This window comes from Squalius cephalus (assembly GCF_949319135.1).
Source record: "Squalius cephalus genome assembly, chromosome: 5".
NCBI classification, from domain to species: domain Eukaryota; kingdom Metazoa; phylum Chordata; class Actinopteri; order Cypriniformes; family Leuciscidae; genus Squalius; species Squalius cephalus.
In genome coordinates this window covers 34,577,545-34,821,337 of record NC_137126.1, presented here as the reverse complement: position 1 = coordinate 34,821,337, position 243,793 = coordinate 34,577,545, and the positions used below count along the sequence as shown (strand labels likewise).

Genomic DNA, 243,793 nt, shown 5'->3' with positions numbered 1-243,793 from the left:
GATCTTCCCCTCTTGCAGCCCTAATCCTAAACCATGCCAAAAGTCTGACAAAGCACCTGAATGTGCTAAACTACTTATCGCTACTACTTATCGCTACTCTGTAAAAAAATTATATGATCAATAAGTTATGACAACATGTGTTTTTACATTGCTTTAACTCACCAAAATAAATTAAGCAATTTTCAACTTTTCTTATAAGTTATATGATATTCAATTCATTTTTAAAAGTCAGTTTAATGAAATTTAAGTTTAAATGACTTAAACATCCAAGTTGATTGTACTTAAAAATGTAAGGCAGCAACTTTTTTCACAGTGTATATATCAAATTATAAATAAAAAAAACGGACACAGAGAAAGATCTAAAGAGATGAGCCCCTGTTAAAGCTTCTTATCTACACACCACTGTAATGCAATACACCTTTAACAAACGGCTGAATCAACCAGAAACTGGTTCACGCTGGTCTGTAAGCTGCAAAGCAAAGAGACGAGCCTGAATGTAAATGAACCAGACCAAGTGATGAGTGACAGGTGTGATCGTCCGTCCTTATTTCAGCCTTATTTCACAAAAAGTGAAAGTAAAAAGAAAAGTAATACCCCTGATCTCTAATAAAAGCTGTATTGTTGATATTATCTTTTGTACTATACAACTGAAATTGTGGGTTTGTGGGTTACGCTTTGCAGCAATAGCTGTATAGTTTTCAGATTTCACACATCAATGTGTCAAACTTGATTTTGTAGAGTAGATATATGGGACCTTAACTGCAAACAAGGCTGTATCTATTAAAGTTAAAGTTGGCAACAACTCCAGGAGGACCCCCAAATTAAATTATTAGTAATTTTTTTTTTTTTTTTTTAGAAAGTGCCTAAAACAATGTACAATTAAGCAGCCCAGAGAAATGACTTTAAATCATCTAACTCCATCCCAGGCATTTTAAAACCAAATGTAAATTCAAGAAAGAGAAGAGTCACTGTTTAGTTAATAATTTATTATACAAATAATGAAAAATTGTATTGTGAAAAATGCATTAACTGGTGTTATTGTGACAAATAAATAAGTGGCCATTGTGTTAAACACGTATCACAATATCAAAGTGGCATAGACAAGGTATACTATGTATAGGCAGTTTTCAGGCAATATAACTCATGTCTCTAATCACAGTTCTTGTGCTCCAACAAATACACCTATAAGGTGCAGTGGTACGTGAAAAAGTCCATTTTTAAAATGCATAGTTCACGAGAAACATTTTCGCGCGTCTTCATAGTATGATGCACGAGGGGACTCCTTCACACTGAGCTCCTCCACAGCTCCAGATACTGTGCGTCCCGTCCTTCATGTCTTGCGTCAATGGGCTGGTGTCATTGACGAGGCTTTCCTTCATGTCCGTGTGGACCTTTCTCGTCCACTCTGGACGTGTCCGTCATCGCCAGGTTGTAAATGACACCGGCGGTCTGAAATGAACGACCCTGCAGCCGCGAGTCATCGCGTGAAGACGCTCAACGCAGCTTCAGAAAGTGTCGCAGCATCCCCGCGATCCGCAGGAACTTGTCCTTCTTCCTCTGCTTGAGGGCCATCAGAGCTCTGGCCGTCTCTTCGGGGTCTTGCGCGAAGGAGAAGATGCTTCTCACTCTCTCCTCGGCTTTCATGTCTCCCGTTTTCTGGAAGAGTCTCATGAGCGCGTCCTGGTTGACGTTCTCGAAGATGTTCGCCACTGCCCGCTTGCGGCTCGCTGTGTCAAACTTGTTGCCGTGGATCGAAGGGCAGACCCGGCGAGATTCTGAGTACATGTCGGTCGACATCTTGCGGCTTTTGTGTCGTTTAGCAGCGCTGGAGTCGCCAACTCGACCGAGCTGAGCAGCTTTGATGGCTGTGAGTGAGACTGAGAAGAGTGAGGAGTTTGTAGTGACGGCTTGCTCTTTATAGAGAGCCCGCTCATGTCCCGCTCACGGAGATGACATCATCCGCGCTGCCTCTCTGGAGAAACGCCTTCAGCTGCTATTTCGCCAACATGCCACCGGCTTTGGAAAGTAATGCTAGTAATTATGGATGAGAATGCTGACGACATGAGTGCGCAAGGTTTATCTCATAGAGTTGTGTAATTGCAACCTAAAGAGTTTTTCTTCTACCTGGCTTGACCCTTTGACATATTCCCACGGTGGTGTCACAGATAAGGCTTAAACTTGGTCCCAAACTAAAATGCATGTTTGAGCTATTCTAACTGAAAACAACTTGCACTCACTGTCAAATCTCAAAATATATCAGTGTCTTTTGTCTCAAGATGCACACCAGTATAGCCTAATGTTTTTTTCTAGGGCACGTTTATAAAAGCTACTCAAACGTCCTAATTGAACTAAAGCTTAATCTGGCATAATCTAAGCCCTGTCTGTGAATCAGGCCCTATAAAATAATATAGACTATAAAATCAGTTAATTTAGATTTTAGATTTGACCACGGGAAGCACATTTTGTAGGGTTTAAACTGGGATTTTGAATGGGAACCCTAAAATCTGGTGGGGATTCTTGTGCCCGATGCAAGATGACTTAACCTCACGCCCTAAACAAACTAACAAAAACAGAACAAACATAAAAACACTAGGCCTACCATTCAAATGTTTGGGGTCAGTAAGATTGTTTTTATTTTGTTTATTCAGCAAGAATACATTAAATTGACAGCATTAAAATGGGAGCAAAATAATTCTACATTGCTACAAAAAAAGTGTGACTAGTCCCAGTTACAGTACACATAGTTTTTTTTTTTAAAGAATAGTATAGTGTTAGTATTAAATAAATATACTAGGCCTATATTTACTAGAGAACAAAACATGGGTTCACATTTGGTTGCATTGTATTTTGTGTTTACTTGAATGCAAATGGAGATGGATATTGTAAATTTGAAAATACTGTTTACAGTGTCAGTGTGTTGTTAAATGGTCATTTGATACATAGTGTTCTTGTTGCGAACACTTTAAATTACTGTACTGTATTGTCGTGACAAAACTCACTTGACTCTTGTCTTAGAATTCTAAAAAATTATAGTGTCATCACAATGGTGCTCTAATTAGGTGTCATTAAATATATTAACCTGTATAACAAATTCTTTTATAACTATGCCATGGATTAGGTAATATTCACATGATTGTTTAAAAGACTGATGTCATAAATATTATTACATTAATATTATGACAATGTCCATAGCATAGCCATCTATCGCAACGCTATCTCACGACCAATTCGTACGAATTCGAACGAGTGATAAAAAGTTGACTAATTCGTACGAATTTGTACGATTTGTCTAAACCCACGTGATGGGTAGGTTTAGGGGCAGGGTCAGGGGTAGGTCATTCGTATGAATTCATACGAATTGGGCAATTCGTACAATATGTACGATTTAGCAAAAATTAGCCACCTCGTAGAATTCGTACGAATTGCCGAGTAAAACTCATCTTTGTGTCTTTATTACTATGTAAAAATTTTGGGAATTAAAAAAAAAAATGTAAAGGCTTTCCAGTAAAACCGATAACTATAAATATCCGTTCTCAACATTTTCTACTTTTCATAGCTGGAAAGGAATGATAATTGCTAAATCGCTGAGGATTTTTTAGATAACATAACTACGAACTCATTTTTAGTATTTTCTGAGTAAAACAAAACTCAACACACACATTCTCAGGCACTCTGTTTACTCTCTTTCTGGTTTGCTGTTGAACCTTCATTGCAGTCTTGGTGGAAAACAAGCAAGTCAGACAAAGGGATTTCCAAAATACCAAGTTCTGTAGTGACATATTATTTGGCCACTAGAGACCCCCCAAAAATGTGCCATTGTTGCAATAATCTTGTGGAATGCCTGTTACTTGGCATTCATTGTGAGTCTGGCGCGAAACAGGATACTTGTCTTTCTCAGGCTGGCACAGTTATGACTGGAGTCAAGGAGGTTGGGAAATGTGGAGAAGGAGACGCCAGGAACATGTCATTAAAATAAGCAGAGCGTTCTCCGGAGTCTTGCATATAGAGCACAGTATGACCTTTTGACAGGGAAAAGGAAGCATTGGATTGAGAGCCTGGTCCTGCCCTCTTTAACACAAGCTGAGTGTACTTTATCAATCCTAACAATGGGAAAAGTAAATTTATCTCGGGTCAAAAGTCGCGTCAGCTGGTCTGTCTGAAGGATAAAGAGTCCCCTCCCCTGCACACTCCTGGAGCCATAGCTGATTTAAAAGAGTAAACCCACTTAACACTGAGAACCCACACTGACACGGACATTACTGTACTCCTTTGAATTGGAGACAAAATTGTGCAAATACATGATAGAGTATGTGGTTTTTACATTAAAAAAAAAAAATTACGTTTTAATTCAGTGTTTAAATGAACTATGCACCTTCTTGTATTATTATGCAGTACATTAAATGTTTTAAATTCCATAAATTGATCTCGAACAAATAATATGTCAAATAAAATGTAAATTAATAAATAAATAATAAACAAACTTCTAAAATATAATCGTCTCCATAGAGACCGTCATCCATCATTTTCCGACTACACTGCCAGTCTGTTATTTGCTGTCCATTTTCAAGCCCATAAAACTTCAAAGCAGAGGAGAAGTAAGAAGAGCAATAAATGAAAATGAAGTAGTTTTACACATGAAGGCATTTCATTTACTGTGCTGTTTGCAATGACGTTATGCGATTTGCAGTCAAACACAATAAATGTTCAAAATGGAGATCAGGATTGCCATGTTAACCGATATTAACATTCATTGTGGCTAAACTGCACAGATTTATTGTGTGTATAGAATCATCACTTCATTATTTTAATATTTTATAAGCTTGCAGCTTTCATCTCTGTAGAGAATGACATCATGCAACAAAACAAACAGTGACACAATGTAACGGAATGTAAGGATTATTGAATGGCAAAAATCAAAGGAAGCAGCTGTGAAGATGTTTTCAAAAAAAAAAAAAAAAAAAAAAAGAAGCATTTACCTCAGTGTGCTGTATGAAGTAAACAATGTTGTGCTTTGTTTTCGTCCCTTCCTGCATGCTTTGCTTAACTCAGCACTGTGGGGCCCGAGTCTTCATCTTGTCGGATATGACAACATTTGTCCCTGGAGCAGAAGACTTGATGTGCTGCAGCAGACCTACATAGCGCATTACCAAACTTCATTTAACTTTTAAACTCTGACCATGAATTATTGATCAAATGTTGTAATGCAGTCATCATCGTTTTATTTTTTGCCTATGAGAAAATTCTGAAACAAGAAAATGCATTAAGACACTTTTTAAACAAAGAGACCTATTGCAGCCTTTATATTTTATAGTGCATAAATTAATTTCAGTCGACCCAATTCTCTATAATAACTCAGACATGACATATCAGCCATTCAGTGCAGACTGTAAGTTTAGACTGATGTATTAACTTGTTTGTTTTAGCCATACGAGTGGAAAAAATATGCTTGCATTTTAATGGTTTTGATTAATCTGTTTAGCCTATGTTCAAAAAACAGGTTTCATTGTTTATTTGCAAAACTGTGTTGTCATATTTTATGAACTGAATAAACTCTAATATATAAAATGTAAACATATAATCAGCAACACAAACCTTTGACACAATTCTCAGAAACATTAGCACTGTTGCTATAATAGTGGTTGTGTAATGGCATCGGGGCACTGCAGTCATGGCCACAGGGGAATGTCTGTGGCAAGAGATTCCAGTTTAATTAAAGGACTTGTTTTTAATAGTATCATTTGCATCTGTTTGTAGAGATTCAGCATTTGAACATACTGTCCAAGTAGTCAGAAAGTCATTTTAAAAAAACAAAACAATTTTACCACAAAACTTTCATCAACGGTGACATTGAAACAATTCTAAACTTATTATAAAAAATCTGAAGTGTTTTTTAAAAGTCAGATTTCAGGTCATATCACAGTATATGGAAATTGGAACTGAACTTACTGACCTTCACAACTACTCAAACCACAGGCCTCAGTCATTCCAAAACCACAACTATGCAGCCTAATCTAATAACTCGGCATTTGTTAGTTCGCAGACTTATAAATGGCACCTTTTAATAATGCCTGCTGGAGGCCGTTTACAGGAAGATGTAAGGTTAACGGTAATCGTCTTTTATGACAGCCTGATTCCGGGACTCAAGTGTTGTGTTTTGCAATCCCAGTTTTGGCATTGTGCTTCATGGATCCACAATAAAAGACAGAGAGCTGGCATCTAACAGTTTTTTAAACGAACACTCATGTCTTGACCTAATCCATCATAAACAGCAAAACCACGATCAGCACGGAAGGGCAACTTCTTAAGAAAAAACAATTAAACAGGCATGTAACGCCAAAGGAACTATTGGTAGTCCGCCAGTGCTGCTAAATCTTGGCCCAAATACCATTCACATTCTCCTGTTGTCTTTGCTTGGCCAAAACGACTATGGAACCGGAAGGATCCTGACCATATCAAGAGAGAAAAGCCACTGATGGTAATATTACTCAGACATGAACAATATCTTCTTAAAGTGCTTCACATTCCCTCTTTTGGACCCTCAAAATGCCTAAACCTCAAAGAAGGATGCCTATTAACAAAAAGCCTATAGGATTGGCCATTTATAAACCAATCTCCTTTCAGAATTTGATATTTGTTGTTGTTGCTTTTATTAATCTTAATGGTTCAAATAAATAAATATAAAAGTGCCCCCCAAATAAGCAAACAGCTGATTTCTAAGAGAAACGAATGCAATCCCATTTCCGCCACATTAAAATCATGCTTTGTTAAATCATAATTGTGAGATAAAAAGTCAAAATTACGAGATAAAAAGTCAGAATTATTATTTAAAAATGTAAAAATTTTAAGATAAAAAGGACAAAATTGTTTGTCTTTTCATAATTTTGACTTAATATGTCATAATTATTGCTCTCTCATAATTTTGACTTTCTTCATGTCATAATAATTTTTTTTATCTTATTACTTTGATTTTTAGCTATTGGGAATTGATTGGATCCTAAAAGGTTAATTATTATATGGATGCTTCTGTTTCAGTGGAAGAGCGAGTTATTACATTTTGACTGCACACTCTCAGGAAAAAAAGGGTACAAAAGCTGTCACTGGGGCGGTACCTTTTAAAAAGGTTTTGTTCCTTTTAGGTACTAATATGTACACTTTAGGTACAAAAGTGTACCTTTTGAAAAGGTACCGCCCCAGTGACAGCTTTTGTAGCCTACCTTTTTTTCTGAGAGTGCAGATATTTTCAAATAACATGCACTTATGAATTAAATGACAATAAAACCAGGAACATGTATCATGCATAAAATATGGCTCTCCCTCTCATATTAACTCTGAAGTCACCATGAAATCCAAATTGCACGCAGTCAATATCGCCCCTGATGATGCCCTGGATCGAGCCAAAGTGGCGAAAGGCATGCGAAAAAGCGGACCCTGTGCAAATATGGGACACGCTATAGGACAAAGAAGAAGATGCATCAATTTTGATTTCATGGTGATTTCAGAGTTAATATTAGAGGGAGCGCCATATTATTGGATCTGTAGGAGAAAGCTTCAAATGTTTCTGAAATAATCCATAATGATTTTTAGACAACAAAATAATAATAACGGATTAATCCTCTTTTCCCAGAGTTTGCATAACCCACACATAACTACCAGAGAGGGTGTATAATTGGTCAACAAGGGTAGAACACACTAGAGTGGCCACTGGCACAGTACCAAGAGCAACAGCTTGTGTTTCCTCACACTTCCACACACACACACGCTCAGCATCCAGGGACAGGCCCGAGCATGAGGATTACATGAGTCATCAGCACTTCTCCCACACAGGCACCCAGGCAGCATTACGCACGAAACTAGCCAGAACCGGCTAAGGCACCACCCATTCCCTATCTCACAGAGTCACAGTGCATTGCCCTCTGTTTCTGTTTCCCTATCTCTCTTGTTCTTTCAACCACTCTTTTCATTAAGTGTGATATCTCACAGTCAGATAGATGACAGCCCGACCCCGTGTGTCCGAGTTAGCACTGTGAGCCGATAGCTTGCTAAGGTCACAGTGTCAGGCAGGGGCAACTCAATCTCTCCCTCTCCCTAGGTGGTTTCAGTGTCCTGTTCCATGAAGCCCCTCACTTCCTTGAATATCTCACACCACGAGCCGCTTGTCCTGCACTGAGCGTTCGGATCACAGTTTATAATTGTTCTGGATCATGAAGCAGTTAGGTGGATATTTGCTTCAGGACAACAACAATGTTAACATAAAGTATAATGTATGTTTATCACCATGTCCTAGAGCAAACTGTTCTAAAACATCGTCTGTTTACTCACAAATGACAGTGTATCACAGGGATATTAAGCTACATTTGCAGCATCTGTGAGTGTGACATCACTGTCAATTACCACAGACAATCATTTCAATAGTCAGTGTGACAAAATAGAAGGCTAATGTGTGCAGGACAGTCATTAAAAAGGCACAATTTCAATGAGGAGAAATATATAGGCTATTATTATTGCTATTATATTATAATAATTATTGTTATTATTATTATTTCACTTAAATGCTAAAACTCTGTACGAGAATTACTTTATGAATTATAATATTGTTGCTGTCGGCCAGAAGCTTGTATCTCCATATTTCGTCATTTTTATCTTTTTTTTCATAAATCATTACTATTGGTCACCCTTACGTTTGTGGGTTTTGCAAATATTTAACCAATAAAAAGTATTTAAAAGAAATAGCGACTTAACCTCAAACTGTCGGTCAAACCTCATAACTCCACCCCGCCTCTGTCGTGAATGAAGTGCTGCACTCAGATTGGACCGTCTCTGCTTGTTTGCAAGGGTAAATAAAGAACTTCTTTGAAGAGGCACAGCTTTTTCTTTACTCAAAAAATGCTATACATAAAGGCTAATGATTCATGAGGAGCGGACAAGAGAGTCTTATAGCATTTGTCGTTGAGTCATAGCCAATACTGTCAACCCCCTACGTGAAAATCAAGGTTTTTTTTATATGTGGTGTTTTAAATATGCTTTAAGACAAACCATGCACAAATTCATCAGTCAACACCATTGCTACCAAAGACAGTCTCAAAAACGCAGTATGAAACCGCGTTTCACTACGTTCTCTACGTCACAAACATGTTGTAACCAATCACGTCACGTGCTGGCGGTCTTTAGCATATCATTAACTGCTGCGAAGCAGAGGACTCTCAAGAGAAGCCAGGTTATCCCGGTATATTTTTCTGTTGATATGAAAATCATGTAGATTTAGCAATGTAGCGAGTGAATTATGTATATGATGTGTATTACGATGTTATGGTGAACTATACCTTTCTCCACTGACATTCTATGATGTTCCAAGCGTTTCTAAGGATGCTGATTTCTAGAAGGCAGCTGTCTGACTCTGAGATGGTGAACGGAAACATGGTTTGTGTAACATTACACAATTAGTAATGTCACAGTAACACATTATTAGCTGGTCAAGTCAAGGGATAATCATATCAGTACCATACCCTTATGTGTCTAAAAAAAAAAAAAACTGAACCCTGAAAAAATAATGTATTTTACCTATGTCACAGTAAGAGGTAGGTCACATGATCCATCAGAAATCATTCTAATATGCTAATTTTGTTCTCAAGGAAACATTTCTTCTTATTATTATTATTATCAATGTTGAAAACAGTTGTGCTGCTGCTTAATATTTTTGTGGAAACTCAGTTTTGTTTTTCTGGATTCTTTGGTGAATATAGAAAGTACAAAAGAACAGCATTTATTGAAATAGAAATCATTTGTAACATTATAATTGTCTTTACTGTGACTTTTGATCAATTTAAAACATCCGTGCTAAATAAATAAGTATTAATTTCTTTAAAAAAAAGTGTACTAACTTTTGAACGGTATGTATCATAACATTACAAAAGCTTTTTTAAACCTTTTGTTTTTCAATAATGCAAAAAAAAAAAAAAAAAAAAAAAAATCTAAACTGCGGAATTATTATAAAATGAATTTATATATATATATATATATATATATATATATATATATATATATATATATATATATATATATATATATATATATATATATATAAATCTGTGGTACATCATAACTGCCCACTGTTTCTTATCACAGCTTTGGAGACTCATTGTGTTGTAAACACTACCAGCAGTGTTTACACTGTATATGGTTACTGAAGAGCGTCGTCATGGTATCTGGTCTCTGTGAGCCACTGTCCCCATGACAGTATAAACGTGGGAGAACGGAAGCATGCCCAAATACAACTTAGATAAAGCATGTGTTGACTTTGAAAATAGTTTGGCCCACTCTTAAAAAAAAATCATTATGAATTTGTGCTCTTACATTACAAACGGGAAACTCACACAGATGTTACAGGTTGTCACAGTCACAAACGCAGAGTGTTTTGAGAGCAAACTGCGTCATAGTGCGGTCACACTGACAAACATTCTCCAAATGATCCTCATTAGCCATGAGTACACCTGGACTCCTGTTGCCCAGTGTAAGATTATTGCCGAGCCTATCGCTGAGGGCCTTGCAGTTGCTCTCCTCATACTGTTGTTCCAAACAGGAAAGCATTTACATGGGCAGAGAATTTCTTTTTAAACATTGTGGTACAGTTTACTGTATTTATTTTTGATTGCTTTATGAGAAGTGGCAGACACACTGAGCTAATGCGGTGCTTCCTGAGATTGTGTGGACACAAGTGTGAGATCTTGCTTAATTTAGAAGGAACTCTAAACTGTTGTTCTCTTGGTTCCTCAGTGGATTCCTTAACTAAAACTGAAACTAGAATATATTAAAGCTTGGAATACAAATAAAATAATTCAAACCATTAAAATGCCTCAAATTATACTGAAATATAAAGCATAAAAAAAACCTGAAAATGAACAACTTTTTCCTATTTTGGCATCATTTTCATCTGTTTTCGTCACTTTTGTGATTGGAATTTTTGAATGTGAAAAATAAGTAAGGGGAAAAGTATGCAGTCCTTTGTGTATAGAGGGTTTAATTCATATGTTGCTTATATGTTTTTTCCTGTGCAACTGGTCATAAATAACCTCTGCCAGCATTTGACCTGGTACAGGTCTGTAATATTAGTGGGAGTGTCAAACAAAGGTGTTTAGGTGATGAGCAACCATATGACAGAGGCCCTATTGTCTGTTTCTCCAAACTAGTGTTTTGGCATGGGCCAGTTTTTATTATTAAGTAACATAGGAAACGGCTGACAGGGTGTGGGTTGTTGGTCAAAGCCTTTTGGCAGGCAGGGAATTGCAGCCTTCCTCAACCTTGTTCCCTGGCCAGGATGAACAATAACATGTCGGCATGCGGGCTCCAGGCTCTTCTTTCTCTTTTGGCTGTCCACCAAAGAGATCTTGCCTGTCATGGACAGGTCATGGGAGAGACACAGACAGAGAGTGAGACAGACTGCCAAGCTTTGGGAAATTAGCCTTGAACCACTGAAGTATGAAGGCTATTAGTGTTTTTTTTTTCTTAAAGAATCAGATTTTCCTAAAAAAAAAAAAAAAAAAAAAAAAAGTTTATTATTTTATATATTTCTTATATATTTTCTTATACTGTAAGAAGGCCCATTTTATTACTGTGGTACAGAGTTGGTGTATATGGTATGCTCATGTTTCATATCCAGAGGTAGAAGATATGCACAGAAATCCGTTTAATCTGAGGTCAAGAACCTCTTCTCCAGATTGTAGAATCTAAGTAAAGGGAAAACAGCACTTGAGTCATACAGGATGCTGAAACTGGAACTTCAATAACGTCTACATCAGCAGAAATCGTAAAGAAGAAGTACAGCCACATGCAAGAACATCAAAAGCATTTTCACTCAACCAAAAAAAAAAAAAAAAACCCTATGCCTCCACTTTCCTATTGCAGCTTTCTGCTGAGTGCCCTGCTCAAATTAGCTTGAGAAATTGTGGTTTAATTGGGTTTAATATGGGTGCCTGGAGCAGGCACTGTGCAGTGAGTGGAAAACAAAAGCCTGGTATGTCAGCAGCTTTGAACCAGTCACTAAGGAATCAGTCTTGCGGAAGATTTAACTCACCAGAAAAGCCTTGGATACTCATCAGAAGCACTGACAATGGGGGAAGCAGATCATTGAGGTAATATCAGCAGAAATACACAGCAAATGTTCATCCATTTAAAGTGGTGATGCAGTTAGAGGCTGCAAATTAAACACAGATCCACAACCTAAAAGAGTCACATGTGACAATCATGCCATTTGTTGTGGCTGGAGCTGATCGTTTATCCCTAACACAATCACTGTTGTATGTATGCAAACGCTCTTACATCTGCAGTGTGCAAACATTTGAATGCCAACGCATTGTCCTCACAGACGGAATACACACTGAAATGCACTCCATATAGGCTATACAGTATAAGCTATGCAATAAAATAGATATACATGGTAAGCCATATCATATAAAACAGATCAAGTTGGCTAAACAATAAGTCACTTTTAACAGATACACACATAGACAGTGAATGAGACATTTGGACTGTATTATGAATAAAACAAGCCGCAGACATCATATTAATAAGTTTAAAAGCAATTACATCATCCTGACATCTGAGAGATGAGATCTCCATCACTTCATCTCTATAAAACTTAAAAGAGAGAAGACTAAACAAATCACATGAAATGTCTGCTCTTCTCTTTCCCTCTTTCTATAGAAGTTTTCTTTCATCATTGACTGGAGGGAGATGCATAAAACAAAAACAGACTAAGAAATGAAACAAACTTATGCATCCACTTTTCTTTTGCAAAAAGGAAAGATTTAAAAGATGAAAGCTTAAAAAGATTAAAACATTGTCATTGTCACATTGTCATATACATATATAGAGATATACATATATATTCAGATGCAAAAGCCTCTAAGTGCCATCTGAAATTTTCTTCTAGAATGATCATTTTTATCAAGCTTGTATATTTAAGTTCAATAATTTCACTTAAATGACAATTAATAGGTTATTTTCATTGCCATTTAAGTGAAATTGCTGAACTTAAATATACGAGCTTGATAAAAATCAAATCATAAAATCATAAAATTATCATTCTAGAAGAAAATTTCAAATGGCACTTAGAGGCTTTTGCATCTGAACTCTTCATGTATACTATTTTACTGTAAACACTGAGGTGTCCTCAGAAAATGTAGCAGAACTTATTGCTCACTGTTGTCAACCTATTCGAGCTGTAACACCATTATGCAACACACACACACACACACACACACACACACACACACACACACACACACACACACACACACACACACACACACACACACACACACACACACACACACACTCACTGTATTAATTGTTACTAACAATGAAGAGTTATTTTACAATGTGAAAAGGGAATCTGCAAGACAATGTGCAAATAGTGGTCATGGAAAGCCCTCTTGTGGCCGCAACTGTTTCTGTTTTTAGAATTTAGCAAAAGAGCACATTATTCATATGTGCCCAGAAAGAAAAAAAGTTTTGTAAATACTCAGATAAAAGTACATAGGCTAGTGATTGAATGAGATGTAGCATCTGTGGTTTAACTTTGTGATGAGAAATCTGATTTATTTTATTCACAAGAAATCTTTAGAAAAATACTGTTTATGTTTGTTCTGGATCATTTATTAATGTTTTATATTTTCTATTGTCATAATTCCTCTGTAGAAAGCATTGTCTGTAAGTTTTACGATTCAATTATTTTCAGTTTGTTAAACTTACTATAGTGACATACAGGGAGAGAACTGAACCAAGAGACTGAAAACCAACCTATATAAATAGACATAAACAGAACAGTTTCAAAACACTTTCTTTATTCCACTCCGCTCATGTTAATATTGAAATATTCGCCAAGGAACACTCAGGTAAGATGACTTAACATTAGAACAGCCTTCTATCTGTACCGTTTTGAATTCTTTGCTCACTGTTTTGCTATTATTTTCGTGCAGTGACTCGTTCACTAAGCTGAACAGCCAAGAGTTCTCTCTCTCACCGACGCGCCGATTCAACATGTCGAATCGGCGGGAAAAAAGCCGACGAGGACCAATTTCAGCCGACTGTGCGGAACCAGAGAATGTCTAATATGGGGAGAACTTCCACTCTCAGTAAACTTCCGGCTTCTGAACTGGTTGCAGTTGGTTCCATATGAGGGCGCTCACAGGACGAGTGCAGAATGAATGGAGGTCTATGGAGCTATAGGGGAGAGCGGGGCACAAAGTAACGCTTTTTGACTTTCTCAGTTTGTGTAAATCTACTTATGGTTCAGAGTTTTTATTTTTCCCACATTAATTTCCCACATGTCTAGTACAATTATGTGTTTTTGTTTTATTAATACAGTATATACTTTTTTCTTGATATACCCCGAAAGAATGGAAGTGAAATGTGACAACATGCCCCATAGGTGGGGTACATAACATGTGTGGGGCACATTGTAAAATAACATATGACAGCTTAAAATGTTATCTGATCTAATAAAATATTTTTACAAAACAAACTAAAATATTTTCTAAATAAAATACAATTAAAAAACTTTTTCATATAAAATAATGGCAATTTTTAATAATTAAATATAAACTCATTTTTGAGTTTTGACTACGAACACATGAAAACACAGCTATACAACATAGTTCAAAACAAATAAATAATTAGTAATTTCTGAACATTGACTCTCAGTCTTTATTCACCTTTTTCTCACGTTTTCTCAATAAAATTAATAAAAGTATAGAATATAATAGCATATTTCTAATAGGGGCACATTGTAACGCAGTGTTACAACATGCCCCCGCCTGCACAACTGGGATTTATACCCGGCTAGTGTCTTCTGCTAGTTAGCGAAGCATTAAAGAACTATCTCAACTGTTAAATAACATCTTGGAGATTAAAATAATATCAGATTTGTCTTATTTTAAATAAACACAAAAAATAGAGATGAAAAATTAACTTAAGTAAGAAATTTACTATTATATTTGCTATGGTTTAATAAATGTCTATGGATATCTTCCAAAAAAATAACAATTTTGGCGGATTTTTTTTTCTATATAGTGTTGATATGGCAACTAGTAAATACACAAAGTTTCGTCATCCTAGCATGTGCGGAAGTATTTAAAACAAGTGTGTTACAACTAGCCCCGTGTTACGTTGTGCCCCGCGCTCCCCTACCCATAGACAGTAAAAGAAATGGACACAGCGACCCCATTGGATTCAATGGAGGAAAGTGAAGTCAATTAGAAGCACTCACTTCCTGATGGCTGAGCGTACTGCGCAGACTCAAACTGAGCTTGACAACGTAGATGTGACGTGAGCAACCTGTCTGTCTTCTAGTAGCTGTACCAAGAGAAATCTGTATCATTCCTTTCCGAAACTTGCAGAGACGGAGAGCGTGAGTAGGAGGTGTCCATGAGCTATGAGCAGAAGCAACTTTTGCTAAGTATTCTGATTAATTATTTTGTCATTTTGCCTCCGCGTCCCCCTGATTGCCCGCCGCGAGCTTCTCCTCCTGTCCATACGGTAATCTCTCTACTGTGCGACGGAGTGGTTATGATGCAATCGTTAGCCTATTTTTACAAAAACGGCTTCTACGGGCCATAACGTAAGATACAAGGTAATGGAGCCTTTTATACATTTTCGTGTTTCTTTAGAAATAAATAATGGACAAATGGAGTCTTTAAACGCCTCAGTGGTGAAGTTATTCGCTGTTAAAGTGACGCCAAAATGAATGGGAGTCAATGGAATGCTAACAGCAGGTGATAGTCTGCTAATCAATGGCGGCCCCCGGGGAAGCTTCAGTTTCCGGCTGATAGATTACTCCCCTGGCTATACCCCTCAAAATCCACTTTTCACAGGATATAATTTTTTGTCTAATTTGAATGTTGTATTCGAAAGGAGATGCAAAGAAATTACACATTGATGGGTGTTAGATTTTTTTAGAGTCACTTATTTGCTTTAAAAAGTCTTTTAAAATGTCAATGACGTCATACACATCGTACGACCAGAGATACTGCTTTACGGCAATCCTTCAGTCACTTTGGTGCTTTCGCGCTCTGCACTTTCTTTTCTGTCGAGGCATCGACAACACAGCTGACACAGGTAAATACACGTGCTAGAAGAGTTTTTGTTTTGTTGTTTTAAAAGACCACGCTGAAAATACACACACACACACACACACACACACACACACACACACGATCCCATCAAGCGGTATCTCTGGGCGTAATCAGTCCTTCACTGACCAATCAGCGTTCATTAGCAGAATGCTAGCGTGTTATGGGCAACAACAACTCAACCTGTAAGAAATTGAAAGGACATAAGCACTCGTTCATTCAACTTTCGACCTATAACCCATGTTGAACTTGCAAAACCTACAATCAAATCTGAGATTTCTTAACGGCAATCAGGTGGAAGAGACAAATTTAGCCGTCTAGCCCCATAGACTCCCATTCATTTTGCACTCATGGGCGATCGCCCCCAGTGGAACTCTGGTGGAACTACAACCAAAATTCGGTACAATAGGACTTAATAGGGAGTGGCCAGGCTCTTCGTAGACGGGCTCTGGTGGAACCGTGCGGAACACACTGAGTCGGCCGATGCACAAAAACTGTCCGATGGCCGACCGTCGGCTTGGTGTGTTCCAGGCTAAAAGTGAACAAACAAAGACAAACCCTAACACCTTTATGTAGTTTCAACATATTCGTTGTGGTGTGGAATAAAGCAGCATTTTCCCACCACATGTGTTTCCCACCTATGTGCTGGAAAACCTGTCTAACTTTGGGAAGACAGACACTTTAGTGAGGGCAGAATAATGTTTATTTCTTGGCATTGAGCAGTTTGGGGACATTGCCACCAAGTGGTCAAAAATTATACTTACACTCACAAGATCTCACTCTAAATGTTCACACAAAGAGACAAAAGCTTTGTTGTTTTACCCCTTAAGACCCTGCGGCCATTGGAATCGACACCACATGGTTTTTGGTTAAAACCAATAAGATTTTATGTTTTTCTAATTAGTTTTAGTGAGTTTTAGTGAAGTTTTTCATTAGTTTTAGTGAAAAACAGCAACAGCGAATGTGAAATGAGTGCATACACAGCAACACACACACACACACACACACACACACCACACAAATACACACACTGATGCCTTGATGCTATATGCACATAATCATATATTTATCAAAATCAGCTAGTACACACAAACACCCCAGACATATATTATACACACATATATTTACTAATGTATAACTGACAAAAAAAAATGTGTTTTGAGACTTATCCTATCATTTTACCTTTTTTTCTACATTCTTATTGCATTGCTCATATGGTATGTGTTCTTTTCAAAATCTTCAATGCTAGTTCACATACTGTGTTTAAACTCTAAAGTTCATATTTCTTTTATATGAAGAACGTTTCTGTTGCTTCAGTCCTGGTGTCCATTGTAGTGGACATGAAAAAAAAAAAAATGAGTTTGCACAAATTTTGTTTTTTAGACTCTTTCATACATTGGAGAAGAGCAAATATCAGGTGGATAAAAATGGTAACATTTTAGTTTAGGGTCCAATACTCACTATTAACTAATGGCTTATTAGCATGCATATTACTAGAATATTGGCTGTTTATTAGGACTTATAAAGCAGATATTAATGTCTTATTCTGCATTACCATATTCTAAATCCCTAATACCTAAACTTAACAACTACGTTACTAACTAACAAGTAATTAGGAGTTTATTGAGGCAAAGGTATAATTTAGGTCCGACTAACTGAACAGTCCTACAAACACTGATAAAACGAGAACTAATTCTGCTTTGCTAAGTTACTAAACAATACAATTATTAGACAGAGGAACAAAATGTCAACACTGGAACTGCATAATTTGTGAATGCATTTGCAGGTCAAATACCTGCTGTAATGTTACTCATGGAAAGAATGTTGAAAATGATCTTAATAGGTCTCAAGCAGGTCCTTGCATGCCTTCTGAAATGGATCGTTATTTGTATGTGGGTTAGAAATGATCTTTGCTGCATAACTCAAAATCCTTCATGAACACAGTATAACCCTGCACAATACCACAGTTTGTTTGATTCATGTGGACTTTATGATAACAGTTACAGAGTACCCCTCAAATATATATTTAATTTTATAAATAACTCTAAAATATCTAATTATTGCATAATGCTGAAAAATACAACCGACAATTACTAATTACTAAAGATATTGCAATGTATATTCTATTGGAATTCACAGAATTTCATAATGAGGCCTTGTAAGCACGTGAGGAGCGGTAAAACATTTAAGTGCAGTGTGGTCATTAATGCAATGCTTTAAACCTTCTCATGCTTTTACATCATTTCCTATTCAAATATGTCTAAATTTGTTTCTTAATTCAATGAGGGCAACACTCACAAAAAAAAAAAAAAAAACAGAACTGATCTGAATGTCTTTGTTGAAAAGAGTCTGCTGAAACACAACCAGAGCTACAAATTCTCAAGCTAAAATCTAGGGTCTGTAATATTTTTTTTTTTTTTTTTCAAAGAAATGTATGTTTTTATTTGGCAATGATGCACTAAACTGATCAAAAGTGATATTCATTTGAACGTTCTAGTCATCAAAAAGCTCAGGAGAATCAGGAACAACCGACACAAACGAGAACAGACAAAGATAAGGAAAAGCAGAGTTTCAATAAACAGTAGAACTAACAAGATGATTAACAGAACAGGTGAACATAAAGACTTTATACACTGGGAAACTGAGTCAAAAGACAGGCACGGGGAAGACAGAACCTAAACACAATGACCATAACAACATAACTATGACAGTATCATTGTTTCCACAAAAAATTATGCAGCACAACTGTTTTAAATATTCATAAAATGCAACCTGCATTGCTATAATATTATATTATAGTTACAATGACTTTTTAGTCATTTATTTCTGTCAAATAAGTGAATATTGTTATTAATAGCCATGTTGTGTTCTTATAAATACTTATTATGGGTGATAATACAGTTACTAATGCATCATTGATGGCTTACATTTTCCAAAAGCAAATGTTAAGAAATCATGAAAATGTGCTCATTATACATTTTAAGTTGTTTATTTGTAAATTTAACTAATGAAAAATAATGAATGTAAAAAAAAAACCTATGAAAAAAAACAAAACCTTATATATCAAACTATAAGCAATAGCCTACCATGCATATGGCAGAGGAGATATAGATTTTAACACATCAAAATGACCATTCATGACCTCTAATGCAAAGATTAGCCAAGAGATAATTGATAACTAATTGGTGCAGCAAACAAGTGTCTCTGGACCTATTTTATATTTGATAATTTACAAATCAGTGTATAATGAATTATAAGTATGCACATTGAAAAAGCAAATGCATGACTTATATGTAGGCTAATTATAAAAATAATATAAATGTAACTGGCTGTTCTAATGCAGTACAGGTCTTATGAGTCTTTATAAATATTCATAGAAATACTTACTTATAAATATGTATAAACACAGGAACGAGTTACATTTTAAAATATTTTCAATTAGAAAACATTTCTTTTAAATTGTAATAATATTGCACAACATTGCTGTTTTTTTCTGTATTTTTGATCAAATAAATGTAGCCTTGGTTATCATAAGTACTGAGGAAAAGGACATGGTGATGGAAAAAATATGAAATGGGAGAAAAACACAACAACAATGTTTTGCGTTCGCTTACAAAAGTTTGCGTTCCCCTGAGAAACTTTGCGTCCGCTCGCAAAGAGCACAAACGTTTTTTCGGGGGAGAAACGCAAAATTCATTGACAAATAATTTTTCTTCCATCTCATTTTTTTTTTTTTCTTCACCATGTCCCCTTAGGGGCTCTGTACATAAGATAAAACATTGCAAATCTTACTGGTTCCAAAAATATGAACAGTAGTGTATCTGTATTTACACATGTTTGAAACTCTAGTCAGTAACACTTTCATGCGGAGGATATGAATTTTGACAGTGCCAATATTGTTTACGAAAGCCTTTCAGGTCCTTTGGGGAATTATAAATATCTTAATAACCTGAAGCAACAAGGTTTGATTAGCATATTGATTTTTCAATGATCCAGCTTTATATACCAGATCTCAGTCTACAAGTTATTCTAGATCCATGACAGAACAAACAATTGAGAAATAGGTCACAGAAGGACAGAGAGCAGGCGGGGGCAAGGGAAGAGAGAAAAAGGCCAGTTTGCAACACATGCGGCCATAATGGACACTGCATGCTTTCTCCACTCCAAACAAGCGAACAATAGCTTTGTTTGATGCATCAGGAGAAAGCACAATAACTGCATTATTGTCCTTGACTTGACCTTGTGTATTAGAAGAAGAGTGAGAATGCATTTCAGTGGGAGATAAAATCACAGACTACAGGGCAGGAACTTCCTAGTTTTGGCTCACATTAAACATTTTCATGCACTTCCATCTTTATGAAAACCCATGGCTGAAAAAGAGAAGGAATTACGATGTTTCGAAATCCACTAGACGACCAAACAATGTCCGTAGACAGACCCAGCATTAGCAAGTATGAATCCGTCTTGGACAAAGTTCTAAATCAAACAAGCAAAAAAACAGAAAGAGGAGCAACAAAGTGAAGGTAAGGCACAGTTTATGGAGGACTATGGAGGTTTTACTCCTTGAGGCTTTGTTTGTTTCTAGCTTTTTTGTGTTTACAAATGCAGTGGTTTTGCTTATAATCATCTGAGAAATCATTTTGAGAAATAATCATTACACTGGAAGCAGTGTATATATTTATCTATTCAAATGATTATTTGTCAGTTTAATGTCCTTGAATACATTATGTGAAAAATAGTGTATAAATTGAAATGAAGGTTCAAAATAATACAATATATCTTTATTACATTGTCAGATGCATTGCACATTTTATTTACATGAGAGAAGATGCTTAGATACCCTTGCTGTTATTATTGTGGCAATTATCTGTGTATTTTGAGGTAAACACAGTTTCCTGTTGTAGACTGAACCTCTTGTGGTGTTAGTTTCAGTGTTACTGTAAGAGGCAATGTCTTCACAACGGTCATTGAACATTAGACAACAAAGTTGAATTCTATTTGCATTTTACATTTACATATACATTGTAACAATAAGGAAATGCAGAACATTTCCCCTTGGCCGCAGAGTAAAAATGTGATTGTAAAATGTAAAAAAGTGAAGACATTTCCTTAAAGATTTTTGCTCTGACAATTCTATTTAACGCTAGATAGATAGATAGATAGATAGATAGATAGATAGATAGATAGATAGATAGATAGATAGATAGATAGATAGATAGATAGATAGATAGATAGACAGATAGACAGACAGACAGACAGACAGACAGACAGACAGACAGAGAGAGAGAGAGAGACAGACAGATAGATAGAGAACTCACTTTTCATTTGGTCACTATTCGGAGCAGTCAAATAAGGGCATTGAACACTCACATGTGACGGCTCTATGTGCCCACACAGCACTTTGTGAACACTAAGCAAGTTTCGTTACGTCACAGCCTGCCTGTATTTTTTCCTGCATTCTTTTGACAGGGGCGTGTTTAAGCAGGTCACAAATCTTTTATACCCCTGTGTCATTTCCTGAAAGTGCATGTGTAGAGATTAGACAATTCTGCATAAGGTGTGGTCTGTGGGTCTGTGGACTAAACTACACTTCGGGTGGACTATAAAACTTCGTTTAACCAACCTATCCTGTTTCAGTTGTTCTGCTCACTGACAATGGCCAGAAGACACCTGATGTTGTGGATCTTCACTCTGTGTGTTTCACTCAGTCCCTCAGGTAAGATACTGGATACTCCAGTGCCTCTGCTCCACAATGACTGATTAACTTATTTATGCACTTTAGCAGTAATAGTACGCTGCACTGACACAGTCTCAGAGTTCATGCAAAGAAAAGCAATGTTGTGTTGAGAACCATGTTTGTTACAATTTTTTTTTAAAAGTTCTGTGTCAGATTGTAAAATTACAGAACTTCTATTGCAGAAGTATGTGAGCATTTTATTTTATTCATTCAGAACCTAGAATTCATTGAAACTACTGAGATTCAGATAAATAAATGTAAATTATACGTAAAATTGTATTGTAAACAATGTTAATGTTGAAAGATATTGTTTTGTATAATTTTTAGATAACATTTCCAAAGAAATGTGAAATAATTGGTAACACATCAGATTGCAGTGTGCATGTATTACATAATTACATACAATTGACCTAATACCAAAATAGTATTAATACTAAAGAGATGTGTTCACAAGCAGATCCACAACAAAATCCATTTATTAATAGTTAATATTATTCAGTATGTAACTACAATATAAAATGTGACCAATTAATTTTGTTTGATTTAATCTCCCTATTACTTTGGGTCAATAGCAGTGTGTATATTCGATTATTAGATTATATATAAGGCTGCATCAGTTTAACACCTCAGGCTCAATAATTTTGATTAATGCAATCTCTTTCAGATTGAGACAGACTGTGTTCAAGTTTACACTTGTGTTTTCACTAAAATATTTGGATGAGTTGGAACAGTTCTGCCATTAAATCCTACAGCCTACTGCATATTCCAATAAATCATAATTACTGTCCATCTGTACTTTATGGCTAATCTCTGACTACTCAGTGTCTGTAATTCCCTCTGTTTGTCAATCTGCTATAGTTAGTCACATCCCTGAACTTGATGGAAAAAAGGTTTATGAGATTGTTCGACCAATCAAATTACATGAGCTACAAAAAAGAGATTTAAAGGTGAGTTCTCATCTACCCACTACTAAATATAACATATTTTAATATTTTAATCACTAAATCATTTCTTTTCCTGCAGTCAAGACCTGATACAGTGAAATACGCTATGACACTAGGTGGGAAAGACATTGAAATGCATCTCCAGAAAAATGAGTGAGTCTGTTTCCTATTTTGCACATCTTGTGACATATGCGTGTCATATTACAACTACATTTCACACATTACACATTATTACTGAGCTTTGACTGATCTAATAGGCCTATGTCTGTTGGTCAACAGTGGCATGCTGACTAAAGACTACAGCGAGACCCACTACACTAAAGATGGGATGCTTGTTACAACCACACCTGAGGATCTGGTATGTTATTCCCAGTATAGGCCTATCCAGTAATAGAACATTATGACATTAACACACAGCTAAATTAATCTGCAATAAATTAGTACTCTGAATCCACAGTGTGAGAGATCCCTTTTTCATCCACAGGACTTATGCTATTATCATGGGAATATAGTAAATGACAGCGAGTCGCTGGTTAGCATGAGCATCTGTAATGGACTACGGTAGGGAAACACAATTTCACACTATATTTCTTTTCAATTTATATCATTAGTCACCATGAAAATCAAGCAGTTCTTGTATTTTATGGAACATTTTAGTATTTATTATAAATGATCTGTGCTCTTTAATCAAAACAATTTCCTCCTTCCTCTTACAACGACATGTTTTTGAGCAACAATCCAACGATCCAATTTCAGATGGACAAAATCAAGTTCCACAACTTCCACTCTAGATTTTTCTTACCGTCTCAGTCTTGTATACTACGCACAATAGGGAGAAAAAGGCTGTCGCACCTTCTGTTTCATGACTTTAAGTTGCATTAAAAAATAATAACAATCATTTTTATTTATAGTGCCATTCAGAACCTCAAGGCCACTTTACAAGTAGCTTTACAAGCTTTACAAAGTAGACAGAAATCTTCAAAAAGTTTGTTTAAAATATTTAAAGCCTTTAAAAAAGCTATTTCAGTCAGAAATATATATATATATTTTCAATCACTACTCCGGGTTTTACACTAGCTATTGCTACACATATACAGCAGTTTGTTGCTTCAAACATGTTTTTTTACCTTTCTGCAATTAAAGGAAGTTACAGTGTGACTTGTGTTTCCTAGATGAATGAAACACGTTAATTACATATGGTTTCTCAAGCACTCTTGATTAAGTCACCTCTTAATCAACTGCTCTCTCTAACCAAGACCCTCAAATCACATTGTGCCCATTGTGTGAATTATCTTCACAGAGGCTTTTTCCAAACAGCCGAGCAGAGGTTTCTGATCGAGCCGTTGTCCGAGGATGGTGATGGTGACCATGCTGTCTCTAAGTATGAAGACGCACTTGATGACACGCCGAGGGTGTGTGGAGTCACCAACACTACTTGGGATGAGAGTGAGGATGGCGCTCCTCCACGCATTCTGAAAACCCGTTCTCGTTCCTCAGTAAGACTGTCTATTCGGCATTACAAAAAGCAGCAAAGCACAATAAGGTTAAAGGATTAATCATATTCTAGCTGGGTTGTCATGTGTTAAAGTCTAAATTGTTGTTCTGCAAAGCTGAGGTGACAATCACAATAAATTGCAGAAGTTGAAAGTGCAAGAAATGTCCTAAATTACCCTAATTCATATGCACTGAAGTAAGGTAGTTTGTATTGTTCTCAAAATGATTTCTCTGAACTCATTATTCTGTTTTCTGTTCTCTATTTTCCACCTATTTCTTTCTTCTTGATCAGGGGCCAAGTTTGTTCCAGCAACAAAAATACATCGAGCTCTTCCTTGTGGCAGACAACAGAGCAGTAAGAGCAAGAATCAAATGCACCTAATGTTTCAGAGATTTAATAATTAATAGATAAATATTATTATTTTTTTGAGGGGGTGGGGGGGAGGGAGGTCTCAGTCATTATCAGCTGATATTTGACATTCTAAACAAAAAAAAAACTCACAAGGTTAGAGGAACATATGTGGGATTTTGTGTTTGTTCAGCATTGTCGTTTGTTTCTAAATTTCACACAGTCAATTTAAAAACACTGATCTGCTAACAGATTTCAGAGAGAGTTTCCTAATACCAGAGTGACTAATGAGAGATGTAATGCTTTGATTCATAATTCAATTTATTTCCCCCCTCAGTACAAGAAAATGGACAGCAATCTTGGGAAGCTGAGAAAGAGGATATTCGAGATCATCAATTTCATCAATAATGTGAGTCACTGATGACGTACAGTACATGCTGTTTAAAAAGTACAGCATGGCAACAGTTATGACACATTCTTGAGTGTGATCATTGGTAGGATTACATGACTAGATACAGATCTTTGCCATCTATACTTTCTTATGAGTCCAAATAAGTTTTTGTTACACAAGTACAAAACGTATATACAGTGGAATCCAAAAATCAGAAAATTAAAACTTAATTTAAAAGTGATTTAAAACAAAGGAACATTATGGAGTAAAATGAGTAGTAAATAGTGCAGAATCTTAATATTTCTAGGTTCTAGACTTATAAAATGTGCGATATAGTCTGTGGCTTCCTTGCTTCCACTGAAGCACACAAGATGACAATCATACTGGATAACATGGACTATCAGGTTTTCCACAAGCTCACAAGTCAATTTCATCCAAAAGGGGGACATACAAAATACAAATGTAACAACTAATAACAAAATACCTGTGATGAAATGCTTATGGTCCTGTATTGTAAGTCAATTTAAATAAAAGTGTCTACTAAATGCATAGATGTACATACAGTACATGTACTAATTCTGTATTTGAAGAAATTCAAACATTTATGTTAATTTTTCAGTTAAACTTCTCACTGATTTTTTTATAATACAATTTGTAATATAAAAAGGTTTTAAATCCGAAAGAAATTATCAGAATTTTTGAACCCCATAACATATAATTCTCTTTCTGTCACTCTTTTCTGGGTGTGCAGGCCTATAAAGAAATCAACACCTTTGTTGCTCTGACTGGATTTGAAGTGTGGACCGACAGCGATAAGATAACAGTGTCCTCTGCTCCTGGAGCAACTCTAGACAGCTTTTCCAGTTGGAGGAACAGTGATCTCGTCAAAAGAAAGAAGCACGACAATGCCCAACTCCTCAGGTCTGCTCCGATAACTACATGTGTGAAAATACAAATACTCAGCTCAGAACTTCTCCAATGCTTTCTCTGCTCCAATCTGCGTCATTGTGTTCTCTTTTACGTGGTTTAGGCTGAACCAGGAAGAAGACAGATTATATATTCACTTTATTAACCAACTGAATGTAATCCAGCAGGATTGGTTCAAAGTTTGAACATTGTTTTTCGTCCTTCTTCCAGTGCAATTGACTTTGATGGAACAACTGTGGGTCTAGCTTACATCGGAACCCTGTGTGGAGGTCTTTCAACAGGGATTGTGCAGGTATTAATATTCTCTTAAAAAAAGTCACAAACATATTTGACAAAAATATATATTTAAGATAAGATTAATCAAAATAAATAAAGTTTTTCAGGATCACTATAATGGAAAGGGAAATGCACTATTACAAACTGTGCATTGAAGTCTGTGCATGAACCTTTTTATGAAGAAATTATGATATATATAGACACACACAAAGTTATGCCATGAAGCTCTAAATGGCACAGGCTGTATAGATCTGCTATGGGTAATTCATATATGCTATATTGTACAGCAGCAGTATGTCTGTCATGCTCACAGCAGCGTGTCGTGAATGTATTGGCAGTAGCAAGTCCTGTACTTGCTCTGCAGCCGCAGCAATAACCAACAGCAGCAGTTTAAACACATCAGTGTTTTCTTATGCGAGTTCTGTTTTTTTCTTCTTCTTTTTTTAAATCCTTCAAGAGAAGAGAGAATGGTGATTTCACAATAATGAAGGAAGTGTTTTGGACATTTTTCCCATCGTCTTGTCTGCTGTGTATCGCTTTTTGTTGCAATGTCTTATTCTTTACTTCCTCACAAATTATTCCTAATACTTGATTATAATATAGACTAATTAAAGATTTGAATGAAAAAATCCATATTTTCATCAATGTTAAGCCTCGATCTATAGTTTGAGTGCTAACTGATCTTTCCTCTTCAAAGGATCACAACTCTAATTCTATAGCAGTGGGGGCTACTATGGCCCATGAGATGGGGCACAATCTCGGGATGAATCATGACACCAGCTCCTGTGTTTGTTCTGATAGCACTTGCATTATGACAGCTGCTCTCAGGTAACTCCTATATATGCCAATCACAAAATTGTTGAACTCTATTCGTTTTGTTTACTCTTTATTTTAAGGTGTCCGTGTTACAGTGTAATTATACATTTAAGTAGAGTAATACTATGTACTTACTATAGGGTTAGGTTTAGGGTTTGCTTTAAGGTTAATTGCACATAATTGTGCATAACTTGTAGTTATTACTACATGTAACGTGTTACAAGGACACTAAAATAAAATGTTATATATGCTTAATTCAAATATAGAGCTTATATTCAACTAAAAAAACAATGATTTCCACAAGTATTCACAGGTTATTTGTACTAATATATCACCCTATCAGACATTTACTGTATATTCCACACTGCTGTTAATATTAATAAATCTTAAGATTTTTTATGTATAACTTTGATCATCTCTGTGTTATGGAGAGCCTAAAACCAAATTTCAAATTTCTGTCTCCGCAGCTATTTCATCCCTCAACACTTTAGCAGCTGCAGTACTGGCAGCTATACTGATTACCTGAACAACAAAAACGCAGAATGTGTTCTAAATATGCCCGAATCAAAAGATTTGATGCAGCCGGCTGTGTGTGGAAACAGATTTGTGGAGACAGGAGAAGAATGTGACTGTGGAACGGTGCAAGTAAGCAGACTACGGGATTCCTATATCTGAATTCAATGATTTGAAATGTTTTTTCAACAAATTGATATTAAGTTACTCAAAATATCAAAAATAAATATACCAAAAATATAGGTATTTGTTGAAAATGTTTTTTTTGATGTAGTTAGAATTACAACCCCACTGTCATTGTTCCTAGATATTAATGGATTCCTATAAAGAATATAAATGATTTGAGCAGATACTGTATATATCAAAATGCCCTTTAGGATGACAAGGAATGTAAAGACACAAAACATTTTTCCTCACATAAGCTAATTTGACTAGAAGTACTCAAAAAATCAAAGCCAGACACCGTCAGGAAGAAAGATACTGTCAAGACATGCACAGACGATCCTCAGGAATGTTTTTTATCATACATTTGACAACAAGTTGCTAAAGTAGCATTGTGTTTGGTGTGCTTATGGACAATCTCTCATATGCAAAATCTTAATTCTACAAGTGCACTCTGTGCAGATGGAATATATGCATTACTGCAGATTTGTTTATACATGCACATTTGTCATCTATTATTTTTGGACAGAATTTGAGTAGGATGTACTGCATACTTTCACTGGATCCTTATGTTCATTCATTCATTCATTATCTACTTTGACAAGTAAATTACTTTCCTAGAGCTTTTCTAAATTCTCTGAACTAGAACTTAAAAAGGCCATTTATTATGTGCTCACAACTTAAACACACCCACTAGCTAAGATATCTCATTGTAAGACATTCTCAGTGTCATTATTTAACAACCAAGATTAACACTAAATGTTTTTGCATAGGAGTGTACAAACCCATGCTGCAATGCAACCACCTGCAAACTGACAGAGGGCTCACAATGTGCAATAGGAGAATGTTGTGAAAACTGCAAGGTAAGATTCAAAGAGTTGGGGACATTTTGCTGTATCATTCATCAAATCATGAAGGTATCAAATCAATTGTTGGTCTGCGGCAGTTATAGTTTTCCATATTTGTCCCAAATTGTGGTTAATGTAAATGACTTCAGCCTAGGCTGGAAGATTGTGTATAGACTATTCAATAATACATGTTTCTTTCTGTGGATGGAATAAAGTCTATGCTTTATAGAGATCAAATAATATAGAATATTGTTTATTCCCTAGTTTGGGGTAATCGGTCTTACTTTTTGGTATCAAATTAGACCAATCTACGTTTTTAGGTAACTGACTTGTTGTAAACAGTCTTAAAAAAATTTGATAAGATGTAACTTGTAAGATGACAGCCCAGCTGATCTTCTTTATAAATTATATAATTTATATTCATATTGATTAGAAAGTTTATTATCAAATCTCCACCTCTTTTTGACTGGTACTGCACAATTCCAAATGAATTTGAACTCCTGTGACACAGAGAAAACAGATCATCAGCAGCCCTGCAGATTTGGACAGGATTAAAATTGTAAAGTACGTCTGTGAAACATGAATTTCTCAAACAACCGTGTTCACAGTGCAGTGTAAAAAAATTGTAAACCCTAACGCTCAAAATAATTAATTGGTTTGAGTAGGGCAAACTTAAATGAAACTAATTAGTTCAAGCAAATGAACTTTAATGAGTATTTAGCACTTTCTTTTTCTTTCAAGTTCACAGAACTGATATATTTTAAGTAAACTGAACTGTTTCATTGTTTTGAGTTTTAGGAAATTATTTCTTTTAATTTAGACTTAAAACTTAAGTTTAACTGAAACGGCTGGGATGTCTATTTCACAGCATGCTTTGCCGATGACACTCGAAAGGGAGAGTAAATGCTAAAATTAAGTGTAATATAATGTTTTTTTTGTGCAAGATTAATGTTAAGTGGGAGATTTAGTAGTGATTAATATTTTGTTATGCTAATTTAGAAGAATTTCTGTTAATGTTGGTTTTAGGATAGTTATCATCATGGTGACAAGTGGTGCATGCAGCTTGATTTGAGAGCAAATAAAACCTTTATATTGCTGCACTCATACAGCAAGTGCTACTGTATAACACACTATAGTTAACAAGTTAACAAATTAGTATGTTAGCAAACTAGCTTGTTAAAGCTAGCTAAGTTTATACTAATAAAAGTGTTCACATTGAGATTACATGAAAGTTTTAAGTTAAATGTATTGTAAACTCACACTTGATCGGCCCAAAGTCCGGCATCCGACCAGCGCGGAAGGTCTTAACGTGTTACTGTCTTTTCTTGTGGCAAAGTACATTTTCTCATATGTATTTTCTCGTTATTTCATCTGACTCCATAAATGAAAAGGTTTTAATGATATCTGTGCATCACTAAATGTGAGCGAATTCTGAGTATTCTTTTTAACTCTTTAATGAAAATAATGTCAAAGTCAGTTAGAATAATCAAATGTAACAATTTATTATGTCGGTAAATGTATCATGCCAATTTCATAATCAGTTCAAGGATAATCAATACAATAACATCAAATGCTCTGGAATAAAGAGAAGAGATGCAAACCCGACATTAAAATACATGATGCTAAGAGTTTTGGTCACTCTTAGCATCATGGGCCAACTTGAGTTACAAAAAGGCCAAGAGCCCTTTGCTGCATTTCATTATATAGACAGAACCTCTTTTACATGGAAACATCTGCTAACAATGGAAATTTACATTCAGAGTTGACACCTTTTGGGGGTATGAGACCATTTGTCTAGAGACCACCTTCCTTTGTGTATCAGTTATCTCTAAACTCTTAAAAACCTTATTACCTTTTGTTTTACTTATTTGGAAATTAGACATTTGTACCAGTCGCACTGAGACATTTCAAATGATACCAAACATGTATAATAGTCGGTGATACTCATTCACATTGAACTATATATATTCTTGGGTGAATTCAGGTGATCTGAGCATGAGAGAGAGAGAGTGAGGGATGAGGGAATGAAATGTAGATTAGGATGACTCGGTGGTGAGACTCTCGTCACGATAGTGCACAAGGGGGAGTTCAAATGTTCATTTCCAGAGAGGTCCTTTGTCCTCTCAGGGCCTCAACTAGACTGCCTGGCATTTATCTAATTTCTCAAGTCTTACAGTTATTTCAGTCTTACAGTATGAAGTGTTCACAATGAGATTACATGAAAGTTTTAAGTTAAATGTATGAATTAGTGTACTCAAACATTTCAAGTTAAGTACAATTAAAATGTATAAGTACAAAATTAAAATCTGCCAGCTCTGCTTATTTAAACTTTGAATTTCTTAAGTTAAAAAAATGGAGGCAACTGATTGCAATTGGCAACAATTAATTTCTACTAATTTCCTTATATATTGCACTATGGGATTTAAAAGGACATGCCTTAAGGTAGCCGATGATGTGCTGTTTTTAAGTCAAATGATATTTGAATGTCCCCCCAGACCTCTCTTTCCTACTGTAACCCTCACAAGGAAGACACCTGTTGAAGTGCTCCAGAAAATGCTCTATTAACCTCATTTCTAAACATCTCTTCTCAAGGGGGATTTTTTTGCTGCATCTTTTATAAGTAAATTAGATATATTTATTTACAAATCAATTTTGTCTAATATAGTTTTACTGCAAATTGAGAAAATATCAATGTTTCCATATGGCAACGCTGTACCACTATGGAAAAATAGGTATGTTGCCGTATGGCAACGCTGTACCACAGTGGAATTGCAGTAATGTATTTCCCCATTGGGATTATTTTAATAGATAGTACCATCAACAATATGATTGCAGTTATTGAAGTGTTTGTTTTATTGTAGTTGTATTTATGTATAAAATTGATTTCTTCTTTTCAGAAAATGAATACAACAATATTTTACTGAAAGGGCAATAGGAAGAGCGCAGAGTTAGCTCTTCCATGTGATGAGAGTGAGGATGATTTAGTCAAATGATAGGGAATGATAGGGATCTACTTATTTTTGGTTTGCATGAGTTCCAAGCATATAAATCTATCAATTTCTAAAAGAAATGTGCTATTAGATAGAAAAGAAAATCATAATTAAACTTTTTTTGACCGTTTTCCATTGTGGTACAGTGTTGTCAATGGCAACGTTTCCCTAAGTCACCCCAAAAAATATTTTTTTCAAAAAAATTTTTTTTTGATTTTTATGATTGATATTTATTGATTTGAACAAATATTTCATGGTTAGAACATAATGCATACCATAGTAGGTTAAATTACATGAAACTGACTTAAAAAATGAGTTAAATCTTGTATAACTTATACAAAATGTTTTGATGTGTTAAAGCAATGTATCATAACTTACTGATCATATAATTTTTTACACTGAAACCTGTGTGAATTTCTTTCTTCTGCTGAACACTAAAGAAGATATTTTGAAGAATGCTGATAACCACACAGTTGATCGACCCCTTCCATAGTATGGAAGAAAAATACTATGGGAGTCAATGGGGCCCTTCAACTGTTTAGTTAAAGACATTCTTAAAATATATTTTTCTGTATTCAGCAGAAGAAAGAAATTTATACAGGTTTGGAACAACTTGAGGATGAGTAAATGATGACAGAATTTTCATTTTTGGGGAAACTATCTCTTTGCTTGCTCCTTTCCCAATATGGACTGCAAGTGATCATGAATCTGAGCTTATCGCAAAGTTTCTCAGTAAGTGGTGTTGTATTCCACTATTGTCGTCTTTTGAGGGGTGTTCCTTTTCATGAATAATGATGAGACTCAAATGACGCTTCTGTTCTCTGCTGTTCTCTCTTCTCTCTGTTTTCGTACCAATTACATTACATTACCATTTCCCTTAATATTATAATAAAGCCATGTGCACATGTATACCCTGCATACCCAAACTCTACACTGTACTTACTTATACTTACTGCTCTGAAAGTATAATCTACGCATGTTTTTTATTCCTCCCCATCAGATTATGTCAGCCTCACATGTGTGTCGTCCAAAAAATCATGACTGTGATTTGCCCGAGTCCTGCACTGGAAAATCAGCCATGTGTCCTGAAGATGTCTTTACAGTCAATGGACTCCCTTGCAACAATGGGAAAGGTTATTGTTACAATGGCCAGTGTCCTCAGAGAATGGAGCAGTGTATTAAAATGTGGGGTTCAAGTAAGTACAGCAATATAATGATGCAACACAATAATACTGAAAAATAATCAGTGCAGAACCCCACATGACTGTTCTAACTTTTCTTTTATTACAAAAATAAATAAATAAAGATGCTGAGGTGGCTGGAGACAGTTGCTACAACCAGAACACAAAAGCACAGTACTACGCTTACTGCAAACGTAATGGCGATACATATATCGGATGCCAAAAACAGTAAGATTTTACATCCATCTGTACATCTATTAATAATCCTTTCACATATCATACAGTTCAATAACTATTTTGCCTCATCTGATCAACCACCAATTGTATTTATCTATCTACAGAGATGTGATGTGTGGAAAACTGTTCTGTGTAAATGGCAATGGAAGTCCTAATTATGGACGGCTGGTAACATTCCTCAACTGTAAAGCCACATTCTACGGCAATCCTGAAGAGGATTACGGCCAAGTCGACACTGGCACCAAATGTGGGGAAGGGTTGGTAAGGCTGATCTCCATATGCATGTCAGTTATACTACAAACACACACATTACTTTATAGTTCAATAACAATTCATTTCTTCAAAGACCTCTAATAAAAGAACACAAACTTTTTTAGGTTTGCCACAATTGTGACATTTAAATAATTTTAAGCATCAGGAAGCATATTATTTATTTCCATTCTTTATTCATTTATTTTGTTTACTCAGGTTTGTAACCAGAACGAGTGCGTTGACCTAGAGACGGCTTACAAAGCAACAAACTGCTCAGCCAAATGCAAAGGCCATGCGGTAGGTCAAATATTCCTTTCTCGAACATTAACTTCTCGTTTTTCTCATAAAATGAAACAAATCTGTGCTTTATTTCAAGAGCTCATTGGTTTATGACTATTTCAAGTCTATTAACATAACTTTGCTTCACATCAGAAGTTGTAACTGTGGCTTAGAGGAATTAATATGTGTATATGTTACAGGTTTGTGACCACAGACTGCAGTGCAGATGTGAACCTGGATGGCTGCCGCCAGATTGTGAAGCACCAACCGAAAGTGACGGTTTGTCTAAAGGTAGTACTGCAGATACTGCATTCAAAATAGCCTCATACTCTTAGCTTTGAGGATCATGAATGAGATTTTTTTGCACTTCTAGGTGTGATGGTAGCCATTGCTGTGGTTGTCTGTGTTCTGATTGGGATACTTCTAATCGGATTGGCCGCCTTCTTTTACAAACGCAGAAACAGTACACCACATTCATCCAGGTAAGAGTATAGTAAACAAATGCATTCACACTTGAGGAAGTCAATAAATCAACTGTATTTAATGCTGCTGTTTTCTCAGAAGCCGTCCAAGGCAGCAGAAAGTTCATATAGTTGACATCCCTGACTTGAGCCAACAGAGATTGCCAATGCCAAATCAGAAGCCATCTCCGGTAACTCGCAGTCACATCTAACTTGTCACATCTAACAAACAAATCTCTTATAAAATCGATACTCAATGAATGATGAAAGTGTGATCAGGAACTTGTGATCTTTATATTCTTAGGTAATAAAACCTACAGCACCTCCTCCACCTCCACCCTCTTCAGTCCAGTCCAGAGCTCTACATAATGACTTCAGAATGGCACGTCAGGTAACACAACATGTACACACCACAACATCAGTATTTAAAGGGTTAGTTCACACCGAAATGAAAATTCTGTAACCATTTACTCATTCTCATGTTTTTTTCAAACCTATATTTTTTTTTCAAACCCAATTGACTATTGGGGATCAGGAGCTGTCAATCTCCCATCATAAGAGTACCAATAGTCCATGTGACTTGTATACAATATTCAACATCTACTAAAGTGTGTGAGAAACAGACTGAAATTTAAGTTATTCACTGAAAATTATTTTTTGAAAGTCTAGCTTGACAGCTTTGGTCACCATTTACTTTAAGCTTGGATATTCTGCTATAAAAACAAGTACACTATACTGTACCTTTGACCATACCAGTCACTCTGCTTAAAAAAAATCAAAGCATTAAAAAGATTATCTGGGAAGTTCACATTTATTAATTTAGCAAACATGTTCATTTCAAGTGAATAATACATTTGAAAAATGTATCCTGATGATTATAATGTCTTCAGAAACGTATCTTTTTCTTCCTTGTAGGCTCTTAGACCACCTCCAAAGGTGTGATGTCTAGCACCTGTCAAACCTCAAGAAGATGAACCCGCACTTTGGGATGGTCAATCACTCCAGACCCTGCAGAAGGGATTGCAAGTGTTTGAAAGAGACTGAGGCTTAATAAACGGCAAGATTGTCCTTGAGCCAAATAATGAATTTTAAGTCATGTTTGTTTTTAACTAAATTTTTTTTTTTTTTTTTTACATTTATTTATTTGTACAGTCTGTTTCTGTGTAAATGAGCCTCCCTTGTGCAATGATTTTTATTATTCGCAGTCAGCAATAATAGCTGACTCACATCCACTGAATGTTCAGGAGACAAAATTAGACCGCTGCTTTTCTAAAGTTTATAAACATGTCACTCCCCCTCTGTAAAGTCACTAACTGTCATAGATGTGATTGTTTTCTAGTTTTTCATAGCAATGTCTGCCAAGCAGTTGAAAACAACACTGTACTTTGTAACATACATTTTGCTACAATGCACTTTCAACAGATATTATCAAATCTAAATGCTTAAATTCTAATGTTTACTTTAGTTTTGCATTTATGAAATCTGATTGTACTGTAAAATGCAATCCAACTGTAATGTACATTGAAAAACACATTCAGGTGATTTTTTTAAAATAAATATATGACCAAACTTGAGGTCCACAGTATTTCATTTTTTTATTCATCTTCTCAACTGATACATCTACATAATATCAAGAATTTAAGGTGGCCTCACATTACACGTACTTGACAAAAGGATTGTTCATTTAAATCCCCAAATTGTATTTATAATTATGCTATAATTGTGCATAAACATTTCTAAACATTCCCACAAATGGTGTTTCAGGGACTTAATTGAGTCTCTGAGTCGGTGAAGGCCTAATACTCAACATTTCAGCTCTTTAACACTCAAGATCAATGCAAACAGAAAGTTCAAACTTCTTCATCCTTTCTCTAGAACGTCAGGTTACCAGTATACTAAGACCAGCCCACACCCTGTTAAACCATTATAACAGTAGAACTAATCCCAGATCAGATGCTTAATCTCAGAACTTTCATTGATATCAGTTGAAATACATGCAAATAAATGTAGCACATTTTCCCTTTAGAGTCCAGATACAGCATTTCCTGAAGAGATGAGTGCGCGAGTGTGTGTGTGTGTGTGTGTTCTGCAGGATTAAATCAGTGCAGTATGTCAGAAGACTACACTGGAATCACATTTATTTCTATTAAAAGTTCATACACCTAAAGATGAGCACAACGTATTTGTCATATTATTAGTTTGACTGCTTTTGGAATGAAAAAGGTGACTTAAATCAGACTCATGTGAAGAACCGGTCCTGTATTGAAAAAAAAGAAGAAAAAAGAGTGACAAAAGAAAAACAAAACATTCCAAAATGAACTGTTGTCTAAAATGTTAAATACATTTCAAATGCTTCCAGAAAAATGACCCGCTAAATGGGGTGGGTTGCTCATGTGCATAGCATCAGACATTCAACATCGCAAATCAGGATTAAACCTGCTTAAAAACCAGATAAACGTGCTGCTCTTGTTAAAATAAAGAAGAAGAAAAAAAACACTTGCATTAAAAGGCTTAATGCTGTTCATCTATAGTCTCTGTATCTCAACAGTAGGCGGAGACAAAGCACAACTTTTCCAAAAACCTGTTAAAACAAGCAGCCACGTTAAAAAAAGAAAATCCCTCACATAGTGTTACAGCTGAAACCACCAAGTCAGTTTGTGACACATTTATCAAGCTCTGTTAATGTCTCAAGCACGAACCAGATTAAATTGACAGTCTGTACGAGCAGTTTCTCTTCAGAGGATGAATACTTTGCTGTAAATGATGGCCTGGTGGACATTCTTTAAAGAGAGAATAAGACTTCCTGCTTCAGAGTTACATATACATGTTCTCTATTTACAAGGACTTGCATTTAGTGCAATATTACCTCCCCATCATAGCCCAAAATGGGGTAGGTTAGAGCTCTGGCAGCTAACTCATCACAGCACAAAAAAAAGACTTTGGCGTTTGAGTCGATCAAAGCAACTTCACACATCCAACATTGGCTGTTACATTTGTACACGAGCTTACAGGCATACTAACAGATCCTACTGTATATAGTAACAAATAAAACTGGTTGCCAATCTCATCTATCAGCATGTTAAAAAGAGTGGCAGAAAAGAAACGGTGGAAAGAGAGCCTTGTCTCGTCTGTTAAACGATAGCTCTAAAAAGACCAAAATAACTTCCAGTACAGATGCAGAAGTTACGTTATGTGATTGAGACAGTGCTTTCATAAGACTTGCTTTGTTACTTCTTTTTTTCACTCACAAAAGTAGAATCAAACAACTTCTATTTAAGATCGACTGTTATGCCTCCTTGCATGTGGTGTGTCATCTGGCAGGATTCAAGTGCTGTTTTAGGAAAAAACTCATTTAAATGCTAGTTTTTCCATGTAGAAACAGACACGTGGAACCCAGAGCAGCTAATATTTTCATTTAGTCTGAATATCACTTGAAACGGAATAACATTTAAGTAGCTATAAAATAGTTTTCAATAGTTTTCTTATAACTTATTTCCCTTAGGTTTACGTTGCCTTGGATCCCTTACAGACATTTTTATGCCAGCATATTCAGCTAAACCATCCCTTGCCAAATACATTTTGACATACAATATTATAAAGCGGTATTAACTAGATCTCTTGATCTGTAAAGCATCTTAAATCCATATCTCTGTCTTCGGGTTACAAAACTGTAGTCTCAGTTTAAAGGTTGACACATTGTGACTGTATACCTGTATTTTGCACACTTTCAAATGTTCACTCATCTTTAAAATGTTGCTATCAAGTACATCTAATACATTTCTTTTAATAAATAAAATCTCATGTTTGTACTTAGTTGTAAGTGATTTGTCTCTCTGTTTGTGGAATGAATCCTCTCCACATCCCAGGCAGTTGAGGGGTCTGTCTCGTGGAGAACGTGGCAGAGCAAGAGAAAATGCTATGTAGGAGAGGAAAAGTGCAAAATCTCCCCTTACACACTCCCGTCAGTGCCGTTTTTCTCGTTGGCAGTGTTAACTGTAGTCCCGTCAGGTTGCTTGCCGTCCTTCCGAGGAGGCATCCGTTCGTTTATTCGGTCCAGGCCACGAGCTTCCTCGAAGTTGCGGATTTTCCGTGTAGGAGAGAAGCCTTGGATGGCTAACAGGGGAAAGAAAAGAAATCAAGGAAAATGAGGTGGTTAGGAAAATGTGCATGAGGATCAAGGATAACTTTCAGTGTTTAGTTAAACATTGTTTAATGAGACAATTAACAAACTGTGCTAGCATACAAAACACATTTGGCCAGTTACTGATCAAAAAGCCTATTCATCTGATTAATTATTTAAAGGGTTATAAAATGAAAATTATCCCATAATTTACTCGCCCTCAAGCCATCCTAGGTGTATATTACTTTATTCTTTCAGCCAAACGCAATTAGAGTTATATTAAAAAAAATATCCTGGCTCTTCCAAGCTTTATTTTGGGAGTGAATGGTACCTTGTTTTTTGAAGCCCAAAAAAGTGCATCCATCCATCATAAAAGTAATCCATACCTCTCCAGGGGCGTTAATAAAGGCCTTCTGGAGCGAATGCGTTTCGTAAGAAAAATATCCATATTTATGACTTTATAAACCATAATGACTGGCGTCCGGTAATGGTCGTACGCGAGTCGATTTCCGGCCAATGAGTGAACGCTGACCCGACGCATGACGTCTTGACGAACGCGGAAGCTCAGAGGATAGCGCAAAACAAAACACTGGTCATGAATTAGACGTTTAAAACTAGATTTTCTTAAAGAGAAATATCGGAGGAGCTTGAGTTTGTTGCCCAGCCCTATTTGTCTGAACTACTCTCACCTTACGCTACGCCTACGTCATACGCTGGAACTCGTCTCTTGTGAACATGCGGACGGACGTTACCACAAGCTAGTGATTATAGTTTATAAAGTAATAAAACATATATGGATATTTGATTTGCAAAAAAGCATCGCTTCAAAAGGCCTTGATTAATCCCCTGGAGCCGTATGGATTACTTTAATGATGGATGGATGCGCCAGGATATTTTTTTAAATAACTCAGATTGTGTTCAGCTGAAGGAAGAAAGTCATATGTACCTAAGATGACTTCAGGGTGAGTAAATTATGGGATAATTTAAATTTTTGGGTGAACTAACCCTTTAACAATCAAAAAAATGCAATTTAGGTGATTTTTAAAAATGGACTTAAGACTAATGGACTTCAGCACCTAACTTTTGAATGGTAGAGTATGTCCAGTAAATTATTATGGATTCCCCCCAAACCCCCATTTTTTTTTTGACATAATTAACAAATCATGAAAGTAAAAACAATCAATGATCTGAACAGGAAACAGAGAGTATAAGATGGCGGCAACAATTGTAACTTGCAATTTTACAGTGTAAAAAAACACACAACAAACAACTTTATGTGATGCAGTAAAATATATTAAATGCATATAAATATTAGAATAAACCCTACACCTTATATATATATATATAAAATATTTATATTGTGCAAAAAAGAGAAAAAGTTTACAACATGGAATAAAATGAGATTGAGCCAATTCAATTCAACATTCTGATGGATATCACTCATTATTTAAACCTCTAAAAGAGCTTGAACTGAACACATATTTAACCAAACAACACGCACAAACAGGAAAGCTGATTCTTGCACAACTGCCAGGCTTATTATGTCCTGTGACATTTTTGAAAACACCAGGCAATTGCCTAGGTGAATCATGACCGGTTCCAGTTGACAGAGCAAACACAAGATGCCCATTTAAATGGAGGAAAAAAAAAATGGAGATGCAGCTGAACTTAGAAATCAGGTCAGCGACTCGACAGCAAGAGTATCTTACTCTGGCACACATTTCATGCCAGCGTGTGTGTGTGTGTGTGTGTGTGTGTGTGTGTGTTTGTTTCCACAATAGCTTAGAGCCTTGGTACATTACAGCAGCGGGCGAGAGGCCTCGGGCAAGAGTGTTAAGCGTGAACGGGAACAGACAGTCTTAGGTGTGCAGTCGTAACAAGATTAGAATCTGAAAATACTCGGCGGAGGGAGGTCTCGACCTCTCCGCCAATCATATGGGAGCATGAGAATTAGCACGCTCTAGCCAGGACCCGGGACTAACCAGCAAACCCCTCCGGTCAGCAGGCAACATCGAATTATTGAGGTGGAGCAGAGCCGGGGCTGGAAGCCTCATTCCATGACTACATGGACGGTTTGAAGTGTCCCATCCAACATATATCATTAAAAATACTGGCCCAGAGTAATTTCAGGCTCTTTTGTCAAATCTGAATCTCATCAGGGAAAGAAATGCCCTATTGCTTTGTTAGGCTGCTTTCAATTAAATTCACAAAAATATGGTGGTGCAAGAATACAGATTTTCCATGATTAGTCTGAGACACACACAGACACTGAAGTCAACAGCAAGGCATGAAAAGACACATAGGGGAAAGACAGTACAACTTATTGGGGCAGGATATGACACAGTACTGCGAGCGTACCTCGACCCTCCTTTGCGTCTATGGTGGCTGTATTAGCAAGCGCAGCAGGAAGTAGCCCAAAATGAATGGAAAAAGAGGTTATATCATTGTGATCACATTCAACCCCCAAGCATATTAACCCATACACCACAGCAATGCAGTAATATTAGTAGTTAAAGAATCAGACAGTAGTGTACACAGACAACAGAGAGTCAGTAAGAGAAAAAGCAGTTAGTTCTTTACAATCAGATTCTACAGTACTGGGGTAAAACAGGTTTTAAAGATGCAGTATGCAATATTGACAGCTAGTGGTTGAAATAGGTACTGCAGTCCAAATTTAAAATATTGGAGGGAGACTCGACGCTCAGGCGGGTAGCCAGATTGAGGACATGCAACAGGAACGAGCGCAATTGACAAGGGAAAGTGACAAGCCTTATACTTTAAGTTGATCATCTAATGTATACGTTGCTCTGTTCATAGAGCTTTTTAGATGGATGCCGAGGCTTTTTACGTCGGGTAGAATCTGTGATCTCTGACCCATTTCATTTTCTGGCTTCCATTGCTGCCGTGTTTTCCACCGACTGGTAACCCGGGGAGACGAAATACTATTGGGTAAATTGGCAGTGGGCGGTATCTGTTAAGAAAATTTTAGGGATTATCTTCAAAGTAGAAGCATTTCAACACGTTTTGTCCCAAGTCTCAAGAATCAGTGAATACTAAATATTATTTAAATACATATTTTGAATTTATCTCTGATTTGGAGATTTCCACAGTCAAAAAATGCAGGCAGACTCAACTAATCAATGCTGTATCAGCTGACAGGAGAGGATGGTTATCAGACAACCAAACCATCTCATAATATATCATTTTCAGAGTATATGAAGGACTTATTGGATATTTATAGCTGGAAATGTCCTACTGTCCTAAGGTCTTGTCTTAAGATCAGGGCAACAGCTTCGTAGTTTCTTTAATATTCCTCTCTGTTCCACAGGTCTAGTTGGCTTGATGTCTGACACACATAGACAATGAATCCGGCCTCTTAAAGGTCACTGAATTTTCTATATGTACTTCAAATAGCGACATCCACCCACGGCCTCCCTCTGATTTCCCTCCCTCACTCCTTCACTGCTCACTTGCACAACGTTCCCTAGGCCATTGGCCTTTAATGACCTTTAGTCCTAGGCACCTCGCCAAAAAATTTGTCTACTCAGAGTGGACAGGTCAATCCAGAGAGTCATGATGCAGCTCTCATGACAATCACCCTCTGATTGGCTCTCTGAGTTCTCAGAATCTCTGTAGTGCAGGTGGCTGAATGTGAGCCTACAAGGGAAGGGCTTTATACAGCACATAAGCAAATAATCAGTGTAAACATTACATTAGTTCATAGGTGGACAGCAGGATGTAACAGGTGTACATAGTGTCCAGAATAAGCTTGGCAGTTTGTGTAATTGTGATTATACAACATTATATTTTAATTAAAGAAAATGAAGCCTATTTTTAAGAACATTAAGATTTCTTGAACTGAGACATTATTTGACAATTAATCCCATTTCATCAATTCTCATGACTTTGATACAAACAAACTCACTGTCCTTAAAGTAATATTAAAAGTAAAAAAATAAATCACATCGAAAGTTTGAGGTCAGTAAGTTTTTTTGTTTTTTGTTTTTTTAAATAAGCACTTTTATTTATCAAGGATGCATTAATCAAAAGTGACAGTAAAGACTAAATTGCTACAAGGAAAATCTATTTCAAAAACAGTAAATGTTCTTTTGAACGTTCTATTCATGAATTTTTTTTTGGAAAATGTATCAATTTCCACAACAATATTAAGCACAGCTGTTTTAAACTGTTTCTTGAACACCAAATCAGCATATTAGAATAATTTCTGAAGGATCATGTGACACTGAAAACTAGAGTAATGATGCTGAAAATTCAGCATTGCCATCACAGACATATACATATATATATATATACACACACACACACACACACACACACACACACACACACACACACACACACACACACACACACACATGATCTTCCTGTATTCTTTTTAAAGTTTAAAAGCTTTACAATTCCATCAAAGAAAGCAAATAAACAATAATGACAGAATATTGATTTTAGGGTGAACTTTAACTGTTGTGGAAATAATGTCATAAAATGCAAAAAGGCAAATTCAATGGTCCTAAAATAGTTTAATTTTCTTTATACAAAACATCTCTTTTTGACCTTGACTTTTCACAAGATTTGCCCATTTAAAAGATCAGCAATAAGGATCTGAGCAGCTGGGGGTGTGGCCAGTGATTTTGCAGCTAGTACCGGTAGGTTTCTAAGAAGTGAATTAAGCAGCCGGGTGCAGCCCAGAAAAGCTCATGGAGATGGAGAGCACAACCCTCATCAGTATCTACCACTATGAGTTCTGATGCATTTCAGCATGAGGGAGGGAGATAGATCAGTATCTTTAGTATCTGGCATGCCAAAGCTAATTCTAGCTGCCGTGTGCTGGTACTTTCTGCTTTAGTATGGGGGCCAGTGCAGAGTCACATGTGGTGATGATGATGATACATTATGACTTACGGGTTGGATGCGATAGGCCCTCAAACGCACTTCTCTAATCTACCATTACAAAACCACAAACATGCTCACTTACCACTCTGTAAGGTCTGCTTGCCTCCAGACAACACTCCGACAGGTAGCGTTCCGGTTGGGGTGAGCCCTTTGAGGGTCAGTACACTCTCGCTCTCTTCCCTGAGGCCCAACACACACACACACACATCATATTAGAGTTGTGTTCAAAGAACTAAACGGCACATAATCAATTAGGACGGGGTGGGGGGAGAAAGAGGAAATATATGGCAATTTGAAACTTTGCTGTAGTGCCAACCTAATCTGAATATTGCTCAAAAAACCAGAAACAAAAGACTTCAAGATATTCTCTGTTCCTCCATTATCTATGGCATTGTTCATCTGGAAAAATGTCTAATATAATTAGATCGTTATTCCGCATGATGACTCACTGACGCCAGCTCATTAATCCTAATGGAGGAAAGTTTGTGTGTGGCGTTAAAACAAAACTTCATTGTATGAGGTAATTTTTCCAGCTCTTTATACAAACAGGTTTTTTTTAACTGTAATTATCTATGTATGTATGTATGTATGTAAAAAAATAAATAAAAAAAATTCCATATATATTCTGAACAAGTAAGTAAATAATTGCATTCAGACTGACCTGAGCACAGAAAAGACTCTGGCCATTTTCCCAATGGCACGGATCTTATTTCTAATCACCTCCTTACGGACAGCTGGAGTTCCACCTGTGGAAACACAAAACCAGCATCAAAACTGTCTCCCCATAGGACCTTTGATTCACAAACCAGTTAAGAAAGGGGGGAGCTAAAAATGTGGAGATGCTGAGAATCAGATTGACTTCCTGAAAATCAATTGCATTTCTAAATATAATAGTGATTGCACTTTAAACTGCATTTGAAACAGTTACTCTTTGTTAACTTTATTTTCGATAAAGCTACATTAATAATAATACAAATTAAGCAATGAATAATAATTATTTAGTTATAATTAATGAAGAATTTTTTATTAGAATTTTACTATATACTGATGAGCCAAAACTTTATGACCAGTCACAGACTCTTTCAGCAGGATATTGCACCATGCCACAGTGCACATATATTGTTCAGAAATGGTTTGAGGGACATGATGAGTTCAAGGGGTTGCCCTGGCCTCCAAACTCCCCAGATATCAATCCAATTTAGCATCTATATGATGTGCTGGACCAACAAGTTTGACTTGAAGGATCTGCTGCTAAAGTCTTGGTGCCAGATACCACAGGACACCTTCACGGGTAAGCATCGGTTTGGCAGCATGTGGAGGACCAACAGCATATGAGGTAGATGGACATAATGTTCTGGCTCATTGGTGTACAAGTAGTATATTTATTTTGCAATTTCTTCAGTTTGCTGCCAAAATAAAGCTTAGTTTGAACAAAAATGCAAAAGAATGCTGTGCAAAAATATATATATTGTGCCAGACATATGTTACTTGTCTAATAAATGTATAAATGAATTCATTATTAATAATATTTTTTAAATGTATTACTATCACTATTATTAATTATTATTTAGTTACTATTATTGTAAAACTGAAGGAAGGCCTTACTGCTTCCTTGTGTAGGCGGGGAAATGTTGTCATCAAAGGGTTTGGAATTGTTTGGAATTCTTTTTTAATTGTTTGGAATTACTCAAATGAAAAAATAAAATGAGCCTGGAGTGCTTCAAGGTGCACAATGTAAGCCAACCGCATAATTTGCCTTGTGTGGGCTTGAGAGTATTTGCAGAAGAGCGTCACGCCTTCGCTCTAATAATTTAAGCAGATCAGTTTCTGGTTTAATAATTACACAAGGCAAATCCACAATCCTACAGTCTATATATTATATTTAAAATATATTAAAATACAAAAAAGTTACTTTAAATTGTTATATACTGTATTTCCCAATATTACTATTTTTACATAAGAGTATACATCATGTGAATTCTACTCTTCAGAACAATCTGTCTAAGAAGGAAGTATCATGGGATGAGATCAGCAGACACCAGACCTCCAGGGAAAGCATCTTAGACAGCCAGAATGACAGTTAGACACTTCTGAGGACCTGCTGTCTACGCTGATGATGACCAGACACACAGACGCTCTCTCCCTCACACACACACACAGCTGGAAACACATTCAAGCTGTTCTTCATTAAATTATGTCACTGAACGTGAAGCAAGAGGAAATCAGCACATAAGGCAGTTATCAGCTTACCAAACTTTAATTAATCTCAGTTGTATACTATGTGTATAAATAAACACTCTTACCTTCACACAAGTCATCTCCCTCTGACATGAGTTCATCATCAGAGCAGATATTTAGGACATTCACCAACATCTCAGTCACTGTAAACAGAGAACCTCCTCATTAGATCGGCAATGTAAGTTGACATTTTGCATAATATCTGTGTCCATGCAGTTCTTTATCCAGTGGTCCATTGACCCTAGAGCTTCTCTTTAAAATTTTCATGGTGCTTTCAGCCATGTACACTTCGTTTTAACACCAATAAATGTGTAAGACTTCATGAAAGATGTTCTTGAACACACTGGCACAATTAATATGATGTTAAATTGCCCTATTATGCTTTTTCAGATTACCATTCATGTATTGTGTAATATAGCTAGCCTAGAAATCTAGACGCACCCTAGCAGCAGCAAAATGTATTTTGCAGCCAGGGTAGTCTAGCAACTCTCCGTTGACTTTCGGAGCTGTAAAAACCTAAATTGGGTCAGGCCAATCACATCGTGTATAGAGTAGGCGGGGCGGGCTTAACATAATGACGACAGAGTTGCGACGGTTCCCTGCTACTTGAAAACAAAGAAGAGTTGCTGCTGCTGGAGAACAGTCTTTCAAATCGGCTTTGGCCGCGACTCTGGAAGACTTAGAGTTAAGTTTTTCTTTGAGAAAAGAGCAAAGAACGGCACTTAAGTCATTCTTAAAAAAGGAAGATGTGTTCGTAGTTTTGCCGGCCAGATTCAAAAGTTGAATCTATCAACTAATGTTAGCTCCGCTGTTGGGAAAACGCTCTGGTTGGTTGAAGCGCTGTCCTATTGCGTGCAGAGGGAATTTGAAAGACAGCCGTTTATCCCGCCCCTCGGATTGAGCCGTGTCTATGGTGAGTTGCCAGGCTATAATATAGCTGTTTGTGATTGTAAAAGGTCCACAAAGTTTCCAAGATCAAATTGCACAACAAATTGAGTTGTCTACCCAAAAGAAGAATTGATTGGGAATTGCCTGAAACTAGTCGCCAGTAATTCCAGCCTTACTTCCTGCTCGAACCTGCATTGGTTTGTAACAAATTTCCATAAGCCTATGTTCTTCATTGGCTGCCCTTGAACAGCATCTAGTTTTGACCCACCCTTAAACAACAAACAAGTGCTGAGGAAGCCTCGAGATCTGAAATTCTGATATGGCAATGGCCGTTTCGTTTTCAACACGCGCTGGAAGTGGTAGACCAATCAAAACAGACTGGGCCATCTGACCAATCAGAGCAGAGTACGCTCACAGAAAGGAGATGTTTAGATCGTTCATCAACCCATTTCAGACAATGAGAGAAAAGAGGTACGCTACAATGTATATTATGAGAAAAATAAAGTGTTTTTTGACCTTGGATGTATGCAAAGTCTATTGCAGGAGACCTCTAAAACAAAATTAGGAACCTTTAAAACTGCATAATATGAGCACTTTAATATGATGTTTAAAATTTGAGTTTTTCTGTATTCTACGGCATTGTCGCCTCTTCTTCACATGGCCTGCCAAATACTACCAGCCATCTCACTCGCTGAAAAATCACAACTCCCACTTCAGGTCTCAGTTTGGACACTTACCTTTCTCGCCCACAAAGGGCAGCGACCATGTAAACACATCCATAAAGTTGGGTAACCAGTACGGGTGAGGAGAGCAGTTGAACTGTCTAATGTTCATGACGTTGTTTTCATATTTCAATACGGCCGCTGAGAAACAAAAATACAGGGAGATGTCATGTATATTCATGAAAGTATTCAACCAATAAACAAACAAAAAAGAAAAACAACCTGATAGGCTGCCATGGAGTTTTACAAACAGTCATCTGATACTTGTTTAGTGCAGGTTTTCTCAAGCTTTTTTAAACCAAGAATGTGTACTATAAACTAACATACCTTTGTTGTTATAGACGTCTAGGTAATTTGGTGCTGAGAAAATGGTAATTAATGAAGGGAAGCCTGTTGTCTGACTTTTTCTATACATCCTGTACCTGAAACAGAAACACACACACAAATGTGTGACAAAAAGGCATCTGGCGTGGACCAATAAAGGAAGTGCTCTTTTTTCATTGTCAAATAATGTGTTTTTGTCTAAGTCAGTGAGTAATTATCCAATGATCCACAGTTTCAGATTGATTTTTTTTAAATTGGCAAACATAGAGGGACTGCACTGAAATCACAAGATTAACCTAGCAAAACATCAAATTAGCAAAGAAAGCACAAGCTATTTTAGTCGTACTATCATAAAACAGCAGAATCAATACTTACCCTGCGTCTTGTGCTTCATGAGCTCTAATTACTGACAACAGGTTGTTGTTTGTCAAAAAGTCACAGACTGCTGCATAACTGTAAAACAAGAGAAAGTCTTGAGGGTGTCATAGCGATAAGACAGACCGCAAGCAAGTTTTTACAACTTTTTTAACATATCACCACTGAAGCACTTGCTCATACTGAACGGAACAAGCCAATGAACTCGATTTGGACCAAAAATCTTATCTCTGTATTTTTAGGCTGAATGGCGATTTAATAAATATCTCAGTAACAGCACACGTATAAAGTTATTTTGAAGCCCTTAATATAAAGCATGTTTAAGCTTATAGGACAATTTGGGTCATGCACTTTCCTCACAGCAGCTCTGTGTCTTCCGCTTTTTTCAGATGCGTTCTTTGCAACATCAAAATAATGTATATATAGATATAAATGGTATTGTCACATACTATTTTGTTTACAAAACTGGATATACCACCCAGACCTGATTGTCTTTAGGTCCACTCAATCTCAGTACAGTGAACTCTCAAGTTATAAGACAACCACCTGCACTTTGTTAGCATTTAGTTGGCGTGGTACAAACAAATGCCAGCTGGACAAGCAAACAGTGAATAAACACACTTATACACCCAGAACGAAACCAGCTGGGTGACACCAGTCAGGTTAGTTCAGCGTACATCAGACAAGATTGATGCACCAGTTCACAGATGCCCGAATGACTCAGTTGCACATTTATGAGCAAGTATAAAGAATCTAGTCAAAGAAAAAAGTAAAAGTAAAAGAGAAAGAAACTGCTTTTTTTTCTCAGCAAGCAAGATTGAGTTATTTTATAGTCGGGTAAAAACAATTGAATTATTTTGAAAAAATTGGTTACACATCCAAACGTTCAATATGTCAAAATAAGCTAAGTTCGACAACGTATGGTTTTACCTTTGTGTAAATTACAACATATGTATTAATGTAATGTAAAATATCAAGATTTAATGACTCTTACAAAGCCATTTCTTCAACTTTGGCACTTTAATGTTCTAGGGGTTGATTTGTATTACAAAATTAAACTCTTTTTATTTTTGTTATATGAAGATTACAATAAAACTGATATGGGAACTTTTTTTATTATGGCTTCATATGCTACTTTTCTGACAGGGTTTGGGGTTGAGGAGATGAGGAGATGAGGCGAGGACTCAAGCACAGAAGAATGAAGGCTTTTATTAAAAATAAAAATAAAACAAAATGCAAACAAAAACTACCCTGAGGGGGAAAACAAGACAGACTTGACTTGACTAAACCACAGGAGGAATAAACAAGGGTAAACCACAAACGACAATCCAGCACAGGTCTGAAAACACAAGGAGAATAAACAGGGAGAGCAAGCAAAGCAGGTAATGAGGGAGGACAGGTGGGGTAAATTAATCAATAATCAGGTAACAAGATGGGCGGGGTTAGACAATGGACAGGAGAGCACATGGCACAAGTGATGGGAAGATCATATCATTTTACTGACTCTCTTGTTCGATCTCGTTGATCAAAATGAACAAAAGACAGAGCGCACGAGAACGAGCGTGAGCTCATCCTGTGTCAGAACCGAAACGAATCTAGACAGATGTGCCGGGATCCAAACACCACGCCCCGCACTTGTAACAAGGCATACAGGCAAGAGAACGCTCGAAGCCGCGCGCCCACACAAAGACATGACAAAACAGGAGTGTCAGAGCTCTGTCACAAAACCAAGAAATAAACTAGACAGAAGTGACAGAACCCTGACACTTTTCAATTGGCTTTGACTTAAAACTATACAAATAGATCAGAAAACAATAATTAATGTTTAAAACTATTATAATCTAACAAATAAAATAAACATGAACTATTTCAATATTTATTGTGTGAAAATGTAAAAAAAAATACTAATTATAATTTAAATATTTTATATAACTAAATTATAATTTACATAATATATTAAATTGAATTATAATTTATAACAAATAATTTGTGTGAAAAAAAGGAAAGAAAAGTCAAGGTAAATATCACTTGAATATTTTTATTGCGAGTCATGTTTAATAAAGCTGTAAATTATATTTATATAAATCCGGGAGATATGACCCAATGAACAGCTTTGCTCCAGTACCTGAAAAAATAGGAGCAGCCTCTGACTGAGTTGTGGTTAAAATGCTCTGCCGTCTTCTCACTGCCGTAGTCCTCTCCCGGGTCGGCCCATATCAAATCACACATAGGACCAAATGCTGGGGGCTCCTTAAACCTGTCTAACTGCATAACACAGCGCAAAGACAAAGGAGGAGGCATGAACACATCTTGATTTTCAATAAAAAGGCTTTAAGGAAAAGGACATAAACAGATGCTTACTTTCCTAATGTCATCTAAGCAGTTGATTTCTGGTGAGAGGCCACCGTGAACGCAGAGAAACTGCTGGTTTAGAAGAGCTGCAAGAGGCAAGCAGTCAAAGGCCTCCATACATGCGTCATAAACCCTCTCGGAATACTTTATTTTACCTGTAAGAGGACAAAGACAGGAAAGTACGAATGTATTAAAGTTTGGTGCACTGAAGTCAAGAAATCACTCGTTCAATAACATTTTTATCAAAGGCTGACCTTGGCATTTGAACTATTATACAGAAAACCATAAGTGTCATTTATGATGGGTGGGACATGTCTTTTTGCCATGGCCGTTTCTGTCCCCAACACTTTATTAAATAACCTTCGACAAGGATATATTGAAAACTGTCTAATAAGGAGTGTGAGTATTTGAGTTGACAGTGCTAAAATTCACTAGTTTTTGATTCAGCTCAAAAGAAAAATGATTCAATTTGATTTTTAGCAACACTTTACAATAAGGTCTTATTTGTTAAGATTGGTATGTGTATTAACTAGCATGAACTAAAAATGAGCAATACATTTGTTACAGTATTTTAGTCTTTGTTGATAAAAATACAGTTCATTGTTCATGTAGTTCACGAATGTTAACTAAATACAACTTTTGATTTTAATATTGTATTAGTAAATGTTGAAATTAATTAACTAAGATTAATTGATGCTGTAGAAATATTGTTTATTCTTAGTTCAATAAAGTAGTTAACTAATGTTAACTAACGAAACCTTACTGTAAAGTGTTACTCGATGTTCATACACAGCTTAATTTAAATAAATGTAGCCTACATGTATAAAATTCTTCAAAAACTTCCCAAAATATATCTTAGGCAGACATTTTTTTTTTACAAGCCATGTTTATTGCACCAAAAATACATTGGCTACTTGAGGTTAATATGATTTTTTTTTGTTTTTATGTTTTTGAATACTGAAAAACACTAATACATTTGAACCATGTGTTTTATGTAAATTTAAATTTTAAAATGTAATTTTTTACTGTGATGGCTCAATCATTTTATTTTTTATTTTTAGCAATGTTAAAAACAGTTGTACCATTTAATATTTTTATGGAAACCACAAACATGTTTCCCACATTTTTTTCAGGATTGATGAATAGAAAGTTCAAAAGAACAGCATTTATTTGACATATAAATGTTTTGTAAGATTTACCGTCACTTTTGATCAATTTCATGCATCCTTGCTGAATAAAAGTATTAATCATACTGACCCCAAACACCATGAGATGGCAGGGGTAATTTAAAACGTATTCCAGATTTCCAGTATATTATTCACAAAAAAATATATTAATGAATTTATCAATTTAAATTCTAGTCGATTTGATCCCTTAAATGGACAGAAAGAATGACTGCTCCCTCAAATCAAAAAGTGCAATGAGAACTTAACTATGTCGAAAACTAGCAACTTCCTGCGCTGCTGAAATTGACATTTCTCAATGTTATTATTAACAATTCAGTTTTGACACTGGCCTTACAGATCTGATCTTTAAATCAATACATACACTAAACAGTAAAAGAGTAAAACAGTAAAAGTCATCATCATCAAGGTCATGTTAGATTTTTTTGTGCATAATAATATTTCGTGATGACAACCAGCACATCTTTACGCAGTCATACAGTAATAACTACACCTAAAGCGACAAAACCTGCCACCAAGCAGACACAAAAGCAGCAGGGACTATTCGATTAAATTCAAATGAGCCTAATTAGTGCAATGCGAATACTTAATTCAGCTGCTGATTAAGCTTATTAATACTTCAGTATCTGAACTGAAGTAGTCTCATTAGTCTTGTCTTGGTTTCCACTAAATACAGCTGGGTTATTCACCAAACCGAATTACACATTCGCTCTGCGAAAGAGATCTCATCGAGAGCACTTGGGCTTCCACTAAACATTCTACCATGAAACCGCCTCCATCTTTGTTATGCAGAGCACAATAGCCTCAAAGCTATTGTATGAGCTTAATAGCAAACAGTGTTCATTTCAAGCACAATAGACTACCACTGACCCATAGAAAACCAAAACCAGGGATTTAATCAGATGTTCAAAGGAAACTTCATTTAAATTCCATTTGGATTCAAGAAGCAAAAATGTAATACAGTATAATATACTATTAATCGCTGGCGCTAGTATACTATCAAAGATTATATACATGGCCGGCATTCACTTGTGAAAAAAGTAATGTGTGTTTCTTGTAGAGTACTTCTATTAAAAGTATATTTTAAATAAGAACCGTACTTGCAGATAATATAATATTAATGAAATAAAAGGCCACGTATGTGTACTTAGTAATGTCACATTAAAAGTTATACTTTAAAGTATATTCTAAATGATTATTCTTTAAGTCATGCTTTAAATTATACTTATTTTGATGTGTTGACTCACATACTAAAGCACAGGCAAAGTACTTGATTAAGTTCAACTGTAGTGTGCTATTCAATGATGTATTTTAAAATGTAACTTCATCATTTCAAATTTGTAATTTAAATACATGACATACAGAACATACAGATAAGTGTCATTAGAACTGACATTTAAGCATATTTTAGTTTACCATAAATTTACCAAAAACGAACTCTCTATTTGTGTAGTGAACGTCTTTCAAGCACACTCAATTTGTAGCCATTCCTGTGAAACAGTCTGTAATTTACCAATTACAAACCTACAGTATAAACAAAACAAAAAAGGGAATGCTAGCTAATGCTAGCACTTTAGCTTATATATTACAAGTGACAGGTGTTTCAAAATTAAATAAAAAAATGTAGTTGCTTCTATGACATAAAGGGAAGAAGAGCATGAACACTTCAGGTGTCAACAGCAGATATTAAGTCCAGGTTGGTCATGTGATCTAACACTGGCTTTAGGAGACCTGTAATAACCTCCTGGCACATGGGTTCTGGCTCAGTAGATGCAAACCCAGGCCAACCGTATCAGACGGAGAGAGAAGGAATCCCTGTGTAGAAATATCCTTTCGGATAACAAATATGTCTCTGTATTTGGAAGCAACTGGAGCGTGAATAAGCCCAACCCTAAAAAGAAGCTAAACAGCTCCTTGCGTCTCTATTTGAGATCTTGGCTGGTCATGCTGCATTGAACTAAGGTTTTAAATAAATTATTGTAAACAAATGCTAATGAGAGGCTTCACAATGAAAATACATTACTATCTCATAAATTAGGAGAGGTAATGCTGCGTATAGTGTACAACGGCTCATCGGGTTTGTCTCTTTGTGAGCCAGATGAGCTCTAGCCACTTCACTATCTAGCATACTAATAACTCACACCTGGACACTTTCTGGCACCAGACACTGAGCTCTACAAACCTAACTCTAATAGAGCTGTCTACTAGCTTATTTTCTCAGAGGGACAAAGTGCTGTTTGCAGAAAACAGAGCACGTAAAGCCTGTAAAACAAAGACAGCAGTTCTTTATGAACCGCCACAGAGCAGTCTTAAAAAGGTGCTATAGATCTTAGTCAGAGTAGAGACCAATTTCAGACAGTGAAGGACACAAGTCTGTTTTGTCTTAAGGCTCGATCACACAAATGGATTTTTTTGCACGAGATGCTGCAAAAGACACAAGACACGAGTGCAACGTTCATTCTAATTTAATGTATGCCCTGGGTGTTTCTGAGTAAAGTGGTAAAGTAAATAAAAAGTATTTTTCAAAAACAATTGCAATTTTTTTTCATTAAATGTCAAGACATGCTAAATTTGATCCAAAACAGTCAGCAATGGTGTCAGCAGGCAGTGACAATATTGTGTGACTCTGGCATGCTGGGAGATTGATACAGTAAATATGTTCCAGCCAAACATGATGTAATAATACATTTCACTGTGCGAGCAGCTGCCTTGTGTAGTTTTAACCCATATTAATTGAAAAATAAGTAATTGCTATTTTGCTAGAGTGGTTCTCTGAAGCAACAAGACAAATGAGACCCGACTGGCTCTCCAATTCCAACTCCAACAAAACCACACTGATGTGATGTTAGCCATAGGCAAAGCAGTTAAAGGAAGTTATAGTAACCACTAGGGGTGTAACGATTCGTTTTAACGACGATTCGATTCGTATCACGATTCGTGGTTGTCGATATGATTCAAGGACGATATTGGTTCATTTAGAACGATACGATCCGAAACGATTCAGCAGGGACGGACTGGAGCTAAAAAACAGCCCTGGACTTTCTCCCAAATAGGCCCATAATCCGGCCATTCGCCTCTAGCCGTGTGCGACAGACACTAGCCAGGATGTCCTGATACTATGCCACAATACTGTAGCCTATCAGACAAAGTATTCACAGCAAGTAACATCTCAAAACCAATGATGATAATTGGGGTTGTGTTTATTAATGAAGCCTCAGCCTTCAAATAAAGGCAAAGAATGTACAATGCCATAAAATGCAAATAATGAAATGTCACTGGCTACAGAACCCCCAAATTACACAAACTTGTAATTATAAAACATAAGTTATATACCAGGGGTCTCCAACCTTTTTGTGTGCGAGGGCTACCTAAAGGGATAAAATAATAGAAGGGATTTTTGTTTGTTATACTCAAATATTTATTATACATATAACATGGTGGTGCTTTTTTACTTCACATCATCATATGCGAAATAATAAAATATCTTGATATTCTGGTTCAGATTTACAAGCGTTTAAAAAAAAAATCAACAATTCCTGAAAAATTATGAAAATATTTATTGATTTTTTTGTTGATTTTCTATAAACCTATTGTATGTGTTATCAAAAACAGTAGCCCAAACATTTAGTATAAATATAAATGCAAAAATAAATAAATAAACTGCCATAACTTCTTAACAAAAACATTAGCCTACGGCATTACATTTAATAGCCTATATAGGCCTATATGACTATATTAATATAACAGCATTTTTAATATGAATATATACAGGCACATTACTGCCAAAAAAAGTTTGTTTTACTACAGTTAATTCATAATTTGTGGAGTGAAATGTCTTCTAACTGGTTTGTTCTTGGAACAATGTTTCGCCTGTTTTTTGTATCAGCGCTGTTTAAGCTGGCTTTTAACAAGCTTAACTCACAATGTCATCTGTGGGTTTATAAGAGAAATAGAGAATTCTGCGCTGAATTGAACTGGTTCTCAGTGGATCGCACAGCTCTGTGTAATAATGTTCGCGTGATCGAGATCAGCTTTGGCCGCGATCGCTGTTTATTGGGCCGAGCTGATAATGCTCTGCGCTGCTCAGATCAAACAAGTTTTGTTCCGCTTTTTGAGCGTTTGCCATTTGATGTTTCTCATACGCAACACAAATGACAGCGCATAATCAAAGAGAGTTGGGTAATTTTGTAGAGGCAAAAGTGCAAATTGAAAAGTTTAGTTGAAAAGGTCGCAAAATTATACCATTTAGTCGAAGTCTGGAGCCCCGATTTACAGTGGATCGCTATTGGCAAGTTGGGGCTATTTATAGAATGTGTTTAGCAAGCAACTCACAGGCACCACGTTGGAGACCACTGCTATACTATAACTTAACTATTCAAATATAATGTAAGCAAATTTAAAAGTGCCGTATAGGTAGCGTAAGCCTTATAAAACTAACTTTCTGTCTGTGGCTATAGGCCGACTCTTCTTCCTCAGTTGTTGTTTTTTTTACACGTAGCGTATAAGTGATCATATTAGTGCTGTTGGCTGTTCATATTGCTTTATTACACTTTTTCTTGTGCCGACGACCCTCGGTTGGACGGCCGTTCTGGACTTTTCCAGAACGCACAGATTGTCAGTCAGTCCCTGCGATTCAGTGACTTTTTAGCCAAAAATTCTTGTAAGGGAATCAGGTATCAAATAATTATGGATATAAACAAACAAGTAAACAACAATTAATGTCAAATGCATTCACATTTTATTTGAATAAAGTAGGACTGCACGATTATGACAAAAATTATAATTGTCGATTATTCCCTTGAAATTGTAATTGTGATTATTAATTACGATTATCACAACATTGAATGATGTTTTGAATAGTTTGGCCATGGGACCCACATTTCCCCATTTTCCCCACCTTTTTAGGAATTATATAGGCCTATTATAATACATTTGTTTACACAAAAAATGTTGACAAGTTCTGTCCCCCTTTACTTAACTTTACCCCTTTACGTTTGCGCTTTAGTGAAGTGATACAGCGCGCGCCGGCGCATTTGCGCGTGCAATTAAAGAGTGCACGATGACAGGACATGAAATTTCGTTTTTCTGAGGTGAGAGACTTTATTTCGTTACAAATTATGAAAATAATGATGGAATAATGACACGGACATATAGCCTGACAACATCATCTGACCGCAGATACTGAATCTGGACAACACGTTTTTTTTTTCTAATTTAAAACGTAACGATGTTGCATGCTTGTAGTTTATTTTGTGCTTTATATATAGTGAAGCGATATAGGCCTACAGCTCGCTTCGCCGCATTTGCGCGCTACTGCAGTATAGCAGCTGAGAGGACAGGAAAGTCCGTTTTTCTGAGGTGAGAGACTTTGCGCTGCTTGTTGTCTTTGCGCTGTTGCTGGCGCGTCGAGCATGGCGATGACGTCACAGATAGGCAGACTGAATCGAGTAACGTTTAACGCCTTTATCATTAAAAAAACATCCATATAAAGTCTGACATGCTTAAATCCAATGCGTTATTTCCTAGTATCGATACAATCGATTCATTACCTTTTAAAACGATGTTAGATCGATATATGTCGTCCGGAAGGCCAACTTGCCGAGCACAGATCGATGTAGTTGGATCATAGGAATATAAATCGATACATCGATGTAGCTGATGAATCGTTACACCCCTAGTAACCACTAGCCGTCGGCACCATATATTATATATATATATATATATATATTTATATTTATATATATATATTTATATATTTATATATATATATATTTATATATATATATATATATATATATATATATATATATATATATATATATATATATATACACACATATATATATATATATACACACACACACACACACATACACACACACATCAAGTAAATATGCTTTTTAAAATGCTGCAGTATGGGGTCCCTTCTAATAAGTAAAAAAAAATCACAGGGATAGTTTACCCAAAATTTTTAATTCTGTCAACATTTACTCACCCTCAAGTTGTTCCAAACCTGTATGAGTTTCTTTCATCTGTTAAACCAAAAAAGAAGGTATTTTGTAGAATGTTGGTAACAAACAGTTGATGGTAGCCATCGACTGCCTTAGTATTTATTTTCCATACTTTTGGGTGAGTGAATGATGACAGAATTTTCATTTTTTTGGTGAACTATCCCTGTAACTGCAGGAGTAATGTTATACTGTTTGCAAGGAAAATGAAAATTCTAACTGGTGACAGCTGGCTGAAAATGCAGCTTTTCAGACATCAAAGTGGGAACATCGGTGAAAGTGAGGAAAAGGCTTGCGGACGGTTCGAGCCAACACATCACTTAGCTCTCAGCACCCCTAGACGGCACATTCCCACAGCACTCACATTCCTGTTTGAAGGTGAAGTATTCTGTGAGGTGCCGACACTCGTGGTTGCCTCTGAGGAGAAAGAGGGTGTTGGTGTGGTTGATCTTCAATGTCCACAGGAACAGCACACACTAAAGACAGATAGAAAAAGAGATAGAGACATTTATAATCCCGAAGATACTTGACTATTAAATGTCAGCTGGAATAGTTATGCGAGGAAAATTAAGGTGAAAACCGGATGTCTTTTACATTAATAAACTTGGGAAAACATCCCTTTATTGATGCCTACAATAAAATGTGAGGCCTCTTCATTCAAATAAAGGTGCAAAGGAAAATCTTGAATCATTATCATTGCATTTAAGGCAATCTGATTGCTTGAGTGTTTTCAATGCCCAATGGCATGATTATGGCACAATCAGTGTCCTGCAGAAGGACTGCAAAGGTGGGAGTGAGTGGTCACATGGTAATTATTCCCAGTGATACTTTATTCTAAACAACAGGTTTGTTTGGTTCATTTTACACATCTAAAATTCACACTTAAGTATAGACTGTTTGTCAGCCGACAACACAAAACCTTGGCAATGCAGTGCGTTCGAGTGAGATGCCTGATCTTCTGTACAGTACAGAGTACATGCACACAATCTTTATAGCCTAATTAAAATGATTAAAATGTATTTATCGTCTACACCCCCTCCACATTTCATTTGCATGCAAAATCCCAGACACCACTCAACGTGGGAAGAACAGGACACCAAGGTAACCAAGGACGACAGGTGTGCATTTAAATGACATGTGAAATAATAGACACGGAGGAGGGTGCGAGCGGGGGGTGCGAGAGCCGGGACCGGAGCCTACGCAAGAGGAATAATGAGCTGAAAATTGCAGGTAATAGTGGCCATGTGAGGAGGACCTGAACGAAGGCTATTATTGCTGAATGGCAGATGACACAGAGGGGAATCTGTTTTTTCCCTAAAGTTGACATGCCGCTTCAGGCTATCGCCTGGTTTAATAACTGGGATGGATCAGGATGGTCAACTGGTCAACAAGATGGTCGATTAGTTTACTTAATTGTTAAAATTTTTTGTTTTAGCTTTAATGTTTTGTGATGTGGAGTTATAAAGGAGAGGAATTCACAGAATTCAGAGATATATACTTTTAGCACGGTAAACCATATGAGATGGTTTTACAACCATCACGTTTTTTAACAAACTCATCACCATAAAAAAAAAAAAAAAAAAGGGCATTTCTGTCAGACTGTCAAACTGTCTGCTGTGAGAGACATGGGGTCAATAATAATAGTTTCACTGCATTAAAAAGGGCAATATTATAGATTTACATAAATATTCATTTCAATATGCACAATAATAATAATAATAATAATAATAATAATAATAATAATAATAATAATAATGTTAATACATTGATATATCAATATGAATATTGATATTAACATTACTATATTAACATTAACATATTAGAATTCTCATATCAGTGTGAATATTGACAATTAAAATAATAACTATTTAATATCAAATTAAACTTTTGTTGGCCATATAATGATATATGATATAACTGCTTGGAATGATGGAATGGAAATGGAAGGATGAAAAAAAATGATTGTACAGTATGTTAAGAACAATATAAAGAAGAGTTTCCTAAAGAATGCCATCAATGGCTGAGACAACTAGAGAAAGCATATCTAGAGGTTTAGAAAACTCATCGACATGTCAAATATGGAAATATGGAGATTTTTCACATCCCTTTTTAATAAGTGGGTCTCTCCCAGACAAGACAAAAGGGCAGAGAGCTTTGTGCCAGACAAGTGGAGACTGAACAGTGTGATGGTGAGGCTGCTCACACCAAGACCTTCCACGTGTGTGTGTGTGTGTGTGTGTGTGTGTGTGTGTGTGTGTGTGTGTGTGTGTGTGTGTGTGTGTGGTGGCTGGTCATGGTGGTGGGAGGCTGGGGATGCATTAATAATAGACGGATCTCGGATCAAAGGAAATAGCCCACCATAATGGAAGAGAAAGATGATGACAGGCTAAATGAACAGGATTGCTCATACTTTTATGAGCAATTCTGAGCCCATTTTAGCACAGATATATAACTAGAGAGAACATATCCTGAGCATCGAGATAAATGTAAAGGCTTTATATCGTTAGCACAACAAATAATGACACGTCAAAAATTATGAGAGGCAAAGAATATGTATACACTAGCGTTCAAAAGTTTGGGATCAGTAAAACAATTTTTTTTAAAAGGAAGCATTAAATTGATATAAAGTGACAGTAAAGACATTTATAAAATTACAAAAGATTTTCATTTCAAATAAATGCTATTCGTTTCAACTTCATATTCATCAAAGAATCCTGAAAAAAAAAAATATCAGGGTTTCAACAAAAACGTTAAGCAGCAAAATAAGAAATATTTCTTATTAGAAATGTTCTCTTTCTTCGTCAAATCAACATTAGAATGATGTCTGAAGGATCATGTGAATAGCATAATGGCTGCTGATAAATCAGCTTTGCCATCACAGGAATTACAAAAAAAACTGTTATTTTAAATTGCAATAATTTTTCACAATATGCTTTTACTGTATATTGTATTATTTTATACTGCTTTGGTGAGCATAAGAGACTTAAAAGCTGAGCCCAAACTTTAAACAGGAGTTTATTCAAATGAGTCTTCAAAAGTCCTGACTCCTTTGAATAAAGTTCAACTTTATTTTCACTAGCGGTTTTTCACTAGCGGTAGCTATCGCTCATGTCACTGGAAATCACCAAATTTCACTGAAAATTAACAACTGCATGCAAGTCACAGTGTGTGAGCGACCCTTGGGAATGTCAAGTTAATGAACTCTTCACAGGATCAAAGTGTGAGGCGTCAGTAACATCAGTCATTCAGCGGAGAATCGCGACAAGCAGAGCGGTCCACGCTTTAATGCTCTATGACTCATCTCTTATGAAAGGGTACAGTGTCTGACAGGTTATCAAATAGCTCCACTCAGACAGTGACACGTCCAAATGAGACAGACTGTGAAAGAGAGGCCATTTAACCACACAGCTTAACAAGGTCTCTGATACTTTTGTTCTGTATTCGAAATCATTCACAGCTCCTGCACTCACCAAACCTAATCAAAGTCACGAAAAGCAGAGGCTTGAGTAAACTGGAAGATTCAAAGTGGACCGTTTTACATTACGCAATGCGACTTCGGTTAGCTAACTCAGGGCTCCAGACTAACTTTTTTTATTAGGAGCGCTGTAGCCCCTGACTTAAAATTTTAGGAGCACAAGCAGAAAATTTAGGGGCGCACCTTAAATCATCTTACAATGCAATTATTCACATTTTCCCCCAAAATAACTGTATTACTGACAAATGCTTTGATAATAAATAGCCTTAACGTACAGAAAGTATGGTGCAGTTTTATTTTAAGATCACAGGCTCCAGACTAACATTTGAGGGCAGCGGCACTAAGTTCTACAGAAAGTATTTGGTAGCACTGTGGGATGACAAAGCACTGAGCTTAATTTGAGGTGTATAGATAAAGTTAACTTTAATTATTATCATTCATAATGTCTTAATAATTCAAAAGCAAAATGAGTGACAAAATAGATATTAGGGAGTGAAAATAGCCAATAAGCGTCCTCTGCAGCTATGTTTACAATAGTAATTTAATATTTTTTTCTTTTCTTTTTTTAAATAAGTGTGAGTTTTCCTACTTCTTGAAACTTTTAGTTTTATAAATAGGGACAATCTTTAAAGGATGAACAAAAAATGTTTTGGTCAACACATTAAAAATAACATTTAAATATGATATTATAGTTTTGAAGTGCTGGAAAAAGATGTGTAGGCTACTGTTATAAACACAATATACCATAGTTACAGTAAGTGGTGTTACTACATTAAATCCATGGTGAATGTTGCTGATCTGTGGACCTAAAGCCTTCTATAACTTGTTCGTTCATGGCACATGTTTCTCCTGGTTTCCACGTCAGCGCTGTTTGATCTGATATGGTTTATGACAGAGAATTCTGCGTCAAATCTGAATGTTTCTCACTGGATCTCGCAGCAATGTTATTAATTCTGTCGCGAACTCAATGGTTCCCTATCAAGGCTACGGAACTCGACATTACGGATGTCGTATATGGGAACTCCTCTCATCCTTCACTTCTGCTGAAATCTTATAGGCTAACGCCAGCAGAGCTGGCCAATTGACGCAAATATGCAAATACTGAAACACCGTTGCAGTTATAATGCAAGTGCAGCGTCAATTCCCTTCAGAATCTCTCTCTTCACGCTCAAATCGTGTGCTAGAAAGCTGATACTTCAAAATACTGGAATATATTCGCCGTCGTCGAAGTTGCGTCGGAGATACTTACACTGTCTCCTGCATCCGATGGCAGCTACCTGTAACCTGTGCTCGGCCCCCATCGCCCCCACCGACACGCACCTGTTTTGCATCGCGTGCTTGGGGCTGGCCCATGCCGAGTCAGCCCTCGGGGACGGAGGGTCCTGCGACCTCTGCGCGGACATGCCCCTCCGAGTCCTCAGAGCCAGGAGGGAGGAAGCTCGCGCAATAGCGGGGATTGGGCCTACCGCCGCCTCCGAGCCGCTGGTAGCCCCCCCCAACCGCGGAGTCGAGGTCCGCTCCCCGGTGAGCTTCCCCGACCCCACCTTTCAACCCCCACGCGACGTCGCCGACTTCATTTCCTTCGGGGTGAGTGAGGAGGACGACTCCATGTCGCTGTCGGCCTCCGAGATCGACTGGGGTGCGGAGCAGGCCGCGCCCGGGGCCGCGGGGCAGGACTCCCCGGCGGACCTACAGGACGAGCTCTTTCGTGTCCTCTCGAAGGCCGTCGAGGAACTGGACCTCGAGTGGAAAGCTCCTGATGAACCATCAAAGAGCAAGCTGGATTCGTGGTTCCTGCAATCGAGCCGCCGCCAGGCCGCTTCGAAGAGAGGAACACCGTTTTTCCCCGACGTGCATGAGCACGTGGTGAAGTCGTGGGCGGCCCCGCAATCGGCGCGCACCCTCACTTCCACCCAGGCCATGTTTGCCCCCGTGGACGATGCGGGGGACCACGGTTACCTCAGCATCCCCCCCGTCGAGGAGACCGTCGCCGCTCACCTCTGCCCGTCGGCTCCCGCCCTGGGCTCGGACCGCAGCCTGCCGTCCCGAGCCTGCAGATTTACGGCCCACCAGGCTAACAAGGCCTTCGGTGCCGCGGGGGAGGCGGTATCCGCGCTGCATGCCATGGCCCTTCTCCAAGTGCTACAGGCAAAGCAGCTGAAGTCTCTGGATGGCGCCGCCTCTATTGACGCTGACGCCATCCGGGATCTCCGTTCGGCCACGGACCTCGCGCTCCTGGCCACGAAGCGCTCGGCCCAGGCGATCGGCCGCTCTATGGGCTTCCTCGTGGTCCTCCACAGACATCTGTGGCTCACTTTGTCGGACGTACAGGAAGCCGACAGGAAGACGCTCCTGAATGCGCCCATTTCCCCTGCAGGCCTGTTCGGTGACGCGATGGAGAAAGTCACCGAGCGTTACTCGGAGACGCAAAAGAAGGCCAAGGCTATGAGCCACGTTATTCCCCGGAGAGCGCCGCCGCCGCCGCCGCCTCAGCCGCGCTCACGTTCGTCCTCAGCCTCAGGCCGCCAACCACAGGCTGCGGCCAGGAGACAAACAGCGCCTCGCCCGGGACAGGACGCCCGTAGGGGCCGTAGCGGTCAGTGGCAGGAGGCGGGTAACAGGAGGACGCAGAGGAGCCCGCGCAGGAAGCCCACCGCGTCGCCTGCGAGGCCCAAGCAGTCTTCCTGACCGCTCGGGCAAGAGGAGGAGAAAGCGCCAGTTCGGCCCCGCGTCCAAGCGGCGCGCTCTAATGCACTTGGTCCCTCGGAGTTCTGCGAGCGACGCGTGCAGTTGTGTTGTGAATGTAAATGTAAACAATGCTGTTGCAATAAAACAAATCACTACTTCACAAACAGAGCTTTTTTCTCCTCTTGCACCACACACTGTGTTACTCGCCCTGCCTTCGAGCAGCGCAGAGCCACGGTCAATAGCTACCCCCAGCACTCACACAGCGGCCATGACCGCAGCGGCGATGACCGCAGGTTTAGATCAGCCCACGCTCAGTCGTTTTCAGGCAGCATGGGAAGCTATTCCGGGCATTTCACCGTGGGTGTTGAATATAATTCGGCGCGGGTACACGCTTCAGTTCAAACGCAGACCACCCCGCTTCCGCGGCGTAATTCAGTCATTAACTTTGCCCCAAAACGCTCATGTGCTGAGGCAGGAAGTGTGCAGCTTGCTCGAAAAGAAGGCTATAGAACCAGTTCCCCCGAGCGAGCGGGACAGCGGGTTCTACAGCCGCTACTTCGTCGTGCCGAAGAAGGGAGGGGGTCTCCGTCCCATTCTGGATCTGAGACCTGTCAACAGAGCGCTTCACAAGCGCGCCTTCAGGATGACAACACTGAAACAAATCCTGGCGCAAATTCGCCCCGGGGATTGGTTCGCTTCAGTGGATTTAAAGGACGCTTATTTTCATATTCAGATAGTGAAGCGTCACAGACGATTCCTGAGGTTTGCGTTCGAGGATTCGGCGTACCAATATACGGTGCTTCCGTTTGGACTGGCCCTAGCCCCCCGAACGTTTTCGAAATGTGTAGACGCGGCACTTTCACCCCTCAGATCGAGCGGAATGCGCGTCTTGAACTATCTGGACGACTGGCTAGTTCTCGCTCAGTCGAGAGAAACGCTGATCAGCCACGTGAATGCCCTCCTTCGACACTTAGAGATGCTTGGTTTGAGGGTGAACGTCCAAAAAAGTGTGCTCACACCGAGCCAGACGACAACATTCCTGGGAGTGTGCTTGGATTCGGTGAGAATGAGAGCGCGCCTCTCCCCCGAGCGAGCGGAGGCTCTGAGCTCTTCTCTCGGTCTCTTCAGACCGGGCAGGCTCGTCCCACTGAAAGAGTTTCAGAGGCTACTGGGACGGATGGCAGCGGCATCTTCGGTATGTCATCTGGGGCTGCTGCATATGAGACCGCTTCAACTCTGGCTGAAAGCGCGCGTTCCCCCGAGTGCGTGGTATTCTGGCCACAAGCGCGTCATGGTCACCGGCGGATGCGCCCGTGCCCTGGTTCCTTGGAGGAACCCGGATCTCTTCAGCGCAGGTGTCCCTATGGGCTTAGTGACACGGCGAGTGGAGGTCCTGACGGACGCTTCATCCACCGGATGGGGAGCGGTCTGCTTAGGCAAGCCCGCCTCGGGTCGGTGGTCAGAGAAGCAGACGGAGTGGCACATAAATCGCTTGGAGCTAGAAGCGGTCGCTCTAGCTCTCAGAGCCTTCCGGTCTCAGCTGGAGCAGCAGCATGTGTTGATTCGGACCGACAACACTTCTGTGGTCTCGTACATAAATCGCCAGGGCGGTGTACATTCCAAAGCCCTATTCAGGCAGGCGGAATCCCTTCTGCTATGGGCGGACCGGTTTTTCCTCTCGGTGAGAGCGGCGCACATCCCCGGTGTTCTAAATCGCGGGGCGGATATGCTCTCGAGAAAAGGGATTCCCCAAGGGGAGTGGAGGCTTCACCCCGGGACGGTTCAGCTGATATGGAATCGTTTTGGCAGGGCGGAGGTCGACCTCTTTGCGACGAGCGAGAACACGCACTGTCAGATGTTCTTCTCGCTGTCCCGTTCCCCTCGGGAGGTGGACGCGCTGACTGCACGATGGCCGAGAGTCTGTCTCTATGCTTTTCCTCCGGTGAAAGTTTTGCCCATGGTGTTGTGCAAAATCAGGGAGGAGAAGGCGGCGGTGACTCTGGTAGCCCCGAACTGGCCGAATCAGCCCTGGTTCGCGGATTTGATAGAGTTACTAGCAGGGCAGCCATGGGAGATTCCGCTCAGGAAGGACCTTCTGTCTCAGGCGGGCGGAACGATTTGGCATCCCAGCCCCGGGCTGTGGAGCCTCCACGTGTGGCCGCTGCAGGGTCGCTGAGCGAGCGGGACGCGCTGCATTCGCGAGTTTTGAATACTATCGCAGAGGCGCGAGCTCCGTCCACCAGGCGTTTGTATGCTCTGAAGTGGGGTGTATTCTCTAAATGGTGTCAGGATGTCGGTTTAGACCCAGCGGACTGTTCTGTGTCGGATATTCTACGCTTCCTTCAGTATAGGATGGATGAAGGGAGCCTACCATCCACTCTGAAGGTATACGTGGCCGCTATTGCCGCGTTTCACCCCCCTGTTGACGGACAGTCTATCGGTAGACATGCGTCGGTGACACGGTTCCTCAGGGGAGCTAGGAGATTGTGCCCTGCTCGGCCGCCTTCTGTGCCGCCGTGGGACTTAGCTTTGGTCTTGGAGGCTTTGTCACGACCGCCTTTCGAGCCCCTTGCCGCGATTGCCATTAAGGAGCTATCGCTAAAAACGGCTCTGCTTCTCGCTCTCGCCTCGGCGAAACGGGTCGGGGATTTACAGGCTTTCTCTGTAAGTGAAGATTGTATTCGCTTTGGACCGGGAAACTGTAATGTTATTCTCAGACCGAGGCCGGGTTACGTTCCTAAGTCGCTCAATACCCCGTTCAGAGCGCAGATCGTTTCTCTGCCTGCCCTGTCCGCTGAGCCATCAACCTCTCAGGGTTCGGATGCTCAGAGTGCTATTTGCCCAGTCAGAACGCTCCGAGAATACATTTCTCGCTCGGCCGCGTTTCGACAATCGGACCAGCTGTTTGTGTGCTTTGGTGGATGCAACAAGGGACGGGGGGTCTCTAAACAGAGGCTTGCTCACTGGATTGTGGACGCTATTGTTTTGGCTTATGATTGTCTGGGACAGGAATGTCCCCTGAACATCAAGGCTCATTCGACTAGGGCGATTGCCTCCTCGTGGGCTTGGACTAAGGGTATGTCTATTCAGGATTTATGTCTTGCGGCTGGCTGGTCTTCTCAGAACACGTTTGCCAGATTTTACAAGTTGGATTTGCCCTCTGTAGCGTCTCGAGTGCTTTCGGTGAGTTGATCATTTACACAGCATTAGAGAGCTGCTCTGCGCTTTGCTCATGAGTTGTTCTGTGTGCTATTGTGTGTTGTACTATTGTCACCGCTATGCGTTGGCTTTCTCTGTTGTTGTTGCCCTGTTGGTCTACAGTGCAACCTTCCCCCATTTATACTTCCCGGGATATGCAAATTCCGGTAGTGTTTTGTGAGCTTGTGATTGGTCCCTTTGGACCTATCGGAGGTTAGAGGTTCACTATTGGTCAATCTCGGCCTATCAGGCGCTTACATTCTGGGGGCGAGGTTTGTATTGGGTCTGTTTTCAGTGGTTTGCTGCCACGGCGGGATTCTATACAGTTCCCATATACGACATCCGTAATGTCGAGTTCCGTAGCCTTGATAGGGAACGTCTCCGGTTACTTTCGTAACCTCGGTTCCCTGAAAGGCAAGGAACGAGACATTACGCTCGCCGCCGTGTTCGCTATTGATTTAGCGTTTGTTCGATTCTGAAGGGAATTGACGCTGCACTTGCATTATAACTGCAACGGTGTTTCAGTATTTGCATATTTGCGTCAATTGGCCAGCTCTGCTGGCGTTAGCCTATAAGATTTCAGCAGAAGTGAAGGATGAGAGGAGTTCCCATATACGACATCCGTAATGTCTCGTTCCTTGCCTTTCAGGGAACCGAGGTTACGAAAGTAACCGGAGACGATTTCTTCACTGGATCTCCACGATGTAACTGTTTCGCGTGATCGCGATCGGCCCGCGACTGGCGAGAGAAGCTCTGCGCTGTCTATTATTGGTTCGAACTATTAAACGGTCTATGAAGTAGAAATGAGTAGCGCAGCGCAGTTTTTTTCATTTTATTTAATAACATGTCACGGAATACTCTGCTTGAGGCTGAGATGCGTTTTGTGTTTAAACTGCGAAGTGCCTGCAAACTTCTATTTCCCCGCAGTTCTGGGGTAGCGACTGCAACATTCGCAGCTCATGGAGTTCGTCACCTTACTTACAGTACCTCAACCAGCTGAATTTTCGTAGCCAGTCTTCCCGAAAATAGTGGGTTCAGGCCTTTATCATCATCCGACCGACTGTGTCTGTCCCATAGACTGTAAAAAAATAGGTCTGTCCGTGACATTGATATTTGTCTCCGTCTCCTTCCCACAGACGTTTAACTTACGCGCGCTCGCTTATCTCTAGGACCCTCCCCCTCCACACATTAGCCAGTTACAGTGGCCATTCCCTATTCTTCTCACACTCATTGGCCTGCTACACATTCCGGATTCTTTGACGCGCCCCTTCCACGTTTAACGTAAAAAAAAAAAAAAAAATTACTGGTCGCACATGTGCGACTGGATGTAAAATTCAGTCGCACATTCTCAAATTTTGGTCGCAAAATGCGACCATTTGGTCGCAGTCTGGAGCCCTGTAACTAGAATATCAGGGCTTCAGACTTTTTTTTCCTGCCGGTGCGACTACATTTTGTTAGAGGTCGTACTGGTTGCCCAACTGATAAGAGCTGCCATTTCTGTTGAATATGTGAAACGTCAAACTAAACGAAAGAGCGCTACTTGTTTAAGCTGCGCAGCACGGGACAGTTTATCAGCTTGGAACAATTACAGACAGAGCAACACGAGCTCAGAACAGGTTTACTCGCGGGCCGATCTCGAGCAAGCGGCACCGTCACAACAGCGTTTGAATTTGCCACAGAATTAATAACATCGCTGCGAGATCTAGTGAGAAGCATTCATATTCAGCACACAATTCTCTGTTATAAACCATATGGAGTATCAGATCAAACAGTGCCGACACCAGGAGACATTGTGCCATGAACAAACAAGTTATAGAAGGCTTTTCAGTCCACAAATCACCAACATTCACCATGGATTAAAAGTAGTAATGCAAACTGTAACCATGGTATTGTGGCAGAAACAGTTAAAGAAGTTTTAATATTATTCATTTCAGGGTTCTTGCAAACTTTTAAGAGTGAAATTCAAGAACTTTTTAAAGCGCTTCACACTTTTTTTCCAGCACTTTAAAGCTCTAAATATGATCCAATTTAAATGTTATTGTTAATGTGATGAACAACTTCAAAGACTGTCCCCATTTACAGCTACACTTCTATTGGTAGCTAAAAAGCATGACCAAATTAGCCTAGATAGTGAAAAAACGTGTAGAGGACGACTAGGGCTGGGTTTCGATTCAAATTTCAAGAATCGATTCGATTCCGATTCTCAAGATCTTGAATCGATTATCATTATTCGATTCGATTTGATCCGATCCGATCCGATCTTCGAGATTTAGATAATGGTTTTTGAAAAAAGCTATTTTTTCCAGCTGTTACCTGAATTACATGACTGTACTAGTTATGCAACATATTGATACTATTATTATAGACATTCAACTGCAAATTAATGGAATATTGGTGGTTGTAAAGAACAATCCCCCTTCCAGAGTGTTGATACAACTGCTTTCACAAACTTGCACTGGTGTAGACGACCGAGGACGCAGAGGTATATCAGCAGCAGTAGACCGATTATTTAGACGCGAACCTGATGTATTATTAAAAATGACATTAAGAATTTTCCAAAAAGCTGCTACAGTTCAGATGCAAATGCACCTTTATTTTTTATTTTAATGATCAACATTTAGAACACATTTGTTCTAAGCCAGTGCAAATGTAAACAGATTGTTGGTTACTGGCTTCACAGTAAACAGACAACGAGATGTGCGGATCGGCTATTATTTCAACCGCATCACAAAACTCATCCGTCCGCACCAACGTTTTTGACCAATTTTCAAAACAGCACCCGCCCGCCATCCGCTTAATGTATGCATATATTTTTTATATGATTGGTTAACCGCCCGCCACCCATCCGAAAATATAATTTTTCGTCACGTCATCCGCCCGATCCACGGTTTATCCGCGGAGTCCGCGGCTGTAACCGCCAACCGCGCATTTCTATCAGAATGTAAATAAAATTGGAACTCACAAAACCTTTAGAAAACCTTTGCTTTTGTCAAGCTCGTTCTCTGCATTGCTTCTGATTCTGAACCCGAAATGGTGCCAGATCCATAGACTGTGGCCAGATCGGAGCTTTGAGCGTTTCTGGAGTTTTCAAAGCAACCGCTTGCTTAACGTTACTGACGTTGTTTTAATGTCCTTCCACCTCGCGCGCATGCGTGAATTCAATGACGCGGAAAGTTAAAGTTCACGGGGAAAATCGATCCTCTGAGTTACGGATCGATCTTTAGAAATTAATATGAAAATCGATTCAGAATCGGTGAATCGATTTTTTCAACACAGCCCTAAGGACGACGTGTAGAACTCTGTGAATAAAAGGCATTCCAGTGAAAATCTGTGATACAATTTCTGCAGGTGCAGATTCTGTGTGAGCTTCTTATTCTAGATGATTTCAGTTCATTAACATGCACTCACCTCAATACTGAAGTATCCTCTGTCTACATAATCGCCCAGGAACAGATAGCGCGTGTTGTCAGGGGAACCACCAACTTCGAAGAGCTTCATGAGGTCGAAGAACTGTCCGTGAACATCACCACATACTACAGGTGAAAAGGAAGCAAAAACAAATGCTTGACATGGTACATGTTCAGTGAGCGATACATAACACCTGCCTCATTTTGAGTTCAATGGCAATGGTTAAAACAAAACAGAATAAGTTTTTCTGTATCACATCCAGGGGCGCCACTATCAATTTTGGGCCCTATGAAAGAATATGAGGTTGGGCCCCCTACCGCACCCATTCCGTTAATAAAATCGATCTCTGGGGCCCCCAAAAGTGCCTGGGCCCTTAGAATCGTCCTAACTTTTCCCCCCTTAGCGGCGCCCCTGATCACATCAAACACAAAAAAAAATGCCTTAGGAAAGTGTAGGACTGGATATAGAGAAAACACTTCACTTAAATCCATCCTACCTGCATAATCTAGCCAGCAACGGCCACATGTACAAGACTGCTCTGTCACTTAGCAACAACGACACTATATCTGAAAATACAGAGGCTGCATCCATTTATAAAACAGAATGTATCTAGACCCAGAGGGGTTTGTGACATCTATTAATTCGTGCTCAAAGATGGTAATATCTATAGAGGACAGATGAGCTCTAATTTATCTGCATTATGAAATATCATGGCATGATGCACACAACGTTTCCAAGAATGAAACCTTGAAGCACAACATCTTCATCAAGTAATTGAGTAAGTTTAATAGGCTCTGTTTGTCACTGATAAGGCTGAGCTGAATGTAAGATTACCCAGATGTGATACAGATAGTGATTCTACTGTGAAATCTGTACATTACCATTCCATCTATCTGTCAAATAAAAGCAGCAAAACCCATAACTAATTTCCTATTATGCATTTTCTCATTGATCAGAGTCACTAGGGATGGATCAAAGAGGTTGACTTGTTGTCTAACAACTGACTAGCCAATTAGTGAGCTTGACTAATTTATAAAGCCTAGATTTTCCATTTTTTTTGACATTTTTAGTGGCTTTGATTAGCGCACTCGTAAAATCATTGTGCGCAGTAAAAAGTTTAAATTCATCATTTTTAAACCAACATAGTTACAGTCATGCACATTTATTTTAAGGATACATCAATGCTGAAATTATGGGAAATTAGGAGAATTATTTTTATGTTATGGCCAATAACTGATAAATTACAAATAATATTTTTTCCCTGAACAATTGAAAATACAAAATAATAATAAAATAATAATAGTAAAGATAAAAAATAAAGTCAAGTTTAAAAAGTTTTTAAAGGGCATGGCAGCATTATAATGTAGCCTACAAATATTATCAGTGTTTTTAAAGATTAATTAACTTGAAGTGAGCGTTAGATGACAACAAAGGTAACCTATATGCCAAATAGGGGTAACGAGCATGCATAATTTAATATAAAATATTGGCTGTACCGATAAATTTAACTCTTTCCCTGCCATTGACGAGTTAACATTTATGAAAAAAAGCTTCCCTGCCAATGACACATTTGTATGGCTTTCCGTGTTATCATTGTTATAAGGTAGGGGTCTCTATTAAGCATTTCCTGAACAAGTATAATATAACACAAGCAAAGAAGCAGCAGAAATGAACGATCTCATATGTAAGCAGATGCATATGAAAAATAATGCGATAATCAACAATAAACAGCATGTGGAGGAAGTGCTATAAGCTTTGGGGGTGTTGATGGACTCGATCTACTCCATCTATGTTTTGATCATCGTACTGAACAGTGTTGGGAAGGTTACTTTGGAAATGTAATAGGTTACAGATTATAAGTTACCCTATTTAAAATGTAATAAGCAGTGTAACCATTTCTATTTATTAAAGAAATGTAACTCATTACATCTGATTACTTTTCTAAATTTCTAATGAATGTTTTCAACTGTTAATCCTTTTCAAACATGTAAATCAAGTAGGGTTAATCTTACCGTAGTACTCAACACGGATTACTGTCAAACTATCAAAATTCTTCATCACTTGAATTAAGATTATAATAATTTAATTTTAAAGCACAGCCACCACAAAAACAGACTTTAGCACCTCTTTTTAGTTTGAGACCATTCTGAGGTTAAATACAGATTTCTGGATTAAATGATTTTTCAATTTCCCAGTGGAACACATTGTTCTCGCCATGGTGGCAACTCTCAGACAGGTTGTAGCCTAAAGCTTTCAGCGGCAATGTGGATTGATGTAATTAGCAGATGTGGTGCACTGCAAATTCAAACAAGAGAATCAATCAAAAGCATCAGAATAGCATCGCTCTACTAAACAGCCTTTAAATGGCAGGAGACATCGTGCACAAAAAAACAGGCAAAGTACCAAATTTATATTACTCTACATATCCTAGCTTTTTACTGAAAAAATTCAGATGTAACCTCCTTTGTAATCATTAACATTTTCATAAGTAACTGTAATTTAACAACACATTTTTTATCAGTAACTGATTACAGTTACATTTATTTTGTAATTAAATTACATAACTCTGTTACATGTAACTAGTTACTCCCCAACACTGGTACTGAATCAGATCCAGGCGCAGTCTTTGACAAAAGCACGATTTTATCAGCTTTTTGCTTAAAATGTTGCTTTCGTTATGAAACTTACCCACATTCAAGTGTTGGTAAAGAAATTTTTTTTTTGTTTGTTTAAAAGCAGAGGGGGTCTGTTCTTTCTTTTGATATATTGCATGTTCAGATATAACTAAATATTCTGGGGGCCATGACATTTTTGTGAAAATGAAAAAAAATGTTGGTGCTGGTTGGCGCCTTTATTTATAAAAATAATAATAATAAAAAAAAAACACTAATGTGGAAAGAGTTAAAAATCTCTAATATCAGCAGAAAACATATAAATTATGCATCCCTACTTAGTTTAATTGTAAAGTGGAATATACAGTAGATGGGGAAAGTAGCATCCTGAATTTCCAATCAAGGTCAAGAGCTCTCAAAACCAGACTAAATTTACAGATCTTCCTTAAGGGCAGTTTGTCATTCAGGTAACCCTCCATGTAGTCGAGTCGTTTTTGCACATCCCTCCTAGTGTTCACTGAAGCAAAACTGACCACAATTCGCAGCAGAATCTGTGACTGTTTCCTGTGTTGCGCTCCGCTGATCTGCAGACGATATCTGTCAGTGAGAACCAACGCCGCTGACACTGATCTACATACGAGTCAGTTTGCCACAGCTGATTCACCACAGTGACAGTTTATAACAGTCAATCTCTGCAACAAACTCAAAAGCAATGCCGCCGATATGATGTGCCCGATGAAAACAGTTTTCACAGATGGATTATAAGCCTACATGAAAAGTTACTTATCAACCAGACCAATAGTTTTATGGTGTATTATTTTATTGTTGGCAAAATGTACACACACTGATGCCAGTGAAGTGTAATTATGAATATATTTGAAACACTGCATGAAGTTTCCATGAGGAAAAATACCTTTTTTCTTAGTAACTAGGTTAGGCCACAGCGAAAAAGAAAAAAGAAAAACACAAGCCAGAACAAAGTTCATTCCAATCAAGACATATGGTCATCTCCCTCAAGCCCTACTAAAGATATGCTCTTGCTTTCTTACCAGTGATTGGTGCCTCCACTTCTATCATGCACTTCTCCTGACGTAGGATGTTGGCACCGTCTTTTATGATGCGCAGCGCAACTTCCTCCTCCACACGTCCCTCTTTGATCAAATGGTTCTTCAGTACCTCGGGATTGGGCTTGCCATCCACAAATAGGTCCTTTATTGTCAGCCGCTGGTGAGGGGGCAGTGGCACTGCTGTAAGTACAAGAAGAGAAAAATATCAGTTGGCGGTGTGGACGTCTTTTCAGCATTAACTAAGTAGCTGCATGGAAATCATAGTTTAAAAGAGGAGGTACTAAGTGGTTCATGCCCACTGAGTGTTAAAGTGCTAGTTAAAACTAAAATTAAGGAATGGGTCATCAATTTAATCATTCAAACAATGCAAATACATACATATTTTTGTATGTAACAATGGACAAATGAATAGACATACACTACTGTTATAAAGTCTGGGCTCAGAAAGATTTTTTTGAAAGTCTGTTATGCTTACCAAGGCTACATTTATTTGATAAAAGAAGTTGTTGCTTTTTTAATACATTTTAAAAAGCATTTCCTCTGATGCAATTACTCCAGTCTTCCATGTCACATGATCCTTCTAATATGCTGATTTGGTGCTCAAAAAAAAACATTTCTAATCATTATTAAATCCAAACAACAACCATTGCATTCAACCAGTTGCATTCAACCACAAACATCTTTTCTTTTTCAGTTACAATCAGATGTACATCACAACATGGAAGTAAAGATCATTAATTTCATCACATTTTGGGACTATATATAAATTATAATTAAAATTACATTACAATTTCTTTACATAGTTTGAATTATTCAATTGATTTTTTTTTTTTTTTTACTTTATATCCAATACAAATAAACAAATAACAGTTAAATGTAATCTTTAGCAAATCTCAAGGTAAAAATTTGTTACCGTTGTGATGCTAAATGTTTTTTTTTTACACAAAATTAAATGCTAATGTATTTAAAACGAAGGATTACAGTTTAAATCCTTTTAAGACAAAATACTATTTTCTATATTATTATTATTAGCCATTTATCAGTTACCAGTCATACCAAGAAAATAATAATCAACTTATCGGTTCATCCTGCATTGCACTTGTTGATGAAAAAATGTTAAGTGACTCTCGCTCCCGAAGATGCATCTTTAAAAAAAAAAAAAAAGTCTGTAAACAGTTTATTTTCAGATCTGCTCTTTATTAGTTGTGCTGCTCTCTGGAACATCATGACATTTGCGGCTGCTGGGGTTAATAAAAGTTATGGTATCATGAGGATTCTATTGATTCAGCTCTCAGGTTTAACCTTCACAGACGTGAAAGGATCCCGAGATGTCACGCAATAATCCCTCACCTGCACTGAACTGCCGGGTAATCTAACTCCTCCAAATCCCTCTGCAAAAGTGCAGAAGTTGCCATAGAGAGGGCTGAGGCTCAAGACGTGTTTAATAATGAGATGGGAGTTTTAAATGATTCAAGGTTTCTTAGAAGCTTAAGAGATTCTAGATGATGTGAACAGATGTTTTAGAAGATAATATGCATCGATTTATCAAAAGCATCATACAATATCGTGCTAATATCGGTCTTTTGTGTCTCTGTACCTTTCGGAAGAGTTCATTATTGAATGAAGTGATGAGCATGTCTGAGGTTCTCAAACACTATGAAGAAAACAGGAAGCTGTGTGAACTGCCAAGGGCCCCTGGCACAGTGTTTTCCCCCAGTCTATCACAAAAGCCAGGGTTGACGCTGCTACTTCCACTGCGACCTCATTTGCATGCATCCGCCAGTGTGTTTTGGCTGCTCAGCCTCCGGCTCTGAATGTCTGCTTGATCGATAGCCAGTAAGAGCCCATATGTTATGGAGGAAGTCAAAGTTGATCGTAATTTTAGGGAAAGCTACAAACTACGGTGTGATTGCTGAGGCTGAGGGACATGTAACTAAAGGTAAAGCATTCAGAGGGAACAAGCAGCTGTCAAGCGGAACCGCGAAGTGCGTCGAGACAGACTTTGACAACGCTCCCGTTAATCTTGAGGTTCTATTAAACGTGCCCAGAATGCAAGAGCAAATGATGTCTTGAGCCTTCAACCAACCATTAGGGACTCAAATCAAGCCACTGGATCCCACAATTCAGCAGCATATCTGTACAAAGAGACTGAAACTGAGGGATTTTCAATAAAAAGATGTCAAGGTTTCAAACTTTTTCTGTTCACTGACAAAAATTCCCAGCATGGATCTCTTCATATGGCCAAAGTTCAGCCTCTTTGATTTGAATATCTCTATTATGAAGCTTCACCCTGAGGTCTCACTACAAGACATCATTTCTGACAAATACAAATACAAGACATTCTGATTAGGGTTTTTGACTTTTGTTAAATTAAAATCTGAGCAGCTACTGTTTTTATTTCAGTGACTGACAATGGGATCAATGCAAGTTGCACATCAGATTATGCCTGATTTCTGACACCTGAAACAATTTTTTTGTTTTCAAACTTTTTGATGCCCAGGACCCTTGAATACAATGGTCTTGTGAGGGACCTATTTACTAAAATATAATGACAGCTTTATTTGTTCATTTACAAAGACAGATTGAGTGTGGAAAAGAATGAAGAATGATATTATAAACACAACATCTTTCTATGCATTGTTAAGGGTAATGTTGAATACATAAATATATATAATTATAAATACTGTTCAAAAGTTTGAGGTCAGTAAGAATTTTTAATGGTTTTTAAATAAGTGCTCAACAAGCCTGCATTTATTTGATTCAAAATACAGTAAAAAGAGTGATACTGTGAATTATTATTACAATGTAAAATAACTTTTTTCTATTTAAAGTGTAATTTATTCCTGTGATTGCCAGATAAATTTACAGCCGCAGTCTTCAGCGTCACATGATCCTTCAGAAATCATTCTAATGCCGATTTGCAGCTCAAGAAACATTTATTATAATTATCAATGTTGAAAACGACTGTGCTGCCTAATATGTTTATGGAAACTGCGATACATTTTTGTAAGGATTCTTTGATTTATAGAAAGTTATTTTGATGAATAGAACAGCAATTACTTTTCATTTAAATTTAATTACACATTACATTTATTTATTTTACTGTCATTTTGATAAATGTTTTTAATGTCATTATGATCATTTAATGTGTCCATGCTGAATAATAGTATTCATTTTGTTTAAAAATAATAAATTACATAAAAACCTTTCTGACCCCAAACTTTTGAATAATATTTAAAAACTAGGGCTGTCAGTATAATGAAACAAAATGATTATTATAATGATTTCCAAAATCAGATTTAACATTTTCTATGTCTAAAAACAATATTGTGTTTCCTTAATATCTCATATAGCTAAACGTATTTGATCCCCAAAGTTTGAAAACCCTTGTATGAAAATATGAAGTGAAAGTTTTAGAAAGTTATGGGATCTCATTTAATTTTAATGTATTGTTACTTTGCTTTGGATAGAACTGTCAGCCAAAGGCATGAATTGTAAATCGAGAACTCAATACATGTTATTTGAGAAGAAATGATGACTGAAGACTATGGTAAAAGACAATCTAACACTCTCGCTTTGGGAATGAAGACATAACCCAAACATTTCAATCATTATGATGTCCTCAGGATTGAGAATGATGGCTCCGACAGCTTAAAAAAAAGAAAGTCATGAGCGCATGGCTGAACAGGGTCGTTCTTTGCAGAACACAGCAGATCAGTTGGCCCCAATAAATAAAAAACGCAGTAAGGAGATGATATGTAAAGAGGGGCGAGTGCAAACAATTCCACCTCACCAGAGTTGAGGACTTGAACAATTTGAGCTCATTGTCATAAGGACATAAACAAACATTATCTATACTCTGACTGTTGAGAAGTATAAATAAACTGTAAGCAGCCCTGGGTCCACAACACAGGCTGGGAATAGGGACGGTAAGCTGGGTACCAGCATTAAGAACAGATTAGGTAAAGCCTTTATTAGCCAGGGATTCCAGGTTCAGAGTCTGTTTATTTAGGGACTCCTCCTACTCTTTAAAAAAAAAAAGGTTCTTTATTGGCATCAATGGCTCAATGAAGACCCTTTAAAGTCCCCCTGCATTCAAAATTGAAGTTTTTTGGCTTTGAGTATGAATATGTTAGCCTTACTGTTATCTATAAGCTAGTGTGCTATAAGATATTCAAAACTTACAGTCTCTCACTTCCACCAATATGGATCAATAATTTTGGTGGCAACACTCTGCATTTCAGCATACACTCACCTAAAGGATTATTAGGAACACCTGTTCAATTTCTCAATGCAATTATCTAATCAACCACTCACATGGCAGTTGCTTCAATGCATTTAGGGGTGTGGTCCTGGTCAAGACAATCTCCTGAACGCCAAACTGAATGTCAGAATGGGAAAGAAAGGTGATTTAAGCAATTTTGAGCGTGGCATGGTTGTTGGTGCCAGACGGGCCGGTCTGAGTATTTCACAATCTGCTCAGTTACTGGGATTTTCACGCACAACCATTTCTAGGGTTTACAAAGAATGGTGTGAAAAGGGAAAAACATCCAGTATGCGGCAGTCCTGTGGGCGAAAATGCCTTGTTGATGCTAGAGGTCAGAGGAGAATGGGCCGACTGATTCAAGCTGATAGAAGAGCAACTTTGACTGAAATAACCACTCGTTACAACCGAGGTATGCAGCAAAGCATTTGTGAAGCCACAACACGCACAACCTTGAGGCGGATGGGCTACAACAGCAGAAGACCCCACTGGGTACCACTCATCTCCACTACAAATAGGAAAAAGAGGCTACAATTTGCACGAGCTCACCAAAATTGGACAGTTGAAGACTGGAAAAATGTTGCCTGGTCTGATGAGTCTCGATTTCTGTTAAGACATTCAGATGGTAGAGTCAGAATTTGGCGTAAACAGAATGAGAACATGGATCCATCATGCCTTTTTACCACTGTGCAGGCTGGTGGTGGTGGTGTAATGGTGTGGGGGATGTTTTCTTGGCACACTTTAGGCCCCTTAGTGCCAATTGGGCATCGTGCCACGGCCTACCTGAGCATTGTTTCTGACCATGTCCATCCCTTTATGACCACCATGTACCCATCCTCTGATGGCTACTTCCAGCAGGATAATGCACCATGTCACAAAGCTCGAATCATTTCAAATTGGTTTCTTGAACATGACAGTGAGTTCACTGTACTAAAATGGCCCCCACAGTCACCAGATCTCAACCCAATAGAGCATCTTTGGGATGTGGTGGAACGGGAGCTTCGTGCCCTAGATGTGCATCCCACAAATCTCCATCAACTGCAAGATGCTATCCTATCAATATGGGCCAACATTTCTAAAGAATGCTTTCAGCACCTTGTTGAATCAATGCCACGTAGAATTAAGGCAGTTCTGAAGGCGAAAGGGGGTCAAACACAGTATTAGTATGGTGTTCCTAATAATCCTTTAGGTGAGTGTATCTTCAGATTTTCTGTCCAATAAAATGCTCTCTAGAATCTAAAGCGTCCCGCCCCCTACACTTTAAATAGACGATGAAGCTGCTAAAATGGGTCACTTGTTCACACATTTACTATTTTCTACATGGTGAATGGCACATAGTGCACTATATAGGGGATACGGAATGATTCAGACAGTGTAAATATGCTTTTCATCTTTTTCAAGCCAGGGTTGCCAGATCTGCAGATCTGGTTTTTCCCTATACTAAACATTATTTGTAGCGTTCCTCTCACCCAATAATTGCAAACAGCTCTGTGCTTTATTACTTCTAAAAAGAAACTAAGTGTCATATTTCAAATTCTTTCCATTTTACCACGAAATTCAAACAATAAATGGCGTTTTGACGCTCTGAAATGTGACGTGACAGATCACTGTAGCACTTTAATACAAATTATATCTAGAAAAACATGCATGAATATCAGAAGGTAGTTGAAAGTTACGGAAATCCAAATCATGTCTTATGTAATCACTCAATCAGTGTTTCAACTGTGGAAAGATGTCAATAAAACTTGCTTGTGAAGCTTGTGAACAATATCACTTAATGTTGCATTTACCTCAGTAAAGTCATCCGTTTGTTAGTTAGCTTAAAAAAAAAAAACGTATTTACTGTTAATTATATATGTATGTATGAATAAACTTGCCATGAAGACAAGTGCTTATGAAAACTACCTTGTGTAACTGAGTTGTATACAAACATTTCAGCTTTTATTTGAGTGTAAATATTATATCTGGAAATAAATAGCCTAGCAGTTGTTAATTTTAACCTCTAATATTATAGTGTACCAAATGAGAGGGTTCTCTGTATAGTTTGCAGCATTATTTGGGAGAGTTATTTTTATCCACAAGAAAAAACAAACTATCAGTATCGGCCGATATCATTCTGATTAATCAGCTGAGAAACTTCATATCGTATCAATTTGATTCTACACAGAATGCTATATTTTAAAGTGACATGGAGGAGATTAAGAGAAAACTGTGACAAATAGTTCCTTATAGTGGAAAAAGTTTATTTAGATTATTAAAAGAAAATTTTACACTAAGAAACACACTGTTCACTACCTCTTTTCCACCAGAATAATTCACGTTCTGGAGCCAGAGCCTGTTCTCGGCCAGGTGAATTGGAGCCTGCCGCGAACTGGCCCAGTGTTTCCACAGACTTGAGGAATGAATGGTAACGTTAACGATGCTACATGTTTTTTAACAGACTAAACAGTCTAAAATCAAACAGTGCACATCCTGGTGTTTGTGCAGGCAGTGCGGCACTACTGTTCTGCTGTTACTATCAGCTGTCATTTTTGGAGATATACTGAACCGAAACCGTTAATTCACTCGCTCTCTCGCACGCAGAGTTTTAATGTCTTGCAACATTATTACATTGCTCAACCAGACTGCCATAGACAGCAACAGCATTTCACCACCCCCGCTCCCCGGCTCCGTTCTAAACCAGCAAGTATTTAGGGCTGGAGTTGAACCAATCTTTCTGGCCCGGAAACCCCATTTTCTGCAGTGAAAATTCACAGAAAGGTTTGAGAACGGTCAAAAGTTGGGAACCTCTACTGGAATCATGTCGGTGGAAAAGGGTATGAAAGGTTCTTTGGGGAACCCAAAATGTTCCTTCTATGACATCATCACTGCAAAAAAAAAAAAACCTTTTGGAAGCTTTATTTTTAAAAGTGCACTGCAAAAAAGATCTTGACTCTAAAGCTCAAAAGAGAGAAAGAGGGTTAAGGCTGAAGTGGAGCAACGTCAACACATTTATGCTTCAACATTCTGTAAGGTGCTTTAAACTTTCATTCTAAACAGACAAAGATACAAATGTGGAGAGAAGGGTCTCACACACAGATCCTCAATGGTTTAAACATTTGAATATGGCACAGTTCTGAACCAAACGCTTTGCATTTCAGTGTCACCAATGACAGGCTCTGCCTTCAGGATGACATTTGTGCCATGCAGATTCAGGGCTTTTCCAGCTCTGCATACATCTAGACACTGGGCAGGCTACAAGTGTTCACTCAAAACCTGGACATTTGAAAGGCAAATTGGCTCCTGTGCTGACCTACTAATGTGCTATTAGTGGGTCTCAAATTTTCTTGCTTTTCAAACCCATATGTACGTGTGAAGCAAAGACACATATTCGACAGACCGATAATATAAACTTAAGACAATATTTTTATGCGACTCAAATGTCAGCAGCAAATGCCCATGGAAAGGGCACAGGTCTGATGTTAGTGAGCACAGTGGTCTTATCAAATGTAGTTTGGCCAGGTTAACCTGCTGACCTTTTTGGGTAAACTTACCAAAATGAAGCATGAATACAGTGAGTTTTATTTAGATCATTATTTTTAAAAAGGAAAAATTATTTTGTTTTCCTTCGCAATATTTTCCAGAAACCCACAGATGGATCAAACTGAAAACATGTCTAAAATCTGTTTTGAATTAAAAAGTGTTCAATGGAGTTGTTTCAGTATAACTAACATGTCATAAACTACAGCTGAAACAGGATTTCATTTTTCACAAAAAAATGAAAACAAAATTTTGAGTGATGGGTGTAAAGTCTGTTCAACAGGTTGTAAAGTTTTTAACTTTGATTGTTCAGTTGACGCAACACTGGAAATATGTCTTTGCAAAAAAAAAAAAAATACAAAAAAAAAAAAATCCACAAAACTCCGGAAAATTGTTTTGAAAATTATTATACAGTGTTGCACAGGCTATATGTCTATCCTCCGCTGGTTTATTTTTATTCACAAAATATTCAAACACAATCATTTTGAATAACTATTAAATATCAATAGGAAAAAGAAAATAACCCTGACTAGGGTCTATTGCTTGTAAAACATTAGCTCATAAACCTAGAGGAGATTTGTGTCTGATTTTAAAACCCACTATTTCATTCTAATTCGCATGCTGTTCACAAGGAAAGTTCTCAAAGCTGATCCAAGTAGATAATATGAAGCATGTGTGTTTCAATTTATTCCATATTATTTATACCACAAATAATGACAAGCTCCTGCTAAGACTGGCTGACAGGAGCACATTGCTGGATTTTAAGATGAGGTTTGCTTTACACAAATCACCTGAGACGAGAAAAAAGATAACCATAATGCAATGATTCTGACTTCATCCACCAGGTATGAAGACAGAAATACTCATATTTTACATGTATGGGTCACTCTCTGAGCTTTGCGGTTACATTCTTGGTCGATCTTCAAAATAACCACAGCTTTATCCAGGCAGTTTTAAGCTACTGTGAATACTAAATGCTTTGATGAGCATGCAATTACCTGTATTGCAATTATCTTACGGATCAAATGGATAGATCATATTAAATGGATAGTTACCTAAGAATGAAAATGTTGTCATAATTTACTCACCCTCATGTAGTTGAACAAAAAAAGAAGACATTTTAAAGAATGTTGGTAACCAGACAGTTGACGACGACATTGACTTACATAGTAGGGAAAACATACTATGGAATTCAATGGCTACCGTCAACTGTTTGATTACCAACATTGCTTAAAATATCTTCTTATGTGTTCAACAGAAGAAAGAATCTCATACAGGTTTGGAACAACATGAGGGTGAAAAATGATGACAATTTTTTTTTTTTTTTTTGGGTGGTGGTGTGTGTGTGTGTGTGTGTGTGTGTGTGTGGGGGGGGGTGTACTATCCCTTTAATCTTTTTGAAAGCACTCATACACATATATACACACACACTCGAGCCAAGATTACAAAATATTCTTAATTCAATTTAGTGGCATATTTTCATTAACTGGATGTCAAAAATAAGCTGCTTGCAAAGTTGAAATGGACAGTCTAGACTTTGAGAGTTTCAATTTCTCTCCCCAACAAAACCTGACATAGCGGTCAAGAAATGATTCGGATGAATCAAATGAATGCTGAATCAAGTGATTCACCAAAATACCACAGCGGCAAATCTATTAGAATTAACTGTAACTAACCAGCTGTTCAGACTTCATGCAACACAAACTTACTTTTAACGATTCGCTCAGTTGTCGACAGCTTTTCTTGCGGCTCTTTAGTCGACATCTTCTCACAGTCCAGTCAGGATTTATTAGCCAGTAAATGAACAAAGATATGCTCCGTGTTTGCTGGTGCCAGTCCGAGCGAGAAGAGATCGCAAAGTGGCCAGCGACTCCGAAGGGTCCGAGAACTGTTCGAATTCAGACAAGCGGGCAGGTTTAACGCTCTAACACAGCTAATTTAGTGAACACTGAACAACAGTTGGTTTCATGGGTCGCAGGGCAGTATAATAACATCGCCAGCACACACCGACTCGATCGCTTCTCCTCCTCGCTGACAGAAATACAATCACCGATCCCGGTCTTGGTGTTTTCCTGCAGACATTAACCTAACTAGCAATCAGCCTTTCTCTACAAGATTTCTTAGGCTCGTGGCAACGGGAGCCAGCGACACAAGATGATTAGGGTTTGGTGCGCAATCTTGAACGTTAATCCGATTTCCCACTTTTCAGAGTCAGAATGTCAACTCGCCAGTCTAGCCACACACTCATAAAGAGAGTTCGGCATAATAATAACGTGCCGAACTGCACCGATTTGTCTTAATAAACATATGTCCTGTCGTATGGCAACAGAGATTGCGCGATCTACCCGCCCACTCGAGCTAACCATATGGCTAGCAGTAACTTCCAATCACACTCTCGTTCCCAGCTCCTCAGATTAAACGCTAATCTCTAAACCTCAGACGGATTTCCTGCAATATGGCGGAGCTGTGGCTCTCGACGCGATGGCGTAGGCGTGACGTAGCACGTAAAATTTGACACGTGCGAAGCAGATGGTTAAATGGGTCGTGCTGGAGGTCCCTCAGAGCTCGATGTGGTTAGGGTGTTACTGAGGCGATGCTCTTGGGAGGAAAGCACAAAACTACAAAGAGAAAGTAGTCCATTAAAGTTAATGTGGTGTGTACGCTTTAAACACATATTGTAGGCCTATGGCAACAAAGTATAAGTTTTGAAGAGGGTACAATCATTCATTTTTGTCAAGGATAGTCTTACTGGGTCACCATTATCATAACATCATATAAATTGTTCCTTTCTATTTTGTCATTCCTTGTGCTGCAAGCTTCAGGCCATGAATAGGCAACAAATTGTCAAACTTTGCATACCATTTGCATGGTTATGAATTCCGCTTTGTGTCAAAGCAGGTAATTTAAAGTGGTTTCTGTAGTGATGATCACAATGCATTATTGCAGGGGTTCTCAAACCGTTGTACCACAGAAAAATATTTGTAGAAAGGTGTTCATCTCTTACATACTGTAAATATTTTCTACATAATATTTTAACAGTTTGTTTCAGTATAAAAATTATTTAATTTTGTTGTCGCATATTACATTTAATATTTTCCTCACAAAGTATAAATTGATTTTTGTACATAAAATATACAGCAGCCTTCATGGTTATCAACAGGGTCCTTCACAAAGGAATCATTATTTTGATTGATAACACCTGCATTAAGAGGGTCCATCTTAATTTTATGAAAGCAACTTATGTCAGATCATTATTTCAATCTAATAAACAGTATTTTGTTTGTTAAAAGTCCTGATTGGGTGCTACAGATCAGACCGCATTAAATGCCATTCGCTCATAAATCTTCATCAAATAAACTCACAAGAATCAGAATTTTTCAGTGTTGGCTAAAGCGGTGAATTCTAAAATCACGGAATGCTTCTCACCATTCAATTTGGTGTTACCTTTCTATATATCGATTATGTATATATATTAGAAACACTACATTTACTGTGTAAAATCAATGGGCCTCTTGGGCTGCAATTTACATTATTATTATTAATGTAAAAATAATTAATTTAGTCAGACCCCCCCCCAATTATGTTAATAAAAAATTGAGACAATAAGCAGCTTTGCAGCTTCATAATTGCAGCAAAAATACAAAAGATATCAAAGGTTAAGAACCACTGCTTTAGAGGAAATATGACAATACACTGTCTACTTGCATCCACAAGGGGGAGTCAAATTCTTTGATTGGGCCCATCAGATTTATCCATAGAGCTATATTGTATCTTCAACAAATAAAAAGAATGTAACCTTCATTCCTGAAAAAAAATACATGAAAAGGTTAAACTCACAGAAAAGTGATGTGATACCATTTATTATCTTTAAAATATATGTCAGTTCCATTTCCAATGTCTACCTCTTTCAATAGACAATACCTAACACAGAATAGTCTGCGAATTTTACATTAGGAAAGTAAAAAAACACTATTTTATATTGCCAGCAAAAGCATACAGCCAAGTTACCTTTTGCAAACCAAGCAATCATTATCATTATTTCTAAGACAAAGCAAGACCATGTCTATATATATACACAAACAAACAAAAACAATTTTCAAGGGTGGAAACTGGTTTTTCCAGATGCTTGGCAAGCCTGTCATTGTACATAATTGTTTTCACAGATTTTTAGTCAATGTCTAGACATAACACAGCCTGATTCACGAGGAACTCATTTAATTCCACCTCTCGATCTGGTGCTCATCAGCATCAAGATAATAAAGCAGATACCCAACCCCAGTCTGACAAACACGGAGTGATTTAATTCAAACAGAGCCTGCATACTAACATCATCTGGGTTCAGCTCATTAAATTAATGTAGCAGCACCGGTGATTAAAGAGAGGACTTCACACAAAAATGTTTTCCTCTTCCTGTTTCTATCATGTCAACTTCCTGAATTTGAGGCAACGTAATTATGGCTCTACACGTAAAACATATAAATTAGATATTTATGTAAAGGACACTTGTAAGGATGTACCTGTGTAAACAGCATATATTTATATATATATATTAAAAAAAGGTGTATTCTGGGTATTAAGTAATTTGCTATAGAACGAGAAGGCAAAGAGGAATATGTAGCAAAAAACACTCCTCACCACAGTGAACAAGTCCTCATCTTACCCATCATAGGCACAAAGTGACTATTTGAGACATGAACATACCGGAAAAACCACAACATACTACTGAAAACAGGTCCAGGATGAAAACTACAATGTAATGCTACATATTTTGGACAGAAAAGATATTTATAACAGACCTGATGACATAGGCAAGTCCAATTTTACCAGTAAAGTTATGAGGGGGGGGAAAAAAAGCAAAAAATAAAATAAAAAAAAGTTAAAATAATTGTAGCTATATTAGTTAAACATACTAAACATCACTTAATATGAGGGGTTTATGGAAAAGGAAGCACATCTCCACTGAACATCTTTACACCAGATGACAAAAATAAACAAGAAGGATTATGGTGACCGATATATAAACATTAAAATGGTAAATTATGCATAGAGCATCAGTTTAAGTATGCAGGGTAATGACAGTACAAGCAAATATGCTTCAGAAATGTTCACACTTACATGATTAAAAAATAACTCATTTGAGCATTTTTTTTCCATGACACTACCGTTCACTCTCACTTTTTCCAAATTCTAGCCAACAAGCTCTCGACGTCAGCACGAATTTGCTCGTATCTTAGACGCATAAGGCATTTTGGTCCTCTCTCCATTGAAGCAGTAGCTCTGATCACCCAATCTTATCCAAAACATTAGTACCAAATTTTCACCCACATTTAACCCAAAACCTCTATTAAATCACACTGTTTTACTGCTACCAGCCCGAAACTAGATCCACTGAAAAACAAATAACATCTTTGGCTGCAGGTCTGAGAAAACCTGGAGAGCAAAAAAATGTTTTTGATTCTTTCACCAAGTAAAATCAGCACAGTCCGGTCTCAGTCTGTTTGCATAGGCATTACCTTTTTGTTAAAGCAGCTTTTTCAGGTATGAAATGTCTGAAGAGGGGTTGAACTGACATATTAGCATGATCTTGACAACGCAAACAGAATCTAACACATCAAACCTTGGCTCTTCATATCTGTCAAGCTGGCCTAACTGAAGCCCTGTTCTTGAACTTTGATGTTTTTATCATGTATGGGAGCACCCGAGGCTCACGTAAAATATCTTTACTTGATCTAACGCTGCTGAAGAGGGCGGAACGGAAACAGTACGGATCCATAACCAGCCATGACTAATCAAATACAAAAGTAGTCTAAAGTGCAAATTGAAGATCCTGTTGCAGATGCCGCATTGCCTGCAGAAAAGTCTTGTTCATTTTACACATGACAAGACTCCCATCTTGGCGCACAATATTTTATAACATGCAGCTTGAAGGACCAACAAACGGCTTGAATGAATGTCCAGTGTGTACTTTGTTTCTCATCCACAGACTGTAATGTCCCACGCTCACTGCATGATGAAGCCTGGCTGGGGGGCCATGCGTGGAGGGGGTCTCTGGGGCACGGGTGGGGGGTATTGCTGCATGTACATGCTGGGGTATCCCTGGTTAAGAATGAGTGGTGTGTTTCCAACTCTGGGGGGAATAGGGGGGTATGGAGTAGTGGGAGAGAACGGAGAGGTAGGAGAGTAGGAGACGGCTGTGGCGGGCTGGACAGCAGGAGTTTGAGTGACTTTAACAGGGGGAAGAGGAGGAGCCCGGCGGGGCAACGGCATAGGTGAACCATTGACCTCTCTGTGGAGAACAGCTGGCCAGGAGGGAAGGTCCTGAGAGCGAGAGGGCTGAGGTGTAGTCGGAGCCATGTGGTGTCCTTTCAGCACCATTTCTTGGAGCTTCTCTATCTTGACTCTCCGCAGGTGTGCCAGCTTCCTCTTACTCTGATACTCATCAATGAATGTGTCCAGGGGGGCTGCACCATCGAGGAACGAATCGGCCATGTTCTGATTTGAAGAGAAAACAGCAATGATCATCATCTAGTGAGTCCATCAGATGTCGAACAATCGTGCAAAGCAGATATCGTGCAACTTTAAAGAGAAAGTTTAATGAGTAAGATAAGGTGAGTGAGGTACCTCAGTTTCTTCCTCGATTTTGGCCCCTTCTGCTTGTAGGAGTGCAAGCAATGTGTCCAAAGGCATGTTTCCAGATATGTGGTCTGTGAGGGGACAGCAAAGAAAAATGTGTTATTATTAAGAAGTCTGAAAAATGATTACAATTAAAAACTGCCTTCCTGTAGCTCAAGCAGTAGAGTAGTGTGCTGGCAATGACATGGGTTCAATTACCCAAAACCCCAAAAATACAATGTAAATCACTTTGGATAAAAGTGTGCGCCAAATGCATCATTGTAAATGTAAGCAAGATATTATATGATATTAAAGTGGTAATGCAAGGGAATTTAGGAAAATTGTTTTAATCTGAAAAGGTATTAAACATGTTAGGGACATGTAAGATCTGTTTTGAGGGAAAGAGGCACCTTTTGGCTTTAGGCGTTGTGTAACAGCAAAGGTTGCTAGATAAATCTGAAGACTTTGTGTGCGTGCCTTAAGTAAATTAGCCGAGGCATCAACAGGGTGTGTTTCACCTTTTAGCTCAGGAGCCGCAGCATCAGATTTCACTGTACAACCCAATGAGCAATTCTATCAGCAATTCTCAGAGTTCAACAGACGCTTGCGTCAGAAACGAATATAAAGTAGGCCTATTATTTGCTTAAATTACATAACGTTTTACATAACAGCCATTCATTAATCATCATCAAGAGAGAAATGTGTAATGTTCTATACTTAACAGTTAGACATAGCTCAAAACAAAGAGGAAAATAAATTTTACACCATTTAAATCACAAAACTTATAATAATACTAATTAAATACATTTGCAGAACAAATACATCAATATAAGCTTTGATTCGATCCTAAATCAAAGCTGTCAGACATCACAAGCAACACTTTGATAGCTTGTGATTTACTACCTATGGCACACGTTTGACTATCAGTCCACCTCCCTTCACTGATTTACATCCATTTACATTTATTTTCCTGGCAGGTGCAACTTACAAAAGTGTCATTGTGTATTGTAGTTCATGCTACAATGAAAAAAACATCCATAATTCTACATGTTTTCCAACCACTCAACAGGCTGCTCTTGCCATGTTCACCACATTACAACCAAACTACTAACTGGACCCTGCCCAGTAATGCGGTTTCTTTACAAGTCATATAAAATGAAACACTGTAGGCTGTCGTTTACTGTTTATCAATAAAGCTCACAATTGCAGACACCGAAATATTGGTGTTTTTTGTTTTCCTGCCACTAAACAAGACAAGAATAAAAAAAAATTAAAAATAATTCTCCCATTCTAATCAATAAGGCAAATGATTAGACCTTTTTCTGTCCTCTTTTGAATGACAATCTAATTAAAACACTGCTTGTTCTTAAACGATCAGCTGATACTGATGATTGACCTATACACTGCTAATCAAAACTGACCTCAGATCAGCTCAAAAACAGAAATATCTACTGCTATATATAACAGAATCAAGCTGGCACAGACTTATCAGCCATATGATTCAGAGTACATGCTTCAACAACAAACAGAAACCGACAGTAAACAACCTAAAAATGTTCCGACCTTGTATGAGGCAGATGAAAATGGAGCAGATAGCAAGGGAGGGTAGAGCCTTTAAAATAGAGGCTTGTGTTTAATACACTAACACAGACACTAATGTTCTATTAATGTGGGATATAATTTTGATCACATTAAGCACTGGATGAAACAAGCCCTGATGTTTTGGATGATTTAGAGACATGAAGGTAACAAAGACCCACTTTATTACTTTTGCTTTACTTACCATTTTAAACATAAATTGTAGAGCAAATAAACTCCCTGCCCAGAAGAAAACCGCTCTTACGTAGGATGTTTAGACAGGATGTTCTCGTCAGTTAAGCTGTTCTCTTCAACTTCTCAGTCAGACTTTGGTGACATGCACATGCTAGAAGTGCATCTGGCTATGAGTAGCATACTACCATTCTACAACAGACATAGCATGGGCACAATATGCAAATGTTTTGGTATGCTTAAAATACCTAAATGGCCTATTGCATTTGCCTAAATAAACATTATACAACAAAGCATACTGTGTGAAATACTGTATCCCACAATGCAATGTTTTATTTCATTCCAAACATCCTGCAGATCATGAGACTTCTATTAGTCTACAGCTAGCCCATTCAACTTACTTTGTGCTCTGTGCAAGAGTGTGAAAGAACAAAGAAAGACGGAAAATACTGTCTGTGTGTTTGTGTAAGCATTCGACTTCCCCTCTCCAACCCCATTTTCTGACATTGCTCAGGGCACAAAGCCACAATGTTACTCCAGAGCACCACCGCAGCATCAGAATAGGCTGTCACGCTGAAACACCCCACATAGCTGCTCTGTTGTCATGGTGTGGCTTTTGGAATAGTGGTGGCAGCGAGTTAATGTACACACAGGAACCTCACCACACAATTTAGCCTGATAACTAGGGATTTTGTTTATCTGGGTCAAGGGAACGGCTGACTGGCCAGCCTGCCGTCAACCCTGTCCAGATGCACGGGCACTGCTGCTGCTGAGCCAGTAAATCCTTATCTGGGGCATAACCAACCACCCCAGCCTGGGAAAGTGGGTAACCTACATTTCACCAAAGCCACCATCTTTCTCTTCATCTGTACACAGATGACAGTACACCATGTTTATTTCCTCTATGCCAAAATAACAAAAAAGAGCTGGACCTCAAAGGGGGCAAACATCTAATGTGGATGGAAGTGAAAAGTGAGGGGTTTCACAGTGGAAAACTGCTCTCAATCTGAAATTCAATGCTGCTACACCAAAAGGCTCAACCACATCTAAAAAAAATAAAAAAAAAAAAAAACTTTTTTTTGCCGTTTGATTACATTTAATATACAAGTTTGTCTCTATATCTATTATGGGTGTAGGGTACAGATATTTGTCTGTTATCTATTTTTGGTATGCATCTTTCAGTTCAGTAAGTATGTGTACCGAATGAATGAATGTACCGAGTTGTTTTAACACTGCACATGCTGAACTTCTTCTAAGAGTTTCCCTCCAGGGATGGGACAAATTATATCGATATACTTTGATGTTGTGAACACTGTTGTGAACAAGTGCTTCAAACTAAATCATAAAACTACATAGCTTGCCCTACTGTCAGATGCGCGTGTCGTTCAACGCGTTTTCCTCAGCACAACTTACATCTTACGCTTGCCTGTAAATGTTACAAATTAACGCAAGTATTGCATTTCGCATTGAAGATTATCCTGATGGCAAGCTAATCATACTACATAATACATTTAACTTTGCAGACTTCAATGAGTCCCAGCGCGCACATACGTGTCAAAAAGCGGAAAAGTTTGGCGGATTAGAATGGGAGCGCAATAAATCTAACCTTATTTTTAAATATTTTGATAACACATTTTGCATCCAAAAGTGTAAGCACTTCAAATATTTTCCCCACTGCACTGATTGAACAATTACGAGACATTTCAGTAAGTCGAACTGTGTCTTTCAGCATACCTTTTGATGTTCTTGCATGTTTTTTCATGCTATAACAGAGGCGCTGCAGCGATCTGACACTTCACATTTATGAGCGTCAAAATGCCATATATTGTTTGCATGTTGTGATAAAATGGGACAGAAATTAAAGGCTGAGACTTTGTTTCTTATGAGAACGAAACAAAGCGCAAAGAGATTATTGGATGGGTGGTGTGCTACAAATAATGTCTGGTGTAGGGAAAACTGTGGACTTGGCAACCCTGGCTTGAACTACGGATGATTCATAGGGTCAAGTAGAGCATGCTTTAACTTAGCTATTTTTAACTGTTACTGTTATTTAGGGTGGGAAATTTGATCAAAATCTTATTTCGTATTTGTTACTTATCTTATAAGTTTATTTCAAGGTAAAAATATATAACCTGAACTGGCTAGTTTTGTTGAGTGTCACATTTGACGGCATGTTAGAAATATGGGTAAGTCAAAACAACGGTCCAAAAAGTTAAGAGAAGATATCATCGACCTTAACAAACAAGGAACAGGAAACAAAAAGATAGCGAAGGCACTAAATGTTCCTAGAAACACAGTTGGAAGCACAGTTTGCAAGTTCAAAGTTAAAAGAACAGTGGTTACACTACCTGGATGGGGCAGAAAAAGGAAGCCATATACGGCTGCAACCAGATTTCTGAGAAGGCAGGTTCAGAAAAACCCTCGAGTGACTGCAAAAGACCTGCAGCAAGACTTGGTGGCAACAGGCACTGAGGTTTCAGCTTGCACAGTAAGGCGCGTACTAAACGTATGCTAGAACTCCAAGACGTACACCACTTCTGACCCAAAAGCACAAGAAAAGTCGGCTCAAAATCATATAAATAAGCCATAGAAGTTTTGGGATTCTGTTCTGTGGAGGGATGAAACAATATGGAACTTTTCGGCCATGTGGATCCTATGTATGTCTGGAGGAAGAAGAATGAAGAAAATGCTGAAAAGAACACTCGGTCTACAGTTAAGTATGGTGGTGGCTTGTGATGCTCTGGGGCTGCTTTGCATCCTCTGGCACTGGAAACCTGCAGCATGTGGTGGAAGGCAAGATGGATTCATTGAAGTATCAGGAAATCCTAGGAGAAAATGTCATGCCATCTGTGAGGAAGCTTAAGCTTCCTACAGGACAATGATCCCAAAAAACAAATCCCACCAAGGCTTGGGTGCAGAAGAAGTCCTGGAAGATTCTACAGTGGCCATCACAGTCACCTGACCCGAACCCTATAGAAAATCTCTGGTAGGATTTGCAGCATGCAAATCCAAAAATATTACTGAACTGGAGGCCATTGCTCATGAGGAATGGGCTAAGATTCCTCAGAAACAAAGAACACGGGAAATATGCTGCAGAACAGGCCGAGTTTTGAATATACTATAATTTCTTAATATACTTATCAGGGAGACCTGAGTAAAGTGCATTACAATAATCTAGTCTCGACGTAATGAATGCATGGATAAGCCTTTCTGCATCTGGCAGGGATATAGATCGAATTCTGGCAATATTTTTTAGATGATAAAATGCAGATTTTGAAACCAATTTGATATGGGCATCGAATGACAAATGTGAATCAAAGATAACACGTAGATTTCTCACCTGTGATGCTGGAGCCAATAACTCAGAATCAGTGAATTTAGACAGTTATGTTTGTGCAAAGCTGCCGGCATATCAACAAGTAACAGTTCCGTTTTTGATTCATTAAGTTTAAGATAATTGTCATGCATCCATACCTTTATTTCTTACAGACATTCAGTAAGAGCTGTGATTGCGAAGGTACAAAATAAAGTTTAGTATATTAACATTTTATCAGTTAATGAAATACAGTTATTTACTATAAATTTAAGTAAAATCTGTAAAACCTAAAATGTTGCTACCGTATTTTTACGGTAAATGTCTGGCAACCACAGCTACCAGTTTTTTAGCTTAAAGGAAGTGGGAGACGGCAAGGCAAGTTCCAACATACTTCAATACTTCAGTTCCAGTATACACTATATTTCAAAACCCAAGCCAGCTGACATAGAGTGTACAGATGGTAAAATGAAATGAGTGTTAGTATGCTGTTTGGAATCAGCTTCCAGGCAACCGCTGCGTCACAAAGGGTAATCAGTGACAGCGTTTTATTCATGATACCAGCACACACCGTGCAGAGGGGTGTGGAGGGACACTGAAAACCAGTCCCTGTTCTCTTTAAAGTCACAGATCCTTCTCAGCTGTGACAGTCATCTGCTACCATTTAGTTCTGCCTTCCTATTCCATGAGGAAGAGAAATATAGGGGGGTGAAATATATGAGTCAAATATATGAGACTAAGAGTTGGTGAAAATTACATGTAAAACCTGAAAAACAGGCCCTTCAAGGAGTATCTTATTGCTGGAAAATATGACTAAGTTCATATGTTTACATGCCACAAAACAACAATATGAGTTAAAGCCCAGAGGGACGCTTCAAACATTTACATTGTCGCTTTTCAAATTTGCATTTGGTAAAAATAGTCCTAGGCACATAAGGGACATTTTAACCACAATATAATACAAAATGAAAAACCAAGGCGGTGTAAGTAAAAGTCGAGCTGTGTAATTGTGAGGGACATACAATACACAGAAAGACGAAGAGAGACAAAAGAAAGTTATGTTTTAATCGCAGTATTTTACCTAGAGTGGAGTTGCGCAGCTGATAGGCCTCAAACAGCTCCTGTAGGCTCCGGTAACGTCTGGTAAGCTCGTTCTTTTGATGGTCAAGCATGGGTTGGAGTTTAAGGTTCTGCTCAGCCAGAAGACGATTACTAGCCAGGGTCATCTCCTTGTTCTGTTGTATTTCTTTAATCTGAGAACACACAATAAACATTAATTCAATAAAAGGCAAGTACATATAAATTGAAATACTCAACCATTCAAAAGTTTGGGGTCAGTACAATTTTATTAAGCAGGGACACATTCCATTGATCAAAACTGACAGTAAAGACTTTTACATTGTTACACAAAATATTTCAAATAAATGCTATTGATGCTATTAATCAAAGAATCCTGAAAATGTTATTTTTACACAAAAGTATTAAGCAGCACAACTGTTTTCAACATTGATAATAAGTAATGTTTCTTGAGCACCAAATCAGCATATTACAATGATTTCTGAAGGATCAAGTGACTGACTGAAGACTAGAGTAATGCCTGCTGAAAATACAGCTTTGCCATTACAGGAATAAATTACACTTTAAAATATATTTAAATAGATAAGTTATTTTAAATGGTCATCATTTATTATAAATAACAGGGTTTTTTTTATCAAATAAATACAGCCTTAGTGAGCATAAGAGACTTCTTTCAAAAACATTTAAAAACATTGTACTGAACCCAAACTTTTAAACAGTAGTATAAATGAATACACAATCAGAAAGAAATACAGAAAGAGAATGTACTGTCATGCCTTTTGAAAAAAAAACAAAAACAAACAGTTGCACTGTAGTCTGTAACAAGAGTAAATATTTTCACTTGACTGTTCATAAATCTCTCACAGCATCATGTTGCAGCTTCAGGTGACAGAGTGAACTGTCAGGATACATTTCAAGATAAGTGTAAATAACATGGTATGTGGGGGCAATGGAAAATGAAGGTTAAATCAATGACCTATCCATTACTTTACTTTTAAAACTCAAGCTCAAATTGATATGGTAAATTGGATGCCATCGTTACTGTTTTTTTACAGTGTGTCATGGAAAGGAGGGGTTTAGAGACTGAATCTTCGGACGAGTTGTTTTAGAGTCTTTGAGAAATGAGGTGATGTGCAACGTATATTATGAGAAAGTGAAAAGTGTTGTGACCTTTGATGCACATAGACCTGTTGGAGGAGACCTCCAAAACAAAATTAGGAACCTTTAAAATAGCATAATAGGGGCATTTTAAAGCTTCCAGTCCACTCTCAGGAATGTTTCCCAGTAGATGTTGAAACATGGATCCGTGGATTTTCTCTTATTAGGCTAATACACAAGAGCATCAGTGAAGTCTGACGCTGATGGTTGCAAATGGGATCTAGGGGTGGGCGAAAATGACCAAAATCACAATAGTAATTTTATTTCACGATAACTATATTCGCTAAAGGTATAATATAGTTATTTTTGCTTTAAAGGCATAAATATGGCCCACTGACCCAAAGCATAAAAGAGCTTACATGTAAAAGAGAAGGAAAAAGTCCATACATTTTCCCACCCATAGACCCTCCCCTCAAAGAAATCAGGACAGGAGTGGTTAAAAATGGACAAAAGAGATGGGATTAAAAAAAAAAAAAAACAGGTATGAGCCTCCCTCGTCTACCACTGTTTCCCCACTGTTTCAGACAAATCCTAAAAAAAATTGTATGCATGCATATAAAAGAGATTCACCACTGAGAATCAGTTAAGAGGCTTAAAATTAGTTATGCAGAAATTGATTAGAATCAGCAGGCCTTTGATATTTAGGTCACTCCGCCTTAAGCCTCTCCTTGTATAATGGATGTTCACAACGTCCTTACTACTGCAACAGAACGTTATGGCCCAAAGAGGGGTCAGTGGCAAAGGGTAGCTGTACACATCATAGAATCACATAATACAAAAAAAGTCTACAGACAGCCCATTTCCAAGAAACTCACAAAAAAAGAAAAGAAAAAAGATTGCAACATGCCACCTCTGGTGACTCAAGAAACTATTACTGTCATTATACATTTAACAGTATTTTCCTGTCATGACTCCTCCCTTTTTAACAGGTGCACTTCTGCAGTTTCGGTTCAGGTATCATGTGTCAGAGTGCATAACAGGAAAAAGCGACAGATTTCATGTTTCTCAAACACCTGCCTATGTCAGCTGGCAGGTTAGAAAGCATTTGTTCTTCTGAGATTTTACACAGCCTGTGCCAGGATGTCCTACGCATTACATGATTGGGGTAAAAATAAAATACCCAAAATAGCACTCTGAGAATATACAGTTAGTGTCTAACACATCAAAGAAAGCACAAATCATCTGTTAACATTAAGTAGATGGTGACAGATAATACCAATTCTCTGGTCCTCACACCAATCCTTGCTTGTGAAATGCAAATTATTGCTCTTCACTGATTCCATAATGCTAGTCCTTTCCAAATCTGACTAAGGGTAGGTATTCATCACATTAAACTAACACAGCCTTCTAAAAGACATGTAGACCCATTTATTAATCCGCAGCCATTGTATTCATGTGGCAGATAATAACGTTCTACATAATGTGAATTGTTACTATATTTGGCTTCTGGAGCACCATTCCAGTGCTAACCCATTTGTCTCAGTTAAGTGAAAGCCAAGATTCTTTCTTTTTTTTTAACAAATGCTTAGGCTAGTTTTAAGAAAGATGTTTATTTAAAAAGCAATAGATAAATACACCAAGTTACAATGTTGCCAGATCAAACATCCTCTTGTGACACATACTGAGTCGAGGCTGATATGTTTCCATGAATTGGAAGGTCAAATCAACTCAGAGCTGTGAACATGCCCAGAATACTATCTAATTGAGAATATGCAAACACAAGTGAGCAAACTTTGAACTTACACAGGGAGTCAGAGACCTGGTACTGATACTGTGTGCATTGGCAGTGCTTAGTCTGATGTGAATACATTTATGGTTATGCATCAACAATTATAATTGACATGAAACTCTAGATTAAAAATCCAACGAGTAAGGCAAATGGCTAAGGGTAGACACAGTGTAACATGTACATGCTACATTGCCACAGACTTTTAAAATCACCAGGGAGTTGCTTTAAAAGGGGAACAAGCACATCACACACCTTGCCTATAAGAAACATAAAAACAAACCATGCACTACAGAACTGTACTGTACTAAATGGTATTTTAATTAAATAAATAATAATAGGAAAAACATAATTTATGACACCAAAAAACTAATGTTCATATTATTAATTTCAGTAAGTATTACAGCAAACCAGGTCTTTGCATTACAAAAATTGTTAACTACAAACACATGCTGTGATCAGAAAGGCGATGACGTTTCCATAGAAATAAAAAAATGAAATGCTACTAAGTTACAAATAAAAACAGAAATACACAAGACCAATCCCAGAAATAAATTGCAAAAGAGGATCACGAGAAAAGGACTTTCATCACTGACGGGAGATATAAAAACAAAACAGAGACTCTATAGAGGAAATGCATGTTCCAAACTCAAGGGCATGATCATATACGGTAGGATGAACCGTTTCTGCTTCCGTGACAAGGTCACTTTGTTTTAATGAAAATGTATTGTTTAACGGATGACATCATAACACTTTGTCATAGTCCGCGACGTCAAAAACAAACCAAATTGAAATCACGCGCAGAAAGTAAACGTTCAAATTTAATTAGTTCTTAGTGTAAAGACGTCGTAATTCTACAACAAAGAATTTAAAAGTATAGAAATAAACACGGCCTGCGATGCAGAACCTCTGTATAAAATGGTGCAGTTCCAGATACAAATCAACTCGCCGAGGTAACGTTAACGTTAACTTCGCGACGGTCTTCGCGAGAAAAATAAACTTACCTCTTCCGAGTCGTCGATGAATTTGCTGAGCTTCTCGTCATCTTCGAGCAGTTCGTTTAACTGAGTTAAAGTGTAAGAACTCAACTTGTTTTCAAAGCCAGCCATGTCTGGCACAGCGGTGTCGTTCACACTTCGAACTCTCTGTCTCCTGCGGTGGGACTGGGCACAGCTATTCTTTTCAGCCGGAAGACGACAGGAGGAGATGCGTGACGTCAACCGGGACATCACCGCAAGGTCTCGAGAATTTGATGCATACAAGAAAACTTTGGCAAGACATCTGCCAGTTCATTGTAAACTATATATATAAAGACTTTGAACTTTATTTCAAGGATGTTTTATTTGGGTTTTTCATTTTTGAGAAGCAATATGAGAATATATTTTTTATTTGCAACTTAATTATTTTGCTTGCAAAATTTTTTATCCACAAGTGTAAAACTATGAAAGTAACCCCCAATTTTCTCACTTTCAAGAAGATGTTAAGATTTATGTCAAATCCTTATCTACCTTATTATTATTCTATTATTATTATTTTATGTTTTGTGAGGAGAATATTTATTTATTTAATTGATACTTCCTCATTTTGTAATTTAATTTGGTTTATTTTCTTGTATTTATTTATTTTGTTTTTCTTTCTTTCTTTTTCTGAATTCAAATGTGATGTAATATTTATCAGTCCCTGAACCTCTGGCTTTCTTCTCTGGTTTATGATTTTTCACTTTTGTATTTTGTAAGTAAATGTTTAATAAAAAAAAAAAGAGAGAGAGAGAGAATTTGATGCGCACAAACTTTTGAAAATGATAATTACGTTTCTGATTCGTTTCTGATATGTCTTTACACATGAAGTGCTGAAATAAAAAAAAAATTAAAGCTAAATAGAAATATAAAAAATGTATAATAATGACAAAAGCACATAATACCATTACTAAAACTTAAAGTAAAATTAAAATGAAAGCAATTAAAATGAAAGCTGAAAATATAAAAATAAAAGCTAATTCAAAATATTATTTAATACTATACACTACTATAAACGATGCACTATTAACTGTGTTAGTATGTGGGACCTTTATTTAAATAAAAAAACAACAATATTCTGTCCATCAATTAATTTTATTTACCTAGTTACATTTGATAACATAATTAAATTATCTCAGATATTTACATCTGAAACAAATGTACAGTACATCAAGTATATCAAGTATGTATTGCTTAAAGCTTTATTCAAGGCAGTACCCCAGTCTAGTAAACACACTCTCTGACATGCAAAATTTGTGATAAATCCCAAGATACGATTACATTTATAATAAAATCATTCTAGGATTAAGGCCTTCATACCAACAATCAGGTGAAGCACGTCAACTTTCTCTTAGTAGCGTGCTTCATACTCAGTGTCACTACAGTCCTCTTCGCCCTCCTTATCTCCTTCCTTCAGCACTCGAGGTGGGGCTGGCGATATTTTGTGACCATCTGTATCTATTTCACTCCCCAGGATCTGCCTCTGCACCAGCTTACAGTACAGGCCTCCCCTGGCCATGAGTTCAGCATGAGGGCCCTGCTCCACCACAGAGCCTTTGTCGATCACCAGAATGTTGTCCGCTCTCTCCACTGTGCTCAGTCTGTGGGCAATCACTAAAACCGTGTGTGCTCGCATCAAGTTGTTCAGAGCCTGCTGAACCTAAAACAAAGTAGTAACATGAATGAAGTCTAATGCAAGACTAAAAATACGTACTGTATGTTCACTTGAGCCACGGCCTTTCAATATAACAGCCTCTCAAGAACAACAGCTCTTACTATGTATTCGCTTTCTGAATCCAGTGCACTTGTGGCTTCATCCAAAATGAGAATGCGAGGGTTTCTGATGAGAGCCCGAGCAATTGCAACTCTCTGTTTTTGCCCACCAGACAGCTGAGTGCCCTTCTCTCCGACCCCTATAACAGAGGACATAGCAGCATGATGAATTATGAGCCAAACTCTGATACAAAATGTGTCAAATAAAGTCAAAAACATCCAATCAAAATGAGGTGTTTGAATATCTATTATAGTCATTAGCGCTGCATAAGGCATTCAAGTCAGATATGGAAGATTTTGTGTTAAATCTGAATATGTTTTAAGACATACACTACCAGTCAAAAGTTTTGGATCGGCAAGATTTGTTATGTTTTTAAAAGAAGTCTAATCTGCTCACCATGGCTGCATTTATTTGATAAAAAAAAAAAATACAATTTAAAATGACTGTTTTCTATGTGAATATATAGTAAAGTGTAATTTATTCCTGTGATCAAAGCATTTTTCAGTATCATTACTTCAGTCTTCAGTGTCACATGTTTCTTCAGAAATCATTCTAATATGATGATTTGATACTCAAGAAGCATTTCTCATTCTCATCAGTGTTGAAAACAGTTATTTACATTTTTTATTTCAGGATTCTTTGATGAATAGAAAGTTCAAAAGAACAGCATTTATCTGAAATAGAAAGCTTTTGTAAAATGAATCGCTACCGTTCAAAAGTTTGGGGTCAGTAAGAACTTTTATTTGATATTTTTGGGGAAAATAAATCAAATAAATCAATAATTTTATTCATCAGTGATGAATTAAATTGATCAAAAGTTACAGTAAAGACATTTATAATGTTACAAAAGGTTCTATTTCAAATAAATACTGTTCTTTTGAACTTTCTATTCATCAAAGAATCTTGAAAAAAAATTGTACACAACTGTTTTCAACATTGATAATAATGAATGTTTTTTAGCATCAAATCTGCATATTAGAAAGATTTCTGAAGGATCATGTGACACTGAAGACTGGAGTAATGATGCTGAAAATTCAGCTTTGATCACAGTAATACATTTCATTTTAAAATATATTCAAATATAAAACATTTCTTTTTTAATCAAATAAATGCAGCCTTGGTGAGCAGAAGAGACTAGAAAAATTTAAATATAAATATTATAATATATTATAATGGGTGTGTGTCTGTGTTTATTTATATATATATACATATACTGTAAACACACATATACATCTATATAATAAATATAATAATATGTATGCACACGTTATATAAAAAAATACTTTTATGTTAGATTTACATTTACATTTATTCATTTAGCAGATGCTTTTATCCAAAGCGACTTACAAATGAGAACAATAGAAGCAGTTAAACTAACAGTAGGACAACAATATGCAAGTGCTATGACCCTTCTCAGTTTAATTTAATGCAGTACATGTTAATTTTTTTTTTTTATAGAATAGAATAGAAGAGATTAATCGATTTGACAGCATTAAATATAATATAATATAATATAATATAATATAATATAATATAATATAATATAATATAATATAATATATAACTAACCAGTGTCATAGCCTCTGGAGAGGCCAGTTATGAAGTCATGTGCATTGGCATTAATGGCAGCTCTGATGACCGCCTCCATAGGAGCTTCAGGTATACCATAGGAGATATTCATCTGAACAGTGCGGGCAAACAGAACAGGCTCCTGACTCACCAGTGCCACCTATAAAAAAACAAACAAACACTAACACTCTAACATCGCACTAACATCTCTAACAACGCACTAACATCTCTAATTTGCTTTTGGTTAGCCCACTTCACCAACATTTGCATTATCATCAACTGATGCCCTCTTATGTTCATAGAATGTACTACAAGCAGCATTGAAAACAACACTATTACAGATAAATAAAAAAATATTAGGGCTGTCAAACGATTAATCGCGATTAATCGCATCCAAAATAAAAGTTTGTGTTTACATAATATATGTGTGTGTATATGGAGTATAATTATTTTCTGTATATACACACACATGCATATATATTTAAGAAAAATTTGTTATTTATATATAAAATATTTATATATAATATAAATTATATATAATATAAATATAAATACACAGTATATACATGCAAATATTTCTTAAATATATGCATGCATGTGTGTGTATTTATATATAGAAAATAATTATACACCGTACACACACATATATTATGTAAAAACAAACTTTTATTTTGGATGCGATTAATCGCGATTAATCGTTTGACAGCCCTAAAAAATATATAAATGTTTAAAATTGTATTTACAAAATAATGTATCCATTCAAAATGTAGTACGACAGATCAACTTCAGAATATATCCCACCTTAGAGTGATAATATTTGTGCTGGTAGGTGTTCACAGGTCGGCCGTCCACTAGCACTTGGCCTTGCTGAGGGGCATAAAAGTTCTCCAGCAAACACACACATGAGCTTTTTCCACCACCAGAGGGCCCTACGAGTGCAGTTACTTGCCCTGGGCGAAGACTGAAGGATACATTCTGAGAAGAAAATGTGGGTTCAGTTTCCTTCTTAAATGTATGTCTAGGAATTCTGTTACTGATTCACTACCATATCAGTTTAAAAGTAAAACAAATAAAAGTAGCATTTAAAGTTACTTGCAATAGACTATTTGCAAGGACAGTCTTTGCTGCTCCCAACTTAAGTCATCCATAGCAACCTGAGTTTAAGCATTATGCTGAGGGGTACAATGGTGATAAAATATATCTCAATAATTCTGCGGTTCATACTTGACATAATTCTGATGTTTGGCCTTTGTGTTTTTAGCCAAAATCATTACCATTTATCAGCCCTTACACAGTGTCCTAAATAGGTGCAATGCAATAGGATTACAGCAAAAAGCTATTTATCCATTTACACTGATTGTGACAATGTGGCTCAACATGAAACTATCATGGCCAATGAATCAGAACATATTTTATGTGGCCAGAAACCAACAAAAATTTGGATTTACATAAAAAAGAATTTTAGAATTTTAGCGTTACCACATAATGCCTTGTTAAGATATGGTTATATTTTCCTGTTAGTAGATTAAATGGCAAGATATCTCCAAATCAAATATATACCTTGCACTTAAAGTCTACCTTCAACAAAGAATACCTTCAATATTTCCATCTCTGGTCGTGTTGGATATGCAAATGTCACATTTTTGAATTCCACCCGGCCTTCAAGTGTCTCTGGAGCTTCTTGACCATCAAGGCCATCTTTAGGTTTCCTGTCAATATATTCAAACACTTTCTCTGCAGCGCCAACGCCTTGCATCAGACCTGTGTACACCGATGATATACTCTGTAAAAAGACCAGAGTGTTTCAGATTCATCATTTGAGTTTCATTCACACGTGTACATTTTAAAAGTAAAATCAAAGTACCTCCAGAGCCTCTCCAAGCTCTAGCTCATAGATGACAAAGGAAATAAGGGTCCCTCCGCTCATCTGATTTGTCACCACTAGGTGGCCTCCATAAAACAGGACTGTGACTTGTAAGGCCAGCTCAGAGATCTAAAAAAAGATAGAAATGAAGAAAGAAGAAAGATTGAAAACTAGTGTAAATGTGGACTTGAACTTCTAAAATACTTAAAGCCCTGGTTTCACAGACAGGGCTTAGACTAAGCCAGGATTAGGCCTTAGTTCAATTAGGACATTTAAGTAGCTTTTATAAACGTGCCCTAGAAAAAAAGAAAAAAAACATTACTGGTGTGAATCTTGAGACAAAAGAAAGGCACTGACATATTTTAAAATATATCAGTGCAAGTTGCTTTCTGTAAAAACAGCTCAAACATGCATTTTAGTCTGGGACTAGGATTAAGCCTTGTCTAAGAAACCGGGGGTAAATGTGGCAGAAATTTAGACAAACTGTGAAGCACAGGGAGAAGCAAAGGGAAACAAATTATGCTCTCTTCACGTACTATCTGAAATTTCCTACTTCCCACTTCTATTTTATTACGAGCTCATCACATTCAAGTGCTTTGTTGTCGGAAAGAACAGGAATCACGAAGGACTGTGTCTTAAGAACTAGTCTGACCAACTAGCAATTATTAAGAGCTAATCATCCTTACTTTCCAGATTCAAATTAGTCCAGTCTATCCTTTTATGTAATTGACTTAAAAAAGTTACGACCAGTCGTGAAGAATATAAATAGATGACTAACTTGTAAGACTAGTATTATCAGTTTCTGCAATCGGCCACAGGTTTATTCTTTATTGGGAAAATCTTATTAAAGCCAAAAGGATAATTAACGCCCCATTCATTGACATTCACTGTGCTATCTAGAGAGTCAGTTTGCTGACAATTCTGTAATTTTGGTCAAATACAAGCTATTTTGTGTATAAAGCATACAATACGCTTCAAATGATTATTCATATTTGTAAATATGCACTACATTGACGGGAAGACGAGGCTAATAAAGATTACCAATCATAGCAGCAACCATGTTTAAAGATTATGGCACGCCCAACTCGGGAACTTAGCTATCAAAATTATCCTCAAACTTCCCAGTGGTAAATATGACTTGACAGGGTGACAGATTCCAAAACTAGGAAACTCATATTTACGACAATTCCGATAGCATGTGAAGGCAGCATTAGGATGCATAACTAAGGATTCTGTGAGGACAAAGACTGAAGGCTTCGTTAAACCTTCAAGATACCTACATAGCTTGACCACATGAAGCAGGCGTAGGCAACCGCTTGCTTCTTATTAAGAATGAACATCTCCTGCAGTCTGCTGTAGTATGAATCTCCCTCCTGGTCCTCATTAGCAAAACTTCGCACTGTTCTCATGGCTGATATTGTTTCCTCTGCCACTTTATTGGCCTGAGCCAGTGCTGTCTGAACTTCTTTGGTTAATTTCTGTTGAACATCACAAATGTGTAATGATAATCTTTTAGTTCGAGTACATCTTTTGTATCAGTGCATGAAATGCTATTATATATATATACAGTATAATGTGCATTTGTGAAAATTGAAACAGCATAAGCTACTATATAGGCTACTACAATGCACCACTTTCTATTATTTCTATCAAGCAAAGTATTTGCATATGCATAACTTGCCTTGTAATACTCTCCATAGAGTTTGGAGACCACAGCTATATATGGGAAACCCATGATGGTGACCACAGACAGCTTCCAGGACATTCCAAACATGAATATGAAGATGCCCACAGATTTCACAAAGCTACGCAGGAACAAGTTCACATTTTGTGAGATGAGGTCGCTCACTTGAGTAGTGTCTGAGGTAAGTCTAGAGGTAATGTCACCTGTAAGGCAAACCATTGAGTGCTGAATCATTTATGTGTTCTGCTCTGAATGTCTTTCACTGGTCCAATGGTCTTTTGATAACATAACGTTAAAAACAACACTGAATTTTCATTTCTTTAAGGCAGCAAAATAATAGCATTAATGATATAGGTAAACTTGTGTTTTAGGCTGTATTTTCTTTGTAAATAAAATGCAGCACCACATGTTTTCTGTTGGCTGCACACAAGCATCAACACAATAGTTATAAGGAAAGAAGACAAGGCCAATCACAAATGAGTATGCAAATGTAAAAAAAAAAAAAAAAAAAATCACTATGCAAAATGATAGGCCTACATGTTTTGGTACAAATATAAGGGATATGTTTGATGAGAGATATGATTGGAGCTGTAACATTACCTGTATGGTTGGCATCAAAGAACCCAATATCTTGATGCATTAGTGATCTGAAGAGAAGGTTCCGAAGTCGAATGTTCAACCTGGCAAACGTAACAGAAAAGACTCCTCCACGAAACCCAATGGCTATGGAGCTATAAAAATGAAACAAAAGTGATACATTTTCAAAGGGCACTATATGACATGGATTAAGATAAAAACTTGATGTGTTTTATCAAACCTCTATAGTGATGTCTATAAAAATGAGTAATTCAGGGAAAAGTCAAATCCAGAATTGCTCACCTGACCAAAGCCAACACACTGAGAGTAATCATTGGTTTGGCAAAAGTATCCATGCTTTTCTGGATAACTATGCCATCTATTGCTTGCCCCGTGTAATAAGGTATAAAAGCTTCACCTATGGAGAGGAAAATAAAACATTAACTGTGCACTGAAAAGTACTAGAGATGAGAACAATATGTTAAACAATATAAAGTGCTTGATGTGTGCAACCATCAAAGTGTGACAAATCAAGGCATTCACAAGCACTAGAGTAAATATTACAGCAATTACACTGCAATGATGTGCAATCTAACAGTACTCAGACCGTTAAGTTAAGTAATCCAAAACTGCTGGGGTGAATATGATGAAAATGTCTGTACAAGTGAAAAAGGTCCATAAAAACTGTTATACACACTACCGTTCAAAAGTTTGGGGTCAGTACGATTTTTCATTGATCAAAGATGCTCTAAATTGATCATTTTGAAAGCATTTTAAAGAAATTATGTTCTTTTGAACTTTCTGTTCATCAAAGAAGCCTGAAAAATGTCTCATGGTTTCCACAAAACTGTTTTTGACATTGATAATAATAATAAACTATTCTTGAACGCCAAATCAGCATATTAGAATGATTTCTGAAGGATCATGTGACACCGAAGACTGAAGTAATGCCTGCTGAAAATTAAAATTAAAAAATTATCATTTTAATTTGTAATAATATTTCACAATTTTATCTTTTACTGTTTTTTCATCAAATAAATGCAGTCTTGATGAGCATAAGAGACTCTGTTCAAAGCATGATTCAAAAAAGGTTTTCTTTTTTTATTATATTAAGTATATTTAAATATTTTTTACAACATTTATTAATGTTGCTTAAAGTTAGTGTTCATTTTTAAATAAACAAGTGTTCGCTTTTGGTCCATTAAAAGCATTTTTCATTGTTAGTTCATATTAAATATTGTGTTAACTAATGCTAATGTATACAACCTATTGTACAGTTACTATACATTTCATCAGATTGTTCATAGGGAATGACTGCTGGGCCAATTATAACATGACCTACTGTTAACACAAGTCTGACTCATGAAATATCCATCATGGAATTATGACATGTTTACTTCATTTATTACATTTCTTAGAATATAGCTGTGAGAAACTGTTGAGAGTGAACTTACACACAGCAGATAGGAGAAGAAAGAAGAAAGCAATGGCCAGCAAACCCGAGTCCTTCTTACAGTATGACAACAGACGGCCGATTGTGGCCCCTGAATGAGGAGACTCTTTCCTGATCTTCTCACTGGACTCATCTTCTGTTTCAATGCCATCCACCAACCCCTCCGTCTCCTCGCTGTCCTCTCGGTCAGACACAGCATTGGGAGTCTGTGACAGCAGATTCCATGAGATCATGATGCCTATTGCTGATGCACAAGTCCAGGAGAACAGACTGAGGAACCAAGGGTCATACATCAGAGCTCCCTCTTCAGAAAACATCAACAACTTGGCCAGAGCATAAGTCATATTGGTAAGGCAAATGAGGGCAACCAGCGTCCCCAGGTTTGACACCCTCCGTGGACCATCGTTCCTGTTAAAGAACACCCCGATAGAGCCCCCGAAAAGAAGACTGACCCGTATGAGAACGGTTCCCCACAAGTCCAGTGTTGAGCGGTGTATGTCAAAGTCTTCTAATTCATCTGAAAATATATCAAGACTTGATCCATGAATATACAATATTGTAGTGACCATAATATCCACTAGAGTGAACACCAGGCTCCCACTGAGAATCACAGCAACCCTCATTTTCCTACACTTGTTGAAGAGGTTGATACTAATGCACCACACAGCCTAGCTCTCCTAGGTAAACGTGAGCAGCAAAATTCTATATGGAATTTGATATGGAATCACTATTGAATAAGTGATTTCAATAGTGTAGGTAAATGACACAGCGTGAAACCAGATTGACAGGTCTGGTTTGATAAAAGGAGCGCGCGTTAAACAAACTCTATGTCAATGTCCTGCGCCAGTAAAGTTGATTCGCTGGCCTGCGCAGCTTGACACCCGGCACTAGCACAGACTTATTCATTAGGGCAGTATAGAATATCTATATGTAAATCCTTAGGTTTTCCGTCTAAAAAGCAACTCATTATTTCCTTCGTAAATCAACCTTCCCGGTACGATAATAAAACTCATATTAGTCACACAATATCCAGTTCACATCCATCGGCTCTCCTTACCAGTGCAGTTCAATGACAGGAAGGGGGAAAAAGAATACTGTACTGAAGCCCCGCCTCCGTGACAACTGACCAATCAGAGAGTGCTCTGGTCACATTGGTAAAATATACAGGTATTTACATTGTGATGGAAAGCGCGTGAGGGCAAAAATGGATATCATGGCATTCGAATTGTATTGTATTGTTTATTGTATTTTATTGTGCATCCAATATGTATTGTATCTCCAAAGTCGAGCATAAACTGAGCATTTCACTAATTCACAGTAGACATTTTAAAAGGAAAGTAATGTGCTACAGTGAAAAACTACTATTAACTACAATATATACAATATATATATATATATATATATATATATAATATATACTATATACTATAAAATACAATAAATACTCTTTTTTGGGGGGGGGGGGGTCATATATTGAATGTGCACTTGTAGTGTACGTCAAATCTTAAAAGTATATTTTTAAACAATTGTACTCTCAGATATATCAAATACATGGCTTGAAGAGATTACAGTTCTTTAAAACACTTTAGTACGCATTTAAAAAGTGCACTTTGTAATAAATTCATAATAAAAGTTTTACTTAAAGTACATTTTAAATCATTGCTTATATGAGGAACGAAGTACTCTTATGTTGATGTGTTAATATAGCCTATACTAAAGTGCTTATAAGTATTTAATATTTAAGTATATTCTTTCAAAATGTATTTTTTCGGAACACACTCTTTTTTCAAGTATACTAAAATGTATACTAAATTATTTTATTTCAAATAAAAAAGTATGAATAACCATAATTTTATAGGGAAAGGTGCATTCCCAGAATGTATTAAAAAAAGTATTTAAAAAAGTAACACTGCACTTTAGTCACCTCATGGATTTCTGTTAGATAACCACTGTTGTCACCAACACTGTAACAACAGATTGTATTGGCTCAAATATATTGGTGTTTTAACATAATATAATTTAATATTTACAGTTAGGAACTAAAATATCACCAAAATGTCTCCCATAATTCTTATACGTACAGTATAACATTGTCAGTGCATTTTTTGAAAGTTCTAGTTTTTAGTATAAATATAACAAAAAATGTTTTATAATGGATTTGCGAATACACAATTTTAAACGAGAACAGAGCGTTACAACATTAAACGGCTTCACTTTAAAGACATGTCGCCATTTTGCAGGCTGTCCCAATGATGACACAAGTAAGAAGCTGAGGTCAGCCCTATTATGAAATCAGCCGCAATCCGTGGCTGCATTCTTGCACCTTCGTTTCAACTGTTATTTCAAACGCAAACAGAATGTTGCACGAGATGTATCACATTGGCCGCAGAGCTGACTGAATAACTGATTAACAAATCCATTTATTACAAATGAAAACAGTCAATTGTTGGATAACAATTTAAAATGATGAAGCACATGTAAAGACATTTATTTGCAAATTCAGACCCACCATTTGAGGAAAAAAAAGTTAGGCAAAACAAGAACTAACAACTATTTTCTGTGGTAATGAGCACTGAATATTATAACCTTCATAGTTAATTTTTAAACAACATTCTTACAGATAATACTGAAATCTCTGTACTTCAGATGACTCATCCAAAGGAAATACAGAAAAAAAGTGTCTTCTGGCACATGAGTCACCTAAGCAAAACAAACATGGGTGTGTAGTTCACTAAAAAACTAACATAATGACCTGACTTTGTAATAAATACTATTCTGTAAAATAATAAGCACATTCTAAGACCATCATCAGTGTCAATGAACGCCTTGAGCTGAAACAAAATATTTGATTTGCTGAAACACAAAGCAAGCATGAGTTCATCTACTTAACATGCTCTCTGTGGACCACCTCACAGGTCTTCGAGCTGTAGTCTATGCAAATACACTTTGCGGATAGTGATCAGACCCATCAAAAAAGATTTTCAGTGCACATCAGTATCTGTTAGAGGATATTCTTGGCTTCAGGTACATTCTGTATTGTGGTTAGGACAGTCTCCACAGGAAAAGACAAGTAGAGGCTTTCCTTAAGCTTTTTAGCTGAGGGCGATTCCTCTGCGCTGAACAATGGGTTGGTCACAGTGAGAGTTATGGAGGGCATGTTTCTAGTCTTGCGTTTTGCATTTTTCTTTTCTTGTCTGTAGGCGACATTCATATTTGTAACTACCTGTATAGACAAAAAGAACATTATCAAGAAACTAATTTCAAAGCTTCTTTGCACTAAAATCAGTGTTTTTAGACATGCTTTTTGAATAAACGCTAGTAGTTACACATGCACTATGGAGAATGGGACACACACATGTCTAACTGATCTATTATTAGTAATGGGACTGAAGAAGATTTTAACTACACAAACAAATGCTCAGACTTTACCAGCTGTTTGATGTTATTCTGTTGCTCCTGCATGGAGGAAAGAAAAGAGTTTGTGTCCTCTTCATTAAGGGTATCCTCCTCCTGGTCCTGATAGCAACTAAGAGCATCAAACTTTGTCTTTAAAAAAATTACAGAAATAGAAATTCAGTCAGTGTTACTTCTTGCTTATCATATTAAAACATTAATCCATGTCAGTGTATTACCATATCTTAAAAGTTAATTCGCTTACCTCACTAGATATACTGGCTTTTCTGTTGAACATTAAAAAGTGTGGCGTAAATTTTGTCGTAGGGTTGACTGATGTCCTGAAGATGGCCAAAACTGGATCAAGAAAATCATCCCATTCTACCTGTTTCTCCACCACCATCTGTTTTATGGCATCTCTCAGCAGATTACTGCTGCGATCATACAGTGCGTTCCTCTGCGGCTGGTCTACTGGCAACACTCTTAATGCTATGTTCCACCGGTCACACAGGTGCTTTGTAACCTAAAATAATTAATAATAATGCTGTGAAAATACAAATAGAGGTAATCCCGTTTTGCGTAAAAGTTTGGTATTTCAACAAAAGTTTTTACCTCCTCACAGAAGTCAGCACTTTGAGAGCAAAACATTGTCTTTGCAGGGCCAAATCTGAAGGAAAAAAAAACAAAAACAAAAAACATTTTAGCATATCAGCATATTTATTCTTTATTAATGGTGCAATGTAACCTCACCTGCAAATAGTTGATGAAAGGCATCGTGCAATACAGAGACCATCTTTCTTTTGTACAGGAAAGGCCTCTACCCATTTACTGTAGTAATCTGTAATAATAACAATGTGTGTATTCCCTCCATGTACAGTTCCTGGGAATGGACCTGTTTTCAAAAACAGCAAGTGAAGACATTTGGTTACGCTCTAGAAATATGTCCTGCTAACAAATTAGACATCTTAAAAGTCTCTAATAAACTTTTACCGATTATTTCAATGGCCAAAATGTCCCACAGACCATCCACCTTGATGGGTCGTACCGTTCTGGCTAGGTTTTTACTCCGCTCTGTGTGTTGACAAGTTTCACATACTTTAATCTGAAACAGATGATTCAGTGACATGTAGATAAACGCAAACGCACGTAGATAAATAATATGACAGTGACAAACACATCCATTCCTAAAAGTGTCAGGATAGTGACATCCACAGCATACCCAATCCACAACATCCTTGACAATGCCAAGCCAGTAGTATTTACTCTGAATCCTGTGAACAGTCTTCTTCTGTCCCAGGTGATGCCCAATGTCATTGAAGTGACAATCCAGGAATATCTGTCTCTTCCGCTCTGTCTCAATCACTACTTCTCGCTTTTCTTCTTTCTTCGGTCCCACATAATATAACCGGCCATCTATATAATGTATGAAAGAGAAAGGTTAGAGAGGTAGGCCTAATAAAACTAAATAAATCACTAATCACTCGGTAAGACCAGCTAAACCATTAAAAAAGCGTGGAACGTTGCTTATGTTGCTTTTAAAGACTGTTTTATATACTAGAATAGACTGGATAAAATGATCAACTCAAACATCAGGAGGATATTTTTATTCAACAAATACTCAATATGATGGTTCTGTACTAGTAAATAGTTTCAGTAACCCCCATTAGTAGCTTATATTCAAACCAGGAGCCATTAAAAAATATATACTGACAATTCCTAGACAGGGGAATTTAAAATCTAGGATAATGTACATTATTTATACTATTTTATAAATATACTAAGTTAACATATAACAGGCCAATATATAGGCATACATACATACATACATACATGGTCTGTCAAAGTTGAACTTTACAACACTGTTTCCAGGAAATACTGTAAAACACTAAACAGTCCGAATGTAACATTTGCAAGCTTTGCTCTCACCTTCAATCATAAATTTCTGAGCATATCTTTTGAGATTTTTCTTGCGAATAGGGTTCATGGTTTGAGGATAACAGCCCTCGGCAACAAAAGTGTAAATGTCCCCCAGTCTGTTTGAGCTGGACTCCACCACCTCCTCTTCGGCAACTGGCAACGAGTCCACACTCAACATTCTGCTGCGAATACACGGTCCCAGGCTTTAAATACATAACAGACGGTACAGCTAAATAATCGTCCGATTTTAAATTCAAAACAACAGAAGCGATTTGCCTTGTACTTGCGCGTGCACACACATTCACAACAATACTCGGACGGAAGGAATTGAGAGACGTACCAGGAAGTAAACTTAACATATATTTTATCACTCTTGGTATTTATCACTCTTTTCAGATACGAACTCATACAAAATTTGTCTAGAATATTTATACTCATATACTTGAAAAACAAATTGTAGTGTTATCAGATGTTTTGCGAAACTGTTTGTTTCTTTACGGACATATTTGTGGTTGTTCCAAAACAATCATTGAGTAGGCGGAGCTCTGAACATTGACAGTTCAACTTCAAACTGGTCAAAGAGGTCTGGTTACTCTGGTCGAAATGTGTTCTCGGTCGCTTAAAATGTTTCAAAAGTCGTACATATTACGTCTGTATAAATAACAGTAAGTAGTTAGACTCGGAATAGTCAAATCTCAATACAACATGGAGAGATTTTACACATGCAATTGCTTTTTCAGAGATAATATTTTTCTTGAAGAATACAAACTTCATGTTCGTTTCGTCTCAGAAAGCCAGTTCAGGAGTGATTATCAAAATGTAAGTACTGGCTAATGCCTTAATTTTAAATACTTTGACATTTCTCTCTGAACACCATTGACATTTGCTTAAGATCCTCAGATCCCTGGGCTGTGTGTCTGAGTCCCAGTTCAGAGACGTGATTGGAAAGGTGAGTGAGCTCTCGAGAGCAGAAATCACTCTTGCGGTAACGATTGAGATCAAGGCTGTCAGAGTGTGCTTATTTACTCCGTCGTGTATTTATAGATTCATGCAGAAATTGAGAGACGCCAGAATCATAAATTGAAATCAGCAGAGAGAGCAACTACCATCAAGGAGATTTATACACCTCTACATCAACATGTTTATCATCTACAGGTAAGTTACGTAGAATCAGCAGTATGGGCAGTCTATCATTAAAAATCTTTCAGTGATATAGTGTAATGTCATTTATCCCCTACAAGGAATCATTCCTGGCCCCAGAGCTTTTACAGATGATCAAATACTGTGCTTCAAGTGATGCAACCATGGAAGGACTAATGAAACTCATCCAGACAGAAGCAGGTGAGCTTCTTCTTTACTCATGCTCCAATTGAAATCTTTTGACCATCAAATCATGGGAAATAAATCACATCAACAAAAAAAAAAAATCGGTTTACTTTATATTTTGCAGCACCAAGAGTCTTCAGATTCCCAGTGTTCAGAAAGGAATTCTGCAATGACCTTATAGAAGAGCTGGAGCATTTTGAACAGTCTGATGCCCCAAAGGGCAGGCCGAACACCATGAACAATTATGGGGTACAAGTTTTTATCAATATACACTTAACCAGTTCCCATTGAGATTGCCATCAAAATGCAGACTAATATTGTTCTTTGTTTTATGCCAGTCATAATAATAATAACAATGATTTAACATCTTTAAACAAATTCAGATTCTTCTGAACGAACTGGGCTTTGATGAGAGCTTCATCACCCCACTGAGGGAGGTCTATCTGCGTCCACTCACGGCTCTGCTCTACAGCGACTGTGGAGGAAGCTGTCTGGACAGTCACAAGGCTTTCGTGGTCAAGTATGCTATGCGGGAAGATTTGGAACTCTGCTATCATTATGACAACGCTGAAGTCACTCTAAATGTATCACTGGGGAAAGACTTCACAGAAGGGAACCTGTTCTTTGGAGACATGAGACAGGTGCTTATAAGACAACTTTTTGAGAATTCCCAGACAGGGTTCTTTGAAATTGAAAATCTGTTTAAAATCTGCTTGTAAAGACACCTTTTATTAATTATATTATTATTATTTTAGGAAAGGGTTCCCTCAAACTAGGGGGTCCGACTCCTTTGCATCAGAAAGTTTAGTGTAGTCTTCTGTTTAATGCATGCAATCGTTGAAATGAAATAGTATTATCACATTGCCCATTCAACTACCCTAAAAGAGCAAGCAAACAATTTCTTCAAGAAGAGATTTTATTTCATGATTATAGAACACATTAGTTCACTTTACAAAGACACCGACATTTTTGGATGAAACAGTGGGCAGCACAAGCATGCGGCCTAGTAATGCACGATAAAGATGTATTTACAGTGTCCTGACTGTGTGCGTTTGTCTTAGGTGCCTCTGAGTGAGACGGAGTGTGTGGAAGTGGAGCATCACGTGACTGAGGGTCTGCTTCACAGGGGCCAGCACATGCACGGCGCTCTGCCTATCTCTTCGGGCACACGCTGGAACCTGATCATATGGATGCGAGCTTCATGTGAGAGGAACAAACTCTGCCCTATGTGTGGTAAGAAACCCACGCTAGTGGAGAGTTACGGATTCAGCGATGGCTTCACCATGGACCCTGATGATGACACTAGTAGAAATGTGTCATGTTCTTTAACATGATGTTGTTCAGTGCTCTAATTTATGGTCCTTTGCTCAGTAGTTTGGCAATCAGGATAAAATATGCTTTTCATCCAGTGTGCCTTTTTCAAAATCAGTACCAATGGCGTAAATGTTGTTTTATGTTCTTGGGTAATTTTGACTGCAAATGTCCTGATTAAATATTCAGTTGATTGTAAATGTAGTGCTTTTAAGCCTGCTACTGTATTTTAGTCAGTGTCTTATCTTAGGATAAATTATTAATATGTACAAGGGATTTGAGATGTACAATAAAATAAACACATTCTAATGTATATGGCTCATATGTACAAAAACATTAATTTCAGTAAATATTTTTAGTCTTAATTGTTAAACCTTAACCAGAATTCAAGTTGTCAGGAGACAGAATTATTGCATCTTAAACAGTTTTTTTTTTTTTCCTCCAGAGGTTAAATGTCATCGGCATCATTAAACATCATCCATCATTTGCAACCTGCCCAGTTTCACATAGTCATGCACAAAATATAAAAATACAGACAAAACATCCCGCTTATACCTAACACTGCTCACACAAGCATTCTGAAACGTTCAAGCAAATAAAATGAAAGGCCAAAATCTGTTTCAGTTATTAATTTCTTTTTTTTCTTTTTTTTTTTTTTTTTTTGGTTGTTTCTTTCCCCAACTTTGATTTTTGAGTGTTATAAGCAGGAAAAGAAAGGGAAAGCAAGGAAAAGCATGACTTCGGAGAAAGGCAACACTACTAGACCCAGAAGTATAAGCAGTTACCGGGGAAAACAAAATCATATCAAAGATACTGAAATCTTGAAAATAAAGCTGATCTAGTTTCCACATTATCTATGGTGTTATATTGATTCCAATTAGTTCAATTTACTGAATTTGCAGCAAGTTTTAATTCCATTGGCTTTTAAAATAAGAAACAAAAATCCATATTTGATGCATACGTAGCATAAATTATATACTCTGGCTCAATGTTTACCCTTTAAAATAATTCTTATGCCATGTCACAGTTGTGCTATAAAGTGCTGTCTCATCCACTCTGTATCTTAAGTTAAACATGAACATGTATTAGCAACGCAGGAGCTTCAAACAAGCTGAGATGGAGCGTCCAATGTTCCACACCGTTCACAGTTCCACTACTAGAGATTCGACATTATAGTGTTGTTTCGCTGCTCATGTCCCTGTGATCCCTGTGTCTGCCTCTAGGGTTAATATCTGCGTCTTCATAGTCGGAATCCATCTCAATCTTCACCTGGGGCACGGGGCAAGACATCCCTCTGGCCAGTGGCATCGCCGGGGACGATGGACAGGAGATCTTCAGGTGCAGAGTGATGCTGTGGAATGGCAACTTCCAGTTACAAGAGTGAGGAGGACGAGGAGGAGGAGGAGAGGGTTATGGCAGGGAGGAGGTACAGCTGAGTATCAGGACGGGAGCAGGGAGTCTGTATTAAGATTATAGATGCAGGTGACAGAGACGGTGTGACTGCACAAATGTTCCAGGGGAAAGATTTGGGATCAGGGCACACCCAAATCAGAAAGAAGGCTCAGTATGATGTCCTATAGTGTTTCATATTATGCGTTAAGGAGATAACAAAAGTTTTTAAATGCGAAAATTTCTTGGGCCATTAACAATAAGGTTCTACATTAACATTAATTCATGCATTAGGAATCAAAATAATTTTGGTTATGTTCTTTTTTACATTAGACATTTCAATTTACATTAACATTCAGATATAGAATATATAAAGTAACATTACATTTTTTGACAGGAATGTTAAAAAAATGGCCGGTATGATTTTAAATTTTAAATGAAAGCAGTCTCATTTTTTCACCAAGGCAGCATTTATTTGATCACAAATACAGTAACGAAAGTACCGTAATATTGGTAAGGGTTTTCTATTTCCATAAATTTTAAAATGTAATTTATTCCTCTTATAGCAAAGGTGAATTTTGAGCAACCTTGATCCTTCATAAATCATATTAGCTGATTTGTTTAAATATTAAAAAGTTCTGCGGCTTAATATTTTCAGGATCTTTTTTTTTTTTTATTAATATAAAGAGCAGCATATATGTATATATATCATTTTTTGTAACAATGTAAAAGTCTTTACTGTAATTTTTTACCAATTTAACATCGTTGCTGAGAAAAGTGTTAACTAAAAAAAGTTACTGACCTCAAACATTTGAACTGTTGTACAAAGCTATTGCATATAGAAAATACAAAAAGTGTTATTATAAAGAAAGACTATTATGAACAATGGTATATTTATAAAGTAATATTATCCTAGATTAAAAAATGATATAATACCTAATGAAATATCTAATGCAATAACTAAAGTTAACAAATTACCATTAATACTAACACTTACTATTCTATATATCCATTTTAAAAAACCTTGCCACGAGTACTGTGCTAGACTAACTGGGACTAGTCACAGCACTTGCATATCATTGCCCAATTGTTAACTTGATTGCTTCTATTGTTCTCCTTATTTGTAAGTTGCTTTGGATAAAAGCGTCTGCTAAATGATTAAATGCAAATGTAAATTCAACCTTTGTTAAAGTGAAGACTTCATCCAAACCATGCCCCCTGAACAGCAATGCAGACATAAAACCCAGCAGATTTTACATTTCTACATCAGAGTGATACAGAGGAATGCATTTGGATAAGTAAAAGGGTTTTGGATATAGTGTAAGAGAAACCAGGCTGGGAAACCTTCATAAAACAAAACAAAACTAAACAAACAAAAAAAGGTACAGGCACTGTGTTATTCTGCATAAGCACTCTTATTGGGACCACAATCGCACAGGAGAAAGAAACAACCAAAATTCCTTGAAATAAGTAAAATACATTGTTACATTAATCACTTTATATCTACTAAAAATGTAAAGTTTTAGCAAAAAATGTAAACCAAGTAGGGTACATTAATAGATTCAAATAACTTTTCTCACTGGCATCTTTCCCAGTATTTCAGGTAAATAAACTGAAACTGTACTCACATCTAATTATGCAAGTTCAATAATTATTACTTATGTGTGCCGTTTCTTTGGGTGTGAAAATGTAAGCAAAGTAAAAACATATGAATAACAATAAATGACATTTTTTTATAACAGCAAGCAAAGTAAAATACTGGTGGATGCATGAAAACAATTCTATCTGCATTGCTTCAAAGCGCATGGCAAGGCAAAAATCTATAGGTAAATACTCAAATAATATATGGCAAAATACTGTATACAGGGGCTTGCATGACATTTTATTGGTCTTAGCAGTTATAAATTTAATATTCTGAGCTGCCTCTCGACTATCGTCTACTTCTATGTAAATATTAATGCAATATTTAGTATTATTAAATGTAGAGAGGTAGTGAGTGGAAGTGTATTTAAGAGGAAATGCTCATTTTAAAAATCTAATAAAGTATCAGTGGTAGTAACTGCCTGGTTGGCATCGTGCCGCCCACTCTGAGTTCGAGTCTGGCGCCTGTAGGAGGTCACGGTAGGGAACGTGTAGTTTGAGCACACAGTACCTGCGATCCAAGTCTGAATCACTGGGGGAGCAGTTTGTATAAGGTTGGTACTTGTCCTGTGGGCCAAAGAACGGAGAAAGATAAGTATATGCATGTGCAGAATGTGTCAACTTTGAACAGTACAAAGGCTTTTCTCCACCAGAAGGTGGCACCAGTGAAACACAATGCAATAGTGGATCTCAACAAGCACTGAAATATAGACCGCTTTTGGGTGAAGACCAAAGATGACTTTAGTCCAGTCTGCACTCTCAGCTTGGGTGTCTGTCTTTGAGTTTCAGGCTAGTAAAACACTTACTACTTCTTCACCGACATCCCCTGCTTTGCCTTTCTTTTTGTCCTTCTTGGTGTTCTTTTTGTCCTCATCCTTTTTCTTATTGTCCTTCCCAGGCAGGATATCGTCCACCCATGCCAGATCGTGTTGGGAAAAGACCATGTCCAACATCTTTCGTACCAACATGAGACCAAGAATCTGAGGGATCGAGAGACAGAAACTGTTTATTTGTAACTTTAATGTTCACTGTCCTTAAAAACCTTGAGAGGTGAATTACATGCTTAATCACAGAATTTCAGTTGATAAACAGAGCGGCCTGTTCACAGTGTGATTGAACTACTGCTACAAAGTACAATGATCCTTTACTAAATAGATTACATCCAGAAAGCTTTATTGAAATTAATATTGTTTTATGAGTTATGATATACATGAGGGCTTACGGGATTATGTGTGGCAATATAATATGTTACCATACCATGACCGGGAAGATGATAGCGAGGAATGTGGATTTGAGGACCCAGAGAATAGTTAAGCACACAATCTGCACCAGTGTGAACAGGTGGACTCTCCTCAGCGGTACATGACGCAGGTATGAAAAGTCTGGCTGGTGTTTTGCTGGCATCATGATCAGTTTGATCCTATCCCAGAACTATAAAAGACCAAATGTTTGATTAGACAAAAAGGGAAAATCTCTCATTATTTACTCAACCTCATGTCATTCCCAACCCAAATGACTCTTTTCAATCTAATGAAAGTGAATAAGGACCAGGCTTGTTCAGTTCCAAAAGGACAAGTCAAACCAATTTGATTCACTTAACAAAATGATTTGATCTGAATGATTTGTTCACAAATTGGATGGATCTGGTTCTCAAATGACTCAATGATCTGATTGCAGTTCACTTGAGGGGAAGATTATTAGTGAATAACAACTTACATTTTGATCTTTTCATCACACAAAACTATCAAATGGCTTTAGAAGACTTTAAACGTAGTGCAAGAGTCATATGGATGACTTTTTATGATGTGTTTGTGTCCTTTTTGTAGCTTGAAAACAAAGTCGTTCGGGTTTGAAACGACAGGATGAGTAAATAAACTTCTGTTTAAAAAAAAACACGTCCTGATTTTTCTATTTTTTTTACCTCACTTATATAAGACAATTAGTAATTCACATGCCAAAGCTTGTCACATAGAAAAGAACACTTAAATGTTTAAAGACAACATCAGCTTTTAAGCATTTAGCCTCAAAGCACCATTAACTTAAACATTTGTATTCATTCAGCACAGTTACAGTCTCCGTTCGAGGTCCATCATTTTTGCCGTTGTCCTCCTCTTGTTCTCTAGCTGACATTAAACTAGACTACTAGAGCACAGCAAAGAAGCACCTGGCCACTGCCAAGCTACACAAGATGGTGGATTCTCACTGCAGTCTGACAGCCTCATCAAAATGCAGCTCAAAATTGCCTCAGTAAACCCAGCCAGCATGCAAATATCCATTCCCACAACACCACACTCTTCTTACCCTGCACTGTCACAGTGTGGAGAAATCACTCATTTCTAATCACTAAACACAGTTGTAGAGTGCATACAAATGAGTGTTGCACTCAAAGTGCAGGTTGTGATGTTTTCCTTGTAAAGTTTGCTATGATATTAAAACTTTGCAGTGTCAAAAACCATAAAAGTACATTGGCTATTAGAGCTGTTCCAAACAGAGGGCGGAGGAGTTGAAAAAGGTTATATCCCTAAAGGCACTTACTTGGATGCCACTGAGAGAAGCGACACCCATGTAGAGGAACACTCCATACAAGACTGGCATAGGAATGAACTATAAACAGAAAAAAAGTACACATCAGCTGCCAGAGCAACAGCAGTTACACTTAAAGTCAACATGAAGACACTATTTAATCATATAACAGTTATAATATAATAAACATTCCATAAAATGGGCAAGACTTTACAATAAGGTCTCATTTGTTAACATTAGTCAATGTATTAACTAACATGAACTAACAATGAGCAAATCAATCATTACAGTATTTATTAATCTTTGTTAATGTTAGTTAATAAACAAATAGTTGTTCATTGTTTGTTCACGTTCATTAATGTTAACAAATACAACTTTTGATTTTAATAATGTATTAGTTGATGTTAAAATTAACATTAACCAAGATTAATAAGTGTTACCAAAAATGGAATCTTTAAACAAAATGCCAAAACTTGTTCCTCCTCTGAAACAGATTTCCTTTCTGTTGATGTCACTTGTCTGGTGATGCGGGGTATTGGATTATGTTAACCAGTAGCCAAATAGCTATTCAATCATTGTTTTAGAAAGCTCACATTCTCAGTCTGGCTCCATTCTGGTACAGTGTGTAAAGGCCACTTAACACAATCCGATCAATTTATTGATGGATTAGACCTACCCTTTTTTCAGATTCACCAGATTATGAAAGTAAAATGAATTTCAGAGAAACAGATGTAGCTTGCTTTTGCTCTTAATTCTAACAGAATAGCGCACTTCCTGCAGGGGCATTTGCCTTTAAAAAAAGAATGCTTGACCTTTAAAACATTTCAACTGTATTTAAAGTCACATGAATAATAACAATAAAAAAAATTGTTGAATGCCATGGCCATAAGTGTAATTTCATCCGGCCAATTGAAGATGACTTTCAGGGTGATGTTCTATGTTCACTTTAACTGTTTTAGAAAGTATTTAAGTAAATACATAAAATGAAAATGTCCAAAAGTTTGGGGTCAGTAAGATTTATAATCATATAGCAAGTATGCATTAAATTGATCACAAGTGACAGTAAAGACAAAAAAATAAATATTTCAAACAAATACTGTTCTTTTAATCTTTCTATTTGAAGATTCCTGAGGGGGGGGGGGGGGGGGGGGAATATTATTTCCACAAAAAAGATAGTGCAGCTAAAGCAGAGTAGATCATACAGACATCTTCATTGAACATTTTTTTATGATAATAATTGCTAATCTACCCTAAATGATAGGTCAAGTCAGTATTAATTATCTCTGTCATTTCAACAAGCTCACTTGCAGGATGGGCGCTAAGAAGATAGACACTCCTGTCATCACAAACACCAGGATTCCTGTCAGTCTTTGTTCTCTGTAATTGGAAGAGAAGCAGAACAAAAATAAAAGAGAGTGGAGAACTGAGGGTGCAAAAAAATCGAAACATAGAGAAAATCGCCTTTAAAGTTGTCCATTTATGTTCGTGATTGTGCTGCATTCACTCACAACAATAAATGTTTTACATATTTACAGTAGGAAAATTTACAAAATATCTTCATGGAACATGATCTTTACTTAATATCCTTATGATTTTTGGCATAAAAGAAAAATCGATAATTTTGACCCATACAATGTATTGTTGGCTATTGCCACAAATATACCCGTGCTACTTGTGACTGGTTTTGTGATCCAGGCTCACAAATATGGTCCATCTGCTTATGTAAATGAGATTTTATGACAATCAATTTTTGATAGCCCACTCTCAATAACCATTTTATAATTTATAGCTTTTATTAAAGGAAATACTTAATGTCATTAGCTAAAAATCACTTTTGTTTTTTTCTATATAGAGCCAATCATAAACTATCAGTGTTGAGACCTGCTATGGTTGCCATGTCTGTCTCACCTCACACCCAGGAACTGTGGCTGTTCCCCTGGTGCACTAGACTCACTCTCCATCTTCAGCGAGTCAATGTGAGCGATGGAAATGACAGTGGCTGCCACGTACCACGGCAAGCCCATAAAAGAGCAGGCTGCCATCAGAATGCCCACCCACAGTAGATCCAGGTGATACCCACAACCTTTCTGTAACAAACAGATAGGAAATGTAAGGAAGTCAATGGACATGAAAAGAACAGGAGTGATTAGGGACCTTCTCACTGCATGGATACCTTTAACTTATTTTCCTTGCGGTTTACAATGACAGCACTGATCTGCTGATCCATGAAGATGAGGATAGTTACGAGGAGAGCAGGGACGGAGCTTGCCAGGTAAACCCACCACGGATTCTTTCCGAATGGCATCACAAACCAACCCCGGTCGGGGCGTGTGGGCTACATGATTTGAAAACAAAATAACCAATACACCTTTGAGAAAAACTATAGAGGAAGCTCTATAAAGTCAAGATCAATTTCTTTCTTCAGAACATGCGAGCTGAACTTCATTTACTCTCACCTTGAACTCTGTGGGCACAATGAGTTTGGGTGTTTTCAAACCTATAAGCATGTCCAGCCCCACAAACGTCATGATGGACATGAAGATGGAGAAGTCACTAATTAACTTCCTCAGCTTGATAGAAACAAAACATATTAAAAGAATGAATAAAACACATAGCTGCAGCTGCAGAAATATAGCACAATGCTGTTGAAGAGATACATGTAACATACTGGTTTGCAAGCCTGCCACCTTTCTATGAATTGCACAGTTTTGAATGCAGAAATGAATGTCAACACAAGATCACGGAAGAGTTATTTATTTATTTATTTAATGCTTGCACTCAGAGACTGAGAGACTGATGTATGCTTCCGTTCCAAACACATACACCGCGTCCAAAATCAAATACTTCCCTACTATATAGCATGCAAAAAAGTATGCCAAAAATGTAGTATGTCCGAATAAATAGTATTTAAAAAAACTGTAGGCGAAAAGTTCCCAGACGACCTACTACTTTGCCGAGATTGTGAATCTGAAGTACGCATTTGAAGTATAATAATAATCATCTTAAGTTATAGCGCCTTTAAAGGAGCTTCTTAAAGTATTTTAAAGGGTAGACAATAGAAATACAAAGGAAATACAATTACATTACTATCCCATAAGGCCACAGGAGAGGATTTATGAATGGCAGTATAAAGTGACTGATGCAGGTAGGTCATTCACACTCTATAGAACATGCTTTTTTTACTGTCGCGAAGTAAGTCCAAATTCAGATGTAGCACCTATTCTCAGACGGTATGCGATTTCAGACGTAGCGATAGAATCATTTAATGTCACTATACTGTATAGAAGACACCATATACGTGCAATAAAGAATGTATTAAGGACTGCAACAGTAGTTTATACCATGTCGTTTATGAGTTTATACCGTGTGATCAAGCTTTGTTTCATAATTCATATATACAGTATTTAGAAGTGTAAATATAATACACTGATTATGTTTTTACTGTAATAATTACTACAAACGTATTAGTTTTCCAAACTTTTCTTTTGTCTATTTAAGAGATCCAACCAAATCAGTCAAGCCCTGTAACAGAACGCATAAAGGATGTTGTAGTCACATGACTCTTGTACTAAAGGTGTAAATAATAATAAACAACTTTTTTTTTTTTAAAGTGACATTAATATAAGTTTTGTGTGACACATGCATGATTACACCCACATCACATTGCTCACCTTTCATGATTTTTGCAGGTATAAAGCTCTTTTGATTGAACTAACACTATGAAAGATCCTACTGGTCTTACTAAATCCCATCAGTAATTAGGAAAATTCAGAATAAAAGTTAGAGACAGACAACTTTTCTTAAACAAGATATAGTCAGACTCAAGGTTTTGACATAAAAGAGGAAATGACATGTCTAAGATAGCAACTAAGGACAAAGTAAAAGATGGAAGAGTGCAAGTGTAAAAATCTGTTTTAGCAAAAGTTGGGTAAGAAAAAGGTATTACCTTTGTGGGAAAGTAGCGACTGAATTTGAACTTCTTCAGAGTGACAGTCATAGTGTAGGTCCCGAAGAACAAAATGAAGGACATGAGAGCAAGATCTGGAACATACTTGCAGGTTTTTCCCACCAGTGAGCCTCCATATTTCACACATTCCTTCTTACTCAATTGAGTCCAGTCCAGAGCTGTTACGTTTAACTGAGAAGATGGGAGAAACGCAGAGAAAAAAAAGGTACAAATCAGGGATAGGAGGGAGGAATTTAGACAAAACAAAGGGTTGTGTGGTGGATAAATGGCAAAAAAGAGAAAAAGAGAGAATAAAACAGGACAGGACCAAAAACACAGCAGGCATGATCAGTAACAAAGGATGCATTTTAATTAAACTAATTGGATTCACTCATCATGACATAATACAAAAACACAAAATGTCATTGTGGGCTATAAAATCAGTGATAGTTAGTGCAAATACAGTGGATTCAAAGGCTATAATCTAATTCGAGGTCATGCTAACACAAATGTTAACACAGATGTGAGTGAGGTGAAGACAATAGGCACTTACACCAAAGAGAGCAGAGGAATTATCTGGCACTGGGACTACAACATCGAAGATCATTGGTGCCACTGAACAAACAGAGAAAGGGAGAATCAGAGAGGAAAATGAGCAGAACGAATGGAAATCTGAAAAACACTTTGTTAGAAGGATTTATCCAGGATCAAAGCCAGCTTTGGCAAATGTAAATGACTGCAGGTGTAGCCCAACTAAAATTTTCATTTGGTTTTTGAAACAATCCAGCACGCCTGAACTACTTTCAAAAAACCTCACTGCTAGTTTTCATTCACTACTGCAGGCCATTAGACTAAGTACAACAAACTGTCCAGGTGAAACTCATGCATATTGAAAAGTACTCACATCAATCAGCAGTCACGTTTGGGGTTTGCAGCAAAAACAAACATAACACAAATAAGTTACAATAATCACATGCACTCAGCCAGTTCTCTTTAAACACCCAATGGAACTTTGTTTAATCAAGAAATTAATATTTGACATATGAATGTATGCATATTGACAGTTCAGTGACTGCAAAGTGAAATGTATTCAGTAACACTTTACAATAAGGTTTGATTCGTTACCATAAGCTAATGTTTAAAGTATAATGAAATAAGACTGAATCATACCTCTACAGCATTTTAATAATGTTCACAGTACATACACTATACCATTCAAAAGTTTGGGGTCGGTAATTTTTTTTAAATGTTTTTGAAAGAGGTCTCTTTATGCACATTGCTCACCAATCATTATTTGATCAAAAATACAGAAAAACAGTAATATTGTGAAATATTAAAACACTTATGAATTATGTTTTTCTATTTTATATATTATTTTAAAATGTAATTTCTTGTTGTTCATGTGATGGCAAAGCTGAATTTTCAGACCGAGTTATATTTTGATTTAAAAAAAATTACGAGGACGGTCAAAAAAAAAGAATGATTTTTTTTTTTTAATGAAACCCATGGATGAAACATTTGCAATATGATCAATAACATGCATTTTGAAAATAGATTTTAATTTTACAGTTTTACAAGTACCAAATTAACCAATTTTACAGTTTTTTGATACAGTTAAAACAAATAAAACCTAACAAAATTAAATTCAAGTTAAAGTATTTTGAACAAATATAAGTTTACAATGAACAATAGTAAATTTTTTAATTAGTTCATGATTCATAAAGCCTTAAAGGGTAAACTTAAGGTTGAGCCACTGTAGTCACTTGGACTATTTTAACAATGTCTTTACTAACTTTTCTGGGATAGCAGATATCAGTTACCTTACAGCCTATGAAGGAGTGATCCAGCTCTCAGATTTAATCAAAAATATCTTAATTTGTGTTCCGAAGATGAACGAAAGTCTTACGGGGTTGGAACAACATGAGGGTGAGTAATTACTGACAGAATGTTCATTTTTGGGTGAACGAACCCTTTAACTAATGTTAACTAATTGCACCGTATTGTAAATTGTTACCATTTGTTCTTCATGTGTAAATCTTGACACACTAAATTAAGGTAAATTTGCTCTACATCCAATTTATTCCACAATTAGTTTCAGAACTGATGTGCTCTACGCCAAGAATGGACTTACTCGGATCTGGCGCCACACACTCGCACTTGTAGGCCGTAACGTAGTCTGGTTTGAAGTCAGTGTTGATGGGATAGTATTTAAAGGATCCCACCATCTTCTTGATGGCATCAGAGATGAAGATGAAGGAGATGAGGCTAGAGAAGCCTTCCTCCGTGAAGCGCGTCATGTACTTTATGATGTAACTGGCATCCGTGACGACCAGGAGCAAACACTGCACGCAGGAGTGCATTCCGATCCACAGCCTAAGCTCCATGTAATCAATCCCATTATTCCTGACGAAAAGAAAGTTTAAAGAAAAAACAAGGAAAGGTAAATACTAGGGCAGTGAACACAAGAGAGCAATATTTGCATCAGTGAAGACTAAGAGAGAAGATTTATGAGGGTCTTTCACATGATGAAAGTGAGCAATCAAGGCTGTACTTTTTTTGTCCTCAATAATAGACTGTGAAATTATGATGGATTGGTGCGAATGGCTCTCTCACTTGCTGAATTCATAAAGCAGTTTCTCAAAGATGAGGATGGGGCCTGTTGAGCTTAGAATAATGAGAGGTTGACCGCTAAACAAGCAGAAAACCGTTCCAGCTAGAGCGGTGCCCAAAAAACTCTCCATCACACCCTGACAGACAGTTAAACAGGGAGAGAGAGAGACAAGGAAACAAGGTGAGAAAGAGAGGGACAGAAAAGAAAAGGGCTATAGATGAAGCTATGTCACAAGTGTCCTTGTTAAATGCTCCATAAAAGATGATGACATGCAACTTTAAGCAAACTGTCATGTTCAGTGTCGAGTAGAAAACTGCGAAGTGTACCTGGTAATTGTCTGTGGCATCCCCTAGAAGCCCCCCAAAGGTGATTGCATTGGTTATGCAGCCCAGGTAGATGAAGAGCACCGCAGAGATGGACTGAATGTGGATGCCTTCATAAAAGTCACTCGGGTACCAGGGGATCTTCCTCTTGATGTCAAGGAAAAGGCCACCACAGAACCTGCCCCGAAAACATAGATGTTTAATCCATTATTCATCAGTGACTTGTCCGCTTTAGCTTGTATTAGACAGACAGAGGCAAGATCTATCTTGAATATTAGCACTGAGTAATGGCACCAATTTTCTATCTCTAAGTCCTCACATACCCTCTCTAACCCAAGTGCCAAAAAGCACATTACATTTTCCCTTTTCGACATATTGATTAAGATACAAACTCTCTTAACCTTGGAGCTCTGAAGTATCTTTCAATTATTTGTAGAGACAGATAAAAAACACTTTAAAACTCAAGCTATACCCAAAAGCTATACCCAGTCTTTCAGCCGAAGTGTTTTAGAGACTCTGCAAGGTCGAAGTAAAAGATTCTTGGGTCTTTAAGATCAACAGGCAAATGTAAATGTGCCGTACACTCAGTTGGTAGGGCTGTGCGCAATTCAGAACTAAATTGTGGTTGTCATTTAAATTTCAATTAAATTCCTGAATTTAAGCTGAATTTGAATTGAGGTGGTAAATATAAGGCAGAATTAAAATGGATGGATGGATGGTGCCTAATTATGTCAGTCAGTGTATTCACACACCCACCTCCCCGTAAATGCCAATTCTTCGCCAAGTTCATGAGGAACAGGCATTTCCTCATCCTCGCCAGCAGCCCCACCGCCGCCTGCTGTCCCGTTCATCTGACCCAGCTCATTGAGGTTAAACACAGACTTCCTTTTCAGAGAAACAAAGAGGAATGTAAAGATGTGAAGCATATGGGCCGAACAAAGATACAGAAGAAGAATGAGCTTTACCTTTTGTCTGCTGAGGGAATTTTTTTGGGGGGTTCTATGCGAATTTTGGGGTCCCATTCTCCAGGTGGAAGTACAATCACCTCGTCCAGGAACTCATCAATGCCAGCAATCAGATCCTCCCGGTCCCTGGCTTTATATGCTACATCACTGAAGAGCTGTGGATAAAACAGAGGAAATAAATATTTGGATCACTTTAAAGGGCAATGTATGAGTTTATCTTTTTATCCAAGTTTATCTGGAAGAATTGAACATTAAAGATAAGTAAAGAAAAATATTAACTGCATAACAAATCAATCAAACTTACATCATCCACCATGAGAGTGGCAATGGCCCGTCCAATCTCATTGTAAGATTTGGCTTTACCAGGAGGCCCAAGTAGCACAAACAAGAATCTGTCCATTAAGAGATGTATGGTCAAAGCTTTAGTTCATTAAACATTTTCCATGATCTTTTTATAGATATAATGTGAGTTTTTAATGTGCAAAACTGTTACCTGGTGGGCACTGGGACTTCCGTCAGACCCCCAAGAGTAGTGGCCTGAGACAGCCGAACGAAGGCAACAAAGGGTTTATCTAAGAAGTCCACTTCTCCCACCAGAACATTGGATGCCTCTGCATCTCTGGGGATTTTCTTCATGAACTTGTTCTTCAGCTGAAATCAAAGTGAGTAAAGAAAAAATAACATAAAAGGAGTAAGTACAAAAGGACCCATGTGCTGTCCTTTAACCCTTCTGTTCCATCACAGGACCCTTGTTGTCATTTAACTCAGGGGCTCTCAACTCTGGCCCTCGAGGTCCACTTTCCTGTAAAGTTCTGCTCCAACCCTAATCAAACACCTGAACAAGCCAATCAAGGTCCTCTGGATTACTAGAAAGTTACAGGCAGGTTTGATAAAGGTTGGAGCTAAACTCTGCAGGAAAGTGGACTTCAAGGGCTAGAGTTAAGAACCCCTGATTAAACTCTTCTGTTCCATCACAGGACCCTCATGTTGTCTTTTAACTATTCTATTCCATCACAGGACCCTCATGTTGTCATTTAACTATTCTATTCCATCACAGGACCCTCATGTTGTCATTAACCCTTCTATTCCATCACAGGACCCTCATGTTGTCATTTAACTATTCTATTCCATCACAGGACCCTCATGTTGTCATTACTTCAACTTCAACTTTCAACTTTATTTTATTTCGCCATGTATACAGATACTAGGAATTTGATTTGGTCTTCTCCATGCAGGCAACACACAGTAAGAACAGAAAAAACAATACAAGGACAAATAGAGACATTATGAGCAATAAGTTAATATGAATGTAGAAAGTGTTGTGTTAAATAAAAAATAAAGTGCAATGAATTCCAGGATTTAAGAGTCATTTAGGAGGGCTATTGCTTGGGGGAAAAAACTGTGGCGGTGGCGTGATGTTTTGGGTAAAAAGGCCCTGTACCGCTTTCCAGAGGGGAGAAGATTAAACAGACTATTGGCAGGATGAGAGGAGTCGGCCGCAATCTTCACAGCTCTGTTAATGGACCTGGAGCTGTACAGGTCCATGATGGGGGGCAGGGGGCAGCCGATGATCCGCTCTGCTGCCCGGACGACTCTTTGTAGCCTGGCCTTTGCGCGGACTGACGCAGAGGCATGTTAGCACACTCTCAATGACCGCTCTGTAGAATTGTACCATGATGGGGGGACTGAGAAGTAGTCCTTACAGGCGGCGGAGGAAGAACAGGCACTGCTGGCCTTTCTTCACTAGTTGGGAGATGTTATTGTCCCATTTGAGTGTATTGGTGATGGTTGTGCCCAGGAACTTAAAGTGCTCTACCACAGTCACGGATGAGTTATTAATGACCAGAGGAGGATGAGTCAGGGGCTTTTTGCAGAAATCCACTATCATCTCCACTGTTTTGTCGATGTTAAGCTCCAAGTTACTGACTGCACACCAGGACTCCAGGAGACTGACCTCTCTGCGGTAGGCTGACTCGTCGTTGTTGGAGATGAGGCCTATTATGGTGGTGTCGTCCGCATATTTGATGGTTTTGACAGAAGGGTCTCCAGAGGTGCAGTCGTTGGTGTACAGTGAGAATAGCAAGGGGGACAGCACACAACCTTGGGGGGCACCGGTGTTGACTGTGCGGGGCTGTGAGAGATGTGGGCCCAGCCTGACATACTGGGTCCTGTTGGTGAGGAAGTCTGTAATCCATGAGCAGAGGAGGGGGTGAATGTTCAGATGGGTCAGTTTGCTGTGGAGGAGGTCGGGGATGATGGTGTTAAAGGCAGAGCTGTAATCCACAAACAGGAGTCTCGCGTATGTGTTCCGATTGTCCAGGTGTTGTAGAATGAAGTGAAGTGCAATGACCCACGCGGGGCTTCGAACCTAGTGCAAAACACATTGAACTTGTCTGGTAGATTGGGGTCGTTGGAGGCTGGTGGGGGGGGGGGGGGGGGGGGGGGGGGTGGGGGGGGGGCTTTTTGTAGCCCGTGGCAGATTGTAGTCCCTTCCAGGCAGCTCTGATGTTCTTATCCCCGACCTGTTGTTCAATCCTGGCCTTATACAGCCTCTTAGCATGAGTGCGTATTTGGCCTTGGTGTAGGCAGCCTTGTCTCTGCTCCTGTGGGCCGCCTCCTTCTCTCTCCTCCGTAGCCTTACTTCCTTATTGAACCATGGCTTACTATTACCATAAATGACAATAGATTGTCTGGGAATGCAAAGTTCCTCACAGAAGTAGATGTAGGATGAGCATGTGTCTACATACTCATCAAAGTTATTCCATGCCAATTTAATAGTTTAATAGTTAATAGTTAACTCTTCTATTCCATCACATGACCTATATGATATCATTAAACCTTTATTTTCCATCACAGAACCTTTATTTTGCTATTTAACCCTTCTGTCATAGAACCCTTATGTTGTCATTTAACCCTTAAGTTCTATCATATTTACATACCCTTACATAGTAATTTTTTCCTCTCATAAAACATACGTTTTAATCTGGGCAAAAAAATGGGCCAGCCCAAAATGGCTAAACACTAAGCTTTTACAGTATTTGTCTTAACCACAAATTATTGGTCTGAAAATCAGCTACATTTAAGCAAATGCATTACTTAAAAAGCCATTGATTCTCAGAAAAAACATCAAAGACAGAATGAAGTTTTTGACAGAATATGGGAAGTTGTGTGTGGAGTGGTAAATCACAATGAAACACGAGTTGCATGGTGATGCTCCAGAACAGTGTCTTTGAAAATCTGCTGAGAAATATAATAATAATTGCACCTCCACCACAGTGAAGCATGGAGGAAGAGGTGTCATTGTGTGGGGAGCCTTTTTAGCTGCTGGTATTGCTGAGCTACTTCACTGTGAAAAGTCATTTAATGCTTTGGAGTGCAGGAGAATATTGTAGAATGACTTGCTTCCCACAAATGAAAAGTTCTTATCGAAAGGGGAATGATCAGATGTTATTTTTCAATGAGACAATGATCCTGCCCAAATTGCAAAGACAACCAAGAAGTGGCTTGCGAACAAGTCCATCAGGCTATATTTTGGCTATGTTATATGTTGACTATTAAAAAGAACAGTTGAACATCAGTTCACAAATAACAACATATTGTTTAAATGATTACTGCCTTTAGTTATTATTTTGGAATAAATGTAAAAATGCTTATACCATGGTCTGGGTGAATACTCGATTCTGATTGGCTGCAGGGTGTCCATTAAAAAGTGATAGAGGACACCTAGTAAAGGAGTTCTGGTGAAACTGACTGTTTACCGTTCGAAATTAATAAATAAATGCGCTGGCTACATCAGCTGTGAGTAACCATAGCAACAGGCAGTCAAAGTATCTATACGGACTATAAATCGAGCGGACTATAAATATCTCCGGTTGCTAAATAAACCGTCATGCGTAACCAGGGAAACCAAGTTATTGTTTGTAAAAACTTTAGATTTCGATTGTAAAACTAATTAAAATATAAACTAATGTTTTAAAAATGTGTTATTTGGCAAGTGACCATGGTATAAGCGGGTTAATGCCCTTCGAGGTGTCCATTGTCAGGTATTAATGGACTTCGCCGTTGTCCATTAATACCTGACAATGGACACCTCGTCGGGCATTAACCCTTACTTAAACACTTACTTGATGAGATTTGTCCTTGGTTTTCATAAAAAGAACATTAATTTCATAGTATTGTTAGGCCTAATGAACACAAAATAGAATTTAATTTGTTTTCTCTTTTTTTATGTAATGTTTCTTTAACCAGGAAAATAAGACAACATTAAGATGACTATATGACTTATGAGGATATATAATTTATTATTGTTATATATTTGGTATATTATATTACTGCTCTTTTATCAGAAATTCTTTGTGCCAAAAATCTGGAACTGCACATTAACACAGTTGATTTATTGTTGTTCACTCTATGTGAAACACACACACACACTTGTACTATTCTAAACTCCCTGAAAACAAAAAAAAAGTCTTCAGGCTTTATCACTTCGAAGACAGCACAATTCCATCTGAAGCCCTTGAGTAAAGTGCAGTCTGGATTTAGATTAGCCTTACTGCTTTTCTTCTGTCTTCCTTTGAACAAATTGTAAACCAAACATCCGTCCCCGGTGTTACGCCATTCACGTGGAAGGATTATATCTCAGCTGCACATTGTACATGAGGGATTCATATGAATAGAGAGAATTTAGAAAGGCTAGGTTATCTGGCAGACAAAGCTCAAGGTGTTGAGGCCTGTATTCCAAAAACCAAAATATCTAACTTCTTTGGATAGCAGCAGAGAGTGCTCAAGAAACATTTCTTATTCTCTGGCACTGGAAACCTGCAAAGTGGAAGGCAAGATGGCCCTGGCAGGCTGTGACCACCGCCTGCTATGCTTTCACTCTCCCAAAGGAGTCAGACTGTCTTTTCTTCAATCCAACTCAGAAGAAAACTGCAACCTTACCATCACTGAATGGGCAGCGATCAACTCTTGGCCTTCTCGGTACGTTCAGGGTGCCGTACTGTCCAGCGTGGCCTTAGCAGGCCCCAGGGCAGCAGGCCTCGACTCACAACCAGCCATGTGCTCATCCAGGAGAGAGAGGACTCTCTCTCAACCACAACAGAATCAAGGACAACCTCAGGAGTTCAACGTCTTCATTCAATGCAGAAGAAGTCCATCGCAACTCCCACCATTTGCTCTGCGTGTCCTCTCCGGCCCAGGGCCGGCAGGCCACGATCTGCACTCCAGCCATGAGAACAGAGTCGAACTAACCATGCAAGTTCATCATATCTTCTTCATCCAGCGGAGAAGAAAACGATTGCAACTTCAACAACTTTAATTTTCAACCACTTCAGGAATTGTGTCCACTGCACAGACCATGCAAAGTATCAATTTAATGAGGTGCTCTGAAAATGATAAGCTGATGGTTCTTTTCATAGTTAAATGGATCTTTTCCATAGTTCCATTTCCTGCTTCCGGTTCCATATCACTCACCATTTTACCTATGCATGTATGTATGTATGTTTGTTTAGTTTAGTTATGTTTGTGATTTAGGTAATAAAACTTGTGCACAATATGTATTTGGTTCTGATTCTCTGCTTGCAACAAAATCTAGTTTACGATCTTGATCTTGTTACATGCTCTAAGCGCTGTACATGCTAAGAAATAAATATTTTTCGGTGGCCATGAAAGATACGATTTTCTTAGAATAAATGAATAATCAAAAGAGTTCGTTGGACGAACTGATTAATTGATTGAAATATTAATTTAGCTACATCAAGTTAATCCAATTAACTGACCCAAATATTAATAATGAATCATAAAAAGTTATGAGTTATTATTAATATTTCCCCTTTGAGCTAACTCGTTACATTGTCATGAAGAGGTTGAATAATTTTGAGACTGCAGAAGTCATTAAAAGTTGCATTTTCTGTTGAATTTGGGGAAACCAGCTATTTCAATTACTTTTGTTTGATTTGTTCATTGCAAACAGCAGAAAGTCTGTACATTTTGCCAGTAAACCTGATTTTCAATGGGGGTTGAATCATTTCATACTGTGTATAGTCTTAGGGTCAAAATCATGTTGTTATTATTGTTTTAGTCCAGCTAATGGGAACTTTTTTGTTCAGACAAGACTAACAAGCAAAGACATGAGTTACAATTGAAAGACAAAAATAATTAACACATTCCTGTAACAATATATCTTCATAAACAAAGAAGGGCAGTAATAAATGAGTGTTGTAACTGATGGCTATAGCCTTGTACATTGTGTGCACATGAAAAAAAGTTGGAAACAGTGACACTATTTTTCCAAAGGGAACAGACCGCAGCTCTGCATGTGAGATGTGCAGCTGCATGTGCAGCTCTGCTCTGTATCTCTCTGCATGTGAGAGCTTAGCACGAGGACCACACGGTCAGATGGCACGTTTTACCAATGGCAGATCAATACTGACCTAGACACCAGGCCACGGCAATGCACATCTCATCAGATCGGCAGAGCCACAAAACACACACACACACGCACACGCACACGCACACGCACACACACACACGCACACGCACACACGCACACACACACACACACACACACACAGCAACCTCTATCATACATGCTGCTAAGTTTACTTTTTAGTACAAGCACAGTTTCAACTATCAAATACATCAATTTATAAAACGTCTCCATCAAAATATGGAATGGAAAGTTTACAATTTCTCATTTTGGTGATGAATCTGAAGGACTACAGAACTAACTTTCTGTGACCTCAAAACATGGTGAAATCACATTCAACTCTAAGAATATACCTTTTTATATTAAGAAAAAAAATATAAATTGTGTTGATTTTCAATTTCAATTTCAATTATTCATCAATTTCCAATATGTTGATGATAAAGACAGCAGAAAATGCATTGATTTCTAGAATATGTTTGTCAGTGTGGAAAACTGGACACGGCAGCTAAAAATAGTATCAAAGCAAATACAAAATATCTGTGAAGATTGTGAACAATATAATCGCTGTTGTGCCTTGTCAAATTGTGGCTTTCTATTACATATAAAGACACATTGTGATAACATGTGACTCACCTGGTCTGTGCTTGGTGAATCTGCAATGTCATTCATGCTCCTGCTTTGAGCGTGGCCTGCGGACACAGGTACAAATATACACAGAAACGCAATTATAAATATTTCATCAAAATGATAAATATTTAAGTCTTACTCCAACATGATATAAAGCTGACTAGCTATTTAACAACTAATATAGCATCACTCACTATCTAATTAAAAATCTACTCTTTCTGGACAGCTCTAATGAAAAATCTGTCTATAAAAATGCAAATTGAAAACACAGCATGTTGATCTACCACATTATCCTAGGCAGAATTAACTCTTTAATTGCTTTTAACCAAACCCAAAGATCACAGACACTTTCTAGATGAATACAGTTCAGTTCAGTTCATGAACTAACAATGAAAAATAGTAATCTTAGTTAATGTTAATTTCAACATTTACTAATACATTATTAAAATCAAAAGCTGTATCTGTTAATATTATTTAATGGACCTGAGGTGAGCTAACATGAACTAACAATGAACAATCCTATTTTTTTATTAACTAACGTTAAAAAAAGATTAATAAATACCGTAACAATGTATTGCTCATTGTTAGTTAATGCATTAACTAATGTTAACTAATGGGACCTTATTGTAAAGTGTTTCCTGTCAGGGTTATGTGTTGTTTTCCTGTGTTTTGCGCATGTTTCCCTGGTTCCAGTTTTCCCACCTGTTTATTTGCTTTGTTTGTTGCTTAGGTTACTGATTTAGTTGAACACCTGTTAATCATTGCTTTGACTGCTCTGGTATTGTATAAAATGAGCTTGCTTTCTGTCAGTCTTTGTTCGGTAGTTTGGTAGTGTAAAGTTGTTCCATCCATGTTTTGATGCTGTGTTAAGTAAACTGTAAATAAAGGACTGCTGAAATTAAATCTAGCTTTATTTTCTTCCTTCAACCAGCTGTGGCATTACCAGAATATACAATAATGATAAAAAAGGATTAAAAGAGGTGCAAAGACTCACGTAGTCGGCCATAGTTTGCTTGCTTGCTACGCAGATCTTCTGTAGAGCGATTAAAATTTGCTCCAGTGCCAGGAGTTCGGGCTGGGCTCCGAGCTATGAGAGATAAACAACATTACTTTTTATAAAAATTACCTATTAAGCAGACAATGTTTTTCTAATGGCTTATGTCAATGAACTGTGTAAAAAGAGCAATGAAAGAACCCACTGAAAGAATTAAAATGGGATTGGGATTGTTCACCAAAAAGTCTGTCATGACCTACTCACCCTCATGTCACTTGAAGCCCATGTGATCTTATTTATGCTCAGGTTGAATTTAACAATGGGCTTATCAGTCTAAACAACGAAAGTGGATGCTTCCTTTATTTTTGTCCTTTTCAGAGTTTTACATCCGCTTTGCTCTCATTATGGAAGATAGTGGCCTGAATGCTCTGCTGATAAACTTATTTAGTTTTTTGCAAGAGTTTACACAATATAAGTGTGAGTAGATAATGATCATTTTGGGATTAACTGTCATCTTAAGACCATTAAAGGGGTCATATGAAGCGATTTCTTTTCTTTTCTTTTTTTTTTTGTGTGTGTTATATAGCTGTTTGTGCATGTATAAGATCTGTAGAGTTACAAAGCTCAAAGTCTGTAAGTATGTTTTCATATTTTAAGAATTTGCTACTGACTATTCAAACGCGAGTTTTGAGCAGTATATCGCTTGTTTGTCGTTTCTACGATCACAAATGCAGACATTCAAGCCATTATAATCAGTAAGTATGTCCCCAATGAAATAAAACCTTAACAATCTGATACGGTCTGGTCCAGTCGTGAAAGTTGAACGATCAGCTTGGTCATCTGCATTTTCCGGATCAGATTCGGGCTCGAATTGATACGGTGGTACCAACATTATCACCTGTCACTGCTTTGGGAGCTGATGTTCCAAATATGGTGAGGGGTATGACATTTCCGTCACACACTTAAGGTAGTCGGGCCAATTACAATGGACTGGATCGCTGGCCAATCAGAGAACACCGCGCTTTTCAGAACGATGAGCTTTGTAAAAATCGACGTGTTTCAGAAAGGCGGGGCATATAGGTGCAACAATAATGTGTACGGTATGTGTAAAATAATAACTTTTTTAACCTAAAACCGCGTAAACACATTGCATTAAACCAAATACACAAAATAATGTTCTTTTTAGATATCATATATCATAGTCACAATTTTCATTTTTGGGTGAACTATCCCTTTTAACCAATTAGGCTGCATTCTACAATAAGATCCAAAAACATTTAAAGACTGAAGACTCACTGGCGCCTCCAGGGCCAGACTTGCCCAGATCCGCAAGGGAGCGATGGATTGGCTTCTTTGTCTGATGTCTGTGCTTTCTCAACAAAACAAAGCTGATTTTATCTCTCAGATCAGGACTGATCAACCCTTCCTCTATCTGACGTTCGATGATGTCATCTGCATGAGACAAAAGTTAAAGTGATTTGCTTTAAAAGTACATTGGCACCAAAACTGCAAAAACAAAAATGCATAAAAACTGTAGAAACACATTATGATGCATCAAAAATAAAATAAAAAAACAATGAAAAAGAAACCCTTTTATGAATTACACTTCAGTATGCAAGACGATATCTGTTGTACAAAGCGTTAGATTGTTCAGAGTACATCAGTAGCCCTCCCATCAGATGAAAAGCACCCAGAATAAAGAGTGTCACTGCTCACCAACTATCTGTGGGAGTGAATATCCCTCCAGGTCCAGCAGCACGGTGCCTGTCTGAAGGCATGTCCGCAGTTCAAACAGGCTGTGCAGGGAGAGCGTGGAAACGTGGGGTTTGCTCCATCTCTCCCCACCCTCTTCGACCTTTTCCTCAAACTTAACCCACCTGCAGATACGCACAGTCACAAACAAAGTTGAAGTCAAGCAGAGAAAAAAAGGAAATGTAAGTTTCTGATGTCGTTCTGATGAGGATGCTGTTTGTTTTAAGGTGAAATGTGTAATTTCTGTCTCACTGTAGCAGAGGTGCCCAAACCTTTTAGTACAAAGGGCCATAAATCAAACTTGATTGACCATAGTCCAAAAATAAATATTGCATTATATCCAAACATATTACATTAAAATGTTTCGTTTAAAAAAATATAAAAGCACCATTTATAATGGTTACAAATGACAAATATCTGTGCATTCTGACAAAATAAACATATATTTCATTTACAGCTCAGTATATTCACTAGAAGTAATTAATCACATCAGTAGTTATTTTAGAATTTTAAAATGAGCTTTTTTATATATATATTTTGTTTTCATTTTCATAAAAAAATGTGCTTTGTCATTTTTTTGCTTTTGCATTTTTTCAAGTTTTTTAAAAATTATATTGCCGTTTTTTGTATTAGTTTTTCACCTAATTTTTACATTTTATTTCAGCTTTATTTAAATTAAAGAAAATATTTTTAATTGTTTTACTTTCATGATAATGATCAAATGATAATTACCGTGCATGGTGTCTTTATGGATACATAACTGTTTTGAAACCACTGAGCCACACAATTGATCAGTTAGTGCAAGACCTTTTTGATTATGTTTTATACCTTGCTGATTCTTTCCACTCCAGCTCGTCTCCCTCGTGTTGCAGCGTGTCCATCTCAGTGAAGAGAGTGGGTGTGGGCATGGCCTCGTCCTCATCCCCTAAAATGTAGCGCAGTCGTTCTGCTGCAGGGGACACTGTGAAATGAACAGGATAAAAAGTGATTGAAAACTTTTTTTGCTTGGATCTCGCTCAGTCAGACATCAGAATGAGATAGCCTTCAAAAATAAAAAGTGCAGTGGAATGCAGCAGCACACACAGTGAAAGTATTAGCTCAAAAGTTAAGAAGAATCAACAAGGATCCCCACTGTGTATGTTTGATACATTGCTGTGATGATTGCCTGTGCCTGGAGGAATACCACAGTGTAAGCCATTGTTCATTAATTTTCTGGGCGAGGACTAAATCTGTGAGCTGTGACTGAAGCTGAGAATCCACACTGTGCTTGTTTTTCTGGGCTTGTTTGAGGTGATACCAGGAAGCATGTTGCAAAGTCCAGGCCTTTCTGGTCTTTTTTTGTGTTTTCATTTCTTTGTTCAGCATTTCTCAGCTCTAACACCTGTTAGGTTCATCTTTATTTCTTATTATGGTTTGATCATTGCGCCTGTTTCATCCACACAGAGGCTTCCTGAGGACTAAAGATATGACTCAAGAAGAGACACCTGGAGAACAGAAGCCCATAGATGTCAAGATGTGAAAGATGGCAAAAGAGCATAAGTGTCTTTAAAACTATCAAATTCCAGTCTATTATATGTGAACATTGTTAGACTAAACACATAGAACACAGCTGACAGAGAAACAAGAGTTTTATTAAAAAGGCAAGAGGCAAGAATGCAAATTGTCCTGCTGTCATGGACACTTTTATCATAATTCAGCAATATGATGCATGAACAAGTGATTACTAAGAAGCTGTTGACTGAAATTAAGTGTAATGCCAAATGTATAATTACTCACAGCTGTAAGTGAGGCCAGGAAAGATCAATAACATTGGCTGTGTCCGAAATCGCCCCCTATACCCATAAATAGGGTGCTATTTGAGGGGACAGCCATTTGTAGTGGTGTCCGAAACCATTGTGGACGTTATCGAGTGCACTCATTCAATCCCAAAATGTACACTCAACAGTATATATCTATGCACTTAACGGCTAGAGAATACCCATAATGCACTGTGAGGGTCATGCCGAATGAATTCCCGCAATTAATGAATTATTAGTGGAGTAAAGGGTGCAATTTCAAACAGCTATTGAGTTCCATGTCATCAGCAAAGGAAGTTATGGCCTTTTTAGCCCATGTCAGAGGCATTAGTGTTTAAAAAATGGGAGATTTTCAGTAATAAAGCTGCTTAGTCATGATGTGTATTTGTAAGCCAAACAGGGGTGCGTTTCCCGTAGGCTACAACGATGTAGCTAGCTGGTTAACTACCATAGTACGATGCATCATTGAAGAAATCAACTAGCTAGTCACAACTGTTTTAAATTACGGACGTGGCATCCTAGGACTATTTCTTGTTTTTCTCAGTTATTTTGCTTTATTTCCAGATTCAATCATAGGCTCGTTCTTACGTAGTAGAGCACGTTCGCACATGCACAGTCTTCAAAAACGTCACTGTAAATCTCTTGACAAACGAAAAGAGGTAAACAACATTTGTATTCTAAATAAAAGACAGATTGTACTGAATGTCAGCTTGCTTATTTTGCTCAAGACTTATTAAGGATTTATTAAGCCCACATGTCATGCAAACAAGAAACTATGCTTCTAACTACAGGTCGAGAGCTACGAACATTCACAAACAGCATTGCAAAGTTGTGTGGTTGGAACGATGGTTTCGGGAAACACCGACTCATTGAACTATGCTGATAACAACAGAACTTGCGAACATAGTTGGCTAGCGATGCTTTTGGGAGACGCACCCCAGCTAATTCGGCATGGTTTCAACATTCATATTTTGTCCCATGTCATAAATTATCTTAATTCATCGAAAGTGGTATATTTTACAACATAAGTTGCTAACAAATAGCGTTAGCAACTTATGCTGTAAAAGAAATCGACAAGCAAGAATTCGACAAGCAAGTAAAATTATATCCTTGTGGTCCTTTTTTAGCTGTTTGTTTGCATCAGTGTTGTTATTGTTAACTAAAACTATCAAAAGAAATGTTGCATTGGCAACTAACTGAAATAAGTGCTAAAATTACTAAAACTTTAACTGAATACAAGTAAATTAAAGCTAAATAGAAATATATTTAAAAGTGCCTGTAATGTTATTTTGACTTCAAATAGCCTATACCCATTTTGTACATATTATTAGTATATTATTAGTGTGCTAATTTAGCATAAAAGTACGAAGTGAAAGAGCGTTGCGCTTCCTCTGAATGTGCATTGTTCTGTGCTGACTGCAAACTTTTTAGAATGTTTAGAGATGCATCACCATAATTGTTTTTCATGGTCTTCTGTTTTGCAGTGACGAGACTATCCTGCTCTCGGGCAAAGCATGATATTGAGAGTGAGGGTGTGGGGTATATCTGATAAACCAGGCACAACTCTATTTCACTCACACACACACACAGAAATGTATGGCATATTGCTCCCTATATAGTCCTCTTGAATTTGCATTCTCTCTTTCAGATTTCCTTGAGTCTACTACCTCACAGGGCATTTGAATTTAACCATTTCCCATCTTTTGCACTTGTTGGATATAAAATCCATGTGATTCTACATTCTACTACCTGTTTTTGTTGGGTCACCAGTCTTTTGGGTCATCATATTGGCAATAAAAAAGTAAGTAGAAAGGTTTGAAATGTTTCCTTTTTTTTTATCCTGCTCAGTCACAACACACAAGTATCATCATATGATGTAATATATAGGACACACTTTAATCACTAATGTGAAGGACTTCAAGTTCTGTTTCAGAACTGATCGAGGACTCACTGGTTCTGTTGATGTCTGGTGGCAGGCTGTGTTCTGGATGATCCAGGTTTGCCGCCTCTAGATCGTATCTGTCTCTGTCATCACAAGGATAGTGTTCTTGTCTGTGATGGTCGTGCCGAAGTCTTCGTTCAACATCTGCATCATGACTCGACATGGACGACCGTCTCCGCCTGCGTTTGCGACGGTAACCGCGGGGGACCGGAACACCAATATAGATGGATTGATGGTCTGAGAGAGGCAGATCACACTATGAGAAGAAGCTTAACAACATATTGTTCGATGTCATTGATTTTGGAAAGTAATTTCATGCTCCATAGAAAATGTTCTGCTCATTCAAGCCAACATGTTCAAGACCAAAAGTGCCATGATCTGGTGTAACTATTGATGGAGTAGCCCTCAGTACTCACAATGTAGGATCAATAAATAGCCTTTTCAAATAAAATACATTTATTTGAAATAGTTCTTCATGCTTCCAGTTCTGTCAAAGCACAGACACTTACAACACGAGAATGCCTAGCCATAAGAAAAACATACTGTTTAAAGGCACACTATGCAGTTTCCGTTTTTCTCAAACAGCGACCCCTAGAGTCACTGTGGAGTACTTCTATTTAACGTTACTGTCGTAAATACCACTCATGCAGAGTAGGGCTGTCACTTTACGTTCGAAAATCGATTGCACAATCGATCGGACCAACCAACACAAGTTTCGAAAACGAAAATAGGGAATCGATTTTAACGGTCTTTTCTCGGAACGCGTCCAGCTCGTCACAATACGCCCGCAGCGAACGCGCGTCACACAGCAACTCTGACAAACACACATTATACTTCTGCATAATGTTTCTATTTTTACTACAAAAATGTGAATTCTGTCTCATGCATACAGATACAGATTCAGGCTACGGTCAACAATCGCCTACGTAGGCAACATTTGTTTGACTTTTCTAACCGTAAACACGGGCATGTTGAAGACAGTAATGTTTTTCATTGATGTTATGGCAGTCCACTCTGCTTATTACTTTTCGAGAATGTTGCACTCCTGTTTGTCATTGTGCACGAAACTTCACGCCAATAAATCAACAGGAATATTGCTGACTTGTGCGCGTCTCAAGCGCCCTCTTTACGTTCGTCCTAATGCCTGTTAGTTGTCCGTGGATTTGCCCATATTTGGAGTTTAAAATGGAAACGTCTTTAGACATGGAAAATCGATTTTACAATCGATTCAATGAACACATATGTCTAAAAAATCGAACAGGATTTTTTCACAAAAGTGACAGCCCTAATGCAGAGCCGTCTCTGCACTCTTCCAACCGCGTTTTCTTCGTCGACTCTGCCATGATTCACGTCTGAAATGTGTGCTAGTGTCTTCCATAGAGGCTGCTTCATATGTTGCTCTCAAACTTGCATTGCTTGTTTTCTCAACAGCGTGATTCGCCCTACCACGAGTTTGTTTACCATCGAAATGATTTCGAAGCTGTTATATTAAGGTACAAATCTTGCACAGTGTGCCTTTAAATTCACTCTCATCATGCCATTCATGAGTACATCAGTACTGATGTACAGCTTTCTTGTAGCTCAAACAGTAGTGTTGGTGCTTGCAACGCCAAGGTCATGGGTTTGATTCCTAGGGAAAGCAAGAACTGATAAAAATGTAAAATATGTCCCTTGAAATGCAATGTAAGTCGCTTTGGATAAAAGCGTCTGCCAAATGCATAAATGTAATTCATCAAATTATTAGAGCAAAGCAATTGTTGGGAAGATCCATTAATCCAGCAAAATATGAATAAATGTTATTCTTATTATTCTTATAATGAAAAAGGTTTCAAGTGGGGGGGGGGGGGGGGCACATTGATATTTATAAGAAATGTTTCTTGAGTACCAAATCAGCATATTGGAATGATTTCTGAAGTATCATATGACACTGAAGACTGGAGTAGTGATGCTGAAAATTCAGCTTTGATCACAGGAATAAATGAATTTTTAAATTTATTAAAATAGAAAACAATATTTCTGTATTTTGGATCAAATAAAATGGAGCCTTGGTGAGCAAAAAGAGATTTCTTAAAAAAAATGTTTGTGTATGTAAGATGGAGACGGCCCCATAAGATTCACTGTCAAAAGCAACATTCCATATATGAATTTATTTATCCCCCTCAGGGAACACTTGCTTTTGTAATTTCATGTAAATTTTCCCACATCTTCTTAACATATGTTTTATGAAGTATGAAGTGGAGGAAGAAAAAACTGGTTGATTGTGAAAGCGAGCGGGTATATGAAAAACATTTTTAGCTGTTGGCACAGTAATAATAACTCAACTAATTTGAATATAATGTGCTTTGTACAATGTTTAATTATCTATCTATTTGAGATGGCAAAATGGCAGGATAATTGTGACAATTTATTTTCTTGAGTGGGTCTGTCAAATCTTGAAAAGATAATGGGAAGAAAAGGAGAGTGGGTTAAAATGAGCCTGTTTCTGGCCCAGTTTTTGTTGTAGCCATATTTAGGAGGTGCTCAGTAATTGATAGGAGCATATGTTTAAGTGTAACCTTGTTGAAGCACACATTCTACAATCTTATATAAACTAAGCTATAAAATTATGTTTAGTAAGCCCATTTTGTTTATCAAAGGTTCCAGAAGTAAACATGCATATGCATTAGATTAGAAGATATCTGACAATAACTACACTCTTAAAATAAAATAAAAATATTAGCATTGATGACTCCATGAAGAACCTTTAACATCCATGGAATCTTTCCATTCCACAAAATGTTTGGTAACGCTTTAGATTACAGCCCGGAAAATACTGCGTAATTGAAGCGATTTTACAGTGTAACTTTCTGTCATTAAAGTGTACCTATAAAGTACTTACATGTAAGTATAAGGGAACAATATGTACAGTTTGGGGAATAAAGGGGTAACAACCAGGAGAATAAAAAAAGATATATTTATACTGCAAGTATTATAGAACTAAGGGGTACTTATTCTACTATTATGATACAAAAATATAACATTTGGGAGCAATTTAGCAAGAACATACCTTTTTGTAATAATGGTGTACCAATACATACTGTATAGGCTTTTTAAAAATTACAAGGTAAATATCTATGCAATTATAGTATTCTTTCTAACAAAAGTGCACTGAAAACTAAAACAATTGCAACTTTTGCTTAAACATTGGGGGAAAATACTCGTTTCATGTAGTGGTGCTTGTGACCCTCTTACATACACACAATCTAATATCACTGACTCGGAAACCTTTATTTGAAAAACAACTTAATTCAAAACAGATTTACAACACTTCTTTTTTGTTTAAATCTGCTTTTTTTTGCATTTCAAATGCTTAAGTCTTGAAAGAAAGTAGCACGTTTTGTTCCCCCTTTTTTCTCTTGCTTGGCTTCTTCCTTTTGTTCCTCTTCTCTTTCTCACATCCTCACCATTTACTCATCTTTTACCCTAACGCCATCCAAGATGTATACGACTTTACTTCTTCAGATTAAAGGGATGGTTCGGAGTAAAATCAACCTAGGGTCCTTTGCACCAAGACCTTGAGCCAAACACCCCCCCCCCCCCCAGAAGTTTTTTTCCCCTTGGTTGAACATTATTAAAGTTAGAGCTTATTCAGAGAAATCAGTCGGATGGCTATAGTGCAGGCGCTAATGGATCCAAGGATGTATCTCGTAAATGACCCCACTAATAATGCCCAGAAAGGTACCAAATTTCTACAGTAGTACAAGGTTCTGTACTCATAAAAAGAGGCATTGGAAAGTTTGTAAGTACATCAGGAGTTTATTTAAATAACACTTGCCTGATGGCTCATGCTACTGCTAACCCGGACGTCGACGTCACTTCAGTGGATTGGGAAAAGCACGTAAAAATCCTGCAGAAAGCGATGCATAAGGATGTAGTGTAACGACGAATTATTATTAAGCCATCCGGCTGATTTCTCTAAATAAGTTCTAACTTTAATAATGTTCAACCAAGGGAAAAAAGGCTTCTGGGGGGGTGTTTGGCTCGAGGTCATGGTGCAAAGGACCCTAGGTTGATTTTACGCTGAACTATCACTTTAAAACAAATGAAGGTTTTTAGAAAGAAAAAAAAAAAAAACATCTCTGGGAATACATATAATGCAAGCTCGTGTGTTCCTAAAAGTTGGAGCATCAAACAGCACATACTGCAATAACTACAGTAATCCATACGACCCCAAAGGATGGATCAATATCTTCTGAAGTGAAACGATAGGTGTTTGTAAGAAATATTACAATATTTTAAACTTTTTAAACCGTACACTATCGCTTCAGACCAACTGTAATAAGTTGTTTGTCAAATAAAGGTTTCTGAGTCAGTGATATTAGATTGTGTATATGTATTTTTATTGTACTTACCCTGTAACTACATGGAACAAGAGAGTAACAAGAACCACTTTAATTTACGGCCAGTAATGTCACACTTACCATGTAACTACATGAAACAAGAGGGTAACAAGGACCACTTACCCTGTAACTACATGGAATAAGAGTATTTTCCCAGCATTTAAAAAAATTGCAATAGTTTTAGCTTTATTTGCCTTGAAACATGTAAACATCAGCACTTTTGCTATCAAAAAAAAAAAAAAAGTATAAATGCATATATGTACCCTGTCATTTTTTAAAAGCCTATACAGTATGTATTGATACACAATTATTACAAAAAGGTACGCAGTGTATGTTCTCGCTAAATTGCTCCCAAATGTAAGATTGTTATATCATAATAGTAGAATAAGTACCCCTTAGTTTTATAATATGTACAGTTTTTTTTTTTTTTGTTACCCCTTTATTCCCAAAACTTTACATATTGCTCCCTTATACTTACATGCAAGTACTTCATAGGTACACTATAATTACAGAAAGTTACGCTGTAAATTAGTCTTAATTACGCAGTACTTTCCGGGCTGTAATCTAAAGCGTTAACAAATGTTCTTTGGAAAAAGGTTCTTTTGATCATAAATATGTTCTTTACAGAAATAAAAGAATGCTTCTTTTAAGAATTGTTCAATGAAAGTTTCTTTGGGGAACCCAAAATGGTTATTCAATGGCATTGCTGAGAAAATTCTTTTTAGAGCCTTTATTTTTAAAAATGTATTTTTAAATAGTATCTTTATTTTTTGTTTGTTTGATTATTCTCTTTGCATTTTTTCTTCAACCAAACACTGAGTTAAGATAAAATGTCCCAAACTAACCTCACAACACAACATTTAACTACTGTCATGCTGATCGCGCCTACGTGCGTCCGTGTGTGTGTGTGTGTATCTTGTTTCATGCCTAAGGCTATACTCACCCTCCTCCTCTTCATCATAGCGGTAACGACTGTTTCCCATGGCTCGATCATGGTCCATCCTGAGAGAATGCAGATAAGAAGATTAAATATTGATAAATATGGCAAAGACAGAATGTGTTTGCTGTTTTTGAGTCTGTGATATGTCAAAAGTTGCAAAGCAAATGTTTATTTCTGTGTAACATCCTGAAAATATTTCAAATCTCGTTATGATTTTCGTTATGATCGTTTTGATCGTGCACAACAGAAGGTCAGAGGCATGACTTGGGGCAGTGGCACACACTGGGCATTGAGCTTCCTGCTGAATCACTGCCAATCATAGATCAATAGTGAAATAATTAACAGAGCAAATGACCGATGGAAAGATACATAATTACACGACCAGAGGAAAACCCGTGTCTAGCTAAAGGCCAGTCTCTTCCATTCACTATAAAGCCACAATCATTGTCTCACTGGTTACCATCTTGAGATAACCTTACAAAAATGAGCACAAATTAAACTTCTACATTTTAGGAGCTGAATTTCTGTGATTTAATTACAACTGTGAAACTGAATTACTACTGCCTGCTGGCTTTTAAAGATATTCTGGATACAATCCAATAAATGTGTAATAGGCTTTTTGTGAACACTACACATTGTGTAAATTGTTTGTGCTTCTAATCAATCTAGCTCTTGTGCAATTTGAAATGAAAATACACTACCGTTCAGAAGTTTTTGAAATAAATTAATCCTTTTTGTCAGCAAGGATGCATTAAATTGATCAAAAGTGACAGAAAAGACAGTTACAAAAGATTTATATATTAAATAAATGCCGTTCTTTTGAACTTTTTATTCATCAAAAAATCTTGATTTTTTTCTTCACAGTTTCCACAAAAATAGTAAGCATCACAACTTTTTTTTAACATTGATAATAATAAATAATGATAAAAATAAAGGATCATGTGACACTGAAGACAATAATATAGTAGCTGCTGAAAATGTAGCTTTGCCATCACATTAATAAGTTATATTTTTAAATACATTCAATAGAAAACTAAAATTAAAAATATTTTACAGCATCACTGCATTTTTGATTAAATAAATGCAGCCTTGTTGAGTGTAAGATACTTTTTTCCCCAAAATTATTTAAAAAATATTAATGCCCCAAACTATTTGCACAGTAGCGTATACTTAAACCAATAAAATGTATATACTACTGTAGAAACAACATACTCATTTGTTTTGATCATTAAAGCAGGATATTGACTGAGGGCATCCAAAGTAATGATAACAGATAAAGCCAATATATTATGCACAATAATGATCTATTTTTTCCCAAATGTTCCTAGTTCTCTAACAATAATTCATAGGATTGCACCATAATTCTTGCTCAGGAGAGGAATAATAAACTTGTAGATCATAATAAGGTAGCATGGTGTTGCATTTGATTAGCTGTGTTGGGATCCAAACTGGATAATTAGTTGTCACATTGGTGTCCTTCACACCCAATGGCCAGCAGAGCAAGAGAGAGAGAACAATGGTGAAAGGGAGAGAAAGAGAAATGCTGTCGGCCATCCTCTCTCACAGGCTCAATCAATTGGTCCCCATTTGTACTCAACCCACTTACAGCACTGGCCCAGTATCCTCTCTCTCTCTTCCTGCATGTGTTGCTCTAATTTCTTTTTGCTAACCTCCCTATTCTCTTTCACTCAGTCTATACAGAACAACATTCACAAATTAATTGGTAATTTCCCTTCACACTGTTTCACTTGCTCATTAGTTTATAAGCAACACTCAGAATTTGTAGTATTGACAGTGTTAATTCACCATAAACATTTTACTTTTCCTTGCCAGCATGAGATGAAGCTATTAAAACTGAATCTTGCAGTGTCAATCAGTGATTAAAATGCATGAAATAGGTCTTGTTCACAGGACCCCTTAAATGGGATGTAGTGACAAGAAACATGAATATATTCATCAAGTTAAATGAAATCTGATTTAGTAATAATAAGTGATTTATCTATCAATTCTGCAGATTATCTCATGCATTAAATGAATCAAGAAAAATGTCATTGTTCATCACAGCATGAGCTTGTTAATTACTTTTGAACTAGCATTCAAAAGTTTGGAGTCAGTAAGATTTTTTATTTTTTTTAAAAAAGTCCCTTTTGCTCACTAAGGCTGAATTGAATTGATCAAAAATACAGTAACATATTATGAAATTGTATTACTACAATTTAAAGGGGTGGTATAATGCCCTTTTCACAAGATGTCCCCAGATGTCCCCAGAGTGTGTATGTGAAGTTTAGCTCAAAAATACCCCACATATTTTTTTATATAGCATGTTAAAGTTGTCACTTTTTGAGGGTGAGCAAAAACGCACGTTTTTGTGTATGTTCCTTTCAATGCAAATGAGCTGCTGCTCCCGCACAGGGGGCGGAGCTTCAACAGCTTTTGTCCTTTTACCTCACACACACATGCACTGGAAATTTCAAAAACTTTTAGCCTTTTATGTTCAAACCGAAGTCAGAAAGATGGAGAGACTCAAGAAGAAGACAAAATGTAGACAACATTTCTGAATGGTTAGTTGGTGAATTTATGTATGTGTAGTTATCTTCTAGTCACTGATTAGCATATGATGAGCTCTTTTCCAAAACGCTATAAATCCATTTAAATAGTTTTCAGGAAAATATTATTTTTTACCTAGACCCACACATTTTGTGAATATTCAATTTATCCTGTTAAAATGTTTTTTTTTTTGGCTCAGTCTGAACATGTTGAACAATGATTTTTGTTTGTTTTTTTAAACACTATAAATCCATACATTTTTTTCCAAAACGCTATAAATCCATCAACTTTTTCCAAAAATTGATGGTTTGTCTTAAAAAAAAAAAAGGCATAATAAATACATTGGCATTCAGTAAAGTGTCGAACCCATAAAAAGTAGAACCATTGTCCACTTTACATAGAACAAATCACGACATGACCTTGTGTATGATTAAATGGCGTTCACACCAAACATGAATAGAGCATCTGGCGCAAGTGATTTTCATGTTAAGTCAATGTAAAGACGCGTTTACGCGCATCTGGAGGTCCTGCGGCCGAATGAGGCGTTTAGCGTGGTGCGGACGCGCGAATGAAGCGAATTGAGCGTCTGGTGCGATACGCGCGAGTGATTTGAGGGTGAGAGAGCGAGAGAGAGAGAGAGAATTCTGATTAGTCCAGAGGATATATCACGTTTAGGCTAAAAATAGGTTCGTCGTTTATCGCGGTTTGGAAAGATCTTGCAGTACATTTTAAACAAGGAAATATAACGATTTGGCATGAAACGTTGATGGAGCAGTGAATAGGTTCAGTACACAGCAAAATGACACGACAAACTCATTTTTTTTTTAAAAATGGCGTTTATCGCGTTTTGGAAAAGAGCTCTTCATATTCTGTCTTAATAATCTATAAATCGCGTTCCCGGGGGCGGGTTTATGTAAATTTTAGGGTTAGTGATGTCACTAACCTGGTAGTTAAGGACCGGCCATTTGTTGTATAGTCCTTAAAAAGCAATTTCTTTAAAAGAAAATATCTCCCTTTTCTTTGAACTTTGAGCGTCGTAACTTTGCAGATGTTGTTTATGCTCAAACAGCAACATTACACACTAACTAAAGTTAGAAAAGTGAAATCATATTCAACCACCCCTTTAAAACACCTTTTCTATTTGAATATATAGAAAACAGTTGGTGATTTGGTAACATTTCTTATTTCTTATTCTCATTTCTTATTATCAGTGCTGGTAACAATTGTGCTGCTTACAGTTTTTCTCAATCGCTTTGGCTCAATTCTCAAATTAGTTTTTATTATCAAAACAATAAATTCATATCTCTGAACAATTAGTTTCTTGTTTACATCTCATTTCTTATTGATTTGAGCAAATTGCATGTGTTTTTGCACATGAAATTGTCAAACTCTTCACAACTTCTAAACATTCTTTCATCGTGTGAGCCATCACAGCCAACACAAATATCCTGACATTGTATTGAAATAGTAATCACAATCTCACTAATCAACCAATAAAATCTGGAAGCATACATGGAGTTTACCAAGCACAATCGCTACAATTTTTAACATGGAGGAACATCACAAAACTAAACAACAGCAGCTACAGCAGTACATTTATTTTTGTAGAAATGTGTTACACATAAACTGAAAATTGGTGTTAGGGTAAGACATAATGGAGTGTGTAAAAAAGTGAAAAGTGAATTTTCAGTTTACATATAAAACAAATGTACTGTATAAATACAAATGTTCATTTTCTTTTTGTGTACTACAGTTTTGACTTTTCCAAGTAAATTTTCACCTTCTGTTGAAATATGTATCTAAAAATCTCAGTGTGATACACCAGAGCATTCAGCTAGACAAAACTGACATTCTTGTATAGTATGGAAAATCAACGGATTATCAACACATTGCCAACAAAAAAGAAACATTTTGACGAGTATGGCTCAAACAATGAAAAAAAAAACACTTTTTATTTTGGTGGCATAGGCCAATTTACTGACACAATAACTAGGTTTTGAAGCATGAATTTAATGTTTTGAGTGAGTTACTACATTTTTCAAACATGCAATAGATTTCTGATGTTCCAGCAAACAGTTGTGACTTGAACTTAGAGTTTAGATCATTTAGACTGTTTCGAAGAAAAAAATACCAAAGCGATTAAGAAAAACTAGAAAGTACATTTTGTAACATCGTAAATGTCTTTACTGTCACAGTTGATCAATTTAATACATTGTTGCTGAATAAAAGCATTAATTATAGATAGATTAAATCTATAACACACACTTCTAAAGATTAAAAGTGCACACAATGATTTACACTGGCAATGGAGACCCAAACAACCACAATGCAAATAAAAGCATATTGCATGTGTTTGTGTCACAGAACCCAACACCATATTTTATGTTGCTCAATAGATTACCAAGATTTCCTTCAGATAGAGCTACATGTAGTAACTTTTAATGAGGTATTAATTTGTTTTTATAATTAAATTCTTACCTGATCTCAGTAGCAGTGCACAGATGGAGAGGTAAAAAGCGAATCAAAAGGACTAATCAATACAGGAAATCAGTGAGGACCACAGCTCTATGGGACACGGGACAAAAACTGAACATGTTACAGAACTAATCTGCAGCCCTCTCTCAGTTAATCACTCCTCACATGCACACAGAGACACACCCTCTCATGCTAACACATCCACAAAATGTGAGTCAATGGTATGGACTGGTGACAAGGTCGAAAAGTAGATAACTGGGACTCAGGCAAATGGACCATTGAGAGCTGTGTTAAGAGACATTACTGACTGCACTCTGTTTATTTACTGAGACTATTCACTCTGTAAGGGAGGGTTTCCCTTCACTAAATCCTGTCCAAAACATTTTGAACTGGTCGCAATTCTGAAGAAATGCAAGTCTTACAATGAGTTTTATGACATGTTATTTGCTTAAATTGGTAACCACCTATTTATTTTGAGGAAACATTTAAAACATGGATATTTTAAGGATATATTTAGCATCACATTCTTAGTCAAATGACGTTGGCTGGCAATATCTCAGAACTGGCAATACTTACCAAAATGTTTTTCTTTTCCTCTCTGTGACTTCTGTCCTACAGCTGGTATACTCGATTTTGTGGCCTCAGGCTTTTTTTTTTTTTACTAACACAAATGACAGGATAATGTCAGGATATGTGCTTTGACATTTATTGACAACTCAGAAAAATCCAATTCATAGCAGATGCTGAACTGAGTGCACAAACTCAACGCTCTGTGACCATCAAAGCGCACACACACAAAATCAATAACAAATAGAGACTCAAGATAACCTGTGTCCAGCAGCTCGTTGGTTGATGACCTCATCCTTCAGGATACTTCATCCTTTGCGATTCCTGTTGACCTGGACCGATCCTGGTAATAAAGTCTTGGAGACCTTTTCCAGTCATTTCACAGTCTTTGGGCTGTAAAAAAAGCTATTGGGAACCTTTGACACATTAAATCAAGCATAATTTGTAAACCATAAATCCATTTAGTAGAATGATCGATAACACTTTACAATAAGATTCCATTTGTAAACATTAATTAACACTCTCACTGAAAAATACTTCTAAAACAGGGGTGCTCTATCCTGTTCCTGGAGATCTGCATATCTGCAGAGTTCAGATCCAACCCTCATCCAACACGCCTGCCTGTAAATATCAAGTGCTCCTTAAGATCTTCAGTTTTGTTTGATCAGGGTTGGAGCTGAACAGGAAGTTAGATCTCCAGGAACAGAATTGTACACCCCGGTTCTAAAAGCATTTATTAATCCCAGTTCATGTTAATTTTACCATTTACTAATACATTATTAAAATCAAAAGTTGTATCTGTATATTATTTAATGGACCTGAGCTAACATTCACAAGGTATCTAAGGTAAGTCATCAACACTATCATTCGTTTTATTGAACTAAATACATCGTCATCGGCTAAAAAGTGCTTACCCGAGTCCGTGTTGCTTTACTTCAAGAACAGTGCTGTTACATCGCTAATGTGAAATATCATGTAGCTTTTAAGTTGCTAAACTATTCGAATCTGATCAAATCATCAGAACAGCACTGACAACACGTTTATGTGCGAGTGTGTCCGTACTCTGTGTGTGCGTTTGATTGGGAGAGAGACAGTGGAGAAATCATGAATAGGTTCCCTGAAAATAACTGCACACCTTAGAACGTTCATCAACCAATCAGATTTAAGCATTCATAAGCAGTGGACTGTTGACACGTGAAGACCAAGGTTTAAGCCTGACCTGGGCCAATCTTTTATATACATATACATATCTTTTTATTTACATAATATTGCTTTATAATTAATGTCCTTACATTAAACCTTTCTATTCATCAAAGACTCCTAAAAAAATTATATTATGATTTCCACAAAAATATTATGGATAAAAGCAATTAATGTTTTGTCTAACAGCACTCCTGATATCGCTGATATACAAAAGTGAGTTAGACATTGCATAAATATAATACAAAAAAATTAATAAGGTTTTCAGGTATGTATACAAATAATTGGAGGCCACTGTAAATTAAATGTCAGTCATGACACTGTCACTCTTTCTTCCATCATCCACACGAGGTCCTTATTGACAGTCCATCAGGGATACATTCCATTACTGCCAGCAGAAACTCACTCATCATTCAATGGACAGCTCTCAATCAACTTTTCAAACAGAATATTTCCAGTAGAAATGGCTTGTTAAAGAATATGAAAAGCTATTTTCTTTGTGTGGCATACTGGATACTCATGACAGAATCTTACATTGCATTTTTGTGAGTAATCAGGGACACTCAATGATATATTCATTGCCGAGATTGGATTCATTCTGCCGTCCGGAGCATGGCAGTCCCAGTCTGATTCGTTCTGATAACACCATATGGGTTATTTGTCAGGAGCTGATGAGAGGCATATTACCTTAAGGACAATGGCAAGGCACAGGGAATAGCTATTACAATCCTAAACCTCTGAAGAACGAATGCCGGGGAACCTATATGAAATGCAAAAATGAAACTTTTCATCTTGCACTTTTGCACTAATTTAGGATCAAATCTGTATCGATTGTTTCAAATATTTTGACCTTAAAGATGCAGGTTTTCTATAAAAACCTTGCAGTTGCACAGGTGATGCAAAGTTGAGAAGGGAAGAAAATCGGCTAGTCTACTGAGCATTGGAGGGCACAGGTGCAGGTTATTTACAGTTCAGATTGTACCCTCATTATCTTATTAGATCCCCTGAAATTTACATAAATCCCACCCTCAGGAACAGGCAACAAAGGGGGTGAGTGAGTCCATGAGAAAAGGAAGAGTTGCTGTAGTAGAACACATTTGGAAGTCTGCTCAAGCTGTCGCATCTGTCTTTTCACATATATTGCAATACAGTACGTAACACAAATGGCATGTCACTCTGTAGGCATCTTACAACAGTTCCCACACGATTTATAGATATTAAGGTGATTCTCTGCAGAAACATTTTTTGTTATGCTGGTTGAAAGTCTCCTCATATCCTGATAGCAATCACTCTGTTAAGCGGTCAAAATGTATTTTTATATATGTCGTCTGTGGAAGGCGTAGGACCATAAAATGTTCGTTCAATCGTTGCGTTTGGTCCGAACGGCCTATAGCATGTGTCAATGGCTGCGTTCCAGTCCACTTTTAGACACGCACTTGCGAACTTCCCTAAGCACTTCCCCTCGGGTTAATACCTGCAGCCATTTTTAAGTGCGTTCCACTTCGTGAAGTGGACAAAGGAAGTTTATATGGACAGACCCTCGCTCCCTTGATTTTGACTCGATTTTGAGTCTACTTCATATGTACACTTCAGGCAACTCCATATACCACAATGCAACACGATTGTGACATCAACGCATATTGCGTTTAATTTACCACACCACAAGAGCTATTATATATTAATTATTTAAAAAAAAAAAATTAAACAACTCAAACACACCTATATACATATAGAATGCTGCATTGAACAATTTCGTAAGGGAAAACAAATAATAATAAATCAACCCCATAGTGGATTCTAAGTGATCAAGGGCTTAGCATGTTCCAATTCAGCCTATTGCAAAGGTTCCGCCAGTAGTGGGCACTCATGCAACGTAAGCAATGATTGACGGACATCCGAGTGAACGAGACGGAGGGAAGTTAGCAAGTGAAGGGCATGACAATTTTGGACTGGAACGCAGCCAATGTGTGTTTGCACACCACTGCACAGCCTGTTCACGCAGACATAATAAGCCATCATCGCTTTCATGTACACTGTGCAGACAGGGTGAGAAAGGCAAGCAAGCAGCAACAACTTAATTTCCCTCTGAACCGACAAGTGGCACTGGCAACGATATATCTTCATCGGAGCCAAGCAGACTCTCATTGTGGAAAGCTGTCATGCAACAAATAGACAGTATATTACACACTGACAAGTTTTGTTAGCTAAACAAACCGAAAACTAGCTGCATCTAATTCTGTTTTTAAGAATCTGTTTACGTTTGGTATTGTAGTGTTACTAACTGTACGATAAAGTTTTCTCACTGGTGAATGACACATGATATTGATTGGTATTGCAGTAACGTTGTCTCTGGTCTTCTTGGCTGTGCGCGTTCATGCTTTCAGGAGGCGTGGCTGTGGTACTATTAGGCTAAAGTTAGCATTTTACCAGATGTCCTACAGCACCTTTAACTTCAAATCAGCTACATTAATTCATCAACTAACCATTCAGAAACGTCCTGTTGCATTATACATGTTGTCACTTCGTCTTGAGTCTCCCCATCATTGTCCGAAACTGACAATGTGTCGGTTATGTTTTTTGAACATAAAAGCCAGGTTTCTGACATTTTAATGCATATCTGCTAGTTGCTAACACACGAGCTCTTGAAGCTCCGCCCTCTGTGCCGGGAGCCGCAGCTCATTTGCATTTAAAGGGACACAAACAAAACGACGCGTTTTTTGCTCACCCTCAAAAAGAGACACATTTAACATGCTATAAAAAATTATCTGTGGGGTATTTTGAGCTAAAACTTCACATACACAATCTGGGGACATCAGAGACTTTTACATCTTGTAAAAAGGGGCATTATACCACCCCTTTAAGTTTAATATTACCCTCTTTTTTGCACATTGTTTTTTTGCTCAGGAGCACATTAAAAGTTATTCTTGTGGTGACAGCTGTTGCAGATAATAGATAATTTTTTTAAAGTTTATTGCTTAAAAAAAGAGAAATATTTAGCTAGTCTGATATTTAAAAAAAAAAAAAAGAAAAGAAAAAATGTTCCCAGTCAAAGCTTAGCTGTGGCACAATGGACTGTGCACCTGATAAAACAAGAGCTGTTGACACGTGAAGACCAAGGTTTAAGCCTGACCTGGGCCAATCTTTTATATAAAATAAAATGTATTTATATAATACTAAGACTATTGTCTTGTTAGCTTTATAATTAATGTCCTTATAGTAAACCTTTCTATTCATCAAAGACTCCTAAAAATATTATATTATGGTTTCCACAAAAATATTAAGCAGCACAACTTTTTTTGGTTTCACTTTATTTTGATGGTCCCTTTAACACATTTTGTTGACTATAAGTAACGTTGCACCTACATGTCTACTAACTCTCATTAGAGTGTTAGTAGAGTATTAATAGATTGGTAGGGTTATAATAAGTTGACATGTACCTGCAAAGCTATAGTCAGTAGAAGGTCTGTTGGAGGACCATCACAATAAAGAGTTATCAAATATAAAGCAGACAGTCTAATACTCTAATGAGAGTTAGTTAACATGTAGTTGCATAGTTATAGTTAGTAGAATGCTCAAAAGGGACCATCAAAATAAAGTGTTACCCTTTTTTTCACTGACAATAATAATACATGTTTCTTGAGCACCAAATCAGCATATTCGAATTATTTGATTCTGAAGGATCATGGCTCAAGACTGTAGTAATGGCTGCTGAAATTCAGCTTTGCCATAAGAATAAATTACATTTTAAAAATATATTAAAATAGAAGAGTAAAAACAGCTATTTTAATAATATTTCACAATATTACTGTTTGCACTGTGTTGTATTTTGATCAAATAAATGTTGCTTGATAAGCATAAGATACTTTTTTCAAAAACATTTAAAGAAAACATCTTTCCATCCCCAAATGTTTGAATGTTGTGTGTGCAGGGCCGTCGCCAGAACAAACCAAATGGGGGGGGCATTTAATTTTCATAGGGGGGCACACTTTTTTTAATGATCTGAGACAGACCAAAACAACAACCCATAACTAAAATAGACCACAATAGTCTTGTTTTGTTCAATTATTCAAATAAAATGCTTTACCTTATGATCTCAACGTCTCTGTTTATTTTCTCTTAACATTTCCACATTTAACGTTAGCTAGTAGTATTTTTTTGTTAATCTGCATTGTTCGTCACATACACAACACAGTTCCATCTAGTGGCTTTCTTGAGTAACTAACAGGCACAATCAACGTAAAGTATATCATTAGTCTGATACCATGAAGACACAAAGGAGCAATTTTTATTATTATACAAGCGAGCAGGGTGATTTATATATATATATATATACAGGGTGGGCCATTTATATGGATACACCGTAATAACATGGGAATGGTTGGTGATATTAAAGTCCTGTTTGTGGCACATTAGTATATGTGAGGGGGCAAACTCCTCAAGATGGGTGGTGACCATGGTGGCCATTTAGAAGTCGGCCATCTTGGATACAACTTTTGTTTTTTCAATAGGAAGAGGGCCATGTGACACATCAAACTTATTGGTAATGTCACAAGAAAAACAATGGTGTGCTTGGTTTCAACGTAACTTTATTCGTTCATAAATTATTTACAAGTTTCTGACCACTTATAAAATGTGTTCAATGTGCTGCCCATTGTGTTGGATTGTCAATGCAACCCTGTTCTCCCACTCTTCACACACTGATAGCAACACCGCAGGAGAAATGCCAGCACAGGCATCCAGTATCCATAGTTTCAGGTGCTGCACATCTCGTATCTTCACACCATAGACAATTGCACCACCACATTATGGGTGCCAGGTCCGAGCATTCCTAGATGAACAGTTTCCTGGAAAGTGGATTGGTCGTCGTGGGCCAGTTGAATGGCCCCCAAGGTCTCCCGATCTGACCCCCTTAGACTTTTATCTTTGGGGTCATCTGAAGGCAATTGTCTATGGTGTGAAGATACGAGATGTGCAGCACCTGAAACTACAGATACTGGATGCCTGTGCTGGCATTTCTCCTGCGGTGTTGCTATCAGTGTGTGAAGAGTGGGAGAACAGGGTTGCATTGACAATCCAACACAATGGGCAGCACATTGAACACATTTTATAAGTGGTCAGAAACTTGTAAATAACTCATGAACGAATAAAGTTACGTTGAAACCAAGCACACCATTGTTTTTCTTGTGACATTACCAATAGGTTTGATGTGTCACATGGCCCTCTTCCTATTGAAAAAACAAAAGTTGTATCCAAGATGGCCGACTTCTAAATGGCCACCATGGTCACCACCCATCTTGAGGAGTTTGCCCCCTCACATATACTAATGTGCCACAAACAGGACTTTAATATCACCAACCATTCCCATGTTATTACGGTGTATCCATATAAATGGCCCACCCTGTATATACACTTACACACAACTGCATATTGTAATTTGAATAAATAAAACTACTAACACAAAAATAACATATTGAAAGGTCTGCTGCTGGAGACTTGCCATTGGCTGTTGTATTTGAATAATTAATGAGGTAGGTCTTTTCAAGGTTTGGGTGCTGTTTTGGGATGTTTTAAGTCATTTATGAATATAATTATATTACAATTTACGTTCTGTGTAATAATGCGTTGAATAATGAATTTTCTGAATCATTTCTGAAGATAATGTGTTATGCATTTCTAGTGTTACCGTTGTAGGGATTACTGATCCTGTGAGCTAAGTTCTGCTGAAACATTTTGGTACGAAATTGAACTCAATCGCAAACATTTAATATGAAACGTTCGATGTAAGTTTCTTTTATTGTCCTGAGCATAATATTTGGGGGGGCCCAGTAAGTCGTTTGGGGGGGCACTGCCCCCCAATGCCCCCCCTTGGCGACGGGCCTGTGTGTGTGTGTAAGGTTACTGTAGGGCTAATTACAAATAAATTGTGCTTCAAAATATTCAATCTGTTTTCTTTTATAATATGCCTACTGATGACAGTTAACAATGCTTAAAACAATAATGCTCATTAGATTCGTTTAGTGTTATGAAGAACATTTCCTTTTCTCATTTTACAGAAAGAAATACCCACCTGTTCAAAGTGTTCTGGCATCGGCCCATGGCTAAGTTAAGCTATAGCTGCTGTGAAATGGGCAATGTTTCTAAAGACGGTTGATCAAAATCACCTGCAGTCAGCAGGGGCATTTGTATTACAACCACAATGGGCCCATCACAAACCCTACCCTATAGTCATTTCACTGATGACAATACAAGCAACTGAATGTTCTGCAGCTTTTTAATGTTTTAATTGTTCTTTGCTTATTTCAAAGACGCCGGCCTCAGATCCATCCAGACTTTAACCCAAACATCCAAATCCCTATTGTAGTTTTTACTTCTTATACTTATCTCCTTGCCTGCTGCGATTCACAATCCCCTCAGAGACAGATGCGCTGGGTTCATTACTTAGATAAAAAGACACAGCATTTTAAGCTGCAGCCGGAATGAGCCGTATTCCCTCTCGAAAAAAGCTTCTGCCTTTTAATATTGGGTAACACTTTAGAATACTGTTCCTTCATTAATGAATAACTACACAGGAACAAATGAGTAATGCATTAGTAACACTCTATTAACTACTATTAACTAACAAAAAACTCTGATTAACGAATTAGTAAGTAATAGCGCTCAGTCTATGTGGTAGTTCACTATTAGCTAATCAATAACTACTATTTTTCATACCTCACTGAAGACTATAAGAACTACTATATGTGACCCTGGACCACAAAACCAGTCTTATGTGTATTTTTTTTTCAAATTGAGATTTATACATCATTTGAAAGCTGAATACATAATCTTTCCATTGATGTATGGTTTGTTAGGATAGGACAATATTTGGCCGAGATACAACTATTTGAACATCTGGAATCTGAGGGTACAGAAAAATCGAAATATTGAGAAAATCGCCTTTTCTATTGGCGATAGTGCTGCATCCATTCACAAAAATAAATGTTTTATATATTTAAGGTAGGAAATTTACAAAATATCTTCATGGAACATGATCTTTACTTAATATCCTAATGATTTTTGGCATAAAAGAAAAATCTATAATTTTGACCCATACAATGTTTTGTTGGCTATTGCCACAAATATACCCGTGCAACATAAGACTGGTTTTGTGATCCAGGGTCACATATACAGGTTAATAAATATTTATAATGCACAATGTTTAATATAAGGTAATGGCAGCCCATTAGTAATGAATCAAGTGTTACTACATCCTTCTAAAGGAACTACTAATAATTTGGATCTATTCTAAAGTGAAAAACATGATATCAACCTAATATTGACTGAAGTCATTGTAAGCTTTAAAGGCTTTTGTAAGGTTTTGGATAGTAATGAATCAAGTGTTACTACATCTTTCTAAAGGAACTACTAATTATTTGGATCAGTATTCTAAAGTGAAGATCATGGGAACACACTAGTAATGACTAAAGTGTTACCAAATCCATTGGAAGGAATTGCTATTCAAAATCTTACAAAAATCTCAAAAGCTTACAATGACTTCAGTCAATATTAGGTAGTTATCATGTTTTTCACTTTAGAATACTGATCCAAATAATTAGTAGTTCCTTTAGAATGATGTAGTAATACTTGAGTCATTACTAGTGGGTTACCATTACCTTTTATTTTAAATTATGCATTATTCATGTTAATTATGAACCTGTAGATAGTAGTTCTCTGGGAGGTATGAAAAAAATAGTAGTTATTGATTAGCTAATAGTGAACTACTACATTCATCTGAGCGCTATTACTTACTAATTTGTTAATCAGAGTTTCTTGTTAGTTAATAGTAGTTACTAGAATGTTAATAATTTGTCACCAGTTTGTTCCTGTGTAATCATTCATTAATGAAGGAACAGTATTCTAAAGTGTTACCTAATATTGTATTACTCTTTCAGAGTTGGAAAATGTTGATACTCAGGTCACTTCTAGCTATCCACCAATAAGCCTAATTACATCAATTTTGAACCACATCAAAATCTTGGGGAGGAGAAAAACAATATTTTCCCTCTGTATATACAGTGCCTTGGGAACGTATTCGTACTCCACATTTTGTTTTGTTGCAGCCTATGCTAAACTGCTTTAAATTACTTTTTTCCCCCACGTCAATCTACATTAATGACAAAGCAAAAAACAGATTCATGATAACTTTATCAAACAAATTTATTAAACATAAATAAACTGAAAATATTGCATTGCATAAGTATTTGTATCCTTTTCTGGGACACTTACCCCCGGTTTCACAGACAAGGCTTAAGCCTAGTCCCAGAATAAAATGCAAGTTTGAGCTGTTTTAACGGAAAGCAACTTGCACTGACATATCTTAAAATATGTCAGTGTCATTGTTTTGTATCAAGATTCACACCAGTAATGTTTTTTTTCTAAGGCACATTTATAAAACCTACTTAAATATCCTAATTGAACTAAGGCCTAATCCTAGCTTAATCTCAGCCTTGTTTGTGAAACAAGGCCTAAAAATATAGCTTAGCATTCCAGTTTCGCTTGGATCATCTTTGAGATGTTACTACACTTTCACTGGAGTAAACCTCTGGCAAATTCAATTGAATGGGTATGATTTGAAAAGGCACACACCTCTCAATAAAAGGTCTAACAACTGAAAATGCATATCAGAGCAAACGCCCACACACACCACTTATATGGGCTTTATGGCAGAGTGCCAGACTCAAGTCTGTCCTCAGTGAAGACAAATAAGAAAAACACTTGAAATGTGCTAAAAAACAAAACACAAAAAAACGGCTAAAGGACTCTCTGAGACTGTGAGTAACAAGATTCTATGGACTGATGTACCTCAGTTCTAAACAGGGAAGCAGGCACCTTTCATCACCTGCACATTCACAATACCATCCCAACAGTAAAGTTGTGGTAGCAGCATCATGCTCTTGGGGATTTTCAGCGGCAGGGACTGGGGGACTCGTCAGGGTAGAAGGAAACTCAACGCATCAAAATAGAGTTAGCCTTAATGAAAACCTTGTCCAGAGCATTCAGAACATCGGACAGGGCAGAAGGTTCACCTTCCAACAGGACAATGACCCTAAGCACAGACCCTAAAACAATGCAAGAGTGGCTTATGGACAACTCTGTGAATGTCATTGATTGGCCAAGCCAGAGCCCAAAGTTGAACCCAACCCAACATCTCTGGAGAAACCTGAAAATGGCTGTCCACCGACGGTCCCCATCCAATCTGACTGAGCTTGAGAGGATCTGAGGAGAAGAATGGCAGAAAAATCACCAAATGCAGATGTGCAAAGCTTGTCGCATCATACCCAAAAAGACTTTAGGCTGTAAAGGTGCTTCAACCAAGTATCCGAGTTAAGGGTACAAATACATATGCAATGTACGTATTTCAGTTTTTCCTTTTTAATACATTTTCAAATCTGTTTTTGATTTGTCATTATGGTGTATGGCGTAAAAAAAAATGATGTGATGGGGGGAAAAAGTTATTTAAAATAGTTTAACATAAGGTGGCAACAAAAAAATTTGAGGGGTATGAATACTTTCGCAAGGCACAGTATCTTTTTGCCCTTGCTGGCTCACTGCAGTGGCTCTGTTTAACTATTAAGAGTAATTCAGTAAATAACCAGATTCTCTAAGCTTCTTAACTTGAATATTTGGATTTTACTCCCTTTTCACCCCAACCCCCATCAGCTTTTCCAGATCCCAAATGGGAAAGAACATCTACTTGAGCACTGACTATTCATCTGTTAGTAGTGCATCACTTGATTCCCTTGCCTTATCCTCTTTTGATGCACTCATTCACAGAACCGAAAAGCCATCCTTGAGCGTCCCTCAAGTCGACAATTGTTAATTACTGTTATTATTATCATAATTACGCCAGTGTGGATGCATTTTGTTCTCTGCTCAGCGCATGAAGTGTAATTTTCGGTGTAGCAGTTCATTTCCTCCCATTGAGACACCAGCTATAATTATTACACAGGCCGCCTTTTGATGGCCATCATCATGAAGGGGAAAGTGGCGTGAGCATTGAGGAAATAATGGGAGAGAGGTTGAAGATAGATCGCTCTGCACATGAATTAATATAATTGATGTGTTATGATGATGCACTGAAGGCAGAATCAATAAAAAATATGCCAAGTTGCCATCAGTGTCCTTAAATGCAATTTGAGTTATTTGAAAAATACAATAGTCTTACAGAACCACTGGGACGTCATTATGCAACATTCTCTCTTCAGAACAATTTAAAATGTGTGATTATGCACTAGAAAACGGCTTAGATGTTCAAGGGTTCAGGTGACCAGTTTCCAAGAACCCACATGCCCAGATCCTCAGAGGTTTTCACATCTCCACTTATCGCACCACTACAAGGCTCAAGAGACTTTGGTGTTTTATTCAACAAAATAACCAGCAAGACATATTTAAAAGGTTCATTCAAGCAAATTTTATTGCAAGTCACATTAATGTTACTACAAAACCAGAGCTACATTAGCTGGAGCGCAGCAGTCAACTTTAACAAAATCATCAAAATGTCTGTTAGCAAAGGTGTGCGATTGTGAGGGATTTCAGAATGACTACCAACAGCTAAAAGGTGGGTTTTGTACATTTATGGCAGAGAGTCGTAATTATGACATCCTTCAAGCCAAACTTTTTCAATCTTTTTATACACCTAAGAAAGATAAAACATGGGCTACACATTTAAAACAGCAGTTTATGACAACTAAACATTAATTTTTAGCCTTACTTCAAGACAAATTAAACTTCAAGTAGTGTTAAACAATGCCAGGACTCCCTTTTTCAACAACAACAAAATCCTATCTACAAATTACCTGCAAAACAATGCGGCTATTCCAGAATAGCCTGAGGTAAGAAAGCTTCTGTTGTACTTAAGGCAACACTTTAATAAATAATTTCATTGGTACAGTTATACCGTTAAAGAAAAATGTCGGCATTACACGAACCACATGCTCTTTTAAAAGAAAAAGAAGATCCATGATATTCTTATGTTCCTTTATTCTCTGAGAGCTGGGTTCATAACAGTAGTGTAATATAAAAACAATTAAAACATGAATATAAAACATTTTAGAAACAATGCATAGACTAGAGATGAATGCCCAGCTTTATCTGCCAGTCACAACAGTCATAATCATTGACAAATTCCAAAACTACCAATTTCCTTGAACTCATTGAAATATAGGTCTAAAGGACATCATAAATTATTTTTTAAAACATTTAAAAAATTGTATTGCCAACAATTAATAGAATCCTTTCTATGCACCTTATAAACTATTAAATGACAATATGACCAATAAAACAAGTCAAACTCCCTTAATCCAATAAGACACAGAATGAATTAAAATGGTGAAAAATAACAGACTATGTAAACAGCATTTGAAGTGATATGTTCTTAAAAGTTTGATTATACAAGCCTGTGGATATCTCCTACCTTGATTCCCTCAATTACCAAATGTTTTATACAAACCTCTCCTTTTTTCATGCCTAAAAACATTATTACCAACATGTAGTGCAACTAACTCACTTTATCTTAACACAGTGCAAGGGCAAACCTTTTTATATACAAAAAACAATATGCTTAAGATGCAACTTTCTTTTCTTTGTGGTTCTTAAGCTCGATTGTCCACTTCATCCATTCCCACACCTGACACAAATCCTTGGCTCTTTAGTTGGGAATGTGTAAAGGCTATTTTGGGCTGCTCTTGTTCCAGGTCAAAAGGGATGGGGTCTGGTGTCCAGGTGTCAGGCTCTGCTACAGGTACAGGCAGGTACCCTTCGTCACGAGGTAGACACATACACCATCCAGCACCCGAGAGGTCCAGTTCGCTGTACTCAAAACCACGTTTTAGGAATTTAAAGTCCACCATGTCTTCAGACTCACTCATCTCCACCAAAAGATTCCAGAAGACACAGCTCAGGAGAATACCAAGAAGCTGAAAGAAACATTAAAGTGTTTTTTTTTTTAGATAGATTACTAAAAAAGGTTTATTTTACACCTTATCTGCAGATGAAACAGATAGTTAGTGACACCCCCAGTGTGTTACTGCATGATGATGAATGCAAAAAAAAGTCAGCAAGGACACATTAAGTTGATCAAAAGTAAAAGACTTTTATAATTACAAAAGATTTATATATTTTTAACTGTCTATTCATCAAAGAATCCTGTAAAAAAATCTATCACAGTTTCCACAAAAATCCAGCATATTAGAATGATTTCTGAAGGATCATGTGACACAGAAGATTGGAGTAAAGACTGCTTAAAATTATTCAAATAGAAAACAACACAATATTACAATATAAAAATTTTCACCATTTTTTCTCATATAAATGCAGCCTTGGTAAGCATGAGACTTCTTTTAAAAAACATTTTCTTACTGACACCGACCCCGACGGTAGTGTAAAAACTCTGTTTATACTTTTAATTATTTCGATCAAAGCACAAGTCACCTTGTGCATGTATAAGTGATACATTTATATCTTTCATTTTAGGTATTTTTATTAAAAATATGATACAATATACAGTTTACTGTGCACTTATAGAAGCAGATCACTAATGCAGCCATACCGTCATTTACCAGGCAGGTGTTTTCTCACATTCCATCATATTTGTGTAAATGGTCTTTCCCTCTGCTCTAATTTGAGGATTAATGCATAATTGGAGGAATGTGGCAGCACAGACATGTGGCTGCATTTAATGTGATCTCTTCCCTCATCTCAGCAAGGGGCAAGATGAGACAGAAAGAGAGAGAGAGACAGCAAGCTGGTTATTTTAGAAAATAAAGTTTTCAAGTTTGCCAAAATTGGCAAGACTAGGCACCAGCTTCTCCAAGTCATGCACCCCTCTTTTGGGTATTTGCATTGGTCAGTGCAGATGCCCTTTTTCTATAATTTATTGTTTGGAAGAGGAGTCTCTAATGAGGGAAGAGTCAAACAGAATAGGTAGTAGGCAATCAAAATGGAAATGTGGAATGGCAGGGGAGATTAAAAAAAGTGCAGAAGGAAAAGAGATACATAAATTTCTGTATAAGATAAGTAATAAACAGGAAGCACAAGAAGGGAAAGATGTTTCCAAAACCTGTGGCAGTCCAACCGCGCAGCAAATTCCGATAGTAGCGCCAATGTTGTCTCCCATCCACAGGTTCACAGCATGTATGCAGCCACGCACATGAATTATGCCATCTAAAGCTTCACGCTGTAATACAGAGGAGAGAAAGAAACAAATTCGGTACAGGCGGCAGGTAATGCTCTGATTCTATGACAGAAACAAAATTAAAATATCACAACTAAAGTCCATCGTAATGGCATAATGGAGGTGGTGCTAGTAATGGCTCTGATATGATTTGCTTGGTTTTCATCTATGGAAAAAACAATGGTTGCACTCGAAATGGCTATCGAAGGTTTTTGTTTTCCTGTCCCAGCTTCTCCTTTAAAAATCATTTCATGCGTCAAGGTCCAGCAAATAATTCTCTCCAACTGCATCAGAGTGAGTATTATGTAAAATGAAGCAAGTCATTTAAAATCAGTCAGTGATGGCTGGTTGCAGGCCATTACAAGAATGTGGACTTAAAATGAGACCCCCGAGAGCGCCACTTACCTGCTTAATTATAGTTTGGTAGCCACAAAGTGTGTTCACAACTTCTCCGACCTGATAAGAAAAAAACACACACACAAGGCTATTTAACAACTTGCATATTATGTTTTTGAAAACCTTCTCAAGTGAGAAGTGGCATTTGGTCAGCTTGATGCTGTTGGAGCAGAAGTGTATTGGCAAACTTAAAATTTTGTCCTTTGACCCTTAAAATGAATTTCATATTCATTATGGAATTTCAGCACACACTTATAATCATGTTGATGTAATCATTAAAGCAGAGGGTCACTGCAGTGATGGAATCCGTAATAGGACTGATGAACAGGGAGCCCATCTAATCAGATTACAAATAGACTGTAAACCTGCCTGCTCCCAAAAGCACAGTCCAATTCCTCTCATATATTCCGTACCATGTGACACTTCAACTCTGTTTCTCAAAACAGGTCGGCAACAGCTACCAGATGCCATATTATAATATGATGTGGTTTGAAACAGATGGAGAACACCAGCGGGGCTTCGTTAATAAGGGTACAGGGTGAAGAAAGTGTCAGTTCCACATATTTACAAAGAATTTTAAGGCCCATTATGCCATAAATATTTTGAATAATCTGATTATGCTTTCAGCAACCAATAAGAGCACAAAACATTTTTTCCCTCAAAACATCAGCAAACAATGCTATAGAAATCAGCAGATTCCTGAACATCTGCACCTAGCAATAGATTATTTACTGAATGACCTTTATTTACTAAATTTATTGTGCCATTTTGTGCCATTAGCATTGTACTTGATAAGGGAAACATCTGAAGTCAAATATCACAGATTTATGATCTGAAAATTCTGGCTCACATAAGGGTAACTATATCTGAATTAACTAGGATGAGAATGGAAAAAATAAGTCAGGATGTAAAGAATATTCTAAGGAAGTCTTGATTATGGTGATGTTTCATTAGCTTGAAAAGGCCTGTGCTCGCTCACTGCATAGTAAGCTGTCATACCGAAAGGAGAACAGTGCATTAGTGCCCAATCAACATTCATTAACTCTGTGTGAGAGAGAGAGAGAGAGAGAGAGAGAGAGAGAGAGAGAGAGAGAGAGAGAGAGAGAGAGAGAGAGAGAGAGAGGTGCTGATAAAGCAGAAGAGACTCTCTGCAGCATCGGGAAGGCAAATTAAATCCTCTCCATCATGATGCACTCTCCACTGACTCATGGAGAACAGCATTTACTAGAAAGCTCTCTAACCCACCAGAAAAAAGCTCAGAAATCAGCTCCCTACTCTCACAGACCTGTGGGTCAGACTGATTCCACTGCAAAAAAGCTTTTCTCGTCAGACTGCCGCGTGCTGGGCCGTATTATGCATGATTAATGTATCATGACTGAAAGAAGAACATGGAATGACTAACACTTTGACGGATGCAGCAGGTGTAGGGAACGCCGCAGGCCAAAGGACTCGTGCCATTGCAGAAGTGGTACTGGTTTACTTCCCAATCCTTGTACTCATCTCCCCCACAACAAGAAAACTGAAAAGACAAACAAAGAGAGTCATTATAAAAGGGAATTTTATTTATAATTTTGAGTGACAGTTTTCTTCTTAACATGACAATAGATATATAAGCCTTTATAAATAAATATTTAAAATAAAATATTTCGTATAAAATATAAATCAAGTTACACTACTGATGAAAAGTTTGTGTTCGGTAAGATTTTTTTTTGTTGTTGTGGTTGAAAAAAAAGTCACTTATGCTCACCGAGGCTGCATTTATTTGATCAAATTTACAGTGCAAACTATTTAAAAATAACGGTTTTCTATTTTCGTGGCCTAATGGAGAGTCAGACTGGTAACCCGAATGTCGCGGGTTCTATTCTCAATACTGGCACCTATAAGGCACCTAATCCACAACTGCTCCATAGCAAAATGACTGCTCCAGGTGTGTGCATTTGAAGAGTGGTCCAAGGTTTGCAGTGTGTGTGTGTGTGTGTGTGTGTGTGTGTGTGTGTGTGTGTGTGTGTGTTCACTACTCCTAATGAGTGTGCATTAACTTGGATGGGTTAAATGCAGAGTACAAATTCTGAGTATGGCCTTCACATGCCACTTTCAAAGCTGAATTTTAAGCATCTTCAGTGTCACATGATCCTTCGTAAAAAAAAATCTTCATTCTAATATGCTGATTTGTATCTCAAGAAACATTATTATTACCAAAGTTAAAAACAGTTGTGTTGCTTAATTTTTTTTTTAATACTGATAAAAAAAATGTTCATGGTTATTTGATGAACAGATAGAACAGAAAGAGAAGCATTTGTGAAGTAGAAATTTTACATTATTAAACAGTCGTGTCACTTTTGATCAACTTAATGTGTCCTTACTGAATAAAAGTATCTTTTTTTTTTTTTTAAATGCCATATTAAAATGTGTATAAAGCTGGATTACAGAACCATTCAAAAGTTTTGACCATTTATGATGCAGGTGACTGCGTAGAGACATCTGCTATGAGAAAACTGTCATTTTTGTGAGATTACGGGGATGAAAGAGATTTTAATTGACACAAACTATGTGTTTCTGCTAGAAAGATGGACATTATTTATGGCTGACTTGATGTATTGTAGACCATATTAGGGTGGGTGTATAACACACTTATAGTAATAAAACAGTTAGGTAAACAACCTTCTCTTGCACGTAGTCCAATATGTTCTTGAAGTCCAGGTCATCATAGTAGTGTTTGATTCCCTCACGTATACTTTTCTGAAATAATTTGATTGTCTAAAGACAGAGAAGATTGGGACTCATTAACAACAAACCGTATACCGTAACCGTACCAACATTCTCTCTGCTCTCAATGTCTTACCGTCTTCTCAAAGATCAGGGCAATGATGAGGGCAAGAGCCTGGAGAGCCAGCAAAACACACAGGACACACAGGAACTGCATGGAAAGGGTTATTTAAAGGGTTAGGTAAACCAAAATAAAAGTCATCAGTCATTCTAAGACTTCTGTTCATCTTTGGAACACAATTGAAGATATTTTTCAATGAAGCGATCATGTCTCTTCAGAAGAGTTGGATTAAAATTTATTTTACCATCTCTATGAGCGGGACTTTCAATGGAGGGACAGAAATCTCTTAGATTTCAATAAAAATTTCTTCATTTGTGTTCCAAAGTCAAACAAAAGTCTTATGGTTTGAAAAGGCATGAGATGAGAGTGAGTAATGATGACAGAATGTTCATTTTGGGCTGAACTATCCTTTAAAGTCACAACCAAAAATAACACCAGTAAAATGGTAGAAGCTTGGCACACATATATACTGTATGTTCAGACAAGCAACACTCACCATGTGCAGCAGAGTCTTGTTGTCCCTGAGAGATCCCACCATCCCAATAACAGACACAGTAAACATGACGAGACCCAGTAGTATGAGGACCACGGCAGGAGCCAAAAACACCCCCTCCAGGGTGCGATTCTTCTGCCTCTCCACTTCTGCATACACTCCAATACATAGCACGCACAGACCGAGCAACTGAGGGGAACAGGGGCAGTGGTTGGTTTGGTAAAACATTTGTACAAGTCACATCAGCTTATATAATTCCACAACATTACGTTTACATGATTCAATTAGACATGTAACAAAGATATGAAGTTGAAATCAATGTTTCAATGCACAACCAAGTCATGCAGATAAGTCATCTGATGCAAAATCCAAAAATGTACTGTATCATTTGTGTTCCTCACATTAATCCCTAGGATGCAGATGTAATTCTCAGAGTGCTTAGCTAAAATGCACAAACAATGTCAATGGAATGACGCAAATCATAAAGAAGATTAATGTAGCAGCCTTAATATCAATTTGTATCCTAACAAAAGACTACATTAGTACAAAGCATGCTAACTGAAACCACTTCATTTTCAATTTTCTTCCCTGAATGTTCTTTCTAGAGGGTTAATTTAATAAGTCTTGTTTGGCTGATTAATCATCCGTCAGTTTCAGATTCCTGACATCTTCAATTATTTTCTATTAATTGATAGATGGTGGTGTTTTAGTGATGTGGAAGTGTAAAGGCTGCAAGCCAAGCTTAAGAGTAAAGAAAGGGAGAGAAAGAAATGAAGAGAGAATTGAAGAGTATCCTGAGAGGCTTTTCTGCTTGTAACATCATGTTCGCTATAATAGTAAAGATACTCCCAAATGGCAATGACTTATTGAATTTCCTGTGAGAAGACAGAACACTCTGGTTGTGAGTCAAGAAGAATACTGTGTTCCTTGTTGAATTCAATAAATACATCTTAATGGTTGCTGGTTATTAAGCAAAGGATTGCCAATTTTTGAGAATCAACACATAACTTATAGACCTGAAACCTAAAATATCAAAACCAGACATTAAAACAAAGAAATATATAGATTTTAGGGATGCACAAAATGTTAATTTTTTTCCCGATACTGATAAGACAATTATTATTTTCCTGTTATGGCCAATAACTGCTAAAATACTTTGTTTAAAAAAAAAAATCTAAATATAGTAAAAACATTCAAATAAAAATAAGTGTAGGCATCAAGGATGAAGGATGAATTTTTTAAACTTTTTTTTTTTTTTTAATCCTCAAAACAAGAGGGATAAATAGTCTCTAAAGAAACCTTCATTAGAGAAGAGATCCCAGACATTTAACTGCACTCTCTCTTGTAGGATGCCGTCTCTTTAAGACCGCATATTGTACATGTAATGATGTATAATTTTAATTTTTTGTTTACATAAAAAAAAAAAAAAAAAAGTACAACAACCTTCATAAATAGTTTATTTATTTATTTATTAAAATTAGCATAAACTCTGTTATAAATGCATGTTTGCCATATCACTATCACTTTATGTTAACACTAGATACTAGATTAAATGAGCAGAATACATTTAATATTCAATGTCGGTCAATAAATATCTGATATTTTAGTCACAAAAAGGCCCAATAAACAATCATTTTTGCAATAATTCTGCATCCCTAATAGACATTTCTATATCTATCTTATCTATGGATCTATATTCTAGCCAGGACGTTAGCAAGTTATAGCCTTTAGACTCGATAGGACAAGAAAGCAAAGAAAATAGATTATGTTTAAGTCTATTGTTTCAATATTACTACAGCCACTAATCGTTTACAATAACCATTAAAACAAATATATAGCGCGATACATTTACAGCAACAATAACAGCGTCTTGCGCCTTTAAATCTGCCAGCAGCGCATGCCTATTTCCTTTACTGAGCTACAAAGCTCAGCTGAGAAATTTTACAGAAGTGAGGCTAATATGCATCCCAAAATTACCAGGTAAACACGGTCAAAGTTAGTACGACTACCTATAGCCTACTGTACGTTCAACACAAACACATGAGCGTACTCATTCAGGGCAAGTATCTGTGAGGTGAGGGAGAAACAAAGAAATGCTAACGTTAGTAGGCTAGAACATCTTTCCGTTTAAACGAACACTTACCGAGAATAGCATTGAATAGATATTTAGAGAGAACTTAACGAAATAATAGAAGTGATTTGTTTTTCTAAATTCTTCGTAAGACGGCATGGTGACAGCATTAATTGAGTTCAGTTATTCGAGCTTTCCGTGCATTCAGATGTTAGCCGATGCCGCTAAGGCTCAATGAACCTTAGGTCTAAGAGAGACAGAAGACTGTTTTTAAGACCCGTCCGAACACATTATAAGCACTTCCGTCAAGTATTCAACTTGGCTGTAGATTCCTCTGAACTGTTTTGAAAAACACATCAGCAGCTGTAAGATGTAACTCTTATCCCAATAATAACTTCCGCTCCGCCAAACAACATGCTAAACAAACCTTTTAAAGGGCCAGCACAGAATTAAAGACAGACAGATCACATAATACTTTACATGTAAAACGAATAAACGAGACTCCCTTCAGATATCTTGACACATTCATTGACTTTACAAGCCTATACCAGCCAATTGACAGATAATATATGTTTTATAAAAGATTTAGGCTGTCTAGTTTAAAGCTTATTAAACATGCCAAAGAAAGTATATCTTTAAGATGTGTCACAATAATAACTTTAATCCTCAGAAGTAGGCTACTTGTTGTTCACTTATGACAATACATCATTGAAAATTCTATTTTTGTCCCAGGCGTACACACACAGCATGCTCACAGACATTGATTAGGCAATCTCTCGGGTAGCTTGTTGTGGCTGTAATTACGTTTTTCAAAAGTCTTTTTTTTTTCTAGAAAAACAGCTCTTAAACCCTCCAGCTTTTCGCTGCAGGGAAAAATCCCAGAGATCTATATAAAAATGATTAAATACATTTAGAGTAACAGTCTCTGCCATATCTTTGACATGTTAACCCATGCCTGAATCAATGAATTAAATAACTTCACTCTTAAAAGTGCACTATTCAGTGTTCATAGTAAACACATCTGTGAAAGGTGAACAACCAGATGCAATATGGCACAGATTTGGAAAAGAAACATTTTAATATATAATTTAATGGAACATATTGAAAAATATTATTTGCATTTCTTCTGCTTCTGCCATTCCACATTCTACATTATTCAGTTAACACTGGATAGATGGACAATACAAACCAAATCACTTATTCATTTTTATTCAAAGTCTTGAATTCAGTTACACGCATGCCCAGATTTATCAAGAGGCACAGAAGAGTCAAGATATATTTTTTAAATGAATGAAGGTGTTGGGCAGCATTAAACAGTATGTCCCAGTATGGATGACAGTTGGTGTGTGAAATTATATTTCTGATTTCTTTCTTGTGGACAACCAGTGGTCAGCCAAATCTTGATTTGTTGAGCAGAGCTCCTTGCCAGAGGATATTACATGTTGCTATAATCAAAAAGAAGGTATGAGTGCACACAGGACTGATAAAAAGATGAGCATTAAAAGGATTGCCAAAATATTTTCTGCATGCATTGAATCTTTTGAGTGAACCAATTTCCTTCAGATAATCTTGACTGGTTTAATAGCAGAAAATATCTTAAACAGTCAACAAAACAAAAACAATGCAAAAAGAGCTAAGAAGGAAATAAAAACTATACCCATGAATTGTCAGCAACCCAGATGCTGTCATGATACACGGTTAATTAACATTGATGAGTTGCCACGGCACATCCCAATTATATGCGTCCCTAAATCCAATAGAGGTTCTTGAAGGAATCTGAAATTCAGCTAATGCATGTGATGGACTTTACAACCCCCCTAAACCCATTGAATTGATGGCTAAAAAATTTGCATGCCTGTGGAGTACTTGCATTGAGTTTTTTTTTTTTTTTTTTTTTTTTATACAAGAAGAAAACAAACTTAAACTCTAACTGTGAAAAGAAGATAGCACCATAAATCTTTTCCTTGGTGTGAGATGGGGTTTATTTCAAATCATTACAGAGAGCTGCAGAAACCAACCACTTAAAGCAGAAAGAAACAAGGCAAATAACAAAACCTGTCCGCAAAAAAAGTCACTCCGATTATCACAAATCTCAATCAACCTTCTTTATAAATTAAAATCCAAAAATAAAGAAATAAAGAAATTGAATGATTCACTAAAATGCTGAAAAATTGCTCTTTAAATGGCAGTTCCCTGGGCTTACTCTGAGTCATCTAGTATCAAAACATCCCTTTGTTATGTGGACACATTCTTGAATAATGCATGAATTCATATGCTGCATGATGGCAGTGAAATTATGGCCAAAAGAATGAAAACACCCTCTGAAAAGCAGCATCCATTCAGAAATGATTTACTGTGTCTGATGTGGAAGAAAAAGGCCTCCACAAAACCTCAGCGAACACCTTTAGGATGAAGTGGAACAGCGTGTCAGGCTGCATATCACACATCACACTGATGCTCCCATCTTGTTTAGAACATGGCAAAAAAGCATTAATCCCTTCCTTTGCAGCCATAACAGCTTACAGTCTTCTTGGAAGGCTTTCCACTGAATGTTGGAACATGGATGTAGGGATTTGTGGCCATTCAGATCAGCGAGGTATATGCCACTGATGGGCAAACTTGGCTTGCAGTTAGTGTTCCAACTGATCCTGTAGCTGTCCAGATCCAATTGAAAAATAATAAAAGTTGCGTTTACACAACATTGTCCGTCACAACAGACTGGCTGATTGAGCTTAAGTTTAACGCGCATTCAGATGGAACCACCAGGGGGAGACCGTGAACTTTTATTGAATTACTTGTGACAAAATTGAAATGACTTGGTGTAAATCATTGGTTTGATGTCGAAAGGAAGACGTTCCCTGCGCAATTTATACCGTTATCAATGTCAAAAGTTATCCATTAGCCTATCCATTCTTTTTTGGCTTTTTCTGTCCAATCTGAAAGAACCAAACAACATCTTTCAACTTGCATATGGTGAGCTCTGAATGAATGGCATTTCATATTAAAAAGAAATGGATTTCCAAACCCTTGATTCTATTAGTTTCATAACCTCGTGCTCACAGGGGGAGAGAGAGAGAGAGAGAGAGAGAGAGAGAGAGAGAGAGAGAGAGAGAGAGAGAGAGAGAGAGAGAGGTATATACTATTAATAAATGAGCAAAACTTGGCCACTAAATATTTAATATTCAATTATTTTAATGATCACAATTAAAGTTATTAAATTGAACAAGCGCAGCATTCAGCATTCAATCAAATATTCTAAAATATTTATTATTAATAATAATGTTATTTCAACATAATATCTTGTTATTTCGACATAATATGTGTGCGTGCAACAAGCAAGATCCGGTGTAAATCCGGTGACGCGTGCATTGATTTTTATTAATAAACTAGTGTTTTCTGTGTCAGTGTTGGCTGCAAAGATTAAGTTGACGATCGCCATATTCGTAGTGAATGCGCCTATAGAGAGAAATGCACATAATGGATTACATAATCAGAGAGTAGTCTTTCTTTTCGTTTTGAATTATTTCGAAAGACATTTCAAGCTTTGTGCATTTGATGTATATTTCTCATGTCTGTGAGGCATATAAGTTTCGGTTAAAGGAGACATATCATGCTTTTAAATCGTTCCTTTTAACATATAAATCATACATTTGTAGTCTATATAAAGCGGAACTGCAATGCTTGGGTCTGAATTCCTCATTATTATAGCTCCACAGGCCCCTTTTTTACCCCTTTTCTGATGTGCGTCTGAGAGCAACTCGTTTTGGTGCGGTCTCTTTAAATGCAAATGAGACACTTCATACCCCGCCCCCTCTCCAGTTTGCAGAGGTTCAACTCCACCCCGTTCGGCCATTTTTCTAGTTTGATAGCAGAGATACGATTATAGCGGCACAGAAACTTTTTATTCACACATTATTAACAAAATGTCAACAACGGAAGACTTGTCCAGACAGCCTTACATGTTCGAGCCAGAGTCGGAGCGAGATGAAAATGAAGACGACGAACCTGCAGAACAACGTCTTCATATGGATGTATCACAATGGTTGTGTTACTGTATTTACACATGAAACTTTGGTCTTCCGACCTTTTACCACCGTGTCGATTTATTTTGATTAATATGTGCGAGGGAGAGAGAGCAAGACAGCGTCTAGTTTGGAGACGGTGTCTTGTTTACACTTTCGCCTGGCTCCGAAGAGAGAGAGAGTGCGCGCGCGCGACCGGGTCTCTCTCTCTCTGCTCGTTCTTTCAGTTAAACAAGCGCGGCAGTTCATCTACATTAGACGGTGTAATGAAGCGTGTGGGTTACTACATCCAACAACCGAACATTTTAACTTACCCTCTCGTAACTTCTGCATCTTTTAGCTTGGACTACAAAATTGCAGCGAGAAATAAAAATGGCGGATTGCTCGAAATGTTGGACTGGAAGTCAATGTCCTTATTTGGCAGTTCCGCTGCAAATACTGTGACGTAATAGTTCACAAAACGTCATAGATAACAGAAAAATCGGAACAGGTTGAAAAATAAGGCCAAAACAGAATATAAAGATATCAACGAAGCACCTGAAGAGAATAATTTCAACTTTTCTGTACTTCTAAACACTCCAAATATACAACAAAATGCATTTAAGGGCTAAAAAAGTGGATTTAGCATGATATGTCCCCTTTAAGTTAGAATGAGATGCGCTCCAGTTAACGTGCAATGCAAGTGACCGAGCGGGCGCCTCCATGATTATACAAAACCACAAAATACAAAACCTCCTTGGCAGTCATCATGAAGCGGAATTATGCTTCAAGAAGCCAGAAAAGAAAGAAGAGAAAGGAAGAGTAGGATAAGAAAAAACAAGATAGTAGTAAGTGATAAATTACACTGGATAAAATAGCTCTACTTGTCTAGTACAAATGGTGTAATTTTGCAGCAGGCTAGCAAAAATATGTTTATGTTAGCTACCTGCCTGACGGCAAATGCTGCTTGTAACGAACAGTTAGTGCAACTTTTTTTTCGAACGGACGGAATATGGTTAACGTTACATACTCTAATAAGTTTTTTAACAGGATAAGGAAGACGCAGATCTGTTCCAGAATCACTGTTTATCGTATTTAATGACATGACATTGCTATAGCTTTGTAATAGGTTTTGATGAAAGTGGCATAGCATGCTATACTAACTATTCCACCGTGATAATCTATTTACCAAATGGGGGTTAGGAAAACCATACAATAAATTCTGTGCATCAAACATTAGCTTTGGGATGTTTTTAAGCATTGGTAGTTGTGAAAGCAGCTGCATCCCTTCCCTTCTAATATCAAAATATGGAAATGCTAACATATCTTTTCGGTAACACTTTATAATAACCATCATTAATAGATGGTAAATTGTTAGTTATTTAATCTTTAGTTAATTGTCATTTAACTGTTAGCAAACAGTCTTTTTACTTAATAAATACTTTGTAACCCATCTATAAACATTATTTAACCAGAAAGAGGCAGAGGAACATGATTTTTTCATAGCTTATCTTAATGTGCTAGTGTCGGGATATACGGTAGTGACAGTTTATGCAAATATGACATTATTTTTATAAGTTACCAATGGATCTTGAACAGTTACTTTATTCTGTGTGGCAATTTTTACACTGTTACATTTTTAAGTACAGTATCAGGACAACCCACATGTTTTACTGGTACTGTTTATTAACTATTTAACAAGGTATTATAGTTATCTGTTGCAACTTTAGTTTATATATTTATAACTTTAATATTATAGTTATCTGTTGCAATATGGGGGGGGGGGTCCATGGGGGGCCATGTCCACTTTGCTTGGGGCCCCCAAATTCCTTCAAACGACCCTGTATATATCTATGCACCAGTCTGCGCACACGTCACACAGCAGGATGCGCGAGCGCCCTCAGATCACTTGGACGTGGCTGTGTACAAGAGTTAAAAAACGATATAAATACTGTTCGTTTTCTCACACAAACCGCTCGTTTCGTGTCTTAGGCCATCAATGTGTACTTACGATGGGGACTTGTTTAATTTGGACGATGGGGAATTGTTTTAATTTGCATGCTCTTTGAGACAGTGACCACAGGACTGACAGACAAGAACGGTTTGACCTAAAAATATCAAAATTGAAACTACTGCGGAAAAAAGACACTTACATCTTGGATGCCCTGGCCTTGAGGTAAGCTAAAACATACCAAAATTTAATTTCAAAGTGAACTATCCCTTTAAGCATTTTCCTCCCATAGAAAACCATTATAAGAACGCTTAATGTGGCTTAATGCAGATTAGAATGTCCCCTTATTATGTCGAAATAACGACTTCTTATGTCGAAATAACGAGATATTATGTTGAAATAACGACTTATTAGAAGATAAGTTTTCTTTTCTTTTTTCTTCAAAATGCGGTTCAGGGCTTCCATAGAATACAGCCTGGATATAATTGCTTCCAGAAATTATTGTTGGGGGTGCTATCGGGGTGCTTTGGTCTTTCTTGGGGGTGCTGCTGAAGCACCTGCTAGCCCCTCCCTAGCGCCGCCCATGCTTACAGCTGCGCGCAACCAAAAAAAAAAAAAAAAAATCAAAAATTACTCTTTCTATCTGCGTGGCACACCTGGAGCGCTCTGAATTACATATGCAGAATAGAATAAATTTCCTATTAAAAAGAGAGAACTGTATTTGAAAGGGCTCGTCCCTTCGTTTCCTCTCAGAGCCGCGTGTTTGCAGCATCTGCTCGTGTGCGCGCGACTTCTCTTTAGGCACGCGCTGCGCACTTGGCAGTGACGCTCAGAGTAGTGAGGTGTGTGTAAGAGCTAAAATTGGTTTCGTGATGAGGAAAAGTGAAGGAACAAGCCGTTGCGATCTGTTCTCCTGTCTTGTTTAAAGGAACACAGGGATCATCTTCCCTTATCAGAGAAGACAATTGAAGAATACTGTTCGGAACACCTTTTGCGCCAATAAACTCAACAATTTGACCTTTTTTCTCGAAAGGGAACATGGTCGATTTAACATTAATACGACATCCAGCATAAAAGAAAATAAACAATATTTAAATCTCATTTAACATTTTCCCGACAGGAATGGATTCGCTCATCACTTCCAATGACTTCCAAAGTAACTGGACAGACAACTACATCGAACAAAATGAAACCGAGATTTACTGGAACCAGTTTGTGCAACCTGCTTGGAGGATAGTGCTCTGGGCAGTGGCTTACAGCACAATTGTCATTGTCTCCGTGGTGGGCAATATTACGGTAATATGGATCATTTTAGCGCACAAACGAATGAGAACCGTGACGAACTATTTCCTTGTGAACTTGGCGTTCGCTGAAGCGTCAATGTCCGCATTCAACACCGTTATAAACTTTGTTTACTCCGTGCACAATGAGTGGTATTTCGGACTCTATTACTGCCGATTCCACAACTTCTTTCCTATAGCCGCCGTCTTCGCTTCCATATATTCAATGAGCGCGATTGCGCTCGACAGGTAAGTTCCTTCTTTCCCATTCACACAATGACACGCGCATGACATTGGGTTTCTTGTTGACTGGCTGTGCTTGTGCTTGTGCTTGTTCTGTCATTGTACACAATGTACAACATATAAATGACGCTATATTAAATAAATGTGTTAAAAATGTAAATGACTTTTTCGTAAAACAGCCCATTACAAAAACTAACATATTTCCTCCTGATTGTTGGCTACAACATAACAGTGGTCATTTCTTGTGAGCCACCCCGTCTAGGAGGGTCTAGTTTTATATTCAGTTCAATAGTTTTTACTCCACAAATCTAAAAACATTATAGACATAGGTATAATGCTCCACAGATCACTATTATCTAGAGAAACTAAATCAGATCAATTAACCTAAAAACGAGTTATTTCGAATGACTAAATCCTTAAATGATGATGAAATGACAATTAAAAAAGAAGACCATAGCCATTGATCAAATGTATTGAGATGAGATTTTGTGCCATCTTTGTTCAAGAGAGAGAGAGGGAGAGAGGGAGAGAGGGAGAGGGGGTGGGGGTGTTCTGTCAAGGGTTCATGGTATAATTTTATAGATTTAGTTTTAATTAATTAATCAGTTTAAATTTGATGAATTAAACAGCTTGCAAACATAGCCCACAGTACTTTATCAGTAAAATGGAGTAATGGATTAATGAAAAGTAATATGCAAATTAAGACATTTCTCCATATAAAACCATTTGGCATAAATGGATCTTTTAAATTGAATGTATAAGGTTCCTATATTAAACCCCATTGGACCTTTTTTCTAAGAGTGTACCATACTTTTGCCAGAAACTATGGTTACAATGGATATGCAATTGCTAATGTAATAACATTTAGCAATGTTCAGTTCTGCCTTCACAATGTGAACACAAGTGTAAAACTGTAGCCCTTTTCATGTCTATATTAGAAATGATCACAGCAGATGGCAGAGGTCATACTGTATGTCTGTGATGTCATATGATAGATGATGGTTATTTGTCATCCCACTCATAGCCTACCATAGTCATCATTTAGAAACCCTAATTTCTTTAGTGTTTGTGTTGTTGAGAGGTGATTGTGTCTGCTTTGTTTCTTCATTCATCAGCTGCCATGTCTAGCAGCATAAGGAATTATTCACAAGAAGTTCCAGATTTTAGTTAATGTCTGACCTTTCATAACACTGTTCTAATTGTAAGATATCATGTTTCTAACCTTTTGACACAGCACAGATAATATTCAAAAAACATGCCATTTATCTACATGCAGAAACATGAACTTCTTTAAAATTCTATTACCTGAGAGACCTGTATAGTGGAGATGGAGGGCATTGCTTCTTGCCAAGACTGCACTGTGTGTGTTCAGGTCCTTCCAGAGGAAATATTTGTCGCTCTAATGGGTTATTTATCTTAGAAAGATTTCTTTTGGGAAAAAAAAATCAAGCCAAGATTATTCTCTGAAGACAAATTTTGAAGCATACACAGCAAATTAATCATGGGTTTACAAACAAATAACTTAGAGCAATTCCTATAAAGAAGACATTTACAGAGTCTAGAGCTTTTCATTAAGCACTCAAAGTAGTTCTAGGAGTAGTATAATTCTGTAGAATTCGAGCATGTTTTATCTTCAGCCAGTTTTAAGTGATTTCTGTCATGCAGTGATGTGATTATTATCAACTAATGGGCAATATGAGGTTGGAAAATTGAATTATGCCTAAAGATGTAACGTAGTAGTAAAATTTAATTAGCATTCTCAGAATGCTTGCTGCTGACAAACCTCAAATTATTTTATATCAGATGAAACCGTTAAGTCAGTATGGAATTAAATTCGCCCTATCCCTTTTTTTCTAAATGCATTTTATTGATCATATTGTGATCATCCAACAATTCATTCATGTACCGGTATTTCATTTTTCTTTTCTTTTTTTTACCTCGTATTTTTTAATCAAAATGTCATAACTCGATCTACAGTAAAAATGACAGAATTCTCTCTGGTGATTGTTCTTTAACCCTTTAGTCTGCTTAAACCCCGCCCCTTTCTTACAATTGGCCAAGTTCATAATCAGATCTGCCTCCATCCAATCAACAACCAGGCAGAACCCCAGATGTTCCTGCCCAACTTTTTTTATTTTTAAAGGGTACATAACATGCACAGTTTCACCTAATCTCATGTTAATCTTGAGTACCTATAGAGTAGTAGTGCATCCTTAATATCTCAAAAAAGTGTTTAGTTTTATTATATTTAGAAAAGAAAAATACAGCTTTCCGATTCTCTCCGGAAAAAGCCGAGGTCCTGGAGGCGGAGCTATAGAGTCAAGCGGTAGTTCTTGATTTCCAGCAAAAGACAGAAATCTGATCCAGTTGTACTTACATGAATGGGGTCTTTTATCACTGGGACCGCTCCACGTTTTAATAGCAAACGATTTGCAAATCCAGCGTCGACCTGAGCCTTGTTAATAAAACATTCGTCACTGAAACGACCAGAACACACAACCGCACTTCCTACACTCCGTTGCTGCCCCGGAAAAACAAACTGCATCCACTGTTCCTGTAACACTGGGTTCTTTGGAAAACTGAACACGGTAAGCTTTCCCTCACATCCAAATACACACTTTTTTGGAGACATTCTTGAACAAATCCTATGCAGCGCTGCCGATGATTTCCTGTTGAAGCGCGTTGATGTGCGCGGTCTCGCTCTCCTCTAGTCGACGTGCTCGCGGGCGCGCTTTTCCTAGAGAAATGCTCATATAAGGAGTTGCACTCTGATCTACGTCATTAGATCCACGATCTAAAAAAAACCAGCCGAAACTTGTACCAACCCGGAAGTAAGATTTTCAGCATAGAAATTCTCCGTTATTCGTCCAAAATATTTTTTTAAAACTTTGCCCATGTTTAGCATGAGAATCTAACTCTTTAACACTGTAAACAACTCTGAATACATGAAACACCATTGTACCCCCCCTTTAATATTCAGTTTCACTCGGATGTACGTCACAAATCACAATACAGAGAAAAGATCTGTCTGTTTCATTACGACTTTAAGAAAGTCCAGACGAAAGGCGCAATAACAAAGCCGTTATATACGTTTTAGTAAGTATATATACATACTCACAGGCCACTTTGTTATGTACACCTTGGGTTTGAATCCCTTTTGACTTCAGAATTGCCTTAATTCTTCAATGCATAGATTGAACAAGGTGCTGGAAACATTCCTCACAGATTTTGGTCCATATTGACATGATCGCATCACGCAGTTGCAGCAGATTTGTCGGCTGCACATCCATGATGCAAATTTCCCATTCCCCCACATTTCAAAGGTGCTTTGTTGTTTACGACAAACTCTGACCCGACCATCTGAATGTCGTGGCAGAAATTGAGACTGATCAGAGCAGGCAACGTTTTTCCAATTTTCTACTGTCCAATTTTGGTGAGCCTGTGTGAATTGTAGCCTCAATTTTCTGTTCTTATTTGAGTTTATGTTGCCTTTCTATCAGCTCGAACCATTCTCTGACCTCTGGCATCAACAAGGGCATTTTCGCCAACAGAATTGTCGTTCACATGATATCTTCTCTTTTTCTGAACATTCTCTGTAAACCTTAGAGATGGTTTTGCGTGAAAATCCCAGTTTATCAGCAGTTTCTGAAATACCAGCCCGTCTGGCACCAACAACCATGCCATGTTCATAGTAACTTAAATCATCTTTCTTTCCCATTCTGATGCAGTTCATCTTGACCATGGGTGCGTCTCAATCACCTCTTCAGTTGTCAGGGCACTGATCAGGGAGTTGGCCATTTTAATGGCTATTTCAATTGTATAATCCTACTAATGCACTGAAAAGTTTGCTAAAAAGTCAAGAGAGTTGACTCTCCTGAAAAAAGTGAAAACCAGGGATCATCAATACTCACCATGTTCCCTTAATGGAAGTTCTGAAGCGTAAAACATAAATCACTGAGCCAACTCTCTATACACATAATGACACGCGATAGATGTTTTTAAAAATACAAACCATTTTTTAATTATATTTCAGCATAAACATACATCATTAGACAGGTAATGAACATAATCTAGCTAACATTTATAGTTTATTTACAGTTGAAACATTCCATGTATACGAAACAAGCAATGTATTTGTACTTTAAATAACAATTTAGGATAATGTCAGAAAGAAATCAGTTCTGATGTTGTTCATAAATACCAGTAGTGATGTTGTACGATGAGGACGTTGTCATGTCACCGGAAAAAAATAGGCATCGGTGTCCCAATGTGTAGTGAGCCAGGGTCCTTACTGTCCAGTGCCCGAATTCGTGTACACAATATACTGATTCACGACCTAGGGAAGCTAGAGCTGCTGAGACGCACCCCATGTCTACATGCCTAAATACATTGAGTTGCTGCCATGTGATTGGCAGATTAGATATTTGCGTTAACAAGCAGTTGAACAGGTGTTGATAAATTATATTTATATTTTTAAAATTGATTTACATGGATTTTACTTCTTATTTTGCACTACTGTGTATATTAAAACCCAGTTATGAATAATTATTGCAATACAAATTCTCCTACGCACTTTGTCTGATGTGTTTTGCTTGCCCAGATTTCAGCTCTGTCGCTCTGGTTGAGTCATTGTTGCTTTGTTAACACATGCAGACGGGTGTACATTCACGAACAGCAGCAGGGCTGTCACCTCTGTGCAGACAGATCACTTGGGCTAAACTGCAGTGTGTGACATAATTGTGTTACGTGCTTTAGTAGCAACAAACCATTGCCTCTTTGTCCAAATATAACATCTCACATATCAACTGTTTTTACTTTTCATTTCTTGCATTTAAACACATGTAGACTGATAAGCACACACACACACCTCAAAGTCAAGCTGTGACGGCATGCTAAAGAGCATTTGTGTGCTGGTGGGACGGCACATGGATCAGAGGCTCAAACTGTCATGTGTGGCAGGAATAGGATTCCTAATAAAATTACAGGACTAAAGCTAAATTTGAAGCAAGAGCACTGCAAGCATCAAATTGTGTAAGCACACTGTCCATCTCCGCTCGCTCTAGAATGTTGTCGTTATTGATTTAGCCCTGCCGCTGCTCAGACCGATGATCTGTTTCCCTGAGCTCCACTTATGTCAAACAGATGTACTTCACTGTATGGGTGCTGTGTCTGACCTCTTCACCTGCTGGAGAGTGTGCCATGAGTTCATTGTCAGTTCCTCATTTACTCATTTTTTCTGGCACTGTATGCGATAATGTCCTTCAGGGCATTACTTAAATTTTTTGGGATTGTCTATCACGTGTAAGCTTAAGTGTGTGCGCCTGGTGGTGGTTCAACTGTAAGGTTTTCCCATTATCAGTGGAGTGGAAGTGCAATTTCTTTGATGTTTTATTTTTATGCTTTAAGGAATTCGATTTCAAATATCAATAGTTCACTCAGAAATGAACATGTTATATTCATTTACTCACCCATATTTTTCTAAACCTGTATGAACAAAAAAAAAAAAAAAATTTGTCAATCTGGAGATCTGTCAAACTCCAAAATGACAAAACGGCACCATAAAAGCCTCATAAAAGATGGTCTGGTAATTGTTCCCCCCTGCCAAAAGCTCTAAAAATGCATGTCAAAAGTCACATAGACTGCAAAAATGACACATTAAAACTATTATTTGCTAGATACCATGGGCTTTTGCATGTGACAAAACCAAATATGATTGCTGTCAGAGGTGTCAAAATTAATTTAGTGCTACAGCAGAAGAATTCCAGTGAATAACAACAGATTTTAGTCTGTTCTTCACAATGCTTATATGGTGCTTTTTTTGTCATTTTGGAACTTAATCTTTCTCCTTTCACTTTTATTATAGCGCAGGCAATATCCTGCATGTTCTTCTATATAATAAAAGTGAAAGATTCACATTCATATTCACTTATTTGTGTTCCACAGAAGAAAGAAAGTCATATGGTTTTAGAACAACATAAGGGTGAGTAAAAGATGACAGATTTTACATTATTTCAATGTGACATTGGTATTCTTAACAACAACAAAAATATTCTGTGTGCATAACAATCCATGCAGGGACTCAAAATTTGCACAGAAGAAAAACAATTGTCTGCAGCTGCCTAACAATTGGCCTGAACCTATAATTTATTAAAATAAATTGATCATTATTCAGGCTGTGAATCTAAAAGACAGCTACGTATACCGGTATTAAGACTAGGACATTCCAGGAAGTTGGAGACAAATTAAAAAAAATTAAATAAGGAGAAGGAAATGCATTTTTTATTGGTCAGAAAAGTTTGTTCCTCAAAACTATCTGCACAAACCAGATAGAGACTTATTAATGAAGTCACTGAGAGGCTAGTTGTCACTTTGAAGGACATACCAGTAGTCAATTTTCCAATAAAGGGATTAAAAGTGAACCAGTCAACCGTATCAAGAGCTCTGCTTAACGTTGGCTCACATGGAAGGACGTCACAAAAGACACCATTACTGCCATGCCTGAAGTTAACCCAATAGGTTTCATTAACAATTCTTTGAAAATGTAGAAAAAATGAAAACAGAAATGCAATTTTGTTGCCAAATACTGAGATCATTTCAATAATCAGTGATGAAATCAGCTTACTTTTCTGCGAAATTTGCTGTTTTAAAAGCTAAATCAGCCACTAATGTGATGTACCTTTGAAAATAATGTGAAGATTGGTTTCTACAATTTACTAGACATCATAATCATTCGAATAAGAATCATTCTCCGTTCTCAACCCTATCACTCTTGAACACAAAAAAGTTAAATGGGATTCTATATAGAATTAGGGTTCTTGACTCAGTTTTAAAGAACCATTTGCAATAAGGTTCTATATAAGGAAAAATGTATTAAGTAATTGTTTAACAGTTATTTTTTTCTATTGATAACATATGTTTACACAACGCTATCTCACGACCAATTCGTACGAATTCGTACGAGTGATAAAAAAGTGGCTAATTCGTACGAATTCGTACGACCTCACTCGTACGAATTTGTACGATTTGTCTAAACCCACGTGATGGGTAGGTTTAGGGGCGGGGTCAGGGGTAGGTAATTCGTATGAATTCATACGAATTGGGCAATTCGTAAAATATGTACGATTTAGCAAAAATCGTACGAATTCGTACGAGTGAGGTCGTATGAATTCGTACGAATTAGCCACCTCATAGAATTCGTACGAATTGCCGTGAGATCAGGCTGGTTTACAAGCTGTTTAATTAATAAAATCGAATTAAAAAATAATTAAAACAAAATCAATAAATGATCTTGTGATAGGAACCCCTAAAATATGAAGCTCCTGACAGAAACCTTTAAGGTTCTGTATATAATCTTTTCTTCTGAGCTTGTAGTAGAGACCACGCATTTTGTTTTTCAGAATTCAGAATGGGAGTCTTTATATTTTTTCAAGGCATTGTATGTGGCTAAAACCACAAGAAAAATGCACACCAGACACAGATTCTAAGGAAAACAAAGAAATGTCTGACAAAGCCTGACCTTCAATACCATCTCACTGTCTGAAAGTGGTACATGGAGTCCTGCATGGTTTTCTCAATTCCTGCCACAAGAGAATATTCACTGCCCATATAACTGATCCTATGTATTGTTGCAGAGCTCATTTTATCACATTGATACATTATAGCACAAACACAACAATAATAACCGCACAAATCCACTATTGTACTCAATATTTGAATGCTGTGTGTGGGGGATTTACTGTCTGAGCTTCATTCCATTTTATAATGATACAGCTCCATATTGGAGCAAATGATTTAAGAGGATTTATCTTTGATACCACTGAGATCTGCTGGACGGAGACGTGTGTGTGTACGTGATGAAGTCACTGATGTGTTGACTGCTTAAATTGTTCAGCGTGCAGAGCAGCATCTCTTGCTTTCAAGCACAGCTCGAGCTGCAGCGTATGAATGAAGAAGATCACAGTGGGAAAATAAGTGTGGTTGTAAATAAGAGTGAATGTGTGCTGAGAGCCAAATCCACAAGCAGACACGTTGTCTTCATTTACACAACCAAGGTTTTCTATACCCTTAGAAGAAAAGATTCCTTAAACGGTTCTGTCAGGCGCTTCATTTATAGTGCATTTTAGGAGTTCCCATCATGGGATCATTTTATGAATTTTGTTTTAATTTATATATATATATATATATTCAAATCAGCTTTAGATTTAATTAAATGTTATGAATTAAACATTATCACTAGAAAAAATTTGACCCATTAAATATGACAGTATTATGCAATCATTTAAGACATTTCTCCTTATATAAAACCTTTTTAGCAAAAAGCGTTCTTTAAAATTGAGTCAAGAACCCTAGGGTTCTATATAGATCCCAATTGAACCTTTTTTTTTTTAAAGAGTGCAAGGAACACTTAGAACACACAATAATTACTGAATCACTAAAGTATGGGCATTAATTTGTAAAATAAATAAATAAATAAATAAATAATTCATAATTAGTATTATTTTTGGTTAATTTTGAATATTCACAATTCATATTTATGAATGAAATAATAGTTCTTTTTAAGTTCAACTGGAAATAAGCTTAAAGTAAAAAAAAAAAAAAAAGATTGTTTAAAATAAATACCTCAGTATACAACAGATCTGTCTTGTTCTTCCACAGATATATGGCCATCATTCATCCCCTGAAGCAGAGGATGTCTGCAACACAGACCAAGGTGGTGATCGGGGTCATCTGGGTTCTGGCTTTTCTGCTGGCCTTCCCCCAGTATTACTACTCTGACACGGACCAGCTGCCGGGCAGGGTGGTCTGCTACATCGACTGGCCTGAGTACACTCTCCTGGACTTCAAAAAGATGTAAGCATCTCACTTTTAACTAATCAACCTACTTGTCGCCCATGCTGCCTTTAGCTGATATTGGAAAATATTTAGGTTTAATATGTGCCTCAGAGATTTATGGCTGTAGGTGCAGTCACAGAGAATTTCTTTTTCAGATCGAATTTCACCAACGTTTCCGGATATTGCTGGAAATATTACCTTTATGACTTTCTAATTTGGAGTAATCAAAAATCAGTGCTGCTTTCCCCCTAAGTGTTTACTTATATAACAACAGAGAGGAGCTTCATTAAAGAAAACTTTAAACACAGGAAAGTCATGGTCCTAAGAGAGAGTAAAGGAAAAAGTGCAAGACTATTAAAGCAAACATAATTGGAAATCTTGCCCAAGGGTAAATACAATGACTTTACAAGAGCATACGCTAATGACTATTACTCCTCCAAACGGTGGGGTATACTCTCAGAAAGTTGGCTTGTATTCAGATTGACATTAATCTGAAGTGCTGAGGTTTAATATAATGTGCTGTGAAAATGGTGTCCAAGTAGGGTTCAAGTCCAGCGGGTCCATTAGAAGCCGAGATCATTCTGCAAAGAGTTTTCATGGGCGTCATGCACTTTGTTTTAAAATGTGGTGAGGACAGTTGTGGTGGGGAGGGGGGGGGGGGGGATGCACAGATGTGCCTGTTATGATGTCACAAATCCGCTTAGCTCACGAAATACGATTATACACAAATAACTCCGCTAAACAGAGAACTGTTTTGATAAATAGAGCATGCGATGTACTGATTTAGATATCAGGTATCTACTGTGGAGTATTTGCTCATTTCCAAGTTAAAACTGAAAAGTTAATCGAGATTAGAAATATGTAAATGTAATTTAAACAGCTCTTTTGATAGATTATTGCAATCGAAACGCGATAGATTAGAGCGTGCGTCTGAGAACTGTGCGCCGGAGAGAACATTGACGCCGCCACTTAGTTATAAACAACTACAATGAGCACTTAGCAAAACAATAACAATTTCCAGCACTGGATTATTACTCACTGTAACACACTAAAACTAAGTAAAAACTTCTGCTCAACAATTAGAGATTCTTCTTCTTTTAGATATATTTGCAGAGAAAGACACCATACAAAAGTGGTGTTATTATCATTTATCTGCTTTAAAAGCCTCGTTCCTCTTTCTCATTCTCTCTTCTGTCTCTTTGTTAGATCATCTCTGTACATTTCAATCCCTCGTTTCTGCCTCTCACTCATATTCTGTTTTGTACTACATTTATAACTTTCTGGTGTACTTGTTATATTCCTCCTACTCTCTGCCTTTACTGCGGTGAGTGAGAAGTGCTAGTCCTTCTGTGTTAGTTAGTGAAGGAGTCAGCTTTCTAAGGCACCAGAGAAGTTCCCTTAAGCACCTCAACATCTCTCTCTCTCATCTCTCTCTCTCTCACTCACGAAAACTCTCATATTTTTCCCAAACTCCCCTCTTCCATTACCTTGTCTTTCACACCAGTTGAGATGAGACCTTTTTGCTGGTGTTTCTAACAAGGAAGCTTAGCTAACACATCCATTTTTTGTACCGTACAACATATTTTTCTATAATTCCCAATTCACAAACTGCAAGGAACATTTATGATTCTTACCCCCGGTTTCACAGACAAGGCTTAAGCATAGTCCCAGACTAAAATACATGTTTGAGCTGTTTTAACTGAAAGCAACTTATCATATCTTAAAATATGTCACTGCCATTGTTTTGTCACAAGATTCACACCAGTAAGGTTTTTGTTTTTTTTCACGTTTATGAAAGCTACAAATGTAGCCTAATACTGGCAGTGAAACTAGACCTAAATCTCTATTGTTGTCTCATTTTACACTAAAAATATTCTTAAACTGTTAGCTGTCCCTTTTTTGACCTTCCTGGATCTGAACTTAAAGTTGTAATTCATGAATGCTTTGGAATACAGACCTAAGACTGGTCTCTTTTTAAATAAGACACTGGACTTATTATATTAGTAAAAACACTTAAAAAACTGAAATTGTAAACAATAATGTGTGAAATAAAACATGTTTAGTTCATTACATTTGTATATTTGGACCACTAAGAGATTTGAAGTTGATATCACAAAATGTGAGCCTGCCTAAAGGATTGAGATGACCATTTCCATGGTAATACAATATCCAATTTCAAAAACAGTCTCCCAGGAGGAATTTTGAGTGTTTTAAGCTTTTAAATGATACCTAATTTATGATGATTAGTAAAATATGTGATAGGCAAAAAAGGCAATAAAAAGCATTGCAAGTCTCTCACTACTAGGCCACTGAGAGGTAACAGGCTATAACAAGATACATTTACTTGAGAAGCAATATCATGTAAAGATAATAAAACCGCGTTTACACAGAGGTATGAACTTGGACGAAAAGTAGACGTTACTGCTTTCGCTCATTCACCATGGTAAAATTAATGTATAATGAATGTACACACAAACACACAAAACACCCCGCAATACATCTGGAAGAAAAACATACTATGTTTAATATGGATAATTAATTAAACTAGTTATGTAATAATTATAAAATAATTATTTAGGTCAAAAGGATTCATGCGTCAAATTTACAGAAAAAAAATCCGGTTGTGCAGTTGCGTACAGTCTATCCGCTCAAATCTAGTCTATCAGTTCAAATATTTCAAGGTACCCTATAAGCTCACATTGGACACGAAAATTGATACAGCTCCATACAGCTCCCATACTATTCTCTATTGGAAACGAATAACTTCCTGTCTGTTGTTTGTCAGGGATGGTGAAAAGTCGGTTTATAGGCTCAACCGTCCTGAAACTGCAGCCACCCTCATTATCCTTTTCATTCCATTCCATTCCATTCCATTCCTGCAACTCTCCCGCAAAAGTGATGTATTTTAAATAAGAGGAGAGTGTCTCGACAAAATCCAAACACAAGTGGTCACATGAGACGCATTTGAAATGCATGTTAATACCAGGTGGAAATGCTAATGCGTCTCGACTGACCACTTGTGATGGGCGCCGATAACCCATCTTAAAACCAGATGTAAACTTGGACTTGTTTACAGAAATACATGTTGTAGTAGATTTATTTTTCTTGCCTCATTGGCAAATAGTTTTTTGTGAGGATAACCATCACAAAATATTATATGTGTTATGTATAGTATGTACATATATTGTGTACATACACTGTAAAAAATATTTTCATGATTTGTTATCACAACTTTTAATCTTTTGTCAAATCAACTTAGATAATTAATGTAGTTCAGATAACATATATTTTGAAGTTCTATTTATTAAACCATAATCTTTTGTCAAATCAACTTAGATAATGTTGTTCAGATAACATATATTTTGAGTTTCTATTTATTAAACCAATCTCTTTGTTGCATTAACTCAATTTTTTAATTTCAATGAACTCAAAATTTTAAGGCAACCAGGTAACTTACATTTTTAAGTTAAACCTTTAACTTAAAAATGTAAGTTACCTGGTTGCCTTAAAATTTTGAGTTCATTGAAATTAAAAAATTGAGTTAATGCAACAAAGAGATTGGTTTAATAAATAGAAACTCAAAATATATGTTATCTGAACAACATTATCTAAGTTGATTTGACAAAAGATTATGGTTTAATAAATAGAACTTCAAAATATATGTTATCTGAACCACATTAATTATCTAAGTTGTTTTGACAAAAGATTAAAAGTTAAGATAACAAATCATGAAAATATTTTTTTACAGTGTATATATATTGTTATGTATTTGTGTATGTCTTTTCTGGGAGTAAATAAGACTGGGGGAAAGCCTGCCTCCTCAGACTGACATCAGAGGTTTTTCAATAATTTATAGAAAATGTAATATATAATTTGATATACCCTTAATTCGCCCAGTTAAGCTAAAAAAGAATTAATAGTAAGGTCTAATTGGTGCACATTCTTTAGAAAATGTTTCAAAGTTAGACATTGAGGTATTTCTAAACTACAAAACCAAGCCAAAAATAAAATAAGAAAATACTGTGCAATGTATACCAGTATCTCCTAGCAGCATCACTGATCTCACAACCATGCAAGAAGTAAAAACAGAGCACAATCTTCAGAGCCACATGAGGTTGGATGCACTCAGCAGGAGAACAAACTGTCTTCAGCACTGTACGCTGTGTGCCATTCATCAACACCAGCTTAAAGATTAGACTCATAATACACTCATAATACTGCAGTCTTCTTGTTTGTCTTAAATGAGATACTTTCTTCAGACCTTCACACAAATTTCACACACATAGATAAAGTCATACTATACACAGTTTGTAATGATTGATTGTAAATATCAAATTCATTCAATGAAAATAAATCCCCTCATATTCAAATGCTCTTTTGTAAAACTACTTTCTGAGTGCCATTGCCATCCAGTCTGCAACGGATAGCATGTCTGAATGGATGTAGCACTTATTATTTTAATAATGAAGCCATAATGACTAGTACAGATGGGTTAAGTGCGCCAAACTGAGATGAGACCTGTCTCGCGTTAACATAATAGATATGTCTGATTAGAAATGACATCAGGTCTGTTTTACAGCCCTTGAATTTGTTTTGAAGTGTTGGACAACGCACTGTCTCGCTCTTATTCATGGCTTTGCCGTGCTGGGAGTTATAATAGACTGCAGACACATGCCAGAGTATAAATAGTCCGGTGTGTTATGAAAGCTCACATGCGACATACCTGACATGAGCTCACATGCTTATGTTCAAGTGCTGACAAATGATCTGTATGCTACTCAAATAACATTCACACACGTTTACATACAGTATACTTTTACTCTCACATACATGTAGACCACCCAGAGGAAATATTTTTTTGCTTAGAGAAAGACTTAATGGTTATGTTTCATTTAAAGTCACCATGAAATGGGACAACCTGTCACATGCATGAGACCACAACGTTCCAATGGTCCAATTCATGGTCCAAAATCACGTCCCCTCCTACATTTTTTCTTGTTCGAGAAGACGTTTCACTTGGATATATAGTACGTCATAATAGGGAAGAAAACTTCAGTTTCAAGTTGACTTTAAAAGGATTGTCTACCGCAAAAATTCTGTCATCTTTAATTCACCCCAATGTCTGTCCAAACCTGTATGACTTTTCAATATATATACACAAAAAAGATATATATTTTGAAGAAAGTTGGGCTCCAAACAACATCAGATCCAGTTGTACGTCTGCACGATTGATAAAAAAATATCGGAATCGTGATATGGCTTGGTGCGATTGAATTAATATGTGTTGCGTGTTTCAGAGTGAAGCGTGGCACTGTGTTCATTTAGATGAGCATCTCGATTTGCATTAAATGCTGCTCCACACAAACTAATCTCTAAGTTTGAGTCGCTTATAACGTGCATCTGGAAACGCAACATGCATCAACCATCTTCTCAAACTTGTAATGAGAAGCGCTTATAAACCGGCTGTCAAGAAAAGAGAAGCTTTAAAGGCTATACCTGTGGTTTTCTGTCCAAAAATAAAAAGCTTGAAAGTTTTAAAATGAAGAAATGAATACAACCAGAAATATCACTATTGTAATTTTATAGTTAAATGATTGTTATTAATTTATATACTCGTTTTTTATTTTACAGTGATATATTACAAAAGTAATATTTCTATTTAGTAATAATATTATTATTTTATTTTTTTTCATTGTTAATAGTCATGTCCATCAGAATTATTTTGGCCAAATTGTGCAACCCTACAAATAAGCACAGCAAACATGTAGCATCGCATTAAACTGCATTTTAAATCACTATTTTTATCAGAAACATTGCGAATCTTGCAGCCCTACTTTCAGTGTGAAAAAAATAATGAAACCATTTTCAGAATATGTTCTTCATTTCAGACAGAATAGCCATACTTTTAAGCAAAAGTCTTCAATTTGATCTCACTGCTGTCGAGGAGAAACAATCAGGCTTTTAAAGAGATCGAATCGCATACTTTAACAGGAGACTTTGAGGTGGGCCAGCATTATACTGCCTATCATTATCCCTCATAACCCTATTCATCCTCTTGAATAGATAAACAGACAGACTTAATACTGCAAAAGCACACTTACACTTAGGCAGTTTTACACACACACTTACATACTTACATAGTCCAGCTAAGGTAGATATTACGTTATAATTATTTATTTATTTTTTATAAATTTAAATTCAGTGTGACTACAAAAAATGCAGAGATGTTATCTCAGCAGCCTTTCATCGTGTTCTCTGGCTCTGTTTGATAGAGGGTCACAGATAACACATTCTCCACCATACTCACCTCAATTGATAGCTCACTAACAGCATGTGGCCAGTCTGTTACAGTTTGCATAGCCTGGAACTTTTTGGGGCGACCCACAGGCTTCATCTCTCTCTCCTTCCGTCTCTTTCTTTCTCCTTCTCAGCCCTTGCGAGAAAAGGGGGAAATTGAGCTCTCCTCGGTCTGGATTCTGACAGGGTGCTCTCTGTGCAGCACTGATTTCAGCAAATTGCCATGAAACTCACATTTTACAGAAGAACTCACAGTGCAGTTAGCCATGTTTTAATGTACAAATATCAACTAATGTGAAATATTAATGAGGCGTCTGAAGACAGAACAACTCATAGCTGAAAAAAGTCCCATTCAGTGGTCATTCTAAAGGAGAGATCCACAGAAGGTGCAATTGTGAGAAAAAAAAGGCCAATTAATTACTCATGTTTAATATGATTTTTAAAAATGATCTTAAGTTTTTAAAGTATCTTATGCTGATGCAGCCATTACTCCAGTCTTCAGTTTAACATGATCCTTCAGAAATCATTATAATATGCATATTTGCTGCTCAAGAGACATTTATTACTATTATTAATATCGGTTGTGCTGCCTAGTATTTTTATGGAAACCAGGATAATTCTTTTCAGGATTCTTTGATGAATAGAAAGTTCAAAAGAACTTTTTGTAACATTTTAAAAGTTTTTAAATTTCTTAACACTTTCTTTAGCATTTGTTTGCTACCTACAAACATTAATAAAATGCATAAAGCAATTGTCTAGAACACAAATTACACCATAATAAATGTTTTAAAAATAACCTTTTATTACTCTCTCTCAAAATACTCTTAACCAATTGTATTATGCTAATTTATTGTTTAACATTATTTTTGAAATAAAAATATCATAAAAATTAAAGCATTTAAAGAGAACCGACAAACAATTAAACTATTAAAATAGCTCAATTCAGCAATTTCCATATAACAAAAATAAAGTTATTTCAAAGAATACATATTTCTTTAGACTCTGGCACAAAAAAAAATCACCACCCCATCTACACCATTGGCCACATTATTTTTGTCACAAAGTAATTTGGGAAATTCCATAATTGGTCAAGCATTTGGTGGTAGCGATATGACGTAAAGCAATGCTAAATAAGGTATAATCACTCCGTCCGACACATGTAAACCATATCAGATGTTCCAGTCTCTCTCCCTTCCTGTTTTTCCGATATTTGACCGACGTGTCCAAATCCTGAAAGAACATTTCAAAGATTGTTTTTGCAAATGTTCCCCTCAAGCTGAGATGCAGTGGAGTTTTAGTGGAGAAGTTAGAAGACATGCAGAGGTGAGAATGGGAAAACACAGCCTTTATTTGTTTTATAATTAGGTTTCCATTTGGTAATCACATTGCAAACTTTTACCAAATCCTGGGCTTGATTTAAATGAAATAACTGCTAATTTCTCCCTCCACTGCAAATGTCCTCCACTATTAGCTGAGGCTGTTTCTTGGATGGCAAAAGCCACATAGATTGTACCTAAAAGCATTCTACCCTGGGCAAATCTGTTCAAAAAGCAAATGTTATTTTATCATGGTCCATAACCACAGACATATTGTGATGTTCTTTATGATCCATTTCCCTAAATTTGGTGCTGGAGCTTGTATTTTACATATCATTAGTGAGCTACTGCTGCATGAAAGTCCCTCACACTGTTCACTCATGGTAATAAACAGACACTCTGAAAGGTGGAAACCAATTTGGAAGTGTGATGCTGCATGAGACATCGCTTCTAACTGGCAGCCTTTTTCTCCAACACAGTTCTGTCAGACACTTTGTCATATAGCGCAAGTAAAACAATTCTTGACTTTGACGGTGAAAGGAATCAGTCTGGCTGGAATATTGCTGCATCTCTTCATTACCTCTGACTGTGAATTGTCCAGTTGTTCTGACATATGGCATTCTAATTTACTCAATAACTTAAGACCACAATTCTCCACTTAGCTACTATAATATTTCATACAGGAACTGCTCAATTTTGTTGATGAAATTTCCACAGCCACAGATGAAAAATCACTTTCTCTCTGGAATTTGACCTTGCTAGTCTGAATACGTGGCATCAGAATGAGTGTTATGAGTAGGATGGGGCAAGATGGGCCGGTTGTGCTGTCATTGTTCGGCACAACCATAGCTCATTAATATTAATAAAATACCTTTTTTTTTCTATCTTAAACCATCCAGCAGCCGCATTACGTAATTGATAATTATGAGCCAAAACTTTGTACAATTCAACTATGTACTAAATTGATGTTCTGTGCAGATGTGCTTGATTTTGTATGACCTTGTAGACGTTCTAGAGATATACGTATTACAAAGCAAATTTACATTTGCTTGGATATAGCTTTAAATATTAAAGGGGTGATGAACTGAGAAATCAAAGTTTCCTTGAGCTTTTGACATATAAGAGATCATCATACTATAATAATATCCTGTAAGTTTCAGAACTGAAAACTACCTTGTTAGTCCAATAAAAGCTTTTATAGACATCAGGCTCAGCAAACGACTCGTTTTTCAAAGTGGGGAACAATGACGTCAAAGAGGATAAAACACCGCCTCCACAAAAGAAGATCAACGCCTACTTCAACACGGCCTGTTTAGCCCCGCCCACCGATTCGCCCAAACATGCTAAATAACATAGGACGACATGATAAATGCTAAACCGGATCGAGCTACTTACAAGCAATAAACATGCTGTTTACTAAATATTGTGCAGTGCCTGTTTGTGGAAGAAGACAGTCTGCATAAGCTTCCTTCGGATTCCAGCATGGTTAAACTTTATTAAATCAGTCAATCACAATTTCTTGACACGGATCTGCCAGCAACATGTAAGTAACCATGTGTATTCTAATGCCTGATCTGCGATCAGTGATTTCGGTGTAATTATTCAAGTTCAGATATTTCTCTTAAAATCGTTCAATACTGTTTATGCATCAGCGACTAAACGATCAACTTCACATAATTTCTCGTAGTATTATGAAAATAATCTTTTTTTAAACTGTTATTAAATTATATAGCCTACAGAAAGCGATCAAAGAACGTTTCGGTTACTAACGTAACCTCTGTTCTCTCTAGAAGAGGGAACGAGTATTGCGTAGTTACTACGCTACGGGAAAGCCTTTCTTTCTCGAGATACTGAAGCCAAAAATTATCCTTAATTTTTATAATCTTGTCAACGCAGTGCGGCAGCCTGCAGACCTAGGGCAGGCTTACTAGCGTGCCCATTGGCTGCCCTGCGGCAACTGCAGCAGCCTACCGCTGAGCCCTTGGCGTGACGTCACGACCAATGAGCGCGCTTGGCGCGCTTAATGCGTCACAGCCCGCGAAAAGGGGTGTGGCTTAGCGTATAAAAGCGGGGCTCGGAGGCTGCTTCTCTGGTTTCTGTCGCATGAAGCGAATGAGCTCGTGGCGCGAGCACGGCGGGCTACGCAATACTCGTTCCCTCTTCTAGAGAGAACAGAGGTTACGTTAGTAACCGAAACGTTCTCTTACGAGAGGTTCTCTCGTATTGCGTAGTTACTACGCTACGGGAACACCCTTGTCAACGCCGTGCACGCCCAGCATCCACTGAATGAGTCCCAGGGAGAGCCCGGGGAACGTGATAGCAGAGAGCCGGGCGGCCCACAGAGGGCTAGCGCCGTACATAAGCACACACTAGGGGGTTAGGAGCGGCACGGCCGGTCCGAACTGACAATTCCCTGTATAGTGCAGCTCAACCAGTAGAGCTAAATCACACAACGTAGCCCGCGCACAGATAGTGGGCTGGCATACGCGAGACTTAGACTGATAACACTTTCGCCTGCAAGGCGGGAACATCCAGGTTGTAAAACCTAACAAATGTGGAGGGGGAGGCCCAGCCTGCCGCTGCACAAATGTCATGAATGGGAATCCCGCTGGACCACGCCCACGACGAGGCCATGCCTCTGGTGGAGTGAGCTTGAATGCCCAATGGGCACTGCAGGTCTTTAGACGCATAAGCAGCAGCAATAGCGTCCACTATCCATCTGGACAGGCTGTGTTTCGAGGCGGCGAGACCCTTGGTGCGCCCGCCAAACGAAACAAAGAGCTGTTCCACCACTCGTTTGACTGAAGACAGTGCTATCAGAAAAACGGTTTTGAGCGTGAGGTATTTCATATCCACAGTTTCCAAGGGTTCGAAGGGATGCGCTTTCAGGGCCTCCAAGACCAGTGAAAGATCCCACATAGGAACCGAGGGGGGTCGCGGGGGGTTCATCCTCCTGGCTCCTCTAAGGAAGCGGATGACGAACTCGTTCCTTCCTAATGCGCGGCCCAGCTCTGAACAGAGAGCGCTGAAATGGCCGTGACATAGACTTTGAGCGTGGAGGGGGACCTGCCCGCGTCCAGTAACTCTTGAAGGAAACACAGTACTCGCGATACCCCACATGTCTGTGGATCGAGCCCCTTAGCAGTGCACCATCTGTTAAACACTGACCATTTCGACATGTAGAGCCGCCTCGTAGAGGGGGCTCTAGATTGTATGATCGTGTTCATGACCCCGTCTGGCAGATCAGCGTGTAATCGTTGAGGCTCCACGCATGCAGAGACAGCGCTCTGGATGGGGATGCCATATCGAGCCGCGGGCTTGAGAGAGAAGGTCTCTCTTCACCGGTATCGGCCAGGGGGCTGAGTCTGCCAGCTGTATTAGATCCGGGAACCAAGCTTGGTTCTCCCAGTATGGGGCTAAGAGGAGCACTGTGTGGCGCGCTTCCCTGATTCTCTTGATGACCTGAGGCAGCAGAGAGACCGGGGGAAAAGCATACAGCGGGCCGCTGGGCCAGGTCTGGGCCAGCGCGTCCTCGTTCTTCGAGAAGAACTCTGGGCAATGAGCGTTGTCTTTTGACGCAAAAAGGTCGACTTTCGCTTTGCCGAAACGGCGCCACAGTGACTGGACTGTTTGGGGGTGTAGAGACCACTCCCCAGGGGGAACGTTGTCCCTGGACAGTCTGTCGGGGCCCTCGTTCAGGTGGCCAGGCACATGCGCGGCTCTCAGCGAGCGCAGAGTGCTGAGCCCACACGAGGAGGCGTTCCGCCAGGGTGCAGAGCGTCTTTGATCTGACACCGCCCTGGCGATTCACATAGGCCACTACCGATGTATTGTCCGTGCGGACTAGAACATGGTGACCGTGGAGGAATGGGAGGAAGTGTTTGAGCGCTTTCTCGACCGCGAGCATCTCTAGACAGTTTATGTGTAGGAGATTCTCCTGGTCTGACCAGCGGCCATAGACCGGTCTGCCTTCGAAGAGCGCTCCCCAACCTAGGTTGGAAGCGTCTGTCGAGACAACTTTCCGGTGTGAAATCACTCCCATAGACACTCCTGTGTGATACCATACGGCTGCCAGCCAGGGCTGCAGGGCTGAAATGCAGCTCTGATTCACTTTGACTCGCAAGCCGCCGGCCGCCCAGGCTCGGTGGGGCACGCGCGCTTTCAGCCAGCGTTGAAGCAGGCGCATGCGCAGTAAGCCCAGCTGGAGCGCTGCTGCAGCTGAGGCAATATGCCCCAGGATACGCTGGAATGTCCTCAGCGGAACCCGGCTGCCTATTTGGAGGGATGCGGCGAGGAGGCGGATGCGGCGCGCGCGCTGCTCCGACAGTCTGGCCGTCATAGCCACCGAGTCCAGTTCTATTCCAAGAAGGAAATTGACTGACGGGGCGATAGCGAGCTCTTGGTCCAGTGACCGAGAGACCCAGAGATGGCTGAGAAGCGCTGTTCTGTGAGACACAAGTTCCGTCTCTGACAGCGCTAGAATAAGCCAATCGTCCAGATAATTCAGTATTCGCATTCCCTGTTTTCTCAGGGGAGCGAGAGCCGTGTCCATGCATTTCGTAATGTACGGGGTGCCAAAGACAGGCCGAAGGGCAGGATTGTGTACTGATATACTCGACCGTTGAAGGCGAATCTCAAGAATGGCCTGTGACGGGGAGTTATCTGGATCTGAAAATATGCGTCTTTTAGATCGAGAGAGATAAACCAGTCTCCTGGGCGAATCTGCGCGAGGATTTTTCTGGTTGTGATCATTTTGAACGGCCGTCTCATGAGGGCTTTGTTCAGATGTCTCAGATCTAAAATAGGTCTTAACGCTCCGTCCTTCTTGGGTACGAGGAAGTAGCGGCTGTAAAAGCTCGACTCGCTCAGAGAAGGATGAACCTGTTCTATAGCCCTTTTGCGCAGCAGCTTCGCTATTTCAGCTTGAAGCAGGTGCGCAGCTTCTGAACTCACTTTCGTCTCCGTCTGTGCTTGAAAGCGCGGAGGGCGACGAGCGAATTGAAGCGAATAGCCGTGTTTTATAGTACTCAGCACCCATTCTGACGCGCCCTGAATAGCTTCCCATGCTTCCGCATGCATAGCTAGGGGTCGAATGGTCTCTGGGTTCAGATCGCCGCGCTGCGCGGGATTGGGGAACCTGTATCAGAGAGGATGGAGCGGCGTGCGCGCCGCTGGTGCTCGAACACGGGGGCTGGTAAACAGTATTGGCCGGCTGTACAGCGTTCGGTAGCTCGGTCCCAGAGGATGGAGCGCGATTTGCTGACAAACACCCCTGGCGCGAAAGCGGCGTGGGGATTGTAATGTCTAAAAGTGAGTGCGCGTGCACGTGAGCGGGCGCAGAGTTTATACTTATGACACGGCCAGTGTTTGGGAGCTTAGAGGGTGTGCGACCCGAGGTAACTGAATGGCAGAGCGAGCAGCGGGTAGGTGTGAGCACAAAGTTGTGGGCACATTTACTACACTTAGTACTCGAGCGGCTTGTGTCCGCTTTATGAGAGAGCGCTCTATGCGCGTTACCATGGGGACCATGTTTGTGTGAAGCAGTGAGCACATGGGAGTGGGCACATTTTCTACACTTATGACACCTTCGGCCAGAGCCGGAATGTTTGTGAGCTTTAGAGGATCTGCAACCCGGGTAACTGTGTGATAGAGCGGGCAGCAGCTAGGTGTGAGCACAGAGTTGTGGGCACATTTACTACACTTAGTACTCAAGCGGCATGTGTCCGCTTTATGAGAGTGCGCTCTGTGAGCGTTACCGGGGAGACCGTGTTTTGTGTGTAGCAGTGAGCACATGGGAGTGGGCACATTTTCTACACTTGTAACACCATCGGCGTTATAGAGCAAATGCTTTGATGGCTCATATGTTTAGACGCTCATAAATACTCAAGCACCATCCTGTGAGATGCGGGTTCGCTTTCTGAATGTAAGAAAGCTGGCCGCGAGCTCGGAGAAGCCAGCAGAAAAAAATATTTTTCTGCCGCCAGAGCCGGATTTGAACACGGTTCTCCAGTGCAGAAGCGTAATATTCTGCCACTGAGCCACAGGGGCACACATGAGCTTCCAGTTGGTGCGAGCATATGACCGAGCGTCGTGTTTCGGCGTTTGTTTGCAGGCGCGCGTGTATTAAAACAGGCCCGTTTACTGCAGCATTAGTATTTCCAGCCGCCTGAGCTTAGAGGGGACTGAGAAATATTTAACCCGTGAGACGCGGGTTTGCTTTCTGTATGTAAGAAAGCTGGCCGCGAGCTCGGAGAAGCAAGCAGAAAAAAAGTTTTTCTGCTGCCAGAGCCGGATTCGAACACGGATCTCCGGTGCGGAAGCCTAATGTTCTGCCACTGAGCCACAGGGGCACACATGAGCTTCCAGTCAGTGCGAGCATATGACCGAGCGTTTGTTTGCAGGCGCGCGTGTATTAAAACAGGCTCGTTTACTGCAGTATTAGTATTTCCAGCCGCCTGAGCTTAGAGGGGACTGAGAAATATGTATCCCGTGAGATGCGGGTTTGCTTTCTGTATGTAAGAAAGCTGGCCGCGAACTCGGAGAAGCAAGCAGAAAAAAGTTTTTCTGCTGCCAGAGCCGGATTCGAACACGGATCTCTGGTGCGGAAGCCTAATGTTCTGCCACTGAGCCACAGGGGCACACATGAGCTTCCAGTCAGTGCGAGCATATGACCGAGCGTTTGTTTGCAGGCGCGCGTGTATTAAAACAGGCTCGTTTACTGCAGTATTAGTATTTCCAGCCGCCTGAACTTAGAGGGGACTGAGAAATATGCGAGGATTGGAGGAAGTCCGGCCTAAGCGGGACGAAATCACTCTCTTCCTCCTTTCGCCGGTGCTCGTGACGTCCGCTCTAATATCCCTTGAGAACGGCGCAGTTGCGCGGCTCGAACAAAGGGAGAGAGAGCGGGAAGATGTCATTATGTGCTGTGACATCGTTTGTTTGCAGGCGTGCGTGTATAACAACAGGCTCGTTTACTGCAATATAGATATTTCTAGTCGCCTGAGCTAGGAGGGGACTGAGAAATGTGTGAGAAACGGAGGTGGCCGGAGAGTGACGCGCGCGACCGAGACGCGGGGTAGCTTTCTTATAACGTAAAGGAAGCCAGCCCGTGACCGTCTACTTCTGACATCCCTTGTGAGCGGCGCCTTGCGCGGCTCGAACAGAGGGGGAGAGGGCGTGCGTCATCCGGGGGGGGGGGGGGTAGCTTCCTTGTAACGTAAAGGAAGCTATAGCCCATGACCGTCCGTTCTGACATCCCTTGTGAGCGGCGCCGTTTGCGCGGCTTGACAGAGGGGAGTAACCAGCTGGTCTGCTTCACCCCCTGATGCGACGGCAGTGCGGGCAGAGGCCGGCCGCTGCGCGTCGGTGAAGGGCGGGGGAGAAGGAGAGAGCGAGGCTCGCGGGAGGGGCTCCGGCGAGCGCTCAGCTATAACCACCGGCTCGGAAGGCCTTTGAGAGCGGCGTTTTTTTTTTTTACGCGGCCCGGAAGAGGCAGCCGGAGAAGGTGGAGGATCGTGAAACATGGCGAGTCGAGCCCGCAGGGTCGACATCGGCAAGTCCTCACACTGTTCGCAGCCGCCCGTGAAGGGCGCGGGCTGCGTGGTCGAAACCCAGGCAGAGAGCGCAGATCACGTGGCGGTCTCCGTCGCTGAGCGCGGCTCTGCACGAGCCACAGGATGAGCGAGGCATTTGCAACAACGCCTCGCGCTCTTTTAGATGCAAAGTGTGTCGCGGGGCGAACACACAAACACATACAACACAGAGCAGTAAAAGGATATATTCGCCGGATAGCGAAGCAGGCAGGGAAAGCTGAAGGCGGCGAAGGCGGCCGGCGTCCTCAGGCTGAGATCCTCGGCGTGCTGGTCGCTTGTTTCGACGGCGGCTTCCTCAGAGAGCAGCGATGCGTAGAGCTTCGCTGAAAAGACAGAAATCAGAGAAGCAGCCTCCGAGCCCCGCTTTTATACGCTAAGCCACACCCCTTTTCGCGGGCTGTGACGCATTAAGCGCGCCAAGCGCGCTCATTGGTCGTGACGTCACGCCAAGGGCTCAGCGGTAGGCTGCTGCAGTTGCCGCAGGGCAGCCAATGGGCACGCTAGTAAGCCTGCCCTAGGTCTGCAGGCTGCCGCACTGCGTTGACAAGATTATAAAAATTAAGGATAATTTTTGGCTTCAGTATCTCGAGAAAGAAAGGCTTTCCCGTAGCGTAGTAACTACGCAATACGAGAGAACCTCTCGTAAGAGAACGATCCCTTTCGCCCAAGCTGTCAATCAAACAGCACAGCGCGAGCCGCGAGAGCTTATCTGGACACTTACCAAACTCGTGATGAAATAATGACACTGTTACACTACACAACGAAGCTCTTACTGTGTACTCACATCGTGTTTGCATTGTGATTTGGTGTAAGCATTTGTGAGAGTGCAAAAATTGCGTTGCAATGATAAGATCTTTATTCACGCGATCAACAGACTGTCTGTCATCTGCTCAGTGCTCATCATGCTGCAACCTTTCATGTGATGGAATAGATTTAAATATAATGCTTTAAACGATACTTTTCACGATTTGTTATCTCGATAGCTGTATTAGTAAAAACGTAGTACAAGTTTTCGAGAGAGTTCCTGTAATACTAGCTATTTCATTGCAAGCATGTCAGCCAATCACAGCAGTGGGCGTTTACACTGCAGTCTCACAGCAGACACGCCCCTTAAAATGGAGCGTTCAAATCTGAGGCAGAAATCAGGCTTGGAAAAATGGCTTTTATTTATAAATTATGACAATTTTTTATGTAAAAACCATACTAACATTATAAGGGCACCCCAGGCAACATTATAAAATAATAAAACAATCCAGTTCATGACCCCTTTAATTAACTGATTGAAAAGATTAAATCTTAAGAGTTCATTTGAGAGTTCATCCAAAAAGTCAGTCATCATTTGTGAAGAGAGAAATATAATTTTCTCTCTTCTGTTGATATTTTGATGAATGTTTTAACCTTTTTTGTCCATACAATGAAAGCCAAAGGGGTCCAAAACAGCATAATTGTCACGGGTGAGGTGGTTGAGATATAGCGCACGACGAAGGAGATATAATAGGATACTTTTATTCAAAACTAAGAACAGAAAACAAACCACCACTAGTCTCTGATAACAATAAATATGTATAAGACCGGGAACAGGGAGAAACAGAGGGCTTAAATACACAGAGGGAAATGAGAAACAGCTGGGGCAAATTAACTCAATGACAGTAACCATAGTAACTAACAAGATACAGCTGAACCAAGTGAACTAATGGAGGAGTGGCTAGAAACTGAACAATGAACAGGAAGTGCATGCAGGTGAGGGCCAGGGAGGATGATGGGAATTGTAGTGAGGTGGTGACTAACTGGCAACCGTGACAATAATAACCCACCATCTAATTATAAATATAAAACGGTTAGTAAAAAGGCACTATTACCTGTTTTAAGTAACATTAGGTTCTGAAACTAGAAAGAGAAATGTTACCCTATCCTAATTAACTGATCATTAGCAGATGCTTCTCTCGGTCTAACACTATCTCAGGGTACGTTTACACGACAACGATGCTTAAAACAGATTAGTTTTTCCTTTGAGTATTCCGCGTACAGACGACACCATTGTCAATACGATCCCCATTCACACGGATCCGCGTAAATGACTAAAAATGCTGTATTCTGCTGCCAGGTCATTAGATGGCGATGTAACGAATGGACTTAATCAAAATGCTCTAGACATCATAAAACCTTCCCCCACTCCCCTGTTGTCATCGGCCCTCAAACCAGAAAAGAAAAGCACGTAAAAGTCCTGACAGAAAGCGATGCATAATTAAGGATGTAGTGTAACGACGCCCAGTTCCAGGAATCCACTAATATATTGTTGGTAGTACCAGTTTATAACAATTATTAGTTAACACTAAGTTGTCAACACTTCAGAAAAAATTATAATTCGTCGTTACACTACATCCTTATGCATCGCTTTCTGCCAGGACTTTTACGTGCTTTTCTCAACTCAGTGAAGTGACGTCAGTGTCCGGGTTAGCAGTAGCATGAGCCATCAGGCAAGTGTTATTTAAATAAACTCCTGATGTACTTACAAACTTTCCAATGCCTCTTTTTATGAGTACAGAACCTATTTGTACTACTGTAGAAGTTTGGTACCATTCTGGGCATTATTAGTGGGGTCATTTACAAGATACAAATTTGGAGCCAATAGCGCCTGCACTAAGCCATTCGGCTGATATCTCGAAATAAGCTCTAACTTTAAAAATTTTCAACCAAGGGAAAACAAGCTTCTGGGGGGGTGTTTGGCTCGATGTCATGGTGCAAAGGACCCTAGGTTGATTTTACTCCGAACCATCCCTTTAATGTGTCACCCCGCCCCAATCGTCCAGACTGCACTCTGGGATTACTCGATTCAACAGAAACCGGTTTCAAAAACGTGTACTTTGAAACCCGTTTTCAAAAGTTTGCGTTTTCAGGCACCCAAAATGCCGTTGTCATGTAAATTAAAAGTATTTTTTTTTTCGTTGAAAACGGTGTCATGTGAACAGCCCCTCAGTCTCTCACCCTCTCTCGATCACTCTTTTATTCTTTTTCAGTCTCTCGCCTTCTCTTTTAGGCTGTTTCCTGATTGCACTCTGCTAGAGAAATGATGAACGAGACATAATCTGTGGTCAATGTAAGGTGCCTGGACAGCCTTGCTTTACTCATCAGAATTCCTTTGTGCTGTGCCTTATTGTGCTGTGTTCCATGGAGAAGCTAGTTAGTTAGAGGACGGGGGGTGAATGGGGCCAGGTACAATTCTCCTGAAGACAGCATTCCACCTGTGTCACTAAGGAATATGAAACAATGGTAGTATAATTAATCATGGCCTTGTTTTTCAGCTCCCTCATGGAGAGAATCACTGGAAGCAACAATATTACAAAGACCTCTGTGTTGTCTTCAGAGTGGCAGGTGGCATTTCTTATATGAGTATCTCTCAGTCTGGCTCTTAGGTGTTTACTGTCTGCTCTTAGAGAACATCAGGAACATTTTAGAAAGGATTTTAGCAACATATTTCAAACTGTGTTTGAAATTGTAAATTTATGGGAATTTGTCAGTTCCAGCCTCAATTTATTTCTAATTTCTTCTTTCTGACATCTGTGAACATAATATATATTTTGACTAATGTCTCAGTGTTATATATATATATATATATATATATATATATATATATATATATATATATATATATATATATATATATATATATATATACACACATACAATGAAAGTCGATGAGGTACAGTGTTGTTGGACTCCAGCGTACTTCTGCTTGCATTCTGCAGAAGATAAAATGTCAAACAGGTTTGGAATGATATGAGGGTGAGAAAATTATGACATTTTTAATATTTGGATAAACTATTCCTGAATATGACATAACATGTAATTAATATTCATGAGCCAAAATAGTGACACCACAACCCGCCTTATTCTAACACTCAATCTGTTCACATACATACTTTCATTCATTCCAATTCATTCAGAAAAGTGATTTTTCATCTGTGGATGTGGAAACATTTTTAAGCAGTTCCGTTAAAAAAGGAAACACTGTATAGACATTTGGCCATGGTTTTGCAAGTCAGCATGTTTAACACGCGTGATGCATTTTAATACCGTAAGACTGTAAACCAAAGGAAAAAGGCAGTCTATTTCACTTTGTAATTGCTGTTGAGAGATTAATATGTAGTAATTTATTCATCTTTGACTTTACATGTCTGACATTCTGCATTTGATTCATGATCTTGGCTCTTTGCCAGAACAAGTGTATTAGGAGTAAGGAATGAACTGAGCCTTGATTTTCCAGACAGGCAAAATGACAGAGATTTGGCAAAGCAAAAATGTTTTGAGAATGGCAAAAAAAAAATCATTGAAATTATACATTACTATCTGCAGGAGGAATTCACTGAGAATGAATTGCACCTGATAGAGTCATTTATTTGCAAATTGCATTTAGCATCCAGTTTACTAAAGGTATGATTACATTTACATGCATTTGTTAGCAATTTTTTTTCTAATTGAAATAAATCATTTTACAGATTCCCACATGTAACTTAAAAAAAAAAAAAACTTATTTATTTGATTTACTTGCGGCCATGGTTTACAAATTTGTTCCCTCATTTTACTCTTCGTCTTGGTTTTGCACTTTTAATATGCAAAGAAATATTAAAGAATATCAAAAATGGGAGATAAAAATAAAACTAAATAAATAAAAGATCAATTTGCATAATAAAATGGTACAAAAAATAAATAATGTAAAAGCGGATCTATTGAGTCCAATATAAGCACACAAAAAAACAAACAACAAATTATATATATATATATATATATATGCACAGGGGGCAGCACAAAACCATAGTTAAACAGGATTTCAGGCAGTTAGTGAATAAGAATGCTGAAATTGGAATTTATTTGAGTTATATTAATATATAAATTCTATCTGTCTGTCTGTCTGTCTGTCTGTCTGTCTGTCTGTCTGTCTGTCTGTCTGTCTGTCTATCTATCTATCTATATCTATCTTTTTGAAGGTACTTTGTGTGTGTAGCAGTGCTGATTTACTTCCTCCCTCTCCTGGTGATGGGCTGTGCTTACCTGGTGGTGGGTTTGACTCTGTGGGCCAGTGAGATCCCAGGAGATTCGTCTGACCGTTACCAAGAGCAGCTGACTGCCAAACGCAAGGTCTTCATCACATCACCCTCTTGTTCCTCCTTTTTCCATCATCCTTTAAGCCCATGATGACACTTGCTTACACACACAGTCCAGGTCAGACACTGAACTCAGAGTTAACAGAGCAGACAGAGTTCACACGCAAGGAGAGGAGGGTCAGACATGGCCGCATGAAATAATCACTATGAAACTCATCGGTGGGGAGAAGGTCCGTCTGCTTCTTTCATCTGTATTCTGTGTGTGTATGTATATGTCTGCCCCATTCACCACACTTGAAGCATGTGAAGTAAAGATAAACCGTTTTCTCTCCACAATCTACTTTACATTCTAATGCTATTGTTTTGCCTTAACATTTTCCTCTTCTTCCTTACACAAAACATCTTAATCTATTCTCTCAGCACATATTGCTGGTACATACAGCATGATGACACAATGTGACTACCTCGGAGCGCCTGAATGTCCCTGTTTTAGGGTTGAGCCTCATAAACATCAAAGAGTCTGTGACAGTCCGCTGGTGACTGTAGTGATTTGCTACTACATACTCTGGCTTCTGGCAGCGTGTGTCATGATGGGTTTCATGCTGATTTCAGGCCCACTTCAAGCTGTAGATGGATCAGGAATCTCCAGTGTTGTAGAACAGGAGTAGTTTAAGGAATCTGACCTACCTTTCACAGACCTAGTCTGGACAGGTGCAGCTTATTGACTGCAGTTTAAATAAAATAATAAAAAATGAGAAAAAAATATAATGCATTTGCTGAAAAATATGTTATTTGAAGGTGCACTCAGTAATTCTTTGTTTTTGGTGTTGTATTGGCCAGTATGGGTGACATTTTGGAAGCATGCCGAAACAGCATGGATGCAGCATCACACAAAAGAGGTTACTGATGCCATAGTAGAAATGCATGTTTCCGGAGACAGTTTAAGGTGATGAAACATCAACTTGTATAAAAATGAATGGGAAAAAACGTAACTCTGTAGTCCTGCCTTACAGTTAAAAAAGCCAGTTGCCTGTTAGTTCACTCGTGAATTTGCATGGACATTAGCCAAACCAGCCTGTATTTGTAATTAGGGTTAAAGAAGCTACATTTTTTGTTTTAAATACCATTGTTGTCAGATTTTACTCCAGCTTTAAAAAGCGTTATTTAAATGAAACAGTTTTGTAGATGCTGCTAACCATCATGATGCAACTCACTGCATGTGAAATAAAACTTTTAGCTGTTAGGCTACTGATATGACTGTATTCTTTTTATGCGAGTTTACCTCATCTTAAACATAGTTTTCAAAAGAAGTATTTATTTCTTAATGTGCAATTGTTTTTAATGAAAAAAAAATAAAAATATACTGAGTGTACCTTTAAAGCTGTAGCGTGTGGTTTTAGCACCACTAGTAAGTAGCACCAGTTGGAATTCCCAAATACTTTCCTCATCATCCTCAACAAGTAGTTACACCTAACCGCATGCCGTTATTTGACCCAATGTTTCTGTCAGGTTGCCACAAATGATTACACTTTTTTGGGGAAATCAACCTGCAAATGCCTTATTGTCACTTCACATTACAGAAAGCTTGGGAAAACATGTTAAACAGAGAAAAATGACCATTCAAATATAATTAGTTAATTTAAGCTGTTTTTGAAATTTGGCTCTTTGAGACATGGCTTCTGCACAATGCATATTTTTAGCTCTCTATTTATTACATTTCATTTTCATTTTTAATGACATGTTTGCATGCTGCTTGCTGGTGGTGGCTTTGGGCCATTGGACCACCTGAAAGCTAATGTCGAGAAAATTATGTCTGACAGCATTCTGCCAGTTTTCGTACAATGTGGGCAGCATGCAAAACCCAGGAAATCAGCTTGAAGGACAGACACTGTGTTTATAGGCATACAGTAGAACCAATATTGAAATGTTCTCTTCTTGCCTAACCCTCAGGTGGTGAAGATGATGATTGTGGTGGTATGTACGTTCGCTGTTTGCTGGCTCCCCTATCATGTCTATTTCCTGATTTACCAGTTCTACCCACACCTGTTTGAGCATCCCTTCATTCAGCAGGTCTATCTGACTATAATGTGGCTGGCAATGAGCTCCACTATGTACAATCCCATTATCTACTGCTGCCTCAATGACAGGTAATTTCACCTGGAGTGAAAACACAGTAATTGCCGCACACACACAGTCACATCTAGCTCTTTCCAGAGTCGCTGTAATATTTGCTATAATATCATTATTGTTCGAAATGATCAATTTTTGTACCGTAGAATACAGCCCAATGCTGTGATGTATTATTCTGTAATGTATCCTGGTTTTACCGCCTCACTCAGATGCTGAAAATCCATTACAAAAGTAGTAATATCCTCAAGTCGGTTTTCACCTTTAAACTCATCATTATCACATCTGTCTATTCTTCTCCTACATTTTTGCACGCATCCTCAGGTTCCGTGCCGGATTTAAGCAAGCATTCCGCTGCTGTCCATGCGTCCCTGAGGGATCCTACGAGGGTCTAGAGCTCAAGTCCACCCGGTACCTTCAAACCCAGACCAGTTTGTACAGGGCCAGTCGAATGGAGAGCACCGTCTCCTGCGTGACGCAGCCGTGTGAAGACGGCCACAAGGTTACCTTTGGGAGCATCAGAGTGGCTGCTGGGAGGCCGGCAACTCACAGCCCCTCCAATGGCTCGTCCTCTCGCAGTATTTCCAAGACCATGTCGGAGACCTCCAGCTTTTACTCCAGTAATAACCTACAGGAATAAGAGCACAGAAACACAAGAGTCAAGCAGGAATGTCGCCATCTTTTGCGGAGATGTAATCGTTTGATAAATCCTCTTAAATTATCCCCCCAGTGTAAATCTTGAGGATTACCTCGAGTGTGTGCAGATGTGTTTTAGCTGGTTGAACACACAGCAAGTGTTTTTCTTTTCAAATGATCCATCATCTTTCATTCTTGTCACATTCTATTCATGAGGTTTGATTATGATTAGAGGAACATTTACATTGATTTTTTTGGGTAATGCTTTCTTACCAAAGTTATGTAATTGACATATTGCATTGTGCTGACTTAAATGAGAGCCTGATTTATTGATCCTGCAATCACTGAAGACATTTTAAAAGTTTACATTAATGGATATGTGATGCAGTGGAACAATGAGTCATTATACTGTATATATTGAATATGGCCACTTATATTGGTCTCTACTATAGAAACAGGAATAAGTAAAAAAAAAAACAAAAAAAACTTTATCTTAATCACCCAAGATGGCCCACCTTGCTCAAATGATTGAAGAGATAATTTGAGACCTCACATCATATTTTCACTGCAAGCACATTCTGCCTTCAAAAACTCTAAACTGACTAAGACAAAAAAAAAAAAAAAAAAACGAGGGCAGATATTTTATTACTGAAAATGTCACGGTAGCTTCATGGTCAGTTAGAGCAATGATCCAGCTTGTGAAATGAGCATGAACCATGTCAGCTGTCAATATAAACACCTCCACAGGCAAATTGGAAGGTGTGCCTGGAAACACAAATGTATGGTGGTGAAAGCTCTGATTTTGTGCTGCTCTGAAGAATAGATCTGGGGGAAAATGTGCAGAGAATTTGTATACTAGGGGTTTTTTTTTTTCCTGACTGTCTCTTTTTCTTTATTCTCTCACCCCGTTTGCTTACTTTGAAATAGTTTTTCTTTTTCTTTGTTTTTTTTTGTGTTCTTTTCCTAATTGACCCTTCATTAAGCTTGGTTACTGTTGCCACCTTGGATACTGTTGCTGTTGTAGACAAGCAGAAAAATGCTAAATTAATTGGAAAATGAATTGGAGATGAGCAGCGTGATTATCAGTGAAATGTGCTCATAAAGTGATAAAAATGATTCTTATTTTATTTTTAAGTAGGCTAAAATTAATTTTGACATCGCAAAGCATATGCATTTTTTAAAATTATGTAGTGACAAACTGCAGAGACTGCAAGTGAGAATCGAGGCAAAAGCTTCTCAGCTGAAAGCAAAAAGCCTCATTTATAAAGATGTATGTCTTTAATTTCAAATTAAACAATGGACTGCACTTCCCAAAAGCATCATAAACTTAAGTAGATAGTAAAAAAACACTCTACAATCTATTTTGCTCATGATGCTTTTGGGAAACGCAGCCCGATGATAGATGGACATTTTACTATCCCATGAGGTGAGAGGATTATACTTCAGAATCTCGCCGGAAGTAGTATGTCATCCAGGTACTTTTTGCATACTCTTTTATGAGTAGCCTACTATGAATTCGGACATACTTCTTTTGTGCACATACCGTTTTTCACCTGCTGCAGAATATCTGAGATGGATAAAAGAGATGTGAAATATCTCAGTCAGGCCAGGAGTTCGAGAAATGGAGCTAGGGATTACAGACCTGCGCCTTCAAATTGTGTTGTGATTTTGAGTTGTCCCTTTCGAGTTGCACCGCTAGGCGTTGCATATAGGCTTTAGGCTTGTTCGACTTCATGCAGCGCTGCGTAGACTGATCGGTGGCTGACTTGAAGCAGTGCATGCTGGTTAGAAATGCTGTCCGACTTGAGACAGCGCCAACGTCACATCACTGTGATGTATGGCATTAAAGTACCGCGAGAGTGATTTGAAAGCAGAGCACACGACAGAAGCCGGCACAGCTTCTCAAGAGTGGCTGCACAAGCTCTGACGACAACGATCATGTGCTTCGTGTTTATTCTTACGCCTTCAGTTTCACTAATGCTCACAAATCTCTGTTTTTATAACAGTAAACATTTTATTCATGTAGTTCATGCGATGTTATATTGTGTAATGTTTATCAAATTAAAAATGTAGACCTTACTTCATTGGTATTTAAATAGTATAGGTTTATGTTAAACGTTATTCTTGTACAAACAGACGCTGTATTAGCAGCACATAAAGTTTTGATTGAAAATGTCTCTGAAACCTCTGTGTATTTGACAAATATTGCATTTATTTAACTTCAGCTGTGATGCAAACACAGCGCGAGCGTCAGTACGGGAAGCTGAAAGTGTCTGATTTCAAGTCTCCGTTTTCAATTCCTCCTTGGCTGCGGCTGGATGTAACCAAGGGGGTAATCTTTCAGAAAAAACTGAAGCTTCCCCGGGGGCCGCCATTGATTAGCAGACTATCACCTGCTGTTAGCATTCCATAGACTCCCATTCATTTTGGCGTCACTTTGACAGCGAATAACTTTACATCTGAGGCGTTTAAAGACTCCATTACCTTGTATCTTACGTTATGGCCCCGTAGAAGCAGTTTTTGTAAAAATAGGGTAACGATTGCATCATAACCAAGCGACTCTCTGTCTCACAGTAGAGAAATTACCGCATGGACAGGAGGAGAAGCTCGCGGGCAATCGGGGGGACGTGGAGGCAAAATGACAAAATAATTAATCAGAATACTTAGCAAAAGTTGCTCCTGCTCCTAGCTCATGGACACCTCCAACTCACGCTCTCCGTCTCTGCAAGTTTCAGAAGGGAATGATTCAGATTTCTCTTGGCACAGCTACTAGAAGACAGACAGGTTGCTCACGTCACATCTACGTCGTCAAGCTCAGTTTGAGTCTGCGCAGTACGCTCAGCCATCGGTGAGTGCTTCTAATTGACTTCACTTTTCTCCGTTGAATCCAATGGGGTCGCTGTGTCCATTTCTTATACTGTCTATGGATGTAACCGATCAGCCGAGGAACTGAAAATGGTCGAACGCACCACGAACTGACGCCGATATCAATACGGTTTAAGGTAATCAGCTAACCTAGCTAATTATTTTTATTGTTAAAGTATTATTAAGTTTTAATATCCAAATGTTATTTTAGAAAATTAAAAAAAACTTCTAGATATCATTCTGCATATGTGATGGGCATCGTTTATGCTCATGTTTGGGAGCTTCTTTTAAGGCATCTTGAGTAAAACAGCTCAATATTTAATGAAGCCCATACAAAAGACCTGAGCCGGAAACGATGCAACCTGTTTTACAGAAAACGGAAGTTTGTTGTGCGGACACTTCAGTTGCTGAGGTATGATTGGTCAGTAACATATTTGTAAGGCGGGGCTTAATAGTGACATACCAATTCTTTTGTTATTCTATTGTACAAGCATTCATGCGTACACATCTCCCTCACACTGGACAAGGCCAAAGTAAAATTAGCTCTTCAGGCTCCTCCCTGGATAAAGTCACAGCAATATGATACTGAGGTACACAGGATTATGGGACAAAAGCGGTGAGGGGGTTTTAAAAGTTACGCAAGGGATGTGGGATGGGGGGGTTGAAAGAACACCTGCTGCTGTTCTTGACTGGGATTGTGCGAGTGGTGTCTGTTTTCCAAAACGGAGGAGCAAGCATGATTGTGGGGCTGTGCTTCATTGTTCACACAGTGGCAGAAGGCTTGTTATGGTGCAATATGCTCAGAATATTTCTGAACATATTGCACTGTAATGACTGTCATCTGAATGTCCCTGACTGTTTGGCAGGTGCTGCTTCCAGGAGTAAATGAGCCACACTATGTTCCTGATGTACAAATTTTATTTTAGAAATTCAGAACCATCAGTGATGCTTTTGCACAGTCACATATGCCTTCAATAGCGTGCAAAGCCAAAAATGGCAAACTATTTAGTGGTCTTAACAATTTTAATGAAATCACTGGTCAGGAAATTAACAAGAATTGCAGAAATACTGTAGATAAAAGTAACTTAGCGTGGAATAGCCTTCCCCTTTGTTATCTTCAAATGTTTGAGGTGTGTGGCTTGCAGAAAGCTTTTTACAGGAAGAAGAGTCAGTGTTTTTCCTCTTAATGTTAATGGCTTCAAACATTTCAAAATGTCTCCCAGTTCGTTCGAGTTTAATGTGAGACCAAATTTTCACTATAGGGTTCAATTCTGGACTGGCAAAAACATGAGCCTTTGGTCACTTCTTGGTTGTCTTTGCAATTTGGGCAGGATCATTGTCTCATTGAAAAATAACATCTGATCATTCCTCTTTAGATAACAACTTTTCATTTGTGGGAAGCAAGCCATTCTGCAATATTCTCCTGCACTCCAAAGCATTAAATGACTTTTCACAGTGAAATAGCTCAGCAATACCAGCAGCTAAAAAGGCTCCCCACACAATGACACCTCTTCCTCCATGCTTCACTGTGGTGGAGGTGCAATTATTATTATATTTCTCAGCAGATTTTCAAAGACAACATTCTGGAGCATCACCATGCAACTCGTGTTTCATTGTGATTTACCACTCCACACACAACTTCCCATATTCTGCCAAAATCTTTGATGTTTTTCTGAGACAAATAAGACAATAAGACAATTAAAAGCTTAGTGTTTAGCCATTTTGGGCTTGACCCATTTATGACCAGTCAAAAGATTAGTTTAGACTTTTTTGCTTTTGAAAGAAGTCACTTATTTTTAACAAGTCACTTATTTTTACCAACGCTAAAAATAAATTAAAATATTTTAAAATAGAAAACAATTCGGTAACACTTTACAATGTTTTCATTTGTTAACATTAGTTAATATATTAACTAACATGAGCAATTCATTTGTTACAGTATTGTATTAGTCCTTGTTAACGCTGGGTAATAAAAATACAACAGTTCATTGTTTGTTCATGTTACATCACAGTGCATTAACTAAAGTTAACAAATACTAATTTTGATTTTAATAATGTATTGGTAAATGGTGAAATTAACATTAACAAGGATTAATAAATGCTGTAGAAATGCAGTTCATTATTAGTTAATGTTAACTAATGTAGTTAACTAATGAAACCTTATTGTAAAGTGTTACCAACAATTATTTAAAATTGTAATAATATTTCACAATATTATTGTTTATACTGTATTTTTGATCAAATAAATGCAGTCTTGGTGAGCATAAAAAAAATACACATATGGTAATTATTTATTCACCCTCAGGTCATCCAAAACCTTTATGATTTTTAAAATAAATGCAAAATAGGATATTTCGAAGTCACAACGCCAAAACCCATTGACACACACACACACACACACACAGGCAAATTTTGTTAGTCTGCCAGTTGGGGTTTTGTGGCACCTCTGGACCATACTTATCTATACGTGTGTGAGCACAGGAGGATTTGCTCTCATCAGCTCTATCTCTCTATAATCAGAGTAATTACCCAAGAGAAGAGAACACAGAGGGGAGGACAACAGCTGTGTATGAAAGCATTCACACACTACTCACCACCCTCCAGCATTCCTCACATCCCTCCCAAGGCCTTTCTGCATGGCTGCTTAATTTCACTCAAAGTTAGTATTCGTGTCCGTAAACAGAGTGAGCGTGTGTGCGTTTAAACATACCTCTTCATGAGTCCAGCTGGTATAGTTCATCAGTTATTCAGAAAGAAAGATGCGCTTTGATTTCCATCCAGCACAGGAGGCCTGGGCTGCTGGTTTCGCTGATTTGAAATGTCCTAAGACTCTGATCACAAGAATTCTTGGCAACACTTTCATTAGTTACATTAAAGGGGTTATGACAAGTCTTTTTCCTGCACAGTCGTAATTTAGTTTTTATAACCATTTTTCACTTTTTCAGACCTTTTGAATTTATCAAGTTGTTTCGCTGCTGTACCCTTAGGTTTTCTGTGTTTCTCTTTCTTTGTGAAAAGAGTAACAGCGCTGCTGCTTACTCGTGCCGTGCGTTGGGGATTTGTTGTCTAATAGAGTTGGTGCTGATCCATCTTTCACAAACACTCTCTTTGCAAAGCCTGCATAACAATGTGACAGGTTCACAAAACAACATCTGCGCACTTATAGTTAAGGTCAGATTGAAATGATCAGGGACCTTGTATAAACTTCAGCTCCTTCTGAAGGACATGGTGCCTCAGGTGCAATCTTTTATCATAGGTTGTATGCCTTTTATCGTTCGTTTTTTATGTTTCCACATCAAACTTTTTTTAATTAGCTAGATCAAGGACAATTTGACCCCACATTATTATCTTACAAAATGGTGTACAGATCATTATTTTATGTATATTCAAATAGTTAAAAATTTAATTCAACTTTGATTCATATATTTTCATGTATGAAAAGTACATCAACAACCAATCTGTCAAGAATATGACTTATAAATAACCTTGTGTTGCCTGTTAACCAAGCTAAATAGTCTTTTGTAAATATATGCTTTTGGCAGTTGTTTCTAAAATATGTGTTTGTAATATATTTTAAAAGAGTTAGTTCATTATATTGCAAGACTGAACATGCACCAACATATTGAACAATCATATAAGAATAAGCTGAACTTTCAGTACAGATGGGCCAAGTTGTAACTAAAATAATGGCTGTCCACTTTTGCTTTCGATGTTGTGATGAGTTGCTCTCATTTAATGAATCCTTTTGTAAATGATTTTGTATGCTTCTGCTTTGTCTAATATATCTGTATTCAGGCCTGCGTGTGCTTTGAAGAGAAGAGTTCATCTCATTTCCACATCTCCATTTGGCATTACAAGTCGTGAAGCATATCAAGCAGGTTCAGCTAGTTAGGACTGATCATGTTAATTGTTTGTGACACACAAAATGAGCCACTGAATTTATTAAGCAGAGAGAAAGACACAAGTCAGGAGGCAGAGCTATATCAATGTCTCGTTGAAATTCAGTTTGTCCGGTCAGATGTTAATCTAAGTCAATCTGTTCTTGCCGCCCTCTTTTCTTTAAAGTTTTTGAGACTTGTGGTGAATATCTAAAACATCTTTTATATTTTCTGCTTTAGTTGGCTTTGAGATCTGCATTTGCACTCATTTTTAGGGACGCAATCTTATTTTTATATAGTACTTTTTCTGTCGACCTTCAGAAACACTAATAATTTGATAACACTGTCAATGTAATCTTTACATTTATATCCATTTTTCATATTGTGTATAATGTTGTGATGCCTAAATTTATAATGTTGTGATGAATTTTTTTTTTTTTTTTTGTGTGTTAAATTGTAATATATTAAGACAAAGAAGTATTGAATTTTAATGTCTGCCATTCATCAGTTTTAAGTCATGAAAATGATTGGCTTATCTGTATTAGAATTTTTATATCAGTGCATCCCTAATTTCATGCATTAAGCTAAGAACGTAGAAATTATGAGGGACAACAAAGTGTAACGAGATTGACTAAAAACTTTTAGCATTAGAGTAAAAATAAACGAGACTGAGGAAAAAAAAGTAAATGAATGGCTAAGGCTTTATAAATGGGTAAAAATTGGCTGAATAAAACAATCAAGGGACCAAATCATTGAGTAAATGAGCAGGCAAGATAAAATGTAAGCAGAGATCACTTGGGGCTTAACAAAGATTAGGACTTTACAAAGTCTAGTTCTTCCATCTCTCATGGAAGCAAAAGAGTCGTTATTTTTCCTTTTGCTCTTCGATTGAAGAGCAGCATTTCTCTGAGGAAAGGGGAAAAGTACAGACGGTATGATTGACAGCTAGACCTCACAATGATTCAATGGGATGTCCTGCTAATACTAATGAACTTATAGTTCAGAGGAGCTTGAAGCCAGTCAGAGGCTGTATATGAGGAGTTTTTTCAGTGAGGTTGCCACTTCAAGGATGGTTCTGAATTATAACAGTGTTTACATTCCTTTTACCTGATCCTTTGTGGTATAGAAAGAGAAGATGGTCTACGGTGGTCTTCTCTTCCACCCGAGTCAGTGCCTCTGTTCAGCTCTCATCCTTGTAGATGCTAAGTAGGCAAAATATAGATTTTGAAGCTCACAAAAAACATGCCAGTCTCATTATAAGTGACCTTTTCTTTTAGAAAGATAAAATATGTGTACATTCTTAAAATAGGTGAGATTGAGGTGAGAGTAAAACCATTTGTGAATTCACACTTTGAAATCAGTGCCTGAATACAAATTCTTGTCTTTCTAAAGCCTGTCTGCATAGTTAATAAATGGTGAAATGTGCAGTTATTCAATTTCAAAAGATGTTACAGTTCATCACTAAACAATAATGGTATTATTTCCCTCATTGTGCGATTTTAAAATGTTTGTATTGGAAAACGAGTCGCTTATGTCCCTTTAAGTTGTTTAGTTGAGTCAAGCAAAAATGCTATATTATAAGTCGAATGTTACCTGCATTTAAAAAATAAACAATAAATGTTATAAATTGTTTTTAAATCAAAAGCAGCTGTCTTAACTGCATCTGAGAGTGTGCTGAGCAGAGAATCCGAACTATCCCCTTTTTGTTTGTTATGCCTAGAAACATGATGTGTGCTGGCATTTATGTTTGTATATGTCTCTCACTCTTCTCTTTCTCACAAATCAAGGCAGGCTGAATCAATGCTGACACTTGAGACTTCAGGGACCATGTTAATGTCAGGAGCGGGCATGCATGAGGCTTAAAAACATACAAAATATAAAGTATTAATCCAAAAACATAACATCTGTTTGAAAGCCATATGCTGCACGGTGCATAAATGACTGTTTTCAGAGCATGTCGAACACTTTCTCTTATGTTTAAGAGTGAAACGGGACAGATAGGTGAAAATACTGTTATCTAAATAGATCCAGATTAGAGAGGAGAACGAGAATAACCTTCTAAGTCGCAGTTCAGCCTTTGCCTCCGGAGACCGGGTTTGTAGGAGGACGCGAGAAGGAGCTGCCCGGGTGCCCCTCTGGTTTCTCTTCCTGACATCTTTTTCCTTCAGTTTCCCTCAAGCTGTCCATACGTGATTAAATAATAACAACAATGATGTGTTTGGCCTGCAGCGGACGCATTGAATATGACAAATTAAATTGCCTCTTGTTGACAGGGCATGTGGAACAAGGAAGAATGTGCTGGTGATTTTTCTTTTTCTGTGACGCGTACAAATAGCTCTTTCTCCGTTTTGTATTTTGGATTTGTTTCTCTCCAAATTCCTCTCTATCCTTCTCTTGCATTTGTAGTAGATTTCATTTCCCACATTGCTATGCCCTTGGTATTGCACCGTTAATCTCTCATTCATCTGGATTCAAACAGCATTTCTGTCCTCAATCTCATGCTAACATCATGTTGTGGAGAGACACAAAGGACTAGCTGAAATTCTGCAACAAACAGCAGCTTTGTAATCAATCTCACCATTGAAAAGAAATGAAACTATTTTATGCATATATAAAATACATCAGTTCAAAATCAGCATACATCAAAATCAGCAGTTTCTGAAATATTCAGACCAGCCCATCTGGCACCAACAACCATGTTCACAGTCACTTAAATCCCCTTTCTTTCCCATTCTGTTGCTCAGTTTGATGCTCGTGTGTATATAGTGTGTTTGTGTGTATAATTTAAATGATACTCTTATTGCTGGATCCCAGTGTATAATAATATATATCAAACGTTTGGGGTCAGTAAGTGTTTTTGTTGTTGGTGTGGTAATTATTTAGCGAGGATGCATTAAATTGATCACGTGACAGTAAAGACATTTATATTTACAAAAGATTTCTATTTCTATTATAAAGGCTGTTTTTTTAAAAGCTTTCTAGTCATCAAAAAGTTGAAAACAGCCATTTTCAAATGATTATAATAATATGAAATATTTCTTATTTCTTGACAAGAACTCTTGTTTCTTCTGACTGAAGTAATGACTGCTGAAAAGTCAGCTTAGTCATCACAGGGATTAATTACATTTTAAGATATATTCATTTTAAATTTCATAATATTACTGTATTTTTCTGTCATGACAACTTTCTGAGTGATTGGCATGGTAATGGGTATGACTTAGCGGAATAGATCTGCTACGCTGCTGCTTTTATTGCTGCTGTAGGTTTTTATTGCTGCTGCTGCATGGCAAGTACAGGGCTTGTTACTGCCAGCACATACACAACACACTGCTGTGAGCAAGTAAGACATGCTGCTGCTGTACAATATGGCATATATCAGGGTTTCTCAAACTCGGTCCTGGAGGGCCACTGTCCTGCACAGTTTAGCTCCAACCCTGATCAAACACACCTGGCTGTGAGTTTCTAGTGATCCTGAAGATATTGATTAGCTTGCTCAGGTGTGTTTGATCAGGGTTGGAGGTAAACTGTGCAGAACAGTGGCCCTTCAGGACCGAGTTTGAGAAACCCTGGCATATATGAATTACCCATATCAGATTTATACAGGTGGAGCTGGGGAAGGTGGAGGGTTCCTGAAAGCGTGCTGCACTGCTAAGGCAAATGCTACCCAAGTATTTGAAGGTTAATGCCGCGTTCCAGGCAACCTGTAACCCGTGTTTTTACAACTCGTAACTGGGAGTACATCGATCTAGTACGAGTTCACGGGTGGGAAGTTACAGGTTTTACTGCCGTTCCAGTGCACTTTCACGGGTATAAGGTTGGAAAAACACGGGTTACAGGTTGCCTGGAACGATGTACTCCCAGTTACGAGTTGGAAAAACACGGGTTACAGGTTGCCTGGAACGCGGCATAAGCAACGAGCTCATTGGCTACTGATGCGGCAGGAACCAATAAGCTGCGCCCAATAGATACCGATGTGATTATGAACAGGTGAGATAAAGGACCTATTAGCATGCGCCATCTAGAGTTTCATGCCAGAACTTTATATTTATATTAAATAAATGCAGCATTGGAATAAGAATTTTTTTTTTAAATGTACTGACCCCAAACTTTTAAAAGCTAAAATAGAGGTAGTGTTTTATTTAATATTTTGAGATGATTCCAATCTCATTTGAGACCATATTGAATGTGGCAGCCTCAACCAAGACAGACTTCACCTTCTCATGACAAAGACTGAAGGTCTATCCTCCCTCTAATGGAAAGTAGTAAGGGGCTGACATTCTCTGCTCTCATTCATCCCCTTTCGGTCCCTTTCTATCTATCTTTCACTTTCTCTGCAGGAGGGGATGTTGACATTCCTGCCTGGAGGAGGTTGGGATAACCCCCACCGAGAGCATGACCCTTAGTAGTGGAGCACAGGATGAGAAACGCCTGCATGAGCCTCTTCCTGCTTCCCCTACCAATTATAATTCCTCAACCCGGTGAAACCACCATGCCACAAACCCAGTGAGGTTGCATGGTGAATTCCCTGCTAGAGATTTTGCTAAAAACAAACATTATAAAAAAATAACGCAATTTCTGATCATTTTTACATTAGGGTTTTATGTTACATCGTATGTTGCTAGATTAATGTTTGTTGCATTATTTTAGTGCCATGTGTGTTAGGTGTTTTGTGTTTCTATTATATTAGTATTTATACCTCAGCTTGTGGAAAAGCTATTGTCATTTGATACATGTGGCTTTCTCACTACCACCTTTGTTTTGGTGGTTGTCAGTGTATTATAAAGGTATAATTGTTGGTATGTTAACATTATATCATTGTATCAGTAAACATTTTTTACTGTAAATTTAAGTTCAATTCGTGAAATCTAAAATGTTTCTACCATCATTTTTACAGTAAAGTTCTGTTTTTTATGAATATTATGAATATTTTCGCCGATATGAATATTTTGGCCGATACCGATAAACAATAATTCTTTATATTTGAACCGATGTATTGGACAATAAATCTAAATCCAAATCTTTATGCAATTTTTGAGAGCCTGATTACAAAAACAGAAGTCTCACCATTAAAATACATGTCCCAAACACACAATTTGAATGTTTTCATGATAATTTTATGTAGCCTGTATGACAGACTTGCGCTGCACGTTGCACTTTACTGTACTTTTCTTTTTTTGATTCCAATCATATTTCAAGCACTTCAAAACCATCATGTTGAACGCACTGTTCATCTGCATCTTCATTTGCATCTGAAGTGTCTCAGCTGAAGGAAATAATCCATTATTTATCGGCATTAATACATCGGCCAACTTTTCTTATCAGGCAGATAACGATAACATTAAAAATGAACAGATATCAGCCTATACCGATTTGGTGGCCGATATATCGTGCATCCTTACTTTTTTATACTGTACTTTTTTTCTCTGAAGCATTTTCACAGCTAACTTATGCATTATACACTTCTGTCTCAGTACATTACTTATCAAAAACAGTGAAAGCCTGTAATGGTGTGAACGACACTGATGTGAGCAGGTGCATTATGTCCTGTTTCACAGCTGTAGATATAAACATCATATGTACTGCATCAAGTACCTTTTATGAATTGAAATGTTCTGTAATGATGGAAACTAAAAGCTGCAAATATGCATAAACCCATATCATTAGCATTTTCCACTGCCATTGTACGCCTGGTAATGAATTAGTAGCGTACTACATTTGCATTCCCACCACAATCAATATATCGAGAAAATAAGAGTTGCATAAAAAAAATTAAAAAAAAGTGATCCAACAGCAAATAAGAAGGCGAGGACAAACTGTTGTCTTGAGGGAGCCATTTCGCAAGGGAGAGCAACAGAGTGGGTTCCTGTGACTAAATCAATGGTCTAGAAGACAGCTGGAGTTCTATTGAGTATGTGTAAGGAGCCAGTGGTTGTTAATATAACAGATATGACACATTGATGGAGGGCCTGTTTCTCTGCATGCATTTCACCCTTCCTTCACTAATGGAATTAAAAGACTATATTGCTAGATCCCTGCCAGCTGGATGGAGAATATAGAAAACAACTTTGACATTCATGAAGACATATGCATGCACATGCATGCACACACAAGCATGGCAACTTTAAAGGCCCATTATTAGATCATTTTGTCTATTTTCTCAGCTCTTGGTGAGAAATTACCTGTCATATTATAGATAACTGCTGAACAAACTGGGGTTTTCTTCTACAGTGTCCTTTATAAAAGGGCACAAGAAAATAAATGTGTTGTTGTTTTTTGTCAATTTTATTTATGCTTGCCACCCTTGGCTTCATTAAATAATAACAGATATATATTTTTATTTTAATATTGTTTTAGTAAATGTTGAAATTAAAATGATTAATACTAAGTAAGTAACTACTTAACTAAGATTAATACATGCTTTAGCTTTCTGTTCATGTAAACTAAAACTAGTTAATAAAGGGAACCTTATTGTAAAGTGTAAGTTTTGAACCCCAAACTTTTGAACAGTAGTGTGCATTGAGGAGTATAATATGAAAGGCAAAACCTATTTCTAGGATCACAATGGGATAATTGTTAGATGATGTTGCATCCTGAGATAATAAAATCTCTGAAATTACAATTAGATAAAACTGTCATACCAAAGAAGCTTGGAAGGTTGGCTGGAGGCCATAAGCACCCAGTTAAATCGCTAAGTTAAATCACTGAATCTGATTTCGGGGAATCAGATTTCTGGTTTACTGTTCTGGAAATCTTGTTAGGAAATATGACATAATGTAAATAGCTGGGGATTTAAGAGCAACATGGTTTCCAGGGGTAAGCCTGGGTCATATACTTCCAGCAGAACACTTATTCAAACAATACCTAATCCAAAACGAGATGTAAATAAATACTAAATACACAGCTACACAATTTAATGGCACTTTGAGATTTATGAGATTGGTAGTGAATATGAGATGGTTTGACTTCCATGACCTCACTTTCTTCTTTCTTCTCCTCTCACAAATATGCATAAGCATAAGAGTGTTTTAAATGCTTGCAGTTCAAAGCTAATCTTTTTTGTTTGCTTTATGGAACATGTTCAGTAAATTATAATCCATATACCTTTAACCACTAGCTGTCCTCTACTTTCTCAAAACAGAGTTTAATGTAGTGGAATATAATCAACTCATTCCACCCACTGCAACTTAAGTGACATCTTGTTTAAAACTTTCCTTAACTAAATTTAGACCAAAGGCATGATCTCTCAGTGACGCACACTAACACAAACACACACACACGCAAATGTGTGAGGACTGGCACTCTTCAGATTTTTTTTCTTTTCAAATTCACACATATTTTTGCACTTGAACATGTGCTCATGGTTTTTCTCTCTGTGCATGTATTTACTTAAGTTCAATTCAGATTACTGTATCACATTATTTTGTAGTATATCTCAAAGATTTTTTAAACAATATGAATTATCAACAATGACTAAAAAGCTGCTTGGAGTAAGAAAGCAACCTTATAAGGAGCTTAAATTGTCTAAGACTGGGAAAGATATAGCAGTTTCTAATGAGCAGAGATAAAGAGTAACAAAGTATAGTGACACTGCATGGAAACACCATGAAAACACCAAAGACACTTTAATGTGTTTTATTAGACGAGCAACTGTTTGGACACCTTTATCACAGAAAACGAATCATATAGTTCAACACAGTTAGGGCCCTATCTTGCACCCAGTGCAATTGACTTTATACACCGACGCATGTATCATTCCTATTTTGCACCCGTGCACAGTGAACTTTTCCCTCCACAGACGCACATCGGTAAATTAGGAAATGAACTTGCGCTCCCGGGGGGTGGGGGGGGGGGGGCGGTTCAGCGCAAAGAGGAGGCGTGTTCCGGCGCAATGTTCCCTGGTGCTATTTTGCAGGTTTAGAAAACAATTCCGCCACTGACCAGGAAAAACGCATGTTATTTATGCTATTTTAAGGGCGCATGCTTGGCCATAATCAATGTAGCGTGTGCACAACGCGCATGCACTTTGCTTATCTCATCTACACACAGACACAGCAGTTCTCATTTTTAGAAAACCATACATTATTACAAGGAAAAATATTAACACACGAGGGAAATCATTGTGGTGTCCATAAATCTAGCTTACACATTTACCCAATTTTTTTATATGCCTGTTTAACTGAAGCTAATTTGGGTGGGTTTCTCCCATCCCCATACAATGTCACTTCTCTGTCTTTTACGGCCCTGGCGAGAACGTCAGTCTCCTCGGCTGTGAACCGCTCCTGTGTGTCTGGCAAATCCGCCGTTATAATAGCAATCCGCCATGGAACAAGCACGCCTGCTCTTAAAGGGAATGTGAGATGTCGCTCTGATTGGTTTATTTCACGTTACGCCCAAACCACACCTATGAGTAATGTAGCTACTTCAGACCAACCCATTTTAGATTTGCGTCGGGCGCAAGAGTCATTTATCCCGCCGGTATAATAGCAACAGCGCCCAAGACCCGCCCACAAAGTTACTTGCGTTTCGCACTTGATACTTGCGTTTCAAATCGTTAAAATAGGGCCCCTTGTCTTATTGTTTAAATCTCTGGTTCCTTTGATTTACCTTGAGTAACATGTTTGTACCATGCCTCAGAGACAACACTATTTTGTCAAATGGCAAACAAAGCAACTTTCAGATAGAGCTTTAACAGTAATACAGCATTTTCTACACCATATGATGTTTTATTAACAAGGTTCGGGAGGAACACGTTCAGATAATTAACACAAGTGGAGAGCACTCAGCAATCAATGGTAAGAGGTGTGTATAAATACTCAGCAGTCTCACCTCATTCCATTGACAGTTTTGCAGCATCCCTCCACCACCCCTTCTCCACGCTTCTAGTCCTAAACACTTACATACGGGGGGAGTACTCTGGGTTCGGGCCGAACTCCGAGCTCGGAGCCCTCCCTCCAGACAGCACGCCAAATACGCATTAAACTTTACCCCTTCAAATTATATGTAAGTGTGAACTCGTGAAACAATATATTTTAGAATTAACTGCATGCAGCCATTTATAGCAACACAAGTCATTCAGCTTTTATTAAAGGGATAGTTCATCCCAAAAAATTTAAATTGCTGTTAATTTTTGTCATCCAAGATATGGGTGTCTTCTTTCTTCAGTAGAACAGTAAAGAAGATTTTTAGCTGAAACTATGGTCCTTGGTGATTCATACACTGCAAGTGTCACAAACTGCTCCAAGACACGAAGGTGGAGAATCCAAATGCAGATTTTATTAAGGGGTAATCCAAACACAGGCAGGCAGTCCGTACAAACAAACACACAAAACAGGCAGGGATCAGAGGCAAAAGAGTAATCCAGGGAACAGGGCAAGAAATCCAAAACCAAGAGACATGAAAACCAGGAGAATGCTCAGAATTGCAGTGTGACACTAAAACAATACTTCGCAGGGAATGAATGAGTGTACATGGTATAAATAGGCTGAGACTAACAGGGTAAACAAGCTAAACAAGATAACAAGGGGGCGTGGTAAATCAGAAACACCTGGGGAGACTAATCAACATAACGCGGAACTGCTAAACACGGGACAAGACAGAGGAACACAGACATGAATCATTACAGCAAGTCAATAGTTACTGTCACTTTGACGGTCAAAAAACCATATACACGCAAAACAAAATTAATACACGTGGCTCCAGACAATACATTGAGGTCTCGGCAAACGGTCCTGAGCGGAGCGCATTCACGACAGGAAGCTTCCTGTTGCATAATGACGTATGCGCGAGATCAAAATCAAACATGAGCTGATGCTAGGCGCATCCCAAATCATACTTATGCACTATTCTACGCCATTTTGTAGTAGGCCTATAAATAGTGTGAGTAGTGCGTTCACAATGAAAATTCTAAAAAGAAAAAGTGCACTTAAGTACCCAGATGTTGCACATATTTAACTGAAAAAACGAAGTGTGGAAGGTTGGACACTTCATGTGCTGCGAATTGCGTCTCAATTCGCCTACTTATACAACGCCCTAAAAGTACTCTTTTTGTGAAGAAAAAGTGCATACTTTTGAATATGTAGCAGAAGAGTAGACAAACTTTGGGACAATCACGTCATTCTTTGATTAGTCACTTAAAGCTTTATCTAAACCTCTCACCGTCGGTCGCACATATCCGCAATGTTTTGTAGTTTTTTAACACTTTTTACTCGTGTTTGTAGTTCCTCCTCCAAAGCGCAATGGCAATATTAGCCTTTAGAGTGTGCACGGATCCACTCTTCGAAAACCCACCAGAAAGAGTAGACCATCCGGGGTCTTCTGGCATACTCTTTTCAACATACTATGCTTTGGGACACACTTATTTTAATCTCACATACTGTTTAGGATGGATAGTATGGACATTGAGACGCAGGGGCGCACTAAACTGCCGCAGCTTTAATTACGTAGCGGAGGGGGAGGGGCTATCAGACTCCAATGTTTAATGACAAAATAAACTTATAAAGTTAATACACTACACGGTTGAGTACAAATAGCATAAGTACATAGTGTATAAGTACATAGTGTATAGTGCGTCATTTGTGACACAACTGCTGTGTTTGTTTACAACAGAGAGGGAAGACACTTGTGTTGTATTGATCATCAAAGTGGTACTTATGCTTATCCTGGATGCTGCAACATATAAAAAATTATGTTTGCTTGTGCATTCTCAATCGGGAAGATTGACTTTTCACCAATTCCCAATGTTTGAGCTCCTGTGCATATGTCATTATGCGACAAGAAATCTTGCGCTCCATTAATGCATTCAGGACTATAATGGTTCAGGTTCCTTTTCAGGGGCTGTGTATTACAGGTAATAATGTTGTAAATCATTATTAACCAATCGTTTCGCTATAAGACCTCAATGTATCGTCAGGAGCCATGGGTATTAATTTTTTTTTGCCACGGTTTCAGATAAAAATCTTCTTTTCTGTTCAACTGAAGAAAAAAAGACACCTACATCTTGGATGGCCTGAGGGTGAGTAAATTAACAGCAAATTTGTATTTTTGGCTGAACTATCTATTAAATATGATATTCTAATATTACTATTAATGTTATAACATAACTTTCAATACACTCAAACATATTTCTAGTATTATTGTTTTCACCAAATAAAACAGCGCTGTGTCACCCCACAATTTTAATTTGTCAAATAAAGTGACTTGTATGAGTAGTTAGTTATTCAGCACTTGCAGCTGTTTCATTCGAATGAAATAAAATAATTTGTATTTAAGTGATCAAACCAAGCTGTAACAAAGTTCAAGTTCAGGGAAGAAGGAGGCGGATATTAAATGTAACTTTAATTGTAAAATAAACATAAACAACAATACGAAAGGAGCGGCAATGGCCGACTGTGTCATAGCATAATAAAAACTGCAACATAAAATGTCCCAGGCTCTCGGCCCCGCACTGCTTCATACCACCGTAACGTTCATAAAACTTTAAAGCATTAGCTCATCCATGAACATGAATGAGTCCCGTCAGATTGCTTTCCATCGGCTGTGGAGGTGAAGACAACAACTCCCATGATTCCACACACATTCACGCCCAGCATCAAGCTACGCCTTTGTTGTTGTTTTGAATAAGCGACCTCTAGAAACTTACATATTGTGCCTTTAAGTTAATTAAAATAAAATTGTTTTTCATCATCTATTTGAGCATTTTAGATCATATTTAATGTGAAATATTTAGTTAAAGGCTGCTGTTTATTGCCATGTTTTTGACTCAAAGTGTATTCTCTCCTTTTTGTTGTAGTAATTAGAGTAATTCTGCTAAATTATCTTCTCAAGCAAGTAATTATCTTGTCAGGTTTAATGCTGTCATTAAAAATTTCTTCAAAATCCTTCACCATTTTTTGGACTTAGGTTACAAAGTTTAGTAGCCCTAGCCCATAGTTGAACTGTTATGAGCAGCTTGCTTGGAAAGTTACAGTTTCAGAGTAGCTTTTTCAGCACAGTGTGATGTGATGACAATTGAGGTCAACAAGAGTCTGTCATGGGGAGTCTACGTACCTATGATGATGACAGGCTTGGTGGGATACAAACAGATGAGCAGAGAGCAAGCGTGCAGAGCAGGTGGTCTGGGGTCAGGTAGGCTGGATACGGCAGACCTTCCATAGCTAATTAGGATCTTGGGGCCAAGGAAGAAGAGGAATAATATGTATTAGTAATGAGTTAGCAAAGCTGTTAGTTAATTGAACCTCCTTTGAAACTGAACCCACTTGGGAAAAGCTGTAAAATGAGATAAGAATTTTAAAATAAAAACATGGAAAGGCATATTATTCAATAAAAACAATGCTCAAAAAAGTAGAGATGAACAATCTTTCCTTTTTCGTATTTGTCAACAGGGTTCAAGTCCTTTTATGAGTTTGCATCATTCCTTAACACCATTGTCACTGAGGTTACATTTACCTGCCTTCACTGTTTTGCACACAGAATTATCTTTATAGAAATTAATCAGCTCCTCTCTGGGGGCCTTTCAGTCAATGTCGTCATGTCCAAATTATCATGGGCGTCTTGCTTATGCACACATAAACACGCAAATTGTATGAAATTATTAGTGAATGAGACACATTATTACTGTGCTCAATGATTTTCTGAGTGGAACGGAAATGAAAATGTAGCCTATCAAAAGTCTTGAATATTAAGTTCTTCCTCTGTGCACACACAAAGATAACTTGCTATTATACCTGAATTAAAGATTATGAGATAACACAGACTGAACAAAATGAATTCATGTCATCCAGAATGACATATAAAAAAAAAAAGTAGGCAATTTTTAAGCCCACAGTCAAAGCTATTCGAAAACATCCAAAAAAACAGCACTGGTCAATACAGCTCAATACTCAAGGCAGGTACTTACTAATCTATTGAGATACTTGCCAGTATCCTTTGTTTATATTGATCAAATATTAAAGATATAGCACCGACATATCATGCTGAAAACATTGCAGTGTTTAAAGAAACGGTTTCATAAACCTTCTGTTTTAACTGTGATGACTTCCATGAGGCTGGAAAACAAAGAGAGAAAGAGAAACATGAAATTAAACAAGGAATCATAGCAACCCAATGTTATCTCTAAAAACAAGTCATAAATGTTCATGTTTATCTTAAAAGTTCTTGTCGTGTAGGTTTTGATTGACATCCACATTCTGCAGACATCTGACATCTGCAGAGTAATGTTCCAATTTACATTCATGTTTGTAGAAGATCGAAAACCAAAGTCTGTTTATTTGGCTTTTCGTATTTGCCTGCATTTAAAAGATAGCACTAAAAGTCATGAGAAACCCCAGATCCACCTTCACATGTTACTGCATTAATCAATAGACTGATCTGTTTAGATTTTACTTTGGCGAGCAGGTTTTGGTGGATGATGGGATGCAATAAACACTTTCAAAGGCTCCTTAACATGAAGGAGTGGATCGATCGCATCCAAACCTAAGCTAAAACAAGAAGCATGCGTATTTAAGTGCAACAGAGAAGCTCTTACTGGAGTTTATCAAACAGACTCCAAATCAGAATTTCAGTACGGTCCTGTTGCCAAGGTGATTTCTGGGATCTTGCTTTTGAATTTTGTCAGTGTTTGGCAGATATAAGGTGTCAGCGGCTGTGATTCGCAGAAAGCGTTGTGTTGTCTCCTCACAGGCAGCGTCCCTGCCATCCATCAGTATTCATGTGCTCTGGGTTATCAGAAAAGCCAGGAGCAGGACAGGGTGACCCCTACACCTCTGATTTAGTGCATTCTGCAGTGAGTCTCCAGAAATGTATTCCTCTCTAACCCTTAGTTACAGGAATTATAGAATTGCTCTCACCATGAGGACATTAATTACTAAACATTTGAAAAGACTGAGAAAAAGTGAGAGGAAATTGAAGTAATGAAGGCCTCACTGACATAAGAAACTACTCAAGGATACTGATTTGTGTGTGTGTCTGTGTGCGCGAAATCTACACACATCCATAAACATTATAAAACATTAAAGGGGGGGTACAATGGTGTTTCATGTATTCAGAGTTGTTTACAGTGTTAAAGAGATAGATTCTCATGCTAAACATGGGCAAAGTTTTAAAAAAATATTTTGGACGAATAACGGAGAATTTCTATGCTGAAAATCTTACTTCCGGGTTGGTACAAGTTTCGGCTGGTTTTTTTTTAGATCGTGGATCTAATGACGTAGATAAGAGTGGAACTCCTTATATGAGCATTTCTCTCGGAAAAGCGCGCCCGCGAGCACGTCGACTAGAGGAGAGCGAGACCGCGCACATCAACGCGCTTCAACAGGAAATCATCGGCAGCGCTGCATAGGATTTGTTCAAGATTGTCTCCAAAAAAGTGTGTATTTGGATGTGAGGGAAAGCTTACCGTGTTCAGTTTTCCAAAGAACCCAGTGTTACAGGAACAGTGGATGCAGTTTGTTTTTCCGGGGCAGCAACGGAGTGTAGGAAGTGCGGTTGTGTGTTCTGGTCGTTTCAGTGACGAATGTTTTATTAACAAGGCCTCGACGCTGGATTTGCAAATCGTTTGCTATTAAAACGTGGAGCGGTCCCAGTGATAAAAGACCCCATTCATGTAAGTACAACTGGATCAGATTTCTGTCTTTTGCTGGAAATCAAGAACTACCGCTTGACTCTATAGCTCCGCCTCCAGGACCTCGGCTTTTTCCGGAGAGAATCGGAAAGCTGTATTTTTCTTTTCTAAATATAATAAAACTAAACACTTTTTTGAGATATTAAGGATGCACTACTACTCTATAGGTACTCAAGATTAACATGAGATTAGGTGAAACTGTGCATGTTATGTACCCTTTAAAAATATAAAATAAAAACACAATAGGCACACTTTTGTTGGGTTTAATGTTTAGAGACCATTTCAAACCCTTTCACATCCTTTTCCTTTTTATTTGTTAACTGTACCAGTTATTTGTATAGGTGTAAAAGTTACATTATTTATAAAATCTTTAAACCTTTAAGGAAAAGAAAAGCTTAACAGTCACATCAAATAAAAGATATTCAACAAGGTAATAAGTGGTGGAAGAAATTTACATTTAATAATGTGATTGCATGATAATGGACTTTTGTTTTTATTATTTTTTATTTATTTTTTACAGAGAACTCATAAAACAGCATGAAATAACACAAGTAAACCCACAACAGATATCAAATTACAGCGGGACAAAGATCAGACCTAAAGGGATAGTTCACCCAAAAATGAAAATTCTGTCATTACCCTTAAGTTGTTCCAAACCTGAATGAAATTCTTTTTATCTGTTTAGCACAAAAGAAGATATTTTGAAGAATGTTGGTAACCAGACAGTTGATGGTAGCCATTGACTTCCATAGTATGGAAAAAAAAAATACTATGCTGTCAATGGCCGTCAACTGTTTGGTTAACAACATTCTTTTAAATATCTTCTTTTTTGTTAAACAGATGAAAGAAACTCATTGTTTGGAACAATTTTCAAGAGTTTTCAAGGGTTTTTAAGGCTTAAAATAGTGAGATAAATGATGTAAAATGCATGCACATTTCAGGAAACCAAAATGAATCTAATTTAAAATAATCTATTGCTAATTATGTTCGTATTGGTGATCATATGTTGATTATTATTTATATTGTATATAAAGTCTAGAAAGACTGTTGAAAAGTGAAGGAAATACATGCCCTCTTGGAGACAAAGAGGAGAATGGCAGAGGTGTGGGGACTGAGCGCAGGAGAGGGGGCGGATGACAGCAGTTTGAGCGATTGCATTCATGTAGAGGAGGCCTAAATGTCTCAAATTTGGCTGCAATATTCTCACATTAGAAACCGGCCCAACATAATAAATCCATAAGTAGATAGGTAGCAAAGGGGAAGTGAGAACAGGAGATTAGAAGTTTGTCTGGACATAAAAGAACAATCTTGTAGACCAACTTTTAGTATGCATAATACATGAAATACAAATGGAAAAAGGTGGAAAGAGTGAGAAATAGACAGTGCATATGTGTATATGTATGTCTGAACGTCATTTCATCCCAAAAAGCACAACCCATCCCCTCAACCCCTTCAAAAAGGAAGACATTGCGCGAAGAGATCCTTGCTCAAACTGGATTTCCATTACCTAAAACTGAATGCAATTTCCTCGGAATAAAGCAGAAATGAGGGCAAGATGACAGCTGAATGAAACTGAATTGCTGGCCTTCCAAAATTTACAAAGGCGGATTGAAATAACCAACAGTTATGGTAAAGGATTTCCAAGATGTTTCAAAGGTTTTTTTTTTCCTCCTTCTTCTTCTTCTTCTTTTTTTTTTTTTTTTTTTTACAGTAAATCACATTTATTCAAAAACGCTGTAGCCTACTTAAAAGTAAAAATAAAAACATCTATCAGTAAGTAAAGCTATTAAATGTCAAAACATTGGAAAAGAAAATGTTTTCCGGCACTTTAAAAACAAACTCTCTTTTTAGGTTGATTAAACATCTAATGTAAAATTTATCGTGAAAGTAAACTTTTAGGCCATTTAGTACAAGCAACTTACAAAAGCAAACAGAAAGAGCGTTCAGTATTAGACATGGTCATGCGGGCCAGTGATCTCAAGTGCTCATTTCTGAGGAAGACATTATTGTGGGAGGAAAAAGTATAAATATTATGAATAAAAAATGTGCAAGGTTTACTCAGTTCGGAAGATGATTGGTTTGAGTAACATAGGTGTTTTCAACGACTTATTTATTCAATGCTTAAGTTTACTTAAGTTATGTAGCCTACATGTTTTAGACTCGAGCAATCCTTTTTTGCTGAATAAAAAGTCGTATCATGTCTGTTTCAATGCCGAAATCCCGAGCTCAGATTCAGCTCAGCATGGTCCAATAATATCAGGTTGGAGGAGATCGATTTGTCTGATAAAAATGGAGTTGCTGGTTGGTGGGGACACAAGAAGCATGATGACTCTTTTCTTTCTTACAGACTCTCTCTTAATTAACTCTGCACACAGCAGAGGAACCTGTTGAAATCAAGATGTAACCCTTCACCTGAGAAGAAAATCACTGATGAGAAGCCTAACAGGCTATTGGATTCTTTATTCTTTATCTCTCTGGAAAGACTGACAAAGTCGTGCAGATCAAAATTAACATCCTTAAGAGGAAATCTGGTTAATGAAACTATAATGAATAAGGAATAAAATAGGGTTACACTTTCTATGAAGACCATGCTTAATGAATTATAAACCCAATTAATATTTATTTATAAATATTATTTATATTTATACTTATTACTATTAATATTACTATTTATAAAGACTCATTCAGACCTATACTGCTTTATAAGAACAGTTATAGTTACATTTATTTTTTAATTATTTTTTAATTACTTATAAGTCGTGCATTTGCTTTTTCAATGTGCATGCTCATAATCCATTATACACTGATTTATAATATAAAAATATATTAAATATTAAATATCCAGAGACACTTGTTTGCTGCACCAATTAGTTATCAATTGTGTCTTTAATGGCTAATGTTTGCTTTAGAGATCATGAATGGTCATTTTGATTTGTTAAAATCTATATCTCCTCAGCCGTATGCAATGCATGGTATTGCTTGTTTGGAATTATACTGTAAAAAATATTGTTGCAGTGTTTTGCTAGTATGTTTTAAAATAAAATAAATATATATATATAAAAAAATAAACTATTGTTATCAATGACTTCTGTGGGTCCCCCCCCCCCCCCCCCCATTATTTTATAACAGGAATTATTGTTCATTAGTTATACATTTACAAGTAAACAACTTAAAATGTATAATGAGCACATCTTCATGATTTCTTAACATTTGCTTAAGGAAAATTGCATCCTGTGTTTTCACTTTATAAGCCATCAGTGATGCATTTAGGGTAGTAACTGTATCAATCACAATAAGTATTTATAAGAACACAAGTATTTATAAATATATTTATAGACTAGTAATACTTATAAATAAATGAAGCTATAATTCATTAAGCATGGTCTTCATAGAAAGTGTTACCTAAAATAGCAGTATAAATGTTTGATTGAAACAAATAAAGTATGTCTACCACTCTTTTTTTATTTAGGCATATATAGCTCATTCAATAAAACAACGACTGTACTGTATCCTAAATTATTCAAAATAATTCATATCCCTTTTTCAGAAACTTTTCAGCGAAAAAAAAGAGAGAAAGAGCTAGAGCAGGAAATTACTGTTTAGGAAATGACTGAAGCCAGAATAAAGAAACAACAATATTTACAAGTAATATTATGCAATTAACATAAGGTTTGCAGCGAATTTTAGGATGTTCCATGTTTTCTAACTTTTTGGCCAGAAGTCTACATAAACAGAACAGTGTGTCATTGTTTTTAAATCATTTGCATGGTGCCTAAGGTTAAGCACTGGATATAAAGATATTTCATGTGATTAAGACTTCAAATACAAAAATACATCAAATACCAGATTCAAGGCCATCTCGCTATTATCCTGGACTAATTGAAGGCCATGCCAGAAGAGGACGATGCCCATCATAAACACTTCTGAAATATTTTCCATGCTGTTCTCACCTTTAACCACAAGCTTTCTCCACTACAATGGTGTAAAAAAAAAAAAAAAAAAAAAAATTCCTGCCTGCTGCTACTTGGGAGTTCAAGGCCTGCATCTTCTCCTATACCTGCTGTGACTGCCTTCAAGTTTGTTTCTGTCACTTTGAAGTGACAACATTTCAACATTGTGAACATTTTTGCCAGCCTCGATTCACCCTGCAAATCTATTGTGGTCTCATTATCTGCTCCTGCATTAATATATTAGCAGTATGCATCCTTGGAGATTTGCTATTGCAACATAGGCAGTATAATGAATGCTTATGTCAATCACAAGGCTGAGGTCACCTCTTGCCACCGGTCAACTCACAAAGGAAAGACCTTGAGGCACCTTCCCTCCTCAAGATATTCATAGTACAAATAAAATCAGTAGGCCAAGACTGCAGGAGTTGGGTCCCTTTCATGAAGGAGTATTGCCACCAAATTGTACACATCAGTTTATAAAGTCAGCATGAAACAGAAGTCACAATAGACTTTTCTATCCTAATGTTCAAGTGAAACACTTGTCGAACAAGACAAAAATTAATGCAGGATTTGATTTTGTCCATCAGGAATCGATTGGAACGTTGGATGGTTGTGGTTTGCTATAGTTGTGATTTCAGGCTTTAAACACATCATCAGAGAAGAGAAGACATGTTGCTGCAAGTGGGGGAATGTGAGTTTGATTAAAGATTACGAGAGCACATGCATTTAAGAAAAAAAATAATTATGTGCACTGATAAATAATTTAGAATAAATACTACAATGTATACAACAAGAATTGCCCATTTTGATTACGTGAATTAGCTCTGATCCAGTAGCTTAAAGTGAATGTGAAGAATGTGAATAAGGAAAGAACACAAAAAGTATATGCTATTAACTCACAAAGTGTATCTCTTTATGTGGATATGGGCCTATTGCGCTCAGCTGCATTATCAGCAAATTCATTCACGATCAGCCGAAAAGCCGTCTACTGACATTTAACGTATATGTGCTTGTGCAAATGCCATAGTTAATGATAAAGGCTACACGGGGCATGTGCAATCTCCCTCTCCAGCCTGTTTGGTTTTCCAGTTTTGGAGGAAGATATTCTCTTGATTCGATTCCACGAGCAGTCCATTTAAAATATAGGCCTATCACAGTAACCACAGGTTTTTGCCTCTTATCCAGCCAGGTTATTCAGACTTCAAGGTGCAATAGGCTAGATAAAACTCTTTTATCTACAGTGCTGTTAAATAGAGGTAAACTGAGCAGATGTGCTTTTATCCACGACTCCAGTCCAATCCAATAAAAAAGATTTCGATGGAAATTCCATTTCCTCACCGACACAACTGTCTTTTTAAATTAAACCCATGTCACTTCAATTAGGTGTCTACCACATCAATAGCCATCGTTAATTTATTTACGCTATGCAGGTAAAAATTACACGATCTTTTTTACAAGACTGAGACTAAATTGTATATAATCTTAGGCAGCAAGCAATTTTTCAGCAAAGTAATGACCTTCAGGACCAGACTGCCAACAGACATATTAGGCTTGGAAACTGGTTGTCCGCCTTTGCATTAGTCAACGGCAATGCATCACATTTTCTGCGACTTTAGTGCCATCTAGTGGACAACAAGAAATCCGTTAGTTTTTATAAGTCTATGTCCATAGATATATACTCATAGATACCTCATTAGCGGCCGCCGCATTGAAGCAAGTTACATAGTAAAAAAAACATGCATTGAGTTAGACCTAATACATATAAAAACCTGATAAAAACACAAACCAACACATTCTCACCTCGTTACCTGTAAAAGGTTATCCCATTTCTTCGGGAATTTAAATATCGGCAGTTTCACAACCAGCAGCTGCGCAATGATGTGACATCATTGATTCTTCTACTGTAAGTGTCGAAACACGCTGACCGTTGCAAGATGGCGGGCGCTCCTACGTGTCTGGAGCGGTCGAATGAGAAATCTACGTATGCATATCTATGGTCTAGGTCTACGCAGTTCATTTAATGTCGAATTCCAGTATTACCTTTTTGAAATACGTAGAAATTAAATAAAATTCTTTGTTCAATAACATTACTTTAGGTATATTTTATAATTCAGGTTTAACTTAATGAATTTGACCAATTTAAGAAAACAAATATATTATATTATCAATTAAATGTCATAAAAACACATATTACTGACCTTTATTGATTATTTTATTCCATAATAAGTTATTTTGGGAATACAATTATAAAACGTACATTTATTTGATAAAACGCACAATCTGACTTTTACGTTTGCACGTATGACATCATTGATGACGCGTGTAACCGTTGGGCGCTAATTTTCAAATGGTCGTCTGAACAGGCGGAATAAAAAAAGTTTGGATCAGTTAACTTATAACTTACTGCTTATAAATCATCAGTTCATCGCAGGTAATTGGGACTTCTGTTGTTTGTACTTCATCTGAGATACGGTTTCAAAGCCACAGTGTATAATTTGATCTGTTATGTTTTCAGAAGTGTGTTTAGCGCTAGCTAACATGCGTTCATAAAAGGCTAAACTGAAGTGTTTACATGTAACGTTAAGTTATGAATTTCGCTTTTGGAAATTAGCTCTGGGGATATAAACTTCTGTTCTTATGTAACGTTTATTGTTGACATGTTTGTTTGCTATTCGTTTGCTCATTTTAAGCAGCTAAATAAACGTTAGCCTAACGTTACTTGACTTTGTTTACATGGCAATATCTCTGGATTTACTTGTGTTGAAGTTAACGTTTTAACAAATGCACTATTTAGCAGACTGCACTTAATGGAAATAGCTGCATATTAGTGGTGTATGGATATATGACAGATCAATATTGGCCCATAGTTTCGTAATGAGCGCATTCAGTACTCCGACCTCCCGGCCACGGCAGTGGTCGTCCCCGGCAATAGGACACAAAGCCGCTCTGTCAGCCACCAGCACACCTCTGCTGGATAACATTCAGGGAAACGACGATGAACAGGAGAGACGTCAAAGACGCAGATCCAAAGTCATCGGAGTGACCGACTCTATCAACGAGGCCGGTAGCCACAGGTTGGTTGAAACCCCGTTCTCAGCTCCATTAAAATACAAAAACAAAACTAAGTAAGACGGCACAATGTACAATCTTGTTGTTTTTTTCTCCGTAGTTCTACACCCGCTGCTGTCCCTAAGCTGTCATCAGCACAGATATCTGAGCATTATTCAACCTGCATTAAACTTTCCACTGAAAATGTGAGTTAAAATCGATGTATGCTGACTTTATTGTCAGCATTTTCCTGAAAATGCAACAGGGCTATTACTTGTCACCTTCCTTTTGCAGAAAATTACCACAAAAAATGCATTTGGTCTGCACCTTATTGATTACATGGCAGACATTCTCAAGCAGAAGGACTCAGAGCTCAACTTCAAGGTAGAAACCTGCCGAATTTGTATTTAGCTCCACTTCGACAAAGATGACATGCATTATTGGAAATTATGATATTGTAACTGTTTGTTTGTGTGTTGATCTAGGTGGCAGCGGGCACCCTGGACGCCAGCACAAAAATCTATGCAGTGAGGGTGGATGCGGTCCACGCTGATGCTTACAGAGTTCTGGGAGGCTTGGGCTCTGAGACCAAACCAAAAGAGAGTAAGTAGATATTCAAGTTATGGATCTGCTGACATGTTACAAAAAACAAAGATGGCTTGTGCTGTAGGTCAGATTGGTCAGAGAGTGTCATGCGATCATTGTCTTCATGGTGTACTGGTGGTGTCATTCCCTCTCAGGACCCTGCACAGTTTTAAATCCCATCTCATTTCAGGTCAAGATGGTATCGAGGAGGCAGTAGCCGAGGGCGGTCAGGGAGAGCAGGTGGCTGCTAAACAGACTAAGAAAAGACCTCAGAAGAAGACAGTGGAGCAGAACCTCAATAACATCAATCTCTCTGAATCAGAGATGAAGTGTGAGGTGAATAATATCCGAGTGTGATTGAGTCAAGTAAAAAAAAAAAGTGTGTAGCACTTTTCACAATACACATTGTTTTAAATCAGCTTTAATGTTGGTAATATCCTTATGCCTTATAGTTTCTTTTAGCGGAATTGAGCTGGGCGATAATATAGTTTATCTTTTGTGATGATACAATCAATCAAGCAGTTGAGATTTGCTATATAGCAGGGCTGTACGTTAACTTTTTTTGCACATAGCACTGATACTACAGAGGTTGAAAGTTTTGTAGCAAAGGCCACATAATTACTGTGCGTTCACACCACCGTGTGACAGCGCCAAAGTGTCCGGAAGTCATTCATTTTCAATGTGAGCCGGTGGTGAGCTCCGGCGAGGACGGCCCGGTGCGTCTTGAACGGTGAGGGCGTCGAGGAGAGTTGAAGTCATGTCAACTATATGGTAATGAGCTATGACGCAGTTCGGTGGCAACCAAAAAAAAAAAAGAAGTTCTCCGCTTGAGAGGATTCTAGAGAACGCAGTCAAGTAAACTTTGTTTCCGACCACATTAGTTCCCAAGCAAAATAGAGGAGCGGTTGATAATGTGAATTTGATAAGAAGGTGCGCAACACTATTTATAGGCAACATTTTCGCGCTAGAACGCTTGTTTTTCAGAGGGAATGCAAATTAGATTACCAATTAACGATGAAAACAAAAGCCACACCACACAAATGGATTTTAATTGGTTTATTTCTTTAGCAAACATGTCTCTTTAATTATTAAGTTCTTTCCATCGATCAATTTCTTACTTTCACATTTAAAAGTTTCCATGAGGTTAACTTATACCCTACTTGGTCAGTCTGCACAAATAACGATCAACATGCTTGTTTGCATAACAATTATTATGATCATTATATTTTACAGAAAATCATTAGAAAGGTCCAATGTAAAATATAACATTATGATAAAAAAAAATTCTGACGGTAATTTCTTAATTTTTGACAGGAAATCTTATGCATCCACTGAGAGAGGAAAAAACTACCGTACACTTCTCTAAACCAGAGAGAAAATTCTTTCTTTCCTGTTTTTTAACCCAAAATAATGTATTGAGAGCATTAGTGAGTACACGCGCAATGTAATACCTATTTCATTCATACTCGACATATGTTGCACTGTACAGCCCTCCCTGTATTGTATATATCGCCCTACGTGAGTATACTGTATGTATATGGATAAAGTTGAACATGCTTATTTATTCAACTTTATATAAAGAGCTGAGTGATAATATAGTTACATTTTGAATGCTATGAATCCAGGTAATGTAGGATCATAGGATTTACGATTAACTAAATATATCGCTGGTTGATATAGTTTATAATTTTTCACAATATAACAATTAAGCAGTTGAGATTTTCTAGATGGTACATATACTGAAAACTGTTTCTTTAATGTTTTAAACAAGATGATTTATGTTGTGAGAACCCCATAAAGCATGTGGCGTAAGAACCTACAGGAAGACCTGTCCTAAAGCATTCTTTGTGCAGGTGGACCCCATGTTCCAGCGCATGGCTGCTTCCTTTGATGAGAACAGTACAGCAGGAGTGTTCCTCTCTGTGCTCTTCAGTGAGGACAGTCGCTGTGAGCTGCGCTTTCCTTCACATATGACCTTGCTGAAGACACAGCCACCTCCTGTGCAGGTGCCCCATCAGAACGTTCCTGCCTCACCATTTACAGGTAAACCGGCTTTGCACATCACACTCTGTTCCAAGTTACAGGACAGTTTACTCTTGGGTTCACGGAGCAATATTCAGTATTCATAATCTAAATGTTTCCGGATGTGTTGAGAGTTACAGTCGTTTGGCAATGTGAGTCTATTGAATCATACCTTTTTGATTCTTCCAGGTCATCTGAAGACATTAGAGGACAGGCCAATTTGTCCATCCTTAGAGGATTTCTCTTTTACTAGATGGACTCCTGAGCAGGTGAGACTGTTTTGATGACTATTTAAAGCCTCAATATGTTGTCCATATACACAGCAATTCAACAATTTGGGCAATATTAAGTGTGTTTTATATTGATGTGATCATCTTTCATGTTGTCAATATAGACCACAAACCTCAACCAGCTGCTTGAGAAGATGAAGCAGGGAGAGCATGCATTCGACGTCAATGCAGACATCGAGCCAGATGATGATGACGGTCCAGATTTTGGGGATAATTTTGATGCAGACGTAGATGAGGGCAGGCCAGA

At 37.8% G+C, this 243,793-nt stretch overlaps 11 protein-coding genes across 32 annotated transcripts in view; 4 read left to right on the top strand and 7 right to left on the bottom strand.

Annotated features, from left to right (window-relative positions):
- Positions 1-1,196: 1,196 nt before the first annotated feature.
- Positions 1,197-2,009, bottom strand: tcima (transcriptional and immune response regulator a). The gene has a single exon (XM_079872408.1). The coding sequence runs from the start codon at positions 1,795-1,797 to the stop codon at positions 1,495-1,497; it is 303 nt and encodes a 100-aa protein (XP_079728534.1). The 5' UTR covers positions 1,798-2,009; the 3' UTR covers positions 1,197-1,494.
- Positions 2,010-12,055: 10,046 nt separating this feature from the next.
- On the top strand, positions 12,056-35,547 carry adam28 (ADAM metallopeptidase domain 28). Of its 4 annotated transcripts, none has more exons than XM_079870889.1 (23): positions 12,056-12,125; positions 21,762-21,840; positions 22,720-22,808; positions 22,885-22,958; positions 23,085-23,163; positions 23,290-23,366; positions 24,106-24,301; positions 24,592-24,654; positions 24,986-25,057; positions 25,791-25,960; positions 26,177-26,258; positions 26,940-27,070; positions 27,526-27,703; positions 28,507-28,596; positions 32,572-32,767; positions 32,878-32,980; positions 33,094-33,250; positions 33,458-33,538; positions 33,721-33,811; positions 33,894-34,002; positions 34,082-34,172; positions 34,286-34,372; positions 34,897-35,547. In XM_079870889.1, the coding sequence occupies exons 2-23, from the start codon at positions 21,780-21,782 to the stop codon at positions 34,921-34,923; spliced, it is 2,304 nt and encodes a 767-aa protein (XP_079727015.1). In that variant the 5' UTR covers positions 12,056-12,125; positions 21,762-21,779; the 3' UTR covers positions 34,924-35,547. The 4 variants fall into 4 exon arrangements, with proteins under 4 accessions (XP_079727015.1, XP_079727014.1, XP_079727016.1 ...); XM_079870888.1 differs by lacking the exon at positions 12,056-12,125 and adding an exon at positions 20,220-20,647; XM_079870890.1 differs by lacking the exon at positions 12,056-12,125 and having other exon boundaries at positions 21,650-21,840; positions 34,085-34,172; positions 34,897-35,236.
- Positions 35,548-35,551: 4 nt separating this feature from the next.
- Positions 35,552-83,779, bottom strand: ppp3cca (protein phosphatase 3, catalytic subunit, gamma isozyme, a). 2 transcript variants are annotated; one of them, XM_079870892.1, is made up of 14 exons: positions 83,044-83,771; positions 73,534-73,731; positions 69,873-69,997; positions 57,468-57,579; positions 49,921-50,066; positions 49,685-49,824; positions 47,560-47,637; positions 47,188-47,282; positions 46,876-47,001; positions 45,316-45,393; positions 43,674-43,758; positions 43,095-43,192; positions 40,460-40,486; positions 35,552-38,094 (listed from the first exon to the last, which is right to left on the bottom strand). In XM_079870892.1, exons 1-14 carry the CDS (start codon positions 83,096-83,098, stop codon positions 37,931-37,933), a joined length of 1,527 nt encoding a protein of 508 aa, XP_079727018.1. In that variant the 5' UTR covers positions 83,099-83,771; the 3' UTR covers positions 35,552-37,930. The 2 variants fall into 2 exon arrangements, with proteins under 2 accessions (XP_079727018.1, XP_079727019.1); XM_079870893.1 differs by lacking the exon at positions 40,460-40,486 and having other exon boundaries at positions 83,044-83,779.
- A 1,399-nt stretch (positions 83,780-85,178) lies between these two features.
- On the bottom strand, positions 85,179-98,174 carry vps37ba (VPS37B subunit of ESCRT-I a). The gene is made up of 4 exons (XM_079870887.1): positions 97,995-98,174; positions 94,111-94,282; positions 87,956-88,038; positions 85,179-87,826 (listed from the first exon to the last, which is right to left on the bottom strand). Exons 1-4 carry the CDS (start codon positions 98,097-98,099, stop codon positions 87,335-87,337), a joined length of 852 nt encoding a protein of 283 aa, XP_079727013.1. The 5' UTR covers positions 98,100-98,174; the 3' UTR covers positions 85,179-87,334.
- Positions 98,175-99,084: 910 nt separating this feature from the next.
- Positions 99,085-108,005, bottom strand: abcb9 (ATP-binding cassette, sub-family B (MDR/TAP), member 9). 2 transcript variants are annotated; one of them, XM_079872607.1, is made up of 13 exons: positions 107,984-108,005; positions 107,379-107,443; positions 106,928-107,196; positions 105,777-105,891; positions 105,498-105,628; positions 104,895-105,100; positions 104,494-104,691; positions 103,214-103,342; positions 102,944-103,132; positions 102,151-102,324; positions 101,350-101,509; positions 99,783-99,919; positions 99,085-99,666 (listed from the first exon to the last, which is right to left on the bottom strand). In XM_079872607.1, exons 3-13 carry the CDS (start codon positions 107,157-107,159, stop codon positions 99,358-99,360), a joined length of 1,980 nt encoding a protein of 659 aa, XP_079728733.1. In that variant the 5' UTR covers positions 107,160-107,196; positions 107,379-107,443; positions 107,984-108,005; the 3' UTR covers positions 99,085-99,357. The 2 variants fall into 2 exon arrangements, with proteins under 2 accessions (XP_079728733.1, XP_079728732.1); XM_079872606.1 differs by having other exon boundaries at positions 106,928-107,989.
- An 883-nt stretch (positions 108,006-108,888) lies between these two features.
- LOC307159082 (gypsy retrotransposon integrase-like protein 1) lies at positions 108,889-112,574 on the bottom strand. Of its 3 annotated transcripts, none has more exons than XM_079872255.1 (8): positions 112,246-112,562; positions 111,539-111,732; positions 111,310-111,421; positions 111,070-111,211; positions 110,932-110,986; positions 110,585-110,842; positions 110,356-110,472; positions 108,889-110,149 (listed from the first exon to the last, which is right to left on the bottom strand). In XM_079872255.1, the coding sequence occupies exons 1-8, from the start codon at positions 112,412-112,414 to the stop codon at positions 109,928-109,930; spliced, it is 1,269 nt and encodes a 422-aa protein (XP_079728381.1). In that variant the 5' UTR covers positions 112,415-112,562; the 3' UTR covers positions 108,889-109,927. The 3 variants fall into 3 exon arrangements, with proteins under 3 accessions (XP_079728381.1, XP_079728382.1, XP_079728383.1); XM_079872256.1 differs by having other exon boundaries at positions 109,320-110,149; positions 111,310-111,390; positions 111,583-111,732; positions 112,246-112,574; XM_079872257.1 differs by having other exon boundaries at positions 109,320-110,149; positions 111,583-111,732; positions 112,246-112,557.
- Positions 112,575-112,772: 198 nt separating this feature from the next.
- On the top strand, positions 112,773-116,167 carry ogfod2 (2-oxoglutarate and iron-dependent oxygenase domain containing 2; the record flags this gene model as incomplete). 7 transcript variants are annotated; one of them, XM_079872261.1, is made up of 8 exons in its annotated part: positions 112,773-112,819; positions 112,977-113,055; positions 113,137-113,185; positions 113,281-113,391; positions 113,478-113,577; positions 113,687-113,811; positions 113,946-114,203; positions 114,624-115,186. In XM_079872261.1, exons 2-8 carry the CDS (start codon positions 113,009-113,011, stop codon positions 114,894-114,896), a joined length of 963 nt encoding a protein of 320 aa, XP_079728387.1. In that variant the 5' UTR covers positions 112,773-112,819; positions 112,977-113,008. The 7 variants fall into 7 exon arrangements, with proteins under 7 accessions (XP_079728387.1, XP_079728388.1, XP_079728389.1 ...); XM_079872262.1 differs by having other exon boundaries at positions 112,794-112,901; XM_079872263.1 differs by lacking the exon at positions 112,773-112,819 and adding an exon at positions 116,097-116,167 and having other exon boundaries at positions 112,908-113,055; positions 113,129-113,185; positions 114,624-114,795.
- slc4a5a (solute carrier family 4 member 5a) lies at positions 115,537-152,321 on the bottom strand. Of its 4 annotated transcripts, none has more exons than XM_079872252.1 (26): positions 152,154-152,321; positions 147,132-147,190; positions 141,819-142,046; positions 138,900-139,032; positions 138,036-138,196; positions 137,616-137,771; positions 136,320-136,412; positions 135,332-135,387; positions 128,765-128,922; positions 128,576-128,663; positions 128,272-128,426; positions 128,063-128,191; positions 127,310-127,484; positions 126,986-127,119; positions 126,504-126,775; positions 124,926-124,960; positions 124,373-124,564; positions 122,883-122,996; positions 122,600-122,761; positions 122,335-122,513; positions 121,731-121,803; positions 120,439-120,507; positions 119,161-119,334; positions 118,710-118,883; positions 118,415-118,470; positions 115,537-116,224 (listed from the first exon to the last, which is right to left on the bottom strand). In XM_079872252.1, exons 2-26 carry the CDS (start codon positions 147,187-147,189, stop codon positions 116,044-116,046), a joined length of 3,405 nt encoding a protein of 1,134 aa, XP_079728378.1. In that variant the 5' UTR covers position 147,190; positions 152,154-152,321; the 3' UTR covers positions 115,537-116,043. The 4 variants fall into 4 exon arrangements, with proteins under 4 accessions (XP_079728378.1, XP_079728377.1, XP_079728379.1 ...); XM_079872251.1 differs by having other exon boundaries at positions 124,926-124,987; positions 152,154-152,263; XM_079872254.1 differs by lacking the exon at positions 115,537-116,224 and adding an exon at positions 116,370-116,447 and having other exon boundaries at positions 124,926-124,987; positions 152,154-152,263.
- Positions 152,322-164,345: 12,024 nt separating this feature from the next.
- Positions 164,346-173,333, bottom strand: LOC307159571 (tetraspanin-15). 2 transcript variants are annotated; one of them, XM_079873027.1, is made up of 8 exons: positions 172,987-173,333; positions 170,847-171,032; positions 170,366-170,440; positions 170,185-170,280; positions 168,926-169,042; positions 167,533-167,583; positions 167,014-167,130; positions 164,346-165,871 (listed from the first exon to the last, which is right to left on the bottom strand). In XM_079873027.1, exons 1-8 carry the CDS (start codon positions 173,071-173,073, stop codon positions 165,548-165,550), a joined length of 1,053 nt encoding a protein of 350 aa, XP_079729153.1. In that variant the 5' UTR covers positions 173,074-173,333; the 3' UTR covers positions 164,346-165,547. The 2 variants fall into 2 exon arrangements, with proteins under 2 accessions (XP_079729153.1, XP_079729154.1); XM_079873028.1 differs by having other exon boundaries at positions 164,347-165,871; positions 166,950-167,130; positions 172,987-173,321.
- Positions 173,334-179,678: 6,345 nt separating this feature from the next.
- tacr1a (tachykinin receptor 1a) lies at positions 179,679-216,968 on the top strand (the record flags this gene model as incomplete). Of its 5 annotated transcripts, none has more annotated exons than XR_013821256.1 (6): positions 179,679-180,395; positions 189,045-189,239; positions 209,412-209,562; positions 211,479-211,675; positions 211,980-215,114; positions 215,569-216,968. XR_013821256.1 is itself a non-coding variant. In XM_079871402.1 (6 exons), exons 1-6 carry the CDS (start codon positions 179,989-179,991, stop codon positions 212,293-212,295), a joined length of 1,170 nt encoding a protein of 389 aa, XP_079727528.1. In that variant the 5' UTR covers positions 179,679-179,988. The 5 variants fall into 5 exon arrangements, 4 of the variants coding, with proteins under 4 accessions (XP_079727528.1, XP_079727527.1, XP_079727529.1 ...); XM_079871402.1 differs by having other exon boundaries at positions 211,479-211,502; positions 211,599-211,675; positions 211,980-216,968; XM_079871401.1 differs by having other exon boundaries at positions 211,980-216,968.
- Positions 216,969-239,910: 22,942 nt separating this feature from the next.
- Positions 239,911-243,793, top strand: part of ncaph (non-SMC condensin I complex, subunit H) — a 7,398-nt gene continuing 3,515 nt past the window's right edge. The window contains exons 1-9 of the mRNA XM_079870672.1: positions 239,911-240,032; positions 240,469-240,675; positions 240,771-240,855; positions 240,944-241,033; positions 241,135-241,252; positions 241,425-241,570; positions 243,088-243,277; positions 243,446-243,525; positions 243,651-243,793. The exon at positions 243,651-243,793 is cut by the window's right edge and continues 60 nt beyond it. Of these exons, the coding sequence (XP_079726798.1) occupies positions 240,476-240,675; positions 240,771-240,855; positions 240,944-241,033; positions 241,135-241,252; positions 241,425-241,570; positions 243,088-243,277; positions 243,446-243,525; positions 243,651-243,793 (1,052 nt within the window). The 5' untranslated portion in view covers positions 239,911-240,032; positions 240,469-240,475. The remainder of the gene's footprint in view (positions 240,033-240,468; positions 240,676-240,770; positions 240,856-240,943; positions 241,034-241,134; positions 241,253-241,424; positions 241,571-243,087; positions 243,278-243,445; positions 243,526-243,650) is intronic.

Coding starts and splice junctions, on each gene's coding strand:
- ppp3cca (XM_079870892.1), bottom strand. CDS start 83,098: ATGTCGACTAAAGAGCCGCAAGAAAAGCTGTCGACAACTGAGCGAATC. Junction 47,002..47,187: donor AGACGTCTATAACAACAAAG/GTATGTTAGTTT, acceptor TTTGTTTCTCAG/CGGCCGTATTGAAATATGAA. Junction 40,487..43,094: donor CAAGCAGACCTTACAGAGTG/GTAAGTGAGCAT, acceptor TTGCTAATACAG/CCACCATAGACGCAAAGGAG.
- vps37ba (XM_079870887.1), bottom strand. CDS start 98,099: ATGGCTGGCTTTGAAAACAAGTTGAGTTCTTACACTTTAACTCAGTTA. Junction 94,283..97,994: donor TCATCGACGACTCGGAAGAG/GTAAGTTTATTT, acceptor GTGTGTTCTCAG/ATTAAAGAAATACAACAGAA. Junction 87,827..87,955: donor AAATCGAGGAAGAAACTGAG/GTACCTCACTCA, acceptor TCTTCAAATCAG/AACATGGCCGATTCGTTCCT.
- LOC307159082 (XM_079872255.1), bottom strand. CDS start 112,414: ATGTTGAGTGTGGACTCGTTGCCAGTTGCCGAAGAGGAGGTGGTGGAG. Junction 111,212..111,309: donor TTTGGCCATTGAAATAATCG/GTAAAAGTTTAT, acceptor TTTTGAAAACAG/GTCCATTCCCAGGAACTGTA. Junction 110,473..110,584: donor AAGCCAGTATATCTAGTGAG/GTAAGCGAATTA, acceptor ATTTTTTTAAAG/ACAAAGTTTGATGCTCTTAG.
- slc4a5a (XM_079872251.1), bottom strand. CDS start 147,189: ATGGACCATGATCGAGCCATGGGAAACAGTCGTTACCGCTATGATGAA. Junction 139,033..141,818: donor ACCAGACATCAACAGAACCA/GTGAGTCCTCGA, acceptor TTCATTTCACAG/TGTCCCCTGCAGCAGAACGA. Junction 128,664..128,764: donor GAAGTCCCAGTGCCCACCAG/GTAACAGTTTTG, acceptor CTTAATGGACAG/ATTCTTGTTTGTGCTACTTG.
- abcb9 (XM_079872606.1), bottom strand. CDS start 107,549: ATGAGGGTTGCTGTGATTCTCAGTGGGAGCCTGGTGTTCACTCTAGTG. Junction 105,101..105,497: donor CTTTGATGCCAACCATACAG/GTAATGTTACAG, acceptor TTTGCCTTACAG/GTGACATTACCTCTAGACTT. Junction 99,920..101,349: donor CTCCAGAGGCTATGACACTG/GTTAGTTATATA, acceptor CCTCTGTTATAG/GGGTCGGAGAGAAGGGCACT.
- LOC307159571 (XM_079873027.1), bottom strand. CDS start 173,073: ATGCCGTCTTACGAAGAATTTAGAAAAACAAATCACTTCTATTATTTC. Junction 171,033..172,986: donor TCTATTCAATGCTATTCTCG/GTAAGTGTTCGT, acceptor TGTTCCCCTCAG/TTGCTCGGTCTGTGCGTGCT. Junction 170,281..170,365: donor CCCTGATCTTTGAGAAGACG/GTAAGACATTGA, acceptor CTCTGTCTTTAG/ACAATCAAATTATTTCAGAA.
- tcima (XM_079872408.1), bottom strand. CDS start 1,797: ATGTCGACCGACATGTACTCAGAATCTCGCCGGGTCTGCCCTTCGATC.
- adam28 (XM_079870889.1), top strand. CDS start 21,780: ATGGCCAGAAGACACCTGATGTTGTGGATCTTCACTCTGTGTGTTTCA. Junction 32,768..32,877: donor TATTAAAATGTGGGGTTCAA/GTAAGTACAGCA, acceptor AAATAAATAAAG/ATGCTGAGGTGGCTGGAGAC. Junction 34,373..34,896: donor ACTTCAGAATGGCACGTCAG/GTAACACAACAT, acceptor TCTTCCTTGTAG/GCTCTTAGACCACCTCCAAA.